Below are 242202 nucleotides of genomic sequence, written 5' to 3'. Positions count from 1 at the left end.
ATTTTTTTGTCCTCAGTTGCTTGTAAAAGCCCTCCATAGTTTTGTTACTCTGACAATAGCAGTAACATTTGCATCCTGCTGAGAAGTATACTCAGTACAAAGTCGTGCAAGAAAATGTGCTCACTCTCAAGTCCATGCAGAGGGTCTCAAAGAGGGCTTCAGCTCTCCAAACAAAGCTCTGAAGGAAAAGGAGCAGCTCTGTGTTGTGGGACAGGAACCTGACCTGACGGCATGGCAGAGGACAGGGACAGAGGAAGGGAAGCGAGGAAACCTGTGAATGGCCTGCATGGATCCAAGCTGCCATTACAGGGTGGCTCACTGTGGGCCCTTGGGCACAGGAGCGTTTTCCATTACAGTGCTTAATTTATATAACCAGAAGCAAATAATGAGGAAGGGACTTGAGCAAATGAGAGTTTTTCAGATAAAGGTGCATAGGACAGAGGTAGACGGATGTAGCAGGACTGACAGAACATCTGACACCACAGACTAAGTAAAGCCCATGTGAGTGGGAACTTTAGTGCCACAGGGGCAGTGGAGCTGCTGCTCACTGCCGGGCATGGACAGCTGGGGCCAGAGAAGAGAAAATAACCTAGTGGGACACTTGTGGGGATGCAGTTCATCGTTTTAGTCACTGACAATCGGCAGCTCCTTGTCCCGGGTCAGTAGAAGCACAAGGCAGTGCGCTGGGCCCAGGGGCCTGCAGCGTGCAGGGAACATGTCCGCTCTGACCACGTCAGCCCATGGTGCTGCAAAGCACCGCCTGGGACCTACCACGACACGTTTTTGTTTTCCTTTCCCAAGATGATTTTCATCAGCCACTTTGGTTATGTTGAAGATGCCTATGTTTTGTTTTTTTTTGTGGTGTGGGGTGGCCTGGCCCTGTGTGTTTGCAAAGAGGAATTGTGACGAAGCCCAGGGAATTTCCTAGTCTTGTAAGGTGCTGACATACCTGATCTGCCAGCAACCAAACAACACTCAGCAGTGCAAAAATAACAAATGAGAACAAGACCAGAGAGAAAAGTGTGGTAGTACCTAAGGAGCCTTTAGTTTTCTCAGTTACTTTTGTATTGCTAGTAAGTGCCCCACCTAATTATAATTGCTCCATGTGCATCCAAGGATTTTGTCCTTTCCTCTGCTTCCATCAGGAACCACCTGCTTCTGTGGAGAAACATTTAAAGACAGTGCCATTTCAAGACAAGACAAAATGCTCCACGGGATCCTTGTAAGATTTTTGCCAGGCTCCCTTAGGTGAGAGTGAGGTTTCACCAATCTGTCCCAAAATAAGTGACTGTCACCCCCATTTACTGCAAATACCTTAAAACTGTACCATTTTCAGTTAGAGGACTCTGGACATAGGTGTGTTGGGGAAGGTGCATGAGGGTCTCTCTGCTGTGCTACAAAGCCTCTGCTCTATGTGGTATTAACTTCTTGAGTTTTAGTTGTGCTCAATTCTTTGGCGTGGGGGTTGATTTTTACCATGTCCTTATCTGGCAGCTCAAGCTAACTTGTGAGCAAAGCTGAAATTAGAGCCATGTTGTGACATTTGAAAAGGACATAGTGAAAACTCCGAATGTTACTGGGTCGCTGAGAAAGGATGGGGTTGGCATTGATGCAGACACAGCACTTGAGAAGCTTGTGTGTTTCTAAATAGGCTTGTGCCCTCTTTTTTCCCTTTTTACAAACAGCATTTGACCCCACTATTGTACAGCCATCTGGGAAAGTGTGGATGAAGGAGAGCTCTTTCCAAAAGCTCTGTTTCAGGAACCCACCCACTCAGGTCAGAAGTTGAGAGGAACTTACTTTACTGTAAAGGGTCACCTGAATGGGTACAAAACCATCCCTATGCCTGCCAGCATGAAGGGCTGTCCTTAAGGAAGTCCTTTTACATAGGATTGTGACTAAAGGGCCATATTAATCCATAAAACTTCTGTGAAGATAGCAGTATTATTATTTCCATGTGTTTCTTAACCACATCATGGATTTTCATAGTGAGGATGTTCTTTGGGGGACTATTAAATTTCCTCCCAAACACTGAAAAGCTACTATTTTTCATTAAATGTGGTAGCATTTTTTTTTCTACAGGACTTGAAATAACTATTTGTTTCTAGTAGTTCTGAACTCCACCTTGTTAGTTTTCCTCTGCACAAATTTTTTGTTATGGCTGCCTTTAAAAAGCTCTTATCATTATGTGCCTGCTTTATGCTCTTGATTTTTATTAGTGTTACTAATAACGGAACTGGTTCCAACCACAGTGACTCTGCTTACACAGTTGTCCATATCAGTCAAAGGATACATTCTCCCCCTTCAGAGAAAAACTAATTGTTTGCCTAAATTTATTGAGGCAAATTGAAAAAAAAAATATTACAGCCATCAATGCCTCTGCCTTTCTCTCATTAAAGTCAGTAAAAACTTCATCTGATGCCAGGGGTCTTTGAATCGGGCCATTATAAAGAAAGGATTGTTTGACAAAAATATATTTTTTTCTATTCTCATAACTTGCAGCCACAAACTTGCTGGATTTGATCACTGGTGGTTATGAAACTAGTTCCAAGAATACCAGTTTAAAATAAATGCCAAATCCAGTTTTTCGTTGTTGTTGATTTTTTTTTCTCTTCATTATTCTGTATTTATCAAGGCAAGGTTTATTTTCACTCTAGAGTGCAGTCACACTCCCACTTTAAGTCTGCCAGGATCAGCAACACTCGTGGAAGTGACCCAACTGTGCAGACTTCCCCATAAAGATGGAAAGAGGCTTCAGGAATAAAAAGACTCAGTGATGAATGTGGTCCCCATCTTACTGGGGCAACCAGCTGGTTGCATTCAACCACGTAATGTGAAAAGGTGATTTTTCACTGGGTAATGTTAACCATGAAGAAACAAATCCCTCATGTCCCCCACATCTGTTTCCTGGATTTGGTCTAGGGTATCTGCAAAATGAGTGAGTCTGGGTGGATTCATCATGCTCAAGGACATGTTATGTTCTGGCTTGATAAAGAAGCTCAATTCTGGTCAGAAGGGGCAAGGATATTCCCAACAGCATGTCTCAAAGACTCTCAAAAATACAGGATAAACAAAGGCAAATGGGGGTGGAAATCCACAGAGACTGCCAGGGCTGTAAGCTAGGGCAGCTCCTTTGACATCAATAAACTGTACCCAGGTTTGGCTCAGGCAGGGCCGGGGGAAGCATCCAGCTCCCTTTCCACCACCCCTGGCCACCCGTTATACTCGGCAGGTAGATGAGAGCACTGAGCCTGAGGACTGGCACTGCTCATCAGCCTGGGACAACATATTAACAAAAACAGTCATATTAAAGGAAGGACTCAACCTTTTCCTGGGGAGGGCTGAAATTTAAACAATCATTTTTAGGCAGTCCTTTTCAGGAAGTCCAGCTGTGAAGACCACCTGCCTTCTCTGGGCCATTGTGATAAGACAGCAAACTACCTTGGAGTGCCTCCCCACTGCAGGCAGCCACACAGCTGGGGCCTCCGTGAGCCTTTTGATGTGTTGGGGAATCAAAGGGGCAGACACAAAGAATAGGCAGAAGTCATGCATATGAATGTTCACATACATAGACAGTAACCTTTCCTCCTCTGATTACCCTAGCAATAAATGCTTGTGATATCAATACTTGATGAGAACGAACCATGCATGATTACGAAATCCTGCTCTGAAATTGCAGATGGAGGGAGAGGTGTTGCTCACTTTAGTTTAAGTTAGTTTAAGTAACTATGAAACTCATATACTCATAAGCTCAAATTTTATGGAGCTGGAGTGAGTGAATGGCAGGATAAGCCATTACACCTGCAAGGTAGTTTCCAGTTATAAAACATATTATATATGAATTTGTTGCATGGCTACTCTTGTTTGCATGTTCTACTTCATTTAAAATAGTATATATATTTTTATTTGTGTATATATGTATACACACACACATATATATGTCTGTTTAGAAATTTTTATACATTTTACATGTGTGTGTATATATAATAAATATGTATGTGTGCGTATAGAGAGACTTATATAATGCGTGTATAGACATATATCTATATATATGCCCACACAGAGAATGCAAAAGTGATGGGATGCTTTGACACTGACAGCTATTTTTAGTCAAGTAAATAAGAACAGGAAACATTTCTCGAGTCTGAGTTTTTGCCAGCTGTTAAGCTCTAGCCAAGAATAAAAGGAGTGTGTGTGTAGGTTTTGAAACTAGATTAATTAACGTCACATTTTAACTTCCAAATTATGCTTGATTTTGGTTGATTTTTGTACTTCTCTATGTTTTATGCCTTTCAGCAGGATTAAGCTTCCAGGTGTTTTCAGTAGGGAGGGCAAAGCCTGGAGTACTTTGTGCAGCTCTGATTGCTGGTGTTGAAGATGCAGTTCAGAGGATGCAGGTGCAGAGGGGGCCACAAGGACAAGGGACGGGGAACTTGCCATCCAAGAAAAGAAGGGCCTTTTTACCCTTTTTACTGAGGAGATATGCTTGTTCTCTCACAATGATGCCAGAAGGTGGAGAAATAAACACCAGGAAATAAAAATGGTTTTAAGAGGGCCAGGGATAAAGTTTAGCCTAAAACAGGCTTGAGAAGTACAGACTGAAGTAATTATTGAATTTAACACGGAGCTTTTTCAGTTTATGAAGCTGACCTGGCCAGGAGTGATGGCTACTAGGCCTATGCAGCTTCTTCCCAGTCCATGTTCCCAGCTAGTCACCTCTATTTCTGCTACGTTAGTGATGGGGATTTAGCATCTGAACACAGTTAAAAAGCTGAGAAGGAGATGGCAGCATACAGAGAAGATGAAAACAAACTGCAGAGTCTTGTGCTCACAGGGCTCTCCTGGGAATGAGAAGTACCACCGGCTCCTGAGATCATGTCAGCTCTGACTGACTGCACAGATGTGCATCGTTTATCCTACCAAATAAGTTGTTTCCTTTTAAAACGGTGAGCTACATCACTTCTCTGAAGCTGGAGCATCCTCTGCAAGGGAAGATCATGCTCTTTAAAATGAGGCATTTGGTTTATTTAAATGTGGCTAGAAAAGAACCGAAATTGCACATCAGTTGGGGCCACATGCCTGTGACCTCCCAGAAATGCCAAGGAGTCAAATAAGCACCGGCAACCTTGCTCCTCAGAGGTAGTGCACCCAGCCACCACCCTATCCATGCACTTGTTTTCCTTGGGGCTGGCAGGGAACTGCCCTCGCCTGTACCCACGAGGAGCAGGCGGGCTGGATGCCAGGATCTGCACAGGTGGTCATCACAGCTGGAAACTGCCAAGCACAGGGGTGCCCTGAGCACTAGGCATACACACAGGTGGAAAATTTATATTGGAAATTGTATTCTTCGATAAAGAAGTAATTGGCAGACCCAGCAACTTCCTTTTAGAAAACCCTTTGAAAATTAATACCCGTCAACAATGCAATTTATTCCGATATTTTAACAAAACGGTTAAGAGAATAGCTCTTGAGTAATGTGCTGCAAACAAGCAGGTACGTAACATATATTTAGAGCAGCAAATATGCAAGATGCACTGTATTGTGCTATATTATATTTAAAGGATCTGAATGCTGAGAGAGGAAAAAGAGCAAGAACTGAAAGAAATGATAAAATATTAAAGCTTCGAGAGACAATGTTGTAGGCAGCAGTTTTTGTAGACACTGCTATCAAAAGATAGACAGCAAGCTCTGAAAAAAAAAAATCTGGTTGACTGTGATGAAATGCCTGGTAATTGTCTGTCAGTTTTAGCTGAGGAAATTAGCAAATGACTCATGGGCTGCAAGCAGTGGGGAGCGCAGGGAGCCTCATCCATCATCTCCAGAACAGCCATCACTTTCCTGCACTCTCCGCTGTTGCTTAACTGAAGGACAATATAAAATAAAATGTGAAAGGTCATATATTTCAGGAACTTAGAGGTTTAATCCAAACAGACACAATGAAAGGTGATATGTTGGGTTGTTGGTGGTGGTTTGAACTTTTGTTGTTTGTTAGTTTGATGTTTTTTGTTTTTTTTTTTTCCATGGCTGATGCTCAGAGAGGATTTCCTGGAAGCTTGGTCCCTGCCACAGGGCTGGAGAGGTTTGGCAGGGTGAGAGTCACAGTGCAACGAGCAGAGCTCGTGCAGAGGAGCATCAAACAGGACTGAAGGCCAGGGAGCTCAGGGGCTCGTCTCCTTCCAGATCTGTGAGAATGTGGTACATAATTAATTTGGATGGTACTGTAATCACAGTGGGAATTTCTTTGCATCTTTAGGGGAGAAGATAAAGCCTGAACAACCCATCCAAATGTTTCTTACTAAGAAACATGAAATGGGGTTTCTCAAATGATCCAGTAGATTTTGGAAGATAAGTGACCCGTTGCTTTTGATAAGATATGAACGTCTACTCTTACCCAGGATAATATGGGGAGTATCCTGGAGTGGAGGAAGACAAGGATGCCCTAAAGTAAAGAATTTTATTAGACACAAGGAAAAAAATGCATTTTGTACTAACAGACTACAACAAGCATGATTCTCCCTTGATAAAACCAGTGCTGTTCTGTTGTAACTCCATTGACAAAACAGAGTGTAGGTGGACTGGTGAATCAAACCTTGTATTTATTTATAATAACAACTAAACGATGAAATGTTTTCCCTGGCAAAGTAACTGCTGTGAATTCAATCTCTGAAATTGTGACTAGCTCTGTTTATAGGAAACATATCAACCAGATGAAGCAAAGGCCCTTTTGAACTCCCTGTAAACCCAGAACAGAAGCAGTCGAGTTGAGCCTTATTCACTTTCTCAAAAAATAACAAATTGGGATGAAATTAATGATATCATTTTCTGCTAAAGAATTTTCCGAGAAATGGAAATACACAAGCAGTCAAGTAAACGTAGTCTCAAGCAATATGGCAACAAATCAGTCACTCCTACGTTGAATGGCAGAGTAGTTTTGCAATATTGAAAACTGAAGTTGAAAAGAACAGTTTTTCAGCTAAATTCCCTCAAGAAAAAGAGCTCAAAATGTGCTTCAAATTATCACCCTTCTTTACAAACCAGCAGTAATTATTCTGTTTCACACCAAGTCTGATAGACCTGGAAATTGGATTAAAAAAACACCAAACCATGATCAGACAATGTGCCAAAGACAACTCCTTTGATAGCAGACTACTTTGCTTTTTTTTTCTGCTGTAAAGGGACTAAATGTTATGTTGTCTTCTGAAGTGACTGCTAAATTACCAAGAAAATGGCTGAATATCTGTGCATTAGCTCTCTACATGACCTAGATCAGTATTTTTTTTTATAATCTGTGTTTATATTGTGCTTTTTTTTTTTAATTTATATTGTTAAATTACACTCAGACTTCTGAGTAAGAAGTTTATAGATCCCTGTTGGGAAGCAAAAGCTGTATTTTTGATAATTATATATGATTATGTGGAAAACAGCATTTTCTCTGCTTTTTCACAGATGATATACTTCCTATCCTTTCAAGAGAAAACCGTTTTTACAGCAGATCCCATTGAATTCCCCCCAAACTAGTGGTGAAAATGAAAGTGCATTAGTATGAGAGCTAATAGGTGGTGCTCAAATGTTGCTTGAATCCTATTGATCCGGGATATCTTTAATGTGCTTTTTCAGTTCTCTGCCCAGAACACAATTCAAAATTATTTGACAAAGCCACATTGATTTTCCTCTGTTCTCAGAGGCTGGGAGAAAGTCAACCACGGAGTGAATGGCAGGAGGTCAAGGTCAACCTGCTGCAAAGGGAGTTGCTGAGAGCAAATTATGTGCTCCTTCGCTAAAGCTGCCCTCTCAGTTGCCTTGTCCAGTTCATGGCACATCAGAGGAAAGGAGAGGCCCAGAGAGGTGGTGTTTAATCCTCAGGGCAACAGCTGGGGATTCACCTGACATGGAGAACAGTATGAGGATGGTTAACGGTATGAGGTTTGTTAAGGCAGCCCCATGCACTGCAGCCTTCATGCCAGCCCTCTTGTTTTGGGTGTCTCCCAGTTCCACCACAGCATTACCTCCCTTGGATGCTCCCCAGGGCTGCAGCAGTCCCTTCCAGCCCACGCAGCTGTCTGACTCGCCGTAACCTCATGGATGGTCGTTCCCTTCAACCTCATCTCGTGCCCCTCTCAGAGCCTCCTAAGATACCACCCAGATATAAGCAAAGATATAAGCAAATATATAAGCAAAGATATAAGCAAATAAAAGCCACAGTTAAAAAAGTGAAGCACGGGAGAAGCTGTCAGCACAGCATTATTCAGAAAGTCTGGAAAAAACTTTATTCAGTGGTGGTGTTTCTGGCAGCGCAATTTAACCTGAACAAACCTGTTTCCTAAGGTAAAACAGGCTCTTGGATAGCCACAAGCCCAAAGACAAACATTGCTTAGCCAAACTTAAGTCTCATTCCTGGCAAGATGCTTCCTCAGACTTTTCAACACCTCACTGAAGCAGAAGACTGAGCATATGGGTGGGAATAGTGTCTCCCCCCCCCCCCCCCCCCCCCCCCCCCCCCCAGGTACAGCAGTGAGCAGCTCGCCTGGCTGCGTTGCACTTGCCTGTGACAGGCATCATTTCTTGCAAGCAGCAGGTTTGACACCTCATGGTTTTTCAGAGGCAGAATATGAATGTTATTTGGTAAGTGCAGGGAAAGAAACTGCCAACTGGAGGAAGAAGATGCTCGGAAATGACTGTAAACAGAAAGTGATGAACACGTACAAAGTGTGCTCGGGGGACTGGGAGGAGCGAGGAACCCGCACCTGAGCCCATAGGGAGGGGGAACGAACAATTCCAGGATGGTGGGGCATGAACCAGGTCGAACCACCATCATTGGTATGGGCTGCCTCCCTCCACTCTCTGCTGCCCCAGTTTCCACCTGCTGCCCAGGGACAGGTCTCTAAAAGCATTGCCTTTGGGTATCGCCCCCCTCCAAATGAGACAAGCCACTCTGCAATCAAGACAGCATTTCTATAACACTGCCAGAAATTCAAAGCAGGTACTGTAAGTCAACAAAATGCTAATTCCCAAAAGGTTAATTAAACTGAGCAGGACGTCTAGATGAAATGCAACAGCTGACTGCTGCAGTTAACTCTGGCGTCGTGGTTAGCATTAGGTGGCAATCTCGTGGGGGGGAGCTCCTCAGATGAGCTATTTTGGCAGTTACTCTCTTGGGGGGCTCCTGCATATATCAGTCACCTTGTTCTTGCTAGCCTTTGGGTGACAGAAATCAGTGAAAGCCAATTCAGACAACTGAGGGAAAAATGTGTTGCCACTCTACAACCCCTCTTAACAGAAACTCGTGAACATTGACTGCTAAAATATAAGTCTCTATTTGAAGTCAGTTTTCTAATCTAAATATAATATGTAAGTACTCTGTATTACTTCATATCCTCTATCATCCTTTACAGGTAAAGTTAGAGGGGACAAGACTGAAATACAGTTTTATGGGCTGGGGAAGGATGGGCATTGCAGCCAATGGCAGGAAATCATAGAATCACAGAATGCTTTGGGTTGGAAGGGACCTTAAAGATCATCTAATTCCACCCCCCCTGCCATGGGCAGGGACACCTCCCACCAGACCAGGCTGCCCAAAGCCCCATCCAGCCTGGCCTTGAACACCTCCAGGGATTGGGCATCCACAGCTTCTCTGGGCAGCCTGTGCCAGGGCCTCGCCAACCTCTTAATAAAGAATTTTTTCTGAATATCTAATCTAAATCTACCTTCTTTTAGTTCAAGACCATTACTCTTTGTCCCGTCACTACATTCCCTGTGATAACAAGTCCCTCTCCAGCTTTTCTGCCGGCCCCCTTTAGGTACTGGAAGGCCTCTATAAGCGATCCCCAGAGCCTTCTCTTCTCCAGGCTGAACAACCCCAACTCCCTCAGCCTGTCTTCACAGGAGAGGTGCTCCAGCCCTCTGAGCATCCTCGTGGCCTCCTCTGGACTCGCTCCAACAGCTCCATGTCCTTCTTGTGCTGGGGGCCCCAGAGCTGAATGCAGTACTAGAGGTGGGGTCTCAAGAAAGCAGCAATGCAAAGGAGGGTCATATTGTTATTTATTCCCAGTATGACTGTTCGAGAAAACAGGGATTCAGAGCCCCAGACCTTTCCTACTCCATCCCACAAGGACACAGGGTCCGATGCAGGCCCTTTGGGTGAGGCTGGCAGGAAAGGCAAGCCGAACAGTGCTGGCTGCTGGCCCTTGCAGGTGGAGCTTTTTTGATCCTGGTCCTGAGGAGAGGGACAGTGTGTGTATGCGTGTGCTGCTTTCCGAGCTGACTCACTGAGCCTGTGAGACAGATGGAGCCAACAAAGTTCATCTGCCCACGCTCCGCTCTTCATGGCAAAGAGACGGAGCACATAACTTCCCCAGGTCCACAGCAGCTCCCACGGGCAGCTCTGAGCTCCCTATGGGGGACTGTTGCCACCAGATGAATAGCTATTGTTGTTGTCCCCAGGAAGTACCTGCCACATAATAACTTTCAAGAAACTATTCCAATTACTGCCTTTTATAGAAATATGAGGAACAATTACATAACAGCTGCATGCAATTACTACATCAGGTGATATGACCTTTTCAAAACCAAGAAGTAATATAATTTTACAGGTAGAACAGGAAAAAAAGTTTTTTCTTTCTCTCTTTGAATTTGAAAAATGAAACCTAGGAGTTCAAAACAAAACTTTTTTTTTTTTTCCTGTAGGTTTTCCTTTTAAAATATGGGTAATGGTTGTTCTTTCAATTGCATCTCATGCCACAGTCTCTGGACATCTGGAAAAAATGGAATACAAGTCATAAATAAGTAAGTATTCCTATGTATCATGAAAAATATGCTGCCTGTACTAAGACCTTGTGCTCTGATATAAAGCCCTCTTTTCTGTAAGATGAGCTGAGCTCAGCTTGCAGCCTGGAACATCCTTTGGCATTTTTGTACCTACCCATTATTTCATAGAATCACAGAACGGTTTGGGTTGGAAGGGACATGAAAGATCACCCAGTTCCAACCCCCTGCCATGGGCAGGGACACTTCCCACCAGACCCGGTTGCCCAAAGCCCTGTCCAGCCTGGCCTTGAACACCTCCCGGGATGGGATATCCACAGCTTCTCTGGGCAACCTGTTCCGGTGCCTCACCACCCTAAGAGTAAAGATGGTGCTTAATGTAAGTAGAACAAACTTCCTTTCTGAAACGCCAGCCTGCCAAATTCAATTACAATTGACCTATGGTTTCAGAAGTTATTGATAGGCACCCAGACAGCACTTGTCCAGTCAGACTGGGTCCTTGGGCTAACACACATTGTAGTTTTTCAAGTGAGGTTGTAAGAAAAGCTTTGGAAGAAGACAATGGATAAATACATAAATAAATAATATGTAATGCATGTTTTGAAAACAAGAGCTTAGAATAATTCTTACCCTTCCTACTTTGTCTCCAAATAAACTTTCGTATGGTTTGTGGGTTTCCTTCTCCACCAAGGGCTTTTCCCTTTGCAAAAGGTTATATCCATGATTCCAGTAGATACTTCTGTGCTTTTCTCCTTCATTTCCTTGATATCTGGCAGGGCTGGCATAAAACCAGTTTGTCCTGAGTTGGTCTGGGTGTGCAGGGAAGGGATGGTTGTCAGGGGAAATGCCTGGATGGAGAATGGGAAAAGGGTGAGCAGGGAGCTCTACTTTATACCCTGAGAAGACTATAACACCTGTGGTCCTAGTCTGACTTTGAACTGGACCAAAGGAGAGATGTTTCTATGATTGTCCAGCCAACAGCCCAGGAAGAAGAGCACAGGCTCTGAAGTTCTCAGCTCCTGATGCTTTTTATATAACCTCCATGGGTATTGCTGCCATGATTTTTAACAGTGAACAGTTATCACTTTGCTAACTCACACAAAAATTATGACTATTTTCAAGAGCCATGCCTTGCTCCTGAACCTGGCCTACATCATTCAGAACAGTCTCCAGGAACCCGTGAACCTCTTTCCTTGGACTGCAAAAGACATCAGACCACAGCACAAGGCTCCATTGCAGCACTCCATCCTGTCCTGCTAGTCTCTCTCCATTCAGCATAGCTAGACAGAAATGTGAATAAAAAAGAAAACTGCATGGGAAGGTGGTCTGAGAGAGCACATCCTGTCACACTTGCAAATCACACTCAGCGTTTTGTTTTGCTCGTCCCAAAGGGTTGGACGGTCATGAGATCCCAACAAAGAGCCCTCATGCTGTTATCAATGGCTTGTTTTCTCCACTTAATTTGCTCTCTGGTATCATATTTCCTTTGGATTACAAAGAAATCTTGTTCTGAAATGAATCTGGAATTACAGAAGTTTATCTAACAGGGAGCTGGGCAGGGGCAGATATAGAATGGCACATAGAAGTAATCGAGTATTCTGAAATGTTACTGTTCCATGTATGATCCCTGTAGCAAAAAAATTAACTTCCTGAATGGCCTCACAAAGACCTGTAAATGCCCAGTTCAGCCAATTTATTTGCATGCGTCTTCCAATGGATGTGATCTGATGTAGCTTATTAGTCAAATGAATTCAGCACCTATTTTTCTGCAAGCTCTAATAAGTTAATAAATAATGCATTCATTATTTTTAGACCTATCCATTAACACTCTACATAGCTTAAATGACATATGGATGCCCAGGACTACAAAACATTCAGGAGTCATTCCTCTGTTTTTTGATAATCCCTTTTCCTCCTGCTAAGAACTTTTCCATCCTTGAGATTGCTTTTATGTGGCCCCATCCTCTTGCATGAAAGCAGATACCACAAATAATATTTGAGGAGGCTGAAGGACCAGTGATGTGAAAATTGCTTCAGTACTAATTCTACTTTCTAAATATAGGCACATTTTTCTTGAATACAAGGGCAAGACAACACAAGGTGAATGGTGCTGATATCTACCTACTCCTTCACAACAGCTTCTGCAATGCATAGCTGGGACTACTGGGAGGAGGCTGTTTTTTATGCTATGAGGCTTTATTATCAGGTATTTTACCTAAAGTCCATTCCACCTGCTGAGGAAAGAAATATTTGTTTGTATCTGTGTTTGTTGATATATATATGTATATGAAGAGAGAGAGAAGGAGACACTCACAGATATGCATTACAAAATGAGCTCTTTTTAAAAACTACATGGGTTTAATGCTCTTGTTTTGACACCTGTCTATTCAGAAGAAGATTTGTTATGGGCTGGAGGCACAATGTTTATTATCATTGTTCTGTCATGCATTCATCCTGTCCCTAGCTCCAGGTGGAGTCTTTCCAAGCTTATTCTTACAGTCAAGTCTCATTATAGGCTGGACTTGTTGTTGTAGTATTTCAATATGCATAGCAATGATGTCATTGCTGTCATTTGCTATTATTTTTTTGATTTATTGGTTTATTTGATATTGTACCTGCTGACATGAAAACTTTGTTTCGGGCATCTCTTCCTATTTGCTCGTCAAATGCTTCTGCTGACTCCCAGGTTTCCTTGCCAGGATATAAGATGCATTTTGATAACTTCTCCTTTACATGCCATGGACCTGATGGATGGAACAGTCTTTGCATTTTGATGTGGACAAGAAATAAATCCACCCGAGGGAAAAAAAGGAACACAAATTAGAGCTCATAATGCAACACTGCTGCCAAAATACCAGCACTATTCCCTAGCATGCACGGAGATGAATTACAAGTAAAATCAAAGGGCTGTGTTGTCACTTTCCGTAGGCTTGTAGCAATCATTTTTTGAAACTTGAACAGTATTTTAAAGGAAACTTGACCCATGTCTTGCCTTTTTCCTTCAAGGGTCTTTGCAAAACCTAATTTGCCCATAACACATCCACAGAAGATTACAACTCAGAAAAACTGGAGAGGAAGTTGTGTTATTTGCAGCAGCTAGGTAAGCATTACATGTAACCCTCTCATTTAGGTTGTTCCGTCTCCCCTTGTCTCTTACCTTGACTCACAGTTTTCTTTCTTTCTCACTCTCATCATGCGTAGGATACCAAAGTCCTTCAGATATGAGCTCACTGTGGGCATAAGATCCCACCACCCTCACATAGGGTCGTGGGGGTGGTTAGTGCGCAAGATATCCTCAGACTGAACCTGTTGTGCATAGTCTTACTAAGTCCCATTAGGAGAGGCAATATTTCTTGTGGGACACAATTTTGAGAAGTCTCCTGGCTCCACGGAGAAATCTTCACTTTATGGTAAATCCCATGGGCTAGAAAACTAGGACAAATCTGAGTTTTCTCCCGGAATCATAATGCTCCAGAAAGTGCTGGTCTAACATTACAGTAGTAGTTGGATTTCATGAAGAGGGAGAAAATAGTATCTGCGTCATGGGGAGAGGGAGTTGTGGCGAGGGGACGAGGGAAGAAGGGACCTGTATTGCAAATGTGACTAATATCTGAATGAGTATCTCTATAACCACCAAATCCTGATTTCCTGTGACTTATAAGCTATTTCCTATAACTCTCTCTTCTGTCAAGTCTTTAATGTTTGAAATAGAGATACTGGTCTTGAACCTGATGACAATTTTGTGGGCCAAGAAGTTTATTTTTTCCTGCTATACCAGTTGATTTCATAAGAGGATATCACTTCTCTACCCATTTCCATGACTGTTTTCTGTCTATTTTCACACAACCTGTAGAAAGTTAATGTTAAGACATCTGAACAGTTATCAAATCTGCTTGAAACTGATACACCCATAACCAAAAGTCATCAAGGGGGACAGACTAAACACAACTACAGCAAAATATTGCAAGACTTTCATTGGAAGATAAATTAAATAAAATTTAAACCTGAGACTAGCACTGAAAGCTTTCTGACCCAACAGATTTATCATTACAGAAAAAAGAGAGAGGTTCCAGTTAAAACACTCCTAAAATGTTTATATAATCTGCTGGCTTTTAGTGCACGTAATCTTGGCTCCCTCAAGTGGCTGGTCCCAGAGACAGGACAGCTTTCCTCACGTTTCAAATCTCTTAGCAGAAGTGTTAGAGGTCTCTGTTTCAGGGATCATGGCTTCAGACCCTCCTAAGGTGCAGCGTGTGTCTGTGTGCAGCTATGGTTTGTTAGAAATTGGTACTGAGTGAATAAACTACACAAAGGTCTGAGGTCTTGTCATGTGAGGAATGAGTGAAAGGACTAGAACTGCCTTTATGTTTCTCACGTAATTCTTCCTTTTTCTTGCCATCCCCCAGAGGATTTCCTTGCCATTATTACTTTTCTATAAATTCAGCAAGAGATCCTAATGGTTTTGCTGTTGATTGCAGTACTCTTCATTAGCTATACTAGCTGAGGTCTGCTCTAAAAAAGGCTGGCTGTGGGTCCATGGGACCACATCCTGACTGTAGTATCCTAGAGTTCAGCAAAAATGAATACGAAATCCTGTATTTGGGACAGCCCTGGGACTGTGAGGAGCAGCTTGGCAGTGGAGAAGCAGCTGAATGTGGGGCATCACTACATCCTTGCAATATTTAGGACAATGGCCACAGGCTGTAGCCAGGACAATTTTGACAGCATAGAGGAAGAAAAAAGAATAATAAAAAATAACACATGAGAAGTCAAGTGCTGGAGACTCCATCCTTTGAGATTTTCAAAACTCAGCTGGATGAGGTTCTGAGCAACCAGCTCTGACTTAGGGGTTATTCCCACTGTGGATTGTGGTTGTACTGGATGATGCCAAATTCCTTTCCAACCTCCGTAGTTCTGTGGGCCAACAAACACTTGGAGGGGCTGGATTTTCCCCTTGCCTGCTGCAGGAACGCTTCAAAAAGGGCTTGCAGATACTGGTGCAGACCCTGAAACCCAGCCAGCCTGCAGCCAAGCTCAGCCTTGCTTTTGCTTTCCCTCCCCTTCTCTACCATGATGTGCAGGGAGTCAGGTTTTATCCTGAGTGCCTCAGCCAGGTTTTGACCAAAATATACTCCTACCCACCAATTACTGGGGCAACACAGTTGTACCTTAGGTGGCTCATTTTTTAAATTGAGATGCTGTTAACCCTGTGGAGCTTGGTACACTCTGCCCCCCTCAGAAGTGACTTAGCTGCTAAAGCCAGTTTTGTTGTCCGCATTGCATGTAAGGCTGCTTCAGCACCTGGCAGCACCTACTTTACAGGAGCTGCTGCTACAGTGGAGAAATAACTAAGCCCCCAGGGAAGTTTTATCACAGGAAATGTGAGGCTGCAAAGCAAATTCGCGACGGTGTATGTCTATCTTTGTTGCAAGAGATTGCAGTGCAAGAAGATGGAGACACATCGCCTCTGTGCTCGTCAGCAGGCAGGCTCTTTGAATTCCCCGGTACACACACTTCTTGTGAGACAGATCTCTGAATTTATCTCCTTCAAAAGGAAAGCTTTTGTAAGTCACCTTTAATTTATTAGGTCTTTCTTCAAAGACAGTCCTCATCCTGCAGCCCATTGTCAGCCACAATTTATCTTCTCTGTTTTAACAGTTTTTCATGTCCTTACAGGCAGAATTTTTCTGGGTTTCTTCAAGGACATATAAAGATTGCTATTTAACGCTCACCAGTGCAATACCTGTTGCTTCAGTCTGATAAAGTAGGAATGCAACTTCACCTGTTTAGTTCTGAGATCAGCTGGACAGTAGCAGGAATGGGAACTTAAAGCTAAGGGAGAAAAATTAATACAAACTCTGAACCTAAACCTAAATTGCACTTTTCATATAATAGAGTAAGACCTCCAGAGTATTTACTGATTAGTAAAAAACTTCAAAGCTAAAAAGCCACTGTCACAGATTATCTCTGCCTGTACAATATCGCAACAAGCTCCTGGACTTCAACATGCTATTTACATGTGCACAACTCTCCAATACTTCTTTAAGTGAAGGCTTCCCACTTCATTTATGCATCAGAAAACATAGCTGATGCTGCAACAGGTGCTGAACAAACTTGTGAATTTTCCTTTTCCTCTTTATTTACTTTTTTTTTTTCTGGGTGTGAGAACTGGGTATGGACCAGAAATACCTGATGTGCTTCTTTAATTGGTGTGGTTTTTTTTTTTCTGCTTTGGTCCAAATCTTTGTTCAAATCAAGAGAGAACTTTTAAAGCAAATCTGTTTATCTTAACTTCCTGCTCTTTGCTTTTCACCACAGCATAACTACAGAGTGTAAACCATGGAGTTTTTCCAATGAAACTAAACTGGAAGATGTGGGACATCCACAATGAGTTGTTCCAGTCTCTACTGGCCATTGACAGGACTGGACTGGAGATCTTGCAAAGGCAAGTGTCCTGATGCATGGATAATGTTGGCTTTGGACCTTCGTGCAAACTCCATTGCTCTACAAAACTACTCCTGTAGGACTACATTAGTTATTAATACAGACACCGCCTTTTCTGCATTCATGTTCAGCCTTTGGCTCCTTGTGCACAGTAACAGGGGATATCTTCTCTTACTCAAATAGTAAAGGTGGAAGAATATGTATTATTTACCTTTCTATTCTCAGGACAAACATATGCTGACAGACCAATAAGCTTAGAAATGTAATGAAGATATTCAGGTCCCATAATTTGGAAAAAAAAAAAGTCAGGACTCATAAATTATAACACCAGGGTATTTTCAGATATAAGTTTAAGCTCTTCTCATGCTTATTGAGACAACTAATAAAATTGACTTGAGGTTAACCAGCCTGCTGTCCGATCTAGCCAACACTTCAGTAATCTTTGCTGAACTGAAAAAACAAACAAACAAACCATGTTTCTGCTCCTCCAGGTGTGAGAGAATTTCAGCAGGACACTTCTGGCTCTTTGAAAGGACCAAAGGAAACCTTCAGTGTTCCCAGCAGCCTTGACCTACCTAGGTAAGGGCTTAAAGTGCACTGGAATCAGGAAATCATCATGGATATTCTCTGAAAACACTTTCCTGTCTGATGCACCTTCCTTGAAAGGCAGGCTGCTAGGGAGAGCCAGAGTGATAGCACTGAATATTGTCATGCAGGAACTGTAATAAAGCTGAACTACATCTATAACGCAGCCCAATATTACTCTCATGTTTGTCATGAGATTAGATTCCTGCTGAGCCATTTCTCACCCCCATTTATATCCTTGTGGTGAGAACAAAGCAAAGACAAATGACGGCTCCCAGTGGTGGCCAGGGGACAGTATCAGTCCCCTCTCTTAATAATAATTCTTACAGGACTTTGTGAGAATACATCTGTGTGTGTCTTTGATTTGGTTTAAATACCATCTCAGTCATTTATTTCTGAATGACTTCTTTTTTATTACCTGCTCCCTATTCCAAAAGGAGAAGGTAATTTACCTCCTTCCTCCGGCTCATCCCTCCTTCCTGCACCATCACAGAAGGACTGCTGGCTGTTCAATCTCCTTGCTAATGAAACTGGGCAGCCCATGCTTTGCTGTATCTTGGTGGGTCAAGAGGAATATGTCACTCACTTATAAGCGGTCAATATATGTGCTAAAATAAAATCACTAAAATAAAATTTATTCCAATGCCTGAAAACAACATGAATGTCAGTGATCCAGTCCACACAAACCAGGGGAGCAATGGTGGTTTAAGACAGTGGACTGAATGCACACCGAGCAAGACTTCTACCATGTATGAGAGAAATGCCTCCATTTTTCACCCGTGGAGACTCAGTCACGGCTTACTTCTGAAACCATTTAACTGCCCTAGACTTGAATGGGCTCCTCAATACACATCTGTAGCATCCAGAACAGTTACTGACATCAGAAAAACAAGGAGAGCAGCAATCATGAAAATCTGCCTGTTACAGGGAAGGCACCCAGGGGAGAGAAGGGCTGACAGCGGTGGAAGCAGTGATGAGCTGGAGAGGAGGCTGGACCCCCTTCAGGGTGAAAGCATATGAGCCCTCCAGTACACAGTGAATTTGGGTCCCCTCTCTCCCCTGTCCGTTCCAAGAGACAGAGTAAAGATGAGCACAGAGGTCAGTTATTATAGCTGGCCATCACGTGAGCTGGGCTGGAGAGAAGAGCCCCCAAAGCCAATCCATAATACAGAACTACTGAGGAATAGTTGCAGGGTGCACAAAAAGCTCCTGGAAGCTGAACCAGTCTGAATTATGAACACCCTGTTTCATTATAAACAAGAATAACAATATTTTAAATGAAAAGCAGAAGGAAAAAACTAGTGGATCTTTGCATACTGCCCAAACACATTTTTCTTCCATCACCTAAAGGCATGTTTTTCTTTCCTGTGGTTATTCAGATGACAGCAAAACCTGACCTGGGCCTCACACATGTTAAGAGGTAGGTCTCATTAAAATTCACACTGGGTACCATTAAACAACATCAAGTTAATTAATATATATGAGGCACCTGGGATTTTAGGCGGACTGCAGTTTCAGCTCAGGAACTTGCCCCAAAGTCTCTGTGCACATCCATCAACTGTTGTTGGAGGCCTGGGAGAAAAGAACATTGCTCTGCTGCAGAAACAGCGCTGCTGACCATGCCTGTGCTGTACGGTGCTGAAACAGGAAGACAACGGAATCACAAACACCCTTCTACAGCCATAACTGGTACTCAGTAAAAGACAGACTACAAAAAATACAGCTTTTAGTGTACCAGCCCAGAGATGTTATCCTCAAGAAGTGAGAAAGAAGGAGGAACTGCTGTTCATCACAAATTTGTGAGTACATTTTTAGGAAAAGGGCATCAAGGTTAAGATGCACATAAGAGCCACGTGAAGGCAGAACTAGCCAAGCTTTTAGGTGCAGATGAGGTGATAAATGCACTTTATTAAGTTGTTGCTAAAATTGGAGCAGATGAGATAAGCTTTGAAGGAGATACTCATTTAAGATTGATGTGGAGTAAGCATGGAGAGATAGCTGTTGAAAAGACTGCCATAAACCAGCTCTCCAAGTTGTCATTCACTAACACTCCCCAGTGTTTTCTAATAAAAATAATCTGTTAAAATCAGACTCTGGAGACAACTTGTCTTTGGCTGCTACTGCCATTTCTCATCATCATTTCACATAGCAAAACTTTTTGGAATAAGAGTGTGACTGTTTGAAGAAGTGAAAACTTGGATTTGGATTTTTAAGTTACTGACATTTATACTAGCAAAATGTTTCATACAGCTTTAAAACAGAAATAATGGTTTCACGTTCCGAAAAAACAAGGAAGGTCTTTTTGTTTTAAAAAATTGCAAGTAGCTAGCTAGAACCACTTAAGGTGCAGATAAACAATCCTTCCATGAACTGGTCTGCGGTATCATACAGCCGTGGAGGGCTGTAGCCTTGTGCTAGCAGGGGACCACAGAAGCGTTGGTGATAATGAAATGCTGTAAGCGAACAGGATAAACCAATAACTAGGAACTGCAAAGTACTGCGGAGACCTCATGCCGACACATTCCTAAAATACCTGCTTACACAATTGCTGTGTAGTCGGCTATCTAAGGCAGCAAATGCAGCATTGCACGTAAGAGAGCAGAGACCACGAGCAGCCCGGCTGGGGCAGGCTGTGCACACAGGAGTGTCCTGGGCCTGAGCACAGGGCCAAGGTTAAGGCACCTCTGCTGGAACCAGGGCTGCAGAGCTACAGATCTTGGGATACATCCTGCACCAGGGGTTGGTAGGGTCTTACTGTCTCCCCTCTTGAGATTCCCAGAAAACTGCTTGGAGGGGAAAGACCAGACCCCCCTTCCTACATATCGTCGTCTCCCAATTCCACAATACCTCCTCAGTAAAATAAGAGTTCAGTGACATTTGCTTTTCAAACTAGAGCTGAACAGGAGCCTAGAAAACCTTCAGGAATCCACCATGTCCATTTCTTGTATGTGCCATAAACTTCTACTCACTATTTGGCCATTAAGTTTGAGAGATGGCTGGTAGAGTGTCTCTTCACTAGTGACGACCCTGTGCCAGGACAGGCCCGGTGCAGCCAGGCCTGGGGGAGCAGTTAATAGTCATTTTTCTGAGATGACAGCTTGAAATTCCAAGCTGCTTTCACTAGCGAGCCATGAAAGTCATCTTTAACTCTTCTGCATAAGTCGTGATTTTGAAACTTATAGTTTGAAAAAGCATCCTCCTGCCTTGCAGAGCCTTGAAAGTGCTTACCAGCAGTGTTCATCTACAGGAAGATTTTCAACCACAGAACTGTGCAACAACCATGTTTCATAAAAATAAAAAATAAACTTTAATTTGTTGAAAAGGTCTATATAAAACATAGCTACTTGGAAATAATTCTGCTATTTATCACTGAAAAAAAAACCAACTCATAACCGATTAAAATGTTATTACCAATTCTAAATGGGGCTTTTAGGAGCTTCTCTCAAGTGCAGATTGTTGCCTTATTGCTGTAGCAGAGGCCATTTAAATATAAAGAAGCTGTTATATGCATTTTGCTGAGGCACTGGCTCATTTTGGGACATCCTCAGCAGGAGCAGGACGTATGGACTAACACATCCCTACATGTTGCTGTAGTACCCAGGGGGGTGACACCCTGAAAGCTGAAAGAGGGCAGGGGGCCACCCAGAGACCCCTTGGTCAGAGCTTTCCCTTGGTGTGAGGGAGAACCTGTGTGAATCGGCCAACAGAAATTAATTTCTACAGTTTTCTAAGTCATTTGCAGGCTTACGTCCCTGTCAACAAGTGGCTGTCTATATCAAGACTTGGATGTCTGCACCCAGAGACATCCACGTCTCCCCTCCGGGCTCACGGCCTCTTCACGGCCCACTCTGTCCCCGCTTGTTATGGACGCAACTTTCATATGGCCCATGTGACGCTTGCAAAGTGCCGTGCCATGGTGTGAGGATGAAAAGGAGCTATATAAATGCAAATGTAATGTATTCATTTATTCCATACTGAAGGTTGCACTGAAGGCCAGGTAAATTACACCCACGGCATTTGCCTGTCAGCTCTTAAGTTCACCCACTTCAGCAACAGTAAGTTTCCATATAATTTGTTAAGCATGATTTTCTTTTGTTAGTCCTTGCAGACCGTGTTTAATCAAGTTACACTTCTCGAGGTGTTTTCCATCCAGCCGGACCCACAAACTGCCAAAGTCAAGGAGCCTGACTCATTGCTACCTGCGCCATTTGCCTGACCTTGCCACGAGACTGAGCAGCAGCCTAACAAGGGAGGTCTGTCCGTCCAGCACAGCCCTGTCTTTACCCAGCTCAGTGCTGAGATCCTCAGGACCCCAGGATAAACCCTCGCCCCGAGACTTTAACCACCTGCAACAAGAGAGAGCCCTTTATCACTTGCTCTAGCATTACCTGGAGTCCCTTCATTATTTCTTTCACTCCCCTTGAAAGTGTATGGCTCTCCCTGGCTTCGCTCTCATTATCACTCTCTGAACACTGGAAGAAGAGTGTATTTACATTTTCTGAAGTACTTCATATTCCTGTCATCACCCTTCCCTGAGACTGCCCTGACCTTTGCAGTCACCTTTTTCACCAGCTATATTGCAAACACTTCTTCTTTTTGCTGCTATTTCCTGTGTGATTTTGCCTTCTTTTTTCCAGCTGTATTTTTTATATTATTTTCCTACTTTGCTCTTTTGTGCTCTCCCATACATATCTCTTGCTGCAGTGATGACCCAGTGGCCCTTTCAGGTATCATTTTCTGGCCTCTGACATTCCCACTGCAAGTCCCATTGTGGGCTGTAATGCTACTGGATCCTGAACATAGAGACATTAAGGTCAGCCATAAGTGAGATCAGTGCACACAAGGAAGTTTTGCTTGTGAAACTTTGGAAAGCTCAGCTATTCCGCAGCTGGATGCATGTGCAGCTGGCCTCTTGCAGAGATAGTGTGCCCAGAGAAAGGACAAAGATTGCAAATGCCAGCATCACTAGCACCAGTGCTTTAGCCTCAGGTGTTTTTTAAACCTAGCTGCAAGACCTAGACCTATGTGCACCTGTGCTCCAGGTCCATCCAGAAACAAAAGGTGGTTTCTGTCACCTTGATCTGTGTTCTAGCTCCAGATTTAGCCCCATATTTGGAAGATCACTTGTGCTGGTGTGGACTTCTGGTTTTGTTTCCAGTCACATAAATAAGAAGCTACAGATTCATGAAACATAACAAGCAAGTTTTTGTATTTATCTGTAGGGTCAGTAAGTACCAGAACTTCAGCTGCCAGCAATCTAAAACTTCAGTGAAGGCAGAGGATTTCCACTGATTTACACTGGCATAACTTACAGTCAGCAAGAAGAACACAGCTTATTCGATTTCTGAAATGGAAAGAAATACTCTCTTGAAAATGATACAAAAGCCAGCGGTTACTAACTAGGCTATCCTTATCTCCTTATCACCACCATCCATGAGTTATCCATCCTCCTTTATGGGTGTAACAAGACTGGTGTGTTTCAAAATGGCACCTATTAATTGTTTCCTTTTTTTTTTTTTATCATTTCTTTTCCCTAGAAGACATTATTTACCTGGCAGCACTGAGGTTTTGTACCATCAGCAGGTGATTTCCAGGCTGATTAGAGAGAAATGAATGCTGCTCCTGTGAAGGGCTATCCAAATCCTTGCAAGAGGCACCCAGCTGGTCACCCTTCACCTCTGGAAGTGTTCCGGGGAAGCAGCCCAAGGAAGACAGATGCAGAGCAAACTGAACAGTAAAGATTTCAGCAAAGGCTGATGCTTATTCCACACTGAAAGCTGACATTGTGGTGAGGAGGTTAGCAGGGCAAGTCATTTCTCTCCCCTGGAACCAAACAAAATGTTTTAGGCTTCTGTTTGTTTTTGCAGCCTCACAGAGTTTTTTTTCTTTATTTTGGGGAACAGATGGAGTGCAAAAATGCTAGTAGCAACTCATACATCTGACTACTGCTGTGGGAAATAGCTGGGGGGTAGGGGTAGGTAAAGCAGTTGAGGGACACAGGGAATTTGTCAAACAGTTCCTTGGGAAGAGCCAAATATCTCCAGTAAATCCAATAAAGCTAATGGATCCACCTAACTGTACCTGCCATCCTGCCCAAGCACTTCGTCCTTCATTACATGACTGTTTCTGTCTTTGGGTGGGAAGGTAGTGCCATCCCTCTCCCTCTGGATTAGGAAGGGGGGTCTTGTTCTCTTGGCCACATACCCTATACCCACTCCCTCTTGTGGCTGAGATGCACAGATCAGACATGTCACACCAACACGGCTCGGTGAGATACCTACAGCTTTCCACACCAGCTCCAATCTTGCCTGGGGACCCACCATGGCATCACCAGCCCCACATAGCCCTTCTTTCCTAGGAGTCCCCAGGGGAGGAACCATGGAGAAGGGCCCTGTTGGCATCTGCTCAGACAGAGAGCAATGGGTAAGAAGGACCATAAGTAGGGTTCCAGACACACCTGTTTTGCACAGCTATGAGGGTGCCCATGGGTTGGCCAAACAGAGGTGCTAGCAGGGCAAGGAGCAGCTCACAGGGTCAAGTTGCACAGGTCAGAGCAGGTCTTGTAACTCAACAGAATGAATCTTAATTTCTTCATATATGTTAGCGCAAGAAATCAGGGGAAGAAATCATCTGCCTCACCAGGAGAAAACAGAGTAAAAATTGTTTTAGTTCTAGATATACTTCAGAAATCAACTGCAATTGTAACTGCTTGCCTATCTTGTTAGAGCTTCTTGTCCCCTTTGACAGAAATAATTTTCATTAAGCCATCTGATTTCTCTTTGTGACTGGGGAAAACTAACTCACTGAGCACAACAAAATTTCATATAACTTTTGCTTCTTCCTGGCTCACACCATTAAGCCTGAATGCAGCCCTTGTTGTTGCCAGTCGAGTTCTAGCAGATGGGTTGCGCTTGGAAAGTGAGGAGAGAGTGCGAACACTGAGGTTTGGAATCAGGCACTGAATCTTCTGGAGGAAGCTGCCCCTAAAGATTGACTCGTTCTTTACTGGAGCTGTGTGAGAGAATGCAAACTTGATGCTGGGAACCAGACACACGGCAGGCCCCCTGCCCAGCTGGCCAAATCCGTGCTGCAGGTTCTCCAGGCACACTAATGCATTGACAGATGACTTACCAGTCTGATACGCAGCTGTGTACCAGCTGCCCTTTCCAGTTGTCCTTACAGAGCTAGAAAGTGGAGTTGCACAGAGGCCAGTTGCTCAGTTATTGAAAGCAGGCCTTATGCAGCAATGCCTTAGTCTATGTAGAGCACGAGAACCAAGGTGTGCACTGTCATCCCAAGACAGACTTCTGAAAGAGCACACTGGGAATCCTAAAACAGTTATATCTTATCAAGTTTTGGGGGGTCTAGATAGATTTTGGAAGATGTTGTGCAGTGAGACCTCTGTACAACTTAGCATATCAGAAGGGAATTCTGGCAATTTATTCAGTTTTTCCAACATACCTGTGGCAAAAAATCTGCTGCCTCTACAGCCTGTCCACATCAAAACTTCAACAAATCTTTCAGTGCCCGTGCTGCAGTGCTCCCAGCCTTCCCTTCCCGTGGGTGGAGCTGGAGCTGTAACCACATCTTTCCGGCAGTGGCTTATACTTCCCATAAAAATGAGCACGAGAGGAAAATTAACAAGAACAATCAGCACTTCCCAGCTCTGGGGTCTGAAGCAGGGGGAAAGGGGACCGTCTGGTGGGTGACGCAATTGCTTTCTTGGGCTGCTTTGCTTCTCTCTGAGGATGCTTTAAACATGCTGCCTCGAATTCCGATAACAGCGTGGGGAGGAGTGTTGGTGTGTTTGACACCACCTTCTTGTTTGGGTAGTGAGGAAAGGATGACCATCACCTTTCTGGAGATAGAGCCACGGGGCTGAGAAGGAACTGAAATGCTATGGGTCAGGGAAGGACAAGTAGTGGATAAATAGCCTGATCTGTGCTGTCATCAGTAGCCTGATGTACACATAGAATAAAGACAGCAAATATTTGATAATGTGTGTTTGTCATGCTTAAGGTGTAATTTCCAGGTCCTGCTTGCGTCCCACACATCCTTACACACTACCCCCCTGGGCTGGTGTACTCTTTACCCCAGCTGCAGGAAAAGCTCGACCTATGCATTAGCAACAGATTCAGCTCCCAGCATCTGGTCCAGATCCTGTCTCGAGGCATAGCCATACCCTGTGGTTTTAGTCAGAGTTTCTCAGCCCACCCATGAGCAGTGGGCATATTCCGGCAGTCTATTAAAAATAACCATTTTGGCCTCCATGGTGTGTGCTCCGTCCTTTCTCCATTGTTTCTGTACAGAGCCAGGGACGGTTGTAGGTGGCAGCTGGTCTGAATCACTGGAACTAGGATGTCAGAAGAACTCCTCCATAAACTGAATAGGCTCGATCAAATCAATTAATGGAAATTAATTTAAGTAGATAATTGAAACAAGTAGTAGGAAAGTAACAGGAACAGCATACCTGGATCCAGTCAGTGGCTCTGAATTGCTTTTCAAAGGTTGAGTCATGTACAGGGTGCAGATATTGGACGTAAAGTAGTCAGCAAGGGGATGCTGCCTCTGGCAGACTGTCAGTGTGCAGCTACCCACAGGTGTTTCTGCACACACCCTGCCGAGACCTACTTGCCTCTCTCCTCCATCCTGGGTGAGCTCAGACACATCTCCCTGCTCCTCTCTAGAGTATCTGCATGTCCATGGAAACACGTTTTCATGTGCTGTCTCCCCTGCATGCCTTCTCTCCCCAGTATGCCCCTGAAGCTCAGGCTTGCATACTCCTCAGCACGCAGTCTTCTCAAGCAAAACTATCAGTGAGCTCTGTTCTGAGGGGGTCCACGTGCTAAAGTGAAGGAGAAAACCATTTCTTGCACCCATGTCATTTCAACTTTGAGAAGTTGTTTTGTTTCCCCCAGTCAGCCTCTGGGGAATTAAGCCAATTAAACTGCAATCTGTCAAGCCTATTAGGCATCCCCTCCTTCCAATAAAAGCTCTTTTCTGAGTGGCATCAGCTGACTGGGGGAAAACTAAACAGGCAGCAGCAGCAGCAAGTTGTTTCTAACTGAATAATTGCAGTGTTTCATATTCTGATGCACTTTCAATAGGAGGTGATGATCTTTTCAGAAGTAAATACACTTCAGCTGAAACTAGAGAAGACTGATTTCAGCTTTTGCAATCAGATGTGGTAACACCTCTGAAGGTTAGGTTTTTTCCTTCCTTTTTTTTTTTTTTTCCTGATTACCTAAAAGATGCTGTAGCATAAGTCAGAAATTCTCTGTATCGTTTTGCTTGGAAAAGAAAACCAAGTGCCGTGGCTGACACTCCCAGTGTGATGTTCCTGAAGAGGACACCTCTCCAATCAGCTGACGTTCTCCCAAGCACTTTCAAACACAGAAAAGATCATGCTGATAGAACCAACTACTTCTTGCTTGGATTGATGCATAAAAACATACCTGCAGAGCTGCCCGGGAAGCCAGAAAGGCTATCATTCTCTATATGTCACCAGTCCTTTTATTTCACCTATGGAACTCCACACTCAGCTGAGGCTTGAACCCTGTAGTTGCACTGTTCGTACCCCCACCAGCACAGGTCTAGAGCCTGTCTCCAAGCATTGATTTGCAGATCACCAGAAGCTGAGAATCAGCTTTTTCCCTGGTCCTCATGGTTAAACATGCCAACCTGAACATGGCTGGATTCCTTGCTCAGCGGCAGGTTTTAGTACATATTTTGTTAAAAACATGGCATTTTCCCCAACATGATGGATCAACAAAGTCATCTTTTAATCTTCCATCTGCCCATGGCAGGGGGTTGGAACGAGGTGATATTTAGGGTCCCTTCCAACCCAAACCATTCTGTGATTCTGTGATTATGTGATTCTAAAATAAACTGTCTGAGCTCTGAGTCTCTGTACAAGCACTTGAACACTGTTGTGGAGCTTTTTTGTCCCCCTTCATTTTCTTCAGAGATGTTCTCAAAGTCAGGCCTACAAAATGATAGGCAAGCAGTCAATATCTCCCACCTTCCTATTTATATTTGCCAGTCCTTCACCTATGCCTTAGGAGATTCCATTAGCAAAGGTTTTATCACATCACTACATTAAAAATGCTCATTCAGTTCTACAACCACTGTACAGGATCCTGACATGTAATTTCTAGTGGTGAACAAAATTCCTCCCTGAGGAAATGAGCTCAGTGGGTACTGCACAGAGCTACCCAACAGGCAAAGGCGCGCTCGGTGCAAGTCTTTCTGAGTCAAGCCGTGCTTGTGATCAGCTATCATGCACGCCCACACACATACTGATTGAAGAACTTAGTCAACACTCCTCTTGGCGTATCAAAACCATAAAGCATATCAGACTCAAACCTCATCTGGCTCCTGGATTTAGCTCAATTACTCCCTTGCCACCTCAATTTCTTGCCTTCTCTCTCTATCAGTGAGAGCATACACGTTTGTCTAATTTTCTAACTTTCACTATTACAAACATCTCTACTCTGACTTCCCTCCCATCTTCATCCTTGTGCACTAAATGCTCTCACAAGATAATAACTCAGTGCTTCTCTGGAGCTGTGTGGTGCATATGGGCTTACCTTTGGTGTTATGTCCGGCTGGTTTGCCCTCTTGCCACTTCTCATTTTGTGTCAGCCACCAGTCACAGCTTGTTTTTTCACCTCTACTACACCCTTTGGAGATGCCTCTGCTGCCAAAGAGATACTCTGCTGGTGATCCAGCCTGGCTGGCAGCTCTGGGTAAAACCATAGCACAAAGCTTATACAACAAGAATAGCATCTCAGAGAACACTGCTTGCACATGGCACTTTTTCCATAATTTTCCCTAATGAAGGAGTTTATATTTCATCAGCAACTATTTGCTGAAGAACACGAGCTTCACCATTACATTGATAAATCTTAAAACAATGGCATAATTCAAACAACCAATGTTCAGCCTGCTGACAGATCAAGGGCTTTATTCTGAATTGAGTTCAAATTCCTCATGGTGCCAATGCAATGAAAGGCACTCAGTCAGTTTATTAACGTGAAAAGAATTATTTCTACTTCAGTATATCTTATTATCCCAGGAAGGGAATTCAGACAGTCTGCTCTATTATGTTTGATGGTTGACATTAAACTCATTAGACCCAGCTGTAAACTCGGACACTTTTAGCAATACTCAGATATAAAAGAAGGCCTCACATTGTGAGATCTCTTATTCATGTTTGATTTGCTGGGTAGGACAAGGAACATTGCCTCCTCTCCAGTGCTCCCCAGTGCCCTGCTCTGACTGGAATCAGATGACTGAAGGGATGTGCCCTGGCCATGACAGCTACGGGAAACATGAGTTCAGCCCTGCCAGTCCCATCTGAATTTGCAAAGGCTAGCACATTTACGGTGCTGTTGGTTCTCAGACGACATAATTGCTGTTTTGTTTGAGGTCTCTTATAAAGTTGACGGATACCCACAGGGATAGTACGGACTCCTTACTTCTCTCTTCAGAAATGTGTCTCTTTTCCAGGGCTTCCTACCTGCTGAGGAGGTGAATTCATCCTTATATACCACATTAGGTTTGAGGTCTGCAGCTCTCTTCAAGGCATGCTGCCTTTTCCCCTCTTTGTCCTGTGCTCATTCGGAGTCTCTGCATGTCCCTTCGTACATCCCATTCCCAGAAACAGTTTCTCAAATATCAGCCACAGCTCTTGGAAACAGTCATCTGGTGAGTCTGGGGGGGCTGCATGGCCCTTGTGGGGTGAAATGAAAGATCCCCTCCCACCCAACCCACTGCAGACAGACAAGTGTCACAACCAGCAGCAGTGACCGACGAGTTGCTGCTCCACATGGACAGCCAGCAACTGCTGCAATGCTTGTGCAGGGAATGAAGAGAAGGAAAGAAAAGTGAAAAGTCACAAATCTGAGTGAGAGAGCTCTTTTAGAGAGTAAACGCCTGAAGCTCACGTCACCACCAAATGAGTTTTTGTCCTGCTTCCACAACGGGTGTTGAAGCTAGTGGGTTTTAATGGACATTTAAAGGCCACATCCAGGGGCAACTGCACACAGCATTTGAGGGCACGGTGTACTTCTTTCAGGCTCCATCCCTGCAGGCTCATCAGTTCTTTCCCTGTTCCCACTGGGAACACACATCTACCCCTCAGGACTGCTGTACTGGTTTCTGAAACAGAAGCCAGGATATTAGCAAATCCGCTGCCGACATACAGAGCATAATTGGAACCCCTCAGCCTAGCTGCTTGCTCATTAATAAAAACAGATTCATAATGTACCTGGCTCCTTCTGCCCGCTCCTCGTCTATAATTAGCTACTTGTGCGTAGGTGGCAGTAAATTGCTTCCAGTCTTCAGTGACTGTAACTCATAGCTGTGAGAAGGGTATGACAAAGGCACAAGGAATAGGGATAAATGGCTACAATAATGCAGAAAGTTATTACCACTAACCAGCAGCAATAACCCTTCACATCTCAATCCTAGCTCCACCATTGTTTAGATGAGTCTCCTTTGCCTTGTTGGCATTGCAGACAGATATTACCAGCTGGGCGAGGCAGGCACCTTGCAGAGGTCCAGCAGGCTCCTTTTATACAAGTATCCACAGTGCTGAAGTTTCACCCTTTGTGTCCACAGGAGAAAAAAAAAAAGGAAAGAAAGAAAAAAAAAAAAAAAAGGAAGTGCTGGGCTGGCCCTGGACCAGTGGTGCTGGACAGCACAAACCTGCTCCGCCTGGCCCAGGGCTGTCAGGCAGAACTTCACCCTATCCTCACCCTGTGAAGTGGGTGCTTAAATCTTCGGTGCTCCTCCAGGATCACACTCTGCCTGAGGGGTGCCACCAGTCATGTTGTTGCCCTTGCAACGTTCCACACTCCTGTCCCCATAGACCCAGGGAGAGGCCCAGAGAGCCACAAGAGGAGCTCTTGATGAGCCACATCCTGCATCAAGGTGTTGGAGCAGCCAGGCCAGATGCAGCTGTGGGCCCTGGGCAAGAGCTGACCTCTCTCACGCTCTTCTGTCACTGCTGAATTACAGCACAAGGAGTAGATTGAGAGGGCTCTCTGGAGGTCTCTTTTACTAGATTAAATGCCTGAAGTAAACCCAGCTCAGTATGGATTGCTTCCTGAGTTCTGAATTTAGCACAGTGAATTCCACATCTAGAAAAGAGCTTGTGCTGAGGTGAAGCAGATTTACGGACAAAATTGCCATACTGAGGGCTCAGCTGCTTACCACCTACAGATTGTGGCTAAAGATTAATGTTCCTCTCCCTGGAAAAGCCCTGTAGTTTTAAGGCACCTTTGCACACCTCTGTTTCTGCCAGAGGTTGTTTCTTCTGTTGTTTCAGGGGCTGAATATAGATGGAATGCCCATGGGGGCTCTCAGAGTTCCCACAGGTGGAGAAGGGACCAAGATCCCTGCTTTGGACTAAGATCCGGCTGCTACTCATCCCTACCAGGCCCTGCCACCATGCACCTGAGATGTGATCCCAACAAGGAACTCTGTGTTTCTCCCAGTTAGTGGCTGTATGGGGAACAATTTCTCCCTGCTCTTGGGCAGCTTTAATTGCACTGGTACTCCACACCATGGAGAAATAGGAATTTTCATGGTTGTGAGAACACCACTCATGATAATTCACAGGAATTGTTATTAAATCGACACTTCCTCAGGCTTTGCAAATCCCTGATTGTGTTGATGAAAAAAAAAAAAGAAAAAAAAAAAGGAAAGAAAGGAAGGTAGAAAGAAAGAAAAAAATGAGAAGTCATTTCTGTCTAGTCTTTTTGATTGCAACTGAATATACTGCAAGTGCAAAATGTGTCTCATTCTTTTTGGGAAATCAAAGCTTGTTTGATTGAAGCTCATTTTCACACAATCAGCTGATATAGTTCACACTTCAGACATGTTCAAATTCCTTTTACTTTTCTAGAAAAAGACATCAGTCCTGAAGAAAAGTATCTTTCTCCAAACTCATTTGTCCAGGCCTTTTGGTTCTTACATTTTTTGCTGCCAACCTTTTGGTTTATAAGTTGAAAAACTGCATTTTCTTAGATGGTAATAATGATAGGACCTTTCTCTATTCTCTTCTGATTATTAATGCAGCAATAAAACAAGCATTTTGATGGCAAAGAGTTATATTTAGGTGCTGATGCTACTAAAATACTGTAGATTTATTTTGTAAGAACAACGCTTAAATCATGCTTCCTCTTTTTAATACAACCTTTTTCTTTACTTGGCAAGAATTCTGAAAGCCTGTTCCTCCTTTTGGTAGCTGAAAACCCAGTCCTTTTCTAACCTGTCCCTCTGATGTTTGGCTTTGTGGAGTCTCTTCAGCCAGAACGATATTTTTGTCTTGCTGTGAAGTATTGCTTGATGCTTTGCTTTCATCCCCAGGAAGAATTCTTATTCATAATTATTTCAAACATTCAAAACTAATTTAAAATGAAGGCAACACTTGGAAAAGGTAGAGCAAAAGTTCAGCTCTTAAAAAAAGGAAAGGAAAGCAAGAGGAGGGGATGTGACACTAATATAGTTCTGGTGCCTATTAATAAGAAGCTGTTAATAAACAAATAAAAAATGCAACAATTGATCCAAAGTTTCTGAAAAATTATACCCATAAACTTTACACCTGTCATCAGGAATGTAAAGGGAGAATTTTCTGAAATATTGCAGGTACCTGGAAACAGCTGTGATGCCCAGTACACCAAACTCAACTCACAAGAAAGCTTCTTTGAGCCAAACAAATACACAGAGAAGAGGAGTTGGTTTTCCTTCTGTAAACATTGCAGCCCAACATATTTCATTAAGAGTTATGAGAAACTGAAGCAGAGATGAAGCAGAAAGAGAAGCTGCCAGAGAGACCTGCCAGATTAGTGACTAGTGAAAAAAAGTGTGATATGGAAAGAGAAGGAGACTATCAGAACGAATAGATATGGTTACAGACATCAACACCAGGCGAGAGTTTTCCTTTGGTTCAGGTTAAAGTACCCCAGAGGTGCACATTCCTCAGAGCTGAATGAAACAGAATTAAATGAAGGAGTGCCTGCTGGTTGCATGTCCCCCAAATACTTCATTTTCTGTCATCTCACTTTTGGGGACTTCTTTTTCCAACTCATTTTCTGGAATTAAGAAGAAGAAGCTAATTACAGACGTACCTGCTAGCCTCCTTTAGGTACTGGGATGTCACTGTAAGGTCTCCCCAGAGCCTTCTCTTCTCCAGGCTCAACAACCCCAACTCCCCCAGCCCGTCTTCACAGGAGAGGAGCTGCAGCCCCCTGAGCATCCTTGGGGCCCTGCTCTGGACTCGTAATACTTCCATGTCCTTCTTGTGCTGGGGGCCCCAGGGCTGAACGTAGTGCTCCAGGTGGGGACATCTGAATGCCTGTTGCTTCAAAGCTAGGGCTTCTGAAGACCTACCTGATGAGCAAAAAGTCCCTGTACTGTGTTTCTCTCAGTACTGCGTACCTATGTTCCCAGCAGCACAACCTGGCAGCAGTGGGACTGGTCCACAAAGCTAACTACATGCTTAAATGTTTGATGGATTTAGGGCTTATTTTGTCTCCTTTCATTTGGGCCTTCCTGCTGTCTCCTGCTCAAAGGAATACTTGCACATTCAATCTGATGGAAAATAATCTAAGCAGACATCAATAAGGACAAAAAGCAACCTTTAAAAACCCCTTTTGCAGTGACCCGGTGATGTGAATTAGATTTTCCATACTTTAATAATTAACCCATATTTCATACAATACAACTTTAATTACCTCATTGATACAGAATAACCTATTATTCTACCAAATTAGGCTGAAAATAACTTAAATTTTTAACAATTGTAAAAATGTACTTTTTATCCAAAGAGGCAGCAAGCACACAGCAGTGTTGCTTTCTCTCATTACATTATTCTTGTGGTCTTTTCCACAAATGCCTGGGTGTCTCTTAGGTATTGCTTTTTAATCATCCACCCTCATTACATATAGTGTTTTCTCTTTTTTCATTTTACAGCACAAAGCCAGAAAGAAGGCAATTAAAATTCAATAATGGTGCAGTGCTTAGACACTCATTAAGTAGTCATTAGGTAGTCTGGAGACTCATTGTCTTCATGAGAGTTCGTTTTCTTACTCTGGGTGAATCTCGTCAGCACACTATTAGCTCAATACAGCAAGCACGTCATGAATGTGAATTCAGAAGGGTTTGTGAGCCTTCTGGCCCCACCACAAGTTCTCTGCTGCCTTTGGGACACTCACCCACTCTAGGACACCCACCCACCCCCCTCGGATGCTGCAAGCCCCTGGGCTACCCTTGGAGATGCCCAGGCCTGGAGTTGGGGCTGCCCTACTCCCTGGCTGGGGCTGGTGCACCCTGGCAGTGATTCCTGTCCTCTCACAGTTGATCTAATGCCCACTTCCACATCCTCGCTTGAGTAACATCTCCCCCCTCCCAGAAACACTGCCCCCAGTTACCAAGACAGCTTGTAGAAGGATGTGCTTCTCGGCATAAGGAATTGGCAAAATCAGGTCACCAGGGAGTGAGGAGCAGTCACTGTCAGCATCGGGAGCCAAGCTCCTGCCAAAAGAGCATTCAAAACAAGCAGACTCCATTTTGAGGTGGGAAAATCTTGCTGGCAGAGAGCGGATGGTGACAGCATGCCGCTGATTGTCAGATGCGCAAAGGCATCAATAAAATAATGCTCGCTGTGATAAATTAGCGGGTGTTTGTTCATTGTCTTTAAAAGGAATTCAGAGGATCTGCTGAGAAGATAAGGTTTTGCAATTTACGACCTTGTTAAGGGGGAAGACTAAGCAAGTAGATAGTGGGGAGGGGGTGTTGGATAAACATCCTTGGTAAAACAAAGACTCTGTGAAATACTGTTTCCCGCTTCACTACCCTCCCCCTTGAACATGAGCACAACGCATGATCATTGAAAGAAAAACAACGACCCCCAACAACAAACTGCGCAGCTTCAGAAGGTCCAACAAGTCCTGACAAGCCGAAACTTGGATGCTATAAAACGGCGACACTGAAAGGGGAAAGTTGCGTGCTGTGGTGGAGCGGAGACTCCCCAGCCGCCCAGCGCTGTTTTGCTTGTGCCTGCTTACTTAATTAATAAAATATTTCTGATAGACCAAGAAATTTGTATGGTCTCACTTATAACAAATTTGGTGCCGTGACTCGGATGAAGGCGGATTGACTGGGAATCCCTCTAGGGGAGGCGCCCCGCCGATTCTGGCGGCCCCGGGAACGGGAAATCCCGCTCGAGCCCTTCACCGACGAACCCCAAATTAGGCACAAGCAAATAAAACCGGTAACCCCAAGCAATCTTTGTGCACGAAGACCGAACGAAGACCCACGGGGTGGGTAAGTATAGGCCGGTGATCCGTTCGGTTGGGGTTGGTGATCCCGGAGTGCGTCTGTGTGAGACGTCCAATTGCGGACGAAGTGAGTGCGGACCCCTCAGTAGTGCGGTTCCCACATCCCGCGAGGGACTGGGCCACGACCAGGGGGAAGCGGCTCTGTGTGTGTGTGAAGGCACTCCGGAAGATGGGACAGAAGAAGAGTAAGCCTTCTGGTCCCATGGGTGGGGTAATGCCTAGTGCTAGGTTGCCCCCTATTCCCCCAGATAGTCCACTGGGGTTAATGATTAAGAATTGGAGTGATTCCCCTTTTAGGCGGGGAAAGGATAAAGTAAAAATGATTCATTATTGTGTTGAAGTTTGGGGAGGTAGGCAAATTATTGGCCCATATTCGGGTCGTTTGAAGACTGGGTTTGCCAAGCCTTAAACATTTATGTAAGTGCAAAGGAACCTTTTTGTTTAGAGGAGAGCGAATATGCGAGCCTTTGGATTGGCTCAGAGAATCGAGTTAATCTGTACCCTCTGTACCCTTTAAAAGAAAAAGGAGGGGCAAAATTACAAATTGTGGAGCAAGAGACAAAGTACCTGGGTCACCAGTTAAGTAAGGGGACTAAGAAGTTAGACCCAGGCAGAATCAGTGGAATATTGGCTTTAGCATCCCCGCGAACTAAAAGGCAGGTACGGCAACTGTTAGGGTTGACCGGATACTGTAGACAATGGATAGAAGATTATAGTGGAAAGGTTAAATTTTTATATAACAAGCTGAATAAGGATGGATTACTCAAATGGACAAAAGAAGATGAGGAACGACTGAACAACTTAAAGGAGGAACTAGTACGCCCCCCCCAGTGTTAAGCTTACCAGATTTAAGGAGGCTGTTTCGTTTTTTTTGTGAACAGCGCAGAAGGCACAGCATACGGAGTGCTGGCCCAAGAATGGGCAGGGAGTAAAAAAAAAAAAAAACAAAAAAAAAAAACCTGTGGCCTATTTGTCTAAATTATTGGATCCGGTTAGCCGGGGCTGGCCAAACTGTTTGCAGGTAGTGGTAGCTGCTGCCTTGTTAGTGGAAGAAGCACAGAAGATCACTTTTGGGGGGGAAATCAAAGTAATATCTCTACACAATATATGCGGGGTACTGCAACAGAAGGCAGAGAAATGGATCACTGACGCCAGATTATTAAAATATGAAGGAATTTTGATTTCCTCTCCAAAATTAACCTTAGGAACAACCTCCCTACAGAACCCTGCTCAATTTCTTTATGGGGAACCAAATGAGTCCTTAGGACATGATTGCCTCCGAAATATAGAAGAGCAAACGAAATTGAGACCTGATCTAGAGGAGGTGGAATTACCCATCGGTGAACAGATATATGTGGATGGTTCCTCGAGAGTAGTCGAGGGAAAGCAAAAATCAGGATAGGCGTTAGTAAACGAGAAAACATTTGAGATAGTGGAATCTGGACCTTTGAGTCCTAGCTGGTCTGCCCAAGCTTGCGAGCTATATGCCATATTGCAGGCCCTAAAATTGTTGAAAAATAAAAGCGGTACAATATATACAGATTCAAAATATGCTTATGGGGTAGTACATATATTTGGTAAAATATGGAAAGAAAGGGGGCTCATCAATTCACAAGGAAAGGGTTTAATACATCAGGAATTGATTACCCAGGTTTTACAAGCTATCAGAGAGCCCAAAGAAATTGCTGTAGTACATATAAAAGGGCATCAAAAAGGCCTCACCCCTCAGGTTAGGGGTAATAATCTAGCAGATCAGGAGGCAAAAAGGGCGGCATTAATGAGTATAAGAATTATAAGAACGAGGGAAGATTGCCCAGACTGTGGGAAATACTTAATACTTATACTTAATATATAATAATTAATATAATAATTAATAATAATATAATATATAATAATGCTTAATATAATACTTAATACTGTGGGAAAGGCTTAAAGGAATTTCCATGTTATGATTGCTGGAGTGAATGGGGAGTTGATGGGATTGAATGCAATTGTTCTGAGGAAGAAAGCCCGCCTTATAAAAACTGCTACAAGTGCGGGCCGACTAACTCCCTCTGGTCGAATGGACACATTCCCCTCCCCTTACTCTGTTTCACTATTACAGAAGAAGACAAGATGACACAAATGGGGGTTCAAAAAAAAAAAAAAAAAAAAAAAAAAAAACAGATAAAGGGAAATGGGTACTGCCTGATGGACGGAAGTGTTACCAAAATCAGTAGCTATGAGGGTGCTACGGAGATTTCATGAACAGACGCACTGGGGTACTCAGGCGTTGGTGGATCAATTTGCCACATATTATATGTGTATAGGGATTTATAATATAGCAAAGAGGATCGTAAATGATTGCATAACTTGTCGGAGGGTAAATGCTCAACACATGAGAAAAAGGGTCCCGGGAGGAGGACGAGAATTGGCACATCGACCTTTTGCAAAGATTCAATTAGATTTTACTGAACTTCCAAAAACGGGGCGATATAGATACTTATTAGTTATTGTAGACCACCTCACAAACTTTGTTGAAGCATTCCCTACGGCAAGGGCCACAGCTCAAACCGTGGTAAAGATATTATTAGAAAGCATCATACCCAGATACGGGGTAATAGAAGCAATTGACTCTGATCGAGGCCCACACTTTGTGTCAAAGGTATCCCGAGACACGATGAAGGCTCTGGGAATTAAATGGGAATATCACACTCCCTGGCATCCTCAGAGTTCGGGAAAGGTAGAACGAATGAATGGTGAAATTAAAAAGCAACTAACAAAGCTTATGATAGAGACTAAAACCTCCTGGGTGAAATGTTTACTGCTTGCACTATTGAATATCCGGACATAGCCCCGAGCCGATGTCGGAATCTCACCTTTTGAAAGGCTGTATGGTATGCCTTATGATTTAGAGATGCCATCTGATCACCCCCAGGTACAGGATATCCAATTAAAACCTTATTTAATACAGCTTATGAACCGACGGAGGGAGTTGCAAGCGAAAGGCTTGGTGGCTAGATATAGCAATCCATAGGATACAACCTGGAGATAGGGTTCTAATTAAGACATGGAAAGAAACGTCTTTAACACCACGGTGGGGAGGCCCCTATGTTGTTTTACTTATCACAGAGACGGCTATCCGGACGGCTGAGAAGGGGTGAACGCATGCCAGTCGTGTGAAAGGACCGATCCAGAAAAGCAAATGGGAAGCGGTCGCAGGCCCTGATGACTTAAAGCTCACGTTGGAAGGAACTCGATAAGTATGGTCTAACTGTCTATGTATCGTAAAAAAAAAAAAAAAAAAAGGAGGAAAGGGGACCCTGTTTGGTCAGAAAAAGGTCGCGGTTACCTGAGAAACTCCCCTGAAGAACACTGCTGCTGCCAAGAAGAACTTGCACCTTGTAGTTCGCTGCAACCGAACTGACAAGCGAGGCAGAGAGTGAAACGGTGGGGAATTACGTGGCCAGGTAAAGAACTCTGGAAAATGGGCCCTAGCCATTTTTTTTTGCGATACATAGTAATGGGTACGATTGTTTACACTGTTCCTGGGTCTGCGCACCCTCACAAACCTTTTAAATGGAGCCTGATTAGATGGGAAGATCACCATGTTGTTCAGCAGATAACTACTGCTGGGGGACTGATAGGGGAGGCATCATCTATATAAAGAAGGAAGAGACTAAGAGTCCCCAACGGGTGGGACCAAATCAGAAACTGTCAGGGAGTGTTTTGAGGATTCAGCCTACACAAGCTTTTAGAATGCTAACTCCTAATAGCCCTAAACCACTGGAGGTTGCTAATAAATCAGTAAACCCGGAGTATGGGATTAGAAATGAAGGGGTGACCGGGAATAACATATGGAGAATCATGAATGCTAGTTATCAGTTGTTGAATCAACCAAATCCAGACGTGCCTAGACCTTGCTGGTTATGTCTTGATATAAGGCCCTCATATTACGACGCCATTGGGGATCTGGGAGAAACCACCCGTTCAAACGAAACCGATCCCCCACAATGCAATTGGGGAAGGGATGTAGGAATAACATTAACGGAAGTAACTGGGAATGGCAGGTGCGTAGGCACGGTCCCTGGTGAGAAGTTCCATCTATGCAATATTACAGAAAATGTTACACAATTAGACAAAGAAAAATGGTTAATACCAGCAGATAACACCAGATGGGTATGTTCATCTCTGGGGGTAACTCCATGCTTATCTTTGAAATTGTTCAACTCGTCTCATGATTTTTGTGTACAGGTAGTAATTATACCTAGGATTCTTTACCATTCTGAGGAGTATATGTACATCCAACATGCTATGGCAAAAAAACACTTAAGGAAGAGAGAGCCTATTATGGCTGTCACTTTAGCCACTCTGATGATTCTGGGGGCTGCAGGAGCCGGAACTGAAATTACCTCTCTGGTAAAACAAAGCCAAGAATTTACCTCTCTACGCATTGCTGTAGATGAGGATTTGGCCCGTATCGAGCAATCTATATCAGCTTTAGAGAAATCTGTACGACAAAATCGTAGGGGATTAGATCTGATTTTTCTACAACAAGGAGGATTGTGTGCAGCCCTACGAGAGGAGTGTTGCGTATATGCAGATCATACTGGAGTAGTAAGGGATACAATGACTAAATTGAGAGAAGGGCTAGAAAAACGAAAAATAGAAAATGAAGCCCACCAGAATTGGTATGAATCCTGGTTTAATTACTCACTTTGGCTCACTACACTGCTATCAACTATAGCAGGACCTTTGTTGCTGCTCATATTAACACTAACTTTTGTACCATGTATATTCAATCGAATAATCGCGATTGTAAAAAAAACCGATTAGAGGCAGCTCACCTTATGCTTGTGCGTGCGAAATATGAATCTCTTGAACAGGAGGAGGATGACGCAGAAACTTTAATATTGAGCAAACAAGTGCTTCAAAAATTCATCAATGAACAAAATATGTTAGAAAAAGAAAAAGGAGGGATTGTGATAAATTAGCGGGTGTTTGTTCATTGTCTTTAAAAGGAATTCAGAGGATCTGCTGAGAAGATAAGGTTTTGCAATTTACGACCTTGTTAAGGGGGAAGACTAAGCAAGTAGATAGTGGGGAGGGGGTGTTGGATAAACATCCTTGGTAAAACAAAGACTCTGTGAAATACTGTTTCCCGCTTCACTACCCTCCCCCTTGAACATGAGCACAACGCATGATCATTGAAAGAAAAACAACGACCCCCAACAACAAACTGCGCAGCTTCAGAAGGTCCAACAAGTCCTGACAAGCCGAAACTTGGATGCTATAAAACGGCGACACTGAAAGGGGAAAGTTGCGTGCTGTGGTGGAGCGGAGACTCCCCAGCCGCCCAGCGCTGTTTTGCTTGTGCCTGCTTACTTAATTAATAAAATATTTCTGATAGACCAAGAAATTTGTATGGTCTCACTTATAACACTCGCTCTCAAAAACTGTGTTACAACATGAGAGGAGCAGCCTCTCTCAATAATAGGGACTGTCCCTGGACAAGAAATAACAGCTTCTGTTCTCCAGACTCTGAGCATCTTGAGTTTTCTTTGCTTTCTGTCCTTGAGGAGAGGGGACGAGATGAGCCAGCTCATGCTAGGAGGCTCCACAGCAGCTTTATGGAGGAGTTCACTGGAGCTCACAGAGAGCAGCGGGAACAAGCTCCAATGCATTATTTAAGACTATCCTCACGCTGCTGACCCTTGTTAGATGTGGATCAATATAGCGGCCTCTGCCAGAGGCTGCAATATGAAAAAAAAAATAAAATAAAATTCACATTAGAGATGCTGAGGGAAAATAATACAGCCTAAGGGACTATCCAGGTGCAACGGCACAATAAGACAATCCCTGAGGGGTCAACAGGGAGCAATTGAAGGATCAGTGTGATCCAGATTCCCAGCTTGTTTGTCACACCTAGTCACCTATGGGGCGTAAGGCTCTGGCACAGAATCACTTTGTCGATAGTCTGTCACCTCAACACTTGCTTGCATAAGTCACAGAGTCGTATTTCATGAAATAACAGATTTCCTTATTAGAACTTATTTCACCTCTCACTAAACATCGCACTGTTCCTAAACCTTGCCTTCCCATGACACTACAAATAGCCGCTGCTAGCTGGCACCATATCAGGCGCAGAGCAAGCACAACACGTCTCTGTAGGCTGCTTTTTACATTTTACTGCACATACTCAAGCTACTTCTCTGTGCCATCCTCTGTTCACCTTCTTGCTTGCTGCTTCAGCTGTGAGGTCTCTGAAACAGGGGTTACCTTGGGGCTGTTTAGTACAGCGCCTGATCCAGTCCGTCATCACTGGCTGGAGTTTGCTGCAGTGCCGTTGTACAAATAACACACAGGTAGAAGCATTTTATACCCAAGTTTTGATGTTTGGAAAAAGGCTGATGTTACACCCAACCACAAGAATGACAAGAAGGGAGACCTAGGCAACTATCGGCTGGTGATCAACCTCACCTTGGTCCTGCAAAGATCGGGAAACCCAAGATCCATTTCCAAACATGCAAAGGCCAAGATGGCAATCAGGGATAGCATAAATTTACCCAGGACAAAATACGTTTGACCCATCTTCTATGGTGAGACAGCTGGCTATGTGGCAGAAGGGAGAAAGGTGGGTGTTATACACTCTGATTTTAATAAGACTTTATTCTCTGTCAGTGTTGTTTATTCTGACACTGCAGTGATACAGAAGGGATGAATGGACACTTAAGTGAGTTTAAAATTGCCAGTCTCAAAGCATAGTAGTCAGCGGCAACCAGTAGCAAGTGGATTGACCCAGGATTTGACCCAGGGGTTCAACATCTTGTCAGCAACTTCAGTAATGACACAGATAAACTCAGCAAATCAGATGTTGACCCAAGAGTTCAACATCTTGTCAGCAACTTCAGTAATGCCACTGATAAACTCAACAAATCTGTAGATGATACTAAATTAGAGGAAGTGGATGAGAAGACAAATGGCTGGACTTCAGTCCTTTCCTTATCAAACCTGAGGACTGAGCCACCAGAAATATCATGAAGTTCAACAGAAGAATGCAGAGTCCTGCACCTGGGGGAATAACCCCATGATCTGTCTGAGCAGCACATCTGCAATGGAGGATTTACAACTTGCAGTGGCTGCTAGATTGAGTATAAGATAGAAAAACCATTCTCTTTATCATTCTCAAGTGACACAAATTAGGAGGAACGTGTCCACTAGATGGAGTGGAGTATATTCATAACTCAGGTCAGCTGAAGCAGCATGTGGAATAGTGTCCAGGTTTTGGACCCCTTAACCTCCCTCCTCCAAAATATCACAGTATTGGGAAGAGACTGACTAAAGTTGCGACAGGGGAGTTTTAGGTTGGATGTTAGGAAGTACTTCTTTACCGAAAGGGTTATTAAGCATTGGAACGGGCTGCCCAGGGAGGTGGTGGAGTCACCATCCCTGGAGGTCTTTAAAAGACGTTTAGATGTAGAGCTTAGGGATATGGTTTAGTGGAGTACTTAGTGTTAGGTCGGAGGTTGGACTCGATGATCTTGAGGTCTCTTCCAACCTAGAGAAATCTGTGAATCTGTGAATCTGTAAAGGGTTTTCAGTTTATGATGTGGTGTGAGCAAGCTACAAACAAAATATGAGATCACTTGATTTCATTTGAAAATATGAAATCACTTGATGTAGGCATGTCTACATGCCTATTGCTCCTGTCTCCAAATGGATCTCCTGCATTTCTTCTCCTACATAATAAACTATTTCAGATAACACTGGTCACACCTACAGTGCACCAAAAGGTCAGTCTTAGAAGTACCTGTAAGCATACTTTGCTGTCTCTTTTTTTCACTTATGTGTTTGCTCAATGCTCAATTACTCCAGTTTAATGTGGACTTGTAGAGCTCTGGCCATGCCAGGTGCAGGTCTGTGGTCTGGTCCTGAATGCATCTCTGAGCTGGTCATCACAAAGCAGTATCCACAGAGCCACGTCCTGTAGGAAGGATGGCCCTTTCCTGCAGACAGGATTTTCAGACACTGGAAACCTCTGACAATTCATCTTATAGAGAGATGCCTTCTGGGGCCTAGTGAGGGATTATTTGGCAAGCCAGCCACCTCTAAGAAAGGACTTCTCGTTTACTGTGACAAGTATAATTAGTCTGCCTCCTAATCCAGCTGTGGACAAGATGTTGACAACTCTACTTCTTATGAAAAAACTCAAATGTTCTTTCTTTCTTTATAGTCCAAGCACTCTCTTACCAGGCTCAAGGCCCCAAACCATTAAATAATTATTCACCACACTTCCTTTGTTTGCAATATCTCCGCATCAAGTAATACAGATCGTAGCATCTTTAGGAGAGTCAATAAAAAAGCAGGGAGGTTGCCTGATGCTTCTGAAGCTTTTGGTACAAATATGTAGGTCAAATGGGACCTTTTATGAAGCCCTATCCACAGCAATCTAATGTCTTTAAATTTATTTTCTTACATTTACTTCCAGCTGCTCTTTTGTTGCTTCTTTATTACTGAAGATCCATGATACTAACCATCCTCTTCTTTCGATATGTCTACTGCTAAATACCAACAGTGGGATTTTGCTGGAAGTCAATTTGCTTTTATTTCATATACATTTTCATGTATGAAATGCATTTTATATATAAAAGATAGGGATTCAGTCTTTTCTTCATCATAAGCCTTTTTCCCCAGCAAGCAGAGTAAACCTGTAAATTAAAACGTATCTTATACAAGATCTGATCTTTTAGGAAGAGGGTGCTTTATTTTTTTTCCCTTTTTCTTTTTCTTTCTCTTTTTCTTTTTCTGTTTTTCTTTCTTTCTTTCTTTCTTTCTTTCTTTCTTTCTTTCTTTCTTTCTTTCTTTCTTTCTTTCTTTCTTTCTTCCCTTTCTTCCTTATTTTTTTTCTTCATTCCTTTCTTTCTTCCTTTCTTTCTTTTATGGTGATTTGTTGCATTTGCCTAATAAATCCCAATATAACATGATGAATTTGATTTATTTCTACCCTTCCAGCAATGTTTTATTAGGTTAGAAAAAGACTCTGCACTTCCATCTTTGTACATGGACTTGTTTGTAGAAGAGTGAGGCCTGCTTACAGTCTGATGGAGCAAGACCTTTGCTTAATGGACTTTGTGATGCAGTAGTCATTTTGTCTGCTCCCGCTTTCTTGAGACCTTTTCCATTTCTAAGGACTTACTGATCTCCAAGGATTGAGTTCCATACTTCTTTTGTTAATTCAAAATTCACTATCCTCTTTATAGTACACTTGATTACAGAAAAATAATTAAAACTAATAACCTTATACAGAGATTATCAGCATGGCATCAAATGCACCTTCACTAAGCTCAACAGACTCAGTCTACCTGGCAGTGTGGCACCAATCTCTCTACACCAAGATGTATAAATTGTTCTGTGTCACAATATTTGTCTCACATGCCCATTTCTGCAAGTTTGGGGATAGCATGCAAAATCTCCACTGACGGCTATTTACTGTGCAGCTGCATAAGTGCAGGAGAATACTCAAAGGTCTTTAAACACCACTAAAAGCAACCCAAAACCCAGCTACAGAACAGGGTTAATAAACTGCAGAATTGAGTTGAACTCCTCATGTATATCCTCTTCCCAGGATACCAAAGACAGAATGACAGAAGACATTCGATGAGTTTTATAAAGTTTTAGAGGGGATAGACCTCATTGTCCCTGAGAACTGGTTGTGACCTGGGTTATGCAATTTCAGGGCTCTTTGGAAAGCCCAACAATTTGCTGAGAACTTTGGAGCAGATGCAATCTGCAAAGGCCTAGAAGATAAGAGTAGTTTTGCCTTTTTTTTTTTCAATTCCTTGATTACTTTATTTGAGTATGCTTACATCTTGATTCAAGATTTTGCTTCTGTTTTCTAGACTTGTACTGTTAGCAATTGTAGAAGTGCCCAGATTCTCAGGACTGAAATCTTTTGTTTTCAAGGGAATAAAGAAACCATCTAGAAAATAACACAAAGAAAACATTTTCAAAGGGACTTCAAGACTGTTTTCAAGTGTGCTTATAATTATTATGTAGGACATTTTTCACAAACACATTGCTAATTCTACTACAAAAATATAGTCGCAGGCATGCTATTCAAAACACTCCATAATGTATTCAGCAGAGAGTTTGTGCTCTTTGTAAGCAACAAATTATGAAAATCCCTAAAAATAAAACATAGCCCAAACTATGTTATGTCCTTGAATCGAGATAGCTTTGATCTGTGAGCAAGCCCTGGATTAGAGACAAAGGCATATAATGCCACCTAGTGCTTTTTGAAAGTGACCCTCAATTTAAACAGAGATGCAAGAATCTCTTTCAAACCCATGGGACTTACTGCTATGCTCTTGCTACAGCTCAAAGACAAAAAGCCCCCTGCTGAGTTTAACATGCATACCATGTTGCGTAATTGTCATATGATTGACAGGGGAAAAACAAACAAACAAAAACAACACCAAAACCTAAACACAGCTTGAAGCATATAACCAGTAAAGCAGTAACCTCCAGATTCTCAGATAATTTGAAGGTCATATCCTGCAGGGAGAATAAAGCAACTGAGTAACCGTAAAAGATGCTATGATTCCTTCCTTGTGTGCAACAAGCAAATGTACTGCTCATCAGAGAGCAACCACTTCCCCGAGGGTAATCTGCATGGCTAAACCATGCTTTCCAGGCTTTAAAGGTTGCCCTTTAATGATCTCCCTGGTGCCTGACTGCTCTAGAGAGCTCAACCCATTCCTGTGCAGTTTTTTTTTCTTGCATGCTCCAGGAAAAAGTCTGATGAGGTATTGCTCATTAATAAATAGCAACTGATTACTTACAGAGTTTGTTTTTTGATTTTTTTTTGATAAATTGGTCTGAATCATAGCCAGAGGTAAATGCAATAGTCAAGGCTGTATCTCACTGAGATTATTCCCACCATATGCCACTTACTTTTTGCTTTTTGAACTGATTAGTCCCTGGAATAGCCAAGCACTCGTCTTCTTTTTTTAAGTGTCCTTAAATGACATTGTGTGTAAAAAACATGAAACCAAGTACACAGACACAACACTGAGAAGGACAAAAACTGAAGCCTGACTGAGAATCTGTGCTTCAGACTGCCTCTCCTGTGGGATCTGAACCACCACATGGAATTAAAATAAGTCTCCCTATCTCAGTGAACGTCATGTTGGATTTCAGCCTCCAGTTTGTTACACCATGTACTCCCAACAGAAGCTGAAGTCAGATGTGTCAGGATCTTCCGTTACTTTGGTTGGAAGTGTAGTGCCACATCTTCCTTAGCTGGGCATGTCCTTTGATTCTGCTGCTTGGGTTGCTGCTGAGATAGATTAAGGTGACTACTTGCCTTTCCCTTTGAGTCTTTTAAAACACGTCAAAAAGATGGATCAGTAATACTGCTTAATTTACTATCAATCCCACTATCCTTAGTTGTAGCCCTAGTCAAGCAGCAACATTTTTTGATATTTACATTATGAATTTACATTCATTTATTTGATTCAGTCCCTGAGTACTTGAAGAGTTGTGGCACAAAAGCAGAAAACAAAGGTAATGGCTAGATGCCTGAAATAAACTTGGTCCACAATTCACTTGAGATTCTTCTATGTCATACCAATTTATTTTCTGTTAGAGTTTTACGTAGATGGATGAAGGAGCTCAGAATGCAGAATAAAGAAGGAACAGGGAGAAGGAAATAATCAGGTATCAGAGCATGATATATACTTGAAATCAGCAAACGTATGATGCATATGAAGAAAGGAATATAAATGCTATGAAAAACAAACAAAAAACCAATGTCCACGTACAAGCCAAAAAAATTGTTTATTGTTTGTTAAAAGTTTATTGTTCCATCTGTGTACAGTGAATTTGATCTAAAACTCTCAGAATCCACAATAAGGATTCCTAGCTACCACAGTCATCTACAGCTCAGGCCTCGTGTCTCTGTCTATATACACATAAACATATATGATGATGTGGCCAAACACCTTTCTGTCTCTATGCATATACACACCTATCTCTATGTAGATGAATATGCATATATGTATATAATTATACATGCATGCTTGTATCGGTACAGTTCCTTTGGAAAGCACATGGATTAAATGCAGTCTTTTGAACAATGAACGATAAGACAATTTCTGGCTGAGCAGCCCAATGCATAGATATGTGTGTTCAAGGGTAAGTCTGCCAAAGTACAAAAAAGATGTGCTTAAATGCCATGACGACCGGTTAGCATAGGAATCAACAGCAGCTGGAGTCTAATCCTGCACCATTTCCATCACAGGCAGCTTCACCAGTGACTGAGTGCAGGATTAAGCCTGGCCAGTGCCCAGGAGAACAGCTTTCTTAATGCTCTTAGTGGTGAAAAGGGGATGTTGACAACTGTGAATCCCCCACTCCACTGCCACCAACTGGTTTTCTTCCTGCCCCTGCAAATGATACCATATTTACCCATATCTCACTGTACAGACTGGACTCCCCAAGAGTTTGCCCACCTATTTTTGTACTGAGTCACCCTCAGTAGTTTCCTCCACATACCTCTAGGATTTGCTTGCTGGCCTGAAGAAGGCAGCTCGCCACTTTTAGTCCTCTTTTCTGCTTCCCGCACTGTTACTGACAAACATTTTACAGCTGAAGGTGTGCTTCCGAATCCTGTAGCTGCTCCTCAAAGTAGAGAAGCTGATCCACCTCAAAGCAGTCACTTGCTCTAGAAACCATTTTCTCCAGGTATCTCCTGATCTCCTCCTCACTGGCTTTTTGCTGTCTTGCTTGCTTCAGATAGGTGTACACTTTCTCAAATACCTCTGCTCCCAGCTTCTGGATGGCAGATCTAAGAATAAATATTACACAAAGGTCAAGTCAAAGTTATCTCAATTATATATTAATACAAGCAATTGCTATAACTTTTTTTTTTTTTTAAATGTTGTGGCTACTTTTGATTAAAATCTTATAAGGATACACCTTATTTGTCTGACAGTACAAGAATTTCAAATTTCCTCTGCATTTTCTCTATGGCGGTGTTATACAAATAGCCCAGGAGTAAAAACCTGGCCATAGTAAGTCATGGGACATGCAGACATCATCACTGCTAAAAACCAAAACCATTTTCACACCAAATCTGCCATAGTGTTTTATCCACAGCAACTCCAGTATACACCCATATATTATTGCCTCTGTATTTCATCAAAACCAAGAGAAGCAACCCTATTCAGCCATAAACCAGCAGCCTTTCATGAGAACAAACACATTTCAGAATTCATTGCTTTATTTTAGCTTCTATCTAATAACAAGGAACCTGTTGTACCAGATCAGCATGAGCTAACTGACTTTTCTGTCTTTTCCTACAGCACTATCCTTTTATCAGCAGACAGGTCTGTAATTCAGTGACAAAGAGTACACTCACAGGAACTTAATGTTGATTTATAAAGATTCAGTTGAAAACTGCAAGACAATGAACAGAACTTGTTTTTCTAAAGGCAAACATCTTTAAATTCATATGTCACAAGCCCTGAGTAATGTAAAACATTCCAATCAGAGGTGGGTTCATAATATTTTGATGAAAATAACGGAGTAATTTTCCTTCAGCATATCAGAAAGTCTCTTTGCATAAGTCTGCCACAGGAACTGTGTTCTCTTCCCTGTTTAAACAAACCTGCTTTGTCACAAGCACACCAAGACAGTTTTCCTCCAGTTTCCTGCTGGATCTCAATGGTGCCAATCCATACAATGTCCACGGCAGGACTGGGACCCTGAATGGCATCAAGCAAGAGGGTTTGATGGCAAACGTGCTGTGCGGTGCTATACAGACCTTATGGTACTTATCTGGAAGAATTTATAGAATATAGCTGGTGAGAGAATTTTGGGATGAACGGATTTCAAAAACAGCTCAAGTGTGATTTATCAAAGAAATTCAAGGGTGTGAGCCAATTACTGGATGCAATGGCACCACAATGCAGTGTAATGCTGACATACAAATGGCATGGCTGGCTGTGCAGCCTTATCCCTGTTTTTTTCTTTTACTGATTTTTTGTGTTAGGACAGTTGAGATTTGATTTTCTTTTAGTGTCGAACTTGCAAGTTCCAGAGGTAACGATGCCCTTCACTTAGTCAGGAAGTGAGTTGGACTAACTGGGATCTCCTTACGGAGACATCAGCAATTTGTATTGAAAAACATCTTGTTTTGGTTAGGTAAAGTTCCGGTAAGCAGCCTTTCCTCCCACCAGCATTTTGCTAGAGTTTCAAGAGCATTTGGGTGGTGCAATCATTTCTTTTTCAGGAAATCTATTGTGGCATGGAGACCTCTTCAGTAAAGCTTCTTAGTGTAGCTAACAATGTTTCTCTGAAAAATGACTCTTACCTACAGAAAAAAACCAAACCAAACAAACAAAAAAACCCTGATGATATCTGTGATTCTAATGCTGTAGTGCATTTTTCAAGGATTAAACATACTGTGTCTCTAGCATGTGAAAACATTTGATCCCTTACCACTTTGCTTCATGGAAATTCTTTTAGACAAAAAGGAGTTACTAGGAAATTCGCTGTATAGTTTTATAACATTTCAGCCTGAATATTTGTGCTTATGTTCCCCTTCCACTAACTTCCTGTTACATGCTGTTTTCTATAAATTTAGACTATGATAAACTGGGAAGATGGACCCCAGAGTTGTCCCAGGATGGGACCTGTCACGTTTATCATCCCAGCAGTGAGCTACCTAGTATTTATACGGGATTAGCAAGGCTCCTGAAAAATCCTAACATTAAGAACAGTAGGACCCACAGCTGATAAAATATACCCAATACATTTTCTTTCCTGAAAGAGAGCCTTGACGACTGCTCTGATCTCACAAGGAGGAAGCACTTCTCCTCACATCCCGCCTGCTGTCACTGTTTTGCAGTTTGGGCATACCCAGCTGTGGTTCACCTTTTGTCTGTACACTATATATACGTCCTGCTGGCTCCTGACAGGTCGGGAACTGGCAGCAGAGGCAGCTGAGACCCAGTGTAAGAAGCCATGGGGCTGGGCTGGACACTCCACAAGTTCAAATGTGACTCAGTCCTGCTTCCCATAACTAGAAACTGACTTTTTTTCTTTTTTTTTTCTTTTTTTGTTTTTTTTTCTCCCAGTATTTCTGTCTAGGGAAAAACACAAACTGCTGAAAGTGATCAATTGCCAGAGTCTGGCAACCTAAGGATTAGATTAGTACAGAAAGCTAAATAGGGATTTGTTTGTCAAATAATGTACATTTCTTCATCAAACCTCAACATAAATATTATATTTCTCTTCAATGGTTAAAAATCAATACCTGAGAAGCTACCTTGAAACAACTACTGCTTCATTAGTGCCTTTACTGACCCCCTTCCCTCCCTCCTAAACAAATACATTTTTTGTCAGTCCTTTCTATTTAAAAATGAAAAATTAAGCAAACACATACCTTGGGAGTATTTCTTTGGTTAATAAAAGTGACCTGCAGACTGGAATCTTTTCAGTTTAGCTTGGCAGAACATGCAAATTAGCTAATCCGTATAATTGCTGATACAATAAAATTAGGGAAAAGTATTCATAGGTTGAAAATTAAGGCGTAGGTAACAAAAATTATAACCTCCTTTTACAAAAGAACACATCAGACTCTATTTGGGTTTGAAAGCTGCATTAATGTGAGTCCGCTACCACATAATACATTTTCTGTGACGGGGACAGAAAAGCAGAAGCTAAGACAGTAAATTTTAAAGTGACATTACTGACTGAATCTTTTAGTATACCAGTGGGGGGTGGAGGGGTAAATGACTTCCTAGAAAGCAAGGTTTGTCCATTACAGCCCTGATCCTGTGCTAGTGGTTATTTTTCCATCCATGTTAAGACCTACAGAGGCATAATTAGGGATTTTTTGCTACCCTTCTATTCATAGCTCCTATTTCACAGAAGGTGTGGAACACCTGCATTTACACTTCTGAAATAACTAAAAGCCTTACTTCTGAATGCATTGTGAGAACCAGTACAGAGATCCCATGTTTTCTGATTATCTGGTATTTACTCTTGTTATAGCTCACACACCTACAAACTCACTATTTTCCCCTCAAAATGAGCCATGATCCCTTTCTCAGTGCAGCTACACAAGCTAAGGGGATACTCGACATCTGGGGTTGCATTACTCAGACAAGTTTTGTTGGCCAGAACCCCATCCCACACTGTCCTAAATTGCTTTTCACTATGCCGAAATCAAAGCAGTTACGTCAGCCTCTACCATCCAAGGAGCTGGTCCAGGATGTTAAGTTACTATGTGCTTAAATGTGGTATCTCAGATATCTCCTCAGGTATCTCCTTGTGCAAACGAGCTCATGAGCAGCTTTTGTGTTGCTTCACTGAGTCACAAAGACATACATATACCAAGGGATTCTTTGCTGGCATTTGAGCCCTGCAGTTCCTAACTTTCAGGCACCTCATTCATGCAATAGCATTCACAGCTCTCTGGCTGAACCCTAAGCTCCCTGTACAATGCAGACACCCCAGAAAAGTATCCATGCAAAACATCAGCCCACCACAACTGAAGAAAGGGAAATGTCAAATCTGATGCCTGTCTGGCTTTAGTAAAGTTTGGAAGCACCTCTTCCCATGCAGGACTTGCAGCAATTTGACATGATCACATGGGTACCCACTTGTTCCCTTTTATCCCTGGTTAGAGGTTTCACCCAGAGACCTAGAAACCTGGCAGTAGAAGTACCATAATCACCAGGGGTACTGGGGAAATAAGGACTCTCCTTCACCCTCATTTTGATTTGTATAAAAGTAGGTGGGCCAGAAAAGGATGAAGAAGGATAACTCTGGACAGGCTGAGAACCAGGGACAACACTGGAGGTGTGTGCAAATGTTATTTGCATGAAACAGTCCCTGGATAAAACAGTGCAAGCAGTCCTTGGAGTCTTTCAGTCGTTGGGACTGAAATCCAGGTTACCACGTGTACGCGAGTGCCCTGTGTGTCTGCTTTCTCACTGCAAACGGCAAGAAATTCAACAGTGAGCCCAACTTCCCTCACTCCTCCTGTCTGCAGAGGGCAGCCCTAATGCTCCAGGCAGAGGTGGAACAGGGCTGGGGACTTCCATAGCGTGGAGGCACGCTCTGACCACCTGCCTACTGGCTGGATAGCAGATATTGCCAGACTCCACACTGTCATCCCTGGAAGCTGTGCTTTGGAATAAAAAGCCTCATGCTGCCAGCTTCTGTTCAGCACAAAACCTAAGCCTAGAGAAAATTAACTAGAACAAGGCTCAAAGGCCACACAGGCAGACAGATATCTGATTTGTGGCTAATGATATGGTTTTGGCATGAGATTAGCAGTTGGTTCTATCAAGGATAAGGTGCTTCTGAGCATGTGAGAAGCAGTATCAATATCAGCTAAATCATAGGTACTTAGTGCTTTGACTCACTGCCAGTGTTAGAGGGGAGCTGAATAGGAGCCTTCAGAACCGCAATTTTGTACTCAGGGTGTCTAACTGTGCCTAAAAATGTGCCAAGTCATTTAGTAGATCTGGGCTCAAGTGAATTTATCAGGATATCTGGTGATTTCCTACACATCAGTGCAAAATTACTAAAATTTGGCAATATAATGTTGTGTTCTCAACTGGCTGATGAAGTTGTAAATCTTTCCCTGGGTGAACAAAGAATTTTCTATTATCCCACGGGCCTTTATTTTGACTATACTGCTACTAGCTATGTATTAATGTTTCTTTTCTGGTCTGGAGATCAATTACAATACACCTACCTTTATGCAGCACCGACAAAAGCCACAAAACAAGATTAATGCTTGAGTTTGCACTCTTCCATGTGCGTTAGCAGCTGGGTTAATATCTCTCAACAGCTTGTCATTGCCTGCCTTAAAGGATAACTGTGACACAAATTAGCAGCTAAGGGGGTTTTCAGCTTCTCACTTGAGAATGTCATTCAGCATGATAGCAACTATCATTTAAAACTGTTCTGCTCTCCCTCTTCCATCCCCAGAGGGAAGGAGCACTTTTCACAGAGCGTTTTCACTAGTGCTTCAGGGAGTGGTGGTGTGGGTTATTCCTGGGAGCAGGGAGGCTCGACAGTTGCTGAGCCACCACATTCTGCACAAGTCACAACTGAGCACACCAGAGAGATACCATGGAAGTCCCCCTGGATCAGACATCAGCAACAACATACCATCTCTCCTATAGCAGACGACTAACATGCAGCTCCTAAGTCAACCACAGTAAAATTATTTGTTTATAAATCCTCACAGCTACCTCAATACCAACCTTAAAAAAAATAAGCTTTCTGGACATGGAATATCTGTCCAAGTGGGCATTCATTTATCCTTTCAGATGTTTGCATCCTACTCTGACAAGCATATTGTAAAGTAGGAGGCAAATCTATTGTGATTAGGGCTCATGGGGCATAAAAGCCTGTGCAGAGATCTTTGAAATAATAATTTCAGAAGACTTCACTAAATTCTCCGTAAGTCAAATGTACTCTCATGGAGTCCAGCAGTGTTATTTAGGATTCCCACCAATACATCCTATTCTGATTTGTCCCTGAACATGCTTTCTAAACATTCATTTATTAACCTTATATTTCTATTTACAACAGAGTGCAATCTTGCCACTTTGCAGCTAAACATTAGCAACATGAACCTTGGTGAAAATGATTGTTATATTTATCTCCTGAAATAACTTTCTGAAAAACAATCAGGAAATTACATCTTTCATCTCATACAAAATACTGTTTTCTAACTGTACTAGAAAATCTTAAGAGTATCTGCTACAGCATCTCGTGGTTCAGTAAATAGGTTTAACTAAATTACAACACAAAAGGTCCTTGTTCTCTCAAGTTATCTTCTCTTCATTCAGTATATTGACATTACTGACTGAATCACTACAGCTTCTCTGGAACTTGAAAGAAACTCTCCTGGGTTCAAAACTTCATTTGCCGCAAAGATTGTTGGTTGCTCTGTAAAGACCCCTGGAGACCTGCAAATAGAGGTGCATTATAAGCTCCATGATTTATTTTTTAGGAATTTACTTCTAAAGGTAGGGCACTTTCTAGTTGTAGCTGACATATATTTGGTCTTGGGAATGTGGCAGGTATAGCAAAGTCTAAGAAAAGTGCATATTAAAATTAAAAAAAAAAAAGGAAAGAATTATTATATAAAAAGGTAGTAAAATAAAATCTGAATTGTTAAGATTAGCCCCTACCTTCCACCTTCAAGCCTCAATGGACTTTGACTTTCATCGTATTACTGCTGAATGAAAATTTCTTCACTTGAAGGCACAATGATAATTTTCATAATTCATCCTTAATTACTTCATAATTCCTGAATTAAAGCATCTTAATTTGATTGCAAACAAAACTCTCTGATGTCCTACTTCAAAGACTTGCAAAATCTAAAGCATATTTAGGACATGTTTTCCCATGAGATAAGAAGAATCTTATTATTTAAAGCTGCAGACACAGCTGAAGAAATATCAACAATAATATTCTCCATGCATTTCATTTTCTGAGATAAATGAATTTGTAAAATAGTAATTGAAGTTGACACCAGCTCTTGGAAGAACTGTGAATTAGAATTTAGAGCTGTTAGTTGAATACTAACTACTGAAATCAGAATAAAGTTTGTGAGAAGGGGAAATTGGTTTTTGCTTTGTACTTTATGCACAATACCTAAGCCAAAACCCCCAAGAAACTTACCCCATGAATTAATTTACACTGAGCATTTAAATCTTCATTGAATATGAATGACTGAACAAGTGGAATACTATCATAGGCCAATCACTTAGGGATAAAACTTTTCTTCTGGGAGGAACTGGTGGAAATTATAGGCCAAATCCTCACTGATCTAAAATAGACTTCATGACTCAGTGGGAGATAGCAGGAATTTCAGCAGAGTATTTCTCTCCCTCTGGAGCTGTGTGCCTAATCAATTTCCCACAGGAAAAAACAACAACAACAACAACAAGACAATACACAACAACACATGGTGTCTTACATTTCTCTGAAAAAAAGGCTTTGATTTTTCAGTGAAACAAGAAGCAAAAAAAAGTAAATTTCATGATGAATAAAGAAGTACTCTATGAGCCTATTCAAACTGTTTCAGCATTTCCCATTTTCCGTGCCAATCCTGTTCTCAGTGGGTAAATATACAAAATTATCTTAAACAATATCCTGTTTTTCACCAGCATCACAACATCCAAAGAGTCTCTGGCAGAGCCACACAAGTCAATTAGTACTTCATACTAGAGAGAAAAGAAGAAGAATTTCCAACAATGGACAACAGACCTATGATTTTCAGAAAGGCCTTGGAAGGTTTATGCATTCAACTTCCTCTAGCTCTCCATCAGGACAAGACAAGCTCTGTAAAGCTATTGAGATATTTAAAGAGGCAGATAGAGGTCTAGTCCCTTTTTTCCCCTCACAAATAATAAATATATGATGCCTAAGCACTTTTCAAAACAGGACCCTGGTTATTCCTCTGTCTCAAATCTCTTGGAAAATCAAATAATACTGCATCTAACTGCCTGGAAATATGTCTTGTAAAAGACTAATGAAGATTTCTATTAACACTTACAGAAACACAGGAATCATAATGTAGTATCTAAATAACTTGTTTCACCTAGTAGACTCACAGAGCCAAAACCCAAACTTGCTCTGAAACATTACCAAACCAGAGTAATTACTTCTTCTCTTCAGGATCAAAATCATACTTCTGCAGAAAAAATGTTAATGAAGATGTATGTGTTACCTTACAACTAAGAGCTAGGTTAGGTGTTTTAAGTCTTAGTATCCTCTGTTTTTGTAATAACTTTTGTCCGTGTCTGGTTAATGATTCCACTGCAAATGGTTTGGTATCTTTACACCCTGAAGGCCCACAGCTCAGGAAAACAAGCTGCTCAGCAGGGAGCTTCACTGAAGAAGGAGATGGACCTGTGAAAAAGCCACCCCTGTGGCTGCTGTACCCTTAGAAGTGGCGGCTGCTTCCTTTGGAGCCATGAGAAATGTGGTGTTTCGGGTCTGCTAACCTCTCTTTCACACGGGATGGTTTGCACATTGCCCAGCTCTCTGCTATTTTACCCTGTGAGCTATTTTTTGTTATACCAGCTCTGCATTGCTCACCTCCTTCCACATGGAAATATGAGATGTATACCTTAACGACTCACAGATGTATAAGAAAGAAATCGTTGTATGATGACTGAGGAAAAAAATGGTTAAGGAAAGAAGGAAATGGACTGATTTTTCTTCCATATAATTACACTACTGCAGTTGCAAGCAGATGAGGACAAAAACAATACAGGAAACAGTAAACATCAGCAGTCCTAGCAACGGTTTGCTGAAAGCCCTTTGTGTATTCACTACCTGTATTACTTCCAAGGGCCTCTGTGAACCTTCCAAGGTCACTGTGCTGCATCTAGCAAACACTGCCAAGATTCTGCAAGTGTTTCTATATTGAAAACAGACTATATAATTAACGTCACATGAGATCATTCTCGCATTTGGAAACTATTGACGAAATCAAGGCACTACAAAACAGAACAGCTCAATCTATGTATTATGTATGCACAGCATGAGAAACTAGGGAAATCATGCTTTTTGTGCAAAACAAAAAGGTGTGTTAGTATAATTGTAATGTTTTGAGTGTTTGGGGATACTTGACATTTTAAAATGAATGAGTCTATACTTATAATTATGTGTTTTATAACTGGAATACAATTTTCAGACTGGATGAAAACTCTCTACTGCTAAACCAATTATGACATTACTCTCCACTTAAAAAAAATCCTTAGAAATTCAGGATAACAGAATGGCTCATGGATTTATGAAATGCAGCTCAGTAAAGAAGCTGAAAAAGTCTGGTTCCAAGTTTAAAAAAAAAAGTCTGTATCCAAGTAAATTCACAAAATCTTACACATTTCAAGGGTTGGACCTGAGGCTCAATAACAGGCAAGCGGAGCACCAGGATGAGCATCCCGGTACATCACAGTTTAATTGTACCCTTTTGTATATCAGCTAATAGATCCTCTACCAAGTTCATTCTCTTTATGTATTCAAAGTGAATCACACCAAATGTAAAGCTGCTAAGAACAGCTGAAGTGATGGCATTGGCAGCTGGCATGCTCTTCCCATCCCCAGTTGTAGGATGGAAAGGAGCAGTATAAGCTTCTCAAAGAATAATCTATGACTCTCCAGAAATGAAAGTACCCGCAAAAGCACAGTGAATGGTCACCCACCCTAACTTTATACACTTACCTTAGTTGGCTACCACCTTAGGCACCAGCATGACAGAAATGAAATTTATTTTCCAAGGAAATTCAGAATAGGAGCTTACAACATATGTCTTGAACTATCCTGTGTCTTTCCACACAGAGAGCCCAGAGAAGTTTGCAGGCTCCCAGGAAAGGTTTCTAAAACTGGGCGCTGTGAATATCCTCCTTTGTGGCTACTCTGTTCAATGCCTGATTAAGCCAGGCAGTTGAATATTTGCATAACTTTAAGCATCTGTTGTCTTTCTGAAGACAAAGGACTACTTGTGTTTAATATTATGCACATTCTGAATTACTTTGCTGAACTGGGACTTCAGTCTTTGGCACCTCTACTAGGACAACAAATGAAGAAACTAAACATTTGTGGCCAGTTTTATGACATGTAGCAAATAGGGCTACAAAAATGGTGAAGGGTCTAGAGGGGAAGAAGTGTGAGGAGTGGCTGAAGTCACTTGGTTTGTTCGGCCCACAGAAGACGAGACTGAGTGGAGGCCCCATGGTGGTCTACAGCTCACGAGGGAGTGGAGGGGAAGGCACTGAGCTCTTCTCTCTGGTGACAGTGACAGGATCAGAAGGAATGGTGACAGGGGAGGGCCAGGCTGGATGTTAGGAAAAGGCTCTTCATCCAAATGGTAGTTGGGCCCTGGAACAGGGTGGTCATGGTACCGAGCCTGCTGGAGTTCAAGAAGCATTTGGACAACACTCTCAGATATACGGTCTGATTTTTGGGTGGTTCTTTGTGGCCCCAGGAGTTGGACTTGATGATCCTGGTGAGTCCCTTCAAAGTTGGGATATTCTGTGATTCTATGATTCTAAATAACCTAGTATTGATTTAATTTACGCTACAAGGCTGAAGGTTTTGTACTGGAGACAACTTCAGAGAAGCCAACACACGTCCTATTCTACAGACTGGGTAAAAATTCCAAGACCATTTGCATTAGTGATCTGCAACTTCAAAATGTAATCCCATTTTCCAAAATCAGACTGGAGAGATACATACACATTATCTCCAAAAGCAAACAAAAATAATGGTAAAAACACACTGTTCTTGCCAAATACTTGTCAGTAGCATCTGTTCAGTTCCTACATTGCCCATAGCTGGCAGGGCTGCACATTACAATCTATATAATCAGTACATCCCCATCTAACAAATTATGAATCACTTGCAATTTTCGCTTAGCTCAGATGCATTGGAGAACCAGCACAACTTTTGCTTCATCCCTCTTTTCCTTCCAACAGACACCTCCAGGATGAAACCTTCTTGAGAATAATAGGAGGTCCTAAAACTGAACAGCCACTAAAATTGAAGGCAAACAACGATAATACTCTGGGCATGTGGGATGAGTGCTCTTGACTGTTTTAAAGACGATATCATTTCCAACTTAACAATACAGAACTTCCCGTTACAGCACAGAAACACACATTCAACCTGCATGTGTGAAACCTGAGGCTTGCTAATTATTTTGCCATTGCTCTCTGTGTGATTCTGCGTGCATTAGGCAGAAAAGGAGACGCCACTAGTAATGAACTATTTCTAGAGAAAATTGGATCTAATCAAATATTTTGATTTATTTCTTGTATGAAAGCTAGGCAAAGTCTAAATGAACATAATGGATTTTCCAAGATTTACACAATTTCACTTCTCTCCAGACCTACCACTCTAATCTTGAAGATGTAATTTGATGCAACTGGATACCAGGCATCACACTGTTCCAGATGTGAGGATAAAATGCTATGTGCATGCAGACTGAATAAGAACCCAGAGAGTATCCTAGGGGAGTCCTGGAGATTAGGACCCTACCAGGCCCTAAACACTTAAGAGATGGAGACTGGTCTTTGAACTAGGTTTGAGGTGTGAGAAAACCTGTGGCAAGGATGATGGATATGAAACTAATATTTTGTCTTAGCCCATGGAAAGCAAAAAGCTACTATTATGCTATAAGCTGTCTTGGGATCACCACACAGAAATTACTACCAGAAAATGGAGTGTTGAACAGAGTAGCTGAAGTGTGTATAAGAGGAAATCTCATGCTCAAAAACATTACAGGATCAATATCCTCCAGAATAATATCCTCTACCTGGCTGCAAAAATCAGCCGTAGCTCAGCCAATGACAATACCAAATTTGTCTCTTGCCTGCAGGAAAACATCTTAGACCTCATGCTTATTTACATCATGATTCCTTCAACATGTCAGTCAATAGCAATCAAGGTCTCTGTGATTTTTTAATTTTAGTCTAAAACCCCAATTAACTTTTCTATATTTACTGCATTTTGCTTCACCTAAAGATGTCTTCAGTGATGTCAATAACAAAACCAGTTTCAGTAGGCTAAGAGTTGGTCCTGATGAAGGTCCACCCAACACCTAATAAAACACTAAATCAAATAGTTTTTTTACAGCAATACTTCAAAAATATGTGGAAATAAATGTACACAAAGTCTTCTATGCTTTAGGCATTTTAGGACTACTGATCTTACAGAATATCCACTGCCTATTCAATCACTTCAGTATGACCTTTCTTTCTGAATTTTTAAGATGAATGCCACATTTGATGTCAATGTCACAAGCAAAAGAAGGATATATGCATACAGCTCATGAGTCTAAGCCAGTAGTGTTATAAGCATTCACAGGAATAGAATAAAAATATCACTAAATGCCTTTTCTCTATGACTTCTGAAAGACAACTTTACTTACACTCAGCGGGTGATGATGAAGCCTTTTGCCTGATCATGGTATGCTGCTGTGTATAAGACTTCAGGGACTGACAAAGAGGTGCTTACTGCTGTGCTAAAGGATTTTAATTTACTTAAAAATTGGGGCATAAAAGACTTTTCCTTTTACTGGCATGCATTTTATTGAATTCTAAATTGCATATTAAAGTTCACTGCTATTAAAATGACTCATTGTATGTATTCATGGATACCTCCACAAAGGAGCACAAAGTATGCTGTACTAACAGTTTTTTTTCTGCATTTTCTACATTTTTATTTCTTTTCATATTTTCAGGACAGAGAGAACAAGACATAAATTCTATTCTATAGATATTCAATTATGCAAAAAACCAGACTTACTCTGTGAAACACAAATTCTCATTTTACAAAGCCCAAGAAATGAATTTTTACTACAGTGATGAGAAGGTTTCAAAGGGATGCCTCCACCCACTGGACACTTGGGAAACAAACTCCCTTAATAAAGGGAGGTGAAACTGTGAATATAATCACTGTACCAAAACTTGAATAAGGCTTTTTCTTTTCCACAGATTTCTGCACACACTTGTCTAATTGCTCACCATCTCTTTTCCATTTTAGATCATGAAACCCTGCAGTCAGATCTCAAGCATGCATCGTAAGACTTTCCACAGAGCTGTGAAGAGCCATCTGAGGTGGTCACATACTTGGAAAGAAGTAAGACACAGCAAGATGAAAAGAAGCAGAAAAGCTTTTTTAGTTACACATCTAAATGTTCTGGGTCTGTCTCTTCTTATGCAGATTTTGGCCTCTTTAGCCTCTTCTAAGCTACAACAGCTATCAGTGCTGTTAGTTCATAACTGAAGAAAGCATTTGGTTTTGTCCACCAAGCTTTTCAGACAGTGGCAGAATGCAAGCCAGTGTTTGCTACAACTCCTCTAGGCTTTCCCTAGGGACAAAGCCAATCTTTCATGCAATTAGTACTAACAAAGCTTCTGATATCGTGTAAAGAAGGCTTTGCCAAGCTTTATGGACCTCAATAGAAAAAAAAAAAAAGGAAAAAAAAATAAAAAAAAAAGAAAATGAAGAAAGGGATAGGTGGTATAACAATTTGATCTGATGGAAAAAAATGCTTGGATTCAGGAGTTGTTTCTGAAGAACAGTGTGGCTCTCTTCTGATATGTATTGTTGTAAATTCTCTGTAGGGGAGCATCAGTGGAACTGCCACTAATTTTTCCTCATTTATCTCTCTGGTGAAGACAATATGGCTCTACATAGCATGTGAGAGTATAGCTTATTAGACTGCAGCATGCAATACTGTCAGAAATAGGAACCACCATGAAAATGAGATGGTGGCCAGGACAGAAAATACTCCTCCTGTTTCCTGCATCTAACGAGATTCCTAAGCCTAAAAACCCAATATGAGGGATATGAGTCACAGAACTCTGATTTATATACTTGGCTGACTTCCCACCATTAGCAGGCAAAGCTGTGAAGGAACATAATAGGAAAAAGCTCAGATAACCTTTGCAGGAGCTAGTTCAGAAAACTGAGATCTCTCATCAACACTGTAGAAGATCCTAATACTGAAATTGTTAGCACTGAGGTAGAAATTTTTGCTGAGAGAATGAACTACACTTGAAAGATAAAGGTAAATTTCTGCTGCTATAAACTTTATAATGAGTACTGATACCAATTATAACAAGCTAGAAATTATTGTCACCGGAGTAGGTGATTTTATCATAACTTTTACAGAGAGGACAGAAATTCAAAATGTTGGAACAGGGTGTGCAATAGGGATTGGAAAAAAAATCTCACAGGAAACATTCAGGGACTTTAGTGAAGGAAGCTGGTGACTGTATCATAAACACTGTCAGGCTGTCTATAGGTTAAGCCTTGAGCAACTTTTTATTTAAAATAGGTGATGAAGGACACCTACCTACCTTATTCAAGAATATCAGTGGTTTCCTTCTACACTCGTGTAAAGGCTTTTAGCACAACTTCCTGATACCTTCTCACATGAATATATGTATGAAGCCCTGCACAAGAATACACTAGAAGCTACCCAAACTGGCACTCTGAAATCCAGCAATTCTCTGCACTGTCAAAGAACACATTCAGTGCAACACACTGCAATGACTCAAGCAATGAGCACATCACACCTTGTCAGGAGAATGTCCTGCTGCAGCTGTTTGCAAGCCCACATCATTCACGTGTCAAAAATAGTTAAAGGCCCATTTGCTGTTAAACCTTACGTTCATTTTACATGAATCTACCATTTTATCAGAGCTAATGAAAGAGCTTTTTTTTAATTAATGTTATTTGCAAAATTTAGGTATAATGATTACTTTCTGAGCTATTCATGATGGAAAGAAGAGTTTCCCTCATCACAATCTATTGTTTTTGGCACCAATCCCAAACTTTTATATTTCTATTTCTGCACTTCCACATTGTTTCCACTGCTCTTCTCCATTTCCTTGCAAGAACTCCAGCTACTCATTTCCTATGAAACAACAACAAAAAAACATATTCTCTCTTTCATTAGAAGATGTCAACTCAAGACCCCAAAATAAGTCCATGGTTTCCTGAGTGAAACTGAATAGCACAAGTCTAAATTATTTAAGCCTTCCCTAAGTGGCCCTGCTGTGCAGATGAAGTACAACACATCATGTGAAGTTTGCTGAGGAATGAACAGAGCAGCTAAGGCTACATGCATCATCCTGCAGTCAAATGTACTTGCTTCTTACCACTAAAAAATCCTCCACTGTGCTCTAAATGCAGTTTGGCCATGTGTGAGAATTTGCAAAGATCTCCTTGCGTATGTGTGTGCTAGGTACTGAGCTCACTCACTTGTTCCTTAACACTCTAACTTCCAAGCAATTAACATGCTAGCTCACCTTTAGATATTTAGATATCTAGATATTCAGATATCACACAATCATATTACATCTAGAAGAAAGAACAATAACCTGAGTAGATATTTTGATAGACTTCTTTAAACTAGCTACTATAGTTCACAAGAGGAGGTCTGCAGTCTTATTTTCAAAAAAAAAAACAACAAAAAACCACCAAGCAAAACCAAAACATTCTCCCTTCTCCCCTTGCCCCTCTCTTCCTCCCTTCCTCCACCCCCCAAGTTTTTAATAAATTAAATTTTAAAATGGTTCACAGATATGGCTCACAGAAACAGTCTGCCAGATGTTCTCAAGATGCCAGCTGGGTGGGCATTTTGGCCCACAGACCCAGCTGACTGCTCTCATTCAGGAATTAAATGACTAGGAAAGTGTTCCAAAACTGTGAGGTCTTAATGCATTAAATGTGAATTACTGAAGCTAATCAGCCTTTTCATTAGCATATGACTGTTTTATAAGTTATGCTGAGGCATGTCATTTCCAAAGGATCATACAACAGCACTCCCAATTTTTTCATTATGTAACTGCTGTTACATGCTGATCCTATTAGAACCAAGAAACTGTGAAAACCAAGAAACAGCACTGAAAAATAGACTTTGATAGAAGTAATTTAATCATACCCGAGCCCTAAAGATGATGACCATGAAGTTCAAATGGTTAAGGTTTATCCTATAACTGTGAGAACACAAGGTGAAGGCTGGAAGACAGGTGGGCATTTTGACTAAACAAACTCACCTTGCAACTAGCTGGTGCAACATGTGTTTTTTTTTTTTTTTTTTTTAATTTTAAAAGTACTTTCCAAGAAAAGAGAATGGAAAGGAATCAGGCTGGCAGACCGTGAAGCCTGCTGACTGGTTTCACAGTAAAGACTAAGCCATGAAGTGAAACACTAGGGACAGCTGCTTCTTGAAATGCCATAAAACTGAAAACCTTCTACCTGGAGTAAATCTGATCGGTATTTCTCTTCAATACATGGCGCATTTTGCACTGTAATGTATTTTACACAGTGATTGCCATCCATGCTGTTACAGTTGCATTAATTTTCTTTAGTGGACTCACTTAAAAAATAACCACCAGCATTAACTGTTTGGACTCACTTGTATTCTGACAACATGCACCAGATAACTGACACTGCCCACCCACACAACAGAGAACTGCCCTTTTTTAAAAAAAAGCTTACAATCTGAAATCAGTTGAATGTTGCAACACTGCAAAGAAAATCTGAGTCCAGAAATAATGCATAGCATTATGATTATCAGATCAGTATCTAAATTAGTGTAATAAATCTTGGAAGGCCAGAAATTACTGACAATTTACTGGAAGATGCTCAAGATATATTAACCAGTACATTATAGAAAGGAAGCATGGATCTTTGTTTTACTGAGACACTGAAATCTTTATTAATAAAGTTTGGGCTTTAATGATGATGAAAGCAATCAGACAAAGAGTTTCAAAGGTAGCTGCACATGTAACTTCCCTTGTCTCATTTGAAAATCAAAGGCAACAGCAGTCACATTTGGTTTTAAACAGCATATCATCATGGAAAACAAACCTTAGCCTTTCCATGCAAGAATGAAGTGTGGGTGGGGGAGCAAACATGATGGGAACATGGAGATCAGCAACTGATTTATGTACATGAGTTGAGCTAATAAAGAAAGAGAAGTTCAGAATGATCTAGACAGCAGTGAAGACATACTGGAAAGGATGACATAGTTGTGCAGATTACAAGAAAATAATCAGAAGTGACAGTCAACCTTCAACCTCTGTTGAGGCAAGTACGCATCTGGTTTGGAAAGAATAGCTTAGCATCCACTTCATGTTGTTGCAGGAACTTTTTTTTTTTTTGGGGGGGGGGGGTTGGGGTGGGGGGCAGCACATGGTTTTATTTAGTGTGTTCTGCTGTTTTTCAAATCCCCCCTCTTTCCCTAGATATTGGTAACACAAAAATATGTTACTTACTCCCTCATGCGTTTCAGTTTGGTCTCAGCCATAGTGCTGTTGAGAGCTCTGAATCCCTGGGAGGTCCCTGGAGCCACTCTGGTGACAGTTCCCGAGCCTACAAATCAATGCAGACACACAACCTTATTCACCTTCATCCCCTGAGTACTACTGCATAGTCAAGGGCAGTCGGGAGGAGGAAGACTATTCCTGTTCCTCAAAAGGTGCCACATTAATTAAAGATGAATTAGATTATTAAATGCCTATTAAAAACAATTCCTTTCTTAGGGACATGTAGATTTATAGCTCAAAGGCAACAAAACTGTAATGTGAATTTTCCTGCTGTGTAGCATACAGAGAATTACATTACAACAGAAAAGACAGTTATCCAAGGAAATGCTGGCACAGATAAATATTCAACAAAGTGAAGTTGACTAGGACAATATTTATTTTTCTCCATTGTTCTTTCCCTTATTTGTAAGAGTAAGAACCTTCTTCCTAACAGTCAAGTCTCTCCTTTGGCTTGCTTAAAATGTAAAATGACAGTATTTTACCAATCAGAGAGTAAATTGACTTATGATATCACTTTTCCTTTCAGATGAAGGTAGTCCTTAAATCCTTTATATATATATACACAAACATACATACATACATGTATATGTAAATACAAATTTATATACATATGAGGAATATGAGAAATATACATATGCATATCCACCCCCCACACACACTTTCTGTTCCTTCTGTTCACTTCACTTGCCTTGTTGGTTGTTGCAATATTTAATGACCTAATAGTCATAGAAGACCATGGTTTTCATCTACAGGAACCCAGATCTGCACAGTCACAGAGGACTATCAGGGTTGCCAGATCAAATATCCTGCAATTTTATGCCACCACTGCATCACACAAACCTCTGCCTAACCTGACCAATACTTCAGGTTCAAGTTAGTGATTTATTTATTTATTGCCCCTACTGCCTCCACTGGAAGACAATTTCAGAGCCTCACTGTGACCTGCTGGCTAAAATCCGTCCTCTAACTTCAAGCCAAAATTTATTTACTGGCCAGCTTGTGCTCATTTTTCTCCTGTGTTAATCCTTCTCTTTGACTTACTCAGTTCTTCCCTTCCCTTTAAATACTCCTTTAATTTATTTGCGTTTGGAAAAATAAAGATCCTGCTTTCAGCTTTCACTTTCCTACAGCTTTTTTTTTTTTTTGCCTTTTTTTTTTTTCCTTGCAGATTATTTGGTATTAGGATTCCACTTCCCAAAAGAGGAGAATGTATATCATGGTGGAACTCATCCTGTGCAAATGTGCAAGCTGTGGCACACAGCTCCCAAGCTCTGAACAGACAGAGCAGGGTTCTGCATAGGGTATGAATAAGCCAAAAGTCACACGAACAAGTTAACGCAATGCCTGGTCAACATGGACACTCCCTTCCCTCCTGGCATGGGTTTTTAGCTTGGAGTCCACTGGGTTTTAGCTTGAATTTCATTAACATTGATCATGTACAGCCAGAAGGAGCTTGCAGCTACCTTTCCGCTATAAGCAATGGAGACACCCCCAGAGAGTACTGAACGCTTCTCGTGAATGCATAATCATAACCTTCCCAGGAGTTAAGCTCCTATGTCTGACATGGTTATAGATCCCAACCATAGAAATTTGAACACTGAGAGTAAACTTTCTGTCCTGAAGGACCCGACTGAATCCCTCGCAGTGAGCATCTGCTGGATTTAGAGCTTTACAAGTGAACACAGGAAGCAGGCATGGAGAGAGACTACAGAAGAAATGGATTCCTGACTCCATTGTCTAGCTACGGAAAAAAATGTTTGAATTTTTAAAATATTTTCTTAACTTCTCTGACCACTTAATGGCTAATAATTAGCTGGTATTACAATTGAGGTATAGTTAACATAGTTTATAAGATCAAAAATGACAAGCTCAGTTCTTATGAGCAGCCAATAACTTAACACATCATAAATATATATATATTTCCCGATGATTTACTCTAATACCACACATGCATATCCACATATTTTAATGTGGTCTTTAAGCATTCAATTACTTTAGCAGCACTGAAGAACTCAGATATCCACAGAGTGACGCTGAAGAAGCTTCAAGTACTGCACAGCAATGTTCATGACTTACCAGGTGTCTCACTCCTCTTTGAGTTGGTAGAGAAATAGGGTCCAGATGTGAGGATTTATGCTTTGATATCATTGTCAGACTTCAAAAGCAATAAAAAAAGTTTTGCCCTGAGCACCAGTGGTCTAAGGAAAATATAATTTTTGCATTCTTTCAAGACAGAGTATATTTAATAACAGACTCCACCTAAATTCTGGTATTACTATTATTACAGGATATATCATTGTGGTAAGAGCTCAGCATACTCTTTCGGCTTAGTGGGTTCAGCCTATTTATTGCTACAATACTTTATCTCCCTCTCCTATGACATTTCATTATTAAAGACATCCTTCTTGTTTGTTTGTTTGTTTGTTTTTCTTTTTTTTTTTTTTCTGGGATTCCAGGCTAAATAATTCTTACTTTGTCTACTCTCCACATGGCAGTTGGCCAAGCAAAACCTCCTCTCTAAATACAAAGTAATATCTATCTTTCTCTCCATTAAATATGATCTTCTGGGTACTGTGAAGTAGCTGCAAGGGCTACAGATTGTAGGATGCTGCAAAGCTGTGGTTAGTCATAAAAAATGAGTTCTCAGTGAAAACCACTAAGAGCTTTTCACATTGTTGCTATGAAAAACATCAAAACTTTTCCTAGAATGATTCATAACCCACAGCAACTTCTAAATCACAGGCATTTTCTTAGAAGAATTTACTTGATTAATAACATATTTTGCACCCAGCTTTCAGCAGTTTGCCTACCCATACACCAACACAGAACATGTAACTATGCTTCTTCAAAAAGTGGCCAAGAAACTATTTGCATTTTTAAGCAATTTATCATTCTTAATTCGTTAAACAAAATCAAACAAAACAACAAGAAAATTGATATTTTAAAACCAAGTACTGGCACTTTCTAAGTATGTTTAGAAGATGAATACTCTCCCAGTCTTTAGCCTAATACAAGGCCACAGAAAAACATAGGGCAAAATTGTCCTCTTGGGTCACAGAGCACCAGTTTCAAGGCTTTCACTGCATCCTTCCCACTTTGTCTAAGGGAAGAAAGATGAAAGGTTCTGCAGGGAAAGAAATACTGTGTCTCACAATTATTCATAGATACAGTTACAAAGGATGATTATGATTAGCCAATGAGACTTCTATACATTATGTCCCAAAGGAATTCCTACCTACATTTCTGCTAAAAACCCAATTGTCCTGGTTTCAGTTACGACAGAGTTAATTTTCCTCCTAGTAGCTGGTAGGGTGCTATGTTTTGGATTAGGATGAGAAGAGCGCTGATAACATGCTGATGTTTTAATTGTTGCAGAGCAGTGTTTACACCAGGCCAAGGACTTTTCGGCTTCTCGCTCTGTCCTGCCAGCGAGCAGGCTGGGGGTGCAGCAGGAGCTGGGAGGGGACAGACCCAGGACAGCTGACCCAAACTGGCCAAAGGGGTATTCCATACCATCTGGCGTCATGCTAAACAATATATAGGGGTGGCTGGCCGGGGTGGGGGGCCGGCTGCTCGGGGATAGGCTGGGCATCGGTCAGCGGGTTGCGAGCAATTGCATCGTGCATCACTTGTTTCGTACACATTATTATTAGTAATACTATTATTATTGTTATTGTTATTGTTATTTTTCTGTCTTAATAAACTGTCTTTATCTCAACTCACAGGCTTCACTTTCCTGTTTCTCTCCCCCATCCCAGAGAGGGAGTGGGGAGGGTGAGCGAACGGCTGTGTGGTGTTTAGCTGCCGGCCGGGTTAAACCACAACACCAATGAGTGGTGATAGACATCTCTTGCATCTCTTGGTAAGTCATTATGTGTTAAGAAACTATTATCTCCACTGAAACATAGACTTCTGGTTTAGATTTGTTTTTTTTCAGCTTTCATTGTACATATAAGATCCTCCAGTGCCTTTTTTTACAAGATTGAAAAGCTCCTTAGAAACAGATTTATTTTCCTGAGTTTTAAATATTTATAATAATACAAAGTGATCAAATTGCCTCTAACTTTCTCCTCTTTTAAGCTAAGCAGACTTAGTATCTTAAAGACGTTTTTTCAAACTTTCTTTCATTTTGAAGCTCTGTTCTGGGATCTCCCCAGTTTTCAAACTTTACCAGCATGTACTGTGATATTTCAAATCTACCCCCCACAGAGCTGTGTAGCTAACCCCAAATGAACCTTGTACTGCATTGAAGTGCTGGTATTCACAGTGATTCAGTGGGAACTCCTGGGGAGAAAACTCAGTTACTTTAAAAAGTCCCAGGCTTTTACCATTCACTACTGAGGTTTTACACAGAAGAAACTTCACCTGTGGAAAAACAATGCATATTTATTGCATTCTCTTTATCACAGCCCTTGCTGACATTAAAAAAGTTCTATTTTTTTCTCTACTCAGATGTTCTCTAAGATCTGCTATAAATGGCACATTTTTTTTTTTAATTCCTTTAACAATGAAAAATGCTATGAGAAATTCTGTCCAGGCCAAACTTCTACATCCACCTTACTGCCATGAAATTTCTACTGTTTTCAGGAGTAGCTGTTACAATAATACTGTGGGTCTGCAGCCCAGAAATGTGGTATTGCCACTGCTACCACCAGGCCACAGGCTTGGGCCTGGGTTTGCAAGGCCTCAGCACGGAGGTCTGTCAGACTTTCTCTGACCTTGTCTTGGCCCGGTGGGAGCTTTGATTTAATTGCTTAAACTGTAACTTCAGTTCTTCTAATGATCTTGGGGTTATTTTGCTTTATTTCCACCTATTTTTGTATTGTACAGAGTTTTTAGATTAATAATGAGCAGTTATCACATAGAATACATATTTTTAGCTAACATAATTAAAGAAGAAATGTAGAAAAATACACATCTGATACATAAGCAGAAACCTTGAAAAGTGGAGACATGGGATAAGTCTATGGGTATGAGATTGTAAGAAGTGAGGCATGAGATGGTACTGGGGGCCCCATGGCTATAAACAACTCATCAGCTATTAAAGAAATGAAGACCAAGGAATGGGCAGAATTAGCTTTAGGGATAACAAAGATAACATCTAAACTATGTAAAATGCACATACCGTTTTTGATGCGACATGAATTTGCAGGTCAGTGAAGGAAAAGCAAGGTATAAATGCATATTGGCAAACACACAAAAATGACCCCAAGTGGAGGAAGAAGTACTCATGATCACCACTCCTGGTGAAGGACTGCAGGTACTGAGGGCTTATCACATCCCCTGACACGTCAGGCTGAAGCTACCAGCGTTAAGATCATCAGGAAGGTGAGCATAGCACCAAGCAAAATGGGAGTTATGAGGAAATGCATGTATTAAAAATTAAGACCTTTTCTTATAATAGTAGTCATTCGCTTATTTCCTTTATCTTTCTTTTCTGTAATTATTAATTCTCAACTAACAATAATTCTTTGATTAGACTGTTAAGATTTCAATAAGACTAATAAGACTAATAAAAAGTTATTGGCTTTACATGTAGATGCATTTTCTTTTTGACTATAACAAGACTTTGAGATTACATCTCCCTAAATTCATGACAAATATATATGTTATGTGACATGTGTCAATATATATATGTTATGTGAAAACAAAGCTAAGGTCAAGGGGAAAATTAGCCTTATGAATTTCATGTAAGATGTTGGAAAATATTCAAACAGACCAGAAACAAAAATAATAGGGAAAGGAGCAGATAGTATGTACAGAATCTCACATTCAGCTACCTATTCTTTGGTTACTGAAAGATCAAGATATTTGTAATATTTTTACCTGTATGTTTTCAAATATTTTCACAAATGTGGCTTTGAATTAGTCTAAGAAGTTGAAACTTCAGGAGATGTTCTCCCTTCGGTGAAATGCTCACTTCCTTGTTACAAATATGAACCATAGAAATCTTTCATACAGAAAGCGGTGATACAAAAGATATCCCACAGAGAACAAAAAGCTTAAGAAAATGTTCTCCATGTATTTTGCAGAGTTCCTTCGAACTATGCAACAGAAATATCTTTCCATATCATAGATGGACTTTTAAAATGAAAAATGAGTAAATTGTTCTCACTTCAAAAACAAACAAACAAACAATGACAACAATACCACCACCTCTTTTCTTTATGATATAGGCATTCCTTGTTGATAAACATGATACTTCTAGGTTTTACATCCTGATTCAAAATAAATAAATAAATAAATCCTGTTTTATAGGATTTAAGATGTGCATCTAATTAAGATGCACATTAATAAGATGGGAGATACATTAAATTTATTTTAAAGATAGTTTGTACTTTGTTCAGCTTTGTAGCTAGACATTGGAAGAACTTAAAAGAGTAAATGTTTAAAGGTCCTCAGTGATACCGAGCATACAAAGATAAAAGGGACCCTCACAGACTTCTCTCTTATTATCATCACATTTATTTGTTTGGAACAGATCACACAAGCCTAATTACTAGCTCAGCTTGGAGAAATGCTTTAAGTTTCAGTGCAGAGTAGTCAGACTTTTTTTAATAATTAAAGCATAATTTAGTTCTTTAATATAATAATTTTAAAAGGCATCTTCATATTCTTTGTACTGAAAAAAAAAAAAAGAGGAAGCCAAGAGTCTCTTCAATACTATGATTTATTTTTTTTTAAATGACACTGTTTGGTTTTGGCTAATACCAGAGTATTATTCTTTTACATTAACATAACAAAACATTAAATTGTAGAGCTAAATTTTGTCCTCATTTCCACTTCTACAAACCTACTGCAGACAAAAGTGATGTAAATTTTTAAAGGATTGCAGAATTTGAAGACTCTGGGATCTCTGTTAGTGTGAAGACAAAGCACACGTGAATTGGCCTTTGTTCAGTCATAAGGATCACCCTGACACAAGACACAGAAGGTGACCAGAGAGTGACAGCCACAGCTTTAACTCACTTTCATCCTTTTTCTTCAGTTTTCTCCCCATCAGCCCATGCTCATGAGGCAGGGTGAAACAGAGCTCAGCACTGGAGGAACCTCTGCAAGGAGGATGTACCCTATGTTCTCATTTCGGAGCCACAAGGTAATAACGCCAAGTCAGGTTTATCATGACTGAATGTGTGTAAATGAGGAACCAAAACAAGAAGCAACAAGGTTGATTTCATGCAAACCACATGCTGACTGCTGTTGGCACCACTCAGCCTGGTGGTCTTCAGGGACAGACACCGCTCTCAGTAAATATCCTTGTTTCACTTACACCTTTTTAGCTTTTAAGTACATGAGAAACTAAGAACATGAGAAAACTCATAAGAGAGAAAAGAAATGAAGAACATGAGAAACTGGAGTATGAAACTCTAAATTTATAGAGAGAATTTTCAGGAGACTTTAGGATTAAATTGCAAACTTAAATTCTCAGTGATTTTTCTATGCCTGTAATGAAATAGTGTAAGGTAAAATAAGTATTATCCTATCCTGGATCATCACTTTAAAAAAAAAAAAAAAACTTCTTTTAATTCATTTTATTTTATTGTTACCAATATTAGAAGCTGCAAAAAAACTTACATATTCTTAAATGTTTCCCTCTGAAGAAGAAAAAATGGCAAAAGCCAAATTTTTAAAAGCTTTTATTTTAACATTCCACAACTCTGGCCATCATGTTTTTTGATTCTATTATTTTCAACATAAGCAATTAATTGTGTATGCCAGTGTATTTGGCATACTTATACTTCTGTGCAGTAGATTAAGGGAGCAATTTTCAAGAAGATCACTTTTTTGAGTTGTTCTTTTGCAAAATGGAAGTAATTGGATTGTGATGAATAAGGACTATTAATAAGTGCTGCTATTACATTTAGAGAAGAGATACCATCTTACCGAATGAGCTGTTATTCAGGACACTCTCCAAATACTTGACCATTGCCTCAACATCACTGTCCTGAGGATAAATGAAATAATGAATAGCATTAGCGTGTGCAAAATCTTAAATATAAACATTGTGTACCAGAGGTATGATCCCACAAGCATAAATGACATTACTTACACCAATGAGCATCAACACTTAATACAGTTAAGGGAATACGTTTCTCAGAACTTTGTATGTTTTATTCCCCTAAAACAATAGGCTTGGGAATAATATTATATACAAACAATTATTTAAGTCAGATTCCTTGCAGAACACAAATACGTAGGACAGCTATGCATGGAGCTTAAATAATATGTTTATTGTTGAGAGTGGTGTCCAGTCTTTGAAAACAGACCAGCATTTTATCATTGGTTAGTCCTGAAATATCTAAAACAATACCAGATTGAAAAAGGAAAGTATGTACTTCGTAACTATCCCAAAATTTATTAGTTATGATATTTGACTCTGCAAATTAATACTTATGTTTCATTAATCACACATCTACTTACATATCTAGTAGCAATGAATAATTAAAATTTTAAGTAAGAAAAGATTTGAGCACTTTTCCATTGTAAGCTTTCTGTTACCAGACAAATAATTAACAGTTTTGCTATGATATCTTTCACTTGAAATGTTATTTGTGTATACTGATGAAATTTAAGATCTAACCATTTAGCAAAGATTGTGCTCCAGGAAGGACAGCAAATTTCATTCAAGTCTATGAGACAAGCCTGAGTTTCTAGAAGCTCCCATTTGACAACATGGCGACATGGCATTCCTTGACTATTTAAAACAGAAAGTCAAAATCCTGACTTTGCTGGAAAAAAAAACAAATCCTATATTTTTAAAAATATCAAGCAGCGTATGGTTTTAAAAGCCCTGCAGAACAGGTAAGGGAGTTTGACAGATGCACAGAAAAGAGGCCCTCCTACACGTAAGGGCCAACATGGAGGAATACTTGGATATTTCAAATTCTGAATAAGTGAACCCCTTTCTAACAGCAACAGATCATGCCAAGGATGACAAGGCAGGCGTTAGGAATCTAGTGGCGCAGTTTTGGGGTGATAACACACAGACCACCTACAACCACTGATGAGACACCGGAGCTACAATAATTTATGCCAGCTGATTATGTTGCTTGACAATCTCAGAAGCGACCTGGAAATTGAAAATATGGAGCTAATGTACTGTATTGCTAGACTTTGTCATAATGAAGAGGGCTAATTTGCTATTATTATTGTCACTAAAAGAAAGCACAAAGAGCAAGGTGATAAACTGAGATAAAAAGCATCCATTAGCATCTCAGCTAAATTAAAGCCAATGTGAAACCCTCACTGTTCACTAACTTTTCAAGATGAAACCTGTTCTATACTACATATTTTCCAATTTATATTTAGAAACAGTTTCTTATTCTCTTTCATGTTTTCCCCTTAATTAGCTCTCATACAATTAGAAATCAGTGTTCCTGGAAATAAGAAAGAAAGAAAGAAAGAAAGAAAGAAAGAAAGAAAGAAAGAAAGAAAGAAAGAAAGAAAGAAAGAAAGAAAGAAAAAGAAAGAAAGAAAGAAAAGAAAGTGCTGCAAAAGAGAAGGAAAAAGGACACTGAACTCAAACTTTACAACCAATACAAACAAGATGAGAGGTTCAGATGCGGTTAGGGTGATAACTCCACATTTACAAGTGGGCAACGTAGCTGAGAGCACATGGGCTGTATTGAAAGTTATCAACAAAGGGAAAGTAGCTGTGTCAGCTCCCATCCTAAAGCTTTAAATTACACTAACGGAGTGCATGACTCTATCTTCTTAACTGAAGACGGGTTGATTCCCAAGTAAGACCACTACTTCTCTTTCTGTCTTGAAAACCATGGGAGCCTAATATAACTGGAATACATAGCTCAAGTCCCCTTCTACATTATGCACCCCATTGTGTAGTTCAATTAATCTGTGACCCCATGCTACTGCATATCAGAGTCTTTATTTTTTTGTTTGAAGTAATGGAGTCACCATGGAGTACTGCTAGAGATAGACTTTCTGCACTGACTCTGCACAAAAGTAACTAGTAATTCAATCTTGGCATTGGAAAATTGAGAGGTTTGCACAAATTAGGATGGTAAATACCTTACAAGTCTTTACCCTGCAATGCAGTGGAATGACTTCTTTATTCACACAGTCTTCCAAAAGCTGAATTTATAGAAGTATTTTTGAAGAAAGAGTTAAAGAATATGAATCCTATCATAGATAGGTGTAGGAGTTTTGGTATTAAGTAGATGACTGCTGAAGCAATCCCCTGCTATATACTAGCAAGATCAAATCTATTCTGGTAGGTTTTGAAGCTTATTATTATTGTTGAGCATGATACCACCTACCTTTGAGTGGGATTCATCTCACATAACTGTTGACATCCAGAATGAAGACGTTCCATGCATGCTAATAACTGCAGATCCCTTTACAATCACCAGAGAGAAAGAGGTACCTCCCAGCATATTCCATCTGACCCATACATTAGAGGTTTTTGCCAAGATAATATTATTCCCTAAAATGTTTATTTCCCCTAATTGTACAGACTTTATATTCAGTTAGGTCAGATGTAGTTGCACAGCTAAGTTCAGCCTGCTTTGCTTCCACACTCATTTCAGAATTTTTCACTCAAGAAAGAGAAAATTGAAATTTCTGCTCACTTCCCAAGAAAAAGAAAAGGTGATTGTGTCAATACCTGCAAACGCAGTCCTGTCTTATCTAAGGTGCTGGTCAATATGAGTGAAAACAAAGACAGACTAATTGCTTCTTTGATGGAGGAAGTCCTGAAAGCCAAATGCTCAGAGAGGGTGTGCTTTCCAGTCAGTCTGTGCAGGCCAATTTGCAGAGGGGTAATGATTATGTGCACATGGACTGCTGGTAAAGCAAAGCCACCCAGCCTATAGGGGCTGGATCCTGGCACGAGATGTCAGTGGGACAGCTCTTCCAACACAAAGTGTCAGTTCTTGTCATCACGGAATTCTGAATCACTATAAAATGACAGAACGTTGTTGTTCAAATCTGGCTGCCAACACCTAATTTATTCTGCATTATTGAGAAATCTATTTTTATCTTCTGCCCTTCATTAATTCTAGGCAGCAGTCTGCCTGTTCAAAAGCAGTATTGATTGACACTTAATTATATCGTCAATGAATCTGAATGAAAATTTTAAAAGTCATTCTAAAAAAGAAATTAAAAAAAAAAGTCTGATAAAAGTGAGCAATAATTTCTTTTCAAGAGTACATTATGGTAGATTTTTCTGGCAACAGAGTGTTTGTATGTCTATGTGTTGTGAGTAAACACAGACCCAGCAAATTGCAACAAAACACTGCCTTAGATATTCCAATGACTTACAACTATTTGTTTATATTACCACTGTATTAACTGTTAAAGCATGTTATGTGTTTAGTTTGAAAGCTAGGAGGACATTTCTAGATTGCATGAGACTGTCTATGAGTAAACTTCAAGTTTAACTGGTTGAGAGAACTTCAGGATTCCCTGCCACTGTGGTAAAAATAGTGTTCTGATTTATCCTATAAACATTTAGCTTCTGCTTTAAAACTACAAGAAACTTAAAGAAACTATTAGCTCACGGATTTTAAACAATATTACAAGTTATTTATAATTTAATGAAGAGGTTTTAGCAAACCTGGTTGGTTCCATAAAATGTAAAAACCATCATACTCTTCCCTGCATTTTTCACACATGAACTCTGACTAACATTTGTGATCCTAAGCAAAAGCAGACAGTACTGTGCAGAAGCACTGTAACACAATACCTTATGTTGACGACACAGGGTAGAAATTAATTGTTCCTGAATGCCTTAGGAAGATCGATTTTCAGAACTGACTTGGGCATTTTGGTTCATTGATTTCACTGAGACTTGATCACTGAAGACAAGACTCATCTTGGTTCATTCTGATCAGATCTAAATTAGGTGCCTTTTCCAATCATCTTCAACATCCTACAAACTGCAATCCCTAAGACTTTCTTGTGGCAGCCTCACCCGATAAAGCTTCTTTAAGCCTTTCAATAATAAGTTTTCTTTTTATTTACACTTTCTAAGATTCTTGGGTAAGTCTACAGATATGCTGGTCAAGACTTGCTGGTGTTTAGGCTCATGCTAGAAAATACGTCTAATACAGGCTGGAAGAAGTGGCATCTGAAGGTGCCTATCTATCCCCAGGAAATAAATCTGGAATTTAGATCTTATGCTTGAAGTGTTCTTTCAGCTTTAACTTAAATAACACATAGCTAATGTTACATATGAGAACCCCACTCAGAGCGTGTGATGGCCACAAGGGAGTTTACTGACAACAATTCACCCTAAGGCAATCATAGGAGCATTATTGTTAATCTTGAAGGAATGCAAGCATCTTTTTCATCAATGTCTCAGATTAATTATACATATGCATACTCACATAACTAATTCATGATACTGCTATACACACACATTCCTGACAAAAGCAAATTTCAGTAATGTCAATAGGACAATCTTGGAAGTAGTTTCATTTTCCCTCAGAAAATGAGCATCAAATGTGTACTGTTTTCCCAAAGGTCACACACACCTGGTGATTTGTCTTAGAGACAGTCTGTGACGCTTCCACATCCTCCTCCTCTTCACTGCTTTCTGAACAGGATTCAAACTCATCATTATAATATTCTTCTGCAATTTGTGGGTCTTCAGGGATCTCTAAAGGCAATTAAGAGTTTATAGCATATTGACAGACTATATGAATAATCTTAGAAAGATGCGATGGATTTTATATCACCAATGTCATGTCACTAACAATGCATTCTGTAACTGAAATCATTGGATAGATTCTCAGCTTAAAAAGTGATCTTATGACATGATAAGCAGTGCTAAAACTGTCTCTGCCAAAAGGTCAGATCCTCATATTTATATTAATGACCTCGAAGAATCTATATTGATTTCGGGCTGAAATCACTAAACCATAGAATAATTCAGGCTGGAAAGGACCTCAGGGGATCCTCTAATTCAACCTCACTCAAAGAAAACAAACGTTTAAATTTACAAGAGAGAAAATCTACATGTCTTGCCAAACTCTCCCAAAACAAAAACATTAAAAAATGAAAGTAGTGAAAAGTCAAGCTCCATATATCTAGCTCTCACGCTCACTCAATTTATTACTAACACTTGAGAAGTTATAGAAATAGCAGTGAGTGCAATGTTAAAATAGACAATGAGCCTCTGAAGCCCAAGAACTGTTATTAAAACTCAACATATTCATCACAGCATGAAAGACACCACTGCTTCTCTGCTCCAGGAGAAATCTTTGAGCATCCCTGACTCCATAAGAAATGAGTTAGTAAAATAACTTGAGGTCTGATTGCACCTGCTTCAGCGAGCTGCCCTTTCTCAGCAAAAGCCCTTAAGCACTTGTTCAGTTTTAAGCATAGGCTGGACTGTGGTGATTATCAGAATTAACAGCAGAATCCCTGTTTTTCTAGATAGAAAACTGCAATGCGAAGGGCTGCCCATGGGAAGCACAGGTTAGTGGCAAAGATGGGATCAGAACTCAGGGAAGCCTGTCTCAGCAACTGTCCCATCAACTTCAGCATTTGTGCAGGGGGATACTTCAGGAGAGCTTCCTTACTTCCTTACTGAGTTATTTTCAAGACGATTTACATCCAAGCCTAGGTACTACATTTTTTGTCCTTGGCTAATTTTATTACAATAAATGTTAATTGAAGACAAAAAAAATCTAATATTAACCTGTCATAAATCACCGTAGTCTTAACATTAGCTAATGCTGACTTCTCCCATTCTCCCAATCGTCTCGCTCTTTAAAGAAATGAAAACTGACTTATCTTAAATATTACTGCATTGAAATCAATTACATTCAAACAATATGCCATAAAAAATTAAGAACGCTTAATATATTCTTTTTACTCATTTCACATGGATAAAAAGAAAACAAAAAAACAACAACAACCAAAGTATTTAAACAAGTGAATACAAAATTAAAGATGCCCTTGGATATTAGGCAGGAGGAATGATTCTAATCTTTAAGGCATAAGAAACTCAGGGAAAAAGAAAAAAAGAACATTTATTTATCTGCTACACTAGGTGGTTGAAGTTCTCCTGTTGAGATATTATCTCTACTATTATTTACTGTCTCCAGAGTATTTTCAAAATTACTTCCTTTCTTTACAAATTTGATTTACCTCCAAAATGCTGACACATTTTCACTTAGTTTTCTATGTTTTAGGACATTTGTACAAACTCCATTGCCACAATTTCTAATAAGAAAAAAAAAAAGATAACTTGTGCTTCCATAGGAATCTCCCCCAACCCTCCAAAAAAACTTTTCCCACAAAAGAAAGCATTTACTGTTGTGTCTAATTGTTTGAGTTCTCCAAAGTGCCATTTGAGAGAAAAGCCTAACATTTCATCTTAAAACAAACAAACAAAATAAACCCACCCTCAAATATCATTCATTTTTTAGAATGGGAAGAATGCTACTAAATGAAGATATGTCTCCATTTCCAGACAGAGTAAACATTTGTTTTTCTTTCTTTCAGGCACACTGTCATTCCTGCGATTACTATGATTTTATTAGGTTCAGCTGCATGCTGTGTGTGTATAAGCATTCACGAACATATGAATCAGCTTATTTATTATATTATAATGCAAGCATTGGACTACACCAGTACTTTCTGAGTTTTCTCCTCCCACTTTCTGCATTTTTTTTACCGTTATACTAAAAAAACACAATCCTCTCCTTTCCAACTGAACTATGTACAAAAATTAGTCATTTTACTCACAGTTGTAACCTCAAATGATGTGTTCTGGCTACAGTAAAGCTCTGTACCTTGTGAGTAGCCCATGATCAGGCTGAACTGAGGCTGATGCATCTGAACTACGTGGAGGGGCTTGCACGGTCCGAAGCCCACTTCCACGCCAGCTTCTGCACCCTTTCCAGAATTTCTCACTTTACCATTTCTGATATTGTTTTGACAGCTGCACAAAGACGGCCAGTTAATCTGAGTTCAGTAACACAATTTTAAATGTTAGTTCAGACATGAGAGATACTCCAGGATACAGATGTTTCCTGGCCCCAACTCAGAGACTGATCCAAGTGACATTTCTCCAATGAAGACAACGTGTCCAGTGGAGTTTGGGAGCTAACAACAACGAGTCTTTAGAACTTCTCTTTGCACGACATGCATCTCTTTGCATGACACGCATCTTTTAAGCAGGCACTTTCAAAACATCAACATATTCATTTAGAATACATGGTTCAGTGTAACAGTTTCTACTAAGTAGAGCCAGCTCCCCTTTGCCCATATGCTACAGATGCAGAGACTGCTTCTCTGTCGAACTAATTTGGATATGGAAGAGCTTATTTAGCTGAGACACAGGATCAGGAATGAATTTCAGGAACACATAAGCTGGCTTTAGCACAGCTGGTATCAAAAGTCATCACGACTAGCTGTGCCCATGCTAGCTGCCCACAGAAACCCTCTGAATATTGTAGCATTGTAGCATGGTGCAGTATAGCTCCACTGAGTGAGGCACCAAAGAAACAGCTGAGACTGACTCACCTCTGCTAGAGCCAGCGTGAAGAAACCTAGTAAAATTCAAGTTCAACCCCTGATAATGACATGCTTGACTCAGTCCTTTAGTGAAGTGCAGATAACTTGAGTGAGCTGGGGTTTGGGCTCAGGGGAGACACTGTTAGGGGAGGCTGGGCCCCATATGCTACCATTTCCATGTCTGCAGTCGATACTTTGGGACATTTACTACCTGAGTTTTCCCATGATTCTCAATATTTCAACTTTTCCCCTTTCCACCAGCCAAACAGCAAAGAGCTGGTTACTGCCACCATCTCCTGAATGTTCTTGGCACAGCTCCACATCTCAGCAATGTATCACAGAAGTAAAAACCTTGGTTTGTGCTTTCATATGACTAGCTTTAACAAAAATGTTGTTCCTTGGGCTAGGTCTGTTTGACTCGTTTATGCATTTTTGCAAAGCCTAGCATGGACTCCAAGGCCAGGACCTTGGCTGTCCTTCTCTCTGATACAAAACAGAAATTAAATCTATGTGTGCCTTGAAGGTACTTTGGGGAAAAAAAAATAAATAAATGATGCTAGTGAGGTGAACACAAGTCTATCATATCGAAAGAGGGAACCAAACTGCTGCTGCAGCACCCAGGATACAGAGGACCAGGAGAACAGCATTGTATTTCAGAAGGTCCTGACACCAACACCAAGCAGCCTGTTGGACCCACTTGTTCACACAGCACTCCTGATCTTCCCAAGAACAGCAGGTCTAAATCCACCCATTCCTTCCATGCAAGAAAGTCACCCCGTGCAGCATACGTATGGTAGTCAGGGGCTTTCCCTTCTTCACAGAGCCTTGGAAAACGAACATTGCAATAACATCCAGTGTAAAGTTTTGTAATACTGTGTCAGATAAAACATGGCCCCAACACCACTGTAATATACTTGTCCCTCAGTCACTTGTTCTTCCTCTGATACAGCCCACTTACACACTCCTGATGGAGCACAAACCAAGGTCTCTATTGCTGTTTCCTCACATTCGTGATCCCAATCTGTCAGCTGGTATCTGAAAATACATGACATTTTATCTAGCTTTGTATATTTCGCTAAAGACAGTCACAGCACCTTTTATGTGCTCACCAAGCATTTCATTCAGAACAAACTCAGCTATTGCTTACATACCGCTAGGCAGCTTAGGCATAGCATTGAGAGATTCAATATTTGTAAAGTATATTACATATTCAAAATAAAAAAGCTCTGAATAATAACCTTCCCCTTTAGATTTCTTTCTATATATTACCATGACATTAATAGTAGAAAGAAGGGTAAAACCCCATTATCTAAAGATCATAAAAGCCCAGCTATTTCCCAAGAAGACAAGCTATGCAGAAAACAAAGAAATGCAATACTTGCAATATTTTGTTTAAATCCACCAAGAGCTTTTTCCATGTAACATAGTATCTTGGCGACAACAACGGTTTTCTCCAAAGAGACTAAAATACTTTGATAAATATCTTTAATTTTCTCTTGCCTTGAAGTCATACTTGTAATCAGTATATTAATGCAGCATTCTCACATTGCAGTGCATGCAGAAGACAATGAGTAAGGCCCCTTTTATTTTATTAAAAAAGAGGGAAGAGAAGAAAAAAAAGAAAAAAGAAAACTGACTTGTATAACATATGTTCATTTTCACCACTTGTATTCACAAAAGTGAAGGCACACTCGGCACTTAAGGACTATTGACTATTGCACTTTTTTTTTTTTTTAATCCCAAACTTCAGCACACGCCTGGAAAAAACTAATTATCTCAGCAGTCACTTTCTGATCTTAAGGAAAAAAAGTAGTTCTGGTTCCAAGCACCACAGTCCTCTGCCTGCACAGTACCACAGACAGTAAAGCAAGGAACAAAGCATTCTACTACTCTGACATACATGTGCTCTTCAGAATAGCACATCATTTATTACAGAGCTTTCATAAGAGAGAAAACAGAACAAGCTGAGGCATTGTAACTAGGAGAGAGGTTTGAAACACACAGATGAGAAACACCTGAGTTTCATAATCCCAAATGAGAGCAAGGGCTCCGTGCCCCCCAGGGCTCAGGTCAATACTCATTTGATTAGGACAAAATAAGATAACTCCATTATTATAATTTAGGATCACACAGATTTTGTATTTATTTTCCCTAGGGTGGGATAACTTTAACAGTTTCCATAAAACAGAACCGCCATCCATTAGTTAGCTATAGCTATAAACAAGATATACATTATTAAGCTCTGAAGATTCACTGCTCGGCAAATCAGTTGAAGCTTTTGTCCAGCTAAACTAGGCTGAAAATGACTTTGGAAAATGCATTGTTTAGGAAATGAACTAAGGGATATAACAGGACTTTTGTGTCCCAAAACATTTTGTATGATCCTTTTGCCTAAACACAAAAGGATTACTTTTTAATGACAGAAGTCATTAAAAGAACTAACTTCTGACACAACCATGTACAGCACAGCTGTAACGAAAAATGATTAGTTCTAAAATGAGAGCCAGAAATATAACCCAAATTAAACATTAATATTTTAAACTTCTGTTTTTAGCATTATAAAAAAGGAAAAAGCATGATTCACCTGTGGACTTCACTGAGTAAATTTAACTATTGTGAAATGTCTAGGAAAAATGGACATAAAGAGAATATAAATCAGAGTGGAGGTTGTCTATTACTTGATGTTAGAAATGAAGTAATTACTTCAAAGTGTTTTCCCATACGGGAAAAAAAAATCCCTTTTTTTTAAACCCAAATGAGATTTCCAGGAAAAATGTTTTATTTCAAGAACATAGCTCTTTTCCTCAAACCTTCTACATCTTGTCATTTTATCTGTATATCCACAGGCAGAGCATGAAAGAAAAAATGGAGTTGCTAAACGGAGCTGTTAACAAAAAAGAACAGCAAGAAAGCATACTTTTATTACATTTTTTCCCTTAATTTTCTGAGTGGTTTTTTTTTTTTCCTTCCAATTTTCTAATGGTCATGCATACAGAAAAGGGCGCTTTAGCAGGCAGTGACAATGACATGATGCCATACTGCCTGTCATGAACAGTTTAAATTTCATCAAATCTAGAAGCTTTCCAGATATTCAGAAATCCTTTTAGTTCTGATGGGTGAATGAAGAGAAAAAAACAAAATAACAATGTAGTCAATAACAGGGAGCACTTATTGAGTCCTGGAAGCCATTTCCTTTATGCACAAAGAGGGATGCTTTACACACTGTTACTGTAAGGATTGTTCTATTACTTGTACAACATCCAGCAGAAACAGAGTAAGAGCTGTACATTACAGGAAAAATGACCATGAACTACCTTACAACAGCAGTTTAAAACTACCTTAGCCCTTGCTTTATTTCAAACTTTTTGATCGGTCAAAGCTTATTCTCAAATAAAAATTCATTTTTCCTGTTGAATCTGGCAGAGATTGCCTGATACTTTCTCTCTCAGTGGGATGACAGTGCTGGGAAGGAAAGAGTCCATGTATTAACACAAAAAGCTGCCTCTTAAGGAAGCCACTTCCTTCTCCCCGAGGTTCAGTTCGAGAATGCCATTTTCAAGAGATAAAATGGGACTGTTTTCACAATGAGAGTAGAAAACATGGAACGGTTCAGATCAGAACTTGGTGTAAGCAGTGTGCACATGAGATTCTGGATGTAGTAAAGATACATGTAAAATACATTTAATTTGGGTATAAGTAGTAATGTAAATTATATGTTGGACATGTACAAAAACAAGTAAATGACTGCAGACAAGCAAATCTACAAACAAAATACTGAGACCTCCAACACCCAGATGTAATTAACTGGTGAAACTCAATGTATTTTCCTAGATTGCAGGGGTACAATTTGCTCCACGAAGCAGATGAAATAACAGGAGAACATCAACTCAGTGTCTTTATTGCTGTCATCTTCTCATTCCCTCCAGCTAGTTGTCTGACTGACACGCACACCACTCAAAGCTAAACTAGTAGAAACTGCAAACTAATTCAGTATATTTCAGAGCAAATTCTCACTCACTTGGAATTGGCTCCAGTCACCATATAATTTGGCCCAGCTTCCCAGAAATGCTGTTTAGTTTGATAAGTGAGCCAGAATACTACAACTGGGGGCATACTGGGATTCCTTCTGCAGTGCTTTTCAATACCATCCTGTTCACAGATGCTTTGTTTGCAAGTAAATGCCTGGTGTGTCTTCATTTCCATCGGTTTGACCTGGAGTCTAAAGTGTGGTGTAGAGTTATATTGCCCACTAAGCAAAACAACTTGGAACAAAAGCTAGTACCTTTCTAACAAAGATTTACAATACTGAAATTGTAACAATATCTGCCATAGGATCTAGTATAAAATATTTTGTACATATACAAATTTGGTGCACTTGCCTCCTTCCTAAATTCATGCAGTGTTTTGTAAATGGGTTTTAACATAAGGCTTTGGAATGAGTGAAGGGGCTTCCGGTGCAGACTTTAAAATGACTCGGCCAGAATCATTTTAACTGTTGTCATTGATCAAGGTGACTTATGAGGTAGGCTCTATTTCTCAATGCCAAACTAAATCAATATGAAAAAGAAATCAGAAAAAAAGTAGGAACTATAGAGTAGATTTGTTTTCCCCAAATGTTCAGTGTTCATAGAAGAGGACAACACTCTTCTACATACAAAGGACGATGCTATTCTACAAAGATGCTTCTAAATTACCCGCAATGCTAGACAATCTGTAACTTCATAAAATTTCCAGGAATAGTTCTTTAATTCTATTAATTCTATTCATGAAAAAATGAGACAGATGAGCATGCTCCCAGTGTGCCTACGCTCTCAAACCCTGTGAGAGTGGCAGGAGTTTTGGCACCCCATGCGCAAAGGACAAGTGAAGGACTGGTAGCTGTAAATTTCAGAACTAAACGGGCAAGATTCTCTCAGCAAGCATCCCATAGTGTCATTTCAGCAAGTAGCAAGTTGGGTAATACGCCTTATGATTCTGGAAAAATTCCTGCTTGTAACACAGATCTGTATTTTTACAACTACTATGACATTATTCTTGTGTGCTAATTTACTCACTTGTTAGCGGTTATGGTCCTCACCTTCCTACTGAAGTAACAGCAATGTAAATCAGTATGCACAAATTATCCCTCAAGAATAAACACACTTTGCTGAGACTCCAGTAAAGATACGCGTTATGTCTCAGATGAGTTTCTCCAATTATTTTTATTCCCCTTTTGCTTTTCCTAATTTGCATAATTTAATTTTGACATGCAAAATTTACCTTTCTGGCCTAGCTGCTGCAAGAGTGGTTCTGAGCAAGTATTATAGAAGAATTTTTCATCTTTCTTCGCAGAGGGGGTCCATGGCAGAAACTCATCCAAGGCTTAATTCTTAGCTCAATAAAAGCTCTTTCCTTTAGGGCTACTAGGTCTACTGGTTTTGCACAAAGTAGGGTAACCACATGCAAGAGGAGACCAGTGGATAACCCACAGCAGAAATCACTGCAATGTTATCTTCTTGAGACAAGTATTTCTGGTTATAAAGGATATTACAAGAACAGCAATAATAATAATAATAATAACAACAATAATAGTAATAATATTGCAGAAAGGTCCTTACTGCTTCCTATGATAAATATTATACTACTCTATATTGACCTGCCAGACTGAAAAACAAAAGAAGACATGATTTTCCTAAAAGCCTAAAATATATGTATGTGCAGAGATGCTTAAAGATGCATTCAGAAATATTTCATGTTTTTTATCTTATAGGATGAAAAAAATCCTGTCAATTATTCAGAAAAAAATATTTCTGAAATATTACAAAATATTGTAAAAATTATATTTACAAAATATTGTAAAAATAACAGTAGAAAAATACTATAATATATATATATAAAATACATAATGAGTGAACATTTCCTACTTGAGAGTCAGCTGAACTTTACCTACTTGAAATTCAAAGCAATATGTCCATAACTTACAATTAGCAATGGAAATATTGAAATAGTGTATTCAATTACTGTAATGTATTGAGCTATTTTAGAATTGTAATGAAATCAGGGGTTTGCCAGATGTAACATATTGCAACATATTAAGGTCAGGAATTTAACATGATGATAATCTTTGGAGTATAAAGAAATAAAAAGAACAGAATACAAACCAGAAGGATTGTGTGATATGTCCCCTTAATTTATGTCTTTATTTTTTTTTTTTTTTCTGTACAAATAATTTAAATACAGCAAGTAGTTAGTTTAAGCTATTTTGCTCCTTTAACTTCACCCCCTCCCACACACAAACAAGGCTAGTAAGAGCAGAAGAGTAGCTTATGTGGAACTAGCACTCTTATAGGAAGGGAATGAAATGGATGCGAATGCAGGTGAAGTCCCAACTAGTAATGTGCTGATGATCCAAAAATGCAAGACATAGTATTTTATTGGTAGCCCACAGGTCCAGTGTTGTTTTGCTATGTGGTCTTTTTCATTCTAGTCACTTAAGTGCAATGAGGACAAGCCCTTAGAAATAGGGATGTATTAGTATATATAATTTATTGAATGCTTAAAAAAAAAAATCTTTCTCACTCTAGTTTACCATGTATTATCAGCTGTGAAGTTGATATGAATATCAAGTGGCACATTTAGCCACAAATGCCAGTGTGTGGCTTTAACTTTTCATGCCTGTTAGACTGTAGCTTGTTGAATTTAATACTCCTCATGGCCCCTGTAAAAAGTAAGGGATTCTGATAACTGAGATAGCTTTCAGCCCAATATCTTTCAACTGCAAAAATTGATCCAAATCAGTATCAAAGATAAGGAAATGGTAGTTCTTGTTGCACGTGCAATTGCACTGAGCTTTCTGGGAGCACTTTTAGATATAGTTAATGAATTTGCAGCCAATTTCAAGGTAACTTCTACTGTAGAAATTGAATCAGAAACTTTGAACATTTAGCTATTACAGTTGTATAACAGGATTATATCTTGTTCTTCATGCTTCATGCCACTGCAAAGCCTGAGCTTCTCTACCTAGAGGATTTTCTGTGTAGTAAACTAAGAAATTGTAGATTTTCCACACTAATTTCTCACATGGATAAGTATAGTGCATGCTCTGACAAAGATTTCTCTGGTTTCATTACAAATAAATCCCATAACTAGTCTTTCCTATTTATTAAATACATCTGCAAACTTAGAGCCAGCCAATGGGAATCAAGTTGTATACAGAGTTGAGAGGAATTATGCTGTAAAATGTGGCTTCATTAGATAATCCTGCAACTGAAGCAAAAGGTATTGCACACAAATAATTAATGTGATATAGTGACAGAGCTGCAATTTTCCATCCCAGCCCAGCATGAGGTAGCCCACAGAGAAAAGCTGCAGTGATCTACCGGTACAACAAAAATCCCTGGAAAAGGTGACTGTTGGCATCAGAACCTTTTCTCAATACCCAGTTCTCTGGGAAAATGGACATCTGCTCATCTGATTACATTTTTTGTATAATCAGAAAAATAGACTATGAGCTCAACAAAGTTAATCAGTTGATTATGAGTTATATTGCTCATGATCAGTATGATCATGAGCTATATTGCTATATTAGAAAATAATGCATGATGTTTTGTGATGTTTCCAATAGCTTTTCAAAAGGAGGCCATATCAGAAGGAACATTAAACATCTAATGAACCATACCCAGCTGGAACAGACATGTTCTAGCTGGCATAGGAAGGCACTGACCGTATTCGTCCATAACATCAAGGCTGGGTATAGCTTATGGATACTTTTATCTTTTGGGTGATGATTTTTGCTCATGTTTCAGAAAATAAATCATTTGTTCCACCTGAACTTTATACCTTTCATGGAAAAGAGCAGTTAAATATGGGCAGTCCTTCTTCTTTACAGCATTTTTTTTTCTTTCTAATATATAAAAGTGACATCTAGTTGCCCAGCCCTATGATATAATTTGCCTGGTCATTATCCTCACAAGACCATTATTGAAACAAAGTACATGCACTCACAAGTTAGCCAGTGATCTTCAGAAAGAAACAAACAAACAAACAACAAAACAAACAAAAACAACAACAAAAAACTACATTACTGTATCTATCCTAGTCCAAATGTGGCTGTTTTTTTTTTCAAAGGAACAGGTCAAGAGACAGGAAAAAAACAAACAAAACAAAAAAAGAACTGTGCTGTCAGCTAATTCATGTCAGCTAATTCATTGCAAAGTAGCTTTTCCTTTTGATGATAGTCAGAGAGGCTGAGTGACTAATTTCCTAGATAAGTATTAACAAAAATAGTAAATACAAATAATAAAAAATAATAAAATGAGCTGGAGAAATGTAGCAAAAAAGGGGGGGGGGGAATCTAAGCACAAAGGGAATTTAGCCATAAAACAGTAGCAATTTTATGCTATTATTTGTAAATAAATGAAGGAACATCTGTAAACGGATACACACATATTTTTGACACACGTATTTGCATTTAATGCTGACAGTGACTCGGTGTCTCTGAGTACAATCTCAACACAAGATTTACTTCAGCTCCTCCTAGAGGGTGGTGAGGCACTGGAACAGGTTGCCCAGAGAGGTTGTGGATGCCCCACCCCTGGAGGCATTCAAGACCAGCCTGCTCTAGTGGTTGGCAACCCTGCCCAGAGCAGGGGAGTTGAAACTAGATGATCTTCAAGGTCCTTTTCAACCCAGGTCATTCTGTGATTCCTTTATGTGTCTTGCTTGTACTTGGACAACAGGAGATGGCAAAGATGGGAAGATATCTATAGAAAAAGAAAACTGTTCCCACTGGTACAATATATTCTTAACTGCTCTGTCCACCCTAGTTTTAAATTATTTTTATGATAGAGTTCCATAACTTCCTGGATAAATAAGATGTAGACACCAACATTCTCCAATTAATATTAAAAACAACTATAATATATATTTCAATGAATATCTCCAGTTATCAAATACAATTTATTTTAAATTTGGTTCCCAAATAACAAATCTAAAAAAAAACCAACAACAAACAAACAAACAAAAAAAAAACCCACACAGATTAAAACTGTTACACAAAGGTTTCAAATAAAGAAAATCATTTTCAATTGGTTTGTATTTACAAAGGTTTACATTTCTGAGGAATGAGGCAGTGCTCTAATTAGCTGAAACAATACAGGAAAAGTATATACTATTCTAATAATATATTCAACAAACCACTTCAGCCATTTACTCAGTTTGGTTAGTAATAATTAGAAAGGCAATTTTTCTAGGTGACTCTTAGCAAATCTGTTGTCTGCCTTTCTACAAATAAAAGAAACATTTATTGCTCCAGATTGTATGAGTAAAGATGTAAAACTTCAGAAGATTATTACAGTAACTTAAGAGAAATAGAAATGTAAAGCACATATTTAAACCTTTGCAAGTAACATTATCTACCCACCTGCGACAACTCTTAGTAGATCTGCAATGTGCAGAAGAGTAGTTACCCAAACTTGAAGAATCCTTTGCTCTAGCAAGCATGCAAAATGTAGCAAAACCTAGGACCAGGAGACCTGGTCCTCCTAAGATCCAGAACCCAAAGATTTACAGAGATATTTCTTAATAACCCACTGTGGATGTGGCAGTGCACATCCCTGCTGGCAGTGCATGCTAAGAGGATTCCCTATGCTTTTGTGATTACGAGTTCCCCTAACATATTGGCTGATGTTTTATGAGAGGAGACTTGATTTCCTTGCAAGCTCAGCCAGCTCTGCAGAGCAGCACTTCAGATGCTTCCAGCACTGTAAGGATGGTGACAAGAGGGGTGGGAAGGGCACAGAAGCAACACACCACTGTGCAGAAAAAGTTTCAAGGAGAAATCTAGAGAGTTAGCTTAGACTAGCCAGACATCTCTGAAATAAGCTCCCAGTACTAGAATACCTACTTGATCCCTCGAGGACCTGCATATCATGTGTCAAATTACATAGCTCCGAACTGACTAATCAGCTGTGGTTTTGCTGTTACTAGATGGGATATGGGAAGGGCATGTTGATTAGATGGTATGATATGTAATCTGCAGCTGCAAATAATTGAGGAATTAGCTTGCACACTAAATCAGTGGAAGATTGTTTGCATCAGGTCTTGCACATAGCAGTTTATGTAACAGTAGCAAGCTTTTATGGTCCAGGCCATTTTCACCCTTCATCTTGGGAAAGGTGTCTTAATACAATTAAAACATACAGTTACCACTTTACACACGGGTTATATAAATCTTTGTAACCAGGAACAACACAGCAAAGCTGGTAAGGGAGAGGTCTGCTCTGCTGGAGTCAGTATGTATAGAACCACTTTCCAGAAGCTAAGCTAGAGTGAATCACCAATACAAAGAAAGACCAGAATATTATAACAACATACACTGGATGACCCTGAGAACTGGAATCATGGAAAAGGAAAATTCAAAGAACAGAGTCCTAGCAGAGTGCAAGCATTAAAACAAAAATAATCTGTTGTCAACTGGGAGATGACAGCTGGGAAGCATCTTAAGGAAGGAGGGTTTTGGTATGCTGTGAGTGGCCAGTGTTAAAAGGTATGAAAAATACAGAAATATTTTATAGAAGTGTTACACAGAAGGATGTTAATGGTGTCATGCTGCTTATGAAATCATGAGGAGAGTAAGCAAAGGAAGGAAAATCACTATTTAAGCTGCAAGTCAATAGAGTGATGCACCCTGCAAATGCTGACATGAAACAGCCAGAGGTAAATCTAAGGCAGAAATAAGAAGGTTCAAAAACACTGCAATATTTTGGCCCAGAAACAACTTTCTACACAGAGAAGCAGAGGGATCTTTCCAGAATATATCAAACTGGTCAAATTCTTTAGGAACGGGGAAGTATGAGTAGATACATATGGCAGCCACACACTGGACTCAGTGGTGCAAAGGAAGCTTGTACTTTTTCTACGGAACAAAAGCAAATGGTGGGGAAATGATGCCACTGTGGACAGCACTTCTCTAGCAAAGCACCAAGAGCAGCCAAGATAACAGCTCTGAAAACGTGTGTTCTCAATGCACAGCTTCCTCTCCTGGGTCACTGAAACAAAAATAGCAGAACTTGCTATTCACATAACTTTTCACTGTTGCCCACTCCCATGTTAAAACCGGACCCTTCTTGAGTTTGATTAATCACAGAATCACAGAATTACCTAGGCTGGGAGAGACCTCCAAGATCACCTAGTCCAACCTCTGACCTAACACTAACAAGTCCTACACTAAACCATATCACTAAGCTCTACATCTAAACGTCTTTTAAAGACCTCCAGGGATGGTGACTCAACCACTCCCCTCAGCAGCGCATTCCAATGCCCAACAACCTGACTTTCAGTAAAGAAGTTCTTCCTAACATTCAACCTAAACCTCCCCTGGTACAACTTTAGCCCATTCCCCCTCATCCTATCACCAGACGCATGGGAGAATAGACCAATCCCCACCTTGCTACAACCTCCTTTAAGGTACCTGTAGAGAGCTATAAGGTCGCCCCTGAGCCTCCTCTTCTCCAGGCTAAACAACCCCAGTTCTCTCAGCCTCTCCTCGTAAGCCTTATGTTCCAGGCCCTTCAACAGCTTCGTTGCCCTTCTCTGGATACACTCCAGGACCTCGATGTCCGTCTTGTAGGGAGGGGCCCAAAACTGAACACAGTACTCAAGGTGCGACCTCACCATAGCAGAGTACAGGGGCACAATCACTTCCCTAGTCCTGCTGGACACACTGTTTCTTATACAAGGCAGGATGCTGTTGGCCTTCTTGATCACCTGAGTACACTGCTGGCTCGTGCTCAGCCGACTGTCAACCAATACTCCCAGGTCATTCTCTGCCAGGCAGCTTTACAGCCACTCATCTCCCAGCCTGTAGCGCTGCTTGGGGTTGTGCAGTGGCAGATGAGCAGCTCCAGGTACTGATCCCATAGCGTCTTGCTCAGGCGCAGGGAGTGCAGCCACTCCACAGCGCGACATCCTGATTTTCTCTAAACAACCCTAGGTTTCTCATGCATGTTCCCACTGTCTCTGGCCAATTTCTGCCTTCCCAGGTGATAAGTTGTTCCTTAGTTTCTTGTTCTGTCCTTATCAATGGCGGAACGCAAAAAGCAATGCAACTTTCCAAGACTCATTTTGGAGAATTAGAAAGCAGGTATTCTTTATTAACAGCGCTGGGTTATGTGGGGAATAATTCCATACAACATGTACACCTAAGCAAGACAAGGAGTACGTATTTAAGGTACAGTGATATACATATTCCTGCAATTCACAAGAAAGGGCAGGACTTATGCTAATGGTTTCTCAGACCTAATTATCATATTGTCCCTCCTGCTATCGCAGGCGCAGTAACCTCTGGTGGTTGCACTTTGGGGGCTTTCTGATGAAGGCTCATAATCTTCTTCATCTTGTACTTCTCTCCTTTCTGTTTTGCACATGCTCAGTCACTGTTTAACTGCTTCAGCACTTTTGATCTTTTACAAACTCAGCTAACTTATTTAAATTCTACTTTAGGCACCGTGTTCCTTCTTCAGCCTGGATTTTGTGGATAGAGCTGAATCTTCTTAGCATGTGAGGCTGATAAAACAACTGAGCAATTTAAACCTTGGTGGCTGCCACCGTCCCCAACACTTTCCCATTCCCATGACGACTTCTCATCCCCCAAATGACTTCTCACCCCCAAGTCTCACTTGGGGACCCGCCACCCGCAGCCGCTCCCCATCAGGAGCAGACATCCCCAAACCAATTGGCGGCGCGGGCAGCAGGAGAGGGCTGCGATCAGCACCCCCCTGACCCCCAGCCCTCCCCCCCCTTCTGACCAATGCAGGAAGAAGTGCAGGCAGAGGCTTTGCAGGGTGGAAAAGTCGTAATTTATTCCTGGGGTAATTGTGGCTGCCACCCCCAGCCCGTCCCAAGGTGAGGCGCGGCCGCCTGCTCAGTTGCGGGGCCTGGCCTGCCGGCCCGCGTGGTCGCCAGACCCCGGCTCCTCCTGCTGGACCCGACGTAGCCACTCTATGTCCTCCGGGTTGTCGTACCACAGGGGCAGTGGCAGTCTGTGCCTGTCCTGCCCCAAGCGCCAGGAGCGGCTGCGGACAAGCTGTCGTGGTTCAAAGGGGCTGCGCTCCCTGCGCCTGGGCGAGGCGCTGCGGGAGCGGTAGCCTGAGGGGCTCCTCTGCCGCTGCTGCTGCTGCTGCTGCCGCCGCTCCAGCCGCGCGTCGCGTTGCAATCTTCCGCGGGGTCGTCGGGCCAGGCGCACAACTCCAACGATGGGCCCGCGGCACAGTGGGCAGGTGTTTCTTTCTGCGGCCCAGGCCTGGATGCAATCCAGGCAGAAGGAGTGCCTGCAGGGGTCCACGCAAGCTGCGTTGGACAGCTGGTCCAAGCAGATGGGGCACGTCTCGTCCTCGGGGGCCTCCTCTGGCTGCTCCTGCTGCTGTGGCCGGCTCATGGTGCCTGCCGCCGCCGCGACGTGGAGCTGGTCGTCCTCTGGGGGAGGCTGCCTTGGTGGCAGGCGCTTAGCAGCAGCCTGGGGTCTTCAGCACCTCCCTTGCCTCGCGGGTCGCCGGCAGGACCTCGACGCCTCACGTGTCACCAGCGTGCCACCAGGAGGACTACTGCAGATAGAACCAGGAAGAAAATATTCTAGCAGCAAACAGACGTTAGCTTTCTAGGTTCAACCAAGTTGTCTAGAGTACTGTAGCTGTCAACATTCCGTGTATGGATTGCAAACATTGCTATTAGAATGGCAAATATGCTTATCATCGGTTATACTTGGCAAGACTGCGCTTAGGACAGATGAGGTACATAGATGTCTATAGATTTGAGACCCTTACCGAAGGCCCTCGATGGCTCGCGTGCAACAAGAATGGCTTCGCGTGTGCCTCTTGCAACACCTCCGCCTCTCTCTCTCCTTCCAGCCGTGGGACCTCGAGCTCTCGACCACCACCAGCCGGACTGGCCGCAGGCGCGCCGCTCAGGGCACTTATAGCCAGCCACCTTTTGTGAGGTCATAGGGTGACATCAGAAGGGTCTCGGGGTGTCCCTGATGGCAGCACTGACAGCGGTCACCTGACCGTTGTGAGACAATGCTGACGTGAGATGGCTGCTCCACGCTGACAGGAGCCAAGCATGGAGAGCGGTATCAGGCTAATTAAGAAAAGCCATCTCGGAAGAGACCGAACCCAGGAGTGGGCCAAGGAGTGGGCCCTAAGGTATCAAGAATAAAGTGTCACTTCAAATACCTGAGACTCCCGTCAAGTCAGTGCTGCCATCAGGGACACCCGGAGACCCTTCTGATGTCACCCTATGACCTCACAAAAGGTGGCTGGCTATAAGTGCCCTGAGCGGCGCGCCTGCGGCCAGTCCGGCTGGTGGTGGTCGAGAGCTCGAGGTCCCACGGCTGGAAGGAGAGAGAGAGGCGGAGGTGTTGCAAGAGGCACACGCGAAGCCATTCTTGTTGCACGCGAGCCATCGAGGGCCTTCGGTAAGGGTCTCAAATCTATAGACATCTATGTACCTCATCTGTCCTAAGCGCAGTCTTGCCAAGTATAACCGATGATAAGCATATTTGCCATTCTAATAGCAATGTTTGCAATCCATACACGGAATGTTGACAGCTACAGTACTCTAGACAACTTGGTTGAACCTAGAAAGCTAACGTCTGTTTGCTGCTAGAATATTTTCTTCCTGGTTCTATCTGCAGTAGTCCTCCTGGTGGCACGCTGGTGACACGTGAGGCGTCGAGGTCCTGCCGGCGACCCGCGAGGCAAGGGAGGTGCTGAAGACCCCAGGCTGCTGCTAAGCGCCTGCCACCAAGGCAGCCTCCCCCAGAGGACGACCAGCTCCACGTCGCGGCGGCGGCAGGCACCATGAGCCGGCCACAGCAGCAGGAGCAGCCAGAGGAGGCCCCCGAGGACGAGACGTGCCCCATCTGCTTGGACCAGCTGTCCAACGCAGCTTGCGTGGACCCCTGCAGGCACTCCTTCTGCCTGGATTGCATCCAGGCCTGGGCCGCAGAAAGAAACACCTGCCCACTGTGCCGCGGGCCCATCGTTGGAGTTGTGCGCCTGGCCCGACGACCCCGAAGAAGATTGCAACGCGACGCGCGGCTGGAGCGGCGGCAGCAGCAGCAGCAGCAGCGGCAGAGGAGCCCCTCAGGCTACCGCTCCCGCAGCGCCTCACCCAGGCGCAGGGAGCGCAGCCCCTTTGAAGCGCGACAGCTTGTCCGCAGCCGCTCCTGGCGCTTGGGGCAGGACAGGCACAGACTGCCACTGCCCCTGTGGTACGACAACCCGGAGGACATAGAGTGGCTACGTCGGGTCCAGCAGGAGGAGCCGGGGTCTGGCGACCACGCGGGCCGGCAGGCCAGGCCCCGCAACTGAGCAGGCGGCCACGCCTCACCTGGGGATGGGCTGGGGGCAGCAGCCACAATTACCCCAGGAATAAATTACAACTTTTCCACCCTGCAAAGCCTCTGCCTGCACTTATTCCTGCATCGGTCAGAAGGGGGGGGAGGGGCGGGGGAGGGGTGCTGAACGCAGCGCTCTCCTGCTGCCTGCGCCACAGATTGGTTTGGGGATGTCTGCTCCTGATGGGGAGTGGCTGCGGGTGGCGGGTCCCCAAGTGAGACTTGGGGGTGAGAAGTCATTTGGGGGATGAGAAGTCAACATGGGAATGGGAAAGCGTTGGGGATGGGAGCAGCTGCAAAGGTGACCTGGCCCGACTGGGACAAAGGCTGACAGCAAAAGCCTCCTAAAAGCCTGCCAGAAGAGAATGCCTGCCAGCTGGGAACCGGGCCTGGCAACCTGCAGCATCCTTGGAAGGCGCTGCTGGCCTCCTGCAAGTGCAGCCTAAGGGTACCTAAGAACCAGAGACTTCCTGAAGACACCACCACCAAGGGCAAAAGCAAGGAACTACAAGAGCAACGGACTGTCTGAGAAGGAGGAACGGCTCTGGGAAAGGTGTCCTTCTCAGAGACTAGGAAGCATCGGTGTCTATCGCTTGTCTCAGGTGAAACACAGAAATTAGCAGCGGCTTTTGGCTGCTCTAAGGAGGTGGTGTCCTCTGCCCTCTTCTGTCTCTCTTGATAGAAAAAGGACTCCTTTTCGACCCAAAATGGAGCGCCTCTCTCCCTCAGAACTTCCTGTGCTGCACAAATTGTTCTTGCCTACACGACATCCTCAATCCATTGAACCTTTGCTGGGGATGCCCGGCTGACTCCCAACTCTTTGACAGGAGTCTCATGTCTTTGCAGTGACACTTTGTTCTTGATTCCTTGGGGCCCACTCCTGGGTTCGGTGTTGCGAGATGGCTTTTCTTAATTAGCCTCATACCTCTCCCCATGCTTGCCTTGAACCACAGAACATTGCCTAGTGGTGGTCTGTGGCCATGTGTAGTAAAGAGAACTTTTCAGCAAAGAAGGCCTCCGTGTCCTTGTGTATTGCAGCATCCTACCAACTCCCACTTGCCATCTCTCTACAGCTGCAGGGTGGGGGCATCCCTGAAGGGGTCAACCCTCTGGAAGGTCACGGCATGAACTTCACTGTTGTCAGAAGCGGGATTCCGTAAAATGCGCGCTCAGGGATGCTTTTGAGGAGCTGCCGGGAAGTGCACGAGGCTGTCCTGGTTTCAGCTGGGACAGAGTTCCTTGTCTTCCCAGTAGCTGGTATGGAGCTGGGTTCTGGATTTCGGATGACAGTGATGCTGATAACACGCCGATCTTTCAGTTGTCGCAGAGCACTGCTTACACAGAGTCAAGGACGTTCCAGCTGCCCATACCGCCCTGGAGCCAGGAGGCTGCGGGTGCACCACGAGCTGGGAGGGGACGCAGCCAGGACAGCTGGCCCAAACGGGCCAGAGCCATGTCCCATACCGCATGGGGTCGTGCTGAAGACTAGGACTGGGCAGGAATCTGATGTGATAAGTCAGACTTCTGCTGCTTGGGTGCTGGCTGGGCATTTTTTGGCAACTGGTGAGCAATTGCTTTGTGCATTTGTTTCTCGTATTCTTTTTTCATTACTCTTTTGTTGTTGTTGTTTTTTTTTTTTTTCCTTTTCTTTCTGTCCTACTGAGCTATCTTTCTCTCAGTCCTTGAGTTTTACTTTTTTTCCAGTTCTCTCTCCCATGCCACCACGGGGGAGTGAGGGTACACATGTGTGGTGCTTATCTGTCTTCCAAGGGAAGCCACAACAAAAACACGGCTAGGTGGTTTAATAAAGAACATAGTGTTGAAGAACTAACAATTTTTTTTATTTAGAACAGTATATTGCCCGCAGCATTTATCTGTAAGTACTATAAGAATCGGATTATTTCTTTAAGTTTCTGAAGAAGTTGTTGTACAACCTGTGAACAGTCTGAATGGACCTCTTCTGTAATAGACTGAGTTCTCCTCAACATCGAAAGCACAGTGTCTGCTTAGATCTCTTTCACATTCCCAAAAAGTAAACCCTTTTGAAGACTAACAGATTTGTCAGCTATTTGTGATTTCAGACAACTCTTTTAAATGTCCCTCAAGTGTACAGAGGTGGTAACTAGAATGAATAATATTCGAAAGATCATTGCTGATTACATAAAACAAACACGGAGAGAAGCTTGTATTTCCCAGGGAACTCTTCAGCAGTTAGATGTTCTTGACTTTGCTGAAACTTGTCCATCATGATATTCTGAACTCCAAACCGTGATCTTGATTTTCATTCATCTAACTATACTGCCTTTTTCCCCAGCTTTCAATAAATGTGCATACTACTGCTAAAATTGGATCAGATGCCATGTTTTGTAAATCTACTTACTAAAACCAAACCTCAAGCTTTGTATCTGACACCTTCCCCAACCACATACACCTGTGTTTCATAATGCTTTAGGTAATTTTCAGTGAAAGCACAGTATAAAGTGTTTTATTTTCTGTACATCTCCCTAATCTTTTAAGAGCCTCATCCTGTCCTCTAAGTCCTATTCTTCTCTTCACATTGCAAATTTTTCAAGGACTTCAGGATATGAGCTGAAAATAACTTCAACTTTCCTTCCTACTTGTTGGGATTGGGATACTATCCTTAGCTGTTCCCAACCACTTTTCCCACTCCTGAGAGGATTATTAGGTCTGCACTGAAGTACCTTAAAGGCTGCTGTTGCTGAGCCTCCCTGGTATGCATGTACAGACTCCCTCCCCTGCCTTTTTGCCCTTTCCTCAATTGCTTTTAGTTCTTAGTTATAACTACAGAGCTTGTTAGTCTGGCATTCATCTAACTACTTCTGCTAACCTGGTATAGGTTAGCCAAATGTATTCACATGTAAGACAACTTTACAAAATCATTTTATAGCCTTGCTTCTAGATTTCTTGTTTTTCTATTGTACAGCCTGTTGATTGAGAACCAAATTCTACTGAAAATCAATAGCAGAAACTGTTTCTACATTTTCAGCTACAAAGACTCCACTAATAATTTAATTAATAGCATGTAGAACATGTATGGTTGCAGTGAAATTTTTAATGAAGAGAATGAATACTGAGTAGAATAAGTAAGAGCTGTGATATCAGGTTCAGAACAAGGTATTCAGGAAGCAAGGAAGAGAAGCCATGTAATTCCCTTTGTTTATCCATAAGCCCTTTTTCTCATGAATCTGCCACTTTGGAGAGTCTGACAAAAGCAGTGTCATTAAACACACACTCAGTTTTGTATAGCTTTGGATTGTCCAAACTTTTCTATCACAAATATAAATGTACCTTACTTCTATCATTATAGTTTAACAATTAAATGACCTCTAAAGACAGAAACATCAGTTTCTTTCCTTTCTTGCATGTTGTTCTGTTTCTATTTAGGTTTCTTTGTATGCTTTGCCCAGTACATCTCCCACACACATTTACTGCTTTCTCTCAGTCTCCTACTTGCAAGCTTCTCCACCCTCCCCTCAGGATGTATTTCTAGCAGCTGGGTTCTCTCCTACACAGATCATCCCTCCTTGTACTGTGAAATAGCAAGCCAACCACGTCGACATAAATGAGGCTACATTGAAAGAAAAAAGCCATTTGCTATTAAAAAAACCACCTCCATCTCAAACAAACTGATTTTGATGCCTTTGATTTAATGACACATCCCTTCACAGACTCACATAAAACAACACTAAAACACTGAGCTATTAGTTTCTAAATTTTAAATGATATTAATGCATACTTTCAAGATTGTAATCTGAATAAAAATCTTCCACCATAATAGTGATTACACAACGATTCTTAAATATTAAAAGGTATGACATTATTCCAGAAGACCATAGAAACAAAACATATACACGTGCTCTGACAAATATTGTCCTCATTAAGTACATCTCCACAGTCTAACTCTTTTTCCAAAGCTTGACTATTTGTTTGTCTATCTACAGTTAAGCACATGTTTTATAGTATTCATATCCTCTAAACAGTAGCTACGTATTTGAGGACAGTATAGGTAAGCACAGTTTAAAGAGTTTCCATCTGCTTCTCTCATTGCTATAGGTAATGAAAATGGTATCAAAGTATACCAAAGGTGCAAAATGCTCTGCATTCTTGTACTGTTTTTCTTGCACTCAAGAGGTAATTTAGGAAATGTGTTTCTAATGCAAGTCATTTCGTCTGTGCAAAGGTTAAAGCTATTTTCTTCTAACTCTTCATCTCTTCTGGAGAAGGTGCGTTCACTTTCTTTGCTGCTCAGAAGCCACTCAAACTCTGGACACCCAGACCTCCTGCCACATAACCATGCTGTACATCCAGTCTACATGCATCCACCTAGATTATTTCCTAGTTCTCTTTGTAAATTATTTGACTACTGTACAAATCTGACTGTTTTTTATACTGCAGTTTCTGCACCATAGATTAAGTATAGGGGACAAAATCAAATCTTGGTTTGTTTATTGGAAGTTTCATTTCAATATAAAATTTTTAATTCTTACCATGGTCTGTAAGTTTAGACATGCAGAGTTGACTTGATCTCTCATTTTCACTTTGTTCATCGCATCCTACGGACACAGAGTCACATGTAATGACTGGCTCAGAATGAATTAGCAGTTTTGAAGTCTGTTCATCAGATTCCTTAATCAAACAAAGCAGCACAGAGAAAAAGGTACAGTTAGAGCTTTCAGCAGGACCACAATACAATGGCTGCCCTGATCCACACAACTGCAGGGACTCATATTAAGCAAAAAAACAAAACAAAACAACAACAAAAAAACCACCCTCCTAACTCTTTTCTAAATGATCAGCAGTGACTCAGCCACAAGCTAACACAGATTTAACATGCTTTTTTTCTCCAGAGATAATGAGAAACAGAAACTAGAGTACACGCTACAGAAAAGATAGAAAACAAAACACTAAAACAAATCTTATTATTTCTGTGATGCTTTTACTATTTCCAAACTGATGCTGTTCACTGTATGATAAAACGTAGTACCAGTACTGAACAGGACTATCTTCTGTTGCAGATACCCTAAAAGCAAAGGTCACGTTATACTGGGAGGCATTCCAAGACTTTATTCTTGCTAAGAAGACAGTTTAAATGTTAATATTCTTTACTAATCAAATGAAAAGAACCCACAGCCATGCCAAATAAGAGCGTTTAAAGGATTACAAATCCTGAAAATGAATGTATTTTGAACTCTGATTATCACACAAAAAATCAGTAAGTCCATTTCAGAGAGCAGATTTAGATTTACGGGTGTCTAAACAGAAACTTGTTCAATAAATAGAGAACTTGTTGAACTGTGTCTGAACATCTGACTATAATTGCTCTCATCACAGATGCACAGGGTTCAGCTAAGTGGTCCAGGCTTCGATGCACTTCCAAATTGTTAATCTCTGGACCGGACTGTCTGTGTAGTCCTAAAGAAAGTGTGTGTAGAACAGAAAAGAGGTACATTGAAAGTGCATAAACAAGGTATCCAAAACAACAGCCCATACTTACATGTAGGACATCGACATTCAGCTGCTGAAAATTACGGGACCTGAATTCTTGCATTCTTTTGATATTTTCTTGATATTTTTCTTCTGCCAGCTGTCTGTAAATACAGAATATTTGTGATTAGGATATGATATCAGGGATTGCACAAAGGGATCTTCTAATAGTAGATGTGGAAAAGCAATTTCCATAATCAGCGTGCTACGGTGCCAAACATTCATGGCATCTGCTCAAGGTGAGGTTAGTTTTAGTGAACTCAGAAACAGATCTCAGGCCTTATTTCCAAACAGTTTTTATATTTATCTTTCACAATGTGCATAACTTAATTGAAAAATAGTAAATTATCAGTCCAAGATGCTTTTGTCTCTTCCAAAGATCTTAAACATGTCAGACTTTATTCCACTGTGTAGTCCAGGGTCCTTTCAGATAAAGACAGGCACACAACACTTGTGTGCTATGAACACTTCTCCTGGGGTACAGTTGGTAATTGTGCTTTTTCTGTGCAGGACTACTTATGCTACATCCTACATTAAGCAAACCCTCCAGTTTCCATCACTAAATATCCTAATCTCTTCTATGTCTAGATTTGCACTGCTGAGAGCAGATCTCCAGTGTGAGAAGGTACTATGTTTTTGCACTGTTTCATATTTTCAGGCAGAATCAGCTGGCAATAACCCAGAGTTGAAGTTGAATTGATCCATTTTGAAGATTCATGACTGAGAATAAGATTAATTTTTAATTTTAATCTAAGATTCTAGATTAATATGTTGCCTTTACATTACAAAATAATATATTTACTTTTGTTGCTGGAGAAAAATGTGAAAAATAAATAGAAAATTTTAAAATGAAAGAAAGCAAAGAAAATGAAAAGCAAACTACAAAGATCCTGCAATTAGTATTACTTCCTAATTTCCATCCAGTAAAAAAAAAAAAAACAGAGAGACTTCCTATATATAAATTTCATATAAGAATGGGCCTACCATATTATTGTAAAAACCATGTAGAAGAGGTGTTACATTTTATATAGTGGTTTCATTTCAATGAGTTTTTTTTTGTTGTTGTTGTTGTTTTAATGAGAATAAACTTGCATACCATCTCCAGTCTCAAACGCAAGAGTTGGTGTCAAACAGACAAAAATGCTAATCAGACATGTTTTCCAAAAGGAAATGAAAGCCTTTATTTTTTTTATTTGCAGCTTTTGGGTATGGACACAACAGGCTGTCACAAGTAACACTAGTGATTTTACAGAAAATTTTCTCTCAACTGCGATTACTATTCATTTGCAGGTAGATGCAACAGCTACAAAGTTACTGAGGCCATAAATTCAGACTTCATGTTACTTTCCAATATTTCTCTGTAGTAAGATGTCATCGCCTTACTGAACTTCTAGCTTGCTTTGGCATAACAGTGTTAAGATGCTGATTCTCATGATCAGAAATAATTATTCCTCTATTACCCCTTATAAATAACTGACATTTGTTAATTTACATTGCACTTTGCAAGACACTTTTGAAGAAAATGTTAAAAATGAATGTGGAGCTTTTCTGATTTTCATTCACATCAGAGGAAACACTGAACATTTTTAATGGGCAAAAACTAGAGTGTGTCATCAAAACAGTATTTTCCTTCTATTTAAAAATGGAATTCATGCACAGATATACAGCCTTCAAGATGTTTCCCACATGCCACTCAGAAATGGTACTTAAAATCCTCCCTTTCATTGCAACTTTCTTAATAGAACGATAAACTATAAAGCCCATGTAACATGTTGACCCCACTGTTTGGTCATTTGATAAGATTATTTTTTCTGAGCTATTAACTTCCATTGACAAATCTCTTAGGACAAAAGAATTGAAAAAAGCTGTACTGTAACTAAATGTCTGACTCCTCAGAATGTGCAATCCTTAAAATGACAAGTCATTAACAAAATCCCCTATTGTAATGAATCTGTAAATCTCTCGTGTAGTTATTTAACCCGAAATACTATGCTCAAAGTACCAGTTTTGGGCTAAAGCTCTGACTTTTTTTCCTACATAAATAATTCCTATGATTTAACTCACCAAAGTGAATGGGGATTCACTTTGAGTAGCTGAAGACTTTTTTTTTTGAATTTATTCTTACTTTTATTTTTAACTTGACTGTTCTAGTTCTCTCATTAGACTGCTGAAAGAGGAAAACTGCACACTTAGGGCACAAAACTAACGTTATGCACAACTTACTTCAACTTCTTTGCTTTCTCATCTGCTGCATTTAACTTCCTCAGCCTCATTCTTTCCCGTGGTGTCATTTTCTGAACTTCAGACAGTTGCTGTAGAGTCTGCAAATGAACTTTCCTCTGCCTGAAATTGAATGCATGCCAGCTTATTTTCATATAAAAATGTAAACATTGGTATTTTGATTTGATATTGAAACATACTGACATTTCAAATGGAATAATTAGAAAGTCACAGGTACTATAACAGACTAAACAGACCTTAGTGTGGAAAGCAAATGCTTCTTTTACATTGAAATGTTTAAACTTAGACTTAGATTAATGAAGAACATGAATCATTTCAGGCATTTCATGTGAGAACAGAAAAACGTAAACTCAGCTCCTTAAAAGAACACATGTTGAAGCACAGTGAAATATTTTCCCTGTCAGGATTCGTTATTGAGCGTATTACAAATCCAAAGGCAGTTTTTGAATGAGAACCACAGAAAAAAAAGAAATACCATTCATACATTTTGCATTGATTGTTACAAGTTGGCTGCAATAAAAGATAGCATTAATGCATCTTCAATGAAAGCCATAATCATCATGTTGTCCTCTTGAGTTTCTGGTCCTAATCAATAAAAACAATTCACTGGTAAAATGGACTCCATGGACCATCCTTGAAAGCTGAGCATCAGTTATTGACATTTGTATCTCAGCTGTATTTATGCATACAGGAGAGCAATACTAGACCTATATCAGAAAAAGGACATTAATTTCAGATTTTACCTCACATCATATAGTAATTGCAAAAATTGAACCATAATTTGCAATGACATAGCACTCATATTTCACTCACACCAAAATTTTGCATTCTTTTTATTCATGATAACAAGTTCTCATTTTAAATATCTATTTTTGCTCTTATGAGATAAACTCACTTACCATCTAAGAGCCCAGTTCTGTAAGCATATAAATTGCAACACTCCTTGCAGACTACCATTTTGAAATCAGTATTTTAATAACTGAGAAGCTTTCATTATGCTTTTCAAATGTTGACTACAGAGGGAAATAGTGTAAAGATATGAAAATTACTGTGAAATATGAAAGACTAAGGACAAAGACAAGAAGATTTTAATTATTAATAAGAATGGAACTAACTCCTCAAGTATGAATAATGCAGAAATATTTCTTGTCCCCTGTTAAAAAAAACTTCTGATTTAAATTATAAGAACCTCATGGGAAAAAAAGTCATTTTTCATCCAATTTGAAACTGAATTCATACAGTTTTTTTCTTACTTAAATATTTAAAATTTATGAATTGCATGGAACTGGAATAAACTAAGCCATTAGAGACTTTTACTAGAAGAAACCAGACTCAACTATACACACCAAAAATAATTTCTGGTGAGGAAAAAAATCATAAATGTAAAGTAGCAATGACTGGGGAGGACGCCATAACAAGCAGCTCTCTGTACACACACACGGACTACAGCACATGAGGGAAACTCACTACGTTTAAATTATTTCTCCACCACTTTTTTTTTTGCATGCCACCATTTTTCAGATATTTTTACTTCATTGTACCTACCTCTTTAGATATGGGCTTGCAAAAAATATTTGGCATTTTGCTTACCAGTAGCAATACAGAAGCTAACATTCTCATAAATGCAATAAAAGTCATAATAGAATTATGCATGTCTGTGTATTCTAAACATGTAATCAAAAAAGAATCAGACTATAGTACATTTGAAGATGATTTATAATGAAGCATCTCCTAGGACTCCTTTTTTTTTTTTTTTTTTCAAATTGATGCTCTGAAAAGTTCAAGGTAAACTTCTGTGCTCTAACAAAAATAGCTCTTATCCACTGCTGCACAGTTTTTAGGATTCTGGTCTTCAGCACAGAGGAGCTGACTTTTTAATGCTTTTAACAGAAGTATAAGAAAAAGATGTTTGTAGTTAGAACTTGCTCTTCATCTTACACACTTGAGACTTCCTTTTGAACAAAAATAATTATAGACCCTGGGATATGCAATCATGTCCTGCCTGTGTGTTAGCTCTGTCAATAAGCGATGTCCACTTGGAAGGTGATGAGACTTGATATATTCAAACTAATGACAAAGGAACATAGTATATTTTACGGATAATATAAAATGGTTTCATCAATCTGTTCTAGAAACACAGGGATGTTTGAGGTGCAGGTATACATTTCACAGGTAAAAATACTGCTTCCTGAAAGCTTCTATAATCTTTTGATGCATATGGATAGTTTGAAATCCTATACGGAATGTAGGTGAAAACCCACAAAATAAAGGCACGGATTAAAAGTTTTTTGAAGATTCTCATAGTGCATGTTTTAATAAGCATTTAACATTCAACATAATTTATAGAGAGTTCGCATAATATTTGGGCAAGATATCAGTGCCTCAAAACTAGTTAAGGTATATCTCTGAGGAACATCTCTGCAGTTAACTATATTTCATTTGAATAAACAGGAATCCACTCAAGAGTTAATTAATTCAACCTGAACACAGCAGCAATAAGCAAAAGATATGTCTAACATTTCCTGAGTACAGCACATCCGCCTGTGTAACTGTAGTGTTTCCAGTATACTAGCAAAGAGCTATTTGTAGCAGAAACAAGAACAGAAGAATATTAAGAATACCAAGAATTAGACAATACAGGCATCATTTGTTATTGCCTCTTATATCTATGCTTGCAAAGTTCAACAATGTGTTTATACTGAAGTGGAGACCAAAACAGAGAACTCTTGTCTGATAAGAGGACAGAGACTCATCTGACAATGAGAGAAAGCAAGAACAGAAGTGACAGGGTGGAAACTCTTAACTACAATTTCGAGCCATGAGAGCTTTACTGGTATATTCTAAGCAGTCACACCAGGTAACAAAAACGTACAGAATATTTTTCTGTGTTGAATCCAATGTCTTTATTCCACATCCTTCCTATCACTGTTATTAAACAACCCTTTCTTTTGCAAAGTTGCAGCTGATCAGTTCTCCCAAAGGAATACTAGCAAGCAGTAGACTTGGTAACAACTGCAAACTGACCACAGCTGAAAAACTGCAGGCCTACACTGAGAACAGAGGTCACAAAAAGAATGAAGGGAAAAGGCAAATTCCCTTGAATCTACTGTTAATTCTGAATTGGTGCATGGGCTTCTTCATTGCTACTATTTATTCATTCAAAAGAAATTTCAGATAGCTGTTGAAGTCTTGGAAGTTATTTAGAGGAAATAAAAAATGGAGATGACTGCTATGTCTGCACAGGATCACAAACTCCTGATTTTGAATGTGCTATCTCCTAACAGAGCAAAACCACATCAAGAAAACTCGGGGACAGCAAGCAAAGAGGAATGGAAGCTGCCATTGAAACCGCGCAGCTAATTTACAAAGGCAAAATGAAATTGCCCGTGCTGACATTTGCTTTAATCACTGCTGCACCATAATTCGAAACAATTAATTAATTTAATATATATTCAGTACCTAAAAGAGAGATCATGTGCAAAGGCAGTACTGATTTAAGAGCCAAGAAACCCCACTAGTCTTAACTTCTCACAAGAAAGCTACAAGACAAATATAATAGCATCCTATGGATGTATTAGCTGAATTGTTTAAATGTTTATGTCTTCATTTTTACGTCATTTAGGAATCATAGCCTTCACATTCAACAATTAGTCAGTACACAAACAACAGTACTATAAATGACCATGACTTAACTAAAATGATGATCTAAGCCTTCAAAATATACAGACAAAGGTCCTAACTTAATTACATACCCACTGTTACTAAATTAATTTGTGCATATGCTACATACACATGCAAAATTTACGGTTCCAGAATAAAAATATTTAATTATTACATCCATTTTTTACCCTAAATTCTGATTATGCAACTCATTAATGTGGTTGTCTTGTATTTCTGGGGAATGGCAAAATCCCTTTAAATGCAAAGCATAAGGAGATTAACACAAATATTTGTTTACAACAGGATAGTATTTGGCAGCACCATAATTGTTTATAGTTCTGCCCACAAAACACTTAAAAACACTTACACAGCATCAAAAATGGGAGCAGCTTCTTTCTGCCAGTTAAGCCCCTTGTCTTTCACATTCATATTTGTGTATTTGTACTGTATATTCTGTAAAGAAATAAAATAGAAGCAGTATCGATGCTTGAGGCTAAAATGATCCAGATTCCAATATGACACAAAACAGCCCTAATGTAAAAAATGATTGAGCAGTTTCCTTCCCTAGTTCCTTAGAAAGTCAAATAATAAATACGTTGGAACCAGGGACCAAAAAAGAAAGATGCACTGTTTTTCATTAAAATTATGACTAACTATAACAGTTAGAGATTACACATACACAGGCCAAATGATCTGCACTTGTTATGCATAAATATCCATTCCCCTTATTACTCATAAGATTTTAAAGGGGGGTATATTCAGCATGTAGAGTGAGAAAGGCTTAATTTCTCACTGCCTCTCTGCCTCAGTCATATCATAATTTAGCTCCAAAAGTCCCCTAGATTAATGTTCCCACTGGCTGCTCTCTAAGTTATTTTTTCTCTACACATTTTCTGTCTCCAATCTACTTTTGTAAAAAACATACTCAAGTGGCAAGCGTACAGCTATCGCTTTTTCTTCTTAGATACCTTTAGTTGTTCATCAACATAAGGGATTTTTAGGATCTCTGCTGCTGCTGGTCTCATCAAAGGATTCTTATTTAACATGCTGAAACATTAAGAAAACAGAAGTGATAATTCAGTGATTTTCCAAATTAACTTAAGAAACTGATAAACAAGAGAGCAACATACCTGCTCAGCACTGCATTCAGTTTGCTTGGATATCTATCAGGAAGAGAAGGTGTATCACCTTCTACAATTTTTAGCACAACTGACAAAAAATTGTGTCCAGAAAATGCACGGTCCATACAGCACATCTCGTATAAAATGCATCCCAGAGACCTTGAAGGATAAAACAATTGGAATAGTATAGATATTATTTTTACAAGTAGCATGCATAGTGACATTACGATAAGAAAAGTTACAATTGCATTTATTTTTTTTCTTGAGAATAGCATATTTTACTATTATGCTATTCTTTTCATCTGCAAAGATTATGATTCATTATTCAGGTCAACAACTGGCATCATATGAAACAGAAGCAACCATCATTCTATTTTGATAAATGCAGGCAAAAACCTACAATCTGTATATATATATATATAAATACATATACATATATATATACATATACAAATATTATACACATATATACAGGTATATAAACACTCATTTGGTCACACATTCAAAATAGATTCCAAAACTGGTTTGGAGTCAAAAAATTATCAAATTTTAGATGACCACATTATATTGAAACACATAAAACCAAATTTCCTCAATTTTTTATTCGGAGATGAAAAAAAATGAATATGCCAGGCTGGAGACCTAGCTGAGAGCCAGTGTCAGATTTTATTTATCAGGTTCTTATTCCTCAATCCTAACAGAGATAGCAAACACCACCAAGTTGAATATTTTAACATAAACACTCTCATAATGATTTATGTAATGACTACTCATAACAGCTTGCACTTTGATTGGCCTCTATCTGACTAATATATATTTTTTTAAATAGAGATGCTGTGCTTTCCAGGCTTTGAATCATGCCCAGTATCAGCTCCAGTTGATACTGGAGTGCAGGGGAATACTGATACTGACACAGGAGAATACAGATACTGATATTCAGGAGAACAGAGGCAGTGCCAAGTGACTTGATCAAGGTCACAGAAGACATTGGTGAGAACCAGCTACAGGACCAGACTCACCCAGGTAACCAACTTAAACAGCACAGCAACTCTACACTTCATGTAATATTTGATTGGGGTACTTATAATTTACAGCAGTACGAAAATAAAGCATACTGGTAATATTTAGAAGCATGTATAGGTGAATGGCTTTGGTAAAAATGGTATAAACATTATCTTTGAAAGCAAATAATGAATAAATTTAAATTATTCATTTTGGTTAAAGAAGAGGAATAAGTTCAGTCCATCTGATAATAAAAGAGCACAAGCAAATAATTTTAGAGCTGAAACTCATGCTCTCTATATGATGTAAATAAGCCCAAGGAGAAAGAATAGAAGGGCTTTCTCACTGGTGCTTTCCAAAGATCTATCTGAAAACAACTAGGAGAACATTTTTGCTAAAAACTGCCTAACTATAGAGGTACCTAAATAACTGCCCAGTTTCTTGAAGTTTTAACTGTCAACCAGCTTTCAAACTTCCAAAATCAGTAAACAGTAACACACAGATGATGCTCTGCATTTACAATCTATGTTCAAACTCTGAAACAAGATAATGACTACATGAGAAAATACTTTACAACAGAAGTGCACACATGGCATCTGAAAACATCAAACAAAAATGGAAACCAACCAGAGGGAAGAAGAAAAGGAAAATCGCAACTTGATAGACTGTACTAAAATTTTTTATTTTTTTATTTTTTTTTTCAGAATCAGTTTTTGGCGGCTGCTTAATTCTGGCAGCTAAAAATTGTTTAATGAGCCATTAGGAGAACAGGATTTACCACATGAAGGAAGCCCATTTATTCAGCTAGCTGAGTCCTCTGAATACACCTGGGACTTTGGAGAAAGATGAAAAAGAACACCCGAGGCATTCTGGTAAAGCTGGGGCAGCGAACAGGCTGCCCAGGGAAAACCCCATCTGTCCCATCACAGAAAAAAATAAAGGAAAGAAAAAAAAAAAAACAAAAGCAGGGAAAAAAATAAAAAGTGGATTTTTTTTTTCTTTACTGCAAAATACAACTCTTTGAAATGAAATAAGTAGTTCCTATGCTGAGAAATGTTGTCCTGAATCCTAGAGCAAGGACACTTCTTCCCAGGACAGCTGCTGAGCTGTAGTTGCCTAAGGAAGTTACCAAGCTTTTGCCTCAAGACTGCATTTCTCAGAGCAGTTGTGTTTCTACAGTCCCAGCCTAAGCATGTTGTAAGAAGCAAATTCAGCAAGAGAAGATTGCTTCCTGATTCCCATGAGCAATTTGCCAATGACCAAAACATATAATTTAATTACTTTTATAATCTTAGCTTGTATAACTGGCAGTGTTAAAAAATTCTAAAATGGCCATTAAACTATCCAGCCAGAGCATTTGGTTTAACAGCTTCCTATGTTTGTGAATAGGTTCAACAAATGTGCTAAACAGCACTTCATTTCAGCAAAACTGATGCATGATTGTTTCACATTGAAGCCACTTATGCTCAATTTTATAATAAAAAGGAGCATTTGCACAGGTTTCAGTATATTCTCTACAATATCAACGGACAGACTTCTAAGTTCTTCTCAGGAGAAACCACCCTGTGGTTTTTGGTGCTACTTGTTTACATAAGCATTGCTGTCCCTTTCACATCTCCTGGTATTTTGTAGAAATTTCTAAACTTCGCTACAGTCCTTCAAAGGCTGTAAGATGCACGTTAGCTTTTTAATGAAACGCTAAAAGCCAGATAATCTAAATGCGTATACCTTTGTGGCTTGTGCATCTCAGTCTGAGTGTACCAAGTCTTAAGAATTTGCTGACTCCAAGGTCTATGAGAAATACATACATGTACGTACATATGTACCATCATGACACTCTCATCCACGGCTTTTCAGATCTTCATGGCAGGGTTTATCCAGCTGTAGTTGTGCAGTGCTTATCATCAATCATCCTGCCTATTTCTTTCTAATAGTCATTGGTGTCTAAAGGACACAAGTAGATCTTGATCATATGGCTCAGTCTTTCAAAAGTGAACCAATTGGATAGAATGGCAGCATACTAAGTCTCATAATAACTAATTGCTGTGGGGTCTTTTGGTGGGAAAGGATCGAGGTAGTCTGTGCACCCAAAACCTCACTTGATTTTTAAATACCTCTACATACTTGATGGATACTTCCATTGAATTATCCCAAAAGACTCTCCTGACTGTCCTCTCAGGGTGTGATTAAGGCTGAGCGCACAGCAGCTTTTGAAAAATAAAACAAAACAAACAGAAACCGCACATATAGAGATTATAATATTGCTATATATATTATTTATCAGGTTTACTTTTCATATGCCATTATGCTGACTATGCATCTCCCCAGCACTTTCAAACATTTTGAGTTTTCAGGAATCCTTCCAGCTTCTAAACTAGAGTCGAAGGGGGAAGGGGCTAAAACCAGGCACGCCGGTGAAAACCTAAGGGAAGGTACGCTAGAATCAGAGGGGCTCGGTGGCAGTGAGGTCCTTCGGGCAGATCCACAAGGTGCTGAGTGTAAGGAGACGCACCTGAAGTGCTTCTACACGAACGCACGCAGTATGAGGAATAAAATGGATGAGCTAGAAGTCCTGGCCCAGTCCCGCAACTACGACATCATCGGCATAAGCGAAACCTGGTGGGATGAGTCCTGTGACTGGGGTGTTGCGATAGATGGTTACAGGCTCTTCAGGAGGGACAGGCAGGGTAGGCGAGGTGGTGGGGTGGCAATATATGTGAAGCAGGGGCTGGACTGTGTGGAACTTCAGGTCGGCGATGGCAAAGTTGAGAGCCTCTGGGTAAGGATCAAGGGACGAACGAATAAAGGGGATGTCGTTGTGGGAGTCTATTACAGACCGCCTGGCCAGGACGATAGCGCCGATAAATTATTCTTTACAGAACTAAGAGAGGCCTCGAGATTAACTCCCCTTGTCCTTATGGGGGACTTCAACTTGCCAGACGTTAACTGGGAGTGCCACACGGCTGACACGAGCAAGTCCAGGAGGTTCATGAAGCACCTAGATGATAACTTCTTGGTGCAGGTGCTAACGGAGCCAACTAGGAAAGGTGCCCTCCTAGACCTGTTGCTAGAAAACAGAGAGGGTCTGGTGGGAGATGTGGTGATTGGTGGCCGCCTTGGTCAAAGCGACCATGAAGTGGTTGAGTTCAAAATTTACGGTGACAGAAGGAAAAGTGCCACCAAAACCTCATCCCTAGATATGGGGAAAGCGGACTTCAGGCTGCTCAGGGAACTAGTCAGCAAGGTCCCCTGGGAAACTGCTCTTGAAGGCCTCGATGTCCACCAGAGCTGGTCATTCTTTAAGCGATGCCTCCTAGAAGCACAAGATCAGGCAATTCCTAAATATCGCACGTCAGGCAGGCGGGGCAGGAGGCCGGCGTGGCTGACCAGGAACATTCTAATGGAGATTAGGCGGAAACAGAGAGTGTTTCGCTACTGGAAGGAGGGCCAGGTGTCATGGAAAGAATACAGGGATGCTGTTCGTGTTTGTAGGCAGAAAATTCGTGTGGCCAAAGCACACCTAGAGTTGAAGCTGGCTGTGTCTGTGAGAGAAAATAAAAAGGGCTTTTTCAGATATGTGAATGGAAAAAGGAGAACTAAAGAATACATAGGGCCGCTCCTTGATAGGGAAGGTCTCCTCACAGACAATGACATAGGCAAAGCAGAGACGCTTAATGCCTTCTTTGCCTCTGTCTTCAATGCCGATGATGGGCTTCGGGACCCAGGGTGCCCTGAGCTGGAGGACCGGGACGGTGGGGATGACAAACTCCCAACCGACCCTGAACGTGTGCGGGATTTGCTACTCCACCTGGATCCCTACAAGTCCATGGGTCCGGATGGGATTCATCCCCGGGTGCTGAAAGAGCTGGCGGACGTCATCGCGGAACCTCTCTCAATTATTTTTCAACGATCCTGGGAATTTGGAGAGGTCCCGGTAGACTGGAAGCTGGCAAATGTTGTGCCGATTTACAAGAAGGGTCAGAAAGAAGACCCTAGCAATTACAGGCCTGTCAGTCTCACGTCAGTGCCTGGTAAAACCATGGAGAAGATGGTTCTCGAACTTATTGAGGCTCACCTGGGGGACAAAGCAGTCATTGGTCCCAGCCAGCATGGGTTTGTGAAGGGTAGGTCCTGCCTATCTAACCTGATTTCCTTTTATGATAAGATCACCCGCATGATGGACCAAGGGAAACCAGCTGATGTGATTTTTTTGGACTTCAGCAAGGCTTTTGACACGGTTTCCCATAGGATCCTACTGGACAAAATGTCCACCATACAGCTAAATAAAAACATCATACGATGGGTGAGCAATTGGCTAACGGGCAGGGCCCAAAGGGTTATGGTAAATGGGGCTGCGTCAGGCTGGCGGGCGGTCACCAGTGGGGTCCCTCAAGGCTCCATTTTAAGGCCGGTACTTTTCAATATTTTTATAAACGATCTGGATGTAGGAATAGAAGGTATTTTGAGCAAGTTTGCTGATGACACCAAACTTGGAGGAGTTGTGGACTCGAATGAGGGTGGAAAGGCCTTGCAGAGGGATCTGGATAGGTTGGAGAGCTGGGCGATTACCAACCGCATGAAGTTCAATAAGAGCAAGTGCCGGGTCCTGCACCTGGGACGAGGAAATCCTGGCTGCACGTACAGACTGGGCGATGAGACGCTGGAGAGCAGCCTAGAAGAGAGGGATCTGGGGGTCGTGGTAGACAGCAAGTTGAATATGAGCCAGCAGTGTGCCCTGGCGGCCAGGAGGACCAACCGTGTCCTGGGGTGCATCAAGCACGGCATCGCTAGTAGGTCAAGGGAGGTGATTGTCCCGCTCTACTCTGCGCTGGTGCGGCCTCACCTCGAGTACTGTGTGCAGTTCTGGGCACCACAGTATAAAAAGGACATGAAACTGTTGGAGAGTGTACAGAGGAGGGCTACGAAGATGGTGAAAGGCCTGGAGGGCAAGACGTACGAGGAACGGCTGAGGTCACTGGGCCTGTTCAGCCTGGAGAAGAGGAGGCTGAGGGGAGACCTCATCACAGTCTACAACTTCCTCGTAAGGGGGTGTCGAGAGGCAGGAGACCTTTTCTCCATTAACACCAGTGACAGGACCCGCAGGAACGGGGTTAAGCTGAGGCAGGGGAAATTTAGGCTCGACATCAGGAGGGGGTTCTTCACAGAGAGGGTGGTTGCACACTGGAACAGGCTCCCCAGGGAAGTGGTCACTGCACCGAGCCTGTCTGAATTTAAGAAGAGATTGGACTGTGCACTTAGTCACATGGTCTGAACTTTTGGGTAGACCTGTGCGGTATCAAGAGTTGGACTTGATGATCCTTAAGGGTCCCTTCCAACTCAGGATATTCTATGATTCTATGATTCTATGATTCTATCAGCTATTTCCAAACACAAAGCCAGTAATACTTGGGAAATTCAGAAAGACTGGGGAGTCTCCCAGAATCACATGCACTCCGTGTACACTCTGTACAAGCTTACTTTACAGCATTAGTTGTTCATCCAGTCAATAACCAATACTTGATATTACATATCATAGAATAGGCAGATTTAGAGTTAGCAGCAAACCATTTATATCATTTTAATAAATAAACTTGCTTTCAATATAAAAACCCCATTCCAAAATGTTCCTCATTACAAGATTGATTCAAGTAATAACATCAAATGCTGTGGAGACTATTATTAGTTATATATATTGCATATTTTAGAAGTAAGTTTGGATACTTCCAAACCTTTATATTTTGGGGTAAGCAGCCCACTTACACCAGTGAAGTTATATGCAGCAATAGGGGACACAAGCATGACAAAGATTGCCTGGCTTGGGCCACTGTAAAAAGAACATTTCTGTAATCTTTTCAATAAAGGAAAGGTTCTTCCTCTTTTTTTTCCTCCCTCATTCATAGGCTGGAAAGGGCTTGGCTGACTCTTGGTACATGTATATAATAGCAATTATAAAAAGATTTTTGGTCAGCCCAGACATTTAATAGTCTTACAACTATGTAGCATTTCTACAGTACAAAGAAGTGGAAATAAAAAAAAAAAGAACATTTAATTCCTTCTGAATGTTTTATTGGTTCTTATCACAAGATACATAATCTCAGCAAAACAAGGTATGAAATGTTTTCAGTAACAGCTCTTTGAATTCAGATCAGATGCACTGAATTTTCACTGGGTGATGATATAACTGCCTTTATTATTGAACTGAAATAGCTCTCACTTAAAATAACGTAGGTATGTATTTGTTTGTTGCTATCTCTATCTGGGATGGTGAAAATAATTAGAATTAAATACCTGCCACATTTTTTTTAAGAATCCAAAATAATCAGCAGTATTGCAATAAAAAAAAAAAGAAATCAAATATTTGTGCCAAAAATTAATAAGATTGTCTCACCAGCATTATCAGCTATAGGAATCTTCTTTTTCTAATTATCTTGGGACTAGATAGAGGAATATGGGAGGAAAAGCTATTTTAGACACCTTTATTAATCCAAATTACAATTTGTGCTTTACTTGAAGACCTATAGTTTGGAAACTCTGGGACAAAATCTTACAGAGACAGAGTAGGCTGAAATTTTCTCCCATGAGTCACATATTGGCAATTTCTTTCTACCTTAAGTTCCATAAAATAAATACAAAGCACGTTAAGAAAAAAAAAAAAAAGATTTAATGAGAACATAGCTTACAAATCACAACTCGTATTGCTTTTAAGAAGTTTTTGTTCTGCATTTATCTCTGAATTAAAAGCATGGATCATTTCAGTGGAGCCTTGCTGATTCATAACAATGAAGATCTAGCACACCTTTTCAGCATAGATGAGAAATCTGTGATGCCTGCTTCAACCCTTGCTTTTATATAAAATTGCACTTTAATAAAATCCATCAGTTAAACATTACTCAAAAGACCAATGCATGAATTTTATGGCTACTTTTGGTAACTATTCTACATAATATTTGGCACTAAAAATAATCTCTTTTTGGATTGTTATTATTAAAGGAAAAGACAAACTGGGGCAAAAGAACAGACAAGCAAGCACAATTAAAATGAAAGTCCCAAGATGTGTGACATAGGGAGCCCAATTTAACCAAACCCCACAGAAAAAAAAATTATCAAAATATGCCAACACTTGACAGCCGACGTAGAGTATGATGGATTCAAATGTGATATTCCTTTGTCTCTGCCAGACAAAAAGAAAACAATTTATACCTCTCTTGTAAAGAATTTGCTATGTTTCCAAATGACAAATACATTTGTTTTTCAACTGAATTGTTTCTGTTAACATTTCTGCCTCTGAGATAATTTGTATTACATAGTATGCAGAAATTCTTTGTGAAGTTCATGGGTGGAGTTTGCCATATGTACTCATAGCTTTGAAGAGAAGAGAGAAATATCACTGTTCATAACTGTTTGCATACACTTTAGCACATCTACTCAGAAACAAAGTAAGATTGTTTTAATAGCCACTACAATGGAAGCACTCGATATTTGCACTGAGGATTTATACTGATCCTGGGCAGAATACAAGCCAGTGCAGATTACAGTCTCGTTTACGCAACCCCAAACTCTCAGGGTTAGAAAACCTGCAAAAAATTGCCCAAGCAATACTGTGCTAACAACTAGTGGCAGGCAAATACTGTTAACTTTACAGGTGAACACAGAGACAGTTTCAAGTGTGACGAGAGAGTGATGTTCATTCCCCAGCATGAAAAAAGCAGAATCTAAACTGATTGGGAGCCTGTGTGACAAGGGAACCTCCAATTTTCTGACGTAAAAGAGATCTCTGGGAAAGCTACAACAGTCCACTTTAACTTTAGGACCATCTGTGGGAGTTATCATTGACCTTCTTGGTAAGTTTAGGCTTTCTAGGTTGCATGAAGACAGTAGAAAGTACAAAGGTTTCTCTGTTCTTCAGAGATCCTTAGATATGGGATATGTATCCCAACATCTAGCCTCACTAACACCCTTGCTATTATTACTATTTGTGCAAAACTAGCAGTTCTGAGTGATGACTTGCTTTATCATTAGAAATATTTCTATTTCATTATATTTTAACTAATTTTAGAAAAAGTGATCTGACCTAAAAATTTGTGGAATGAATACTGATGGATGGGACATGTATTTGATAGATCTAGGTTAGGCACAACAAATATCATAGAATCAAAGTTGACCAGAAGGTCTCACCCCCTCAGCCTCATGCAATTCCTACAACCATGTTTGGTCTCCAGTAACAGAAATGCCACGGTTTTGCTGCACGTGGTAGGGCTGAGGGTAATGTTTATGAAGTTTATATGTGGAGTTCACCTTTACTAGGGCTTCTTATGTGTCATTGCATAAAAATTGTGTGAAATGGGAACAGGCTGCTCCACAGCTCATCTGATCTTTCTGTCCTTTCCTCCTCTCTCACAGATGGATGCATTTGGGCTGTAGAATGTTCTATAGTTTGAAGGACACACGAGCAGCCTCATCAAATCTGAGCTCAGATATAAGAATAAATAACCGGACAAGGAATAACAGTACTTTCTAACATTCCTACATATTCCTCTACTGAAGTCAGAACTGAAAAGAAAATATTATTCCTCAAATGTCAAAAATACTAGGTCATTTTAGCTATCTCCTGGGTTTTTCATTCTACAAAAGGAATAAAGATATTATGCTATATAGGTATAATTACATAGGCCCTGTTTATATAGAGATGTTACTATTATAAGCAATGATGCCAATATAGACATATTTAGACATAGTGAAATAAAGCTGGGATCAAATGAACTCAAAGGCAAAATCCCAAGCAATTTTAATAATGCTAAGATTTTACACTCTTTGTAAGCAAGGGAACTAAGAATGCTAGCAGGATGGTGTGCTCCTTAAGGTAGAAACTCGCTATCAGTTTTTGAAGGAAACCTATTTATTTAATGAATTGAAGTTTCTGACTCCTGGAAAATGAGCTGTCACACTTAAAAAAAAAAAAAAAAAAAAAGCCCCTAAAAAACAAAAAGACTAAAACAATAGCAGAACTTGAGTTCTCACATGTCAAGCAATTAAAAAATGAGCTTTCATGAGCTTTATCAAAAAGCGTTTATATCTCGTAACTAGACGTTTCTCAATAGGAAGAGACATTCAAATTTACCAGCCTTTGTACTAACTTGATAACAAAAAGCTGCAGAGAGACTCAGCAAGCTTCAGTTAACCTGTCATGATTGGCTAAAAACTGTTGTAAAATGAACTTGGAACAGAATCTGTCTTCTACATACTTTCAGATAAATAAAAGTGACTTCGGTTTTTAGAGCCAACACCTTAACCAATCTCTTCCATGGCATTTTCACCTCAATCATCAAATTCTATTTCAGGGAATGGACTTAAGATTGTCCTTGGAGCCAATGGAATTGGCTTTCCATTGAATATATGGAAAACAGCCTTCCCTCCACCCATCTCTTCCCTAGCTCCCCCAAAATCAGATGAAGGACATCTGTTCAAAGATGCGGCACACTGATTGCTGATCAGCAATATCCTGCTCTCACATGCACACTTGTTAAAGCTTTTGGCTTTGATCTTTCTAGGTATCACAGGAAATAAGTAGAAAAACATGAACAGAATTGATGGTCATGACTTCCACAAATGTTTAGCAAAAAGTGCACTGATTTCAAAATCAAAAAACATATGCAAAGTTGCAAAACGTTTCAGAACCTCAGCACATCCAGCTAAAGAAAAAGGAGAAAGTATGAAACAGTGCTTTATGAAATGAAAACGTGAAATTATACGAAAACTTTGGTGCTTACTACTACACAACTATCGCAAAACTGAGGGCTGGAACCAGATGCACAGCTGGTGGGCCAAGACAGTCCACAAATAGATTAAGTGGGATGGACAATTCAAACTCAGATGGTTGAGTGACTCCTTACAAGGACAGCAAACATAAAATAAACTCAGAATCACTATTAAAATATTAAATGAAGGAATTAAATGACCAACGTATCAATTCAATGTATGACTCTTCGTAGTTGAGAAGTCCTTACAGAAAGAGAGTTTCTTGGCTCAGAAAGAGAAGGCTTTTGTGGGCTGGGGTTCTAGTGAGACAGGGCACATCTCCTCCTTGTGCCCCTAAACCAAGGGCCAAGAACCTCCTTGTGAAAGCAGTTCCACCCTTGGTTGAGTGCTCTGGGTATTGGTTTAGAAAGATTACAAAATGCATAAAGTATAGCAAAAAGCCAATAGGTAGTGACTTGCTCTACGGGCTTTTCTCTGCTATTTTGTAGATTTTAAAAGAGTGATCAACACATCATTTATAAAAACGCTTACAAATTCGGGTTTCATTTACTCTGTACTACTTCAGTGACATATGGATTGACACTTGTAAGCATGAATAGAACTTATATATATTTACATTCAGTGTCAACTGCAATAGAAATTATGCTTTACAGTAATAGCGCACAGAAGTCATGTTTTCCTGTCTGTTCAGTTGTTTTCACATCTTTTGAAATGTTCTCGCAATATATTTTTATTGACATGTATTAACTCATATTTGTTTTGATACAGATGAACGAGAGATAATCTGACATTAAATCCATCTCTGTTCAGCTATAAAGACCATGAGATGAGTTTCCTGACACATCCGTTGACTGGATTGAAGATGTTAACTGTGAAAAATGGCTGTTAGCAGTTAAAGGTACAGATGACTGTTCTGAACTTCTAGAATTATATCCTGAAGTCCCAAATATATTTTGAAAAGTCAGAATGGAGCAGAAGTTAGAGTAAATTGTCAAGTAAACAAACTACATTCCAGTGGACAAATGCTTTTTAAAGAAAACTTCCTGGATTGAAATATTCTTAAAAAAGAAACCTTCGGATATGCATAACTACAGAAACAAACATCTTTTAAGAGAAGTAACAAAGTATTTAAAAAAACACTATGACAGAATTAAAAAAAAAATAGTTTTAACTGTCATCATGAAACACGATGAGTGTTTTAGAACATAACCAAGACAGGTATTTTCCCCACTCCAAAAATCATTCCTCATCTTAGCTTGAAAAAATACCCGCACAACTAAAATTTTCCTTTAAAAAAAAGACTTTAAAGACTTAAAAAAAAAAAAAGTCTTTCAACAGATCTCAGGTTCTCAACTTGATACTTTAATCATTACCTCAGAAATCAATATTTTGTGCCATCTAAGTGCAGAACTGACACTTATCTTTCTATCTTTGAGCCTTTTATGAAACTGATTGTGTTTTTGCTTCTGTCCAGTTATTCTTATACTCAGCTGTCCTTTCAAGAATTTTCTTCCTTTTGCCACTTTCCAATGTTTTTCAATTCAGTTCGTAAGAAGGTTCTCCTGTTTCCCTCTCAGCCAGGAATCGCTCCTTCCTTGTCCACTTGGAAATTTCACAGACAACTGTTTCTTTCTATTTATCTTTCTCTATAAGAGAAAGATTTCCCCCTTCCTAGGAGAACTCAAGATTAATCCACAATCATCTTGTGTCACAGCAGAGACTGGACCTGAATCTTTTTCTCTTTTGAAGTCCCACATAACACCATATAATAGTAGCTACATGCTTCTCAACACAAAGAGCAAACCTTTAAATTGCAATACATGATGCAAATATCCTGGAATAGTTTTAGAGGAGTAGTGTGAGCACCCTACTGAGGAAGCCCTGCTTCCTTTTTCACTAAACCCCCGTTGGTTTGCTTTTCAAAAAACAAACAAACAAACAGTAAAGGGTAGTTCCTAAATATAGTCAAATGCTGATCTTGACAATATATGACATTTTACCTTTCATGACATTTTCTTTTCAATAAATGTATAATCCTACTGAAATAGCATGCTGACTACTCACCAAATATCAGATTTTGTGTTATAGCCCTGGTGTTTCAGTGCCTCTGGACTCATGTAGTATGGTGTCCCAGTAAATGTAGTTGCCAGATCACATGAACCCATCAAAAGACAAGAAACTCCAAAGTCCCCTAAAAGTAACAACAGAAAGATCCACCCCCAAACAATTAAGCACAATAAGACTAAAATTCTTACAAAGAACTTAAACATTAACACAGCCTTCATACACGTCTGTTCACTTTTCATTTTTAAATTAAGATCCATATCCTCAGTTTGTATAAATGGTCAAAATTCCAGACATGTCAACACAAAAACATTGTTTAGCAGAGAACCAAGAATATCAGCAATGAAATAGAGAGCTTTTAAAATTCCTACTTAACACTTCAAAGGCAACCCAAGTTGATTGTAATTAGTAGGAATTTCTTATCTAGGTGTCCATCTTGTTTAAAATTATGTGGAATAATGGGCTGACATACTTCCCCATTTCCACCTACAATCTGTTTCAGAGGGAGGGATCAGCCTTTGCCAACCCTACCTATATTTTCAGGAAATGGCCCAAGGGATTAAAAAAAAAGAGTTTTTGTCCATGTGTTCTGGTAACTTCTACAGGTAAAAAACAACTATGCTGTTGGGATACTAAGAAAGGTTGTCAATGTGTATGTAGTGAATAGCTCTAGGCATCAGAGTGATACTTCAGTACCACTGTGATTAATACTACAAAAAAATCAGAATTGTGTTTAAACCAACTTGTTATAATAAATGCTTGGAACTCTTTATGAAAGTGAAATTAATACAAAATAATTTCAGTGGCAACAAAGAACTTACCCTGTAAATACTGCTTTTTGTAAATAAAGAGGATGAATTAGGACATAGATGAAAAAATACATTAGATTAGAAGCACAAATGACAAAAAGACAAGATACTAATTAAATATTTACATTTCAAGAGCATATGCAAATATTTATTTATTTGTATAAACTCTTTATTGTTAGACACAATACAATAACTGAACACTAAAAACAGGCAGAACTTTTAAATATGGTTATTCAACCAAAATTCTATGGTTATCCAAAATAAGAACACCACATAGAACAACATAGTTTCCAGAGGCCTCAGGAGGTCATCTGATTCAAACCTGACTCAAATCAGGGCCAGCTTCAAAGTTATATGAGGGTGCTCAGTCTATGTCCGGCTGAGCTCTGAGCACACTCAAGGCTGGGATTTCAGTGCCTGTCTGGGTCCCTGTTCCTGTGTATGCCTGTCAGGTAAATGTTTGACCACAGATCAAACACTACATCAGACATCACTTTATGTAAATCTCCTTATTCACAGAATGTCTGCTGGATTGTTCTATCATAGTAAAACATATCTTTAAAAAGTAGGCAAGTCTCACCAATTTTAAGAAGATTATTCTTCAAAAATATATTCTTGGCTTTCAAATCTCTGTGAAGTATTCGCCTGGAATACAAAAAGAAGTTCAACCTCATCTAACTTGAACGATTCAAAGTCACTTATCAAGTATTTCAAGTATTTATCTTCATTCCTTGCTAGGAATGCCAGCCCACCACTGCTACAAGTCTAACCCTGTAAGTGACAATGCACAGCAACCGGCATTAAGGAGCTTCACAAAAACACAGAGGTACATTCACAGACACCCACATGCAGGATGAGAGCCTAAGCAGCCAGGATAATAAAAATGCACCCAGGGATCCCAGCTTGAGAATACAGATACAGGCTTAACATGAGCTGCAAAAGAAAAGAGAAAAGCATGTCTTCCTGTATGGCTCTTCTTAAAAGCATGACATCCTATTTTCAACCAGAAGAATAAGATGTATCACAATAGAATAAGGGACGAGAAAAACAGCAATAAGAGCAATAAGCTCAGGTAACCCTCCTGCAGAGAAAACGTATTAACTTGAAAGACAAACATGTATACAGACTAGGATAGTTGTACAAATTTTTACAGTAATGGTCTGGAAGATAAAAGAACTTTACAAAGACAGAGATCAAAAGGAAAAGAAAAAGAACAACTAGCTTTTACAGACTTATTTTTCCATCAAAGACCGAAGCAGCATCATAAGATACACACCATGCCAGGACAAACAGCATCTCTTCCATTTCTAGAGATCTTAATGCGTGACAGTAATTTTCCAGCTCATTAGGGAAAAAAATATATCTCTACAGTACACAAAGCATCTTCTCAATTAATTCTTATTAATAACACTTCCAAGAGGGTTCCCTACAACCTCAGCCAAACTTGAATTCAACCACTTTTAAGTTCATTATAACTAGTACTGTGTGTTATCAAGCCACCATCTCTGCTCAGGAGGAGCTTAGAATAGCTTCAGTACATAATGACTACTGAAACTGTGTTTGGTATTACAAATACACTACTTGTTTAGTCATTTAGAACAGATAAAGAAAGCAACAGAGGCTCTAAGATTGCTGAGAGGCTCTAAGATTCTTGAGATGTGGGCAGAAAAACCCAATATGGTAATAGATTTTAGTTGTTCTTGAGCAATCCTCAAGTATTATGTCAAATTTTATTGAATTACTATAGTCTAATGCATTGAGATACTGAAATGATTTCCAAAATAGCTTCCGTATTAAGTCCAGAAAACACTTATTCTACAGCACAATTAAAATAAGCAATTTAGTCCATGCCTCATTGGAAAATATTTTTTGCAAGAAAAGAAAAAAATGATTGAATTCAATATACTTAGTTCATAAATGGGGGGGGGGGGGAGAAAAATAGGTATTAGAAGATATTGTAGTACATACGTAGCTGAACATGGAAACATTTCTATTTTTATGGGGCATAAAGAAAAGAGTTCTTTATACATTATGGATTTTTTTCTTTCCAATTTTTGTCCTGAAAATAATACTTCTAGTGAGAGATTGCACATTTGGAAAAATGAAAGTTTTATTCAGCATGTCTCCACTGATGTTTATAAATAGTTTATTCTCTACTTGGCAACTTGCTTGAGCAATATACGTACATTTATCATGCATTACATCAGTAAGGAAATTAAGCTAAGATTATATTCCTTATTATTTTATAAGCCTATATACACACGTAGTTGTATATAAATCTTGCTCTGTCAATTTAGATTCATAAAGTATTTCCTTACCATTCATCACACAGAGCTTTGAAAGAACTTGACTTCACTGACTTAGATTTTTAACTTTTTTAATTATTATTTTGTTGTTGTTGTTGTTTGTAGCTTTGTAGAAATATAATCTTGAACCTAAAAGTTAGTTGGGCAACTGTGATTTGAATGACAAGTATCTTGATGTATAAAAAATATGCAGAAAACTTTCAGTAACTTATTATAGGAGATAAAGAGAAGATATTTTGGCTACAGTGGTTTGAAATGGAATATAATGCTAATATAAACGTGCAACATAGTGACGAAAATATGATGTAAATTATTTGTGTTGCCAATAATTATAAGATGCTTTTATGTATTAATATGAGTAAGAAATTTTGGGGGTAATTTTTTTGGAACTTCCCATGATGATACCTCTTGATACCAGCCACTTCAATCTGCCAGGGTACGTCAGAAGATTAACAAGTTACAAGCTGAAACCTTAACTGAAACAACTACTTTAATTCTAGCAAGAAATAAATATATGTTGCCAATAAAGGTAACATGAATTAACTGGACTCCAGCAAATCTTAATCTAACTTGACGGCTAGCGAAGTGGTTATTGATATCTTGGGTAGAAATTAACACTTCAGGATGGTTTTAAATTTAGACTATAAATACACCCATACCTATGTTCTACAGATTACCTGCTTGCTGTCTCATAGTCATAAAAAAGCAGCATGGATCACTGAGCAGTAGGCAGCCTCCTTCAGTAAAGATGCCTCTGCAACACACCAGCAAGTGAAGCTGATTGAAGCTGAAGTAGTTTACTTCTGTGAAATATTCAGCAATAAATTTCTCTTTCCTTTGTCTGAAGAACTATTCTGAGAACTAATAGGTTCTGGGCAACTGTGAATCCTGTATTAGGAAAGACAATGGGAAATCCAGATAGACTTGGACAGAGTGCGCTACCCTATAGATTGAAAGCAACAAACTTGTTTGAATGAACGGTAACCTTATCAAAATCTCTGTGTTGGCATATTGTTCATAAAGATTAGCAATGCGATGGATAATATAATGGTCAGCTATATACAAATTGAGGTTAAATGAATCAATGGCCTCATTGCCTGAGTGCTGTGGGATCAATTTTGTGCACTAATATGTGATGGGCTACAGGTATGCCAGAGCGACCAGATGATGGTTTCATGCTAACTCTCTCTGTCTAGATAAGACCACTGAACTATGCTGCCTATCCACTACTTGTCTCTTTCGTTATATCAATGACAGATGAGGATTGCATCTATTTAATTCTAGATAATTTAGCTTTCAAGTTTAAATTCAAAAATCCTTCAATTATGTAAAATAGACAGTAGATAGCAGAGTCACCGGGAGATATTCATAACCACTTTGGGATTTATGAAGCATAAGTAAAAGACATGAATGCCTAATCTGTACAATCTGCTTTATTTGGGGGGAAGGGGGCAACAGGAGGTAGAAAAACATCTATTTTTGGAGGTAAATCTCTAGAATGAGAGTTTTCAAAAAGTGTAGAAGTTCAACTAAAGGTGCACAAGAAATAGATCCACAGAATAATTTATGTCTAGAACCAGAAGTAGTCATTTTTGCTGTTCTGGGATAGAAATCCCTCCCAAAGCAGCTAGATTTTCTAAGAAATGGCATGAAGAGGTCCAACCCACAGATAATGAACATTTCAAGATTCTAACTCTAGGGCAAAATTTTCTTGCATTAAAACATAGTTCAAATATGTATGATACCTTTTTTTCCCTTATCAGTATAGAAGAAATCACATACAATTCCTTTATACATAAATAGAGGGCTGTTTTTATATGTTTATATTTCAGTAATTCCAACAAATTTCTGTAGGTACTTTTAAAGCCTTTTAAGCCTCAGCTTTGTCATTTAAGCTATTGTTTGGCTCTATAATAATAGGATAAAGAATAGTTTTCTAACGTGAATATAGTTAAAAACACAATATAATAAAGGAAATACAAATAAAACTGTCAAGTCATTTCTATGTATCTGGAGAGGTGCTATTAAATAGCTCTAATTCAAAGAGAGAAAATGAAATGCTGTTTGGAAAATCAAATTGTTATTTTCACTGGAGAATTCAACTGTACTTTTCAGGAAACCCAGTAATTTAACATACATATTTATCAAAGCGTTTATTTATGAGATTTTTTGGAAAGATTTATTTGAGAACAAATAGAAGATGAGAAAAATAAAGGAGAGAAAAGAAGAGTAGACAAAAGGGACCTGTGAGAAAAGTGGAGATAACAGAGGCATAAGGATATACAGAAGATAAAAGACAAAAAGAAAAAATAACTTATACAATCCATTATTATTATTACTCTGCATTAGTCTACACAATGCATCCTCTAAACACACAGGATAAAGAAAGGATTTTACCAAAAGCGGACCTTCCAGATTACTAACATTTTCATGATAAATTATTAAACCAGAATTCAGGAAGGGGGAAAAAAGCCACTAATAGTTCAGTTAAACAGTCAGGATTTTTATTTCAATTTTCCTCTGTCCTTTCTGCCTGAGGTGAATGCTGAAAAACAAAGCATCCCAAGAGATCTCTCTTTGTTGTGCTTCCATCACTGCAGTCTGTGGGGATGGCATGGCACATCACGTACAAGCCCCAGATAAACTGGCATTTAGGAACCAAAATGTTCTGAGTCACAGACAGTAATTCACTCTGCCCTTTTCCCTCTACAGTCTGACTCTGCAGGTGTAAAAACTCATTAGGCATCTCTCAGTTTAGGTCAAACCTATCCTACATACTTCACTTCAGCTCAACTGAGAAACAGTTGTTCTTGTTGACCGGTGACTATCTCTACCTGCTCCTCTCCTGAAACTCAAGTTCAAGCAACCAAATTTGGCCCAAGCTACTGTGAAATAGATTTGAAACAGCTACATCAACTTGGTGCTGTCTTCAGCCTCAATTTAGCAGATAATCTTTCTTTTTTAACTACTCATGCAAAATAGAAGACTAATTATTCTAGTTTACATTCTGAATAGGAAAAAAAAAGACAAGAAAAGAAGAAGAAAGGAAAAAGAAAAAAGAAGAAAAAAGAGAAGAGAGAGAAGAAGAAGGGGTAAAGAGAAAAAAAAGAGAAAAAAAAAAAGAATTGTCATCTCCAGACTCTGGATGTAACCTAACTTTTCTCTCTCTGTCGCCCTCCACTAGCTGTACGAATAATTTAAGCCATAATTCTTGGCAAAATTAAAATTATTATTTTAATTTTTCATCTCTTGAAAACATGCATCTAAATTTGAGTGAGGTAGTGTGCAGAATAGTTATTTACAATTGACAGAGTAGGTGTCACACAAGGTGATTGCAGAGACATATCCTTAGCCTATGCTAAGCCAGTCCTTGCAGCAATAACATTCTTACTTCTGAAAGTTCAATAGGAATAATAGTTCAAACAGTTCATCCTGGCAGGATGAAACACCTTGCAAATCACACTGGAGGTAAGAACTACGCTCACAGAGATGACCAGGTAAGTATTCACCTGTTATTATCCCTGTTCTAAACAAGTGAGGTCTCCGCAGCAGTTCAAAAGTCTGCAAACCAGTGCAAGCATCCTGTGTGGAGCATGCTACCAGAGAATCCAAGGGACAGTCAAGAATGTTGGATCCCTAAGGCTCACATAAAACTTTTTAACCCTTGCATTGAGACCTTATTGGACCAATACTCTACGTCTCTCCACCAGATGACCAGCTACACCTGTGGTGTCATGGAATCTTACACTATTAGTTATGAAATGCGTTAATCAATCATAGTCTCATGAAATCACTGTCTTAATGATCTGCAGTATTTTTTTAGGTTAATCTTTGATGTGTTGTTAAAAGTAATGTCAGTTTTCAAAGAATATAAGATTTTAAGGGGATTACATCAAGCACATGTATTTGATTCTTCACATTAAACACCTGCAAGAGCTCTTTGCTAAATCCCCTTAAAAGCTGTCTTTATTTTAAACTTTAAAACTATTTTATTCTAACAATATTGAGCAATTTCCATCATGTTAAATTCTTCACTTGGCTCTTAGAGAATTTGTCTAACACTGAAAGACATTTACCACTGCACTGCTAAAGATATAACATACAATATTCTTGCATGATAGACAATTAATTACACTTTATGTATACTACATATACACTACAGCAGTTCATTGACTAGGATTTTATACCAATAAAAAATAATCAATATGGTTCAAATTCTATTTGAATACATACAAGTCAGTAAAAGCTTACTCACTTCCCTCACGAGTTAAATGATCTTGTATTAAAGCAAATGACTGTACCTTTCATGCATATAGTTGACTCCAAGTAACAACTGTATAAACCAGTCTATTATTTGTCTTTGAGTGAATACTTTCCCAGATTGTTTGTACTCTTGAATTTTGAAGTCTAGATCTCCACCCTGAAAAACATCGCAACATATTTAAATTTAAAGTACATTTAAAGTTAGTTTTTAAAATGTCTTCTCTTTCATGAAATCACAGGATGCCATTTTCTTACACCTTCAGACTCCGTAGAACACAGGCAGTAAAATTAATGCTGGCACATGAATTCTGAACACTCACAGCACCAAAAGCATACAGAACTGAGGATCAAAAAGAGATCAAGCTGTCTGGCTGCAGAAGGAAATTAGGTCAGTTCTCTCTCAAGAGTTACATAAAATCACGAAAGTTTTCAACAGTTCTCACTTCATGTCACCCAGCTTTAGATATGTACATCTGAGCTAATCACCTCAAACTCCCTTAATTATAATTAAGACAAAGGAACAGTCACTTACATAGTGCAATTATCTCTGCCATGTCTGTCTTAGGAAGGGATGGATCATGTTGTACAAATGCTGTTTCTCTGCAAAGGTTTATGATGAGGGCCTACACTGTCCAGCTCAGATGTAAACAGCTAAGTTGAAGAAAATGAATCTGTCCCTGAATGGCTCGAACAATAGTTTGTAAATCTAGGGAAAACATTTCCACTTAAGTTGAACAATGCACAGTCAAGAGACATTCTCATTTTTTACACTAACCATATCAGCATTGAAGAAACTATGCTGTTCTCTTAAGAATTAAAATACAGACTCCTAAATTATGATACTTTGTCTCTCTTCCAAATTCTCTTTTGTCAGAAACAAAGCAGAATTAAACTGTCTATAATCTGTGGCATGTGTTATTGTAAATACTTCATTAAAATTACAGTTGAATGTAGAAGTAACACTAGAAATGGAGCACTATGATACATAGCAAGAAGTGCCAAATAAACTAGAAAATATATACAGAAAAAGACTACTTGAAAACTATAAAGGCAGATATTTGTAAAAATCAGTCAAACAGCACGATGAAAGAGGCTCTTGAAGAAACTTAAATGAAAACTGTTTATTTTGCTAAAAAAGAGAGAAATGGTTGTCAGCTGGATGTTTATCCACTTTATAAAATAAATAGATTTTGTTTACAAGAATGCACATTAGTGACAAGTACTACGTTGAGGTAACTAATCCCAGAGCAAAGGGATGGTGAGTCTTATTCTATTCTAGTGATTAATTACCTTACATCAGGACAACTTACTCTGCACAAATCATTACTTCCGCATAAAATCAGAAGTACTAAGTGCCACATACAAGAAAACAGTTTAACCTGTACCACTGTCATAAGTGTATAGAAAACAGACCACTGGTTATGCTGATACATGCCATTTCCCATTATCAACCCTTCCCTGTGCTGTTGACTCCAAAAGGTTATGGTCTCTTCAATATTCCTCGTTTTTCTGTTCCCAAAACCACAGTGCTTCATACTGACATTACAAAATAAGCAGGTTCTGTCCTTGCAGATCCATACATTTCTATTTCAACAAGAGCTTACAGTAGTGTTTGTGGTTCTTCAGGATCTAAAAGTTGCAATATTCAAAAGTGATTGTGTCGAAGAAGAAGATGTTTTGTCATACATCAAAAATGTGTTCCCTGACAATGTCCTGCAATTTCTAAATTGAAATGTCTGAGTCATCTTGTTCACTAGGGATGGGAATAGGGCTTCAACTCTCCATCTGCATCCCTGCTGCAGCCCAGAGGGAAGCTCTTCTGGGAACTTGGAGCTCTGAGCAGCTGCTTCCCCTTTGCAACTCCAAATGTTCAACAACTTCCCAATGGCTGCTCACAGCGGAGCAGAGGTAGGGAAGAAAAGGTATTGCTGGGTACTCTGCTGCATGGCAACCAGATGGGCTGTGTTTGAGCCTACACCCCTCAAAAGTAGTGACTCACCTACTCCAGATGGCTGCCCCAGACCATCGAGAGGCAATAGTAGCAGTAGCCCAAGATTCAAAGGCTGCTCTGACACGTGCTGTTGCAGGCTGCTGTCCCCAGGGGACTGTCCCAGTAAGGACCCCTGAGGTGCAATAGGCTCTGATCACCATTTCTCACTGTCCAAATATGTAATCTCTCAATCACACATTGATGGAAAAAAAAAAAAAGGCAAAGAAAAGAAACATAGGACATAAAGAGCTAGGCTGGTGGGTACTCTCAAGTAGAGGGGGGTTTCCTTCAGATGGTCAAAGAACAAAATAACGATGTGTGCCCACAAGTTAACTGTATTGCTTTTCACAAGACTGGTCTCAATGTCCTACAGACAATTTAACCTTAATTTTGTGTCTAAAAAGGGAAAACAAAAGTGTATCATAAAAAAATTGCTGAAATACTGCTGCCCAATTTTGCAGTCTGGAAGGCCAGTATAATGAAGTTCATAAGGAAGTTAACGAATGAAATACAAATGAAATAGGAAGTTTCCAAGCTGCAGTTTCTATTTAAATGTCAAAAGCATAAAACACACCAGTAACTTATTTAAAACAGCTTAGTACCTAGGACAGATAATGTGAACAGGCATTCATTGCTCTAGTTATTGCTTTTCCTCAGATTTCCTTAGCATATGTATACTCACATCACAGTGAGACTGCAGTGAAGAGACAGAAATAATTATCTGGGGGAAGGTGTAACTAGTTCTGTTTTATGATGTACTAAACATTTAAAAGAACTACATTATTTTAATTTATAAAAACTATATTTTATTGAAGTCCAATTTACATCACAAAATTAAATCCAAGGTTCATGAAACCCAAGGTTCATTTTTGTTTCAAATCTGACTTACATGACAAAGTTTAGATTGCCTATAAGACTCTGAATGAGGGCAACTGCCAAAGAAGCTCAACAAGAAGACTGAAACTGAATACATGTACTTCCTTTCTATAAATTTGATAGAATTCAGTCATAATAAAAGATGTCAAGCTTTTTGTTCACAGGACAGGTTTAGCACAGGGCAGCTGCATTGGAGGATTACTCTGAACGAGTCAAGCAATAATGAACAAAGTACAGTAGCTAATGAATAAGTCACAGTACTTTGGAGAAAACAGAATAACGCTGAGAGGGTAGTTCTGTTTCCATGCCAACTGGATGTTTATTCTTTATTTTGAGTCTGCCCAAGAGTACAAATTACTGCCAATGTGGTAATTATTCTATGCATGAGAAACTGAATGTACCAGACTTCCAAACAAGGATCAGATCGGAGAGCAACACATTTTTCTTATTCTCAATTGAAATCGACATATTTTTCATAAAAAGATCCTATTCCCACCACATTAAAAGATAGGCTATAGAGAAATAAATACAAAGGTATACCTTCTAGAAATACCCAAGGTAAAATAGAAAAGAATCTTTATAGCAGTATGAAAAACCTTGCTTTGTACTTCTCTCGCCTGAGTATTTGATTAAATACATCCTAATTGCTTAAATGCAGTGATACTACATAGTCTGTCCTTTTGGAAAAATCAGAAGCAAATCCTAGTGGAGCCAGTGTCATTTTGGCCTGACCTAGCAAACTCAAAACTGAAAAGATTCAGCTGCACAGCCAACACATCTATTTCCACCTTCTTTATTTGCCCTGTTCTAATACATTCTCATGTGTTTGGGTATACGTCTCCTGGATCCTAGGGCAACTCCACACTGAAACATTCATTCAGGGTAGTATACCTGAACAAAAAAAGGCTCTAAGGGGTGTTGCAGCAGCTTTTGATTATTATTCATTACTATCATGCCCTTTTTTATTCACCAATAAGTTTATTTAAAATGGAAAAATAAAAAATAAAAAGCAGTGGACTGAAGCCACCTCCATAATGCTGCTGAAAGAGATTCCTTTATTCCTATAGGATCAACTGACCTGGTTTTGAGCGACTTTCTACCACCGATAAAGTGATTCACCATGCACAGGAATATCTGGGCAGTTAGGATAATGTTTCAGTTATCAGGTCTGGAATTCCAGTGAGAGTTGGCTATATAAAATTTCCACCAAGCCTCAGCTGTCAGACATTCAGGGCATGAAGCAAAGGAGCTTCTGCATAGGTGTTAAAATAGGATGTTAACAAATGTTTAGATTCTATAACAGAATCAAACATTTCAGATTTAATAAAAATAAATAAATCCCAGCTAAAATGTGCATTTAAGTGTCATCAAAGAAGGCAAGAAAGCAATGACTGGCAGGAATTGTACTTCTTCAATTATTCACACCAAAGCTGGATGCTTGGAGAAACATGATTACAAGTCTGATGGTGGACAGATAACGCAGTGGTCCAATGTCATTAGCTTTCAAAGCATTTCAAATGTCTAGCAGAGCACGACTGAAAAGTCTGCTTCACAGTTTCATAAAAAGAGCACTGCATGTACAACAGATGTTTCTAGAATAGCATATCTATATTTAATACAAAAGTAGGCACTTGTTTCATATAAACTCTTAAAAAGTTGGCTTAAATATGTTTAAATACTTCTTTTAAAAATGCCTTAAGACAGACTTCATCAACATGTTTTTAAACCAAATGCTGCAGTCAAAAAAACTGGCAACTATACTGTCATATAGCCTGTTTTAGTATTTATTGTATCCTCTACACTCTGGTCTTTGACTCATACAGTGTTCTCCACTTTATAAAGCAAATTCTGCTACCAAATTCACAATTCATATGATTAGGCTTAAGCTTCTTGTAATCAGCTCCAAATGACAAGACAGTTTTCCCTTCCTCATTTACATCAAATTTCACACTGCTCCCCCACAGACCCAGCCTCATCTTCTCTTATCCCTTAGTAGTACATATTTGGTACAAACTTTCTAGGCTCACCCAGAGACCTCATAATGTGTCTGCCTTTAAGTCTTGCTTGTAATACTGATTATAGTGAACAAAATGAACTAGTATTTAAATTACCTGTTTTCTCTTCTCTGGCTGATTGTCTATAAGCTATGAATCTGTGAGCTCAAGTGACCAGGTAATACTGTGTTTATGAAATATGCCTAACAAATAGCAAGTGATGCCACAATTAAAGAATAAGTTGAGAGTAAAATTCAAACTAAAACATTAAAAAAAACACAACTGAGCTATGTTTCTTTTAAGACCCTATTTTAAAGCACACATTCTGTCAAATTTCTTCCAAGTAATCTAAAAGTCTCACCTCACAGTACTCTGTGATAATGCAGAAACTATCTCGCTCCACAAAGCTTGCATAAAATTTGACAATGGATGGATGGTCTAATTTGGAGAGTAGTTGTGCTTCCAGATTTGCTTCAACTGTTTCGTTAGGCTTTAGGTTTCCAACAGAGATTTCCTTCAGGACCTTTCTAGAGGAAAAAATAAACACTCATATTAATAAAAACAGAAAAATAGAAAATCACATAATGCTCATAAACCCATCATAATTTCTTAAAATGTAAAATAATAACATTAACCAAGTAGTTGGCAATACAAAATAATGAGGCAAATATGGGTAAACAAAAAGAATGCATTTAAATGCCATAAATATGCTAGTCACCATAGTGATTAAGCAACATTTTAAAGATGAAATTTTGAAGGATTGTTCACACCAATTCCCTAATGCGCTGTTTTCTTCATGACATGTTTTCAGAGCCATGGATTACTGCATAATAGTAAACATAAATAAAAAATCGAATCTAAGTGATTTCAAACCCACTCAGAGCATATGTTCAAGATTCATACAAGAAATAAGAAGTAGCAAGAAACAGTCTGGTTTTGCTGCTTCTGCCAAAGTCTCTCCATGGATGCATGAGAAAAATCATAGGCTAGTATTTCTGTGACTGTTTTTCTGATTAAAAGTCAGGACAATGATTTATTTTATTGGGCAAAAACACCAGGAGACCTGTATGGATGAACAAGGAGCTCCTGAACAAGCCTGAACAGAAGAAGAAGGCATACAAAGAATGGAAGAAAGGACAGGTAGCCTGGGAGGGATACAGAAACATTGTCCGAGCAGCCAGGGATCAGGTTAGGAAAGCCAAAGCCCATTTAGAACTAAATTTGGCCATGGACATATAGGGCAGTAAGAAAGGGTTCTATAGGTATATCGGTGATAAAAGGAAGACTAGGAAAATTGTGGGCTCTCTCCAGAAGGAAATGGGAGACCTGGTCACCTGGGATATGAAGAAGGCTGAGGTATTTAATGACTATTTTGCCTCAGTCTTAAGAGACGCTTAGAAATGGCTCACCGATCTTTATCTGAAAGTCATTTGAGACTACTAGAGAATATCATGGTAATTTATTGAAACAAAGTGAAGAACTTCCAATAAGTTGAATACATGAAAGGTGAGTTCCACACTGAAGGAATGTCTTCACAGTGCTTTTGATGATTTCCTGTTTGATATTGCATGGTTGTAAAGTCACAACATTTAAAAATGACAGGGATAAAACTACAGTAATTTGATTGATCTAAGGACAAAATGGTGTATTACTTCATAAGAAAATTTATTCCTAAATCTCAACCATCAGTTACTAACAATGCATGAATTTTTACTTAAACTTGCCTAGTCCCCATCTGGCAGTGTGATGAAAAAATGTGCCACTTATTTTGTCTGCATCTCAACAGACAAGCCTCATACTGCAAAGACAGGTAATACCTACTACAATCTTCTCATCTTCAGTTGGCATGGGGACATTATTCTTTCCTTCATATAGATCACATCACAGAACTGACAAACAGAGTCCTTGTTAAACATCACTTAATACAACTTCCTTGTATGCCCAAGACAGCAATAAAAGCCTGATGTGTTGATGTGTGGGGATAGCTTGTCATCTTAGTCACTCAGTGATTTTGATGCTGTCAACAGCTGTCAGACAACAGGACGGGTGTTTTTCTTATTAAAATTCATTCCCAGCAGAACAAATCAGGAAAACGTGTTTTTGTAAATAAGTTACTAGTTTTCTGCTACATAATGCTAATTCATAGCCAGAATTGGAGGACATTTGGATCTAGAAAAAAAACTTTTGTCATGAAATCAAGATTAAGCATATTGGCATGCCACTGGTATGTGTACTGCTTCTGCAGGTGAGTTTGATTTTGCCACATTTAATATGAAGATGACTACTGGAGTTTATGCCTTTTGCAAAGCTTTTTTATGTACTTCAGTAAATAAACTCAAAATTATATTTAAAAGACTCTGTATCGGTTAAGTATTGGCAAAGAAGTTATGTCAGGGTCTCAGAAGTCTCGAAGAGAAAATGGGCAATAGTCTCCAGATCTAAAGTGGTCCTTACTGATAACCTTAGAAGAAAAAATGCTGAAGCTAAAAGCACTCAGTTAGAATTTTGTCTATGTAAATTAACTGTATTTTTCAATACATAAAACACATTCATGTGCTTAAATTCACTCTACCCTATCCTTCTCTGTGGTTTAAGAGACTCCAATATATCTCAAATTTGGCACCCCTGGTAATATCAAATAAGCTGATAGATCTATAAAGTTGATAGTCTTTCAGTCTATCAAAAAAAAAAAAAAAAGTACTCTTAAGAAAAGAACAAATTTCTCTTAGCTAACCATTCCTGAATGAATGTCCCCTCTACCAAAAGAACCTAGCTCTACACTTTGAAAGAGACAAAGTGTTTCTGTTTATGTGATGCAACCTGCATTTTAAGATTGGTTGATAAGTTACCTCTGCACATAATTCAGCTACAGTACCTGTGTACCATCTGCTGAAAATCTGTATGCATTGAACAGTTTAGAAACATGCAGTTAGGTTACACAATGCATTTTAAACAAATCTTTTGAAACGTTTTCAGAACATATAGTATGAATCTTGGAAATAATAGACTGTCCTGCTAAGATTTTGTTGGGTCTCCATCTAGAGTATACCAGCCCATCTGAAAGTCAAATTTTTCATAAAAGCTGCCCCTATCTTTTCTGCCACTAAGGCTCAAATATCAGCAAGACTTAAAAGGTCCAAAACTATTTGAATGAACTAAGAAACCATAGATTTGAGTGGCACATACAAAAAAAAACAAACAAACAAGAAAAAACAGGTAAAACACTTAAATGTGGATGTCCTCTGAACGCAGTATTTAGAACTACTCCTTTTGATATAATGTCAAAAAAAAAGATGTGCTAGTTTAGATTTATTATTATAAATTGCACTTAACTTAGAATAGAAACAGAAGCACATTAGATACAATGTCAGTGACCACACAACTTGAAAACTTAGTTATTGAAGGGCTAGCAGATATCTTAAAGTTCAATACAAAGTAACAGCCTCCAGATTTTAACTGTGTGAATAGAAAGCTAGCCTTGCAATTTGATAGCATGAAGACACTTCGAACTTGATCTCCAACTGACTGCAACTGAAAGGGCCTTTGAAGTGAATGCATTCACATCTAAAGAGTAAAAAGCACCGTCTGTCACTCTTTACATCCATCCTGGAGAAAAATGAATGTGGTACTGATAGCAGCGATCCTCTCTGAGGTGGGAAAACACCAGAGACAAGCCCACTCCCCAAAACACAGAAACCAGCTGTCCCATCTCTAAAGTCCCCCGGCTCACAGGACTTCTCTGGGAACACCCCCTGGCCTTCATCAGCAAAGCCTTGCCAGCTTGCATTGTCACGCTTTGAAACGCAGCCATGCCAGCACACCGTGCCTCCAAGTGCAGTAATGTGGAGCAAATGGGGAGAAATAGAGCGAGACCTAAAACAAGAGAAAACAAGCACATAGGTGGAATCCTCGAGGATATGGACACCCAGTGGGAATCCTTTCTCGAGTTTTACTAGTGACTGACAATATGCCACAGCAGTGTTTATCTCAGCCTATTTGCACTGATCTAAAATTAAATGTTTTACAACCCATCTGGTATTTGTTTACATTGATGGCATGCTTTATTATTATATAATTTGGTTTATTGGATCAGATGCAATTTTTAAAAGACGACAGCCTATCTCAAAAGGCACTCTGTTTATTGAGTAAACTGCAACATGAATTATTGACTAGGTACATTTGCTAGCCGATAATGAAGTAAAAGAAATACAACACTCTTTTAATGTCAAGAGTAAGAATGTTTAATAAACTACCACCGAGAGGGTGTGCTCTAGGAATAAATGAACCAAATGTGAAGGTTTTAATTAAACAGAAATTTCATTTCATGCAGGCAGTTGTTCAGTTACTTGCACCCTGAGATTACCAAGACCTGCTAGCACAAAATCAGCGTGCAAAGCTGGAAATTCATTATTCCAAATAGTTTATATTTCTGAGTCACCCCAACTTCAATATGGAGAGTTGTGGCAAGACCCATATCTGTATATTGTATTTACATCCACTCTGACCTTTGTAAAACTACCTCTTCATGCTGATAACTCTTCAGTGCAAGGACCACGTGCAATTCTATCAAAACGTACCACCTTGTACTGTGTCTGTAATTGGGTATGAAATTGGTCATAAACATTAAAATTAGGGGACTGCCTATCTAATTAATGATTTCTTAAATACTGTTCATTAAATGTCAAACTGAGAAGGCACAGTACTACAATCAGGGACTAAAACAAAGAAGAGGCCACAGCCCTCATGCACAAGTCCTGTCTACACAACAGCTTCCACTGTATTAAAACTGCTTCTTTGGGAAATTCAGTAACAAGGATACAATCTGCATACAGGCAAGGTGAAGTCATCCATCATTACTGCTTCTCAAAGTCAGTTGTCTTCTAGAGTATTGTACAGTTGATGAAATTTGCACATTACAGCCAATGGCATAGTTCTAAAATCACAATTTTAGATTTCTGTTGATAGCTTTCACGCTGAAAATACTGTATTATTGGAATCTAACTTCTGATATATAGTCCTGCCTGTCCCTAGCTCAAACTCCCCTTCCTGTACACTTTACATCCTGCTATTGCAGGTTCCCTTTGACATTGCCCTCTGCGCATGAGGCACTCCTCATGTCAAGCTACTTGCCCACTGCTCCAGTTTCCACATGCTTTCTTTTCGGCCTCGCACTTTTGCACTTTGGCACATTCAGGTTTTACCTGCAATTAATATTTACTGATTTTATGTAACACCCTTTTATCTGGAATCTATTTCCCTCACTTAGGTTGGTCTTGTAGTTCCACTGTAATTTTCACCCACCACGCATACAGCTATCCTTTTACTAGTAATCTTAACAGATTTCTTTGCCTGCTGTCAGTGACTGACTCTCCTGCAGCTTACAATTTCCTATTAAAAATTCAAATACTTCTTCACATTTTACCCATTGTGTGTGGAGCACCAGTATCTGCATGCTCACATAATTTAAAAACATCCATTCACCTGTTAGAGAGAAAAGGAGCTGGTGAAAACATAAAATGAAAAAAGTCAATATACACAAAAGAGTTCTACCCAGAAAGGTTACTTGATTTTAATTAAGGAAAAAAACACCTATAGGACATTAACAACACTTGATATCTGTGGGAAAATCAAGATGTACAGTCACTTACCACACTTCCAATAAAAAACAAATGAGGAGTGCTATCTGTTATTTCAACTTACATATATAGGTCTAATTATTAGCCAAAACATTTCAAACCTAAGTATTACTACACGACTTCTTAAATCAAGTGCTGGGCTCCTTTTATCATTCCCATGGCCATTACTGATTTATTAGTCAAGTCATAAACCCATTTCACACCTCAGAATTGCAGCACAACTTCTTAAATCAAATGCTGGGCTTCTTCTATCATCCCCACAGCCATTGGGATATTGATTTAATAGTCAAGCCATAAACCCGTCATTTCATCAACAATTGTCCAAAACAGTCTATTTTTGCTATTCATGAACATTCACAAGCATGCACCATGGAGAACTAATCCAAAAGTTAACTAAGAATTCAATTGCAGTATGAGCACTGTACTGTGATGTCCGTAGATGGATTAAAGATTATTTCAGTTTCTGAATAAACATCTTAAGGAACTTAACAGTGCTTAACTATCTTCAAGCGGTGATGAGATTTCACAAGCGAAATGGATGATTCACTTTTCATTTCCAACAAGTCACAATGATAGCACCTACAAATATTTTTCAAGATGTTTAATTTTTAAATGCCCTAACATATGCAGTAATGCTGAACAGCTTAGCTCCTGATGTAAACAGTTTGTGGTTATTTGAAAATCAACAGTTCCTAATTAGTATCCCACAGAACCACAGAATACATTTCCTGGGACAAGCATATGAAAGAAGACATTGTTGAAATACATTAGCTCTGAGCTTATATAGTTTTCTTCTGCACTTAGCAATTTCTCATATATACAAAGGGGCATACTCCAAATTATTCTTGGACAATCATATGTGCCAGTATTGGAAAAAATCTGTAATTATAAAGCAAAGCAGAGTATTTTGTGCTATTCTCCACAGAACTGAACAAGCCATATTACTATTATGTATGAAAGCATTATTAATATTATTTATTGAAATATTCAAATGTATTTACTTTTAATAACTCTGTGAGACATTTTGCGTTAGGACATTTCAGCTCTAAATCAAATACTGGCATACTGTGATTAAAATGAAGAGATTTGTGTCTACTCAGGAAATTTATTAAATACATTATGGGGTACAGGCTAAATACCTGCATATGTAGGGCTAGGTTTTTTTTTTTTCTAGCAGTACTTCACCTCTAAGTGTTGCATTATCACCATCTACTGTTCATTCACCTTTTTCTTCTACAGCCTAGTATTATTTAAGAATGTAATTAAATGTAATACTGCTACTAACCTAAGTGGATTTTTAGAGACGAGTGAGACAAGGACTAAATATTTGTTTATCCTCTCTGTCTTTGAAGACTTAATTTCACCAAACACCAAATCATTTTAAAACAAGCATTTTACTATTGTGTTTTGATTACACACACACAATACATTTCACTATTAACTGTTCACTGCTAATTAATACTCCTTTTCGAAAAAAGGAGATACCATCAGAGAAATAAGCTTGGATGCAGCATTTTTTTTCAGGCATTATGATGTTATTGAACATCTCACAATTGACATGCTACATTTCTTCAACTTGCAGTCTTGGGCTACAGCATCTGCCAAAAAAGAGTCTTGATTTATAGGAATTAGTTTGAATTTTGAAATCAGTTTGAAATTAGAAATTGTGAAGAAAGACCTACACATCACCTCGTCTATATGCATCAGTTTACCTAAAAGAGAGACAATTTGGAAGAGCAGGAAGTTGCAAAGGAAAACCAGACACACTAATAATCGCTGTAAGAATTCATTGCATAGAAATTCAAACTACAACATGTTCTGATGTAAAATATAATTGGTTCTTTTCTGAATGTAAACATATTTGTAAGCAGAATTATGTTCCTTTCAATGTTGCAAGGATATTTATGTCAACAGTATTGTCTGTTCTGTGAAACTAATTCCCATAAGTAATTTAAATACTAATTGCTTCAACTTTAATGAGAAAACTCTTTCTTCCCACGTCTCTTTCCAGCAGGCATCTCCTTCAATGTTTATTTCTGATACGCACTGAATTATCTATGGTACCAAAAAAAAAAAAAAAAAGAGGCTGGGTGGGGTGGGAAGAGAGAGACAAAAGGACAGCTTACATCTTTTTAAAGCATAAAGCTTGTAGACTTTGCTAAATAGTCTACAAGCAAAGGCAAAGCAGATCAAGCAACTGGGGAAATCAACTGTATATAATATCTATTGCTAGATAAAAATCTTTCAATACTTCCTGGGCTTCCCAAATAAGATACTGTGGTCTTAGAAGTCCGTGAAATATGTGCAAATCAAACCCAAAGCAACTACCCGGCAACACTGAAAAGTTATTTTAGAACACATGAAGGGCACACCATGCATGTAACAGAAACAGTGAACTAGGAATTCATTTACTAATGTGTCAGATAAGCACAACCTAAAAACAGAAAAAAGGAAAGAAAAATACACTGACTGTCCAGAAAATCCAGATTTTATTTCACTCACTGCAGTGGTTTTCTCATTACAATGTGCTGACTGCAACAGAGAGTCAGAGGCTAGTTCTGCATAGAAGAAGCTACCGTATCCTTGAAGCAAACTTAAGAGAAAACATCTTGTCAACAAGGCTATACTGCAACGAGATACGATAGGCAGGCATATACAAATATTGCAAAAACGTACAGTATCTTTGAGGCAGGTGGTCACAGTTTAACCTGAAGTAATAATATTGTAACCTGTCATTTTCTTACTAAAATTAGCTTACAAATGCATAAAAATCGAACTTCAGTTTCAAAAAAAAAAAAAAAACAACGCGATGTGATGTGATCTCAAGGTATTGGCTTAATTACAAAATCATTAAATTCTGTCTGTGCTGTTCACCTCAAAGCACCAGTAATTCACCAGCAATTCCTTAAGCACATTTCTCTGCTCAGTGTTGAAAGTACTGCCTGTAAACATTATGAAAAAGGATTAAGTCAACCACCAGCACCACTCACTGCCTGCACACAAGATCACAACCTGGCGGGTGCTGCAGCTCTGAGCTTATGGGAGATCAGCTCTGTCAGGGATGAAATTTAGAGTAAACCCAAGTAGTATTTTCCTTAAGGAGCTCTGCCTCCCACTCACGTAAATTTTCACTAAAAATGGTAAAGTTGGCTACTTAGTCAAAGTCAGTCAAACTGCCAACCGTGGTGTTCTATCAATTTTATCTGCATGCCCCTCTGCAAAGATGCGTGAGTGCATTAGTTTCCAGAGCTTTGTGGCAGCTGTGTTTAAGTGTAGGTTTACTGGAGAGAAGGTGGCAGAGCTATAGTGAGCTCTAACAGTAGCTCCAGTCTTCTGTATCTCTGCTGTACTCTGGCACCACCACGTTCTCACTGCAAGGTGGGTCTGCAGGTCCTTAACACCAAGCTCGGATGCAGGAAAGACTGGGCACTGGCAGGGATGGAGCAGGCAGGGACAAAAGCACCTCTCCACACAGTCTCCAGTGAGAACTGGAGAATTGTTTTGACTGAGCCCAGAGTTATCGAACTGGTCTCTAAACCACTACCGGCCTGAACTGGAAATGATCTGAAAAATTCTGGCCATCGCTGCAACTGCCTACCAAAAGTGAAACAACACATTTACAATTTCACTCCACAGCAATTTCCATTTGCAGGAGTGCTCTTTAACTAAAACACATGAGCATTAGCCACTGATACAGAGGTTTCAGCAAGGACTTGCACATTTACTCAGGTCTCGACTCCCCTAGCATTGCTCACAGAATAGGAAAGTCACGTTTAGCCACTTGAGTGGAAAGCTGATGAAGGCCAACTGCCCTACTGAAATCAGCAAGAACTCTCTGTCCCTGTTTTGTCGTGTTACTCCTTACATCTGGGGCCAAGAGTGGCTGCGCACCTAAGAAGCGATGGCAGCTCAGCTGACACACGGTAGCCTGAGCCTCACATCAAGGAGCAACAGCACACCTGCCTGAAACGAGCAAAAGATGGTTCACTAAGAAAAGCTTATTTAAAAATAGCCAGCGATCAGGAAGGTCCTCGAGGAACTGCACCTTCGTTCAGTTTCCAAGGAGATCATGAGTGTCTGTTCACACGTCTAAAACAACCTGAAGAATTTTAATCTTTTTTTTTTTCTTTTTTAACCAAATGAGGGAGTTGAAAAACGGCCAACAGCATGACTGGGTGAACAAGCACACAGCAACTGGCAGGGAGTCATTTTTATTGTTTTAATTGATTCAGTTTCAAACAAGCATTCCCTTGGAATATCTTCAGAGAAGCAAACAGGCAGCAAACGCGGGGATTTAACGACACAGCAATCTGCTGACTTGCTTGGATATTCATAAGTTACAAAACTCTTCCACCTTTATATTTTATTTCATTTGTAATAAGCATTCATAAATAATTGAAAGCCATGCGATAAATTATTCAGCTAAGTGCACAGTTTCCAAGGCATCATAGCATGAGTCTAGATTAATGGTATAATGCAAGTCAGATGCAGAAGTTGGGCTGACACCCCACAATTACCACACGCAGGAGCAGTCCGGGGAGTTTGGTGCTTCTCAGCATGTGCTTTCCACCACAGGGACGTGCAAGCACCTGCTGAATATTTATGAGCCAGAAGTCCCTGTCACCTACTGTGTACTTCGGCTGCTTGCCTATGCATGGTTATGAATTAATGAAACTTAAGCCAGAGCTTCACTCTGCACAACTGATGAGGGCATTCACTACCTATCAGGGACTGTCTATAAGCACTGTCCCACAAGACTAATACTGAACATAAATCTGTTACAAAAAGACTTTGTCCTTAATCATAATTGCCTGTTGTAATAAACTATTTGGGGTACAGGGATAGAAGTGACTGCAGGGACATTAACATGTTGGCTGTTATAAAATGCTGGTACAACTCTGCTATTTTTTTGTACAAATCATGTTATTTAATTATTATGGGTAGGTAAAGAAACACTAGTCCATGATTGCCAGAAACAAAAGCAAATGCCTCAAAAATTGAGATACGCTTTTGCATAATCAAACACAAGTCATGAATCCGCAAGAAAAACAAAGAAAAGTATGTCCTGCATTTTGAAGGTGATTTGTAAATTTTACTGAGTCAATTTTCTCTAAACATACCAGTAAATTTAAAGCCATACTGACACTTCATTTGTAAAAATCCATATAAACTGTTTCTTAGAAACCATATTGAAATCCTTTCCTTGTCTGTCCTATTAGAGACTGTATTTGAACAAATCAATGAGAGTTTTATAAGTCGGTACTGGCTTGATAACTTCTGAGCTGCTAAATAAGCTTCACTTGTACCTTTGCCAATAAAATTGGTGTTGTATTCACACACAGGAGTGACTTGAGTTTCCTAGCAAATAATATCAAATACGTCCCAAAGCATTTACATATTATATGTAAATAATAGAGTAAGTGAACTGACAATGAACCTAATGTAAATAACAAATATCAAGTAAATTGGAAAGTTGCAGCAGAATTCACAGAGTAATTGTTCCACCAGCTTTTCTGAATTTTTCCAAATGTCCTATGTTTATAAGCCTTGTTTACCAAAGAAAGAACTGTCCATCTAACAATCACTACTCAACTTATGGACTTACCGTCCAGTTCCAACCAAATCTGTCAGAAAAGTAGCATTTTAAGGATGACATTATGTAATGATTAAGTAGAAAGTTCAAGCGCCTTAGATTAGTGACCTTGGATCTCAAAAGTTCTGTATTTAATAAGCTATTTAACTTCTGTGTTTCTTGCACATTTGCATTGGGTAAAAATATTTCACAGCTTTAAAAAGTGCTTTGAGATCCGAGAACGCTAAATGCACGCAAAAAAAACGTTCTTAATAAACCGTATACCACAGCAGGTATACATGGGTCTGGAAAAGTGACTGAGTAGCACTGTTTGTCCCTTGCTGCTAACGTTTAAGTTATACAAATGTGAAGAAAAAAATGGCACAGATCCAACTTCACTACTTTGAAACTTCTATAGAAGAAAAAGAGGAGAACAAACAAAACTACATACAGAAATAATTTTTACCCTGGTTAAAGTTATAATTTTTTCTTCTTAAAAGAGCCAAACCCTCTAAAAATTATGAAACTCCGCTAGCAGGTAACCAGTGATTTGCAGCCCCATCTACCATGCCTAAATACAGTTCAACCCCTGGAAAAGATTTAAAACCACAACAAATATTTGCAGGAGTGTGCAATCCTTACTTGGACCCCAGTTACATAAAACCTAACCCAGTTCGCAATTTGAAAGAAAGATTTATATAAGCTCATTTTAGAAGCCACTAGAACAGAAAGGTAGTGTCAATATTATGCAATTCAATTTCACTTTTAATGAATGTACAGTACCTGGCTCAAAACCAGAAGATCTGCATATATATAATGGGGAAAATATCAAGTAATATACAAAAGCCATTCTGCATAAGCTGGAACTGAGAAGCTTGCTTTCCTACAAACATGCCTCTTGTGTTTACCTGACTTTGGAGTCTAAGATGTTAGAAATTCTAACCATAGCTTCTTACAGAACAGCGAGACATCTATGATGACTCTCCTGTATAGGTTGTCCAGTACAGGAGAAACAGTCTTTCACAGTGAAGTCACCCCAGGTTCTGGCTTCTGTCTTTATGAGGGCATTTATTTTCTATTTTTATTTCTCTACTGTATATTTTTTTTATTTCTCTACTCTGTTACTTTCACTTAAATTGCACAAATTTCTATCTTTGGGCAATGCTCTGTCATATTTGGTGAGAATCATCCAACATGATCAAAGGCTCTTGTAGGAGATGGAGAACAGATGGCATAACTTTCTACACAAACAAAGAGGACAAAGGTCACCTTCGCTAGTCACAAATCTAAACCTAGAAACTTACATTTTTCCTTTTAGGACATTATTATGAAACTCAGAAAAGCTATTCACCACGTCTACACAAAGCAGTCATCAGAAATGTGATCCTTAAGGCCAAGGGCCAGTCTCAAATAACTACACAGGGCACCATGTAGGTTCACTTCAGAATCCTAATCACTGGTTTGGTTTTCTCCCTCTCCATTTTGGATAATATACCTTGGGAAAAGACAATATGCAAGGCATCCAGGCACAAAAGCTATTGCTAAGTAAACTAAAATGTGAGCAGATCCTATGACAGCATATTAAAGAATATATGATGATTAGCAACTATTATTTTTTTAAAGGAAAATAAAGTTCATTGACATTAGAAAATGTGTTTTATGACCAGGGATTTTACTTAGTTTAGACATTCAGCTGTTTAGCTATGTCTGTAACTGAGAGCTGTTTACAGCAATATATAATTTTCTAGTTGAGAGAGGGCGGAAGGCAAAATTAAAGTGAAAAAGGCTTACAGAACACCCAATAAAAAAGAAGGCACACAGGACCATGAACATAAAAAGCTATATAAAATAGTATGAATTATAAACAATACAAATTAGGAGGCTAGCAACAGGCAAAGAAAGAGTCATTCAACACAGCACTTAAGAGCAATGTACAGCATGAGACCTCCATACGCCACCACACTGGCAGTACAATTCAGCCATTTCACACTTGATGTTTGTGATCTAGTGTGATCTTGGAAAGTCAGCAGTCCTGATCCCATCCAAGCACCACGTACTTCTGTAAAAGACGGGTATTGCTGGCCTGAACAGCTCTACGTGGAGACTTTTATGTGAAGTAACTGTTAACTTGAGGCATGCCCCAAATAATCAGCCCTCTCTCTGTCCCACCTGAACCGTCAGCATAATACTTTGCTCTCCACAGCTAAGATCTTTTAGGAGTATCTTACAAGGCATGCCCCAAAATTACTAGAATCATGCAAAAGCTATGCTGAGCATACATTAAATTACGTGACATGCATTGTTAGTCTCTGCATTAACTCATTCTGTAGACATCATGCTACTGGAAAATTGAAAAAGATCCCTGGACAACTTCTGTACCCATATCCAAGATTTCACTCATCTCGGGAATTTGTACTCTTATGATTTACTCCTATGCTCTTTCATAGTGCTTTAAACCGTAACAACTATCTGAGGCTGAGTTCATGCTGTACGTAGCTTTTTCCTCAGTACATTTTAGACCATCTCTGAAACAATAAAAACAGAATTCTAAGTCTGTTGAGGTCATACAGGACCTAAATATCTCAACTCTTTTTTTCTGCCACAGTGCTTTCAGAACTCCGAGGTTTTTGGTTTTTAAAGAGTAAGAAACAATTTGAAACATACTCTGAAAAAGTAAGAAACATAATGAGAAAAAAAAATAAATTGAAAATATATATATTTCCCAAAGGAAAATATACTGGTTATTGCTTCTGTTACATTTTATCAGAAATCGATATTGTTAAGTAGAAAAAAGTGGCTACACTCTATCTCGCTATGCTACTTGGGGTTTCACGTTCACCATGTATTTTTGTAATCTTTAAGCATATAAATAATACAAAGCTGGGGGAATCCACTCTTCAATCGACCTTTGAGGCTCAGAAGGAACGGAGAATAACTGTGATACACAAGTACCCCCTAGTGATGAAATGATGAACTACTTAATAGCATCAGCACTAGCTCATTAAATAGTGTTGTAGCTGTAAAAAGAGACTAATAAAGCAAAAAAGAGTATGCCATTTGATACTCAGCATCTGTCCTGAGTAGCACTGAGAACAAACTCAGCCTCATCCCTGACAAAACAGATATGAAATACAGTAAATGCTTGTCTAAACACAGTAACTAAGAATTAAAGTTCTCAAACATAAATTCCAAAGAAAAAAAATAGAAATGACAACTACTTAAAGCAAAACACACTTTCCTTGTTTTTTGAAATTTGGCATCTTTTCTATAGCAGGAAAAACAAAAACTGAAGACACATATTTCAATATCCCGTTAATGTTGTAAGCATGAGTTCAGTAATAGCTGAATTCTGAATGGTCTTATAAGCTCAAAGGGTTCCTGTGATCCTACCTGCATTATAACTGATACTACAAGAAAAATAAAATTCTGAAAATATTAGTGGAAAGTATTTCAAAGTTTTCATTACAGAATGTTTTTGTAGCAAATCATAGCTAGGCCTAAAAAAGAGATCCAAAAGCTAGACAGAAAAAAATAAAAGCTTAGCAGCCTCTAACCCTGATCCAAAGTTACAGCTGTAAATTGACATGGAAGGAAAACAAAGGAAAAATTAGTATGTCTTTGCTACACATTTATTAAAAAAGCAGCATTGCCAAGAATGCATTGTCATAACCAGCAAAACTGAGGCATACATAAATCAGAAAAATCTCTTTTGATCATATAAGTGCTCATTAACACGTCCATCAGTAAGGACAGGCAGACTCCCAGACTCCCACATTTAAAGGAAGAATATATTTCTGGCTGAAAACCACATCGATTGGATGTTGAAGACTTTAAATAAAAAGCTTCACAAACTTTAATAGATTAAAACAAAGCCATTCACATTTAAATTTCATTTGCTGTAAGTATTAAAACCAATGGACAAACACAGTTCTTTACAGAGGAAGTCCAGCCAGGAATGCATTACTCAAGCGCCCAACTTCAAGCTCACATACAGAGATGTCAGCACTCCAAAAATGTGCTTCAGTCTTTATGGCTTCAGAATCCTAACGGGGCTCTCAGCCAAACTTTTGAGACCTGTCCTAATTCAGGCAGGTATAAAAATCAAGATTTGCTGGCAATTAAAAGAAGATTTGCTGTCAGTAAGGTAGATATCAAATAGAAATGTTGTTTACTGGAATTACTGTAACTATTTGCCTCAAGTTTCATTTATACAACTCAATTATAAAATAAAATAAAATCAGAACAGTACTGTAGAGTTTTTTTTGTGACACCTCACTAACAGTCCTTACAGTGACATAGTATCAATTCCTGAAAACAACCAATTAGGTGTTACCAAAAATTCACCTAGAGTAAATAAGAGATCATCATAAATGAAGAGGGACATCCATTAAAATACATTCAGAAATTCTGATATTTTCATGTTCATGTTTTATATTTCAAAGCTTTAACAAGCACGTAGAACTGGCTGAAACATTATAGAGCTAGATACTGTAGTAGCTGGACTTAATTAAATTATGGATTTTCTTTCTCCATGTTTTTTAAAACAAAAATGGCACATTCATGAAGAGGGAGGAGCAGGGAATGGAACGCAAACCTCCAGCATTTTATTAAGTGTTCTGAAGAAAGAACTTGAACAACAGGGTTTATTTACAAAATGCAAAGCCTGCACAAATAAACTACACAATTATATTATACACACACACACATAATACATTTATACAATTACTCAATTATAGTTTATAAATTATAAAGCTTTAAGCCTTTAATAAACAATTTTGTTACAAAGAAGAATGGAGAATTTGTGAAAACTGGCATGCACCTTTGCCCTGCTGCTTATCATTGTAAATTTCACAATGATGAAATTTACTTCAGTTCTGCATAAACAAAGGGGTCCTTTCCACAGTGTGCATCTTACATTACCAACTTGTCCAAGGAATGACACTGGGGAATAGGTAAGTTAGGTATATTTTTCCTGTTCTAACCATTATTTAGAAAGCTTCAGAGGTATACATTGCTATGGAGAGGAGGGTCAGAGATTTGCTACCTACCTCCACTCTGTCATACATAGCAAATTGTAAAGGATCTAGATGAAAGCACAGTAAGATAGACATATCTAATGAACTGTTTTAAAGAGAAATTCAGCTGGAATGCTGAGTCAGCACAAAGTCTGTTCCTGTCTTAGGCTCTCACTAAAACTGAACAGTTAAGGCTGCAAAAATAACACCAAAATCAGAGATGGAACACAAATTAATGCAAAGAAAACATCTAGAGTGCAAGAAACATAGTCCAGTTCTGTTTGAAGTATGTGAAGAGCTTACTTACAATTTGTCTTCTTGTTTTGCTTTCTTGTCAGAAACCAGATACACGCTTCCAAAGCTTCCGTTGCCAAGTTTCCTCTCAATAGTGTATCTTCTTGCAATCATAGCATCTGAGCAAGCAGAATTAGATCTGGCAACAGTGACATGCTTCGCAGTTTCTTGAAATTTCAGCATTGTTCCGCATAAGAGAAATGATAAATTTCTCTAGAATGCAGCTTTCAAATTATTTTACTCTCCCATGGATGTTCAGAGGAAATACTTCAAACAGAAAAAAAAAAAAAGTCAATGATTGTTCTTATGAAAATGTTCGCTTAATTCTATTGCACTGTTTATAGTGCTCAGCTTGCAGTACAACAAAATTAAGTGTAATAATTAGTTGCTAAGCTGTAGGCAGCAGACTTGATTAAGAAACACCAGATAATGCAGATGTGACATAGTCAACCTTCCTCTAAAACAACCTTAAATGAATTCAGTGAACTTATAACACAGGAAAAATGAAACACGGGTGTATATACATTGCTTTATTAAAAAGTTCGGGCGCTTTTTGCAAGAACAAGGACAACTACACCTGTTATTTCATCTGAGAGTTCCCTTCAGATATGGTACTCTTCTTTACCATCTGTCTTTATACCACCATAATATCTGGCATCAAAAATGTTTTGGGATTCACATTTCATGATTTTTGTATATAATGAAGCATAATCTCTACACACAATTTTGAATTCACTTGCATCAATAACTACAAAGCTGTTTTCTTTGCTCTTTCATTTGCTGCTCAGATTTCACCAACTGTTTTTCTCCTGCCTTTCAGTGTTGACCTTATAGCTTCTGTGGGATTCACCGCTATCTTCTGAAAATTAGAGCTTCCTGGCTACCTACAAACCTACAAGATTTTTAATAAAACCCACTTCTTCCAAAAGTTCCGCCTTTCTCTTTTGCTATAATAGTTCTAACAGCTTAACTTTGATTTGTAACTCTTGCATAACCGAGGTCATAATTCTGCAAACACAGGGACTGCAGAAGCAACCCCCTGGTGTTTCTATGGCTTTCAATAATTGAAAATGGCTTTAAAATGACTTTGTTTTACCTTCCCCATTCCAAATGATAAAGTGTAGGTGCTTCACTACACATAATAAAACAATATTGCTTTATATTACCTTGCCTTTTTATTTGCATTATTTGTACTTGAGGATCCTTTGGAACAAATAAAGATGTGGCAAGGTCCTTCAATCAGCAGCGCTATTACTGCTGTCTAATCAGTGCTGCCTGCTGCAATGCAGTATGACCACACCGTGTTTGCTCACCATAGCATTTCAAAGTCAATGCATGCATATGAAAATGCTTTGTTTTGGAAAAGAGAAAATGCTTAACTTTAAAAGCCACATAACTGCTAGTTCCACGTGATTGTCTTCACTTCCCAAAAATGCAGAAAATAAATGAAGATTAGGCCAGTCCAAGTCAGATGAGGCCCTGGGCAACCTGATGTAGTGGGTGGCATCTGCGCCCTTGGCAGGCGGTTGGAAATGGATGGTATTTAAGGTCCCTTCCAACCCAAGCCATTCTGTGATTCTATGAATTTGTATTTTATAACAATAACTGCGTGTGCATGTGTGTGTGTGTGTAAGAACCTATTTTAATACTCATCTGCTGACCTCCTGTCAACGCTCTACGAATGAGCTTAACTTTGCAGTGTCATCATATAATGAAAAACAGCCAAACTGTAATTACCAGAAGCCACCTTGACAATGATATAAATCATGTACTTTTTAAAGCAAAAACACTCTAGAAAGTCTGTTTCTGTGTTCTCCTTCAAATAGCAAGAGGGACAAAAAAAAATGAATTGCAAAGAACGTCAGCTAAAAAATCTACTGCTTCGGTAACTCTAAATCTGTCTTAGAAAGCATAAATGGACCGTGTTTGAGTGTTTGGGAGTGGGGCGAGGCACAGAATGACAGGAGGATGAGTTCCATAAAATATTATATTGCCAGTTCCGGAAAGTTTCCATATTTTTCATTTATTATTCTCCCAGGAAGTTGTTGTTTTATGGATGCCATCATAAATCCCAGACACAGTCAGTAGTTTTAAAATACATACTTTTTAGAAATAACTGCACTTACAAAAACTGCTAAGCCATTTGTTCTTTTTTTTTTTCTGGAGAAGAGTCACTTAACACCGCTCACCTTCTGATTTTGATACCTACCTGGCCCTAGGAATGGGTTATAACCCTTAGCATCACAATATCACCCTTGAGCTAGAGTACCCAACTAAGACTAATTGCTGTGCTTTATTTCTAACCCTGCCTTGCACCTGCTACTCTCCACGCTTCAATTCCCCCTATATATAACAAGAGTGATGATATAACTTTGCAAATGCTTTGATACCTGCTGCTGAGCAATGTTACAAGGCAGGGCCAATGACTGTAGTTGTGGTGCCACAGTCAGATTTTAAGGGCCCACAACAGATGGATTGCTGAGCCCCTGCATTTTGAAAGAAATATCCCAGAAGAGTCAACAGACCCTACAGCCTGACTTAACTGTAAGAATGATTCTTCTAGAAGTTTGCCAGCTGGTAGCCTCTCCTACCATGAGCCTTTCAGCCCAGCCTTCCTGGAATTTTTGTACCAGTTTCCATATTCTCCAACTTCAAGTTTCATTAAAGTTCTTCAGAACAACTAGAAATAACGCAAAGAAAAGAACTGGTAAGCCTCCTTTTCCTCAAAAAGCTCAGCATACTCTATCTGGTAATACTTTGGAAAAAGAGTTTATTTGCCTTTTTTCCTCATCAAACCCCATTCTATAGCATGGCACATTGCTGATGCTGAACTAATGCAATTATGTTGTCTAGATTACCCTATGTCTTTAATTTTTCCTTCTTCCTTGGCTGTGGTTAGATCTCTCTTGCCTTTATTACCACAAGGTAAGGTAGGGTGGTGCTTTCAGGTTTCTGTGCACAGCACCGCACTCCCCCAAAGCCCCCCTTTGTTTACATACAGTGCTGGTTTTTAATTCCTTCAGGTTCCTTTAGCAACAGCTAACATACTCTGGTACTTTCTGATCGGCAGGATAAACTCTTGTTTTCCAGGCAATAAGGTTTTCCTGTTCTGTCAGGTTTTCTGTTCACCCCTTAAGAACTCCTGTATACACAAGTTACCGTTTCTCACCTCAAAATCAAAACCCACTTTTTTTATATTTAAACTCCAAATATTACCAGCATATACTACCTCACATTTATTTATTTTCCTGTCTATGACTTCACTGGCCTGGTTTTTAACTATTTCAAAGCATTTTTTGAAAATAAAATAGAAGGTATTTGCGTTTATTTTTATCCCTTCGTTTAAAAAACAACCAAACCTCCTGAACGCCGGCTGCGCAGCCAATTCCTCCGACAACTTTACGAGGATGTTAAGAGTCCTTCAGCCGAGACTAAAGCAGCGTTATTATTGTTCCTGACTGCTCCCGGAGTGAGGACGCCCAGGGTTTTACCGGCAGCCCGGCTGACACGAGACCAAATGGCGACCAGCCGGGTGCCGACCAACACCTCCCTGAGGCGCTCTGGGGACGCCGGGACCCCAAAACACACCGCGGGCGGCCCCAAACTCACGCTCCGAGCGGTCGGGACCTCCCTTCCTCCCTCCCCGCGTCCCGCCTCGCCCTGCCCCGTCGCTAGGAGAGGCGGCGCAGGCGCCATGAGAGGGAAGCGGGCGCCCGGCGCCATCATGGGCGTCCCGGGGCTGACGGGCTTCGTGGGCGAGCGCGGGGCGTTCTTCACCGAGCTGCGGCTGCGGGACACCAAGCTGGTCATCGACGGGAGCAGCCTCTACCACCGGCTGTGCTTCTCCTCCGCCGCCGAATTCCGCCGCGGCGGCGACTACGGCGCTTTGGCGGCGACCGTGCGCCGGTTCTTCGGCAGCCTGCGGGCTTGCGGCGTCGCCGCCGTCGTGGTGCTGGACGGCGGGCGCGGCGCGGCCGATCGCAAGCTGCCCACCCTGCGGGACCGCGCCGCCGAGCGGCTGCGGGCTGCCCACGGGCTGTCCCGGGGCCAGGGCGGCTGCCTGCTGCCGCTGCTGGCCCGCCACACCTTCGTGCAGGCGCTGCGCCGGCTGCGCGTCCCCTTCGTGCAGTGCTTCGCCGAGGCCGACCGCGAGATCGCCGCCCTGGCCAGCCGCTGGGGCTGCCCCGTGCTGTCCCTCGACAGCGATTTCTGCGTCTTCGACCTGCCGGGGGGCTACTGCCCGCTCAGCCGCTTCCAGTGGCAGGAGGTGTGCCCCGGGGACGGGGAGCCGGGCTGCTTCATCCCCGCGCTGTGCTTCTCCGCCGACAGCTTCTGCGGCCGCTTCGGCCGCCTGCAGAAGAGCCTGCTGCCGCTCTTCGCCGTCCTCTGCGGGAACGACTACGGCGAGGTGCCGGCCCTCCAGGGCTTCTTCGGCAAGCTGCCCCTGCCGGCCGGCAGCCCCGGGGGGCGGCGGGGCAAGCGCGGCCTCATGCGGGGGCTGCTGGAGTGGCTGGCGCAGTTCCCCGGGCCCGCAGAGGCCGTGGAGCACGTCGTGAGGCACCTGAAGGAACGCCGGAGAGAAGAGGTGAGGGAGCTCCTGTGCAGCTCCATGGAGGACTACACGCCGTCCGACGTGAACCTGGAGGACTTTTTTCAGGGTGGGAAGTACGAATGCGAGGCGGCCAGGAACTCGGGGTTGCCACAGTGGGTGCTTGATGGCTTGGCGAAAGGTGAACTGTCCCCGTTCCTCAGCGATGCCCTGATACTAAGAAGTACCTTCCTCCACGTTCAGGTGGAGAACATGCAGAGGCCTAGCGCGCACAGCACAGCGCTGCCCATCCGACAGGTTATCTACGGACTGCTCCTGAAGGCATCTCAAAGCTCGGAAGCTGCTTCTGCGAGTAAGCAGGCCAACAAGCCGCCGGGCGTGTTTGAATTCGACAGAATCCAAAAGACGCTTAAAAAAACGTTTGTTCAAGCAGCAAACCTACCCCCGCACTTTTGCGATGATCATTTTTCTTTGGACAAGTTAACGGAGGTAAATGGTTGCCACCACAGATCATGGTTAACAATGTTTCATGAGTAACAAATAGTTGGGACTGATGTTTGCCAGCTGGTCACTAAACATGATACCTGAACCAAACAACTTCAGTAAGTAAATACTCAGTGCTGAGGTACTTATAGGGTTCTGAGCCTAGCTTCTGATAGTTGAGAAGCTACATAGATTTCATAACTTTTTTCCCCTACTGTACCAAGACAAATTCTATGAAAAGCAGGTAGTGTGTATATATTAGCATTGCCTACGTTTTCCATTATATGCCCTTCTTTCATCCTTTGTGTTACGCTAAACTAATATTTGCTTTTGTCACTTTTGTTATTGAGAGAATTCATAGCTTTATGAAATTTAGGTGCAATCTAACACTACAAAACTTAATTTACATTTGATCAGGCTATAGCTATTTCAGACCAAAGGCAGACACAAAATCCGACACATGCTTTTTACTAAAAATCAACGTTTTTTTCTGTGAACCTTGCAGCTGTCCAGCAGTTCCTCCTGCCACGAGTATGCATCCTGCTAACGTGGTTCCCTGCTGCTTGCCAGACAGAACAGCACCTGAAAAACACAGCTCGTAATCAAAGGAAGCTTGTACTAGGTTAGTTCTAGTCACCATCAGCGATTCTATATGTGTAAATTCTAATGGTTAAGACTTTGTAACTCATCCTCTGAATGGGAAATAATCTCTTATTCCCATAACAGATTCTGTATGCTTTTTTTTTTAACTTCTGGAAATACAATCTGCGCCTTTTAATACTGCATATTTAAGTCATATGCTCTATCTATTCTGACATTCAGATCAACTGTAGCACATCTGTGTGTTTTTATCACCTGCTGGTGGCTATTTCATTAAGAACCTGGTCCATCACTACTGTGATACAGTTTATTGTTATTTAAATGAGCAACATGCAGACGTTCAAGAGTTTGAGAAGTCATGGTTTAGGGTTTTAAGAAACTTTAATGACACCCTGATTTGGCCCTAGTATGTATCCTCTACCAAATTCGAGTTTCTGCTATTACAACAACTCTCCTTACTAAATAAATGTGAATTATCAATTCAACAGAAGGTTGCAAGAAAGGTTCCCCTGCATTCAAATCACTCTTAGCAAAACTGATTTCAATTTGTCTTCTACTTCTGGGATTGATGTCTAGATCTAGGCAAAATCATCCTAATCTAGATTCACCAAGCACTCAAATTACAACTGAAAAGCTTGCTGTAATTCTGCTGCAGGGTCTATGTGTAGACAATCTATAACACCACATTTTAGAAGTTAAATAACACAACAAAGAGGGAATGTGCTAGGAATTACTATGTTGCCAATAAGAAAGGCAAGCTTCACACTGAAGACTTCATGGTAATTACAGGTAGGTATGTTCTCAATATACCAAGAATAGGCATTACCATTCAAGTAAGTCAAGTTTTGCACAGGAGTGTAATTTAAATCACCTGATTTGTAGGAGACTTCGAAACCTCTTAATCTAACTGACCTCAAACAATTGTAAAAATAGACTTTTACTGCTTTTCCCTAACATTTAGCTGTATTTCAAAAGTACTTCCTGTTCTGAGTATCTGTGAAACTTGCTCAAATAACTTTTTTTTTTTTTAAATAGAAAACACGAAGTATTAGTTAGCTTAAACACAATCTTCTTTGCATTTTGGAAATCAGTTACAGCAAATGAAGTCTGTTCCCTTTATTTTTCCACTCCATTTTTTTTTTCAGGTGCCTATGTCATGCCGTCAGATGCTTTTGCTGGAGACTTTAGGAGTGACAATGAGTTTCCTAGAATCTGTCCCCAGTCACTTACAGCTTCCTGTTGCTGTAACTTGTTATTGGACACATTGTTCAGAACCAAAAGTAAAATTGCTTCAATTAAAGGCTCTACTTCTAATGATAGTATCCGAAGAACTGGACAGGATAACTAATGATCCAGGTATGTCTCTAAAAAATACAATTTTAGATGTTCAACTACTGTGAAAATCTGTACCGTAACTTGGTTTTCCCCATTTATGGTGAGTTCAGATGAATTAGCTTTGATTCACACTATATCCTGAAGTATCACGTTCTTTGCATTGATACAGAGCAGAGAAGCAGTGCTAACTATGAATTTAACACCCTAAATAGGTAAAACAGTGCTATTCTATCATGTAAAACATTAAAAAAAAAAAGGCAAATCAAGGACTAAAAGATTAATTAGGTGTAATTAGGCTACAGAAATTTTGTTGACATGCTCATGCATCAGAAAAGAATGACTACTACTGATGCATTCTGATAACTTTTTACTTCTCATGAGTTTTCCTAAAATCAGCTGTACCTAAAAATTGCACAGGTACCTGTTATCTTCCTATGCACTGAGAAAACTTGAAAATGAAACAATTTCTCTGTTGACTTAATACTTTCAGGAATATATTTATACATAATAGGGTGTAAAGTGGCATTTCATTTAGGAAGAAGCCTTGATGTGATGCCAAAGATTATGCATGCCAGGGTTATTCAATTTATTTAGGTTCTAAACTGTAAAAGCTGGTTGAAAATGGTTGCCACCTGCTTCCCAAGTAGGCTGGAGTGAGATGGCAATCTGTTTTTCAAATTGATTCCCTCACAGAACAGTGCAGCAAATTCCCTGACAAGTAGAATTACTGATTTCACAATTTGAGATTCTCGTGGAAATTGATACTTAAAGTATTTTGTAATTTTATGCCTTTAAGTTTGAGATTTTAAAACATTACCATGTAGGCTTCCTGAGATACAACTGGACGTTTGAGGTTTGTAGACCCTATACACTGCAGACACCTTTCATACTGTTCACAGCAGACATTTGTCTGTCCTTTTCTATTCATAACCTAGATCCCACAGCTTTACATGAAGATGACAGTATTGCATATAACCAATTCCTGAAATGGAAGGAAAAGAAATTGCAAAATAAAGACTTTGATTTAGATGCTGCACACAGTTTTTGCCAGTGGCAGTGCTGCCTTCAGATGGGATTGTATCTCAACCAGCTACTCTCCACTCCTCTCTCAGAGCCAGACTTAAGTAGGTAAGGATGTTCCAGAGATCTGTTTTCCACATAAGCTCTTATTGAAATGTTTTCATATATTGTTTTATTTTCTGGGTCATAAACTCCTTTGGCCAATTTTACTATATTTAGACTCCTTTCTTTAAGGATAGGAATATGGAAAAAAAACACTGTTTAGAATAGGTGTTCTTTAGGAGCCCACTGTTGAATATTGTACGTAGTTGAGTTTTTTTTTTTTCACTGAACAGCATGTTTCTGTACTTCTGCTGAAGTGTGGTTCTAAACGAGGATTCTCTCCTTCCTTTGAGCAGGCTTTATAGTGGGACCCTTGTGCACAGTCTGTATCAAGAGCTGAAATCAACACCTTCGGTGGAAAATCTGTTCAGTTCATCTCCAAAAATGACTCAGCTTTATCAGGTTTTGTTGAATACAGTGAAATCAAGTGTCTCTCCGGACTTCTTTCAGAAGGTGACAGAGACCAAGTCTGAGTCCCGCAAAAAGAAGAAAGCATCTAAAAAGACAAAGGCCAGCAGGTGTCCCATACCAGAAACTCAGTATTTACATGATGTTAATAGGTTTGCATCACTTGGAGTGGATGACTGAAAGCATTATTACTAGAATAATTTCATCTATGAAGATAGAAATTATATTTTGATAGGTGACTGTGTTGGAATTTGCTTTGCTGTTTTCATACAAGTTCCCAGTTCATCTTTACCAAGTCTTCCTTGAGGGATGTAGTATTTTTGTAACTGAGGCTCTTATAAAAGAGGTGCTATATGTAAGTTGTGTTGCTTTCTGTTTTTCTGCATGTGTGTGGTTTTGGTTGTTTTTATAAAATACTAATCAAAAATGAGAGTAAAGAAGTTTAGCATTTCAGATCTGGACTACTTTAAAGGAATTGTCTTCCTGAACGTTTATAGTTCACTGTCCCTCCAACTTCCTGAACACTTCTAACTTTAAATTTTTTTTTCAAAGTTCATGTTTGAGGAACAATTGTCTGTGCTGTTATATGATTACAGTTTTACAGATCAGAGCAAACTGGAAATCCACATTTTAAAAAACGTCTTTACAGGTAGAATATTTGTATTTTCAGTGAGGTAATTTTCATCAGTGAAAACTGATTAAGCTGTGCTTGCAGCATTACTGAAGCATGCTCAGAAGCTTCAGCAGAAGCAGCAATTTTTCCCTTTCCACTTGGCATATTTAAATAACAGTTAAATACCTACATATAAAGTTACATGGTAACAAATTACAGCAGGCTTGCTAATTCGGAGTAATTGTGTACAGTCTGCTGTCATTTGTATTAACATTTCTCTAACAGCTATACGGACCTGCTTTAAGCTACCCCAGCGTACACTAAGTTACCTTGCAAACCCTTACTCTCAGTATGGTAATGTTGAAAAACAGTTAATACAAAAAATCCTACATCATCAATATTTCTCAGTGCTTTTGTATTAGCTAGCTTTGCAACAAAATGAGACACTTCCCAGAAATGTTTCTGTTGTAAAACTGATGGTTTCCTGGTATCTTCCCTATGTGAAATCTACATTTGTTTTTTCTTCTCAAGACTCAATATGCTATTTCTTACATCCATGAAAATCATGATTTAATCATTGCTCACCAGAATTCAAGTTTGACTACTGCATCATCTTGTGCTCAATTTTCAGTCCAGCTTATGTAAACTTTTTCTCACATTTAAACTAAAAGAGAGACTGGTCTGTGAAGAAAACAAGATGAACTCCCTCCTATCCTCACAGTAGTACAAATGCCTTCAGGTTAAAGCTTTTCTACTCTTAGAGGCATGGCATTGCTCTGAAACATGCTTTTTCCACAGACTATGACAGAGGACATTTTCTTAGATTTGTTTCAGTCATCACACATTGCAGAAAACATATTTTTACTTGGAAGGTAAGCTATACCTGAGATAGTTGCATCTGCCCCTTTAAACAGTGTACTTTAGCACTCCAGTTATGGTAGTAGAAAAAGAGCACTTGATTTGCTTCTAGAGGGGAAAGTGAAGAAATTCCATAGTCGCACATTACCTGTCCTTCAGGCTGTTCTTGCATCTGACAGTCATTATTATTTAGGTAGTGTTCTTGCACGTAGAATAATCACAAACTGACAAATTAAAAAGTAAAATGAGCTACCTGGAATAACCAAGGCAACATACGCCTTTGCTCAGTGTGATCAGGAGAACTTGTACTAATGATGAAAAATATTCCAGGCATGAAGAAATACACTAAAAATCATCAAGCACCAAGAACTGAGTACAAAGCTTTTCTCTAAAGGTCATGCACTAGCAACAGAATTAGGTGACACAATCTTTACTGTCATGGAAGATAACATCGTAGTTATGCTGTTGTCAGAATGGATGTAGAGGCTGTTCTTGTTAAAAATATGTCCATATGCAAGTAGGTGATACAGACTAGCAGAGACCGCTATCACAAATGCTTTCCTGAAGTGCTACTTAATTTTACAGAGAAATAAAGAAGCAACTGAAAGTAATCCACCACCAAGGCAAATGAGCTATTTCACACTGATTTTTAAGTAATCCAATCAAGGAAAAAGTGTTTTACAGAGTTCTAGTCTCTAACCACCATAATGTTCCTGATTCAGAATTGTAACACTAGCACTTAGGTATTGGGCACTGTTAATACCTACTGTTGTAAATTTTGTGGGGCACTCAAGTACATAATGGACATATCGAAATGCAAAAAGCATGACAGTTTGTCATTCACTTGAAGTTTAACTAGGGCAAGTTGCAGGCATGAAAGGATGAAAACTAACAAGCTGACCCTAAATGCTCAAATTTCAGATGTCCTAAGTTTTGGGGAAAAATCCCAAACCCAGCACCTTCTAAAAAGGAAACATTAAAGTATACAGTATGAAGACCTATGAATAAGCCTGGAGAAAAGCAAAACAAAACATAAAACTTCACTTTCTTTAGTCTCATTACCATACACTATAACGATAGTTTTCTACGTGGAAGGAACTCATTAGACCTTGTGAACTACAAGAGGGATCTCATACAGCTGAGACTTGATACCGCCGTAATAAATTCAATGAGAAATTAATACATTTGCAACATCTTTAAACTCATAGGAGAACTATTTTTGAGATATAATCTGAGACAGTAGGTAACTGAGATAGTAGGTAATAATTAACATTTCTTCCACTACAGAACTGCTACTTATTATATTACCAGCAGATGGCACCCACACTCAACCACACAGCAAGTCAGGAGCACTTTACAACCCCTTTCTAAGTAGCCTATTTACACATTTCCACCAGGTGACTTTACTTAAGTTAAAAGGGGTTAAATTTAAGTTCTTGATTATAATAATTAATAGTTTAATCCTTGAAATCATTACCATCCCCTGTGTTTCATTTTCCCAAGCCTGTAGTTCCTTATGGTTTTTGTAATCAACAGTAATTGTCCCATTTCAAACCTTAAATATGAAAATACAGGTATCTTTGATTCCACTTTGTTACTGCTGTAAGGGAGATCTTCACTGCTCCAAATGCCATGCTGGAGCAACACCAGAAAGCAAATTCTTGAGCCTTGCTGGGAAGTAGGATCTTGAATTATTTCTGAAGACAAGTAAAAACTCAAATGTTTCAATTTTTGATCAAAAGGCTGCTGTGACCACAAGGCATTTTGGGAATACCTTTGGGACCGCTGACTTGGTGATTACAAATTACTCCACTGGAAACATGTTCTAAGTGCAGAATTCAGCTGCTCTTTGTTCCTGATAAAATGAAATACGTCTCACTGTAAATACCATTTCTGTATGATGAAGAAAATTAGCCAGTCTAGGATCACTATTCAAAGTTTAAATAAACCTGCTTCAGTTTTATTTCTTGAATCATTACAGGTTTTCAATCTTTCCCTGGGAGAAAAACAACACAGAACAATAAAAGGCTCTTACTAGTTAAAAGTTAGATGTTCTCTATTCCATGTTTTAATAAGAGAAACTAAATTCCTTGGTTGCTGCCTATTTTCACACCACATAAATGCTTCTAAATTTTTGAGGGGAAGAAAATTTCACTATTGACTCAATTGCTCTAAAGAAAATCTTCAACTTGCTGCTAGGTGATAATGATCAAGAATGGAGCTAAAAAACAGCAATGGAATTCAGACAGCTGGTCCAAGCATTTCTCACAAATAACGAGGTTGAGCTAGATGAATTACTTGTTACTGTTTCATCTTCCAGTGGAAAACAGCAAAATTGCCTTTGGCATATTTAAAGTGAATTACATGCAATTAAGCTTACCCTTCAAGAAGGCAGAATTGTTCTTCAGAAACCACAATTTTATATCTTTGTCTACATTGACATACCTTATTCAGAAAGTGAGACTTCTTTGTGCTGCTTCATAAAATTTGTTTAAAGACTAGGCAATAAGAATTCTTTGCTAAAACAACAAATCATTATTCATCTGCATTTCTCTACATATCTGGATTTCTAGGATTTTAACACCAAACGCAGAGCTGTACTTTCTCAAAACCCACACTGGTGCAAGAGATTCTTCATCAGCATGCATTGTCATAGTTTTTATTATGTCTTTACTGGAATCTGAAGAGTTCTAAATATTTTATTAAGGAGCTTTTAAACGTTCTGAAATTGCATTGAAATACTGAATGCATTAGTACTACGCCTCCACTTGTCAAAGACAGTCCAACAGGAAGAACATTGACGAATTTGTTCAACTTTTGATAGGCAGAGCTATTGGAAATGAGATTTGTGCTTGAAGAGGTAAGAGCATTTCTATATGAAGTCATCTTGTTTGAGCCCTGTTAGCTCGGTGGTTCATATAGCAGCCTGCGTAAGAGGTGAACGCCATACATTACAGTCTTTCCCCTCACACTGTTAGATCTCCTGTACATTGGTAGTTCAGGTAGTATGTGCACATTCAGCAGGCCCAGGGTCAGCCAGAGCAATGGCTGAATTGCGTGCATACAGCTGACTCAGTGGTTTCTGTATAGCAAATGAACTCATTTCCTGTGTGCTGCCACACTTCTGACCAAGTCGACGAATCTCCAGGGAAAAAAAAATAAAGAAATAACCTACCAGCAGAGAGATTCATATAACACTTTCCAAACTGCCTTATTTTTCATGAACTCCACAGATTTTGAGCATGGCACATGGGGCAAGCCACAAAGAAACGTGCAAAAACATCCTGGTTGGTGCCCATTTAAAATCCCTCATTAACCTTACAGACAGGATGATTATCTTTTGACAGCATGTCCCCCAACTAATACCAAGACAGAACACTACTTTCAGGCTTCAATGTGAAAAGCTGTGTATCCACACGCTCCGAAGCAAAAGATACACCATTCCATCTCCAACTCCCCCTAGAAATCTTGCACATCCTCTTTTCAAGATTCCCTAGGTGATTGTTCCTTGCATTTTTCCTCAGGGGATAAATAGTCCTATTCTAAAGACATTGATGACACCAGCTTCAAGTCTATTTTGAGGGAGAAGACTGTTTCTAATTGCTGAATATTAGAGTATTTAGGCCTTATCATATATTAAAAACTAATTTTAACATATAGAGACATCAATCTACTATAACACTTTTCCAGCCACAAAAATTCATTCTGAAGGTTAAAATTTTAAGTTACTCTAAAAGTAAACAGTTTATTTTTATGATGGGAAGAAGAAAGAACAGGAGGGGCACAGAAGGAAAAAATAAGCTTCTTTCAAACAAGGGTAGGATTTTTTGCCATTAGAGTGAGAATGAGTGCATTCCTTTTCTAATTTAGTATACTAAAATAATATTTCAATAATAGTACTTACTTATAACCACTGAAGTGTTCTGGCATTTGTAAGCTAAAATGGAACAAAATGTGAAATAAAGCTAGCATCTGAAATGATCAAAACATGCCTGACAATCTGGTGTAAATGCCAGTTTCTTTTAAAGCAAAGAGACAGCACACTTTTAAGAAAAGCAAACATTTACTTCAAATTGCAGTATAGGCTTTTCAATCACAGAAAAAAGAAAAACAGTGATCCGACAGCGGTCACATCCTGTGCAAAAGAACTCAGGATACAAAAAAACTAGCACAAGGTACTTGAGCCGCTTACACATTGCAGGATAAAGTAAATAAATACAGTAGCTAGAATATGGCACTCTTGTGACAGACTCTAAACCCAGTGGAATGCCTCTGAAATATTTTTTTTTAATCCTTGTATTAGTAGCAAAGTCCCACCACCATAAAAGTAAAATAGTACAATGTTTTAAATAAAAACAAACTAAAATATATATATATCTAAGAGAAGAATTTTACAGTTATATCTCTTAAGTGCAGAAAATGGGACTTGGGCTTAGATCTTTCTTTAAATTAAATCCCCCCCACACAAAATCCTGTTCAATCTTAAAAGTAAATTGGTTTGAGGAAAAATGTTACCAAAGTTGCATAATTTCATTTGTTACTCCCACAGCTGGAAGTTAAGTTCTGAACAGTCTTGAAACATGAATGTTCATCATTAGCCAGTGAAACAAAGGACTTGTCAAAAGCCCTCAGGATTTCTTAATCCTCCAAATATTGTTTTGCTTTCTCCTACATCTTTAGACAGCAATCCCTAAGTTTGCAAACAAAAAGAATGCAATATGCATCATACATCAAGAAAAGACGAAGTTGACGAAGAAGAACTTCCACGTTTCTGGATCTTTTCCTTGCTTCTTTCAAACTTCTTTATGATCTCAGTCACTATGCACACAGAGGAAGTGAGTCCCAGAAGAAACAATAAGTCTAGAAGAGATAATTAGCCTTTTAAAAAGTTGCTACTTAAAGATTAGGGCAGATTCACAAAGGAATACGACTTACAAAACCTTCAAATTGCCTCCCTATGATTAAGTAATTTGAGAAGAAGTGAAGCAAGAACCAATTTTTGCAGAACCAGACAAATAACATGCATACTTTATGCACAAATCACAAGGACATGCATGATATTTCAAACTTTTGGAATATTTTGTAACTATTTTTATTAATACCTATGAAAGCAAAGAACACTAAGCAACATAATTAACTTTATACTGAAAAAATATTTTTTTTAAAAAACTTTCCAAAGTCTATGCTTCATTTTGCCTGCATCAATACTCATACTGAAAACCTTAAAATACACAGGCACTTCAGAAACCTAAGAATGCAATCACCTGTTTTGTGTATAATACACCTTTAATCATGATTTCCAAACAAAGGATCTAAAAGGATTTTTTCCCCTCTTAAAACAGGTCAGCAGGATTTGTATTCCTGCTGTATGCAAATAGGCAGAAAGAACTCTTGGAGAATCACAGAATGATAGAGGTTATAAGAGACCCTTAAGATCATCAAGTCCAACCACCAGCCTACTACTACGAAGTCCACCGCTAAACCATGTCCCTAAATGCCATGCCCACAACCATCAGCCAATGCATTTACAAACTAATCCTTAATACACAGTTTTTAAAAAGAAACTGTTCTTACCCAAGATGCTCAGGCTCTCTGTTTGGAAAACCTTCTGAAGTGGAGGAAAGTAAATGACCAGTAACTGCCCCATTATAGATCCAAGGACAGCATAGCAAAACATTTTGTTACTACAAAGTCCAATCTCAAAGACGGATTTTGTCTGTAAAACAAACAAAAAATCACACCGTACATGTAAATTCCATTGTCTAGACAAGAAAAATATTCATAACTACAGTGTTTTCATCTGGACTTTTACAGAAATGTAAAAATATATTGTTGACCTTGAAGATAATCCACAACAAGTTCTTGAAAGGCTAGTTTCATGGTAAACTGAATGTGTATCTTTTCTTCACAGTCAATGATCTGTTTACTGAGCTCACTTTTCTGCAAGTACAGTGCATTAGAAGGTGCACACAATACTAGAAGGACATGTTTTCTGATGTTCATATCAGAAAACAGACTGCCAATTAGCATAAGTATAGTAGTATATATATAGTAGTATATATTTTCTTCAACTAGCATGAAGTTTCAGACCTTTTTTCCTTAGAGCAAAAATATAAACAGAAAGAACAGTTTAAGCAACTTTCCTTAAAGTTACAAGTTAAAAATAAAGTAAGGCCTTCAAAAAGCTTCAGATTCTGAAAAAGTTGCTGAACTGGCAGGATTTTCAGGAAAGAAAAAATCCAACCAAGCACAGGTAGCAATAAAAAGGACCATCACACTTCAGATTTTAATAAAACTTTCCTTGCTCCTGTGAGGACAGCAGCATTACTACCAGGCTCTGCATCATAAATTAAGGAAATCAACACTTATCTGTAATTTAAGAAATCCTATATAGTATTTTTTTAATTTTAATTATTTTTATTTACCTATTTTAACTCCAAAGCTTCATAGTACATGTAAAGTAAATCCGCATTTGAAACAAAAACAGCAAGATCCTCCTTAGATGAAAAATACTGCTTTTGTAAATACTGTGTAAATGGCAATGTGAATCACTCACCTGAGATCTAGAACTCAATGCATTGAACATATCAAAAAATACAAAACAGGTGAAAGTCATAGTTGTATCTCGAGGTGTTATTACATTGTCTCGTAACTGCCAACAAAAAATAGGACGGTTTCAGCATGCTTTAATTTAAACCCTCAACAACAAAACATAGTTATTGCAATAATTCAAGTTTGACTAGCTACATGAAAGCAAAAACAACTGTTTGCCCCAAGCTGATTTAATAAATCATACAACAAGAATTACACACCTGTAATTTAAAAGAATTTGTAATTCCAAGCTGTAATTAAACGAAGACTCTTAACAAACATCTCTGCAAGCAGACAGAATACCAAATATTCTAGGCACTACAAGAAGTTCAAAAAAAAAAAAACAACACCAAACATTCTTCTCTACTTGGAAAAGGAAAGCAAATGGCTGTTTCATAATAGCCTAGCTATAAGATTTTTAAAATTTATGCCCATTGGAGTTTTCCAAATATGTTTGGGTCCTGAAAAAGTCCCTGTTAAAACAGAGATTGGGCAATAGAACTGTATTGCTCATTTCAACTGCTGCTTTCAAATTCATCCCCTCCAACCTTCATTATTATTAAACAAATATGGATAAATCTTACAACTAAGTTCATGCAAATTCCAAATTCCAACTGCTAGTATAAACATGACTTCTTTTGAAAGTGTTTGCTACTACTTTAACTTTTATGGTTTTTTCATACCTCTCTCCAGAAGACGAACAGTGTTCCACACACAATAATTATTGATGAAACCAGTATTTTAACAATCAGGTTTTTAGTCAAAATGCTGTCCTTTAAATTTCTTGGAGGCTTCTGAATAACATCTTTATCCACAGGCTCCACCCCAAGACTTAAAATCAAAACAACATCTTAGATTTTTATAATCATAGAAATAATTAATTGCTTCTATATAAAGACCATATTTTATAAGTTGAAAAAAAAGATTTTTATCTTCTCTGTACAGCTTAAGAATCACATAATTCAGATAAGCATCTGTTATTTTTCATCTTCAAAGCACTGAGTTATGAACGTTAGTAACAGGTAATATTCTAACACTGCAGTTTGAAAGTCTAAAGTTATGTGATATCAGACATTATCAAAATTAGTAGATGTCAATTTTAAAGGAATTTGCTGTATTAGTAATGTCCCTCATTTCTGCTACCTTAATCAGCCTAACTAAGGGATCCCCTACTATCTATCTGCAGTGAGGAGAGTCAGAGGAAGGACCCGGAGAGACACCAGTATCTTGCATTCAGGTTCCACAGACATATCCATGCTGTGACCCCAACCAAGCATTGTTAGACATTAAAGCAAACCAAAATAACGAACACTGAACTATAATATTTGCAGTATAATTCTAAGAAAAATGTTTGCTATGTTTCAGAAAAATATCACTGAAACCTAATACTTCACAGAGTTTCTTCTACAAGCAACCCTCTTCCTTCCTGAAATAAGAGGACTACAGACCACTAACAGAGTTTAAAGTAAAGATAAGTAATTACTTACCTTTGAGCTGGAGGTCCATCCATAATAATATTGATCCATAAGATCTGCATGGCATTGAGAGGATTAGGAAAGTTCATTAATGTAGCCAGTGAGATTAAAGTCAATGCTGCTATACTCCTGTTGAAAGAATCCATTTTTATGACTGTCAGCATGGAACATTTCTGAACATCTACTGATAACTGCTTCGTAAGCAAAGCTTCACATATTTAAGAGTAGATACAGATCTTGACAAATTAAATCACAACTGACATGACCGTAACTTTAAAAGGTCAGTATAGTTGGAAGGGACCTTCAGAGATCAAATCCAACTGCCTGGCCACTTCAGAGCTAACCAGAAGTTAAAGCATGTTACTGAGGGTATTGTCCAAATGCCTCTTGAACATTGACAGGCTTGGGGCACCAACCATCTCACTAGGAAGCCCGTTACAGCGTTTGACCACCCTCATGGTAAAGAATTTTTTCTTAATATCCAGTTTGAACCTCTCCAGCACAGCTTTGTGCCACTCCCGAGCATCCTGTCATTGTTTACTAGGGAGAAGAAACTAGCACCTAACTCTGCTTCCCCTTCCCCAGGAAGTTGTAGAGAGCAGCAAGGTCACCTCTGAGCCTTCTTTTCTGCAGACTAAACAAACCAAGTGTCCTCAGCCTCTCCTAAAAGGACATGCCTTCCAGCCCTTTTACTAACTTTGTTGCCATCCTTCGGATGCATTCAAGTATCATAAAATCCTTTTTGAATTGCGGAGCCCAGAACTGCATGCAATATTCAAGGTGTGGCCACACCAATGCTAAATATAGTGGGAGAATCACCTCTTCTGACTAGCTGGCTATGCTGTGTTTCATGCATCCCAACACGTAGTTTGCCCTCTTGGCTGCCAGGGCACACTGCTGGCTCACGCTGAGCCTGCTGTCAACCAGTACCCTCAGATCTCTTCCACTCATCTCCCAGTCTGTACCTCTGTCAGGCATTCCTATGTCCCAGGTACAGAACCCGGCATTTTCCCTTGCTGAATTTCATAGTATGAAAGGCATGAATTCATTTAGAATCTGTAGTTAAAATGGTGTTCTGGCAATTAAAAGACAGCACTTGTGTGTCTTAAAAACCTTCTGAACCTTAAAATGGCATTTCAGATTCACCTTCCTAATTGATTTTTTCATTATGGAACTGGGTCTTATACTTTTATTGTACATAAAGTACACGGTTTTGAAAAACAAACTTCTTATACACTTTTGATATAAACACAACCAGACTGTGCACCTGTCACCAGTTTGACAAATCAATCAAAGCACACTACTCAGACTCCCTAAAAATACTCACACCACTGCTCATTAGCAAATGAGGAAACTAGGCAGAAGACTGAAAATAGATTAGCTGTTTGCAAACTTGGTATTAGAAACCTCTCTAAACAAGTTATGCACTAATTGGTTTCAGTGCAAGATTAAATGGTTTCATATCCAACAAGAAGTGAGCAAAGCTTACAATAATTCTGAATTTAGAGCTCTACTGAACCCTCATATGCTCTCCCTACAAACAGGGGCACAAAAAAGCGTAACTCATTCATGAGAAACCTAAGGCTACTATTTCCAAGGTTAGCAGGCATGCACACTTCCCTAAAATATCTATGCTTCATGCTTTTTCAGAAGCAGAATAATTCTCCTACCAATTCAGGACACTATACAAGATGGAAAATATACAACACTTCTTACAGTTTTTAGGCAAATTTTAAGAGGTTGGTGAGGTATATTTTCTGTGAATTTTCTTTGTTTTTTGTTTTTGTTTTTTTTAATTTCTGCAACTTTGGTCAACCACTCCAAAATGGCTTCAAAAAAAGTACACTAACAACACAACGAAGAAGAAAACCACATTCCTGAATCCTAATTCAATAAAATAGGCTCAATACATTTTTGATACTGAGGCTTCATAAACTCATCTTATCTGCAGATAATTTAGGCAGCACCACAAATGCATAGGGATCCTTATATGCAAGAAAAGGAAGCCAGTTTCACAGAACTCACTCCACAAAGCAGTATATGGATTACAGAGAAATTGACCTCCTGTTTCCCTCATTTTCTCTGATTGAAATACATTTTCTGGTTAAGAAGGGAATGACTACCCACTTCTCCTTTAAACAAGAGCCCTAAGGCAGAGCTATTCTGTTACTCTTGATCCTCTCAGTTACTGACTTTTCACATCTCAATAGGAAGAACAAAGTTAGAGGTCTGTTTACTGCACTATTTTCTGGTTATTTAAAAATGAAACAAGCCATGAAGTACAACATACTGAAAATTCAGTCCTGGAAATCTTTTGCAGTTATGACCACTGATATTTCCAGTGCACAGTGTATCAGCATACTATGTAAAATCTAAAATGTTTGTGTGAATTTATACAGCATCTGCTTCATGATGTAGTTAGAACCGTTTGATATCAAAGATGTTTTAGACTTACGTGCTCAGCTGAAATCTAACAAAATTTTTTATGTTATTATAAATTCCTTTACCCTCTTCAATTGCAGACCTGCAATTAAAAACCAAAGATTACACCATTTAACAAATAAGGCTGCTGCCAAAAAGCTTAAAACAAACCAAAAAAGTTTGTCATTTCTGTTATTTTAATCAGAAATACAAGTGTCAAGAAACAAGCGGAGTTGACGTTCTTTGACAGTCATTGTACTTTATTATAAGATCAATTGCAATGGTTCTTATTCTGGCCTGCTTAACTAAGCTTTCAAAATTAAATGTCAATACTAAAATTTCCTCCTTGTCTTTTAAAATACAGCACCATCCCTGATGAGGCCTTCTGAGTCAAGGTAGATAATTTAAAAAAAAACAACAACACACACACACTTTTACAAAAATCATAGAAATACATCATGATTTCAGAAGACCATGTATTCTTACTGCACCAGAATGAAATACGTACAAACCATTTTTTCAACCTCTACCATATGTCACAACTTGTCTAACAAATTGTGAATTACAGCAGCAATTAAGTGATTTCTAATACGTAGGCCAAGTATACTCTGCTGCAAAAAAAAAACACTCTTTCAATCACTAGGGAAAGTTTCATTAAAGCTGTATAGCATAACGTATCTACATAAATGCCACCTACATTATTGTTTGAAAATCATCATCCACGAGGATCATATCCGCTGCCTCTTTACAAACATCTGTTCCAGTTTGTCCCATTGCTACACCAATATCTGCAGCCTTCAGAGCAACAGCATCATTCACTCCATCTCCTGTCATAGCTACTACTGCACCATTATTTTGCAGGGACTAAAGAAAGGAAAAAGAATTTAGATAGTGCTTGAAATAACCCATCCTATACAACTGTTCTAGACACAAGCATTTAGCTGTTCCGCCCCATTTTTATAATTCCATTATAAAATCCTAAAGAAATGCATTTGTTTGTATATTAATGAATTCTTTACACAAGATTTTAGGTTAAATTTTAGTTCATATATCCACAGAGCCTACATTTGAAAGTTAAGGTATATAAAAGCTGCATTCAAGAGAAAATAGAGCTATATAGAGAGACTGATACTATACTTATGTTAATGTTATCATCCTCTTATAATTCTCAAAAATATTCCAACAGTCTCACAATGTTTTACTCCCTTCTCTTTATTGTTGCTTTTCCAATTGTTATACTGAGCATATCACTCGTTAGCTTTGTTTCTAAGCTTCTGAACAGAAGCATTACCTCAGACATGACTTGAAATTCATGCCCTTTTATCCTGTTCTGAGAAGTAGCAGAAATATGGTTCTTGCAAGTTCCTATAGTCAACTCAGCTGCAATGCAACACAGTCTCAACTCCCAGCTCCCAACATACAAGAAAGCTGATGTTGACTCCCAGCAGCTGCATATCCTTTGTGGACGTTATATATTTTTTCAAGTAGTATTTTCAAACACACTTCACTTTCAAACCATTCATATTTCTGGTCTTATCTAGACACACAATACCACAATGTAGTTTAAGTAAAGGCATTACAAACAGTACCAATAGTCGCTGTCCAGCACTCTAGTCTCTAGTGAGACATACCTTTATAATTTTTAATTTATGTCGGGGACTGGCTCTGTAAAATACAGCAACCTGTTAAAAGCACAATGAAGAAGCAGTGAAAATTTGAGAAATTTCAAGACTCATGTTGCATACTATAAAGCTAGAGGATAAAAACACTATCTAAGGCCAACTATGCTCTCATTAGCTTTGAGACTGAAACATCAGGAAAATGTATTTTGATTAGTGTGAAACCATTAATTTAAGAGAAGACTCAAAGTGTGTCCTGGTAAACAAAATTGGTGATACTTATTTCAAGATAGAATTTGCAGTTTAAAAATCCTGAAAGAGTGAAACAACTGAATTACAATGGCTTGCTAATGGCCTTCCTGACTAAATTCATACAGACAACTGCCATGCTGACTCAGTAAATAGTGCTGCTTTTCTTGTCGGCACTAGTGGCAAGCTACTCAGGAAATTTTAATTTTACTATTTTATGTAGCATAGCATTAAGACATTGAAGTTCTAATGTTAAATAATGAAGATTCTAGCTTCGAAGGAATTATTTTTCAGCATTATTTTGATCTCTGGTCTACTCTAAATTGAAATTTGAGTAAGTGGAATTCAGTTTTCAATGAAGATCTATAATGATAACACTCACATCTACTCTTCCTTTTCAAGAAGCAGGATAAGAAGTTAGATTTCTCAGCAGACACATTATACTGTACACAGATATCAACCTCATTGGTTGTTTTCACTTAATTCTTAATAAGATTTTAAATATGTGCCTGAAAACAAATCGTGTCCAAGATCAAATGTGCACAAATGAAAATTTGTTGCTGTTTCTAGTTATTTAATGTGAACAGCCTGTAAGAACAAGCATTACTAAATAAATCAGATTATTTGCCACACATTTTTTGTTGTTGTTGTTGTTTTGTTTTGTTTTTTTCTGTTGTTTTTTTTTGCTAAATTTGTTTTCTGAGACTCACCAACGACAGACAAAAAGCTTTCAAGTTAATGTGCTCACACCATATGCACACTTCTTGATTGTAAATACCAGCTTTTGGCTTAGTTGCATCACTCAAGCATGATGCAGCTTTTTTTTTTTTTTTTGCATTTTGCGCTCTTTGCAAACAGGACAGTGTTTTGATGCATAAATTTTGCAACAGAGGCAAGTTTGACAATTACATTTATTATGACTTTACATTTGCAACGATGATGTTGGTTAATACATTTATTTATTTAATAAGTAAAACGTATTAACCAGTCAATGTAATGAACAGATCTTTTCAAAATTCTTAACTAGTGGCCTCAGATCAATCTAAAATCATTAAACATACAGACAGCTCCTCTTATGAATTACAAAAGGATGGACTGTCTGAACAAGCAGATTTAAAGTGTTATACATATAAGCTACTCAAAGAAATGAAATTGTCTGAATGTCTAACAATACAAAAAGGTGATGCTCACTAAAAGGTGGCAAAATGAAAGTTCCAATACAGGCGCTGCAAGGTTAAAAAAACGAAAACAAAAAACACAGCTATTTGAATCATTTGAAGAGACTGAAGTAATGAACTCACTAAAACGATAACCTTGTGAGTTGAAAGAAAAACTTCACACAATCTTGTGTTAGACTGAAAGACTTTTGTTGGATCTGTGACAGCTTAATACTCTTAATACTAAAAGCTTCCACTAATTTAGTGTATCACCCCTTTCTACTATCAGTAACTCAAAAGTTAAATTTCACCTTTCCACAGATAAATGCATTTCTCAATATAAAATATAAAATATATACTTTGCTGCATTTCAGTAACATGTTAAAACAAACCTTTGGTGTTATTTGAGAAAGCTGCTGAATATCCAGATCATCTATTTCTTCTCCAGAGATTGCCTGTGAATTTTTAGAATACAATCCTAGTCGACTAGCTGGAAATAGATAATAAAAAGGTGTTACAATAATAAACTTTAAAAACCAACAATAAGCACATAATTATTTTTAGAACTATTATTTTCTGCAGCATGTCAGATTTGAAATGACCATAGCAGAACACCCTGTTGTTAATAATAATAATAATAATAATCAATAACACCTTATTGATTCAGTACACTGAAGTAAGTTACTTGAACTCTTGAGAAACACAAATTAACAAGCCTATTCTAATCAGATATTTATTTCCTTTAAACTTTTTAGGTCTTAAGGTCTGTATCTCATTGTGTCAGGTGGACTGTAAATATAAGAGCCCAGTCCTCTCTAAAGACTTTACAATTCAGAAGTAACAAGACAGAAAATGAGATGGGGATGTGCACAACTCTCAGCTGCAAATCTGCAACTGACAAAGTACTGGTAATTTGGGGATGTACTTGTTATGTGCACATTCAACTTTTTCAGCATCATCCTGTATATAAAGAATCTATATTCTGGCTGAAGTACTACACTTTCATGTATTATATAGTAAAAATAAGTAATTTCAAAATTTATTAATAGTACTTAAACTTCACAGTTAGTTACATGGTCACAACTGGATCAAGAAAGCATCAGTGCCATATCCATCCTAAATATTGTCAACACCTATTTTAGTTTCTCTCTGTTGCTATAAGACAAGCATCCAAAGCTGAGGGTAGGGAGGGTGGTGTTGGGTGTGTAACAGTAAGAGTCAGAAATCAAGCATGTTATGACAGAATGCAGTAAGAAAAATATATAGTCTAAAACAGCAGTCATACATTACCAAATTAGAAAAACTACAATTCAAGCTGAAATCCAAGTATCACTTCAGACTAGATTTTTTTTTTCCTAATTCCACCACACCATATGTTAACCTGATACACAGAACTCACAAATATTAAAGACTTAATACCCACACTTCAAACCACTTAGCTAGGCATTGCCAACACAGAAAACAAGTGAAAAATGAATAGAAGTGGACTATTCATACCAATGGCAACTGCAGTCTCCTGTGAATCTCCAGTAATCATTTTTATTGCAACTCCAGACATAATAAGTGTAGTGACAGCTTCTTTTACACCAGTCCGTGGAGGATCAACTATTCCCACAAGCCCCAAAAAAGTCAGTTGTCCTAACTCAGGACCAGAAGCTAAGGCCAGAACTTTTAGGAGACAAAGAAAGAAATAAATTAGGAATTGAAAATAACATTTACACCAGTTAAAACAACAACTGCTAATATTCGTTTTCTAAAATTAAAACAACTGTGTCTGTATATTGACCAGAAGCCTCAGAGATGAAAACATTTATGAGTAGCTTCATTCATCTGAGTATTCCACTTGAAATTAGCTTAACACAAGTGGATACTCAGAAATGAGACGTAATTGAACTAGTAGGTTAGAATAAAGCAAAAGACAGGGATTTTTTTTTCCTTAAACCTTGGTAGCAACATCTGTAACCTTAAGTATTCAGAATAGCCTACTGTATTTCTTTTCTTCTAACGAGAAGTCTTTTTATCAAACACACTTTTCAGATTTTAAAGAAAACTTTCCAATTTGTTCTCAGCTGAAAGTGTTGATGCTTCCACTGTGTGGAAAAGGAAAGCCATCTAAGCCTTGTGGTTTCTGTGTACATGCATGGTCTTTTATGCAAGAGGAGAAAGGGAGGATCAGTTAACGTATTTTTATTTTGTGCCCTTTTTCTGTTTGTTTTTAAATAGAAGCAGATTTTATCAACTACATGCTGGATATTTTCTGGAATGTCTTTTACAGTAGGAACCTTAACTCAAATATATTTAAATGAGAGATTTGCAAGAGAATAGCAGATTCTCTTTTTTCAAACATTACACAAGATTTGCTGTTTGACAGTTATCCAAGGCAGGCATGTAAAGAATGATTGTCTGAAGAAAACAGGTACAAGGATACTACTCCTAGTGAACCCTCCCAATTTCTAGGAAATTGTATCTTAGGAACTTCCTGAGCCTTGACTGTCTTGGATTTACGTGGCAAGGATTTGGTATGAGGGGGCTGCAGGGGTGGCCTCTGTGAGCAGAGCCCAGCAGCTGCCCCATGTCAGATCAGAGCCACCTCCAGCCAGCTCCAAAAGGGACCCACTGCTGGCCAGAGCCGAGCCTGTGAGTGACACTGGTTGGGCCTCTGGGAAAGCAGATTTAAGAAATGGGAAAAAAAAAAATGGTGAAAGGAGGGGAAGGTGGTTTTAGTTTGCCTTTAGTTTCTCACTGTTCCAGTCTGCTAGCGACAGGCAATAAATTATATTAATCTCCCTATGCTGAGTCTGTTTCACCGGCGACAATAATTGTTGAGTGATCTCCCTGTCCTTAACTCAACCCTTGAGCCCTTTCCATCATATATTCTCCTCCTTTCCCTTTGAAGAGGGGGAGTGAGAGTGGTTGTGGTAGAGTTCGGTTGCATAGCAGAGAAAAACCACCACAGCCACACAGTACCCGTAGTTTCACATTTAAAACCTCTGGATGGACATAACAGCCTAGAGATCTCTTTACAGAAGCCAAAGACAGACAGCTATGGTGACCTTTATAATGCTTACCCACAACCACCTCCTATCAATCATCTAATGAAAAATACTTCCAGATATATTTAAAAATCTGCACAGTAGGTTAATATAAAATGTAATCTTAATGGCATCTTCTGACCTGCAATCAGTTGTGCTAGCCTAACTCACAAAGGTGCCAAGAGCCAAAGAGGAATATGAACACATTCACATTATTATTTTTTATTTATAATAAGATCTATACTGAGATGTGGAAGCTATCAACTAGCAATGTATTTTTCAGTTATGGTCAGACACAGGAGATGACAGGAACCAGCAATACCTTTTCTCACCTGGTGCAATTTAATCAATGCTGGTATGCAGGCCTTAAGCTACATACAGCACCTGTTTTCCACTCCCCCATTTTAATGAAAAACTAACCAACCCTGTGGCACGTACTGAACAGTAATAAAAAAATCTTGTATGTGAGGGGTTTTTTGAACAAGTAAGCACTGCCATTTAAAAGTGGCTATTTTGAGACACTGAAAAAGTCTTACCCCTAAGTCCTGCAGAGCCCATGGACGTCTTCTCTTGCTGGTATTGCTCTCTCTGTTGCTGAACAAGAGGTAGGGTCTGTCCCTTACAGTTATATGATGTACAGTACTTAATGACTTGTTCATAGGCACCTTTCATAAAGCAAACCTCTGGTTTGTCCTAAAAGAGAAAGGAATTATGTGCACATGTGTATACATATAAAAATACACATTGTGTGTATGCATATGTACACATAAGAAAGAATGGCATATCTACACTTCTTGGAAAAGTCTTCAGAACATATAATGCAGTTCAAAGCTATGCTTCTAAACTTAAAAATCCATTATTTGAAATATCTCTCTACACAGTATATATTTAAGAGTGTTAATATCAAAACAGCCAAGATAATAATCAGTATCTCATTTCAGTAGACATCATACATTTTAGACATTGTGGGGTCACGGTTTATGAACAAAAGAGGCCATGCAAAGGACAGCAATGAAACCTACACAGAATGTTAGACTTGAAAGATCTCCAGTTCATCATCTGACCACCTGTTTTCCTCCATAGGGCATTAAATATCACCTGTATCCTTGTATCACACAACTCCAACATTTTTCAGAAAAACTTCTAGCCGTGATGGCATCAAAGTGCTAAAAATACACCATCCTTCAACTTTTATTCCAACGCTAAATCAACTCATCCTTTCCCTTACCCTCTTTTCCATTAAGAATTGCTGCCTTGGCTCAATTTCCAATCACTGATTCTCATCTTCTCTCCCCTGTTGTGCTAAAAAGCTCTTTTTAATACATCTGTTTTCTCCCTGTGAAGGTGTTTATGCACAGTCATCAAGATACCTCAATTTTTCTGATAGGCTTAACTGCCAGAGCTCTAATTCTACTGTATTTTTTAGCCTTTGAATAATTTATGCTCCTTTTTAAACCATTTCCAGTTTTTCAACAATCTTTTAAAAATGCTCATACGAAAACACATCAGACACAGTGAATCAGTGAGTGGGAATTGCTTGCTGATTTTTTTTCTACTTTTCATACAGACAAGGATTATACCACCTCATTCTCTATAAAGGAAAAAGGAGTCAAATGCATTCTTTCCAAAGCAAAGATTTTACTGCGATACTGAATGACTGTTTGCAAGCCATTTTTGGTCAGAAATACCATGACATTTTCCGCAAATCCAGTATCTGCTGTTGAACATATCTCCAGTTATCAGACTGGCAGTGATTATGTCAATACTCTTAAACAAAAATATTCAGATTGGTCTAAATGAAATATACATGTAAATATGTACATGAAAGCACCAGAAGATGGAAAATGAGATTTAAGAATTGCTTGTATTCATAATCCAAAACATGCTAACATAAAATCTGTGAACACTGAGCAATGTGCTGTCCACATCAAAAACAGAAAACCCATGTTTTCAAACAAAAGCGTTTTTTGATTACTCAACACCTATAAATCTTCTTGCTTTTAATTCTTTATGTAGCTATGTAGACCTGAAACAGCAGAAGATTCACAGACTTGCTTTAAACGTTTGATAAGGAAGGAGAAGGAAGAAATGCCAGGTAGACATTCAAAGTCTCAGATATCAAAATGCTTACAATTATTTCCCAGTATGTCTTTTATAGAAAGAATTTCTTGTCCTTCTTAATCTCTTTCAGAACTTGAAACTGAAACTAGATAATCAAACCATATTCCCAGGACAGTGCACTACCACCAGCTTGCCATGGTCTCTGAAGTGAAAAATGAGGACATTAACCAGGGTACATAACTATTCTACAGAACCAGTGCACAAGAAAATTGTGATTGAAGTTTACCTGCTGTGCTCTATGAACGCATTTAACAGCCATCCATTTTTGTTCTGAGCTGAAGGGATATTCAGCCTTCCTTACGTAGTCCTCCTGGATCCCATCTAAACCCATCTGCATAAAACAGAAAAAGCAACATAATGTAAGCACCTTTCTTTTCCAAACAACTAAACAATTTATTCAGACTTCTTAGTTAACAATAAATCACTTTCATTTCCAAAATTGCTTTTCAGAACATTGCTCCATGCAGACAAACTTCTGAAAAACACGCGCCAGAAGAACCTAGTAGCTTCTTCGAGGCTTCAGCATAAGTCACACCATTTCAGTGTATATCTTTGATTCAAGGATCCTTATATACGTTCCAGATTATCACCATTCACAGACAAGTTTTACAATGACTAGCAATTTAGTTCTTTGTTTGACAAAACACATCTAAAATCCCAGCGCATATTTTGTATTTTTTTTTTTAATCTATACAATTTCTCTGCTAAAAGGGCCTAAAAAATTATTAGACAAGACTGGCAGTCTGGAGGACGCAAGTCACTGATTTAAAGTTCAAATGATCTAACCTGAAATGGCTTTTTTTTTTTTTTTTTTTTTTTTTTTTACTGTTAGCTGAATTCCCCCAAACAATTAATGTGAAACTAACCATGAAGATTCCAGGCAAAATGCATTTCATTCCCCACCCCAAAATGCAACTCAGTGAATTCCATGCTCTCTCCTTAACCAAGTCCAAGTGCCAATTAAAAAAAGATGCGTAAGTAGCAGCCTGCCATAAGCCATTCTCAAGTACTTATGGACCTCTACATTTCCTTCACTACCTCCCTTTCCTGCCACAGATGTGAAAGAATCCCCGTTCTTCTCTGTTTCTATGGGCTCTTGACAAAATATCACTTTAGTCCTTTCCAGTCAAAGACCGTAGACTTGGAATGAAATCTCAGCAAGATGGTATCTCAGTCCTCAGTTACACAGGGAAGAAAAAGATTGTAATGCATTCACCTTTCAATATTTTTATGAGTTTATTTACCTTCACAGAAAAATCAAGTACTCAGATATCTTGCTATGTTTTTCAGTAACTGTACCAAGTGTCACAGCATAAAAAAAAATCATTTAACCGGAGTGTCCACAATTTAAACTACCTGTGCCCAGCACTTAAACAGCACCGTAAATGGTGCAGCCACCAATATATCAGTCTTCAACTTACTACTACTTCTGATGAGAACTGGGAAAGAGCACAGTCAATATGCAACAGGTAAATTAGCCTATGGCAGACAAAATAGCAGTACTTCAATTCTAAATAACTTAACTTTTATCTTTCAGAATGCCCAGAGACTTCTAAATGATAAGAAACACAAGAGATGAGCAGTTGCAATACAAATCTAGGAGATGCAAATAAGGGAAAAATGAGAAAAAAACACATTTCTACACACTTGCCACCTACCATGAATCAAAAAAGCACCATTAAGTACCCACCTTCATAGCAAGTGCAATTAAAGCTCCTTCTGTTGGCTTCCCCATTAAGGTGTTGTTTCTAATCACAGCATCATTACACACACAGCCAGCCTAAAAGATGAGGACGGAAAGGGGAGAAAACATGACAGAGAGTAAATGTCATGCATAACTCTAGTGCTATCATCAATTAAAAGAAACCTGTCTCTGCCAATATCTCACCTCAACGATTTTGCTAATGGATGGGTTGTTATAACCATGAATAACTTCACCATCAAGCATCACTTCTCCAAACCTGTTATAACCTACTCCAGTAACCTGTAAGACAAAGAGCCAAAGGTAGCAGGTAATGTAACATTTGCTGGGTTCTTAAATTGTTTTAATCTCAACTTTTTACTACGAACTATAGAAAGCTAAAACAATGTCATGCATAATGATGCATTTTACCCAGTGTGAATAGAATCCTCTACTTAACATCTAATGTAGCAGGTACCAGATTAGGGAACAAACCTGAGGGCAATTGAGTTTTTCAATTAAACATTTTAGGCATTATTTTTCAAAAACGTAACAATTTTATTCCCATCTCCTTACTCAATTAGGACATTTTTTTTCTCTCTCCTCCTCCTTTTGCTTTTTAATTTTTTCCTCCTATTCCTGGTTAATAATGCATACCCCCTGCAGTGGAATGGAAGTACACAGCCAAGACCTACTTTCATGCAGGAAGAAGAAAATCATAGTTGAATGGCCTCTCAGCTGAGACTTCTGAGAGGTGTTAAAAACAGTAAAACCGTAGATTTAATGCGTAAAATGTAGGCATCCCATTAGGATCCAAAAAGTCTTGAATTCTACAGCATTAACAGCTAGTATATTTTACAGCTATTTCAAATTCTCTTTCCATTAGGACAAAGGAGTTGATTTCACACAGCTATAAACAAATTATGCTAGTAGTGAAGAAAAAAGCAATTAAAGCATTCCTATAAAAATTTAAGAACAGAAAATAAGCACCAAGAAATATAAGCAAACATAGGTAAATAACAGGAAAGGATAAAGAAAATTCCAGTATTTACTACTACAAAAAAAACAGTAAAGCTAATGGAGGGTTTTGTCAATGTGAATAAAACTCTAAGCATGAGGAGTTCAGGAATTCATGAACTTGTTTAAAGTACACTCCCATGGAACTACATATAGAAGCATGCCTTGCTGCTTTTCCATTCCTATTGCTTTTGCTTCTCTTTTGTGCATTTACTTCAGCCTTTGCAGCAAACGCCCGACCTCAACCACAGCTTTATGTCCTGCCTCTACTTTAAACTCTATCCATTATGAAAAAAGCAAGTATGACAGTGCACTCAGTAAGAAGGGTCCATACTACACATCATCTTTTAGCCAACAGCTGGATACCCCTCCTATTTCAACTGTTCTTAACAGATACATTTTGTTTTTATGCACATGCTACAACAAAACAGTCCCATTTTCCATACTGAAAAAAAAAAGCCAAGTCTCATTTTTGTAATGCATCTCAGCATCTTTTATTACGACCTACAGAACTTTATACATTATATAAAGTGAATTCTTCTGTAACCACAGAATGCTTGGATAATACAGCTCAAAATCTGAAATACTAGATGAATAGAATTAGCTAGAAATTGAGGAACTGAGATTTGGTGCAACCAATTTACACTTCCTTAATTAATGCTTTATATGAAGTATAATCAAGAATATCTCAGCTGATACACACAGTGAAGTAGAAGCAAAATTTAAGTCTAACAGAGCTTCACTACATACCTCAGCATGTTGCCCATCTGAAGTAAAAATATGGGTAACGGTCATTTCATTCTTTGTCAGAGTTCCAGTTTTATCTGAACAAATTACATTGCAACAACCTGAAATAACCAATTAGTACTTGTAAGACAAGGCCTGTCTAGAATAAAATGAGTAGTTAACAAGAACGAGAGTATTCAAGACATGCAAATTTCTAGAAACACTGCAGCTGTCGTTGGGGGGAAAAAAAAAGATTGGATTTAATAAAGACAGGAAATTTTCGACTATTTGTGAATAGCTGTGCAAAGTTCTTCACAAGTTTGTTTGATAAATTAAAAAAGCTAATTAAAAGCCTAAATTGACATGTTGCCCCAAGTGGTTCCATTCGCTACCTCCTTAATTTTATTCTGATGCATCTCAAACTATACTACTGAAGTCTCAATTGTGACTACCATTGAGGAAGAAAGTTAAGAGCTTGCTTTACAGCAGTCATTTTTCTCAGTCTGTAAGTGTGACTTACTACTAAAGCCACAATTTTTAATAAGATTAAAAAGATTACAGAAATGTGGAAATATATACTTGCTGTTTTAAGTCAGGAAAAAGTATTTTGAAACAGTGTTGCACTGTTTTGACATTCCTTGACCCAATAGCAGGAATTGAAAAAGCAACAAAAAAAGTTTGCAATACTAACGAAACTGCTAAAGGCATTAGAAAATATATTCCTAGTCTTCAAAGGAGAAATTCAACTGCAGCAGAATTACTTAAATTACAATTTCTGTTTCTTTTTCATATACTACGAATTACGTTTCATAACTGAAACTACGTACAGAATGTTTTCAAGCTTTCATCTTTTAAATATTTTAGGTTTTAATATAAGCAGCACAACATCCTTAAGGTACATTATGATTATAAAGATTTTTCCAATATTCAAACTTGGATTTGTTTCCAACTGTCAAAAACATTCAAATTTACGCCAAAAAGTTGATTTAAAAACTGTTTCACAAATCTGTTATTTAGCAAGAACATCTTAGAGCTAACTAAAAATACTTCTACTGACATATTTTCACTGTTCTACTGCGAATGAAGAGTACTCCAAACATCTAATTACACATGCAGGTTTGAGTATTACTAGTGTGACATGTAATTAATCAGACTGCTTACTGCAATTCAAAAACCGAGTGCTGATAGGGCACACAAAAGCATCGACTTGAATTCTAACTACTCATGTAGAAGACATTCAGTTTCAAAATGTTTTAAAGATACCCCCACACTGCCGGCAAATAAGAACACCTGCTTCATTTTACCATTAGCCATCGAGACTATTATTGATTTCCTAAGATTTATATCCAACTACTATCTCTAAGTTAGTCTTGCCATACCTAAAGTTTCAACAATAGGGAGCTTTTTTACAATAGCCCGTTTCTTCACCATTCTCATCACACCCAGTGCCAGTGTCACTGTTACCACGATTGGGAGTCCTTCAGGGATTGCAGCTACAGCCAAACTGAAACAAAAATAAATACACAAATCTTGTCTTAGAATGTCATAGATTAATACACAGTAATAATGCATTTACCCATACAAAAGAAGAAAAGCTGGGAAAAAAACAATTGCACATTTGTTTTGCATACAGGAAAACACTAGTGAGGACTGTGCAAAGCAGCCCAGGTTGTGAAGAATAAGCGTAGTCAGCACTAAAAAGAATTGGGATATGCCACCACTCCAAGTGACCGATCATCCACAGCTATCACTTCTAGATCACGCTATGGCAGCATGCTAAGTGTTGGAATGACAGAATAAGATCAGATCACAGTAGCTCATTATACAATGCTTGAAGTTGCAGTTGTGCCTGGTGCCTTCCTGCACATATCCCCCCTCCCCAAGTAAATCTCCATAGATCCTGTTATTTAAAACAAACAAACAAAAAACACTTTTTGTTAAAGAAATGCTTCTGCCCTATTCACTGTCCATGTAATAGCAACCCAGCAACTTTTCTGAGAGTAGAGAGCTAGACCATAAAAACTCAGTGTTATTCTCAGCAGACAACAGCCTGGAATTAAGTTTTCATAATGTGCTAGAAAACGAGCTAATAAAGTACACAAGTAATTCAGTTTTATTTGATGCTACTTATAATACTGCATTTTCTTTATTTACTCAGCGACAGAAATTCAAATTGCACAACTCTATTGTCTGTTTACAGATGTTCCCAAAACTCTCAGAAACCTCCATACAAATACACAATTTAAGAGACAGACAAGTACGTCCTGTATCATTAAAAATGAATATGAACTTACTTTTTCAAGCACAAAATCTGTTTTTACTTTGTATTACTTATCTAAACTTAAAAGAGACTGCGTGCAAGCACATTATAATATACATCACTAGCTTTCACACACTTCCTATCATGCATAATCTACACTATTTAAAAATATCTATGTATCTTACCTCACTCCAATTGTGAACATATCAAGAATATGTTTTCCTTGCAACCAGCCAACCAGCATAATAACTCCTATAAAAACAAACAAACAGTTGTCATGGTAAATACAAAACCAACGTGCACTGTAGCCTATCATTAAAAAGAACTCAGACAAACTTATCATTATGCTGCCTATAAAAATCCATTATTTCTATCACTGTTGGAGCATGATTCCATTAGTAAAGCAAAGGTGAAGAAAGTTTTTGCCAGTCAGATTGCCCAATCATACCAGCAGTGAGGTACTCATGCACACCTTGAATCAGAAGAGACACCGCAACTTGAAGCATTTAGAAGGCCAAAAAAAGTCAGAAAAGCACGTTAGTGGGCAGAAGTAAACTTGCATTGTAAGGGGGGTTATGTCATATCAGTAATCTTCAGATTATTACTTGCATGAACTCATTAAACAGTGGCAAACAAAATCAGAAGTCAAAATATCTAAAAGGAGATCAAGTCCTTCAGTTTTCTCAAACCGATGGGTTGGTTTCAGTTACAAAATAATTTGTAGTTGTTTTGCATAAATCTTACCTATGATACCAAAGGAATACAAGGAAAGCTGTTTTCCTAAGAGATCCATGCTCTTCTGCAGAGGTGTCTTTGGAGCCTTGGTGAATGGTAAACACCCAACAGTTAACAAGCAGAAGTTAAAAGCATAAACTGTATCCTATTTCTTCAGGTATGCAAGCTTCAAGGCCTTGTCTTGAAACTAACTCGACTAAGATGTAGTTACACAGTATGTTTCCATGTGTTTCTTTGTGAAGACACAGACTACTTTGTTCAATTCTCATGTAGAAGTCAAGAAGTTCAAAGAACACTTCAATGAAATTAACATTTTTTTTTTTTTTTAAGAAATATCCTTTGGGAGTTTTGTGATGTCTACAGCAAAATCTAATACAAAAGGTCATATCAAGGATTCTTAAAAAAAACTTGGGCTAAAAACAACTGCATTTCTTCTAGACAGAAAAGTTCTTGATAACAAGAACAAAACCGACTTTTCAAGGCAGAGGCATTAAAGCCCTGGAAGGCCAATTATATTTCAGGAGGAATTTGCTAACAAGCTGCAGAAAATACAAGTTAGCCAAATAGGAAGCTATAGAAATATTTAGTGCCAAAAAAAAGTATAAAAAAGAGGAAGGGAACACCAAGAAAAAAATTAAATAAAGAGATGATAAAAATTAGGAACATAGATTTTTATATTAACATATGGTAGACCTACAGTATGGAAAGTATGGCAATAAAAGGGAAACTGCATCAGTGTAAAATCTTTGTTCCGCAAGGTATGAAAAAAGTGTACACACTATGGGGGAATTCTGATATTACGTTTGATTCACCCTTACCTTCAAAATTTACTTTTAAAATAAGATTACTGCAATAAGCATCATAAACATAACCCCACAATACTCTGATATTTCAGAATGTTTGTGTAAAATGTGCACGCTTTTTGTTGCTGGTTCTTTCTTCATTAATAAATGCAATTGCTCCAATATAAACTACATACCATAATCATATTTTCCTCACATGTGTAACAAAGTGGATTACATTCTGGGTGACAGAACAGCAGTATTCCCTTGAAAGGTCTAGTAAGGCACTGCAGCTAACAACGTGAGGTCAGTGACACACTCCCAGCTGACACATTTGATGCCTGACCTAATGCCCTTAGTTGTTCTGATCCAGCAGATTTCAGAAATGTAATTTGGAAAAAAAAATGTGCTGCCTATAGTAGGCCTGATCATGCCCTGACAGCTGAAAATAGACTGTCACCTTATGACCTTATGTTGGTCAGAGAGCCAGGGAAGGCTGTTGAAACACAAACTACTCCAAGAGTCTGACTTTCCATGTGGATCAGAGCACTGCAATAGAGAAAGTTACTACAGGAGTTTAGTATACTGAAGTCAAAGGGAGCTCTGTAACCTTGGAAGGATAGGCTAGAGATCATGAAGCAGCGGGAAACAAATTCATAACCCGAAAATACACCGCTCCTCAAGGGAAAACATAGTCTTGTGCACACAGCACACAAATCTGTCGTAACAAATACCTTTTGCACAGACATAGTTCCACTTGAAAAAAATACACTTCCACAAATTGCAGCAATATTTGTTATACCTTTTAAAAGCTTCAGAAAATTATTTTCAGAACTAACATTTTTAGGTCACCAATGGATAATTTGTTACACTGAATCCAATTACTACTTTCATGTTCAAGAGAGAAGATTTGTTTCACTAGAGAAGAGAATAGTATTAAAACCAATGTAATTAAATCTAACAAAGTTCCTATGGAATAAACTCCAAAAATGCAGTTTCAATGAATGACATATGCATTTACAAAACTTAAGCTGTTGTTTCTAAATATCCATTCTTACCTCTTCTGCTTGCATCATTTTAAAAACCTCTCCAAATTCAGAGTTTTCTCCTGTTCCAATAACAATGCCCTAAAAGAAAAAAACAACAAACACCACACCACCAAAAAGCAGTCATTTCAGATCTGAAGTTTTAAATTAAATGTACATGATTGTTCTTGACAGCTTTGACTTATGTAGTCAATGGGCAAATGCCATTTAAATTGCTACAATTTTGTTAGCCTTATTAATTTAACTACTCAGACAAATAGGATGTATTTTTGTTAAAAAAAAAAAATAAAATCACCCCTGTGAAACAAACTGCTATTCTGTACTGCTGAAGTACAGCAACTACCAGTAACAAAACTCAAATAGCGCAACATCCAACTAGCACCAAACACATCTGTAATTTCATTTACTGGTTCTCAAACTCTAAGATATGAATGTAGTTCTGCAAGATCACAAATACCAAATCCCAGATAGCCCAGATAGAACGGTTTCACATCATCTGCTCCCTACAAATTTGAGGGCTCCTGAGCATGGATTTCCCTCCCCCCCCCATGTCTGAAAAAGCACCAATGAGAACAGCTTTCATTGTATCACAGTAAAGTCATCCTCATCCTTATTTCCAGTAAACATTTCTATTTCTACTCCATTTCTACTATTTAAGAAAAATTAAAATATATGTAGTCATTAAAAAACAGTTATCAACAGGTAAGTGAACCTTAAAAATAAGAACTGGTTTAATTCAAATAGTTAAAACATGGAATATATTGTTCTCTATCAATAATAATCTTACCTTTGCTTTTCCACATCTGACCAATGTTCCCATGAAAGCAATATTGCTCCTTGAAGTAAGGTCTCCATTGGTTGCTGCTGGCTGAGGAGCGATAGATTTAGAGCAAGGAGCTGTCTCACCCGTGAGACTGGATTCATCAATCGAAAGGTCCACAGCCTTTGAAAACAAAATATACAGAGTAGGTAGAAAGCATAGCAATAATCTTTCATAAGTAATTGAAATCGTAATAAAAGTTTCCCAGCTCTGACCGTGAAAAATATATCTAATTTATTCATATGACAAGAAACCATGTATCACTATTGACCATATTTTCAGAACCAGCATAGTAGCAAGCATTCCTACAGGACACTGCAGCAATACACTTGCTTTGCAAAGTCAAAGTTTACTCCTAATTTTATGTTCATGACTTTCTCTACAAAACAGAGAAGAGGTTGTATCTGTGATATACTCCATTACCAAATAATATAATTAACTGGGACTGTAAATGTATATACATACTATCCTTTCAATTCTTTCTCTGTCCATTTCCTCCTATCACGTTCATTAAGAATACATAACAAAACACATACAGTGGGTTTTTGTCCACAAAGTGTCTCTATGGAAAATGCCATTCACGCAACAGGCAAGTTAGTCTGGAGAAACTTTTTTTTTTTTTTAAGGTTTTGCTTTTGTGGTTTTTTGGCAACAAGTGCAGGTGGTAGGAGAAGGAAAAGGGAAAAGTGAATTACCATTACAGCTACTCAGCTGTCTACAGGTGAAGAAAAGAGATTGTTTTCTATAAATATTCAAAGAAAATATATTAATATTCTTCTATAATATTTGAAGAAAATAGACTGTTTTCTATAAATATAATATAAAACAAAAAATATACAATAAAAACAGAAATGTAAATGTCTTTCCCCAACTGACATCACTTCTAACATCTTCTATTGACTTCAGTGGATCTTGAACAAAGCCAAAGCTTGAACCATAAAATTCTACTGACACAATCCAATTAAAATCATTTTGCATTATTAAAAATTATAGTCATTACTTGTGATTGTATCACTAAATTTCAATATAACTTCCTTGAGAAAAGCAGCGTTAAAGGATGTTCAATAAAACAAAATTACCAAAACTCTTTGAAAAGATATCACTTGCAAGAATCTGTCACATTGCATTTGGTACCACCACAGTATAGCACATCACTCTGAGGTTCAAGGATATTTTTGGTTTGTTTTCTTAAGTGACACATTACTCCAGTAACTCTTGTGCTCCAGTTCTAGCTGGACAACAAAATGAACACTAGCATACTAAGTCAAAAATAAATTTAGTCAATGTTCAGAAGAGAATAGTACCCTTACTAAAGTGTTTTCTGATCAAGTTCCTCTAATTCCTGCTGTTCTCTCAAATACGTATCAGGACAGTACCCATTTTTAAAAGACGGATACTGTATCAATAAAGGAAAAGGGGCACTTATCAAAAACTGCAATGAATGTTTCAAGCAAAGCCATAAGGAATGATTAGCTCCAGAAAGTTCTATAGCAATTTTTTTATTTGCAACATATTCCTCACACTCTAAGCTGAAACAGGATGTTCAGATTTATCCATGAGCTCTGAAACACTTGTCACCACTACTGAAGTGAACTTTGTTCAAAACTGAAGTTGCTACAGGCATGTTAGTTCTTAATGTAGCATTCTGGATTTAAAGAGTATTACTAGAAAACTTGACAGAGGACTCATTAACCTGCACAAAACTTAGGCCAGAAAAGGTCTTTATATAATGTTTCAGAAAACAAGATTGCCCCACAAGTCCAGCAAAGAAATTTCTTCTCATATATATATATATATGTATATATGAAAACAATATATGGAGAACAAAGACTTCAGAAAGTAAACAACACTTAATTAGCATTTCTGTAAGTTTCTAAGACAGTATCAATTAGAACATACTAAAGAAATCTAGTTCTTTATCTGAAAAGACAACCTTTTGTGATCCCACAAGAAAGGTTATCTCAAACACAAACCTTCACGGAAGCATAGCAATAGGCATTACCGCAGAAGTAGCGCATTTGCTTCTCCCTCCACTTTCTCTAAGAGGAAAGCATGAGGTTAGGCCTAGCAGCTTTTAAGAATTGACTTCTTTGGCCTTAAGTCCTGAACACAAGAAATATGAATTCCACCTTTTCATACTGTCACATTTCATACTGTCTCTGATTATGGACTTACAAACAAAGAAAGCAGGTATTTCAATATATCTCTGATGTAAAAGACACTCTTTATACAGGAGAATAAATTAAACATATCAGAGTTTTCTGGTGATCATAGCTAGCCTTTTCACAGAAGATTGGACTTGAAGTTTCCAGGAGAAAGCATGCACATTCTGCCAGGCAAGATAAGATAAGATAGATGCATCATACACACATGCATATATATATATATATGCACATATATATATACACATAAGCATATATCAACCCCCACTGCGTGGTAGAGATTTCCAATGCCAGAGTGAGGCAACTGCTTATGATGACATGCTCTTATTTTCAAATATCTGCAAGAATAGTGGAGATAAAGATGATGCAAATTTTAAGGTCATGTAGACAAGCAGATTAGAAACTTTTAATTCCCCTTCTGCTTTCCATTGTAACAGGTCCAAGAATGCTGCTAACATGGTATGCTATGAGCTTACGAATGAGATGGTAGATGCTGCTGCAACAGCACTTCTACACTAATGTAGACACTATACAATTGTTGAGGGAATAAGAAAGTGTTTGAAGTCACTAACAAAAACTACTCAGCAAAATATTAAGTACTGACTATATTGCAAGGGCTAACAGATGATGCAGACAAACTTCCCAAGAGCACTGCAAATTTTTCTTAGACACTAGCTGGTAAAATTAATGCAAATATTAGACACAAAATCAGCTGGAAACACATCCCACAATTCAGACTGAAAACAGCCATTTGACTTAACATTCAGAAAAAGTATTCAACTGAAGTTTTCAATAACAGACTGCATACATAAAATTGGAAAAATACTTCTCATTTCTTACAGTCAAAAACCACGTATATTAAGAATGCACAATTACATTTAGGAGTTTAATTATTTCAAAGTTTCTATCAAAATAGTTGCAAGTTCCAAACAGTAATATTTACTGCAGTTCAGTATTAAGTGGCTATCTTCTCTTCCCCTCTCTTGCACAAAAAAAAAGCTATTAAATATTAAAACAATAGTAGGTATATACCTCAAATAATCGTAGATCAGCCGGGACTCTGTCTCCAACTGACAAGCAGACTGTATCACCTGGGACTAAATCTCTTGCAAGTGTATGTTCCACTCTACCTTCTCGTACACTGTAGGTACAAACACAATGTCAAAGTACATAAGAATGTACTCTCCGGCATTTTGTCTTAGAAAAGCAAAGTGTTGGCTATGCGTTGCAGTGCTACTGGTTTCTATGTGTTGCAGCACTGCTGATTTCAGCAAAATACAATTTCAATTTTGCTCTTTATTTCTCTAGAAATTACACATCAGTAATATCATTTGAGTGTTCAAGGGGCAAAAATGTGGAGTAATATTTTATGCCAATACAACAATCTTTAAAATGAGTCAAAATCAATTATGTTCTATATCTGCATAACGCTTGCTATAAAGGTATTAAGTTCAGTAAAAACTTTTTCTTCTACTCATTTCACATTAAACTTAACATGTCTTAATTTAGGAGAGAGAGGACATACAATTCCATACCAGTGGCATTCTGGAGGCACAAGTTTACTAAGCTCTTCAAGAGATTTTTCTGATCTGTACTCCTGCAGAGACAATAAAACAATTAAAGAAGTGCATGTTTTTAAAACAGGCAAAACTTAAACAATAAAAAGATAGATTTCAGCAGATGTGGATGTGTTCCATTAGTAAAGTTGTTACAATATTCCAAAGAATCAGTTACGATATGCCCTCCAACAGTTCCTTATTAGATATACTTTAAAAAGCAAATACGGTCCAAACACTGGAAGTTTTACAGATTTAAGAACTTGCCTGCATGCATTATTACTGAAAAACTGGCAGAGATCTTTTGCATTTTCTTTTAATACCTTCAAGGCTTTGTAATACTTACAGTAATGCTTCTAAACACAGGGATCAAGTTCTACAGTTTAGCAAGTTTGTACCAAAAACAGTGTTCACACTCTTAGCCCCTGGAGAACTACGGTAGTACAACTCACCTCTAACTCAACAGATTTTATAACAAATTTCAAGATAAACAAAGATTAAAAGCACAAACAGGATGCGATTTTCGTTTAAGCAGATACTGAATAAAGCTGGGTATTCAAAGAATGATGATAACGTTTTTATGACTTATGTTATTTAAAATATATTTTGGGGGGGTAAAATTTCTGTACAGCATTGCAACCAAAGCTTTATGTTCAAAATCTGTTTTCTATGAAATCAAATATTTTAAAGTACTTCAGCACTGTTTAATCTGAATGCTTCTTTACAAGTAGTCTTTTATTGCTGAGTGTATTACCCATATAAATGCATAAATGTCAATGTAGTTAAAGCAAGAAAAATCATGCACTTTAGAAAAGGGAAAGACTTGGATGAAAGCACAGAGCTCTTTAATCAAGCATTGTGCAGCTGCACAACAGATCAGGACAACTACTTATTAAATAGAAGAGCATACATAAAAGCAATAATCTTGTTTGGACAACAGATGTCTTACCTGAACAAAGGCAACTGTAACGACGATGAGTATTGCCTGTGAGAAAACAAAAGCAGATAAGATAAAAGAATTCCAAATGGCCATGAAAGTAAGTGATCATATTTGCTTTTTCTCAACCATAGTTGTTACTACATATTAACAATATGGTTTGGAAACAGACTCTCTCATGCTCAAAATGACCAGTTTTCCCTCAGGCCTACTAATGACAAACAACAAAAAACAATAGCATTATCTCTTTACATCTGTTTTAGTGTCATCCAAGAACTTCAATAAGGTAATACTTCTAAAAATAAGATTGATAACTAGACAGTGACTTTGAAGTAAAACGTCGAGCAATTGTAAGCTCTGCATTTCTAAAAGGTGAGCAAGAGACAACAGTGGGGAGAGATCCAGAACAAAAAAAATTGCCTGAATGAAGTATGAATGGTGTTCACTGCCACAGTAACTGTTAAAAAGTTGTTAAAAAGATTTTGTTTCATTCAAGTGACCAGATAACAGGAATACTAAGAATAAACTGAAGACTAGAGACAAAGTTGAGGAACGGGTCTGGAGCCATAAAATATCTCAGTAAGGAAGACAAGCAGAGGAAACTTGGGAACTTTGCCCAAGATTCCCATGAAGTAAGATAATACATTGACTACACCCCGAACAGCCAGGATCCAAAACAAAAAGGCAAAAAAAAAGTTGCTCATTAGGAATAATCCAAGAGAAGCACTAAGACCTCAATAATAAGCCTTCCCCCATATCACACACAATTCTGGTCACAACACTTCAACATGAATGTCACTGGGCTTGTAAGCATGGAACGTGAAAACGAGTGAATGAATGAGGTCTATCAGAGAATGAGACAAAGGTGAATTTTGTTTGAAGTATCATCTTCCCCCTCAATAGTCTCCAGTTTTGCTACACTAATTAAATTTGTTACTGAAATTGTTACACTTTTTAAAATACAATTTTATCTCAGAAGCGCAACAGCCATTAAGCCTTTAAAGTGTACCTTGCAATTACTAAAAAATAAGATATGACCATTTTGCAAGAGAAAAAACTCTTGCAGAACCGTTAACTAAATCAAAGAAATCCAGCAAGTCTGCCTTGTTTGTGACACTAACATTAGCCTCAGCAGAGTTCTAGTAAATAATTATATGCATTTCTCCCTCCTTCCATGGGGAATTGCTTCCAGAGTTACATATATGCTTCCTTTGCAGGCAGTACTACCTTCTTTTCATGCTACCTGTCACAGCTTTGATATCCTAGTCTCATGTCAGCGTCTCACTTTGGGTCTATGTGCAATGGCTTGAAACAAGAAGCCAGTATCTTCCAACTGTGAAAAGGTAGGGGTGTTTTTTTGTTGTTTTGTTTTAAGATCTGAGCCCAGTTCAAGTCACCACGCAGCTCTACAGTACATTTTTTATCATCTGAACTAAAAACCTCGGCAAAAGTTGCTCAAGCCAGCAGTGCTATCAAAAGAAATATATGTCATAGATATTTAGCAGCAAGTTAGTTTTGTTGCTAAGGCTCTCAGCAGAAATATACAGACACAGAAGTTGCACTGTCATCTGAAAAAGAAGCAAAACATATTTACTCAGTGAAAATATAAGCCTTGATAACTACGAGACTAAATGGTAGGTTAGCTGTAAGTTAAATGAAATAAACAATTAATGAACTTTAACTGAACCGCAATTACTCTCTGTATTTCAAGATACCTCTACTAACGTTCATGAGGCTGGTGAAGATTCCTTCTCAGGCTGGAGCACAGACTACAGAAATTACTGCTCCCTTACACTGCCTTGCTGAAGGGTACAGGGAAATAGATTTAAGGGCAATACCAAAGGGCAAAAATAATCTAACTTTTGGCCACAACAGTTAAATACATTTAATGATATAATAATTTTCCTACATCCAACTTATGAGCACAACAGACTATACTACTATGAGCACAACTAACACTAAAATTCAAATTGCATATTGTTTCTTAGAGAAACCACGTGTGTTCTACTGTGTCTGCAGAGAAAGAGGGGTTAGGAGCAAACCTCTGTTTATCTTGAATTAATTACAGAAACACGATTCCTCACAACATGGAGTGTGGAGGTCAGCTATGACAGAAACACAGCTAGAAACTACCTCTGATCATATAGAAATCACAATTTTTACTTTTCACCCCAAAAAGGTCAAAGGGAATACAAATTTCTCCTCAGTGTCATTTGTCCTGACAAATGTTTAGCAGTACTACAGTTGCTCATTAGTTTAACACCCTATTTAACTGCAAACTTCTACAAAAATTCGTTATTTCAGCTTCTATCTTCTTTCTGTTGTTTCTAGAGAGTTCAGGTTAGATTTCTTTTTCCATGTTTTAAAAGATTACATCTTTCAAGTAAATTAACAGAAGGCCTCTGTTGGTTTCAATTTGAAATTAAAGCATAATTTGAGATTAAAACATTAGATAGAAGACATCAAAAATTGTTCCTCAGAACAAACTCCTAGACACAATGAAACAGCAAATAAGTAAGTTGTAGCCAGGTAAATATTAGCTGATATTCTGATATGTACTACTGTCAGTCAAGAAAAACAAAATCCCCTCACAAACTTAACAGCAGATTTAATGATAGCATATAAATGAACTTCATTAATTACAATCATATAATACCACCCCACGTTAGCATTGATGTGATGTTGAAAGTAAACGTGGTCATCCATTCTGAAGTATTGTCTCAGAAGATAAAATTTTAGTTCCTTACCACAGTGATACTGACAGCATCATCAAACTGATGCATGAGAACACTGATGACCGCAGATGCCAGGAGAAGCATAATAAGGGGATTTTTAAACTGAAATGAAACAAAACAGTAATTCAGCAATACTCTATACAGAGTGACGTTTTTGCCTACCCCCCAAAGAACATCTATTTTTAAAACATATTATTCTTTAATTAATTTTTTTGCAATCTGCCAGCACAAACAGAATTTGACTCTGTATGGTTCAGAATTTACTTGAATTATTCTTTTTAGTATCAAAGGCCTTGAATGGACCATATTCAATACATAACAGTAGGAAACCACTTTTTATATTTTCTGATTCACATTTTCAAGATAGAAAAAAAGGATCTTTTCTTCTACATGACAGATAGTTGCTAACTGCCACCTTTTTGAGAAATCTTACAAAAAAGTGAATCTTAAATAAAAGTGAAGGACACTCTAAGAGCACATATGATGAGCACATTCAAAGCAAATACATATCTTAATAAATTCTACCTAAAACACGCTTGGATAATATGCTTTGGAAGTCTTCTGACGCATCTAACTGACACTATAGATGGATGGGAAAATGAAGTATTAATGCCAGAGGACAGCTAGTATATAATGATGTTCCCACTCCTACTATCAGCAGAGAATGGAATTATCTTTGCAGCCACTTCCAAGTAAAACAGTTTCTCTAGAATTAACCACCCGTTACTTCAGGGTTTACTTTAGAACTTAACTGTACTGCTGCTTAGACAGGCTGCAGGAAATACTAACCAAAATGTTTAACAAATTCATTAGAAAAATACTCTGTGTGAAAAGTTGCTTTAAGTGTCTTTGCCAGGGAGAAGGTAGGCAGGCAAAAGAGTGGTATTTCCACACCATTCCGAGATGCTGCATGGGCTCATATTTATAGTAGATCGAGCTGATAGGAAGAAATTTACACGTGACTTTTGCCAATTCTGCTTACCATCAGATTCAAGGCTGACCCCATCCCCACCCTCACTTCAAAGGCATTATTTTTGCTTTCTTGAATTTCTTTTGCCCACCAAATTATTGACACTTCATATTCCATTTAAATATTTACCAATCAAAAGCATTTGTGTCTGACTTGAGTGTGATTCATGCCCAAGTCTTTGTTTATAAGGAAGTTTATTCTACCTCCCCAGCCCTTAAGATAGTTACAGACGGTAGCCTTCTGCTAGTTATGAACACCTTCACAAACAAACCATATAACCTAAACACCGATGTACCTAAATGAAAGCTTTTTCAATAGGTAAGTTAGATAGAAATTACAGAAGAACTCACTCTACTTTAGCTTACCCACTTTTATCAGAGTACTTTCATGTACACAAAAGCTAAAGACAGCAAAATTACTGACAAAGTATTAAAACCTAAAAGCAGAAAAGACAAAAATCTTAACCTGGGAAATGTATTTTTTCCACAGTGGTTCATCTTCACTAATATCAAATTCATTCCATCCATGGAATGCCCGTCTATGACACACTTCACAGTTTTTTAAGCCATTCTGAAGATTAGCCTATTGAAATATACAAAGAATAACACAGTCAGTGATTACACTGTTAAGATAAGACTTCAGAATAAATTCCAACACCAAAATAGTGTCTTAGATTATAAAAATTTGGCCATCAGAAATACAAGCTTGGTACTGGTGTTTGTACAACAATAAAAGCGAACTGTTTTAAAATAAAATTTGGCAGTAGTTAACAGATTCAACAACAACAAAAAAAAAATCACAGAATTACAGAAGCAGATGCTGTTTCACATCTCTGATTGCTAATCTTCCCTGCAGAAAACTCTTTAGCAAACCAAACAGTTCAGACTGTTGAGAATTATGTTAGGAGTTCAGTTACTCAGCTAAATGACAGCCATAGCTTCAAATTCTTGAGTTATCAGTGACCAACATTTATCATGATGTACTCCTCAAGCAGTCAAGCATGCAGAAAATGAAAAAAAGATCATCTATCAAGAAAGTTAACACAAATTCAACGGCTCATATATCTGTCAATGGGTATCTTTCTCAATCCTGTTCCTCCTCTTAAAATGGAGGCTGCCAAAATATATTAAAGACATTAAGAATTCCATCAAGAAATGGAAGCAATAGCTATGAAAAACAGGACAGTTTTACAAGAAGAACTCACCTCTGAAACTCAAGGAGAGTTTTATTAACAAAAACCAATCTCCAACACAGAGAAATCTACACATTTTCAAGCTGAATCATTCCCCCCTCCAATTAACAATTTTCTCAAAAACACTGGAGATTAGAGCATTTCAAGAAACAATTTCATAATCAATGTGCTTTTAAAAGTAAACAGTAGTTAATACCAAACAGCCTGATAATGCACGGACTTTTAGTAACAAGATCTGTTCTTATGAGATATCAAACATCATTTGGTAACATCAGCACAGTCTTAAGAGATGCAAAATAACTTACTTGCAAAATGCTTGCAACTTCATCAACTGGCAATTCACTTGCTTTTTTTGAGGACAGTACAGGAATCATTGTCTCATTGTCACCATCAGGGATTTGTTGAAGACGTGCAACCTATGAAACAAAACCAAAGTTTGAAGGGAAAGGGAGCACTAACATTTCATTTCAAACAACATATACCAGATCAATGCAGTGTTAATGCCATTAAAAGATAGTTTTCAATAACTATTTGCACTTTAAAAAAATCCGCAGATTCATCTTCTTTTCCATGCCGTATCATACCTGCAACTACGAAACAAAACACTGGACATTCAACTGAGAGGACTATTTCTGTAATGATGTGTTAAGCAATGGCAAATATCCTTACAGTTACATATATTCGCAATCCTTTAGCTCAACAACTGATCAGAAAGTACTCACTTCAGATTAAATTTCACTTCCTGCCCTTACTTTCTACTTACTAATGAAGTTACTCTAAGCAAGCCTATTTGTGTTTTCTTGTAGACAAAGAAAGGAAAAACAATATTAAGAAAACCGCAAGAGCACAGATGCCAGAGAAGTCATAGAATTTGACTATAGTACAAGAACTTCAAGTCAATGTTGTAAAAAGCAATGATTTCCTGTAATTTTTCAGAAATTAAAATTTTTGTGAAGTGCAGAGTAGTGCTTTAGCGACACTGACAGCAACACTGACATTCAGTGAAACCGAAGTTTCAGAACTCTTGCTTATTAAATATTGGAAGCTAAAGTGATACTTTTCCATCACCCTTGTCTCCTTTACCACCCTCACTCCATTACTGTACCCACAATTAATAATTCAGATTTTGTCATCTACCTCCTCCCCCTCCCCCATTAACTGGAAAACACCTAACATACAAACATGCACACCACTGAAATGGTTTTCCCATTACACTCCCACAGAATTTGAATTGGCGGTTTTATGCATTTATAAAAGACAATAGAAGGTTTTGAAATTCCTCTGTGGATGCTGAGACAAAATATAATAAAGAAATACTCCACGATGATAATGTGTTACAAGATTACAGCATTTTATACCATAAAAAAAACGACAATCTTCATTTTCTATACTACACACCATTTTCTCTTGTACTCAAATATGATAGCTGAGATAAACTTAATTTTTGTTCTTCCAGCTGCTTACCTAAATAAGATTACACAAAGGCTTCAACGCAGAGGCCCAAGGGAACAATGAATGAAGGTGAAAGCCTACCACAGTAGGAACACACATGCTTTCTCTTGAAAGAGAAAGCCTTGGAAACTCTCTGCTCGCCACGTAGTTCCTAGTGGAAAAGTCAACCACAAGACTCGCTCCTTCACTGTAGTGCTAAGAAAGCAAGTCTAGAGACTACGATGAAACTCAGGGCAATGTGCGGTGTGGGTTTGAGCTCTTGGGAGGAGGGCACGGCAGGCTAAAGAACTGCACCTTAACAGCATCTTCAGTGGCCTCCAAAGCGAGGGAATCCCTTGGACTTCACCCAGCCTTGCGCAGCCTGAAGCCAGCAGGATTGTGCAGCTTGGAGGGCATCAGCAAGGGACCAAGAACCAAAGCTCAGCTATGCTCTGTCACACCTCAACACCAACTGCAATACTTCATTTCAGTGAAAGAGTTTTGGTTTGCTCTTTTCTTTGCTATCCTTTTAACGATGCATTTAAGCAAAGACCACAACTGGAAAGCCTGCAGCCAGATTTTTAGTGTTACAAAATCTGTCCAAAATATCTTTCAGTAGTAGGTACTTATTGAAATCTTATGTATATACACTGATGTAGGTCTTCATTAAAAATGATGGTGATACACGTTATTATACTGCATTAATATACATATTTGCAAAATTTATCTAGCAAGATAGCTCTTCCAGACACCTTCTACGTTTGAACTGGGAAAAGAAACTGACTCAAAAAAAAATGTTTCAGATATGGCTCAAAATATCATGATTTTTCTTTTGCAACACTTGACACATATTTATAGTACTTTAAAAGAACCTCACTAACTGCTTTTGACATCAGAAGAAAAAAAATTAATCAGAAGTATAATTCTATTCTAACAAGGGATCTCTTTATGAGGCACAAAGACACTAAAATTCAATGCCTTCCAAAAACACGAAAGCCAACAAATGGTAACAAATCTTTGTAACAGCAAGGTTTCATTATTCTGTACCACCATGGCAAACATTTGCTCTGCAGCCTAAGGCTTCTCACAGAACCCAGATCCCTCTGCAAAGCAGAACCACATTAGAGCAACATAAGCTGGCCATAGCTGCAGCAGAAAAAAAGGTATTTCATTTCAGAAGAATACAGGCATTACAACTCTCAGTCAAAAGAAAACAAACACTCTTCGGCATATACATGTCCTGCTCTCTAAAACTTCATCATGGGAAGTGATGCAACATCACAGCCACTCATTCTTCCATGCAGACATGCAGCCTTTGGTTAGATGTACCACTGCTTTGAGCAGTGTCCATGAAGCACTTGATGCTCACGAGAATCACTTGCATTCAAATCTGCCTTGCAGAACCTTCAGTATGTATCGTGCCTATCTGGGGGCTACAAAGACAGGACTCCCCTGTTCTGCTATTAAGAACACACACAGTTAAGGCTGCTAAGCCTACACATATGAACCAACATTAAGTTTAAACAATTCAATTCTCAGGAAATTGCCATTGGAGATTGTGACTTTTCATACTTTAAAGTTTACAGTCAATTTCCTTTGGATTTTAACCTTTCTGCTGTTTCAGTTTTCTTGGCTCACACACTTCCTTAAACCAAACATTTACCAAGAATTTTGCCACAATCTCCCCTCTTTGATACAACACCACTGAAGAACTCATGTTCTTTTCTTTACAGTTTCCCCTCCTAAGTACTAGCTTTTGATTTTTGTTGAAAGTAATGCCGTGGATGTAGTATCTAGTTACCGATCACCAGAATTTAGGGCTGGAAACAATTAAGCCTAAATGCTATTTCAAAACAAATCCACAAACACACAATTTTGTCAAAGATCACTCAACAAAACTCTGAACAACCACACTTTCCCAGTAAGACTAGGCAGAAATGAACTGACAGCCATTACAAATTTTAGTGCTATTTTTTTTTTTTACCCTATAGCAAGTGACATGACTGGTAGACTCAAATACCAGCTCCAAAAAGGGACACACCTCATCATTTCCCTAGTAATAGGCAATCAACTGGGATGGCAGAATGCCTAGTAACAAGCTCTTCAAGGATATCTTGAAAAGTTAAATATCCTTAAACAAAAATGTTAAAATAAAGAGGTTTCATCTAAACAAACCTTCATCAGCACAGTAGCATTGTGCTAACAAAGCCTATTTTTACAACATTTTTGTGACAGGCTCAAAAAGCCTCTGATTTTAAATGTGTGTTGCATTCAAAACATCTCCCACTCCTAGGGAGAACATTGTAGAAACTTTAGGCCATGAAAAAAAAAATTACAGAGAAAATTTGGTAAAGGATTAGAAAAACAACGGCTCAGAGTCTTTTTATAGCCAGCTCCTTTCTCTAGGGCAAAATTACTTATGATAAGACAATTCTGGATGGATCCCTCATCTCACTTCTCAAAAAACTCTACAATCTCTGGGTAGATTAAACTACACTTACAGTTCAGAAAATAACAATATATCCAACACTTTGCCACCAATTAAATTCAATTACTTAGCCAATAAGAAACTGATCACTGTTCCCTTTGATGAAGTGGGTTACATCGACAGATTAAAGTCCAAAAAAAAGAAGTTGGAAAAAGCACTTGCCATCTGCTGGGACATAATAACCATATTCAAACAAGTATTTTTGCCTTTACTGCAAAGGAAAGCTTTCTTATTTAGCAGTGTCAGCAAGTACTCGGTAGTCCTTTGCATTACGGCCCAGACCTGCAGGCTGGAGGTCTGTGCTTCTGCAACACCTGTTAGCACATCCAAGAGCAGCTATCCTAAAAACCACAGCCTTCAGTATTACAGGGGTCAGCCCACCACATACAGTAAGATCTCTTCCCATCCTATGATGTAATTCATGTTCAAACATCTAGCAGTTGGTATCTTAAAACACTTCAGAACTCCATTGCAGGCAAAGTTTTCATACAGATAACGGGGCTAAAAAATGATACTGGCCTATGCTTTTATATCAGTTAGACAGCATATAGCTGAAGTTTTTGGAGCAATGATTACAGCTTTCCCTTCCCCATTCACAACTAAACCTACCAGGGAACAAAGAAGCAGAATACTAGCTAGCAAAAAAAAGCAGCTGCTGCAGGAGGGACTTTTCCTGGAGCACTTCCAACATACACACCACCATTTCTATGGCAAGAAACGCACATCAATCTTGTGACCACAGAACTGTGACTAAAGCATGTTTATCAAAAGTAACGCAAGTTAATCTGGAAGATTTACATTACTGGAAATTCAGAGTTCCTTCCTGTTTGCTCTAAAGGAAAACCTGTAATTTGTCTGACCAGTTAACAGTAGCACGAAGAAATTCTTCCTCCTTGTAGGCTACACGATTCTGCCTACCCTCTTTCTATCATCACTGATAACCAAGTGCCAACATCCTACCTCTATCACTCGTTGTAGCAGCTTAGCAGGAACAGTCCATTATCAATCAGCAGGGTTCACTGACAATGAGATACTTTTAAAAAAATATAAAAGGGAAATTTCAGCTCTAGATGCTCAGGGAATGCAAATGGCAGGACCTACATTAACTGTGAGCAATCTAAGAAAATTTGTAGAGCACTCTCACAACAAAATCTATTTTGAGATAATCTTGTGACCAAAACACTTTAGCTAATTAGCTAATACAAAGTCCTTCAAATGTTACACGCAGTTACTTAATTGACCTACGAATACAAAACACAGAGGCGATATAAAAGTGAAACTATTCAGAATAGAGAAAATGAAAGAAAAACAAAACCAAGATGTTTATAAAACAAAGAAAACACAGCTATGGTAATTAAAAAGAAATGTTGATTCTTTCTTTGAAAATTTCTGTCAGAAACACAAGAGAAAGGAATGCATCTGGATTTGGGGACTCTTCTCTTGGAAAGGACAGTTTAGGATACCCCATGAGAAGTCTTTCTGGCAAACGTCAGGTTGGTACAACCGGTTCTTGGGAACCACTGCAGTACAACTGGAAATGGAAAAAGATGACTGGAAGCACTGGCTCAACACACCCTCCAGCATTTGCCTGTGAACCATACCTATCACCTTCTTCTGAGTCTTCCTATCCGTCTGAACAGCTCATTCACTCAGCCTGCATCTATCCCATCAGCTCTGTAAAACCGAACCCCTTCCAAGCCAATTCAAGTATCACAAGAACCTTCTGACTTCTTCGGAGTGACCAGCCTGGAAGGCTATTGTACCCACCACTGGCTAATCCAGGTGTATGCCTCCCTATCACAGGTACTGTGTGATCACTACATGGTGGATCCAATCAACAGTAGAATTACTCAAGCTAAACATAATCAGTGTGTAATTAATCAATGCACATTTAATTTTAGGTACATGTATAGTGTATTGTCTTTTCCACTTGAAATATTACATGCACCTGAACAGAAACTGCAGCTTTATTACCAAAATACAGGTATTACAGCATGTTGTCCAACAGACTCTTCAAAGCTCAATTCACATTCCAGACCTGAATGCTGTTAGCTGAATTTGTATTGCAAGCAAAATCCCATGCGAGTACTAACGACCTGAGAGCAGACAAGTTCTGCACTGTGCCATGCCCTGACCAGAGGTCCATCCAAAGCCATAACATCTCAGGGATCCAGCATCAGAAAGGACATACGATTTTACACCACAGTATCATCTTTTCTGGGTTATTACGTCAAATGTTTGTGCTATTCTTATTGGGATGCAGAAGGAATCAGCACTTCAGCACACAACGCTGTTCCTCCCTGCCCACCATGCCTCATTAACCAGCTTCCATTTTTGATTTACCTTTCCCCCCTCTCACTGAAAAAAGTAGTAAAGGTTTAACAATATATTAAGAAAGTGTTTCACTGAACACAAATCAGATTGAAAATTACAAACTTCCATTTTCCTGAATATTCTATATTATCAAACTATAAGTGATATAATACCCAAAAGTTGGGAAAGCTCACATTCTAGTAAGCACATTCTCCAGTTGTGTACAATTCAGAGCCAGGTGCAGAGGATGAAGATGACAAATAGATCAGTACTGTGACAAAGAGCAGAATTCAGGGTCTAAATCACCTAGTGGAACTGAACGTCAGGAACAGAAGCAGCTTTATGTAGACATCTGTGCCCATGATAACGTAATAAAATAACAAGTGCTTACCTCTTTTGCAGTCTGGCCCCCTGAAAGCTCACAGGGCTAGAGAACAACCAGAGGCATGAGTCTCTGTGCATGTGGACAGAGACTTTGGAAACAATTCCCACTAGGCAAAGACTCCTGGCGGTGAAACATGTCTTTAAGGAAAAACATACCACCCAGAATGAAAGAAACCTTTTGTCAGTTCCATCAGGTATGAAATATCCATGCAATGTCTTCTCCTGCTCATTAGCACACGGTACCTAGAGGTTTTGGAGATTCAGATCTTTGACCGTCTTATTACCCGCCTTCAAACTCAGTTTAAATGAGCCACTGCTCAGTATCACGACTATGATACCACAGAGCCATTTCCTAGCAATGACCTAAAAATGTTTCACTAATGTTTCTTCAGTCTGCCTCCTCAATTTTCCTAGAAGGCAAGGTGCTCCTACAACCTCAAGAGAGGTCCCAGTCACAGAACAATGGCCAAGTGATGTCAAGACACAGGAAAAAAAAAAAGGTTAAAAAAAATGCATTAGGCATGCTCACTAGTTACAGTAAGTCCAAGACCAACTACACGCCCAAAATCAAAACCCCAGATACATACAGCAGAACTCCAGAATGGGAGACTGGGTACAGAGGAGCATGCTCAGTGTCCTCAGCCTGCTTTGGAACAAGCAATACCAAGTGTGGTCATGACTACGATGCAACTCCCTCTGTGAAATTCCTCCAGATCTTAGCAGGAATCAAGTCTCCAGAGGAATTCAGCAGTTGTACTGATGCAAGAAGCAGGTAGAAATAGCTGAGCATGGTAGATACAGATTCATTAAATAATTAAGAATTGGTAAATCAAGCTCAGAAACCATACATGCAGACAAAGTACAAGTATACCTTGATGAAGTAAATATAATTTGCAATGCCTTCTTCTTGTCTCTTAAACTAATTTAGCTATATTTTAATTACGTGCATAAAATCGGAAGTTATATTCAGGGAGGCTTCATCTATGCAGATTGCACTGATACAGCTGGTTGTACCTCATATATGAAAAAAATCATGAAGACCAGTATTTTCCTGTATTCTCAATCAGCAATTTCTCTAATGAGGCCTCAGAAACCTCTAAATTTAGATACGAATAATACTCAAATACTGTGACTGATCAACAACCCCTATAATGGAAGCAGACGTGGGCAAGGGCAACGTGCCCATGAGGCTCAGGAGATAACGTAGGGTGTGACTGACCACAGCTCTTGCAAAGAAAGTCGACTTTATCAAAAACAGAGAGGTATCAGGAAAGTGGTCTTTGTTTTAGATAAACAGCTGCATCAGCTGAGTGGATCGGCTGACTATATCACAGTTGAGTCAACCAACTGGCAGCACGTTTCTACCTTAGCTTGTTAAAAGCTTGAGTATCTCCCTGAGTCAACATGGCATGCATGGGGTGGCAGGGGACAGGGGACATAAGTGGCTCAGCCCAACAAGGAGCATGACAACCGACCTAACAAAAAAAAAATCTCTAAGAAAGAAATGGGCTTGAGAAGGTTTTAACACACATTCATTCCTCCTGGGCGACTGGGGAGGCCCAACATGGTGACGGTGAGCATACCACAAGGCCAGAAGGGCAATCACATTGGTATTGTGATTGAACTGCGTATTGCAATTGCTAACTGTAACTTCCACTTGTGCTGTGTTTTCAGTGTATTTTGTATCACTGCTAAAACAGAAATCCTATATAACATCAAATACCTTCAAATTCGTACATTTAATACCAAAAAAAAAAAGACACCACCCACACATGGAATATCTAAAAGAACCTGGTCAGAGAGTATTGGACTCAAATACCTCTACTGGAAATAGTGCTGCTTTCTAAGAGCAACAAGTGCATTGCAGCGCTCCTTCAGCACACAAATAATCACAACCAATTGGCAAAATGTGTATTTCACTTACCCCTGCAAAAAGCTTTCCCTTCTCACCTCCAAAAGGTTGAAGTCTGCAGACTAATGAGCCACTTGTTTTCTACCAGGCACTGTTTGCTCAGGACAGGAAATATTTCTTGAAGTCATTGAAGTTACTGTGTACTATATTCATTTGAGCAGAATCTTTTCTGAAAGTGTGACAATTTTTCACTTCTGGGGAAACAGCTGTAGCAGCCCTGTATTCTAACACTCTGAAAAAATTGTTCCTATTCAACAGTATTTAGTTTGAACATTTTACCAGGAGTCCCCACATCAAAGGAAGTGCACACAGAAAACTTCTGTCTCTAAAATGGCCAGAAGGAAAGAGAGACACTAATTTACATTAATGAGTTCTTGCAGAGCAGATTTCTGTCCTGGGAGACCCACGTGGTTTCAAGCCCCTTGCTATTGTGTGTTATTTCATATGACTTTATGGATAAAGGGCAATATTCAACCTGGCACCGAGACCACCCATTAACCAAAGAAATATAAATACCCAAATTAGGAGAACAATCTGCTAGGCAGCCCCATGAGCCTGACAAAGTCTGTGCTGTATCTGAATGCTATTTCAGTGGTGCTTAGGACCGTCGCTGAGGCCAAGAGCCAGCCATAACAACAGAACCATACTTCTTGGTACACGACGCCTCTCTAATTCTGACCAACTAAGCAACAGAAAACTGAATACCAACACTAAATCAAGGTCTGCTTAATTTTAAAAGCTGTAAAATGTTTAAGACCTCTCTATCCCTTACCCCATCTGCTTCAGGCAATATAATGAATACTAAGATGCCCCATTTAACATCCAACTGATTAACTCTACAGAAGTCTATAAAAGCTCAAGAACTATTTTTAAGTACCAAAACCACTAAAAATTTCAAAGAAATATTAAAGTACTAAAAATATCTTTTAAAAAAGCACTTCTCCAAGAAATACATCTCCCCAACCTCAAATGCATCTTACTCTCAGGATGTTTCTCAATGTCTTCTTTTATTTAAATATAGAACGGGAAGTAGGGCATTTAGTTTGACTGAGGATATCAGCACAACAGCTCAGAAAGCTCAGCAATTTTCTGTAATTGTAGTATATGCCCCATGTGGTTATCTTGCAAGCCTTGTGAATGACAACTGCCTTCTCTCTAGCTAGAGAAAATATTTCACAAAAGTAACACCACCTTAACCTAACTGCAATGCTGTTGATTCATTCCTGAGCAGGGGCAACAAAAATTCAGACTGAACCCCCAACAGCACCTCTGTCCAAACCACCTTACTTTCCTTTAGTGCATTTGAATCTTTAAAGAATGCCAAATATTCAGACTGTGAATTTAACCACTATAAAAGATTTACCATTTGGAACATTTCTGTATACTCTGGATGTACTACAATGAATTTAAAGTCTGGTTGCTCAAATCATTGAGCTGCCATCAGAATTACCAAGATTGCATTGACTACCCATGTATTTGGTCGAAACACCCAACTTGAATACTTTGTTTGAAAAACTCTTTGAACACTGGAAAGATCTGCTCAAACATTTCATATGTTTTTCATTATTTATTAACCAGAAGAACAAAAACTACAGTCTCCCAAGGATTCTCTGAAATGCATCAAAACAACACTTGTGCCTTGATGAAAGCAAAGTTTACGTATAATGGCACTTGGTCAGTTCAGAAACTCATCACCCAAGCAGGAAAGCACAGATGGCCATATCTCACTTGACTCCAAACAGCATATGCCTCTGCTTCAATCCCGATTCACATGAGGCATTTTAGAAATTCAAGGCCAAAAGACTTTGGGTAGAAATACCAGTCATTACTCTTGCCAGAGTTGCTAACTTCCTAGAAGAGAAAATTTAAGCTTCGGAATAAGGTCATGTGGCTCCTCTCCAATATCCCGCTTCTATCTCATAACACTGAAATGCTGAGCTTCCCAAAATGAAGGATGGCACTTGAACAACAACACTGATAAAGAATTTTAGCACCCTGTGAGATGCTACCAATGTACCCGTGACATGTGGGGATACAGTTGCCATATAATTTTAATTAAACAAAAACTTGAATAGAAATGTTTTCTCTGTATTTATAGCTTAAATTTGTTTAAAATAATGAATGAAACTTCAGGACCTAATTGTTTATTATATCCCTGGCAGCTATGCAGTTACTTCATAATGTGACAAAATAGAATTATAATAAAGAAGCCAAAACATAATCCTAAGCTTATTGTTTAAGAGAGTTCTCAGGACCAAGCTGGTGTCAATGCCTTTTAAAACGCACACATAATTCACTGCATAATTACTCTACTTATGATAATAAGGTTTCTTATAATTAGCATCAAGAAAACAGCAACATTGTGTTCACCAAGTTCTTTCTGGTGAATTATGTATGCGGAAAAAAGTTCTGCAGAAAATTTATGACTTAAAAATATTTTAAAAGCCTTTGTAAAGCAGATTCTGTAGTCTGCATCTGCTAACCCATTATCCATCTTATCCCTCCTAATTACTTAGAGTAGAAGGCTTGCAAAACAAATAACTAGAAACAGATGCTTGTCCCAAATTTATACCTCGACTATTATATTCTATTTTCCTTCTCTTCTCTGCATTGCACCTTCATCATTCCTTCTAGCTGCTACAAACCACAGTGCAAATGTCAACTTTATCACCCGGTGTCAGTAAGTTATGACCTGAACTTTTTCACCAACTCAAAAGCAGGTCTCAAAAAAAAATAAAAAAATCTACTTATCTTTGACTTATTCCAATCTTCCAAAATTCCACTGTGGTCTATGGATGAATTTAAATGATATTTATATTAAACCACTGAGTGTATTACTTTTTTCCCCCCCCTTCTAAAATCACCATCATCCCTTTCCAAGTGCATTGCAGTACCTATCCCACTTTTTAGTTTGTGGGTAAGTACCTTACCCACAACAAGTAGTGCTAATGTCAGCATGCCTCAGTCCGATACACCACAGTTATGACCACGGGAAGACTTGAGTCGATCCAATGGTGTGCTTATGCCAAAAGGTGGATGGAGGTCTCACTCCTTTGTCCCTTGTGGAGGTTCACATGCTGACCATTCCTGACAGTAACTGGACCCTCCACGAGGCCCTTTAACTTCCTGTTTCAGCAGAAAGCTACCCAGCACGGGGCTAGGGGAAAGAAGGACTGGTCAAGCCTTCTGCCAAGTTAGCAAGCCAGGCAAGCCCAATAACCATGACAGCCAGCATAGCACATGCTGCAGGAACGCAGTGTGAGCATGATCTTCTCTCAGCAGTGATGAGACCATATCGTGCAGTCCTGTGGAACTGCATCCGAAGATAACCACTCGCTATTTTTTGGTGAACAGTCTGACAAGTGAAAATGCTTGCTCCTCTGTTGTTTGGTTAGGTACTGTCTGAATTTTCCCTACACTACTGTTTTTTGTGACTCACCAAGAGATTACATCATAGATTCCCCACAGAAAGGAGCTCCAAAGCAAACAAAATATAAACATACATTCTGTGGTGTCTCAGCTCAAGCAGATCCCATGTTAAACCATTTCTACACTACTATAGATTAGTACTTTTGGTTTATCTGTATGGAAAAAAAAAAAAACCAAGAAAGAAAAGACTAAAACTATGTAACGAACCATCAACCAACCACACAACAGACTCAGAGGTGACGCTGACTGAGCAATTGAAAAGGAAAATCTATATTTCTAATGCAAAACACGTGCTACGTTAATTTAGCAGGGCTATAACTAAAATAACTCATAACAAGTACGAAATTATCAACTAGGATTGGTCTTCAGTGAAGATCCAAACACCACGGTTTAAAAAAAAAAGGGGGGGCAAAAACCTCTTCTCTCACTTTATGCTCCAAGTTAAGCAGAAGAGATGTCACTGTTATGCCAACATAAATGTAAAGTATTGGGTTCTAATTTTTGCATTGCAAGCCACAGATGGTAACCAAACAGCAATCAATGAACATCAAAATTCTTGTCTCACCTTTTAGCTATTTAAGAAGTCATCTACATATCAAAAGACATGTGAACTGCTGTGATAACACCACTTCCATTTCAGAATTTCTAACACTTCCCATCAGAAATTTCATTCTCATTATTCTGGATATTACTTTCAAGAATAATTAATGATGCCACTCTAGAACAATGTAAATTGTTTTCAAGTCACTGCTGCCACAGGCACCCTGCCCCCTTCCTCTACCCTTCACACTGCCACCAGTCCTTACAGAAACCTAGCCCACGGTGAGCTGGTCAAGGATGCTACCTCGTTGCCTCTAAAACACATCCATTCATTGATCTTAAATCTGTTGGCTTTTCCAACAAAGGCTATTTTCCTCATTTAAGGAACACACATAAAACTCTTTAGGAACACCAACTGCACTTCAAGCACACAATAAAAACAAAAACAACACATCTGTCATCTCAGCATGATGCGACAAACTAAAGCACCTTTTCAGAGAAAAGAAATGCATTGACTTATCTCAGTATTCATCCAGTTTTTAAAACTATCTTGAAACTACCACTGAGAGACTATAGGTTGAAATTAACAGTCTGTGAAGTTCAGCTGAAATTAACTAGGACTCGAAACAATGAAGATGAAAGATTTTGGAATCACCACAATGGTTTTATTACTTACAGCGAGCCTGGTCTGAGTTGTTGTGCCAATGTTCTACATGACTTTGGGAAAATTTACAGGTGGGAAAGTGCTATCCTGACTTCTTCTGCTACGCACACAATGATCTGAAAACAAATGCTACAGAAGGCCTTGGTAACAAAACAGTACTCTTATTTAACAACTCGTATTTGCAACCACAGCCTGACCTGAGAGCACAAGAGCTCAAAGTTGATGTAACATAACCTGTATCCTTGGTTTTTTTTTTGTTGTTGTTGTTGGTTTTTTGTTTTTCTACTAAAGTGCAGTCTTCTACAAGACAGTCCTCACTGGGACAAAGAACCTGCCACAATCTAAAAAATAGTGATAAAAGAAAAAAAAAACTGACTACAATCATAGAAAGCTACTTAAAACAGACAAAACATGTCAATGGGGAGATACAAAAAATTATAACGCCTACTTTGCACTCACATTTATTTTCTCTAAACATCTGCAAGTTCTCTCGACTGCCCACAATTAAAAAAAAAAGCTCCACTTCTCAAAAGAAGTCACAAAATTGTATCTTTCCAATAAAAATTCAAGCAATACTCCTTTAAGTCATAGTTTTACTGATTAAAGCAAAAACCTTCTTATGACAGGAAATTCTCTCACTTCCCTATTACTGTGAGATACATGAATCTGGGAGGAAGTTTAATTAACTAACTCTTCCCAATACAAGAGACAGAAACCACAAAGTCTTGGGACAAAGCATTAGTTAGCTTAGAGTAAACATACTACATGGTTTATGAAAATTGAATTGAGACAAAAACGTCAATTTTCCAAAACCATGTTATCAATTCCTAACCTTGAATATTGATCCAAATACAGGAAAAGAAAGAAATTTGCCATTCCTTGCTCAATGTCTAAACTAAAGAGACCTTTCAAACACAAACTTGGAAAAAATAAATAAAAAGCAAATGTCTTACTGCAATCTTTATTCTACAGTTCCAACTACCTCCTGGAGAAAATACATTAAGGATCCTCTCAAGAGTGCTGAAAAAATCCAAATGAAATCTGATGGCTGGCTCAAAACGTCAAATGGATAGAAAAATAATAGGCTAAAAATACTAAGAGGACTAAAACAGACAGTAGACAGTCGTAAATATATATGCCTGTCTGGAACCCAACTGTGAGACAGTGGAGGTGAGGAGAAAGAGTGGAGAGGAAGCGATTTAAATATTAAGGGAACAAACCCAATCCTTTTATCTGTACTGGTTTCTTCCTACCCCCAGGAAACTGCACCATTTTGAAAACTTTCAATAAACCACAGTATTTATTTCTGTCTTTGAAATACATGTCAGATCACCTTTTAAAGTAGTTTTCCCCTAGATACAGCCATATTTTATGTTACTTCTGTCAAACAAATACACTCATTTTTAAATACAAAATATTTATTCCAAAAGAAAAACAAGAAATGACATCTTTGTGCTACTAGTATTCAGAAGAATTAGAATGGGCCAGACTCTACCATATGTAACTTGATTATAAACTACATCAATGATATCATATTTCTTTGGTAATAGAACTAAAAGGCATTAAAAGTCTTCCTGCTCTTTAGGGTTTGGCACAAAAACATCAGACATACTTTTATCCTAAGTGTATTTCTATTTAATGGCATTACATCTGCTTTGCTTTCCCCACCAAGTACTCCTCATTCAAAAATCTTTTATTTTCAATGCGGTGACTGAAATAAAAAGGCACTGACACTACTTCTGCCAGCTAACTAAGCTCCCAAAACAGAGATCAATCTGCTAGAGATGTCCCCACCTCCACACACACAGACACTTCAAAACTTCTATCAGACTAGTTCCCTGCTCTTTATTCCAAATATTTGCTTAGAAGACATGATCAGGAGAATGAATAAATATTCAAATTCCTTTAAATAAAGTTAGAAAAAACTTCTGAAATGCCAGATTATAACAACCTATGTAGCTTCCAACATAGGTTGGATTTCACAATAACAACAACTTATTAGTCACAGAAGACAAGGTATTTCAAAACAGAACAACATCCAACCAGAGAAACCAATTTAGTTAGTCTACCCCACTAGTTCAACACAGGCCACCAAATCAAACTATTAAAAAGCACCTCCCTTCTCAGAACAGGGGGAATGGGGACAAAAGAAATTCCTGAGGTTTACATCAACCTATAGCAAAGGAAAAATAGTAGTCACTTAAAAAAAATATCTTCAAAGGATAACGATGACATAGATTGGGAGTGGGAGATAACATTTCTTATATCAATTTTTATACCAGTATATATATATATACACATAAATTCGAGAAATTTTCAACATCCACAGCCAACTAAAAAGGGAAATTGTTATGTTCACAGTCACTAATGCAAATTGGCTTTCAAGGTTCCCAGAGCATATCCTGAAACCCAACACGGAAAAAAAGAAATAACTTCCTGGACTACATCATTTGCAAACTAGACAATAAGGAGAAAGCATATTAGAGCAACCTAAATGAGCAACTTCTTGCAATGTATGGAGATTACAATTTCACACCAGATCTTACAAACGGTAGAACTTTAAACTTCAGAGCTACTTTTTAATTAAAAAACTAGCAAAGAAGGCAAGGCTAAGTGCTTTTTTAAAAACAGATCATGCACAAGAATATTTCAACAGAAGATGCAATTAATGCTTCTCAATTTGGCCATGAAAGATTAATTCCAGGAAAATCATAGCCTCAGCAGATGCCAAGCAACTGACGCCCTATATAAACGAGACGGAGCATTCGCTAAATCACTCCATAGATGCTCTGAACATTTTTCAAGGGGGAATAAAACCTGCCTGGTAATCAGTTGGAGGAGCACCCGTGCAAATAAAGACAAACGATAGCTCTTCAGGTGTGAAACCCAGAACGAAAACCCTGCCACTGAGCAACCCCTGCGAACCCCTGGGACGGTAAAGCATACACACGCACCGGTCGGAGTTGTCACCAAATTGCATGCAAAATTCCTCTTAGCTCCAGTGAAGTCAGTGACTCTGCTGAGACCTTTACCTTCATTTTCCATCGAAATCGTACGGGAGGCGATAGTTAACAAAAGTCTTTAGCGACACCAGCACCGGCAGGGGAGCTGAAAGGCGAAGAGAGAGATGCCCCAAGATCCCAGGCAATCACACTGCTCCCTCTGCCCCCACCTGCAGCAACATCTGCAAGAGAAACCAGCGCTAGAGGAGGAAAAAAAAAAAAAAAAACGAGCCACTGAGGTAAGGCCCTGCAAGCCCTCGGCCGCCCGGGGGCCCGGAGCTGCCGGAGGCCGCGCACGCTGAGGACGAGCCGCCGGCCGCCCCAGCGCAGGGCGCAGCCGCCGCCGAGGCCGCTCCCCCCGTGCCCACACACACGCTCACGGAGCCGGGGGAGGCTAAAAATATCCCCCCTAAAATCCCCGGGGAGGGACGGGGAGCGGCACCGCGGTGGGCGAGCCGGGGAAGGAGCGGGCGGCAGCGGCAGCAGCTCCCCCGCCTCGCCTCGCCGCTCACCTCCGGGGCCGGGGGCGGCGCGGCCGCATCCCCGTTCCGCTCACTTCCGCGGGCGGCGGGGCAGGGACGGAGGAAGGAGGGAGAAAGGGAGGGAAGAGGGAGGGAACGAGGTGGAGGGAGGGGAGGGAGGGATGGAGGCAGCGGACGGGGCGGAGCGCGCAGGCGGAAGGGCCGGGGGCGGCCGGGAGGCCCGCGACGCTGAGGGGAGGAGGCCGCTGGGCCGCCCCAACGGGCGCTGCCAGCCCCGAGCCGCCGGTGGGAGCGGGTCTGAAGGCGTTGTCCTGAGGGAGAGCGGCGGGGAAATGTAAAATACTGAGCACCGTGACGAAGAGAAAGCATTCCCCTGTCTTCACCAGACCCCCAAAGGAGCGTTACTTGAGGCCACGGTTCCAACACAGAGGCAGGGGAAGGCTTTCAGTACCCATCTCCACTGAGGCACCTTTGTATTTAAGGGCAGCCCGTGTAAAACAGGATGCGTGTTACTAGTTAAAACAAAATGCATTTAGCCCTTCAAGGTCACAAATCTAATCGAGACGTTCTAATTGTAGGCTTGGCACCCGGTCTCTAAAGGAGCGTGACAACGTGGACGGAGAAGAGTCTCGCCGACAGCTCGTGATTAACGACCTGCCACCTCCCCCTTTGTTTTTCTGAGGCAGCAGAAGAAACTGAAATCAGTCTTTGTCATTTCATAAAGAGCATTTAACGGAACGTTATAATTTTAATTTTAAGCATTTTAATTAAGCCTTCTAGCACATAATGGCACGCTTCTCGAATCCCTCAGCCAAACGCGGTCTACTTAAATAGTGTATTTCCTCTTTTCAAGCTCTTAAAGCTATTTTTCTGGGGGGTAAAATAATAGACAAATAATAGACAAATTTAATGTCTAAACACAGTGATAGGTGAAGAAGAATTACAATTGCTGACTTAAAGCACGGGCCCTAAATATTTGCATTTAAGAAAATAAGGAGACAACAAACAGGCTAATTAATATTACCTAATGCATAATCTCAGACCTGTCCCACATATTTGCCACATTACTTGAAAATCCCGGTGGTTACTCCATGAAATATCCCACTACAAGTAGGTAGCGCTGTCATTGTAGCAATGACTTCCCCAAATACTTTCTGCTAACTTGTTTGCAATGCAAGCAAAGAACCATGTTAGCTTCTTGCAACACTAGCTGTGATACTTCTGTGTCAACACAAAACTGATGCACAGTGACTAATTAGGAAAAATGCTTGTTTACTTTGTTCAAACTGGTAAACCTTGCTCTCAATATCAGATGTGTTACCATTAAATACAATGAAATTCTGTAAATACTTTCATGAAGAAAGAACATCGGCATTGCCTGTAGCTCCTAATACTATTTATATGTAAAACGAATTGAGACTTCTTTACATTATGGTATGAGAAGCTTTGTAGAGAAGCTTGAAATGGAGTTCTTGGATGCTATTGAACTTGTTCAGAACTGAAGGTATCGAGATGTAAGCGTCTGTGACAAAGTCAGCCTAGTAAGAAAAAACTTTCGTTCACATATCTTAAAAAAGGAAAAAAAAATATCAAAAGCAAGCCCTACTATATAGTGACAACTAAAAAAGCTTCATCTCTAGGGCTTAATCTTTTTCATATTAGTGTAATTATTCTGTCATGCACTCCTGTATGCAGCCAGAGAGTTGGGAAGTGCCTCTTCTGCATTATACTAGGACTGCGTCCATCCTTGGAAATTGTATTACATTTTCTGCCATACTGTACTCCTATGCTCAGTGACTGTTTAATAAGCAATAAAGTATTTTATCTCCATCTGCTGCTGAATAAAAAAAAAATCCTGAGCTTAAGTTGAGCTTGATACATAAGAGTATTGCATGGCAAAGTCATTATTTAGCAAACCAAAGCATTATTATTATTATAATATAATTGTAGACATGAAAGTCAAAAAAAAACCAAAAAAAAAAAGCTTTGCTTACAGTGACCAGCTGTAGTCAGTCGTTATAATTGCAAGAATTTATGTTAGACTAGAATTTGTGTTAGACTTTTTAAATTTCATGTAAAAAGAAATAATTGCAATAAAATACTAGTGTGAACTATCCAATGAGCAAATGTTTCTGTGTCAATCCACAACATAATAATTTGAGTGAAAATATAAAACATTTTTTTAAAATATGAATGGCCAAAAAATCTCTAAATCTTAGAGTTAAAATATCATTTAAAAGAAAGGTGGTACTTGAAATGATGTGCAATACTGATGGGTTTGAGGGAAAACAAACTGCGCGCCTTGGTGGTTGTTGCATCACCATTTTTCTCTCTCATGGTTGCAGACCTGAAACTACTTCCTAATGAATTGAGCCTGCTGGTAATAGGTTTGCATTTATGAGATCAGAGTTTCATGTCAACTTAAGCAGCCACACATTCTCCTTTTCATGGTGTTTTCCATGTTTTCTGTGCCACCCAGTACCGCCTAAGTGTTCTGCATCACCAAAAAAAGAGGAGTTCCTGTCATCCTGTCACCCCCTCACATCCCCTTCTCAGCCTTTCCCCCACAGAAATCTCATCATTTACCTGCTGTTGATGCCCCCCTTCTGTGAGCGGCTGTCAGCAGCAGGGAACCACTAGATTATCTCAGAACCACAAAGTTGGACGTTAATTAGTTTGAGGTTATGTGGGGACTAATTCACGTTGAAAATCAGTAAATACAGACTTCTCAAACTGAATCAAGAGCGGTTACGCTGGTACAGCCAAGAGGGTGGCACCAGCATGGGAAGCATAAATAGGTACTGCGGCTTTCAGTACTTTCTGTGCTCCCCTAGGCCTTCAGGGATGAAAACTAGTGATTTGATAAAATGAAGTGGGATATGTGGTTTTTTCAGTATAGTCAGCCAAAAAAAGTTTCCTTCTGTATAAATCTAAAGGCAATCTGAAAACTCGGTTTTAGCTGTCTTTATACTTCCTTTTCGGGAAAAAAAAAACTAGGAAAAAAAAAAAAAGCCTCTGTCTGAAAGTCTTGGAAAAAAATAAGAGGTAATAAACATGTGACATTCCAGACAGAAACATTCATCAGATGGGAAGAAAGGAGAGTTCTGTCTAACGTCATTAAACAGAGAGGCCTTCCCCCACAGCAAGTTTATATGCAAGCTTAACTTCAAGTTTTAGTCTTCACAATCACGATCAATTCAACTTCATCTCAACTCTTCCCTTGTGCTATATACAGCACTATCAGAAGTAGTAAAAAGGAATTTTAAACATAATAAAGATAGCTATAATGGCATGTCTCAACGGTTTGGAGATCCATTTAACAGAATTCTTTTAAGTCACTTTTCAGACCACAACAGCATTCAAAATACTTGCTGTTCTGAACTAAGCTTCCAGATCCTTTTAAAGGATCCTTTTAAAGACATTTATTTAAATGTTGTCAATGTTGAGTAATGCTAATGAAGTCTACTATGAGTTTTGTTGATCTCATGAGAAGTTTATTTATAAATTGTAATAAGAGAAAAGCATTTTTCTGAATCATAACATCAATAGTATCTTATTATGTGACAAAGCTTTCTACAGCATTTCAATCTGGGGCAGAGGAGATTAATATGTGGTCCTTCTGTCAAAACACACATCAACTACTTGCTTACTCTGCTTTAGGCGTAATTTGACCTGCCCTCAACATGCTGAGCATGAATTAGCCTTTCTGGAAGAAAAATTACTTTCTGCTAAGATGGACTTTCCTTTGATTTAATCTCATTATTTGTCTTCTTTCATCTTGGTATCAAAAACTCACCAGTGCTTTTACAGTCCACAACAGAATACTTACATGACTTGAGTCAGACAGGGGAAGGATAAGGATGGATCTTCTCATGTACACACTTTTAAAATTGTTTACGTCATTCGTTAAGCCTGCATTGCATATTTTCCTCCCCACACCCTTTCCATCTGCACTGTCCAGTTGATAGCTGATAGGAAGCAATCACCTTGTCTCTGAATAGCGTTCTCCAGAGGAAAATCCATGGTAATTCCAACTAAAGGTTGAATGTTTCATATATATGTGTGCGTGTGTGTGTGTATGTGTATATATTTTTAACATTTTTTTTAACATATAAAATGTTAAAAACAGTAAAAAGGAATTTATATAGTCCTCACAGAGGAAACAAATACTTACTTCATTTTATACACCTGAGCATGTTAAAATGTTAGAAACGTAGTTACATTTTCAAATTACCTTATCTCAGCCTTGTCTTGATGCTACGCAATTATGATAATTAAAGAACTTTGGTTTATGGCAATCTTCAATTAGATTTCACTGATTTTTAAAACACCATTAGATTAAAACCTCTCATCCCATCCTTAAATAGCGTTCCTACTAATGTTCTACATTCAGAGTGGAGGTGCAGCACTGCAGCAATTTAAGTTGACATAAAATCAGGCTTGTGCGATTCTCCTTTTGCTGACACCCAATCAGTGCTGGCTCTGGCACTGTCATCTCTTGATAATCCGGTTCAGAAGGACTGATCCAGCAAAAAAAGAAAGCCTACCTCAAAAGAGGCATTACTGCTGAACTCTCAGAACTGGTGCAGGAAGAAAACGTGCAGCAGTGACAAGGTTATAGGAGCTCCGTCTTTACATCCACATACATGGTTGTGAACACACACTATCAGAGCACTAAAGAAGATTTGGTTTAATCAGGTCTTTCAGGGAAAGACTTGATGCATTCATTTTCTGACCACAGGACTCTACTGTTGTATCTCAAACCTGTGTTTCATCTGTAGTTTTCTTGATACCTTCTATTCCTTCCACATTTTCAACACTCACCTGCCAGTCTCTTCCTTGAACTATGCTATTTGAAATAGTTGAAAGTATTAATTATGTATTTTCTGTAGAGGTTTTTCCCTCCCTTCATTTAGGGCACAACAAAGCCCTTCAGCTGTTTCTGATTTACCCTGTTTCAAAGTTGGCTACTCCAGTAAAAGCTTCACTGCTAAAGTGTGGGCTTTCAGGACATGTGCTTCTGTACTATCTATTTTGGTTTCAGATTTCTTAAGATGATCCTACTCATTTTGTGAAGTAATGAGCAAGTTTCCTGTTGCCTGTAAAAGACAGCCAAGAGATGCATCCAAAGAGATTGTGCTCTGTAATTAGAATATGCTGTGAAGCAAGTTACTATTGGAAATCTTAGCTGAGGCAGGCGATGCGTCTTGTCTGCTACAGGACAAATGCACCACACCTCTGCACCATCAGCTGCAGCTACAGCCACATTACAGCCCAAGTATTGCAGAAGATGGAAAAAACTGCTCCCTAGTAATGTAAAGATTACATGTCCTGATGATGGATTATTGCAACTCTTTAAAGGGAAAGAACAACACCCCGTTTACTTTTTAAAGATTTCAGTTGCATTATAATAAAATGCCTGTGGTAGAGAACAAAGGCAATTCAACAATGAAACTATTAAGAGTTAAAATAATCAGTGGTAGTGAAGTAGTTTAGTTTGAATTGATTCCAGGCTAACGTGACCAGAAATTCAGGAATGCTGCATATATTACAGACACAGCCAAGTCTCTCAGCAGTAGGAAATTATTTTTCAAGGTTATCAGTGGGGGTAAAATGGGGTGAAGGTAATAGAAAGGAGCTGGCAGTTAGTAAACAGATGTTTACCTACTCATAAGATTTCAGCTCCAGGCAAGAATAAGATAATTTGTTTGATTAAACTGTAAAGAGTAATGTGTCAGACTGCATAATTTTATTCAGACTTGGAGCCAAAAGCTTTATCAAGTGAAAGCATGTGGTACATTTCAGGTTGGGAGAAATTCATTATAAACTTTTGTTTTACAGGACAGCTGACATTCTATTTCCCTTTTTGCTTTGAGAACTACTATGTGTGTGTAAATGAAGGTCTAGTCTTCAGAAGAATTTTTTCCTCCCTTCTATCTTAAAAAAACGTGGCCTGAGGTCACATTTTTAAAGCTGATAGTGGTTATTGATAAAAGCAAATATAGCATGCGCCTAGTGAAACCACGTGCTCTAGCGTAACCCCCCCCCCACACACTTTAAGGTAACCCCAAATGAAATTAAAGACTAAATCTGTATTCAAATACATTCGCAAAGAATCCCAACAATTAAGCTGTAGGGTGATGAGTGAAAAGCTGTACACACAGGTTATGTAACACTTACAAACTTAAGCATACTTAGTAAAATAGCCGAGTTTAACAAGGCTGTTTTGACCTGGTTCCCTGTCCAGCTACAGAAGCGTGTGCTAGGATGCAGAGGTGAGAGCAAGTGCTCACAAGTGCTTCTCTACCACCGTTGATGAATATCAAGCTTCAGCACAAGGAATATTAAGGGGGAATTGAAAAATAAACACTCATTTCAGGGTAGCACAGAAAGGCTCTTGTCTGGCTTGGAAATAGGTGCTAGAATATTTTCAGCAACATCACCTCCTTTAGGCTAACTGTCTTTGAATAATAAATAGATCACACAGATCATTGCATAATAAATAGATCACATACTCCAGTCCATGCATCGCCAAGGGTTGGATACAGCCCCAGATGAAGTTAGCAGGGGTGGATACAGGAGGGACAAACCCCACAGCTATATCACATAAAGTGGGAGCATATATTCCACCAGCCTGTCGCAATGGGAGGGCTACGAGGGCCCCGAGGTGCCCCTCTCCCTTCCAGTAAATCAGTGAACTGACGTCAGCTGCATTCTGTGCATCTGCAACAAGCCAAGAAGCACCAGAGGGGGATTTAATTTAAAAAGAGTTGAAACTTGTACCATATGCCCTCCTCCCCACCATCTGGCTAGGGGGGACATTTTGTACAAATCCAGCATGCCAACTGCCTATTCAGAAGGAGAAAAGAAAGTTCCTCTTTCGGTAAAAATATTAGGCAGTTCCCATTCCATCTTTAGGGGCCTCCAACGTAATCCAGATCTATGGAGGAGTTCTGCAGATGCAACCCTATTTATAGGCTTCAGAAACTGGCAATGATAGATCAGGGAAAAGCTTGTTTCCCTGTTTGAAATTCAGCCTAAAGTAAATTATAACCTGAAATATTACATATTATGTTTGAAAACTGCTTAGAATCTGTTTGTATCTAAACACATACATGATTTCTATCATATATCTTCCATATTTCATATCATATTTAAGGCCATAAGATCATATTATTATTATAAGCAGGTATTAAGTCACGATTATGAGATCATATTTATCATATCATATTAGATAGAAATAAATACATGATGCAGGATATTATATTTTATCATACAGATTTATGATTAGGCAAATCAAAGATACATTTATATTTATCATTAGGTTATTTATCATTAGTTTCTGTCTAATCAAGTAGACATCTAGCCATATATCTATGCCTTATTTAATATGCTGTATTGAAAAAAATATATACACATCAAGCTATAACCATTTCTGATTCATTACTCATTGACCTGTGAAAAATCCTCTATCCAGAGAGAATAAAACAACACAACTCTCATTGGAAGACCCTGAGATTGTAGGAGCAACACAGATAAGTTAGAAGTTGCTAATGTATGTATGCAGTGAGCATCAAAATCTTGATTTTGCTACTTTCAAGGCTGCAGAACAGGACTCCCAGAGAATTTTCTGTAGTGGGTATAGATACCAACAAACCAGGTTCTTAAAAAATTGTCTTTTATATCTGCTATGATTTTCACTCCAAATTGTCTTCTGGTTTTGACAAGTTATCTTTGATTGTTTACAGCCTCACATCTTCAGTATGTGTATACACTCTGATGCTGTTTTTCACTTCCTGGGACAGATTACAAAGGATTTTAAATAAGCTAACCTTAATGTTTCCAATTTCACAGAGTCACAGAATGGTTGAGGTCGGAAGGGAACACTGGAGATCATCTGGTCCAACCTCCCTGCCAAGCAGGGTCACTTAGCACAGCTGGTAAACAGTTCCTGTTGATAAAGTTTGTTAATCCAAAGCCAAAGCCTCACTGAAATATATGAAGCGAGAACTAGGTTTGAAGAAACTACGCTTTGCAGCAGTTAAGCTATTACATCCTACAGAGTCTAATCAAGACGCTTCTTCTAGGGTTGCAGCTTAACAAGCGCAGAACTGTAACAGAGAAACTGAAAATCAGTGAGAAAAAATACAGTCCATTTTTAGAGTTGACAAAACCTTTGAAATTGCATTTTTCTGTGCCATATACATGATGCTTGTGACAAAAGGAAAAATATTGTTTTCTATACACACACACCCCAAGGCCTAGGCCATTTCATTAAAGAAGAAAGCCCATTTTGAACAAAAGAAAAGGTCACTCCATACATTTCTACAGCCATTCACACAGTGGCTTCTGAACCCGAGCAAAACTTTTTAGCAAATATTTGCTAATGAATTCTAGCTTTACTGCAGATACACACGCTTCTCAAAGCACTTATCTTTAAGCAGAACTAATTTTTGTTAATTGTACACAATTTTGAACCAGCTTAGCCATTTGTGACAGTATTTCTATTCAACCTTTTAAAATGGTTGTGGCATGACACCCTGTCCTTCCATGTAAAATGCTCCCGCTCAAACAGTGTTTCCTTGGCGCACTGTAATTGCTCCAAGTTACTCCCGTAGTTGTAGTAACTACATGAAATTTGTTCAGGTTTAAAAGTTTCCAACACCAATGCCAGCAACTCCAAGTCTGTGTAAAGAACTGCTGCAACTGTGTTTTTAGATGTAAGCCCTCATTGAAAATACCACTCATTGCTGTGAAAGGCAACCACTGTTATCACTAATTCAGGTTCCTCCCTTTGTCCTAAGGACTGAGTTCAGCCTGTAGTGGCCTATAACAAGCTTCCTGTGGATGTAAAGCAAAGATCATAAAGAAAGAGGTGTGGCACAGCATGAATACCAGAGAAAGGGTACAACCAAAAGTCTAATTCTTATAATACTGATGTATTAATAGCATTTGCAGTCCCTGGGCTTTAATATCATATTCTTTAATATTACGTGCTAGGTCCTGGAACTGTGTGATTATATCAAAGATGTTTGCCTATGCTGAAAAAAGTTTCTAATCCTTGTAGCTGCATAGAAAAACTTGAAAGTGTGAACCTTAAAACCTGAAGAATAGAAAGGCCAAATGAAATTCTTCTGAAAAGAAATCAGAATTTGAAAGGCTAAGTCATTTTTGTAATTGTTGGGATTGATACTGCTGGAATTTGTAGCATTCAAAAGCGTTTTCAACTATTTTTTTTAATGCCTCTTGAGCATTCTATGCTCTAATTTGTTTTAAAATATAGTAAAAATGTGGCTGCTGTAATTCTGTCTGATTTCCTGGAGAGAAGTGTTAACATACACACGTCGTGTGTACTGAGTGCACACGAGCCCAATACATCTTAATTGTAGCACATGTTCAGTACATCTGACGGTGCTCAGTAGGACAGACTGCAAACATTTTGTAATTGATCTTTGCACGTAAGTCGGACACATCCAGAACTTTTTTAAAATCTGAAAATCCAGCAGGAGGAAGTTTCCAGGAGATTACGCACATAGTAAAAATAGATGCAGGCCCTGAGACGTGACTGCCTTGTTCTAAGCCATAGGCTACCTCCTGTAAGGCCATAGTTTCTCATTGTCTCTTGTAAGGCAAAAAAAGTCATTGCGATAAGCTAGTTTGGTACAGCACAGCTTAAGAAATTCACTTAAGTAAACAGGAATTACAAGCTTTTGTTTTGTTTGACTGTCTCAGGACTTCAAATGTTGATGGTTTTCTTGTCTTTACATGGCATTAGAAATGTTAACATCAAGGTCCCTTAAATTAAATCTAATGGATCTGTGTTTGGCAGACTCATTCACAGTATGAAAAGGGAGGAAGCAGTGGGATGGGACAGAGGGAATTTTTTAATTAAAAAAAAAAAAGTTTCATTTGTACACAAATGCTGCAGTAATGGAATATTCTAGTTTTGAAATCTTTTCTCTTGGCCTTCCATCCTTGTCATATTTTTGCTTAGGTACACTGCTCCATGAGTTACTCAAATAATGCTGTGAAAGTCCACCTTAGTCTCTCTTTAAGCTTGATACTGCACAACTTATTCTGTTTTTTCATTTTACTAGATTACAGAAGTGGCAGCCAACCTGCTCCACATTCCCTTCAACCCTAATCGATAGTTGTAATCAATGGCCATCCAGTCATGATACTGACCTGAAGTGAAGAACCTGACAATATCTGATTGAGATGATATCTGTCAGTGACACTAAACAGTGCCTAAGCGAGAAATAATATTTCAGGAAGTGTAATACAATGCCATTTTAAATGTCAGTAAGGAAAGAATTATTGAGCGGACCATTTTGGACAGCCATAAGGTTGGACTCCAAAAAATAATTCAGAATGCCCACAAGCAGTGATAACTTAGATTAATATGTTTTCTCATCTTTTTAAAATAAGAATTTGAATAGTGTAAACCATTAGTCAAAAGCTGCTGCCCATAAACAGCCAGATAAATTCTTCAAGATGCTAAGAAACAGTAGCTTCTCTTCAGTTCTGTCAGAAAGGCAGAAGGTCAGCATCTTAAGGTTATGGTCCTTATTCAGCTTAGTGCTTCCTTCAGCTGGTTTGTATTAGTTGCTGTTTTCTTACGACAATACCAAAACTTGCTCATCTTCAAGTCTGTGTGTATCTCCATAGGTAGACATACCATATGCTACTGAGTAGTCATGTGTCTGATACAAAGTGGTGGAGGTCCAGTTTATATTTCAACTTTTTATACATGAGATGGTAATTCAGCAGACTTTTATCTGAAGGGGCAAAACATCCAAGTTTCAATACCAGTAAGTATAATTCAAGAAGAAAATCTACTTCAGGGAAAAAAGAAAAATCTGCACATCCCTGCAAATCTTCGTACAATCCTGATGGGACTTTCTACTCAACTACAGTAGCAAGCGTAGCATACAGAAATCCACATTTGCTCTCATTTGACTTCTGAGGTAGGCCCTCAAATATTGATCCAAAATGGGTTTAGAACATGACTTACAAGACCATTAGAAGATACAGAAAGTTTCCAATGATTTCCAAATGAGTTTGTGAACTGCAAGGAACTGTTAGGACACAAGAATCGTTTCAATATTTTATGCTTAGCACACTCATGTCAAACAACACAATACCCATCAGCCCCAGAGAATCAGGAAATATTTCTTGATTCTGGATGTACCACCTCAGGGATACACCACAGTCAGTTAGCGCTTTTTATGCCTCAGAACAACAAAGAATAGAAACTAGGGAAAATGTTTCATTTGAGAAATGAGTCAAGCCCCTGTTTAACTACAAAAAATCTTTAGCACCTTAGTCATGCAAAGCCAGCAACACTTTTAACATCATCTAAAATTTAACATATGCATAGTTTTTAACTACTAATAAGTATACCACTATTAATTAGATTTAACTTGACATTTCTAATGCCATTATAGTGCAGTTTTTGTTAACAGCTATACAGGTTTCTTTGTTGTCCTAACAGAGAAGTACTATGTCATCTCTAATACCTGCTTAATCCACAGAGTGCTTATACTGGAAACTTGAAGCAGCTGTACTAAATATATATCTAGATACAGAAATCTTTAGCAAGGAATCACAAAACCAGACTACAGGTAACCCACCCCCCTCCCCAATTTTTGGTTTGTTTTTTGAAAGAAAAAAAAAAAGTAACAGTACTTGGACTACCACAACCAGTGCTAGCAAAAGTACAAGCATTATCACTGTTTCAACACTGGCAAGAATACATCTCCTGTATACATTAAAAGATAGTGTAAATGGAAAAGCTTTTGGACTTTCACCCACATCATTTCCAGCTAGAGGTTAACTTGTGTGTGATGGGAGGTACTGTTAATCCCAGAGCAGAGATCAAGCGCCAGCTACATCAGCACAAGTTGCTAGAAGATCCTTACACTGGGTAACGTGTCCTATTTGGGCCCTTTAGCTGCATCCGCAGTATCTCATCTCCAGGCTGACTAGATGTCTGAAATCTTTCCCACTTGGAAAGCTGATTCTTGCAAAAGTCTTGGATTGTCACTTAGGGACATGAAACGTCCTTTAAAATGCCTGTAGTCCTATCATTTCAGTAGCTATGTGTCAAATGTGTATGCCAGATTCAGTTACACTAATGTTGCTTGGCATATAATAACTACATTGAGACACAAAATCCAACAGTGCATTTTGATTTAATTAAAGCAGATTTTAAAGCTCTAAGGAATTATTTCCGTTATCCATGGTGACTGTATATGTAACAACTTCCGTCTGTGAACTGTGCACATGCACACACCACTATTTAACCTATATCGCATCATTTTTAAAAGCACCTCTAACCAAAATTTCAGGGTATGGACTGACAACAGTTAAACTGGACTTGTTGGAACTAGATGATCTTTAATGTCCCTTTCAACCCAAGCCATTCTATGAAATTATTCCAAATGTTAACTGTTTGAAATGTGCACTTCAGTTCCTATTTGCATGTAGACTGCATGCTTTTTTCTACTTGATTAAAGACCCATCCTTCGTGATCATTATCTTCATTTACTTCAAGATAAGATTATGACTGTACAACTGGGAGGAGTTGTCATTTTTGAGGAAACAAAAGGTAAAGTGAAAGAACAACAGGCACACAAACAAACATCTGATAAGCTCTGTTAGGAGCAGGTCCTCACAGGAGGAACCTTACTCTGTGTTCATACTCAGACCTTAGGGCAACTTACAAATCCTGCCCAGTCACAGAACAGTGACCTGAAGGAAAGAGTCTGATGCAAATCAACATAGGTGCTATTATGCAAGACTAATAACATTAATTTAGAAAGCAGTGATTGAACCGAAAGCAGTGAATTTGAGAAAGATAAGTATGTTTTTACAGGAGGGAATAGCTCTCCCATGAGAGCTAGGGTGTATCTGGTGGCCACTTGTTGATTGACTTGTTCACTAAGCTGCAGCAGGGAATCAACCACCACCACAGCTGAGAAAATCCATGACTTATATATGTGTTCTCCAGGGTATGCGGTGTTGCTTCATTTTTTGTGTTTTAATATCCGACAAGGTGCCAACCCTGACAGGGGCTTTTCCTGTGAATGAAGTATTCATGATCATTCTCCCTTCTCCCTTGAATGGTCTCTTTGATGTGATGCTGCTATTAGCAGCAATTTTAATAGGATGCCTCCCATCTTACCGGCCTTATTTTCATGAAGTGTGTAGTATTTCACATCTTTGAGACTCCTCTGCCCATGAGTTCCACGGTTATTAGGGGAGAGGGACAGATACAGCTCACTTCCTTCAGAAGGGGTTCTGCCAAAGCAGCTGTTGCAGTTAATTGCTGAAGACAGACATACTCTCAATGCCAAGCACAATGTACAAATTACACCATGCTGCCTCAGTTCTGGACTCTCAGAACTCATTCTGTGTTTTCCCCCAAGGATCAAACCCCATCTGTTAATGCTCATGTATAGAAGCAGCAGCTCATTGATCATATCACTCTTATGCATGAACTATTAGCTAGAGAAATCATTTTAGCATTTGATTTGGGGCTGGTGTGGAGCTCAAAAATAATGCTGAAGAAGTGTTGGTTGATGAGGCTGTAAGAGGTGTCTATCTACTGGTAGGTTTCAGCACGGAAGCTGGTATTTTCTTCACACAAAATGGTGGTTCTTCCCTTTTATTAAAGTTAGTCAGATGTCCTTTGGAAGCTGATCATAAAGGGGAAAAAAAGGTCCTGTGATTTCTTTCACAAAAAAGTTTTGTCTGGGTCCAACTGGCATTTTCAACAGGAAGTATAAATTTTACTGCCATGGTTTGGCAAGAGGTAACCTTAGAATACTCTTAAAAACTCATTTTCTCAGATGCTAATTCATGTATACTCAAACTAGCAACAGAGGCAAAATTTATTTTTTGCTTTGCCAAAAGAATTGAAAAATCATTTCTTCAAGGAAAGGACATAACCCTCCCAGCACATACACAATTAAACAAACCACATGTATGCTTTCCATTGTATTTTATGTGAGCAGAGAGGTCTCTTAAACACCTTGAAGTAATACATTTTATGTCTGACAAGAAAATAACTGGCATGTTTATGGCTCTTCTACAGCTTTATCAGCAGGAACAAACAAAGTTTTCTGATTTATCTACTCAGAAATGGGGTTCACTGAGATTAGTTTGCCATGTCATTAAAATCACAAACCGTTGCACAGTCACTGAGAAAAACTCATTTCCAGGGCTATCTGGCTGCTGTTTTAGGATTGCTTGCAGACACTTCCAAGGCTAAAATTCACAGGGCTTTGGAATTCTTTTTTTTTTTTTTTCCCTCCCCTTGAATGAAGCAGGAACCATGTCAAAATATACACTATAATTTTAGCCTCCTCTCCAGTGTCTTCCTTTCTATACCTTCTAAGTTCCTTCATTACCATTTGTGTTTGGATCTTATTTTTAAGGGGAAATAAAAATCTATTTCATCTGTCAGTGACAGTTTCATATGCTAGGACATTGTTTCATATGTTTATTCCCTTACTCAGGCTGAATTAATATTAAATACCTCATACCTCACAAGAACTTAATCATAATCATTTTTATGGAAAAATTCAGAGTATAGAATTATGTAAGAATTAATCTTTTTTTAAAAAAATACGTACTCCCATAAGAAATAACTATACAGGTCTAGATAAAAAGCCTCATTTAACCCGAATTACCTCCTAAATTCAACTACGCTATTAAGATGTCACTTGCTATCAAAGAAACTCTACCATATAGCCATATGGTGTATATATAGATGTAGCTATATATATATGGTATAGCCACATCCCCATACCATTTCTATAAAGCTTGTCAAGAAGCTTTCAGAATTTTACGCTCTACAAGACTCCAAACTGAGTTGAAAGTAGGAGAGAAAACATTAAAGATCATAAATAAAGTACATTATTGCATCATACCAACACTCCATGAAGTCCACGCTCCTGGGCCTGATATGGTCAGTAATGAATGTTTTGAGAAGGTGAGCCAAGACAGGAGACAATGATTTAATGCACTGCCAGTATGGAAATAGTATCCCTGAACCATAGATTACCGTATATCCTGAAGCAAACAAGTTTATCCTTATTAGTATAAGTCTGTATGTTCTCATCTATGTGCATGTCCTTCTTATAATCTGTTTATCTCTTGGACTTTATGAGATTCTGGGGCAATTTCCAGAATCTATCATTTCTGAACAATACATATTTATTTCACAGCTTTAGTATTTGCTAAAATATTTGATGTCCAATGCTCTTACTGACAACCAATCAACATCCCTAAAGTTTATTAACAACCAGTAAGCAGGATTTTTAGTTCTGTCTAGTTTCCAGACTAAAATGCAACTTATTAAAGCAAGCATGCAAAGCTGACCTGAGATTGAAAACATTACATATATGTTTGTCATTATATTTCACTTAATGTTTGATCAGTGGACAAGTCTCCTAGGATGCATATATTTTCTGGAAATCACAGCAGTTATTCAGCAAGCTTCATGATATTCACTGCATAATATCAGGCAATGCAAGAATAGTAATACCACATTCAGTCCATTTTATATTGATAAAGCTTTGTGTTTAATAACCACGTGGATGCTTGTTCTGATTAAACAGATTTCCTCCAGCAGTTTGGAGCTGCAGTGCCAGAAGCACATTGCACTGAAGGTACTCTCACCCTTACACGAATGGAACTATTAAATTTAGTGTCAAGTTACGGATTGCTCTCTAAACCATTTGATCCCACCTGTGAATGTTCAGGTTATAACTCATCTGTGTGCCCTCCAAAGTTCAGCTGTCAGGACAAGCCTTTGAACAACGCAAAGTTATTAGCCAGCTAGCCCCATATACATCCTCCACTTGTGATTTTAACTCCATGTCTGTACAAGCATCTCACAAAGCTATCAGAACAGTATGTGAAAACAGCACAGTTAACACGGACCCATCAGCTTTCTTGAGCTTTATCTTAGTACCCATTGAGACCAGTAATGGGTGAATATTAAGAATAACAGCAACAAAGAAAAATCAAAGAAAAAGCACATAGTCATCTACTGATAATATTTATTGAAAGGCATTGGGCCAATATTAAGCAAACAATCCAAAGGATTTACCCAGCTAGATATAAGAGTATGATCCTCAGAAATAAAAGCTTATTCTGAACACCACACAGGGCAACCTGCTGAGCTCAACTGCACTTCCCACCCCAAACGTTTGTAGAGTGAAAGAAGCTAATGTTAGTATTTGGTGAATAGCACCTATGCCAACATGGGACAGACCCAAGGAGAATGAATACAATGTTTCTTCAAGTATGCAATGTTTGAGCTGTTAGCCATTGCAAAAACATTAGGAGCAAGAAAGAAAATAATGAATGTTAGTGTACCAAAATAAAACAAAACAAAATTCCAAAATATATCATTTTAAAGGAATGTGCTTTTCTATTTTTTTGTCTGTTGACCTCTCATCTAGAGAAGTACGCTGTTCAACATCATTTAGCGCACAAAGAAGGAAAAATGTTCAACTGTTTCAAAGGAATGCACAATTTCAGCTCTTGTTGTAGGTTTCTTATGAATGTTAACCACATTGCTTAATACTGAGCACATATTGGATGAAAGAACAGTAAATCATCAGAGGTGGCCCTGTTGTAGCTTCACCCCTTCTCCCCCATGCTAAATCACTTCCACTTCCTTGTGGAACAGCAGCAGCTTCACATAATTCAGTTCCCTTCAGAATATTCATATTGGATTTAAGTCAGGAAATCATGATCTACTAAAAAGATTTAAGAAACTAAATTATGATCCCAACTACCAAGAATTCAACCTTTTACTTAACACAGATGAAACATAACAGAGAGCCCAAATGCTGACCAGTCCCTACACCTCATCCCAGAGGAATCAACATTGCTGAAGAGAGTCAAAGCCGTTACAGCACTGAGAGAACAGATACGATATTTACGGCTGGCAGAAAAGTTATAAGAAAGGAAGTCTGTTTTGTTCTGTAGAAATATTTCGGAATTCACTTTCTCAAATGTATCTCCCTTAGTGTAACAAGCAGATTCAAGCCTACCCAAAGGAATAGCAAGTGTAGCAGTTTCTTGAGCCAAGGACATGGAGATGAATGATTCAAGATGAACTGGCATTACACTGAAAATGGCTCATGACAGCAGTGAAATACAGATTTTTGTGATTCTCAATAGACAGGTAATGACTAAACTTTATGATTTCAAACCGCAATTGCTTTGTCTCTCATAATTACCTCAGAGTCAAAAATTATTTGTTCTCAGGGCCCATTTTCCTCAAAGAGCCCTTATAAAAACATAAACATGGCCATTATTCCAAGATACTGACATTTAGAAAACAGTGCAGCTAAACTTCTTATCCTCTCCCTTTAAAACATAGCTAGGTCACCCACAAGGTTACAATTTTTTGTATTATTATTTTACCTTTTCTTGAATCCTCTTGTCTTTCACTGTCAATACAAGTTTCCAAATTACATGGATAAGAATCTTTATGAAATAGAAGAAGAAAGATTTATGCAGTGGATTATCCATAATTTAAGCAATTTCTTTTGCTGCACAGCTAAAGAAGCTTTCACATCTGGAATTTGAGACCTGAACGCATGCTTTCTCCCTCTTCCCAAAAAAAGGTAGTCTTCAAGTGTTGCACAATCCTTTTCTGCAGAGCAAGCAGTGAAAAACAGAACATCAAATGCAGAGCCTAAAACAAATGACCAGTGTTAAAATGTGAGCTGGAAGAATTGAGGGGAAGTTCTACCAAATGCAAATCATTTCCCTGACAGCATGCTCTAACAGTCCTACTTCTGATAAGGCTATTCTGCTGCAAAATAGAATGGTAGTAACTAGGTCCTGATTTTTCCTCCCCTTCTTGCTACAAAGAATAAATCCTAACGCCTCTTAAAGCTTGTTCCGCTGCAGTTAAGCTGTTAGGAAACTGCTGTTCCTAGCATACTCCCCTCCTTTGCCCCCCCAGCTGTATTTCACCAACTGCACTGTCTGATTTCACTTTTGTTTGCGCACAGTCCTGTTATGTGGATTTCAGCCAGATTAATGCATTCTTTCATTCTCCACTTCCTAAACTGGAACTGCAAGGCACCAGTCACAGGGCATAACAATGTAAGCTTATATAAAGCTTAGCTTGCAATTGGAGCCTTTGCCTTAAATCATACCTGCAAGCTCATTTCCCTTCAAGTCATTATATCTCCTTCTTTGAGCCCTTCTCTACTTTGCACCTTTGATCAGCAGACAAGAATTAATGTTTACCTGGATTTTGTAGTGGATGTAAAAGCAGCAGAGCACATTTTCATCAATTATTATCCTAAATTCTTGACTTTAGAGTTAGGGAAGGGTTTTTTTCTTTTCTTTTTTTTCCCCTTCTTCTTCTTTTCTCTTTGTCATCATTGATCTTTTAAGCAGAGGTGTCCCAGAGAGAAGCCAGGTTCTTATTACAGCTAGGCAATTCAGTTCTCACAACTCCGCAGACATTGGAGATTAACTCAAAGTCCTTAAGTCTTTACTAAGGTTACTTCTGTCTACAGTAAATTATTTAGAGCTTGGCTAATACTGTAGAATTTATCCTGAAGCTATTAAATACAGATGCCAAAGACTAACCAGTCAGAGATATGTTATGGGCCTCCTGTACATCAGCGTCTGTGGGAGGCAAAATAAACCATTTCTTTACTTTGTCAGCATAGTTTCTGGAAAGCAATCCATGTGGTAAGGAAATACTACTGCTTTGCAGGATTCTTCTCCCACTCTTCCCTTCTAGCTTTGCACAGCTAAGGAAAAAAAAAATAAATCTCTCAATGGATCCAGGAAAGGATCCAAAACAGATTTTCATGTTTGTTTTCGGTGTTAGCTCATCCCACACTACTTGCACATACCCTTCCCTTTAGGTTCGGAGGCTTGACACAAGCAACCATTCCGACATTTCACGCTTGGAAACTTGCCTTCAGCAAATCCATTTTATGTTCATAAATGACTGTTTGGCTGCTTATACTTCAGCCCATCTGTTTGGATGGCACAAGGCCCGCTTACAAGGTGAACTTCCAGTTTCACTACTCTTCACATCCTGTGATGCAAACCAATTTTGTGCACACTGTACAATTTGCCTGCCCTCACATTGGTACAAGGCCCTGCTGCATCAGAAACACTGCTTCTGTGCTTTTATCAAATTTGTTGGCATTTGTGTAGCTCTGACCACCTGAGGAAGAAATCTGTATTTGTCAGCACTGAAAGTTGCCAAGTACACTTGTTGCTGTGAAGCCGAGGAAATGTTACAAAGCTGAGCAACACATCATAGCATGAGAATTTTAATTGCAAGCACTCTGCAAAGCCAGGATCACCACGAGCAGAAGGACAAGAACAGTAAAACTGAAGACACAAACCACAGACAGAGAAGCCAAGCAGGTGAAAGCATAAAGCTCTGCTTTGTTGTAACGGTTCTTTCAAGGCGGACAAGCACTAGGACATAATGGTTTTGCATTACATCTAGCTTGTACCTAAGATCAATGTTATGTTTTACGCCATTCACTGAAAAATCAGATGAGGCTGAAGACACGTCTTGTGAAGTTCTGAAGTACATGACCAAGCTCTTCCAGAGGAAGGGGCTGCTTGCCAGTAGGCTTGTTTCAGGCTCTGCTAACATCCGTGCTTCAGCAGCCACGTGTACACCCACCTCTTGCGTGCTGCATGTGGGTATTTACTGAGCACAAAGGGAGACATCTGCAGTAATCCAGATGGCTAGAGCCTTGAAAGCGTAGGAGGACATCATCTGGTTGCTACGTAAGTTTGCCTTGGCCAGTAGCAGAGTTCTACATTTTGTTTAATAGCCCCTTAAATTCCTTACTGGAACAAAGAGATAAAATAGTTAAGTGCTGTACTGGCTTTCTTAACTAGAAAAAACTTGCTAGAACAAGAGTAAGTCAGTGGTATATAAAAAAATGTTTTTCCACCCTTCCTTTAAGAAAGGCAGTAACAAGCCAAGGAAAGCAAAGACAAGCTTTCAACATATGATATCAGCTGTCAGAACGCTTTAGTTTAAGAGTTTAGTGAAAAATTCTCATTTCCCCAGTCCAAAATAATGTGACAAAAAATTCCAAACGAGCATTCTGACACCTGAAAGAACAGTTTCTTCTTGTTGTACACTGTTTTTATTAAAGAAATCTGAACTGTTTCTTCCTGTTGTACACTGTGCTTTTGTTAAAGAAATCCACTGGCTTCTCATGCCACAATATTTAAAAGGGAAAAGAGAACCACCTACAAGTGAACTCAATTTATCACTAAAATAGTGATCCATTATGTGCACAGAAAACAGTAAACAACAGAGAATAAGGCCCTCAGCTCTGGTATGGCAACTATCCAGCATCAGCAAGAATAACATCAACCTGCTTGTTTAACAAACGCATACAGTATCAGTCCAGGTGAATTTAGCAGCTCTCACACAGCACATAGACAACTCCCACCCCGTATGACAAAAATCTTTAATGACAGTAATAAAAATATGTCAATATAGCAGCCAAAACCCAAAAAGAGCAACCAGATCCTGTTGTAAAAGGGGTAAATAATTCTCTTCTCTTTGGATGCAAAATTAGAGAGATCTATATCCATTTACATATATGTATATAGATATATAGATGCACACACACGTATTTATATATAGGCACACCCTGAAAACACACATATGAAGCAGCTGATCAAAAAATATAGATTTTGTTCTTCTACTTCACTGCAAGCTGGTAGTAGCTGGGCAGGTAGCAAGATCTTGTTCATCATGAGCTGTTTGTTTTGCCATCTCCTGTCATCCTGCTGTCTCAGTCATTTCATTTCTAAGTTCCATGGACCAAGACTTCTCTGTCCCAATGAAGCCATGGCTTTTGGCTCCTTTAGGCATATCCTGTATGCATTTTGAGTTTGTGGACTGTCACAATAAGAATTTGCTTCCTCCACTCTTCCACATGCCTTATTGCTTTGATAAATAGCAATGATTTCCAACATAGCTCTTAGTATAAGATTTTCAACTCATATCATTTCCTGTTCTTGCACGCAGGATGTATTTGCTCGGTTCTAGTAAACACTTGGTCCAGTTCCATTTTCATTTTGAATGATGCAAACTCTGTCTTCAATATGCATCGCTGATCTAGATTTTCTAATGTTTTAATGAAGCAGGACATTTTAGTTCTGCATCCCGTTAGGGGCTCCTCAGTACAACAAAGAAATGGGGATACTGGAGCAAGCCCAGCAGACAGCCACAAAGATAATTAAGTGACTGGAGCATCTGTTGTGGGAGGAGAGTCTGAAAGAGCTGGGAATGTTCAGCCTAGAGAAGAGAAGCTCCCATCTCACTGATATGCATAAATACCCGGTGGGATTGGGGTAAGAGTGGAGAGGGCAATGAAGAAGAGGAAGCCAGACTTTTCAGCAGTGCCCCATGAACAGAAGAAAGGCAATGGACACTAACCAAAGTACAGAGATTTCATTTTTTTCTTTTTTTTTTTTTCCCTTCCCCCTTTAATAACAATAGTGATGAAACACTGGAACCTGTTGCTCAGAAAGGTTCAGCTCCGGAGATACACAAAACCTGACTGGAATCAGTCCTGAGCAGCCTGGTCTAGCTCTGCTTTGAGCAAGGGGGGTTGATCTAGATGATTTCCAAGAGTCCTTTCCAACCTCAGCTATTCTAAAGTTTTGTGAAATTACAAGCTATTACTATTAAGTCCTAAGCACACGTAAATGATAGCATCAATTCTGCATAAAAATAAGAGCTTCAAAAAAAAAAAAAAGAAAAAAAGAAAGAAGATAGAGTTTAAAATGTCATCACTTTGATTCCCAAATGTATAGATTCATTGTTGGTGTAGTGCTAACATATAATATTTACTTGAGTTTTTATAATGTTTCTCTTAAACATAATACAGCATTTTTGTGTACATGCATTCATACAGACACACAAATAACTATATATAGTACGTCTTGTTGCAGACTGCTAGCTTGGCGCTGTTTGACCAGATAGTTGGTCTATAACTCCTCCTAAATCTCAAAGTATTTTGAAATTTTTCTCTCTCTCACCTCTTCCACACATGCATGCAGCAGTCTGCTTCCCCTCTTCCTTCCTAGAGGCATCTCATTCCCCAAGAATACCAAGTTGTGATAACCAACAGCCAGTGATGGTAGTTTGACTTTGCCAGGGCCTCAATCTAGATGAAATCACTTTTCAAAAAAAGACCACAGTTCTAAGAAAATTCAACAGCAACATACATTTCTCAAAACTTCTTTCCTTGGTTAAGTTACACATGTTCACCGGCCTTCCCCACCAATCAGAAGATACTGCCAATTCAGTTTTGTAGCAGGCAGGAATGGGTTGATGAAGGGGTAGATGGGGGTTGAGACTTTTACACTTAGATTAAATTTTCCATGACCAACAAATCTTCCACCCATTGCATTTGCCAAGTACAGGAACACACATCGATGGATCAGATGCAGGTGCCTGATAGGGTGCCATATGGCTGAAAGGTGGACAGTCAGCAGAGCACACCATGCTCATGTGCCTCTTGGAGGCTGTGTACACTTATCTCTATCAGCTCTTCACTCTTTTCGGAAACTTTATTCCTTTACCATCTACCCCTGAGGTCACAATTGCAGAGGTGTTTTATTATTATTATTATTATTATTAATAATAATAATAATAATTTTGTTTGTTTGTTTTAAATGTGGACAAGAGTTTGAAGTTTTCCATTTGCATTACCACACTGGAAACACAAAACAGAGATCCCTGTGGCCACTGTCCTACAGGCGACCTCCCTTTTTCCTCTCTGCACAGTAAGGACAGCTATTTGTCTTTTTAAAGCTCCATGGTACTGGGATTCGTGCCCCATTTGTTACCCACTCTCCTAAGTTCTTTGCATTACCAATCTTTAATCAGCAGCTTTCCATTTTATAAAGTGTCACCCTCTAGTGTATTATTTAACATTTATCTAAATTAAAATCTCACCCTACTTAAATTTTGCCTCTTATTCTAAAATCTCTTGATCAATCATTCTGTAGCTGGTTTGGCCTTTATGAATTTGATCAATGCATGCTTCATTTTATCTTCCAGATTGTTTAATAGAAACCTTAATTAGTGTTTTCATTAATTAATACCAGACCCAGTACTGATCCACTGATATCCTATTTGATACCTCTCTCACCACTGGTGTTTCACTGCTAATTATTCTTGCATTGTAGCCCAGGCAATTCTATATTCATCTTAAAGGATTATGAAGCAAATAAAGTTTTTTTTTTTTCCTACCAAGTTCTTCCTGAAGGAGCTCCCCACACATAGCAGCAAAAAGCCATACTAGAGTTAGATAACAAAAATCCAATGTGTTTTCTTTGTCTGCTAAACACATAATATGCTGGGGACTATTAACTCTGTTTGAATAGGAAAGATCAACTAATTATTTATATATGCCTCGAAGAAGCATGAAAACATCTTTCTCACTGTACTGATGGGCTGTGAGTTAGTTTTATGGTGCTTGACAGGGCCGTAGGGTTAGAAAGGACAGGCCAAAATCGGCTGCCAGATTCCCAAGCAGCAAGCTTGGCTTCTTTGCACCTCTAACTCGCATCCAGGGTCTAACATGTTAGAGCCCCACGGTGTTGTCTGCCCTGCACAATTAATCTTCCTATAGAGTTGCTGTGCAGTAAGTAGCCTCAATTTTGCCTTCAAACACAGGAAAACAGACCATTAAAACCACACTAAGTTGCTAGCCCTCAGAAAACACTCGGATCCATCCCCCTCCAAGCACTGCAGTGAAGGGGACCTTTTCTCATTAGCCTTTTCTCTCTCACATACACAAATCTTCCAGCTCTGAAGAGGACTCATCTGAATGTTTTCCATCTCTTACTCAGAAGAGTCCAATGCAAATGCACTTTCACAGGAGGTCTGCCTCAGCTGGACAGCACTTAGAAATACAGTACAATCCTTATCTTTAATGATCCTGTTCATTTAAGACCTAGTCAGAGACATACAAGGTCAGATTATCTAGAAAACCCACTCTAGAAAACCCATTACAAGACGGACATTGAGGCCCTGGAGCGTGTCCAGAGAAGGGCTACGAAGCTGGTGAAGGGCCTGGAACACAAGTCCTGTGAGGAGCGGCTGAGGGAACTGGGGTTGTTTAGTCTGGAGAGGAGGAGGCTCAGGGGAGACCTTATTGCTGTCTACAACTACCTGAAAGGAAGGTGTGGGGAGCTGGGGGTCAGCCTCTTCTTACAGGTAGCTAGTGATAGGATAAGAGGGAATGGCCTCAAGTTGTGCCAGGGGAGGTTTACGTTGGAAATGAGGAGACATTTCTTCTCAGAAGGAGAGTCAGGCATTGGAACTGGTTGCCCAGGGAGGTGGTGGAGTCACCGTCCCTGGGGGTGTTTAAGGAAAGGATGGACTTGGTACATGGGACACGGTACTTAGGGACATGGTTTAGCGGGTAATATAAGTGGTAGGGGTATGGTTGGACTAGGTGATCTTGGAGGTCTTTTCCAACCTTAATGATTCTATTATTTTTTGAGAGTATACAAAAACTGCATAGTGGACATCAAGGACTAAATCTGTAGAAGTACTTGGGGTTAAGAGACTCATAATATCTTACTAGGATCCCCATAACAGTCTCTAGAATTTTTTTATTATTATTATTATTTTAAATCTTATCAGAACAGTTATAGTAAGAGCCAGAAATGTTACTTGCTTTTGAGATACCTTCCTTTTCTTCACACCTAAACAGGAGAGAAGGTCTTTATCAAACCGAGTCTGGTTCCAGCAATTCACTCTTGAACACTTTGCAGATGCTCTTTGAAATATTTCTCATATAAGGCTAGAGAAAGGTAACAGGGGAATTTAACATGCATTCAGTCATACTTTACATACATTTTTCTCCTTTAAATTAAGAAGACTCAAATATAGTTCACTAAACTGGTAGTAGCATCCTCTAGTAACATACCTCTGGTATTGAAACCTGCTGTGCAATTGCTATTCAAATGTGCAGTATCTTCTGCTTTTTTTCCTTGTGGCTTTATACCTATGCAAAACTTTTTTTTTTCTTTTTTTTGCTTTTTTAAATACAGCTACCATTCCCAAGACAATTCAACAGCTGAGAAAAAATAACTGACCTTTTCTCCCATCTTCTCATAGTCTATAATCTTTTTCTTCTCTGAAGCCTTTCCAAATGATCCCCAAGGAACACATCCCTTGAAAACATTGCTACACACCACAGAAGAAAGGAAGGGGGCTGTGACTGGCTGTATAAGGGGTCACCTTGCCCCCTTCTTTTCCCCTAGTCCTAAGAGACCTAAACTAGCTTACTGTTTATGGACAGTACTGCTAGCTAATGCTAGCTAATTCTTTTTGTTTGTTTTGTTTTGTTGTTTTTTTTTGTTTATTTTTTTTCTCTCATCTTTGCGAAGACATCAGATTTGAGGCTGGTGAAGTAAGCAAGCAAAGAGAGAAGATACTGTGAGCGTATGAAATGTGACTTATCCTAGAGCAGAGAGTGTGAATCCTACTAATGACAGTGTATACAGGATCTAATTGAAAGCATATACGTAATCTGAAAGCCAGTGGAGAGTAAGGACCAAGAAGTGCTGAGCACCTTGAACTCCAAGTGCAATTAATAGTTCAGCTGCTTAACATCTATTGAAAAAAAACATACCTGACTTCATAAAAGACTCAATTTTTAAAGGCCTACCTCCCAGGCCAGTTCATTTCTGTGCTGATCAGATGAAAAGAAGAATGTGTTAGAAACCTACATAAAGCAAAAGGAAGAATCAGCATGACAGTTTAGAGTTTAGAATAAAAGCTTGGCCAACGGGCTCCTGAATTTCATGTAGTAAATTGGCAAATGCCAGACTTGAATGGCATTTGAAAGTAAAAAGACACTCAGAAAATGTATTCTGGAAAATTATTATTGGTACAGGCTTTCTCTGCTTAAATATCAAAGGGTGCTCTTCCTAGAAGCTGCATGTCAATCTGTTCTTTCTGCTTTTTACATACTCTAAAAATTATTTTAGGATTGAATTAGCTGTCAGGTTTGGGTAGCCTGGATCTCTCGTGCTGATGATATACAGCCACTTTAAAGACACCAAGCAGAGAAGATTGCTCACATTATGAGTGGATGATCAAAAAAGTGTGCCTGGAGAATGAGACAGAGCAGTGGTTTCAGTCTTATTTTCTATTTTAGAACCTAAGGATGTGTTTAAACGGGAGCACCCATAGCCAGATGTATCATCATCTCACAAAAAACAGCTGCAGAAATGCAAAGATACAACAATAATGGTCATGAGTTCAAAAGCTTTTGTATGAAGTAAGATCGAAAAGTTGCAAACTGTTTGGAGTAGGCAGGAGACAGACACAGAGGGAAATAAAAGAGTATAGAAGAATAGGGTACAGCACAGAAAGGGTGAGCTTTTATTGCTTTTACTCCATACAGCAGAAGAACCAAGCCACAGGACATATGAAACACAGGAAAGAAGTAAATTTTTTTTTTTTTAGAATGAAATAGGAAGTGATTAAAATGTGGAATTTTTTGCTGCAAGCCATCTCAGAGGTCAAATGTTAGTCAGATTCAAAAGAAGATTGGACACATAAGCATATAATGGGAACATTCATTAGAAATGGTACAGGCTGGGATGTATGCTTCAAGGCATAAGTCCCTAATCAACTCTAAGGAATTAGAAACCAGACTTCTATAAGCAGTTATCCTTGCAGACAGGGAAAGAATCATTAATTTATTTATAATGCTTCTGACCCAAAATACAAGGGGAGTATATAGAAACAAAAGAAAACAGGAATAGACTTAAGAGAAAAAATACAAATGAATCAACATGTGATGACTTAAGAGGAAAAAAACAACTTGCTCTTTAAAAAAAAAAAAAAAAGATCTGAAACATCAATTCATCAGCCAGAGAGAAGCAAATGAGATTCCGAGGTTAGACCCAGTAAAATGCAAATATGAGAAGGAAGGAAAAATGTTCCACATTTTTAAGTGGAATAGAAAAAAGCATGACAGTTATAAAGAGGGTGGAAACAGAACAGCACCATACTGAAGAGATCGATAAATTGATTTTTTTTATTAAAACAAAAATTATAAGAACCAAATTACAAAGCAGATGCAACATTAACCATTAAAATTTTATTAATGTAAGATGGTTCTTCTCTGAGGGACGCAGTTCGTCTAAATCATTTACTATATGTACTTTCTCATCCTGAGCCTGGACGTGGTTCAATTCTAGCACAGGCAGAAGGTAACAGAGAAATGATCCTTCACCAACAGCACTGAAACTTGTTGACAGGAAAGGGTGACGAAACCTGAATTATGTGCTTGTGCACAGAAAGGATCATTTGACAAGGTTGCCAACCTAGCTTCCTTTGACACTAAATTCTCAAGGAAGGAAGGCAGGAAGAGAAAACCTGCCACAGATTTTCTTTCTCATGAGTCAAATGTGATGAACAGATTCCAACTGCAAAGCATGCAGTGTTATTAACTTTTCTCAAATCTGAACACTGCGTATGTTGATGGACAATCTGTTGATTGCTGGTGTGTGCTTCTTCATTAACCCAGCATTGCCTCAAATGTACCATAAGGCATGTTTCAGCCCAGGCCATTTGATTATCTTCTCCGGTGTACAGTCAAAAGAAACCCCTGGAAATCTACGGAACCCCAACAAGACATGTCATAGTCACTTTACCATCCCTTTACCATCATTGCTGGAGTTCACTGAGCAGCCATGTACATACATACATACCCCTACTGTTTGTGTTTGGCATGGTAACTTTCAACCTTATAAACTCCTGGAAGAGAATCTCTGTGAAGATGTAACTGAATTATAAGTATAATATTACTATTAGACCTACTGTCTTTTCTCCCAGTGTGTGGAACCACAGGTGCTAGATTCACACAGCAAGGAGGCAAGGAGGCAATGTGATGTAGAGGGTGACAGCTGGGGTATGTGCCTGTGCCCCACAGCTGAAGATATACAAAAGACATACAGTGCAGAAAGCACCAACCTCTCCATTATTTGGGGAATGCTCAATGGTGAACAGATCACAGATTGGGTCACCGAACTGGTCACGGCGTATCAGACCTCACAGTGGGCTACAGACATTGGTGAGGCACAGCAAAGACGTGAGAGAGAAAGCTAAGAGATGAGAAACTGTGAGCTATTGTGTACCCGCAGGCTGGTGGGGCACGGCCTCACCACCCAGGCCCCGTCCCACTGCCCCCATGCAGGGTGCAGGGCAGAAGGGAAGGGGGGTCACTGGACACTGCCCAGAGCCCAGGTCACTA

General features: G+C 39.1%; 3 protein-coding genes and 2 long non-coding RNA genes across 15 annotated transcripts; 2 read left to right on the top strand and 3 right to left on the bottom strand.

Moving 5' to 3' along the window:
* Positions 1-10408: 10408 nt before the first annotated feature.
* On the bottom strand, positions 10409-14426 carry LOC125184534 (uncharacterized). The gene is made up of 3 exons (XR_007168686.2): positions 13377-14426; positions 11392-11609; positions 10409-10751 (listed from the first exon to the last, which is right to left on the bottom strand). It is a non-coding gene; the product is annotated as an uncharacterized lncRNA (long non-coding RNA).
* A 32483-nt stretch (positions 14427-46909) lies between these two features.
* On the bottom strand, positions 46910-153873 carry NEK11 (NIMA related kinase 11). 8 transcript variants are annotated; one of them, XM_013197754.3, is made up of 17 exons: positions 153331-153690; positions 152515-152651; positions 149985-150238; positions 133816-133981; positions 128633-128751; positions 122606-122670; positions 121217-121343; positions 108404-108553; positions 108242-108320; positions 107641-107726; positions 103596-103715; positions 101383-101476; positions 100376-100514; positions 77503-77627; positions 72893-72953; positions 64958-65054; positions 46912-47964 (listed from the first exon to the last, which is right to left on the bottom strand). In XM_013197754.3, the coding sequence occupies exons 3-17, from the start codon at positions 150152-150154 to the stop codon at positions 47760-47762; spliced, it is 1803 nt and encodes a 600-aa protein (XP_013053208.3). In that variant the 5' UTR covers positions 150155-150238; positions 152515-152651; positions 153331-153690; the 3' UTR covers positions 46912-47759. The 8 variants fall into 8 exon arrangements, 7 of the variants coding, with proteins under 7 accessions (XP_047933935.2, XP_013053213.3, XP_013053208.3 ...); XR_010829246.1 differs by lacking the exon at positions 152515-152651 and adding an exon at positions 50566-54115 and having other exon boundaries at positions 47829-47964; positions 153331-153692; XM_048077976.2 differs by lacking the exons at positions 152515-152651; positions 153331-153690 and adding an exon at positions 153749-153873.
* ASTE1 (asteroid homolog 1) lies at positions 153601-158827 on the top strand. The gene is made up of 4 exons (XM_013197762.3): positions 153601-155009; positions 156749-156959; positions 157874-158066; positions 158357-158827. The coding sequence occupies exons 1-4, from the start codon at positions 153666-153668 to the stop codon at positions 158646-158648; spliced, it is 2040 nt and encodes a 679-aa protein (XP_013053216.3). The 5' UTR covers positions 153601-153665; the 3' UTR covers positions 158649-158827.
* Positions 158828-163983: 5156 nt separating this feature from the next.
* ATP2C1 (ATPase secretory pathway Ca2+ transporting 1) lies at positions 163984-214038 on the bottom strand. Of its 4 annotated transcripts, none has more exons than XM_066991976.1 (28): positions 213899-214038; positions 213339-213568; positions 197529-197639; positions 196497-196613; positions 195074-195163; positions 192339-192374; positions 191369-191430; positions 190866-190974; positions 187639-187794; positions 186864-186932; positions 185033-185108; positions 184474-184540; positions 183408-183532; positions 182053-182150; positions 180493-180588; positions 180295-180384; positions 178831-178935; positions 177020-177176; positions 174949-175119; positions 173844-173941; positions 172058-172108; positions 171124-171290; positions 170461-170529; positions 168018-168134; positions 167214-167361; positions 166496-166591; positions 165514-165655; positions 163984-164799 (listed from the first exon to the last, which is right to left on the bottom strand). In XM_066991976.1, exons 3-28 carry the CDS (start codon positions 197595-197597, stop codon positions 164663-164665), a joined length of 2718 nt encoding a protein of 905 aa, XP_066848077.1. In that variant the 5' UTR covers positions 197598-197639; positions 213339-213568; positions 213899-214038; the 3' UTR covers positions 163984-164662. The 4 variants fall into 4 exon arrangements, with proteins under 4 accessions (XP_066848077.1, XP_066848075.1, XP_066848076.1 ...); XM_066991974.1 differs by having other exon boundaries at positions 213417-213568; XM_066991975.1 differs by having other exon boundaries at positions 213417-213586; positions 213899-214030.
* A 41-nt stretch (positions 214039-214079) lies between these two features.
* On the top strand, positions 214080-215987 carry LOC125184533 (uncharacterized). Its single transcript, XR_007168685.2, has 2 exons — positions 214080-214202; positions 214447-215987. It is a non-coding gene; the product is annotated as an uncharacterized lncRNA (long non-coding RNA).
* Positions 215988-242202: the final 26215 nt, after the last annotated feature.

The sequence above is a fragment of the Anser cygnoides genome, chromosome 2 (genome assembly GCF_040182565.1).
Source record: "Anser cygnoides isolate HZ-2024a breed goose chromosome 2, Taihu_goose_T2T_genome, whole genome shotgun sequence".
NCBI lineage: Eukaryota > Metazoa > Chordata > Aves > Anseriformes > Anatidae > Anser > Anser cygnoides.
Note: the sequence above shows the minus strand (reverse complement) of the source record. Positions and strands in the feature narration are given on the sequence as shown.

Bases quoted from the DNA above. Each gene is read 5' to 3' on its own strand.
- NEK11 (XM_048077976.2), bottom strand. From the start codon at position 150,154: ATGCTGAAATTTCAAGAAACTGCGAAGCATGTCACTGTTGCCAGATCT. The intron at 122,671-128,632 runs GTACAGTCATTT...TTTGTATTCCAG, and splicing joins GTCAACTATATGCATGAAAG to GCGAATACTTCACAGAGATT. The intron at 65,055-72,892 runs GTAAGATGGTAT...ATTGATTTGTAG, and splicing joins CCTGAATAACAGCTCATTCG to GCTCGGGAACTGTCACCAGA.
- ASTE1 (XM_013197762.3), top strand. From the start codon at position 153,666: ATGAGAGGGAAGCGGGCGCCCGGCGCCATCATGGGCGTCCCGGGGCTG. The intron at 155,010-156,748 runs GTAAATGGTTGC...TTTTTTTTTCAG, and splicing joins CTTTGGACAAGTTAACGGAG to GTGCCTATGTCATGCCGTCA. The intron at 156,960-157,873 runs GTATGTCTCTAA...TTCATAACCTAG, and splicing joins CAGGATAACTAATGATCCAG to ATCCCACAGCTTTACATGAA.
- ATP2C1 (XM_066991974.1), bottom strand. The intron at 172,109-173,843 runs GTTTGTTTTAAC...TGCTTTTAACAG, and splicing joins TTTCTCAAATAACACCAAAG to GTTGCTGTATTTTACAGAGC. The intron at 165,656-166,495 runs GTGAGTGATTCA...TTTGTTTTACAG, and splicing joins CATTGAGTTCTAGATCTCAG to ACAAAATCCGTCTTTGAGAT.